The 266,499-nt window shown below is 41.1% G+C and overlaps 10 protein-coding genes, 1 long non-coding RNA gene and 1 pseudogene across 17 annotated transcripts; 9 read left to right on the plus strand and 3 right to left on the minus strand.

Annotated features, from left to right (window-relative positions):
* The first annotated feature begins 31,809 nt into the window (after window positions 1-31,809).
* On the plus strand, window positions 31,810-76,042 carry LOC129177014 (leucine-rich repeat and immunoglobulin-like domain-containing nogo receptor-interacting protein 3). The gene is made up of 4 exons (XM_054767691.1): window positions 31,810-32,275; window positions 65,501-66,104; window positions 67,410-68,153; window positions 69,218-76,042. The coding sequence occupies exons 2-4, from the start codon at window positions 65,550-65,552 to the stop codon at window positions 69,785-69,787; spliced, it is 1,869 nt and encodes a 622-aa protein (XP_054623666.1). The 5' UTR covers window positions 31,810-32,275; window positions 65,501-65,549; the 3' UTR covers window positions 69,788-76,042.
* A 717-nt stretch (window positions 76,043-76,759) lies between these two features.
* Window positions 76,760-84,265, plus strand: LOC129177213 (uncharacterized). Its single transcript, XR_008569592.1, has 5 exons — window positions 76,760-77,216; window positions 79,312-79,411; window positions 79,589-79,817; window positions 83,101-83,227; window positions 83,798-84,265. It is a non-coding gene; the product is annotated as an uncharacterized LOC129177213 (long non-coding RNA).
* Window positions 81,488-98,368, minus strand: LOC129177212 (one cut domain family member 2-like). Of its 3 annotated transcripts, XM_054768085.1 has the most exons (3): window positions 97,301-98,368; window positions 93,832-93,925; window positions 84,081-84,143 (listed from the first exon to the last, which is right to left on the minus strand). In XM_054768085.1, the coding sequence occupies exons 1-3, from the start codon at window positions 98,355-98,357 to the stop codon at window positions 84,137-84,139; spliced, it is 1,158 nt and encodes a 385-aa protein (XP_054624060.1). In that variant the 5' UTR covers window positions 98,358-98,368; the 3' UTR covers window positions 84,081-84,136. The 3 variants fall into 3 exon arrangements, with proteins under 3 accessions (XP_054624058.1, XP_054624060.1, XP_054624059.1); XM_054768083.1 differs by lacking the exon at window positions 93,832-93,925 and having other exon boundaries at window positions 81,488-84,143; XM_054768084.1 differs by lacking the exon at window positions 84,081-84,143 and having other exon boundaries at window positions 93,613-93,925.
* Window positions 98,369-100,453: 2,085 nt separating this feature from the next.
* Window positions 100,454-118,178, plus strand: LOC129177211 (solute carrier family 22 member 21-like). 2 transcript variants are annotated; one of them, XM_054768081.1, is made up of 10 exons: window positions 100,454-101,609; window positions 109,898-110,001; window positions 113,241-113,395; window positions 114,752-114,923; window positions 115,881-116,022; window positions 116,145-116,239; window positions 116,795-117,009; window positions 117,091-117,273; window positions 117,411-117,546; window positions 117,726-118,178. In XM_054768081.1, exons 1-10 carry the CDS (start codon window positions 101,394-101,396, stop codon window positions 117,784-117,786), a joined length of 1,479 nt encoding a protein of 492 aa, XP_054624056.1. In that variant the 5' UTR covers window positions 100,454-101,393; the 3' UTR covers window positions 117,787-118,178. The 2 variants fall into 2 exon arrangements, with proteins under 2 accessions (XP_054624056.1, XP_054624057.1); XM_054768082.1 differs by lacking the exon at window positions 100,454-101,609 and adding an exon at window positions 104,345-109,499.
* An 8,919-nt stretch (window positions 118,179-127,097) lies between these two features.
* LOC129177194 (transcription factor E2-alpha-like) lies at window positions 127,098-155,127 on the plus strand. Of its 2 annotated transcripts, XM_054768038.1 has the most exons (20): window positions 127,098-127,642; window positions 135,120-135,217; window positions 135,774-135,846; window positions 139,454-139,527; window positions 139,876-139,951; window positions 140,580-140,620; window positions 140,765-140,900; window positions 141,226-141,275; window positions 142,723-142,822; window positions 143,253-143,389; window positions 143,502-143,634; window positions 143,724-143,782; window positions 143,914-143,992; window positions 145,878-145,954; window positions 146,101-146,268; window positions 146,334-146,445; window positions 146,530-146,662; window positions 150,300-150,538; window positions 152,323-152,470; window positions 152,560-155,127. In XM_054768038.1, exons 2-19 carry the CDS (start codon window positions 135,164-135,166, stop codon window positions 152,427-152,429), a joined length of 1,848 nt encoding a protein of 615 aa, XP_054624013.1. In that variant the 5' UTR covers window positions 127,098-127,642; window positions 135,120-135,163; the 3' UTR covers window positions 152,430-152,470; window positions 152,560-155,127. The 2 variants fall into 2 exon arrangements, with proteins under 2 accessions (XP_054624013.1, XP_054624014.1); XM_054768039.1 differs by lacking the exons at window positions 150,300-150,538; window positions 152,323-152,470; window positions 152,560-155,127 and adding an exon at window positions 151,759-152,316.
* Window positions 155,128-155,411: 284 nt separating this feature from the next.
* LOC129176975 (cytochrome b-c1 complex subunit 10) lies at window positions 155,412-158,999 on the plus strand. Of its 3 annotated transcripts, XR_008569553.1 has the most exons (4): window positions 155,412-155,528; window positions 156,416-156,546; window positions 156,642-156,686; window positions 158,647-158,999. XR_008569553.1 is itself a non-coding variant. In XM_054767603.1 (3 exons), exons 1-2 carry the CDS (start codon window positions 155,479-155,481, stop codon window positions 156,534-156,536), a joined length of 171 nt encoding a protein of 56 aa, XP_054623578.1. In that variant the 5' UTR covers window positions 155,412-155,478; the 3' UTR covers window positions 156,537-156,546; window positions 158,647-158,999. The 3 variants fall into 3 exon arrangements, 2 of the variants coding, with proteins under 2 accessions (XP_054623578.1, XP_054623579.1); XM_054767603.1 differs by lacking the exon at window positions 156,642-156,686; XM_054767604.1 differs by lacking the exons at window positions 156,642-156,686; window positions 158,647-158,999 and adding an exon at window positions 158,115-158,201.
* Window positions 159,000-160,210: 1,211 nt separating this feature from the next.
* On the plus strand, window positions 160,211-169,634 carry LOC129176758 (methyl-CpG-binding domain protein 3-like; annotated as a pseudogene).
* Window positions 169,635-172,358: 2,724 nt separating this feature from the next.
* LOC129177774 (RNA-binding protein MEX3B) lies at window positions 172,359-179,215 on the plus strand. Its single transcript, XM_054769232.1, has 4 exons — window positions 172,359-172,827; window positions 173,305-173,863; window positions 175,105-175,352; window positions 175,436-179,215. Exons 2-4 carry the CDS (start codon window positions 173,368-173,370, stop codon window positions 176,645-176,647), a joined length of 1,956 nt encoding a protein of 651 aa, XP_054625207.1. The 5' UTR covers window positions 172,359-172,827; window positions 173,305-173,367; the 3' UTR covers window positions 176,648-179,215.
* Window positions 179,216-183,943: 4,728 nt separating this feature from the next.
* Window positions 183,944-218,167, minus strand: LOC129176944 (protein unc-13 homolog A-like). The gene is made up of 42 exons (XM_054767512.1): window positions 217,867-218,167; window positions 213,118-213,147; window positions 212,842-212,941; window positions 211,727-211,844; window positions 211,508-211,631; window positions 209,487-209,557; window positions 209,334-209,388; window positions 208,913-208,942; window positions 205,810-206,023; window positions 203,818-204,885; window positions 203,616-203,718; window positions 202,652-202,695; window positions 202,075-202,153; window positions 201,634-201,639; window positions 201,463-201,537; window positions 201,166-201,385; window positions 200,716-200,943; window positions 200,483-200,624; window positions 199,957-200,126; window positions 199,704-199,819; window positions 198,018-198,181; window positions 197,775-197,928; window positions 197,420-197,488; window positions 197,180-197,269; window positions 196,104-196,238; window positions 195,832-195,959; window positions 194,669-194,754; window positions 194,428-194,554; window positions 194,243-194,339; window positions 192,794-192,937; window positions 192,629-192,706; window positions 191,512-191,589; window positions 191,335-191,423; window positions 190,248-190,391; window positions 190,032-190,155; window positions 189,464-189,520; window positions 189,313-189,393; window positions 189,083-189,230; window positions 188,700-188,756; window positions 187,848-187,934; window positions 187,610-187,766; window positions 183,944-185,981 (listed from the first exon to the last, which is right to left on the minus strand). The coding sequence occupies exons 1-42, from the start codon at window positions 217,886-217,888 to the stop codon at window positions 185,693-185,695; spliced, it is 5,598 nt and encodes a 1,865-aa protein (XP_054623487.1). The 5' UTR covers window positions 217,889-218,167; the 3' UTR covers window positions 183,944-185,692.
* A 3,771-nt stretch (window positions 218,168-221,938) lies between these two features.
* Window positions 221,939-227,728, plus strand: LOC129177119 (BTB/POZ domain-containing protein 2-like). Its single transcript, XM_054767900.1, has 9 exons — window positions 221,939-222,511; window positions 222,588-222,707; window positions 223,034-223,190; window positions 224,463-224,568; window positions 224,648-224,845; window positions 224,938-225,130; window positions 225,204-225,291; window positions 225,357-225,503; window positions 226,865-227,728. Exons 1-9 carry the CDS (start codon window positions 221,988-221,990, stop codon window positions 227,024-227,026), a joined length of 1,695 nt encoding a protein of 564 aa, XP_054623875.1. The 5' UTR covers window positions 221,939-221,987; the 3' UTR covers window positions 227,027-227,728.
* Window positions 227,729-228,451: 723 nt separating this feature from the next.
* Window positions 228,452-243,362, minus strand: LOC129177118 (elongation factor 2). Its single transcript, XM_054767899.1, has 14 exons — window positions 243,222-243,362; window positions 237,302-237,516; window positions 236,611-236,792; window positions 236,316-236,527; window positions 236,058-236,236; window positions 234,436-234,541; window positions 234,096-234,348; window positions 233,831-234,026; window positions 233,636-233,759; window positions 233,312-233,554; window positions 231,114-231,467; window positions 230,849-231,031; window positions 230,351-230,483; window positions 228,452-229,078 (listed from the first exon to the last, which is right to left on the minus strand). The coding sequence occupies exons 1-14, from the start codon at window positions 243,222-243,224 to the stop codon at window positions 228,885-228,887; spliced, it is 2,577 nt and encodes an 858-aa protein (XP_054623874.1). The 5' UTR covers window positions 243,225-243,362; the 3' UTR covers window positions 228,452-228,884.
* Window positions 243,363-253,795: 10,433 nt separating this feature from the next.
* LOC129177404 (cyclic AMP-responsive element-binding protein 3-like protein 3-A) lies at window positions 253,796-262,985 on the plus strand. The gene is made up of 9 exons (XM_054768509.1): window positions 253,796-253,882; window positions 254,157-254,418; window positions 255,927-256,057; window positions 257,097-257,201; window positions 257,325-257,431; window positions 260,806-260,874; window positions 262,273-262,357; window positions 262,637-262,730; window positions 262,822-262,985. Exons 1-9 carry the CDS (start codon window positions 253,796-253,798, stop codon window positions 262,983-262,985), a joined length of 1,104 nt encoding a protein of 367 aa, XP_054624484.1.
* The last annotated feature ends 3,514 nt before the right edge of the window (window positions 262,986-266,499 follow it).

Raw genomic sequence — 266,499 nt, forward strand, 5'->3', positions numbered from 1 at the left:
CCCACCATCCACCAGTTCAAGTTCCAGCCAAGTTTTTCCAGAGAGATGATTACATCGCTGTTTGACGTGTACGGTAACAGGCAGTGCGCTAGCATGAACTCACTTGAGACAAATGTACACATTAGCACTCAATAAGTCATCAAAACTTACCTTTATGCATTCCCACATAGTATCAGCTTTTGAGAAGTACAATACAAATATGAGGCGCAAGAAAAATGGTAAAAATACAGTAGTAGTCTATCTGTGCGGCATGAGATAACGTTAGCACACACACAATGGACATGCGTCAAGTGAGACGGATGTAACAGAGAATCAAAATAAAACAAAATAAAACATTAAAAAAATCAAATAATGGAAATTATTTTTTCTTTCTGTGCGGCCCGGTACCAAATGACCGGGGGTTGGGGACCACTGATCTACACAAATACCATGTACCATTACACCACCGCGGTTTGGTGGTGTAAAACCACCTTGTTTAGGTTTGTTTACCTAAACAAGTAATCAAAATTACAAACATCTCTCTCTATGATGCAGCAGTTGTACACCACATGAAACTGTCCATCCATCCATTTTCTATACCGCTTCTCCTCATTAGGGTCGCGGTGGTATGCTGGAGCCTATCTCAGCTGACTTCGGGCGACACCCTGGACTGGTCGCCAGCCAATCGCAGGGCACATATAGACAAACAACCATTCACACTCACATTCATACCTATGGGCAATTTAGAGTCTCCAATTAACCTAACATGCATGTTTTTGGAATGTGGGAGGAAACCGGAGTACCCGGAGAAAACCCACACACGCACGGGGAGAACATGCAAACTCCACACAGAAATGCCCCAGGGGAGAATCGAACCCAGGTCTTCCCGATCTGTAGGCTGTTACTGGAGGTGGTCTAACCACTAGACCACTAGACCACCGTGCGGCCCCACTTGAAACTACAACCATGATAATGATGTGCATGTGTACCTAATGTCGTGTCCCCTGAGACGAAGAAGTCTATGAGAAAAAGGACCTCCTCTCAAAGTGAAAAACTGGTTGAGAAAGTCATTTTTCATTTAATGAAACATTCACAACTGCCCACTAGTGGGAAGAGAGAATGGATGCATTCTTGATGAGCATGATGGGAGTTTATCGCTGCTCCCGCTATGTGCTTATGGCATGTGAAATGAGGCGGTCACATAAGAAGCAGGAGACAGTATGGAGGGTGAAAATGACAGTAAATATACAATTATTGCAGTGAGCACTGCTTCTGGTCTATACTGGAGGCTAAAATTACCCTAGAATCGACACACACACACAGACACTCACAGACACACACATAAAGTGACAAATGCTGTGTTTATCTCACCACTGCAGGCTTTCAGACAAACCCCTCTGATTTCTCATGCAGGTTCACATATGTGATTGGTATGCCCTCTGTGTGTGCTTGCCAGCTCTTGACGATGATTTCTTATTGCCTGTTTGCTAAGTGCATATTATTTGCAGATTGTATATGACTCGCCATATTTGCGTGCCGCAAAAACTGTTCTACACGTAAATCACTGGGCCAGGAAATAGTCATTTTCAAGCATACAGGAAGCGCAAATGCATTCAGCTGAATTTTAATTCCCTTTTCAGTTGAGTATATTTTCTTGAATGCGTGAAAGGTTGCAATTCACTGCAGCTTTCCTTGATTTATTCCGCTGAGGCTATTCGCATGATTGTGTCCCTGTAATGCCTTCACAGATCATCTGGAAATGCAATGTGTTATTATTTTTAGCAACCTCTTACTCGTGTCTTTATATAAGGTAGCCAAACCATTCCAACCATCACTAATGGGTGGGGGTGGGGGCTGTGACAAGTTGAGTGTAGCAGAATTTATTTTGTACCATATAACACAATACCTACTTCAAATGTGTATTTCCTAATCCCTTATGTGGACCTGCATTAGGTGATAACAGCCTGATCAATGTATGTCTCCTAATAGTCTGACAGTTTTCATTTCAGTCATGCGGAAGGAGAGCTTGTCAAGGTGCCAAACTCAAATAACATTTCCATTTATTTCCCTATTGCAGTCAGGGTGCAGCAATTAATGCACAATGGGCCTCGTTTATCAATGTTTTTATGCTTCAAATGCCATGAGGCTTGACCAAGCGCTGGTTAATTTCTCAATATATCACACCCGGTAATTGCTGTTCCACTGTGATTGTAAACAGACCTTGGCCAAAACTGCTTTCTGCAAGATTTATTGTACAACAAAGTGTGTTTTTATCATGCAATCTCCTTGGCAGACACGACACTATCATTCAGCTGAGGGCTGCTGGGCTGCTTCCATCTTGGTCTCAGGTGTCCCGAGGAACCCAGTGTGCATCATCACACATCTATTAACTACCCTTCCTCCCTTCTTACCTCAGCCGCATTCCCTGCAGAGGGACGGCGCTATCATCACTCTTCCCTCTCCATCAGTACCAGTGATTGGCTTATTATCAGATGTCCCGCGCAGACAAAAAATGGGCCATGCATCACTGAGCACATCTTTGCTTCCACATGCACACACTTGTGAGCCCCCACCGTGTGCTGACACAGTGTTGACACAGGCGTACATACATCAAGGCACCACTGAGGATAACACCTTTTTACTGGAGTGCAACAGTTGTAACAGTCTGGTGGTAGTGGTGGTGCACAAGAGCATTAGTCCAACTCACAATTCACACAACATAACAGTACTACTCGTAATTGTACATGTTGAAAAGAGACACATTTTCCAATAGGAAATAATGGAAATAAAATCCATTCAAAAGTCAACCTGTTGCCGTCCTAAAACCATTATTAGCCAGGCAATGTTTTCAGTAACATTTTAACATTCATCAGTCGTACAAGTGTATAAATAAGACAACTGCTGTAAATATAGACGTTAATCTTAATTTGAGACAGCCATAATAAAAGTCACAGATGCACCTCGCCTACGTACCTTTTAGAGCAAGGTCCGTTTTATTTAGAGAGCGTATTTTTCCCCAATTATTGCTGACCAATGCGCTGTACAATGCAAAAACAACAGAAGTCAGGTGGAGTTGTTTTCATCAGTGACGACGATAACGAAATTACGACGGTGTATAAGGCCACATTGGAAAAATAATAATCTGAGATATCGAGAATAAAGTGGTACATTTATGACAAATGAAGTTGTAAATTTGCGAGAAAAAAGTAGTACGTTTACGAGAAAAACAGTCGTAAATATTCTCATAAGTTTACGACTTTATTCTCGTAAATTTACGAGACGCAATCCAATCAACAGTACAATCAACAATAACACTGGCATGTTAAGAGATGTTTACAAGCGGACACGAACATGCTGAGATGGGTGATTCTGGGCCTTCCAGGATCACTCTCTTTGCTTCTCCTTTCATAATCTACCTCTGCTATTGTCTAACTTTAGCCTCTAACTATGATTTGAGTTCCATCTTTACACACTTGGCTTTTTGATGCTTTATGGTCGCTTACATGCCATAGCTGTACATTTATAATGCATGGATGTAGCAGGCTATTTCAAGTGGATGGAAGATATAATGCTGCATGACATTACGCGTTGTGACAGCTGTTGCTACCTGCCTGTGTTCATGGAAATGGTATGTTCGCATTGGTCTAATACTAAAGCCCAGTTTAGAACCATTACTAAAAGGGAAACGACAACGGCAACTGTATATGTGTGTGCATGTGTGTGTGTCAGACTTGATTTTACTGACTAAGAGCATGCTGAAGAAATTCTGCCATTAAGCTCCATGTTAAGTTCAAAGGGGTCAAGAGTTGACCATCCTAGCACAATGTGTGCATTTGTGCGTATAAGCCACAGAGTGCATGTGCGTAGGTGTGCTTTATTTGTCTTGAGCACACACTAGATGTGATGTTCAGGCGTTAACCATACCGACGGCTTTGACATTCTCCCACCGTCCGTCTCCCTTCCCCTCTCTTTGCACGAGCCTTTCATTTCCCAGCCGCTCTGCCATGACGTCTGCAAAATGCAAACAATTTCATGCTGTATTTCTGCCAAAGCCTTCACTTTCACCCACTCGCTTGTCAATCCTCCTCCACTTAGGATTTATACCTCCTTTATACCCCCCTCCTTCTGACTGGACTGCTTTTGCTGAAGGCAGAAGTGATCTTGAGAATATTTTCAGTTGATTTTCTTTGTTTCTACTGTAAGTGTGTGTTTTAAACAGTGTCAGTCTTATGCCAGTGTTTATTCATGTGTCTTCACTGGAATGTACGTACTGTATGTATTGAAAATGTGTCCTTATCTTTCATTCATTCATTTTCTATGCCGCTTGTCCTCAAAAGGGTCGTGGGGGGGTCCCAGCTGACTTTGGGCAAGAGGCGGGCTACACCCTGGACCAGCCAATCCCAGGGCACATAAAGACAAACACCCATTCACACTCGCATTCGTACCTACGGACAATTTTGAGTCGCCAATTAACCTAACATTTTTGGAGGGAAGCCGAATTACTCGAAGAAAAAACCTACGCACAGGGAGACCATGCAAACTCCAACAAGAGGCCAACGTGTTAACCACGAGACCACCGTGTGGCTCCATAATGTATCCTATATAATAATGTATCCTAATCTATTACAGGCAAATGTGCTGATGCATCAGAGAACGATAAGGCCCATCTTTCAGTGGTGGTGGTGTCTGTTGAGGTTCACTGAGTGCAACAGTAGAGGCGTTCAAATCCTGGCTTAGTATGGAAAGTGTGGGAGGAAGAAAACTACTTACTTTCACAACACTTGTCTAATATGGTTTGTTTTTTAGAGGCAGTTTGCTGTGATTGAGCTGTTTCCAAAATTCATGCTCTTTTCATTAACCGGAATGTTGTCGTCTTTCGTTTTTTCCCACCAGGGATCACCACAGAGAGTCAATCGCATGTTTGACTTCACTTCATTTTTACATGGAATGCCCTTCGTGACACAACGACCCCATTTGTCCGAGCTCGGGACCGAAACTGGGCAGCTACAGTGGCTGGGTGTGGGGAGTGGGAGTGCTGGCGGGGACACTAACCTGTGTCATCTACAGCAGTGGTCCCCAACCTTTTTTGACTCACGGACCGGCTTGTGTTCCCACAAATCTCCCGCGGACCGGGGGGGGGGGTCCTATAATTCAAGGATGGAATCCAACATGGAGGTCAAGAAAGTTGCTGACAAGGTCAAAGTTTGCATTAACTGTTGATTTCATGTGGTTATTGTAAGTTACAACCAAACCAAACTTGTGTTTTGGTTTTGAGATTACATCCTCAGGCAAATATCACTATTACAGAAAGCAGTCATCATCATGGTTTTACAATTATTTTAAATTGAAATGATAGTACTAATTGTAGGAAGTTTTACCGCAGTCAATTATTAATACCCGTAATCGTGACGTCCTTAGATGACTCTTGGACATGATTTCTTATGGAAAAATTTGATTCAATTAAGGTCGGATCTTCTGGAACAAAAGAATGATGGTGCCCAAACCAGGGGTGCCCAAGCTACGGCCTGCCATCCATTTTTACCTGGCCCATATCAAGTCTAAAAATATAACTGACTATGGCCCATGCACAACATGACAGTGCGTGACACCAAAAAAAGTTTGAAAAAACAATAACAAAATGAGAGTACACAAGAACACATTTTTGTCATACTGATGTCGTAGATAAACAATGGGGCTGTCAGTCAATTAAGATATTTAGTCGTGATTAATCAAATTTTGTCCTTAGTTAACTCATAAATACCCTCAGATAGTAATAAGCTTTTATCTATAATAAGTAGGGGTGTCCAATATTGTCTTTTTTGCCGATATCCGATATGCCGATATTGTGCAATTCTCAATTTCCGATTCCAATATCAACCAATACCAATATGTATAACATCACATATCTGCTGTCGTGGAATTAACACATATCTGTTTTGAAGCTAATGGATACAGCATCAGTAATTAGCTTCCTGACGTGGCTGTAAACAACATTGTAAAACATCTGAGAAATACTTGAGATTGGGAATGGCAAAGCGTGGCTGGAGGAACTCCACAAGTTTGGTGAATCCGGCGTCTTGCTTATATTATCATTTTTTAAGTAATATATTCTATCCTATGGATATGGTTAGGGTCAGGGTCCATTTCGAGACTTGTTTTATTCAAGCACATTTTACGTGCCATGAGAGCGAGGTCCCGCATTGGTGTGATTCCCTGTTTACCCACTGAGCCAAGCGGCTAGCAAGGAAGTTGAGATTCAAGCCTTCGGTACCATCTATTATCATGGGAAACGTGAATTCACTACCGAACAAGATCGACGAGCTGGCTGCGCTGACAAAGAACGTCAAGACCTTCAAGGAGTGCAGCTTATTGTGCTTCACTGAAAAATGCCGTGGAGCTAGCGGACTTTAGCTCCATCAGAGCAGACAGGGACACAATAGCCTGTGGAAAGCGCAAAGGAGGTGGGCTTGCACTGTATATGAACAAATGTGGTGTCATCCTGGGCATGTGAACATTAACACTATACACATTTTTTAAATCAGTCGTCATTATAGAGAAAAAAAACAAATACCGATATCTACCTATATTACATTTTTATGCCAATACAGTAATATCGAGATTGTTGGCCCGATATTATCGGGCATCCCTAATAATAAGTATACCTTTGAAGGATCATTTTAAAGTTTTTCATACACCTATCTGTTAGGAATGTGAACGATAAACCGATGCGACTGGATATCCGGTTTGAGCAGGGAATGATTTTGATTCCCCAGAAGAAGCCTCCTGTATCATTAATAATCAGCCATAAGTCTTTTGATTAATCAATTGTGGAGACATGCACCGGGTATCGCGAGAGAATCAATCGGTTGACAGTGTCTTATAAACAATGCAAGAGGATTGTCGCTCATCTCCATAGCTTGCCATGGCTGAAGACGAAAATGCTAACGTGCCGAAGTTTGGAACGTCTTTGGATGAATTTCAAGAAGGGTGCACACTTGACCAGACAGACCAACAGAGGCGAGTATGGTAACTTTTATGCTTTCTAACTTGATGACTTTGAAATGTTATGTTGCTCCTGGAGTGTTGACAGCACTATGCTCAGTCTGACATGCTGTATGTTTACCATTGTTGTGACATTTTCAGTATGGGCTTGTTTACTTTTCCACGCTAAAACAGCATTTTCATTTCACACATGTGACAAATGCTTTTATTTCCTTATCTGTGCTTGGAAGTCATGTGTCATTATTTAAGGGGCATTGCACTATTTATTTATTGTGTATTACTGATTGGACTGACGGTTAAGATGCGTTTTTTCACTGTTATATTTGCTATAGATAGATAAATTGATGTTTATTGTCACTGCCCACAGCATACAACGAAACTTAGTTTGGATCATTCCACTTCCATTTCTAGCAACATTAAGACATGTTTTATTAGAAATGGAACAGGTATAAATGCATACTGTATATATAAAATCTAGAATGTCAAATATTGATCCCATTTAACAAAAAGACGTTCGTTCAGTCTCTTGTGGTTTTTGTCTATCTGACATGTTATTCTGTTGATTTAATTTTTGCCAGCGCCTTACAGCATGTTTGGGGATATGTGCTCTTTTATGCATTAGAAAATACTGTAAGAAGGCCACTTTCATATAATTGGCATCTTTATTTTATAATGCAAGATAAATATTTACATCAACAGACATGAACCGAATCGGATCGTTTTTACACTGCGTTGAATTGTATCGAATCGTTCTGTTTTTAAAAAATAGCATTTTTGAATCGTATCGTTACCTTTGTATCGAGATTCGAATGGAATCGTCTATCACAAAGAGATTTACATCCCTACTGTCAACATGGGATGTGTTTTCTTTATGCAATTTTTGTTTATTAAACATTCTGTTTTTGTAAACGGCTCAACACAAAATGGACCTCAATGTATAAAAAACAAACACAATGTACAACAAGTAGAGATTGGTAAAGTAAACTGTCCATCACTGAAATATCAAGCAATAATCTCACAAAACATAATTGTGATTAACATTACAACATAAAAGTTTGCAAAAACACCCACCAACGAGGTGACATAAAAACAGGGTGTTAGAAAATAAATACAGACAACTTACAAAAAACAAAGTGCTTGAGAATAGTCCGTCGTTTAGCGAACTAGGACTGCGCCCATATACTGTAGTGATGCCAGGCTTCCAAACACTCTTTACAGAGACATACACACACACACACACACACACACAAACACTCTTTTACACACACTTTATCACACTTTTCTTGGTCTGGTGACTTTAGCAGGGGGGAAGTATGACCTCTGGAGACCTCATCGAACTAACTAACTAACAAGTAGGCATTAATGTCAGTTATTATTTCATATATTCAGCTGAGCCATACATACATTTGATCTCATATTAACACGTCCAGTGAGCTGCTGTGATAGAAAAGCCTTTTCTTTCCAACTGCCAAAAATGCCTTTTATTGGATTCTGCGTCGATGAACTAACAAAAGCTGAGAAAATTCTATGACTCAATCGTGGGTGCATGAGGTTATTGGGTTTTTAATCACGGCGTCACACTTTCAGCTTTTGGTTGTCAAAAAAAAAAAACCCTACTGTAGATGATTCGATACTCACAGCCTCAAACCGAATCTCTCTTTTTCTCCTGAAGTTACAATCCACACACACACGCACACACACACACACACACACGTACACATACAGTGGTCTAAATTAACTCTGTTGAGAAAAAATGAAATCCCCCAATAACTTCAGAAAGGTGAGAGCAGCCTCAGGTGGGCTTAGATGCCTTGTGTCATGTGCAAAAAAACAAACAAACCCAACACCATCTAATATGAGAAGCAAACAATATTAGCCAGTGCTGTGTCCTCTGGCTCGCTGTATGTCACAACCCATTTCCAATGATCACTGATGAAAGGCTAAGCACACACACATACACACCAAAATATAGTGTACCCCACACTGCATCCCCTGTTGTCTCTGCAGTGACAACACCTGGTCCTTCTGCCCCTTCATTCCACATGTTAAAAAAGGCAATTCTTACTGCTTCCCATTCATTCCCTTCCATCCCTCAGCCAGCTCATAAATGACTCATCTTCAGGCTACAATCCCATCAATCGGAGGCAGGGACAAGAAAAGGATGATAAACATGCACATAAAATATCAGGCCTTAATGCTGTCTGTTCACAAAGAGAGAACGAGTACCTTGCGTTCCATCCAAGTGAGCTTGGTTCCAAGAAATATGAGAATGTCTTGAGATGGGGCAACTGTGCAACAGTCGCTCTGTTGTCTTCACACCATGATGATGTTCATAAATACAAATCAGTGCCAGACATACAAATGATGCGATGCAAATTTGAGCACACACTTTTCAGTACGGCGAGAACGGAACGAATTCACATACTGATAGAACGTGAAAAAAAAGAAACAATTGGCCACATGCGCTCATCCCTCAGTACACATTTGGCAGCTCATTACTGGCTGTTGCCTTTGTATTTATTCGTTATGTGCATGACGGTTTTACACAAAAATAGCACATCTTTATGGTTATTGCTCATCTTGTTTACATTAATTAATTATATATATATATATATATATATATATATATATATATATATATATATATATATATATATATATATATATATATATATAGGTACCCAACTTACGAACACCCAACTAGCGAACACTTGAACACGAGCCGACTGGTCTATATTTTATTTTATTTTGCCTTGTAGTCAGTCGCTCAATCAGTTTTTATACTGCTACTGTACATGCTTGACCAGTAGAGGGCACTGTGACACTGCTAATGCAGCCTTAGAGCTAATAAGACCAACAGAGGAAGAGTTAGACGCTGGGGAAATACAGTGTAAAGCTAAATGGAAAGCTAAACTGTACAACCCGGACAAAGCGTGTGATTAAAGTTTATGAAGAGTTAATAGGCCTGCTTAATTCTACACCACCCACAGAACACTACCTCTTTTAGAAGAGTCTAACGACGACGACGACTTGTCCTTTTTTTCAATATCTCCTCCTCCAACTCCTCCACAACGACATGCTCGGCCACTACTCTTCAAAGGTAAATAACATTTATCATTACGTATTATTATATCACTTTTATTATTGTTTTTTTCATTAATTATCCTTATTTAATATTACTACTGCATCCAAACTCATATTTACATACATACGCATATACTGTATATATATACACGTACATGTAGTACCTATATCATTGGTAATATTACCTTTTCCCCTACTTAAGAACAAATCAACATAAGAACGGTCGTCTGGAACCAATTGTGTATGTTAGTTGGGGACTTAGTGCATATATATATATATATATATATATATATATATATATATATATATATATATATATATATATATATATATATACACATAAATATATGTATATATGTATATACTATGTATATATATATATATATATATATATATATATACGTACATAGAGAGAGAGATATTGGCATAATAATGTAATATCAGTAGATATCGGTATCAGGTTTTTCCCTTTAATGAAAACTGACTTAAAAACCTGCTGTATATATATGGCCGTCGTCGAGGCATCCAGTGCGGCCAGCACGTGGAAATACTTCATGTCCTGTGTTATTCCTTGCAGTCGGAACTGGGCTTTGATTAATATATATATATACACTGCTCAAAAAAATTTAAGGAACATTTGGAAAACACATCAGATCTAAACTGGAGGGAAAATGATCTTGAATATCTTTCCTGATAATAATTGGTTGATGTATTAGTAACAAAATGATGCCACATCATTTGATAGAAATGAAAATGATCACCCTATAGAGGGGGGAAATCAAAGACACCCCAAAAATGAAAGTGAAAAAATGATGCAGCACACTGGTCCATTTTGCTAAAATGTCATTGTAGCAACTCAAAATGATTCTCAGTAGTTTGTGTGGCCCCCACGTGCTTGTACGCATGCCTGACAACGTCGGGGCATGCTCCTAATGAGACTACGGATGGTGTCCTGGGGGATCTAATCTAATGAGCCGGCCCAACACAACATAAAGACAGTGAGATGATCAAGCCAACCCTATGCAGGTCAGTCGTCCCTTCATCCGCACTGCTAGCCCTACTCTAAAGAAACAATCCGCAAACTAAACGCTAATCAACATACAAAGCTGAAAACAGGACAGCCGGTGCCACCAAGTCAAACCAAAAAGCAAAAGGCAAACAAAAACAGACGTCGCAGCTCAGGCATTCCGGCCTGCCGCCATCAGGAAACACCTGAGCAGATCCCAACCACGATGTTTCGGGGATGTGGGTGAACATGCAAAATTTGAACCTCGAACTGTGAGGCAGACCGCACTGTCGCCCTGCTGCCCTCTTGCACAAGTTCTGCAACAAAATGCTTGGCTACATAACAACAAGGTCCATGCTGACCATGCAATGGAACCTTACATTGTCTTAGAAACCTTCAAAAAACTCAGAACATCCCCACCAAATAATTGATTCATGTCGTAATTCGTTTTCCAAAAACAGCAGATTTTGTATCAGCAGGGGATGTTGACAAGTTGGCAATCCATTCACCATGGGAACATTTGTGGAATCTGTGCAATATCTTGGAGACAAAATATCTACAGTAGATTACAGCAAGATGCGAGATTAATCATCTTTGCGTCTTCCTGACAGTTTAATACACAACTGAGTGCACGCTGCGGGATGCCTTAGGCGAACTTCTACATTTTTAGATAGTAAACCTTTTATTATGGCATACAGTTCTTCCCTCAATTCAAAATCCAATTAACTCATTTCATTTTGAGTGTGTGTGTGTGTGTGCCTGCCATCTTCTTGCTCCTGGACTTCAGATTATTACAGTCTATTTTAAAATCAAGAAGGAGTCATAATCCTATTTTATCCACTCTAAATCTACAGTCTCACATTAAAGCCTATTGTATATACACTCACTGAACAATTCATTAGGTACAAACCATTAAAAAATATGACTTGACGTACAACAATGACAGTGATGTGTTTTGATCGACACTGTCTGATAGAGAATGTGTTTATTGTTGTGCAAGAAGGTAGTATGCAGGGACATGGAAGGGATGAAATAGGAGAAAGACGCTCTACACAGCAACAAACTACAACCACGGCAATCAGAATGTGCGAATTTCCACTGTCACATACACACAACACGCAAAGACAATATTTATGTGTGATTTCTGCTACAATTGCAAGTAAAAGGATCACTCTGAGAGAAAAATGAAATCAAACAGTCAAAAATGGGACAGTGATATAAAAATGAGAGAATATCTTTCATTCTTTCAAACTGGGTAAAGCCTCCATCTGGGTATCAACCCACAAAGCACATTCTATTCATGCCTGCCTCTTACAGCTGGTGCTCCAAAAAGCCTCAGACTCTGGGCAAACAATCATTTATCAAACTTGATGTCCATGGGAGCCTGCTGGTCTCCAGCTCAAAGAATAAAGACAGGTGGGTGTTTTGGTATTTGGGCTGTCAAAGGTCCCGATTAGCTGTGTGTGATTGTGAAACAGATGTAAATGAGCTTTTAAGCTGTAGCTAGTGAGGTGACATTCTCCTGAGCTACCTCATTTATCCCCCTCATCCTCTCTTAAGCTGGGTACCAGACAGACACTGGAGGTATGTGCCTCAGTTTTTAGGATGCAGGGGACTTCTTATTTGGGATGGTGATCCAGGGGGTCTGATCTGATCTGTCTGTCATGCTTCTGTGTTTGGCCTGAAATACATGCACCTCTGCCCATCACTGTCACTGATCCCTGCAGGAATGTGTCTGGTCTGTGATTGCATGACGGCATATCATACACGGTATGGAGCAAAGTCATGGAACACACTTTCACCTCAGTATGAAACAATGACCCTTCTTTTTAAAAAACATTTTCACTTATATCTCCCTTTGTTTGTTGTAATAAACAAAGGACTGGCAAGCTTGTACAATGACAACATGATGTTCTGAACAGTCTGACTGATGCATGCAAGTCAAAATTGCCCAAAAATGAGCCATTAAATTCTGAAACTAGCTGATTTCAGCAAAAAATATCACTTGCTACTCGGGCTCTGAATCTCCGGGTACCTCACGATACGATATATGGCTCAATATCGCCGTACAACAAAAAAATGCACTTCATAGTTTACGTTTTGCATCATAATTGAGTACAAACAGCAATAGTGCAAAAACAAAGACACTGTTTGCAATATACAGTAACTGTAAGCAGGATTTTATTTTACTGCGTGTCTGAGACACTATTTTGACTATATTTAGGCGCTATTTTAACCTTATTCAGAAAGCACAACATCTCATGTGCCTCAAGTAGATCAAATCTATTAAGTAGAAGCATAACGAAAAATAATATTTTGTGTCTTAGAGTAGATTAGTGTCTTTAGAGTAGTAGTGACCTAATCACCGGAAAGAGACAGAGAGTTACCCGGGTAAGGTTGAGTAGCACGAATGAATGCTGACCTAAACACACGTCTCTTGATTGAACAACACAATTTAGCATTTGAATACAAAAATCAACGTTTCTCATGACGTATTTTCACGAGACACTTCTTACATACTGCAAAGTCCTCATCCAGGTTTATCCCGTCCACTCTACAAAAGCCAAAATTTGTCCGCACTTGTGATTTCGACTATGCTGGCGCATCTTTCAGTTTAAATTCACTTCTTCTTCTGTGATTTCTGCCCAATTTTCTGCCACTCTTGATGAGCACCTCCTGGATGACATGTAAAATTGTTACTCGACTCACTGGGGAGAAATGGTGAAAAGAGTTTTTAGCGGCTATATTTTAATAATAATAAACAACCCAATATGCGGTGAGTGTGCATTGATAAGCCATCATGAGGTTAAATGTCGATATTTTGTCACACTCGGACTTGCTACCCATCATTACAAGCACAAAGGACAGGAACAGGAGATTTTTGGCTTATTGGTGTCCATTCGTCCTATTATTAAATGTATGCCAATGTTAGTGTTGGCAGGCATGTTCTTGTAAGTTGACTTAAACATTTGCTTTTGGTTGTGAAATGATTTACATTTCTGCAGCTAAAGCTCGTGTCGTGTTTTTATGAAATAGTCCTTTACAATGCTTGTCATCAAGCAGTGATGACATTGTCTACCTGCTTGGCTGCTGGCTCCTTTTTCAATATTGTGAAGAATAGAAAAATGTAAATTTGCTGTATCGATAATGACAGCGTTTTGCTATAGCGTTGTCACACCTGATAATTTGTTCTGTCAAAGTGAAGGTCGGCCGCACGCTTCCTTGTGTTTTGATGGTCCTTATGTAACGTGATTTGGTGGCTGCTTGCTGTTGAAAATGAACACACGCTCGCAGCTTGTGTTGGAAAATGTTGAAAACCACCTCCACATCCTTGTCGTTCCTCTAAGAAAGCAGCCTGAGGACAAATAGCAGCTCCTCTCACGTCAGTGTTTGCTCTCACATGTTCATGACAGTCTCTCTCATCACTAGTCCTCCTGTTACCTTTATCGTGCCATTATATTCCCTTGATAGCCTGCATGGACCTTCTTCATGGACATTTACTGTCATATCTTTACATCTACTTTACACACCGCATAAAGAGGTTTGCTTATATTGCATACACTGTACATAATATCTCCATTGCTGCCGTTGTTTAAAATCTATATCTATCTCTTAAGCACATTATACTGCATCTTACTCCTCCTTCTGGATGAAAATATTTTCTAAAACTTTCACTATATTTTTCATCTCACTCTTTAGATTCGAACTTTGATTTGATTTACTGCTAGCTGCCCACTGTGCGTCTGAGTGAGGCAATGTGTATTTGGAGTACCTTTCAGCCACTGCATTACTGCAGAGTGTTTGGAGGGCAAATTGCTGATAATGTCCTTTTCTCCCTGATGGTGTACTGCTGGAAAAGCATGCATTGTGCCTCAGGATACACATCCAATTCTTGTGGGGTTGTTTTACTGCTTGCAGCTGACGGCTGGTCTGGCAGAACTCTTTCTGCAGAGGTGGAGTGACTTCTGTCTGTGAGGTGGAACAAAAGCTGTGTTTGTTATTTTGGAGAAAATGGGAAAAATAATCGGGAGGGGTGTGGGTCAACAGTATGAATGTTTTGATCTTATGCAGGTTCCATGCCATGCATCTAATTCAACAGTGAAAGACTGCTCAACGTTGAATTTATGACTGCTCATTTAATATATGGAATAACTCATTGACTATTTAATAGCTCATTAGGATACATGCACCGGGGAAGCCGCATGGATAAGCCTGTTTGTGTGTTCCATACTTAACTGGGGGGCGGCGGGGGAGAAGAGAGGTGCATAACTTGTGAATTGTTATAAGTTGTTGCAGATATGATCTCAGTTCATTTTATTAATATATTATATTTTATAAGATAACGTAACATAAGCGCCACACGGCGGCCGAGTGGTTAGCATGTTGGCCACAGAGTCAGGAGATCGGGAAGACCTGGGTTCGAATGTCCGTTGGGCATCTCTGTGTGGAGTTTGCATGTTCTCCCCGTGTATGCGTGGGTTTTCTCCGGGTACTCCGGTTTCCTCACACATTCCAAAAACATGCATGCTAGGTTAACTGCCGACTCTAAATTGTCCGAATTTTTGAATGTGAGTGTTCATGTTTGTTTGTCTATTTGTGCCCTGCGATTGACTGGCGACCAGTCCAGGGTGTACCTCGCCTCTCGCCCGAGGTCAGCTGGGATAGGCTCCAGCATGCCCGCAACCCTAGTGAGGATAAGCGACATAGAAAATGGATGGACATAAGATAAGATATGCCTTTATTAGTCCCACAAGGGGAAATTCCAGGTTTACAGCAGCAAAAGCAGAGTACAAAAGCACACAAGAGCATAGGAAGCGCAAAATCAAGGTAATAAAAATGAAGAAGGTATATACACTATTTACAGCTATGTACATGTTGATCAGCCACATTATAATCACGTGATTGTATGCAGAATGCTGGTGCAAGCAACTCATAAAGTGCTTTGGACAGATAAATATATAAATATTATCAAAGTTTCAATGTTAATAAATGGAATATTTTTGTAGTTAGAGCATAGAAAACCCATTATGACTTTTTTTTTTACATTATTAGAGCCCTGTAGACATGAAATAACACCACTATAGTCACCTTTGCACTCTTATTATTCATTGTTTAGGCCACATTGCAACTCTAATAATGCAGGGACTCGAGACGGCCGCTAGCTAGCGAGCTAACCAGTTAGCCTTGAATTAATTTCTTCTAAAGTTAAGAAGTCAAAAACTTACCACTTCCACACAGGATGGGAGGATAACTTTTTTTCACTCTATCGTGTCGAAAATGCCATGGCTGACTTCATGACTAAGGAAGTGATTCTCAATTATTTTCTATCATGCACAGAAATGTTTTGCCCCCCCCCCCCCCCCCCCCCCCGTGAATTTCAAATTATTTTCAGTAACTGATAATATCTATTTATTTATCTGTACTGTACAGACTGAACTCGAAACTGAAATCAGCCAAATGCAAAAAAATGGAGAGCAGTGAAGCACACAAGCATATTCAGGAGTCAAATTGCATGCGGAGTACAACTAATTCATACATGTTGGCAGGTCTGCACTAATACTGAAAGTCCTCACTGCCTCTCACGCTCCCCCTGACAGTTCATCCCCCCCACCATTTGAGAAGCACTGTGTTAAGGTAAGGCAAGGTAAGGCAAGTTTATTTATAGAGCACAAGTCATACACAAGGTAATTCAAAGTGCTTTACAGAAAAGAAGGGTAAAATCACTTCATAAAATCATTCCATAAAATCATTCTAAAATCATTCTAAAATCATTACATAAAGTTCCATAAATGATTCCATAAAAAAAAAGATTAAGAATGAAGAGTGTAGATAAAATACTTATAGTTGTCATATGCACAGTGAATAGGAGTGTTTTCAGCCTGGATTTGAACATTGCCAAAGTTGAGGATTGTCGCACATCTTCTGGAAGATTGTTCCAGATTTTGGCAGCATAAAAATGAAACGCAGTCAATGTTTAGTCCTGACTCTGGGGGCCCCCGGCGACCACTCCCTGAGCTTCTCAGAGCTCGAGATGGTTTATGTGGCTTTTGGCTTTATGTGTATTTTGGTGCAAGACCATGAAAAGACTTGTACACAAGCAGAGCTGTTTTAAAGTCTTTTCTCTGAGCGACAGGAAGCCAGTGCAGAGACCTGAGTGCTGGACTAATATGGTCATATTTCCTGCTTCTAGCCAGGACTCGAGCAGCAGCATTCTGGATGTACTGCATCTGTTTTACTGCTCGTTTAGAGAGCCTGGTGAGAAGGCCCACACAGTAGTTCAGCCTGCTGGAGACAAAGGCATGGATTAGTCTCTCTAAATCTGGTTTAGACACTGTTCCCTTGATTTTGGCAATGTTTTTAGGTGGTAAAAAGCTGATGATGTTATTGATTTAATGTGGCTATTAAAGTTCAGATCTGAGTGCATTATTACCCCTACATTTCTAACCTGATGATTAGGTTTTAGAGAACGCGTCTCAAAGTGACTGACAACTTTCTCTTTGTTTCTGTGGGCCAAAAACCATGATTTCAGTTTTGTCTGAGTTTAGCTGGAGAAAGTTGTTTTGCATCCACACACTGATCTGTTTGATGCAATGACAAAGTAAATCTGCAGGACCACGTTCACCGGCCGTCAGCGACACACAGATCTGAGTGTCGTCTGCATAGTTGTGGTAGGACTCATTGCAGCTGCGTATTAGCTGGCTGAAAGGAAGCATGTACAGATTGAACAATAAGCCTGATTGGAAAGTATCAAACACATTGTTAGAGAGGAGAAAGTCAGCAAGCTGTTGGTGTACAACCTTTTCTAAGACTTTTCCCAAGAATGGCAGGTTTGATATGGACCGATAGTTCAGTACTGTGGCATCAAGACTGCTCTTCTTCAGAAGAGGCTTAATGACAGTAGTTTTTAGGGCCTTTGGACATGTTCCGGTCTGAAGTGAGATGTTAACTCGATGTGTGAGTTGGTTGTGGTAGCAAACTGCTCAGCACAGACTTTAGAAATTTTGTGGGTAACTCACCGAGGCAGCACATTGATCGACCCAGACTGCAGATGATCTCCTTGACTGTTTTGTCAATGACAAGTGTGAAATTTGTCAGCTCGAGATGTCTAGCTGGCTGCAGAAAAGTTATTTGTGTTGTGGAAATGACTGCATTTTTTATACCTTGAACTTTTTCGTGAAAGAATATTGCAAACTCATCGCACTTAGATGTAGAAATGATTTGTAAGGGCAGTGAAACTGCAGGGTTTGTTAATTTGTTCACTGGAGCAAACAGTATGATTTCAGAAAAAATAACTCTTCCTTGTTCTACTCAAGATTGGTTGAAAACACACAACTTTTCTTTGTAAACCTCACAATGAATCTAGAGCTTTGACTTGCGCCATTTCCGTTCGGCTCTCCGGACTCCCTTTTCTGTGCCGTGACAGACTCTTCTTTTCTCCATGGCGCCTTTTGCTTACTTTTGACCATTCTAACCTGACAGGAGCAATGGTATCCAAAACATCTACAACACTTGATGTATAAGAGCTCAACAGATCATCCAACTAATCCTTTGCATAAACTGTGCCCCTGTGCTGTTATTAATGAGTCTTCCCTGAACAACTGTAGAACCAACTGCTGGTTTGGGTATAACATACAGGTCAAAGAAAACACAAATGTGATCGGACAAAACAGCATCCACAACATTCACATTTGAAATAGAAACACCCTTAACAACCAAAAGTGTGCCCTCTGGTGTGGGTGGGATCAGTCACATGCTGAGTTAGACCAAACATTTCAAGGACAGCAGTGAGTTCTTTAGCATGCCTGTCATGAGCTACATCCACATGCACGCTCAAGTCCCCTCTAATGACCAAACAGTCAAAATCAGTGCACACAACTGATAGTAATTCAGTTAGACAATAGTCTACCATCAAACAGCGATCATTTATTAATTAATTAATTTCCGAAAAACTGTGATATAGCGATGGAGCGATAATCGAACCGCAATGTTGCGAGGGACGACTGTAATGCAACAACGTCAAATGGTTGGACGGTGAACTTGATTTATCAAAAATGGGCTCAAACTCTGTACAGAGACACTGGTGTACCCCTTCAGTCCTTGCCATAAGTAATCATGACAATTTAAATAATCCGCTTCTAGAGTCAAACTATCACCATCAATAAAACCTTAAAAAAAAAATCAACTGCACAAGCAATGTTTTAAGTAGGAAAAAAAATCACCCTTTGATGACACAAGATAGACGGCTCATTTAAGCATATGGGGAATGAGTTGACTTGAAGTATTGTGCTTTTTAACGTTCGGAATTGCCATTTAAGTGTAAAAATAAGTTATCCACCCTATATGAACATGCTAGGGACATTACTGTGTGTGCCTGGGAGGTGAGTTTCATATTAACCAAGCGACATTGGGCCTCATTCACGAACATCTTCTTAAAACTCTTCTTAAGAACTGTACTTAAGAAGGCGTGGGTTGGAAACTGCGCCACAGGGATAATCGTTCGCACCGGTGTTCTTAGGTTGATGAATGCCAACTGCGATGCCCGTGCATGTGAGGCCTAATTTGCATAGGTCACCGCCTATTATTTCCTATATAAGGTAAAAAATGTGCCGTGCGCAACAGGCAGCTGGAGGCAGAGATGGCAACGTGCAAGGGCAAGACTAAGGAGCAGCTGGACAACAAACGAAAGAAAAACTTCAATTCTAATGAAATAGAGGTGCTTTTACAAGGAGTGAGCGAACACAAGACCACCTTATTTTCACGTGTATCCACCGGTCATCAGGCCATCCGAAAAGAGTCGGCATGGAGCACCATTGCAGGAAACATAAATGCCGTTTCCACGGAGAAACGCGCCACCGCAGAGGTTAAAAAGAAGTGTTTTGACTTAAAATAGACTCAAAAAAAAGATTGGACTGCACCGGAGGGATCTGGAGGAAACGGGAGGTGGGCCATCAATCAGAAACCAAACCATTTCGGAAACTCTAGAAGATATTTACACAATCATGATGGAAAAATAAAGTCAAAATACATAGTTTGTGTGTGACAATGTATTTTTTCTGTGGTTACATTTGATTAGACGCTGCCTAATTAATACAGCAGCCCCGTGCTCTGGCTCAAGACGTGGCTGGGGGCGCATGTCGTTATCTGGGGGTGCTACGTGCACAATAGGCACACCACGTTTCATTGCGATGTTATTCTGATGATCCTGCACACCTGCAAGAACAGAGAGGGAAGCCTGAAGCCTGAAGCGGGACATCAAATATTCTTCGCTTTCAGCAAATAAATCTAATGGTCCCTTTACATTCTCTCTCTGCGCAGCGCACGTCCAGCCAGCTACTTTTTTTTTTGATGAATTGGGATTTGAATATATATTTATCCATGGAGTATATTTTAGTTGTTTTGATGATAAATAATTGTTGGGATATTTTATTTGCACTACATTTTTGGGGATCAGGTTGCAAAATCCATCATGAGGGCGATTGCGCATTGAAAGTGCAAGCTTTGCTTGTGCGTAAGAGTCCTCCTGAGCGTTCGTAGAATTTGTTCTTAGATCTAAGAACTGTGAGTTAAGAACACGTTTCGTGAATGCCAAAAATCTTTGTAAGAAGGCTTTAAGAACACATTTGTGCGTAAGAACGTTTCGTGAATGAGGCCCATTGTTATTATCATTGTTATGCTCAAGAACTACATTAGTGATGTATTGACACCTCGCCACACCACACCGGCTAGCTACTAGCCGGCTAGCGACTAGCTTCACCACACACTTTCTCACAGCGCATCAGCGCTGCACTCACAATGCATCAGGCCACTACTGAAAGCTAATGCTACATATTGGAGCTGCTGCTATGTTTTTATTTGTGAGTTTGGAAAAGTTAACGCTAGGTGTAGCATTTATTTTCTATGTTGCTATGTGAAATCAATGCTCACAGGAAGGACGTTCGGGTAATGCTTAAAATGACCAAAGTATGGCAAAATACTGTAAGTATTACATGTTATCATGAATGTACCTGTTATTGCGTGGTCCACAGCATGTATATAAAACCAGAAAACCTTGTGAGAGGCTTTTGGAGGTGTTTTAATAGCGGGCTTTGTAGGCGGAATAGATGTGTCCCATTACGTGCATTAATGAGCTGCCTCTTTTTATCTGTGTTTATAACTTTAGAATGCACAAAAAAGAGAAAGACATGTGTATTTATGCCTCACATAAGGATTGTGGACAATGAATCTTGCAAAGTTGCAAGCAAAAAACTAATGTTTTGGTTTCTGGTTCAGAGAACAGGCGAGTTTGTTAGCAACAGAATACCCTTCGATGCCCCTTGTGACACATTTCCCATTCAAAAGAGATAGAGTTTGAAAGTGAAAGTTGCAAATACTGCTGGTTTGCGGTCAGTACGAAGTCATTTTTCACAGTCTGCAAAACATAGACCAGACTTTCACAAACACAGCTGAGACGTGCTCGGATAGCATGAGAGCCGCTCTGCTCGTACATGCAGTGTGGCCGCACTAATGTGTTAACACGGCTGCTTAAATAAACCCAACACTCAGCCACATGCTTAGCCAATGTAATCCACTGAAGTGAGGCAACATTGAGCAGGTTGTGGGTTGGAAACTGCGGACATTACATGACCACATCTTGTTTTGGAGGTTTTGCTTTAATGCTTTCCTCTTAATGTATACCAATTGTATATTGAAAGAGCAGCTACAAATATTTACTATTCATTCCAATAAAACCACATATGCCTAATTACAGCCAGGCTGTTGATTTACCTAAACCGCAAAGAGGACGGGGAATTAATTGGAGCAGGCAATCGGAGAGAGGCCGTTCTTTTTAAAAGAATGAAAAACTCTGTATACTGTATCACAACGTAATCTTTTAACTTTAATAATGAGTTTGAGTGCAGAAGAAAGTGGAAAGGAAAACTCTCTTTAACCACAAGGTCATTTATTAACAAGTACATTGCACACAGCAGCAACAGAACCAATTGTTGTAACAGCAGTAAAACTGCTTAGGCAACATTAATATCCCTGATGAGCTCAACCGTGTACAGGAAGTCTAACTAATAGGGGTGTCACGAGACACTCAGTTCAAGAGACGAGACGATACACGAGACTGGTACTACGAGAACAATATGAGATTTTAACTTTACTTTTAAGAAAAGTACAATGAAAAAATATAATATATGACAATATATTGCAGTCTACCACTTTAATTTCTACTATGTTACAGTCTTCTGCACTCTATATCTATGGTACGGGCCCCACATCCACCCACCGAGACAAAGAGACGGTATGACTCACAAAAAGGTTCACTCTGTTCATGCCAATGTTGAATGGAACAAACGCGCCATGCGCCATGACCATGGCAATGTATTGAGGCCGGCAAAATGATCTATTACATATAATTATATTAGTATATTATATTATATTACTTTTTTCTTTTTTCACATAAGAGACTCTGAATATATGTGTTAATTTTAGCAATTAAGGTAAAGGCAACTGTGTTCCAGGGTTTCCAGGAGGACAGCAGTCCATGAGCAAGAGGGTTTCCCTATGCTTCTCTTAAATTTGTTGGTGAACCAGCCTGGACACTGAATGTGACCAATGAATGCATGGGCGGAGCTAGCTTTTTTGAAAAGGAGGGTGTGGCTGAGGCCGTAGGCCAAGGCGCTGGAAATTGACCGGGGGATGTGGGGGCCCTAGCCCAGAAAAGATTTTAAAATTAAACCTCATTTCCTGCAATCTGGTGATATCTGAGGCCAATTTTATGTCCTTAATTTCAAGAGTTTGTTGTTATTTTTATCCTTGGAATATATCATTTAAGCCAAAACATTTTATTTATAAAATTACCGGTACTAGGAAAAACCCATTTAGCTCAATTTCCTGAAATATTTTCCAATTTGAAGCAGCTGTAAATTCCGAGAATTTGAGTATAAATTATGTCACTGGGGATCGCTTTTCTGGTTAATTTTCATTGAGAATAGACAACAGTTTTCCTTATAGTCATGATGCCAGAACCTTTATTTTGCACCTCCACCTGAAAAGCCATGTACAGCACACGTTCAATGTCCAATGTAAATTATCAGCCTGACAGTGGGTTCAGGAATAGCATGCGTCTCGCTTGCATTCTGGCATGTGCGTCCACCATGCGCCCATAATTCAGAACATATACCTTCGCTGGGACTGGGTGACTGGAATCCATGATGGTTTATCATTTTATTAGCTTTTATTGTGGCAAAACAAATCGAGGGTGCCTCAAAACAGGGGGGTGTGCACCCCCCAAACCCCCCTCTAAATCTGCATCTGGAATGATGGTATTATAGATGGACATATAAAGGGACTACATACAGCAAAAAAACCCACTTACTGTGGCTTTTGGTACTTTTCCGAATTAGTGACATACAACCTCCTTCTTTAAATAAAATGGCTGATAAAAAGCGTGTTTACCACTCATGTGTATGTGTGAAAGCAGGTGCAATAGATGTGTAATATTTCCCTTTTCCACAGCTTTGTTTTGGTTTCACCTGCAGTAAAAGTGTGTTGAATACAAATGATGTCTGTTGTAGCAGCTCAAATGAACACACCGATGGACTGTTGAGAGACTTCTAGGTTGCTTTTGAATAAATGGCTCAAAAATAAATACAAGTACGGTATTGACAGAGTGCAGCCTGAACATGCACCTGCATGGATGATCAATTTATCCCAAAACTGATATACTGTAACCACGTTTACCACTTATTCTTTTCCTCCCTTTGCTTCCGCTTTCCACCCAAATCACGTCCCACTTTTTCCCCTTTTCCCCACCCACTCAGCTCGTTTGTGTCTTTTATCTTGCACCCTCCTCGTTCACAGCACATTATCCCTTTTTGATATCCTCCACGAGTCTGTCGGCCGTTTCCCCATCTGTGCCTGCCTGTGCTCGCCTATTTCTTTTCTTATCCTTCATTTTCACTGTTGTTTTTCTACCCCCACAACCCCTCCAGTCCATTCCCCTCCTGCTCACCACCCTGCTCACGTCCAGGTCTGTTTCCACTGATAAGGCTCTCACTCCCTCTTTCACACACACACACACACACACACACAAACACCAGATAACAATGTTTAATTTCCATCATAGTTAGCATCACGGCTAAGTGTTATTTCAGTCTTCTCTCCTATCACAGCTAATGAATGTGCCACTCGGGATGCTCTCTCTGAGACACACAACGAGTAGAAAAGTCAGGGAAAGAGGCAGAGAGAGAGAGAGAGAGTAAAAAGGAGAGGACAAAAAGTTCTTCATTGAAACACATTCAGTGCAAGGCTGCATGGAAAACAAATGTATTACTTGACAGCTCTGGGTTAAGAGAGAGAACAGCAAATAAGCAGCACTGCCTGACTGCAGAGTCAGTCCATCCACGACTAAGCCACAAGAAAATTCCCACTCGGTATAGGATCTTCCTAAGAAACCGGCAAAATGCCAATGATTGAAATTACAGTAATAGACTCAACAAATTGATGTGCTATTCTACCCTCCATCTTTGATTTGATATAATCCGTTAAGATTGTTAATTAAAAAATATTTTAAATCTAATTTCCTAAGAACATTTTTATTACATCTTAATTCATTGTTGAATTTGGGTAGCAAAAGTAAACAACAATAAACTAGTCAAGGCTCAGTCAAAAGCACCTCTCCTGGATTTAAGGAGGGCCCTCAATTTTGCCTCAATTAAATTATAATTTTTTTATTTATCTTAAATGCAATAAGCAACTCTATTTGACTAACTGCTGAGTTAGCATGTTAACGTTAGCATGTGAGCACACTAACATCTATCCAATCCATCCGTTTTATGGTCTGGGTCGTGGCGGCAACAGTCTCAGTAGACCAGCCCAGACTTCCCTGTCCCAGGCCACCTCCTCCAGCTCCACCGGGAGGACACCAAGGCGTTCTCAGGCCAGCTGTGACAAATAATTCCACCAGTGTGTCCTCGGGGCCTTCTCCCGGCTGGGCATGCCCGGAACACCTCACCGTGGAGGCATCAGGGAGGTATCTGGACTAGATGCCCGAGCCACCTCAACTGGCTCCTCTCGATGTGAAGGAGCAGAGGCTCTACTCTGAGCTCCTCCTGGATGACTGAGCTCCTCACCCTATCTCTTAGGGTGAGTCCAGCCACCCTACGGAGGAAACTCATTTCAACTGCCTGTTTACTGCGATCTCGTTCTTTCGGTCATGACCCAAAGCTCATGACCATAGGTGAGGGTGGTAACATAGATTGACCGGTAAATTGCGAGCTTTGCCACGACGGTCCGGTACAGCAACCGCATTACTGCAGACGCTATGCCGATCCACCAATAAAATATTCAAATATTACGCACAGAGAAAAATATTAATGGCTTTAAGAAAGATCTGGAAGAACAACATTGTAAATGTGTGTATAGTGAAATTGATGTGGATGAAGTTTCCTAAGCATTTACAGTGGTGTGTTTGCCCCCTTCCTGATTTATTTTTTCCGAAAGGATTTTTCTAGAAAACATCTTGATGATCCAAGACCTTTGGGAAAATACTCTGTGGTCTGACAAGACAAAAGTTGACCGTTTTGGAAGGTCTGTGTCCCATTACATCTGGCGTAAAAGTAACGCCGCATTCCATACCAACAGTTAAATATGGCGGTGGTAGTGTGATGGTCTGGGGCTGTTTTGCTGCTTCGGGACATGGAAGACTTGCTGTGATAAATGGAACTATGAATTCTGCTGTCTACCAAAAAATCCTAAAGGAGAATGTCTGGGCATCTGTTTGTGACCTCAAAGTGAAACCAACTTGAGTTGAGCACATACTTTTTCACTCCACTGTATTTATTATTATTTATTATCAATGTTACATAAGTTATCAGTATATCACAACCCTTAACTCCTATTGTAACACATTGTGGTACTGCCTTATCATTTTCTTATGGTATTTCAAATCGGTTTCTTTTTCAAATTGGTAAATGGTACATGTTGCAATACAGGAAGTGCACAAACAAATGTATTAGCGACTGATATGAAACGGAAAGGGGGTAGGATTAAATAAGCTTTGCTTCTTCCTCCTCCTTTTTGGACATGTGGAACTGTGAATTGTAACGTGGTTTATCCCAATGTAACCTGTATGCATGTTCAAAATAGAATTAAACCATTACTATTACCAATCATGCACCAAATTTCATAACTCAGTGTCACATAATGCATTTTGTTATTAAAAAAATGAAATATAATTAAATAAACAGTACAACAACAAATATATACCTTGCGATTTAATTTGCCTGTAGTGTATCACAGGCATACTGTGTAGCATGGTATCCTATAGCGTCTCAGTATATGCAGTATATCAAATTTATACACAGGGTGACATCGTCAGTCTAGAGTTACTGGACAGGAAATAGTTGAGGTCATACGAGATGTATGTGGTATTTTTATGTATGTGATGGTGGCCGCCGCGCTCGTAAGTCCACTTGGCTATAGACTGTCTGCCTGTTAAGTGGTGAAATGTGCAGAAGTTGCCAAAGACAACAGTAACGAACAAGGCCCGTGATTAGTTCCGTGACACCACTGCTGAGAACAAGTGATGTGTGAGCGCTCAAATCAAATTTCCTGTTTCACTCCTGAACATTTGCTCTTGTTGTGGAATTAATTCGGATTACTGGTGGTGCTTAAGTATACAGTTGACAAGGAACTGTGAGGGCAATCTTATACAAAAGCCTTGAAAGTAATGTATTGCAAATGTTTTCTTGTATTTGACTTCATGGATAAATATAATAATTCCATTAAGTTAATGAATCATGGTTTTACATTCGCTCTCTCACTAATGTGCATCATTTCCACCAATTACATAGATCCACTTACATTCTGTCACGGACATTTGATATATTTGTGTGAGTACCAATACCACACACAGCCAAAAATCAAATGTCATCCTATTCTGTCCTAAATGTCAAAGTAAATGAATATCCTCCGAATGGTGGCGCTTAGAGAAAGTCACTCGGCTGCAACATGGGCATCTGGAGTATAAAAGTCTTTACATTGGGAACTATTTCATGACCTTGACAAAGCTGAGAAAAATAAAGAAAACCCTATTTTTCAAAACTGCTAAGCTAACTTCTGTTATGTTTGAATGCAAAATAACTGCATTTTTAGCTCCTAAGAGACTATAAAAGGCTTGGGTAAGCAGGCTCTACAAAATGTGCAGAAGAAAATCATATTTGCAAGGATTAAGGGAGGCCCCAACCGTATTATGTTCTCTCTCATTGTGCCACAAATTGAAAATCCCTGGTCTAAATGAACATCATGTGTTAAAAGTAAATATATGATCATTTTAGTGTGCTAATTTATTACAACAGTTTCAGTGTGCTGAAGTTCCTTAATGGGAGCCATTGATTGTACAAATGTGTTCCAAGGTCAACAAACACCCCTTAATTCTGGTCGTAATAAACTTTTTAAGCATTCACACTTAATTAGGCAATGGATTTGCGATCAATAATTCTTTTTCAGCTGTTGTGGCAGGTGGGGGAAAAAGCTGACAAATAATTCGGTCAAGGGAAATGGCTCGAATTTTTAAAGGGAGAAGGTAAATGACAATAAATCTATTTTTGCCTTATGTTGCATTGTTTATACGATAAAAGATATGGCTGTACTATACACAATCTCTAAAGTAGAATTATTCATAAGTAGTACAATTCGTTGCATTTTTTATGGTGATGAGCTGTGGTTAGTTTCTCAGGGTGGCTGAGCTCTCCCTTAGAAGTAGGGTGAGAAGCTTTGTCATTAGGATCTCAGAGTACACATTGAGAGGAGCCAGATGATGGGGCTTGTGCACCGACTTAGGGGAAGACCCAACACATTGGAGAGGCTATGTCTCTCAGCTGGCCTTGGAACGTCTTGAGATCCGCCCGGAGGAGCTAGATGAAGTAGCAGGAGACGGGGAAGTCTGGATTTCTCTGCTTAGGCTGCTGCCCCAGCGACTCGAACCTCAGGAAGGCGTGCTTGTATAAAAACTATCATGAGATATCTCAGCAAATACTGTACTGCGACCACAGAGTGATACCATATTGACCTGAATATAAGACGGAACTGAATAGAAGATAAGATATTTCCAGACCATAGTTTCTGGAAAAAACATTTTTAACACAAAATCATTAATGAATTAATTTTCTATACAGCTTGCGTTAGCGTCATGGATGAGTAAGATCCTATCCCAGCTGATTCAGACCACTTTCAAAGCTCTCCACAATCTGGCCCCTCCATACCACACAGACCTGCTCCATCAAGATTCAAGATTCAAGAGATTCAAGAGAGTTTTATTGTCACGTGCATGGTAAAACAGCAGTTATATTATGCAGTGAAAATCTTATTCTGTTCATTCTCCCAAGAAAAGAAAGAAAACACAAGAAAGACTAAGAACATAAGAAACATAAACACATAAACATATATACCAATAAATTAAGCAACAACAACAGAAGAGACATTAATACAAATAAATAAATAAATAAATAAAGTGCTATGAGTGTGTGCGTGTGTGCGTGTGTTGTGTGCGGCGTGTGTGAGTGCTTCGTTGAGAAGCATGATGGCCTGTGGGTAAAAGCTGTTTGCCAGCCTTGTGCTCCTGGACTTCAAACTCCTGTAGCGTCTGCCTGACGGTAGGAGTGTGAATAATGAGTGTTGTGGATGTGTGCTGTCCTTGATGAGGTTGTGTGTTCTTCGTAGGACTCTAGATTTATAAATGTCTTGCAGTGAGGGGAGGGCTGCCCCGACAATGTTCTGTGAGGTCTTGATCACCTGCTGGAGTGCCTTCCTATCACGTGTTGTACAGTTACCGTACCAAACAGTGATGGAGGCGGTAAGGACACTTTCGATAGTGCATCTGTAGAAGCAACTAAGGATTGTGGTGGACATGCCAAATTTCCTCAGTCTTCTCAGGAAGTACAGTCTCCTTTGGGACTTCTTCATAATTTGTTGGGTGTTGTGAGACCAGGTGAGGTCCTCGCTGATGTGTGTGCCAAGGAGCTTGAAGGTTTTCACCCATCAACACAATCCCTCACGTTCGCTCCGCTTCTCTGACTCCAACCTCCTGACCTTCCCCTGCAGGGCCAAGCTCCGAACCTGGGGAGATAGAGCTTTCTCCATCGGCGCCTCCACCCTCTGGAATTCGCTGCCCCAACCACTCCGTGCCTGCTCTGACCTTCCCACCTTCAAAAAACAACTCAAAACCCACCTGTTCAAATTTGTATTTAATGTTTAACTTTTTTTAACTTTTTTGTTTTGTTTTTAGTCCCGTTTGTTGTATTTTAATGTGCCCTCCGCTCTTTTTGTTTTTAGCTTTGCACTGTTTTTATCTTCCACTGTAAAGCGTCTTTGAGTGCCTTGGAAAGCACTATACAAATAAAATGCATTATTATTATTATTTATTATAGACTGATCACCAGTCGGTCACAGGACACATATAGACAAACAACCATTCACACTCACACCTCTGGACAATTTCGAGTCTCCAATTAGCCTAACATGCATGCTTTTAGAATGTGTACACGCCTGAATACACGGAAAAAACATGCACAGGGAGAACACGCAATGCATCCAACATGCAAACTCCACGCAGAGTTGCTCCAACAGAAATACAAACCCGAAGTTTCCTGACTGTGAAGCTGGCATCCTAATCACTAGGCCGCAAAAAAAAATATGTTTATAATCTTGGTAACATAACTGGTAGATTGCAATAAAAATGCTAACATATGTCTTAGCTGCTTGACAGTTGTGTGATGACTCGGCTTCATTCACCACCATTATCTTAAAATTAGCATCATAACTCCTCTTCTGTTGTTGCCAGACCGGTGTCTCTCCATTCCTTCAGGTTATTGGTGTGTGTGTGTGTGTGTGTGTGTGTGTGTGTGTGTGTGTGTGTGTGTGTATGTGTGAAAAGCTCCAAGTCCAAAGAGGAAGTTGTTTGGTGCCACCTGTTGGTTTGCGTGAATAAATTTCTAGACCCCAAAGAAATGGTGACCCCTCTTTTTCTGACTTTTTTTGAGAGAACAAATACTGTCAAATATTTGGGTCAATACAGCAATATAGGACTTATAAGGGGGACTTATTGCAACGTACTGTCGGAAAGTGGGACACTCTATCCTAGCGGTGATGCCTAATAGCCTACTGTATGGGAATGGCGTTAATTAAAGAAGTCTTCGGAGGTTCCACTGCATCTGTGTATGAAGTTTGATTACTTTGTAAATTGCATTGGATGGCAGGATATTATAACGCAAGCTGCCAAAGCTGTGCATTTCATTGTGGTGTTAAAGTCAATTCTTTCTCAACCTCCTTGTAATGCACTGTAGTTTTCATGTTTACTTATCAATTCTATTGTCATAAAGACACGAAAGGACACACAGAAAGCTGCCAATTTACATGTGCCATTGGTGGTTATGAAGTTTTGCGTTTCCTGGACAAGTTTTTGACCTCTTCCAGGCTCCATGACATTTACCACCCAATAACCTCGAGGCCACCGGCCAGACTTCTGTTTTCCCACCATCAGCTGCTCACTGACCACAGGGGCAGTCAGGCTGGCTGGGGAGGTGTATATTTGTGGCTCTCTGTGTGTGTATACATGTGTGTGTGTGAGTGTGTGTGTCTTTCTTTTGTTGTCATCAGTAACCTGTGATCTGATTTGGCCTGACAAGGCAACAATAATGTGAATTTTCTCTCTCTCTCGCTCGCTTACTTATTTTTTCGCTCTGTGTGCTTCTGGCAAAATGGGGAGGGGGACGGACATGACAAACCCATTGATTTTTATTGTAATCAACATCATATCAGGAAACATTAGCGTTTAATACTACAGTGGGGTGGCGAATGCACAAATGCCTTCAACAGATCCCAGCGCATTAATATGACTTACCACGATATACTCTGAAAAATTTGTCCTCATTTTTCGCATGACTGTCAGTACCCCAAATATCGTGGTTATTCGGCTAAACAACCTAAAACTTCAGAGTTTTGTAGAGCACATTGAGGTATGTGAGAAATGACCGAGTTAATATAAAAATATGTAAATGACAAATGTCGGAAAGTGAAATATTGTAAGTGTCAACAAGTAAAAGTTATGGTGTGAATGAATGATCAGTAGACATGCGGGAAGGGGTGGGATTAAATATAAGCTCTGCTTCTTCCTACTCCTTTTCAGAGATGTTATAATGTGGAAATGTAACCATGTGCTGTTCCTTCATGTAACTTGTTACTCATGTCTGAAACAAATAAACATACCATACCATACCAGGTCAGGAGTAGAAAACAAATACATAGTCAGTACAATACTGTAAGATTAAAAAATATGAGTGCCAAGTTATTTCTTTTTGCATTAGTAGTTTTGTCTCTCAAGGCATAAACTAAATTAATGTCCCCTTAATGTCCCACATGGTAGCTTTCCCAGGGTCAAGATGAGAAAGGGTCAAGGGTGCCATCCCACTCAGCCTTTGTACCCCTAAAAGCTCCCTAAAAGTGAAAAAATATCTTTGGCTACTGTTTTGTCTTCTCTCTAATCAGTCTCTTTGTTTTTTCCTTCAGGGTGGATATTTGGAGAGCTGCCCTCAACCAGACACGAGACAACTCGGTCAATTGTGAGTCCAAACAGCCGGAGTAGCAGATAGGCAGTGACTGAAAGGAGGAAGGTGGGGGGATGAAGAGAGAGAGAGGGAGAGTGCGAGAGATGAAAAGCATACTAAACAAGAGAAACGCTCATACTGAAGCGAGCAGAGGCACAGGGCTACTTCCCCGTCCTCCGTCTCCTCTCTGACAACCTCAGCTGAAGGAGGAGCTGGAGGGCACCTTGACCCGCATGCACACACACTCCCTCACGGAGAAGAAAATCTTGCATGTACCTCCACCCTTTCCATCACCATCCTTGTGAATGCCGGCGTTTTTGTCCCTGGAATTCATTTTACAGACAGAATAACCAAGCAATAGCGGAGGGAGGTGTGTGTATATGCAGTCCTGCCGGAGGGAGGGACTGAAGAAGGAGGTGTAGAGGAAAAGAGGAGGTTTGAGTGGCAGGTGCTGATGCCAGACTCCCGGAGTGAGACGGGGAGACACTGAAGTGGGGAGACCAGAGGAGCGCAGCACGTGTGGCGGCATTTTGGTAGCTGAGAGGACGGAAACACGTTCGTATACACTCACAGCTGGGCAGATGAGGAGGCTTCAAGCACCACCATTCAGCCCTGGGTATGATCACACACATTCAAACACAGATTTGCACACTGTTATATTATTGTGCTTGTTGCAGAAGTACTTCATATTAAGATGTGATGTTTTATAAAAATGCAACTGTGTGTGTGTGTGTGTGCACTGATCTTCAAGGTTGACAGCTACCTATTCTGACAAGGCTCCCTACTTTACCTTAGATACTTGCATCAAAAGACACAGGGTTGTGTGTGTGTATATTTCAACACTTGTATTTCTCAGTGGCTTACATAGGCTCTTATGTATGTAAATAAACCCACTGGTTGATGCCTTGTTAACGTAGGGCCACCATCCCAACATTACTCGAGACTACGTAACTTGTGCAACTGCAGCTGAAGGCGCGCACCCGGGGCTTGTTTGTGTACTATGAGACATGTATAGCTGTGCTTCTGACTGCCACGCCATAGGATGTGTGGTAACTTGACATGCACGGCCATGTGTTGGGTCACGTTGTGGCTAAGAACAGGACAGCAGGTTAGCGTGAGGGGTTTAACATTTTTCCTCATCAAATGCTTTCTCGTTTTGCACCATGTTTTCCATTCCAATTTCAGTATAGACTGTCGCCTCTTCCTGACCTCTTCTTTCACTCTCCAAGCCAAGCAATTACCTGCACCTTCACGTCTTGTGCACTGCCTTTATTCTTCCTCCATCTACCCGTTTTAACCATTAAAATAAAGAATGGGTGTTAATTGCATGGCCAATTTCCCATATTGAACCTGAGTAGCGACTCGTATAAGGCAGGCACTTCATGTTTCATTGCATACTAAATCCTAAGTGTGTATGCAAATATGAAATAGCTGTGGGGGCAGTTTGGCGCTGAATAAGCGGTGCCTGCAATCATGTAATCAGCTCATTATTTCCTGTTCCTCATTAACTTGTTTGGGGTTCTAGCGTTATTTTTGTAGGAAGTTTTTTCCTTCTCGGTGAAGTCAAACAACCAAAACAACAGACAGAGCTGACTGGAAGACTTCCTTCCCACTCCCCCAGTATATTTGCCATCTTCTCTTTGTAACGTCAAACAGTGAAACCTCGGTTTTCTTATGCCACAGTTTTTGTATGATTTGACTTTTGTTGAAAATTATCGAAGATTTTGCCTCGGTTTTTGTGTGCTTTCTCGGTTTTCACACAATATTGCACGGAACAAGTCAGTTGACCATGTACTGTATCATTGCACAAAATCCAGTTCCCAAACAAAGCACCATACGCATTGCTTACACTCTGGCCGAGCATTATTCATTGAGTGCGACTGCTAAATAACCCGTCATGGGGCCAAAGAAAGAATGCCAGCCGTTGGATAAAGGTGAAGAACACTATTGAATTTGATCTTCCCAGTCATCCCCTGCATGATGAGTTCAGGTGGCTTCCATCGGGGCGCAGATACGGTCTTCCTAAATGTAGGATCAATAGGATGAGGAATTCTTTGGTTCCTGCAGCCATGGTTCTGCTCAATAAATCTTTATAATGTTGGTGCTCTATTTATTGTTTTGGTTTTTAATCTTGTATTTATTGTTGGTTTGTTGTCCGTGTTATACTGCTGGTTGTAGAACAAATTGCCCCTCGGGGATAGTAAAGTTTACCTTGACCTTGTCCTTGATGTAAGGGAAGTCTGAATCAACAGTAAGTTGCATCCATTTCTACATAACGTTTATTTTTAGTTAATATTTTTAAGTGTCTGGAACAGATTAATTGTATTTACATTATTTCTAATGGAAAAAAATATCTCTACTCATCTTATCTTTGGCACATACTGTCACCCAATGGGTGTCCTAATTTTTTGTGGTGCCCCCTATGGGTTGGGCACTGACTCCTTTGGAGGTTTTTTTATGTTATTACAGATTGCTCATTAAGAGGATAACCAAAAAATGGAAAATTCACTTCGGTCAAAAAAATGTTTTCAGATACTTCTTAGCCCCATTTTTTTTAATTCTTTAAAAACTGAAAAGCATATGTGTTCTTACCCTTTATTTGTGCATGCAGCCTTTCCTTCTCCAGGAAAAGTTTTTACTCTTACGTTGTACTTTGTTGATACTTTGTTGTAAAAGTCTGATCACGTCCTGGTGAGTTTGGGTACATAATCCTCCATTTTAGGAGTTAAATTCATTAATTCATTCATCAGAACATAAAAATACCGTAATTTCCGGTGTATTAACCGTTACTTTTTTCTCAAACTTTATATGTGGTCATGTTCCAATCTTGTGACGTCTCGAGAACTACTACTAATCGTTTAAATATGTATTTCGGAAAACGCTACTACTAACATAGTCCATAACGTCAAAAAAAGGAAACAACGAAAAAACACAGAGAAGTCACCTTTCGTGGCGCTTGCGAACCCTGCGGCTGTAGTTGAGTGGAGCCAGGTATGCATGCAGTTTACAGTGACCAACAACAAGCACAATTGATATTAAAATCAAATGTAAAACATTGTTGGATTTGGATTATCCAATAAACACTATAAATGCCTGTTATGTTGAATGAAAACCAAAAGAAGAGGGGACGTATTGGAATTTGTTGACACATACCTGCATCACCGGGGGCTCCATGAACTATGATGACTCAAAGGCGGCCACAAAGGTGCCACTGCACTGTGGTTCTTATGAAGTCCAGAGCGATAACTTCAGCAGAAATAGTGTGTAATATCCACCAATTCTCCAAGTGACCCGATGTAAAACTTATGCAACGTACGTGGTGCCACAGGCGTGCAAGTCATAGCGGCTCACATATACTATACATCAATAAATAGAACCACAGATACAATAAACCACATAAAACAAAACATAAAATGCTGTTTTACTCTCTTGGTGATGAATAAAGTTGCTATCTATCCATCTAACACTGACTGCCAAAATATAGAGCGTCCAGATGTAGACTCGTTCTTTTTCTTCTTCTGCAAACAACGTTGAGGTGCATACAGCCACCTACTGTACTGTAATGTACGCGTTGTGTACGTGAGCAGTGACAACCCGGTAGTCACAATCTTTGATCATGCAAAATACACAAAGAAATGGATATGATGCCGCTTTTAAGTTAAGGCGATGGATTTGGATGTCAGAGAAGGAACTGTGCAACTTTCGCACAAGTCTGTCGGTGGATAGTTATAGCATGGAGCAGAAAAAACACTATCTTCAACGGGTTTCAGAAGGCTGCGACTACTGGAGGACACATTTATTTTATTGTCTGATTAGCAAGAAAAATGATGTCACACTTACATTCAAGCTACTAAACAGGCTGTAGAAAGTCATGGTGTACAATAAATGTTACTGCAGCATTATATTATTGGCGACATGAAAAAGCATAAACTGAGCCAACTCAGTGTTCAATTGGACAGTAGGCGAGGCTTGCAGAGAAGCCACGCTCACGGCGGCCTCACCTTAGGTTTCTTCCATGCGTTTGATTAGCAAATCTGCAAATTCAGTGATTTTCACTTAAGAAAATGCTTGGAATCATACAGGAAATATATTGATTTGGGATGTCGGATAATATCGGCCCACCGATGTTATTGGCCCGATACTGGTGTAAAGATTCAGGTTTTTTTTCCCGAATGAAAAACGATTTTAAAAACTGCTGTGAAAATGGACATTTTAATGTTCACATGCTGAGGATGACACCGCCGTTTTTTCACATGGAGTGCTCACCTCCTTTGCGCTTTCCACAGGCTCTTGTCCGCTCTGACTGTGCCCCAGTCCGTTAGCTCCACGTTAGCATCTGGGACGCAAGCTGTTAGACATGTTGGCACAATAAGCTGCACTCCCTGAAGCTCTTGATGTTTTTTGTCAGCACAGCCAGCTTGTAGATCGTGTTTGGTGGTGAATTAACATTTCCCATGAAAATAGAAGGTACCGAAGGCTTGAATCTGCACTTCCTTGCTAGCCGCTTGGCTTTCATCTTAGCATCGGCTCTGCTGCCTCGATACAACTTCTTTCCTCAATCCATAGGATATAATATATTGCTTAAAAGATGATAATAGCAGGAGAAAAAAACAGAACTGCTTAAAAAGTATCTATATATGTTGAGTTGGAGAATATCGGCAAAAAAGCCAATATCGGACATCCCTAATATTTATAGTACAGTTCAATGGATAAATATTAATATTTGTTTTATAAGCTCTCTGACCACAGTTTTAGAATCATTAGACAAGTTACTTATGATGGACAATTAGTTGCTGCGGCAGGTGTGAGAAATTTCAAGTCCATCCAACCACCATGTGGTGTATTTGTCAGAAAAATACTAGTACAGGCAAGGGGTGCATGTTTTGACAAATGTGCACCCTTTTGTGTGCAGCGGTTCCAGAGTTAGCTTCCAAAAACAAATACAAACAATACACTAAAAGAGTCACACATACACACCACCTGTATACGTAACCTCTCAGAAGCAGTTTGCAAACACATACACGGAGTCATTGTCCTTTCCTGCTGCTGAGCCTGTCAAATACTCGTGTGAGCAGACAAGGATAAGACTGGAGGTGTGCTTGTACTATCTCAAGGAAGACTGATAAGAGGGGGGACAAGGCAGAGAGGGAACGCAACGGCAGTGTTGGCAATTAAATAAAAGAAGATTATCAAGTCAATTAGGAGGAGACTGGCATGGCAGACGATATACCCACTGGACACTTCATTTGGTACAATTTGAAATCCAACCCTAGATCTGTATGAAAACTTGAAAGGCGTTGGGTATTAGGCTTTTTGTTATGAATGTACACAGTGACGCCAAGAAGCGGCTTAATTAACAAAAACCTTATGCTGTGTCTCCCTTAAAAAATATGCAGATTTATTACAAGTCATATGCATTGCGATATTCAATATTAAACAGCGTTGCGTTCACGAGCCAACATAACACAGTCTGTCACATCATGTGATGAGCTACACAAGATTAATATCTATAGAGCTGGCTCATACATATATTAATATTAAGTTGATAATGCACACACGAAAGATGCTGCTTGTTGTGACGAACACACAAATCATCAGGTGAAGCTGATTAATTGACGTATTATTACCTCTCACATAGTTTGCTTAGATGTTGTTGATAGTTCAGAAACATGTTACAAAACTTTTAGTGGCAGAATTAATCTTAATCATTCGCATCGTTCAGCTATGAATATTAGAATCTTTGTGTTTATGTCGTTGGATAAACAACAATAACAGTGCTTAGTTTTGATTGGCACTGTAGAGACTGTGACTGTAGTTGTAGTTTGCAGTGATGTAGAACTGTACCGCGTCCTTCTGAAAGCTGTTCCTAGTATTTTTGGCGGCTCATGTAGCTTGAGTGCACTGTTGGTTCACTATGTGAGCTAAACTGACAATGTTGCTGAGGTGGTGCTTAACTAGTGCACAACCTGACTCATGTACATTATTTTGTGGAATTAATTCAGAATGCCAACAATGAGACATTGTGATGATGACAAATCGTGCACATGCACCTACAGTATTACTTAAAGTGACCCCTAAGTTGATTTTAATGGATGGCTATTAGCAGAGATGGGGGTGATATCTAGTATAACTGCACAAATTCTTCTTTATCACATGCACACCCTCACAATACAGTTGCTAGTCCAGAGCATTTGCTGTTCTTTTCCCACAACCTATAGTTGTTTTCTGGTTTTGAGTGTGCACGTTAGCCACTATGCTTCCACCCGCCACTCAGTAGATTGCAATACAAGGTTTGTGTCTGGCACTTTCTGAACTGTTGGTGCTGTTGGACATCTTCCCATTTCCAAGTAGGCCAGCTTAATAGGTTTTTCATCTTCTACACCGCATGGGTTTCCTCAGCCGCTTTTATTTTCCTTGTTTTGCAAAAATATAATAAAACACACTGAAGACTATTTCTTTCATTGGCGCGTGTTTGTCTATTTGTTTTTGTAGTGTACAGTTATAGCTTTTGACAATTAACACAGAATTTTTTTTCATCTGAAGAATTGATCACCTTCAAGGGATATTTTCATTCAGTTTTGATGGAAGTCCACACATTGATGTAAAATAGATGATGTTCATATTGACCTTAAGATTTGATCACACTAGGCCATTTGTAACCTGCCTGGGCCTGCTCCACAACTAAAGCATGACATGTTTAGCTAGTGCTGTGATTGGCTGGTGACTAGTCCAGGGTGTACCCCGCCTCTAGGCGGCATAGAAAGTGGATGGATGGATGTCTGGCTAGTGTGAGTGCACTGATATGCACTCACCCAAGGATGGCACACTCCACCTCCTCTGGCACATACCCGAGTCACAGAATGACTGTAATGCGATCGCTCCTCGCAAGTTGTGAATGATAATGGACAAAATTCATAATACAAACAAGACACAAAGACTCAAAATAATGCAAAAGTCAAACCCAAAGCACACAACTCTCTCACAACTATATTTGTGTGAGTAATTTATTTAATACAATTGCTCCTCTCATTAGTAATTAATGACAGCTGCCACCTTGACACAAAAAAATAATCGGAGCTACTCAAAATAAGACAATAATCCACCAAGTCAAGGAAAATGCAGTAATTCAGGACAATAGAAGTGAGCAAAGAGGCCGGAGCACGAATGCTCAGTTTTAGCGCATGCAGGCCAGTGGGGACCAGGAGAGGAAGAAGGAATCATGCTCAAGTCCAGCACTGTATGAATGGCCTCATGTGACTCCTGCACAGCAGTCCAGATCAAACTATGATCCAAATACATTTCTATTTGAGGATTTTTCTGTGGACAGATCAGGAAAGTGGAGCTTCTGAGTGCAGAAAGATGCAGCGTTAGAAAGGCATGATGGACCGTGCAGTGAGTCTATTTGATTGGCAAGGTGACAGAGGATAAGAGGACGTGATGAGGGAGCTTTTGATCCCGAAATGTGTGTGCGAGTCTGTGTGGACAAAGTTTGACCTTGAGTGATGCGCCAAGGAGCTTTTGATTGGCTTGTGTGGAAAATTGCTGCTGTTAGATTGCAGCATGGTGATGGAGGTGCACACATGGACAAGGGCAAAGAAACACACAAGGGCCACACACACACACACACACATACACACACTCGTACCTCCCATCCAGGCTATACATGCATACACAATGAACCCCATTAGAATTTTCTGCACATGGCCTTGTACTTGCATCAGCGGTCCCTATAACTAAATTGTATTTAATGATCTTCTTTCCAGTATCATTTAGCACAACATTTCAACCAAGTTAGTGTGTTAAATTAACTCTAAGTGCGTGCACGTTCCTCTGGAAAGGCTTTTTGGTTCTGGCCTCTGATGAAACCTTTACCCTTATATTGCGACCTCTTCGTCTTTTCCTGTTTATTTGCAGCTTTTAAAAAAAAAAAATCCCTTTCTTTCAATAGCCTATTCTTCACCCATTGAGTTGTGTGCCCTCTGCCCTTTTCACTTGGCTTACTTTTAATTTACTTTCCGGCCGGCATTTTTTCAGATGTGACCCCAGGCCTTCAGAATCTTTTACGCCAGTCAGACTGCTTCTTTTTCTCTCCCTTGTGGCTGCTTGGGCCTTAACAGAAAGTTTTAAGGTCACTTGGTATCTCGTGTCTAGGACTTTATAATGAACAAGCATTTAGCATTGCTTTATAACTCAGGCTGACATCTTAGAACGCTCAAATTAAATTCAGAAATGATTGATGCTTTATTTTAAATGTACAATCCTGACTGCTCAGAGAGTCAGTCGGCAAGGGTTTGTCTAGTCTATTAAATATCTCAGCACCACCGTCCCGAGAATGAATAGTGGAATAGAAAAAGCTACCATCATGCTGCATAAACATTAAGACCCCAGTTTATGTTTGCTAATGTTGGCCTGATTATTAATATTTCATATTTTATTCCTGGTGCTCGTGTTAGCATATCGAGTGTATTCCCTTGTCTGAAATTTTTTTTCTCCATGTTTCCTCGGGAACCTCGTAGGTTCTCAATTTATGGTGACGCCATCTCCGAATTAGTTAAACAGTGAAACAGTGGGACTTTCATAGCTGATTTTACGCTGAAAGCCTGGACATAACCTAGTCCCGACCAGGTTATGAGTGTTGGGGTTCGTACATGATAGCGATCTAATTTATCTTATCTATGGACTTTTTCCAGAGAGAATTCCAGAGGTAAAAGGCAGTGTGCTAGCATGAATTAACTTGAGACAAATGTGCACATTAGCACTCAATAAGTCATCAAAACTTACCTTTATGCATTCCCACATAGTATCAGCATATGAGACCAAATATGAGGTGATAGAAAAATGATAAAAATACAGTAGTAGTCTATCTGTGCGGCATGAGATAAAGTTAGCACACGCACAATGGACATGCGTCAAGTGAGACGGATGTAACAGAGAGAATCCGGCCACTTTTCAAAATAAAACATCATGGAAATTATTTTTTCTTTCTGTGCGGCCCGGTACCAAATGACCCGCGGCCCGGGGGTTGGGGATCACTGATATAAAATACTGAATTGTATAGTAACTGTAACAACCTAAATTCTACTATTAATCTGTTTTTTCCGTATTGTACCCCATTCTTAAAAATGCGATTTGAAAAAAAATCAAGTTTGAATCGGCACATGCTGCTTTGCTGGATTGCTTTGTAAATAGTTGTCATTATGTGTGCAATGTTACATAAGTTGTTGTTTGTCATTCCATGTCGCATTTGCCCTGTGTGCATTCACTTATGTGTTATCTCTTCTCTTATCCTTATTTGACACCACTGTTGTGGTGTCAAATAAAGCTGTGTATTCTGACAGTTGTGTGCCTAAAAAACAACCTTGAACAATGTTGTCATATCATTGTTAATCAAGCGCTGGATTGAATACAGATGGTAGCGATCAGAAATTAACTTTATTTGTTTTATAGCAAAAATAAAATGAAGCATAAAAACGTATACACTTTGCTTCATTTTTTTACATAACAGAATTAAAGAAACACATTTGTTATATAAGATTTATTTACCAATCTCACACAGATTTTATGTAATAAAAGCAAAGAGTTTTACGTGCTGTACAGTGGTATGAGTTTAATTAGAATATTATTGTCCCAAATGTTACAAGGATGGAAGTAAATGAAGAAGTAAGAAGTAAATGTTTATAGTTTTTTTCAGTGTTGTTCAGAAACATAATGCCGAAAATACACTATCTGTCATGAACGGCTAAGGCGGAGTTAGGTTCCCAACGCAGAGAGCGACGCTTGGTGGTGAACAAAGGTTTTAATGTACAGAAAAATAATGGTTTTCACAAAGCAAAAAACGAGAATAGAGTCCAATGAAAAAACACAGGCCGAGCTCAGCTAAGGATAACAAAAAACACTACTACAAAAGGTAGCAGGGAAAACGTTAAGGACAACAAAAGGCACCACTACAACAGGTAGCAGGGAAACGACTAGGAGTCTCTCAAAACAGAAACTGCAGATACACAGGACTACCGCTGCTGGATTAGCCGAGCAGGGAAAAGTACTCACGATAGCACAAGAGAACCAGTCGGGAATAGCTAGCACGGTAGGCTCGAGGAGCAACATAGCAAGAGGTACGATCTGGCACCTAACGAGTCCAAGTGCCATGCTTAAGTACCCGCCACCTGTGATAGTGTGCAGGTGTGCGCAGGTAGCTCCGCCTCAGCCGGCTCGGTGATAACTGCAAGACACAGCAGACAGGCGGCAGCAAAAAGACAGACACTATCTTTCTTAACTGTATAAGATTGTAGATTCCTTTGTCACTGTATGATATATTCATCATAATTCCAGGCTTTTAAAGAAATAGACGTCTTACAAACACCCGTATTTAAAGAAAACTGCACTTTTTTTGGAATATTGCCCATTATCCACAATCCTTATGTGAGACATGAGCACATATGTCTCTTTTCTGTGTAACGATATAAAAACAGATAAAAAGAGACAGCTCGTTACTGCACGTATGGGGCAAACTTATTCCGCCTATAAAGTTGTCTGAAAAAGCTTCTTAAGTAAAGCGTTTCAAAACAATATGCGTTCAAAAGATTAAGACATTTGCATCACAAAAATACCTTCTCAAAACACTCAAACCTCACAAAACAGTCGGCGTTATATCTGTCTCCCGCCGTATCCCTGCGTACTGTCGCCTGTGCGTTCATGCGACTGTGACGAAGACACGCGCATCTACTTCTAACTTCTAAATCGAACTTTGCAAAAAAAACCACTGTTATCCCTTTTTTTAGTGTTGGTTTCAAATGGAAAAACAAGTCAATGATATACAGATTTGACGGTTTATATACTGTAGTCTCCATGCTAAAATAAATATGTTATCTATCACTAATGTTGCAAACAAACGTTCTTGCTCGCTTTAGATTAATACAGCATTGCACATGACATATACTGTGTTGTTGCAGCAGCGTTAAATGCAAAAATGGCTTTAGGGTAAGGCTGTGACATCAATTACGAGTTTATTATTTTACAAACAAGTATATTTCGAAATTCACAATGCTTTGAATGCATAGTTTTGCAGCCATCATGGACACACTGTACCAGCCAGTATATTGACCTTCAAGCTGACCTTTAAATGGGGTGGTTATATTGCAAGCACTGGTGTCTACTGCCTGGGATTTTCATTCCAATCATTCCAGGTGATTTCACACACACCGATCCATTCAGAAATAGTAAAACACTTCTTTTAAAACATAAAACGGAATCATTAATTAGATGCATGCTGTTTGGGGGCCTCCATGAGCCCGTTGCACATGCAGACCCCTGCCTCAGCCTGCTGCGGGGAGAACAGGGAATTGGAGCATTCTTTGATGTGATGTGAGACTGCACTGTCTGTGTGCGTTTGATGAATAAACGGAGCAAGATGAGATGCAACTATAGCGTTGTAATTGCATTGATTGCCAGGAGTTACAACACAACTCTGTCATTTGTAGATTAACTACGCTTCTCTGTTGTGTTGTGGGAGTGTTGATGTTTTCATCATCATATAATTGCGCGGTTGGACTGTTAGGCTTAGTGCATATCGCCCCATAAGAGTCATTCGTTTTAAAAGATGAAAAACAGAACTTTAAGAAAAAACAGGCCAGATATTTACTAATTATCGTGCATTACTTCTTGTCTCTCAGGGGAAACTAAGAACAGTTAGCATCACCATGGCAACTCCTAAGGGGAATATGTGAATATGTTGTTTCAAGCAACGGGTTTCGATGTGTTAATTTCCAATCAAAATCAACCAATAATACTTTATGCTAAAATATCACACAAATCTAAACATATTGTCCTGTTTTCAGAATATGTATAAGGGTGCCCTCACGCGCTAAGCCCGCACTCACACAGCACTGCTCTCATTTGTCATCACTTCATAATACAAGGCTGTTACTGCAACTTTCCACACTTTGTGGCGTATGTGGAGTCGTTCTGTTTACAGTGATACCTCCGTTTCCATTATTAATTCATTCCAAAGGGGTCGTCTAACAGGTGTTTGTTCTGGTAGTCTCATGTTATCGCCAAGTGCAGACCCTCTTATGGGGTAATCCTTTCTGCATTTCACATTTTCAAGAGCATTTTAGAGTTCCAACAATATTTTCACTTGGATCTAGCATAAATGTTGCCTGCCACACTTTTCTGCGTTTTATGTTTGTTTCTTGAACTTTTTTTGCTTTCATGATGAACTATCTTAGCAATAACGCTTGCCGAAATAAATATTTGGACGATTTCAAAGAGAACAGCGCATGTTTGCGGCATTTTTGCTCAGATTTTGCACGAATACGCTTATTTGCCCCCCATCCGTTTGAGCCTGTGACGACAACAACCGGATGTGACGTCACATGTTAATAACTGGATCAAGGAACGATCGTCTTGATGATACATGTCCATGGAGGTTACTTGTACTGGAGCTAGGGAAGTGTATTGTGCTGGATTGTCTATTGTGTACGGAGTGCTCACTCTCGTCAAACAAACCAGATTTTACATGGTCAGCATAGTGTTTAATGTTAGTGAGCCATTATTAGTGCATGTGATGAACTGTATAAACTTAACTATAACCTAACTATAAACAAATCGTCTTTCATGACTTAAATCAACATTTTTTTTACCTCCTTTCATATCTGATGCTACAATAGGACTTTACCCAACATGCATGTGCATTGACTTAAACATCACCCTTGCCGTGTTCTTGTTATTTAATCCATCCTCTAATATTACCTCATATTTGAATCGTGCAACCAATTAAAGATTACAGAATATCATCTTTCTCTACCTCCTTGCGTACATTCTTTTGTATGCGCATGTATGTGTTTGTGTGTCGATTTAATCTACCTAATGCCATCTGTACGCCCGAACCTTGGGCGGGGGGGGCATTATTCATTAACTCTAACCACATGACTTCTGGCCAAGAGCGATAACATAGTCTGTCTACCACACAGGGTCAATCAGTCACACTTACATGCTTTGCTATTCTCCTCTGTGGCACTTTGAAGTGTGACTCCCAGTAGATGAACAGCTTTGGGATCCATAAGGACTCTTTTAATGAACACGCTTTTGTTATTGATTTCTCCTCTGATCCCTCGCTTTGTTCACCCGTAAGACAAAAAAAAAAAAAAGAAATCCTGTTTTCCAGCAACGCTGAGAGTAGACCTCATCAGAAGGCTGTGATGGAGTGTTCAGACCCTGCAGATTGGATTTTAATGATCCAGGTATCATTTTCTCTTTTATCGCTGCCCACTGCTCCCTCCTGAAATCAGCAGTGAACATGACTGAAAAATGTGTTTGTATTTAACATCATCAGAATAAAAATAGATTGTTTTTGCAACATTTTCCTATTACACAGCTTTTATAATGCTACTATTTTTGGTTCAATGTAGATGGCCAGATTTTCTGTAATGTCCTGTAGCACTGGCCCCCTATTCTACGCACACACGCTTTGCTCTGAGGGAGCGCAGATTCAGACATTATTTCTGCCTCGCTGCTGCACAAACAGGCTTGCAGAAGCCCGGGGACTGTTCACCATCGGATTGCCCACACACACACACACACACAATTACACAGGCACACATGTGTCACCCTCCCTGCAGATCTGGAACCATGTGGAGGTCCCTTAGGAAGGCAAGCACATATGTGTCGCTTTGTCCTTTCTATGTGTCAAATGTAATAAAGAAGCCAATTGTTGAGTCACAGGCTAAATGTGCTGACTACCTGCTTGAGATTGTGCGGTGCTGAAAGGTTAGCCGCCTCTTTCAAATGCAATCCTTCAGTTCTTGGCTCCCGCTCTCAGTTATAAAAGTGTCTTGAATCATGTACTCCACTGCGTTTTGACCTCTTGTTTGTCTCCGGTTTTAAATCAGATGGGGACTTCTTGTCCTGGATAACAAATCAGTGGGAGACATTTTTGTTTTGCCTGCAAGGTAAAACAGGGGGCATAGGCTGCATCAAATCATGAATGGAAAGAAAGTGAGTGAGCCTGGAGTCGTTCATTAGCTTGTATTCTTTGGGACTGTGCTTTGCCCCCACTGACTCAGTTTGACCCAGTTTGTTAAAGTCACCGTCATTTATTTAGAGAGGACTGTAGCAATTTGCCAGTTGTAGCTCCTCGATTATCGATTGGATATCATGTCTTTTGCAAACTATTCACAGCCTCGAGCCATACTCAACTTTGGTTTATGTGACAACCAATCAGCTCCACTCTACGCTAATCCGGCTGTGCTGTCTTGATGTGAGTGGATTTTCACAGAGAAGCTACTTTAATGTATCTATCTTGGCAACCTACCTCGCTCCTGCTCCTGCTTCATCTCAAGTCTTCTCTGTGACTTCCTGTTGAGCACTCCCAACCTGACCCGAGCCCTTGGCACCCTCCCTCCGCTATCATTCTTCCTTCCATTTCAACATTGATTCATGAATTTATTATGTGAATCAAAATAGAGCAATGACTCTCTGTCCCCTTGCCTGCATGTCATTGGTCCAGAATGAATAATTCAGACCCTGTGGTAGAAAATTAGGCTCTGGGAGGAAATGGAATTATTTTGGAGACACTCTAGTCTGGCTATTTTTTAACTTGCGGCCTTTTCCACATAGCGCTCGCCCTTTCTTTTAGATCGTTTCTCCTACCAGTTCACTCGCTATCAGAAGAAGACAGAACCGATTCTTCATCGTCTTTGTCCTTGGGAAGGGCTGCATACTGAGAAGACGGGAGAAGATCGAAGGCAGCTTCCATCCGTTGCTTGCTCTTCTCTATCTCTATATTTGGGATATGTATGTTTTTTATCTGTGTGTGTGTGTGTGTGTGTGTGAGCGCATATCTCCTAAGTGTGTTTTCTTTAAAGGCTTGTGATTCTCCCAGTACAAGTCCCCAAGGTTGTCATGGTGATTATGGATGCTGTTTTGCAGATTTCCACTGAATAGCTTTGAGCAGAGAACATGCAGAAGACAGATTTTTCAACAGCTTTTTCCACCTAACGTAGCCATCGATGGAGCACTTCCTGTAATTTAGTTTTTGATGGCTTTTACAGCGGATCCACTGAGGATGAACACCGGGAGGCTGTTTCCTGTTAATACTCCCCATAACAAATAATAGAAACATAATTAATTTCACCGTGAAACATTAAAATACTTTCAGGGTAATGATTCTAAGTAACAGTGTAGAATTGCCATCTAAATGCAATAAAAGTTATATAAAGGTGATTGTTGATGCCTTCAGGGACTGGGTTCTTGTTTGACTGTTACACCATATGTTGGTATACATTTGAGGTCACATTTAAAGTTGTTGTCAGCAATACCATTCAAGTCACCCGCTGTACTCGGAATGCCTTCAATAGAGCAATTATGATCAAATATAGACACTGACCCATTTAGGGTGTGTCAAGCCACTGAGCGGTCATCCTATCACTTTCTGCTTTTTTCGACTGTTGTGTGGTTTTTGCTGACCTCTACTATTCTCCTCTGTTACGGACACCTCAGTTCCTGGTCCTGGGCGGAGCCACGAGACACACCTGCAGTCACTTTAGTTAATCACCGCAGTTCTTCGGCTCAGCTACTGTTGTTTGCAGTTACCAGTTTGTCCCTCAGATTGAGTCATGTTTCACCTTCCCGACTTCTCGTGCCTGCATGCAACACTCTCATTTTGGGGCTCTAGCGAGTTTTTGGCTAAGCTAGCCTTTTTGCTGAGCTCTCCTTGTGTTTTTTTCTATTCGTCTCGTGGCTTCGCCTCAGCACCATTGCAGCCCTCTGAGTTTTCTTTTCCCCTCGACTTTTGACCTGATTTGCCAGCAGGTCCTTTGTGTGGGTCTATTAACATTATGAACAAGCCATGATACAAGCCATGATACATCCATGATGCATATACGATCTTCTCATGCACAACAACACAAACACACAAGCAATGTCTGCACATAAGGCCAAACCATGCACATACACACACACACACACACACGCATAGACACAGATGCACACTTGGATGATTATTCTCAGCCTCCTGAGGCATCATTGAAACTTTTCAGCCGTGACCTCGCTAAGAGGGAGAGAGAAAGTATTAGCGGGAATGCAAACGCAAGACGGTGAGAGTCCTTGAATTTCAACCGAATGTTCCCCTGGGAGAACTTCCATCATTTCAGTGTGTCTTCAGTGGCAGAGCCCCATGGATTCCTCTCTGAGCTCAAGGACCCTGCTGTTCAAATATGCTCCCAGGGAAGCTTGTCTCCTCTCACCCCCTGTCTACTTTTTAGGGGAAAATTCATTTAAAAAAATCAGTGGCAAAGTATTACTCTGATCCAAGTTTTAGCGCTTTACAGTGACATTGCTGCAGTCAGCTCCAATTCAGAGCTGAGGCTCAACCAGAGGATAAGTGTTACTGTCTGTTATCTTTCCTGGCTGCAGCTACATCGTCCTCTATGACAATACGTGTTTAGAGGAGGGCTATAGCGGATATTGTAGCTTTTTTTTTAGCTTGAAGTTCAGTGCCTCAAGTCATATGTGCAGCTGTTTAAACTCCCTTATAGCGAATAGGTGATAATCAGCATACAGTGGTGTGAAAAGGGTTTTTTTTTGTCACACTTAAATGCTTCAGATCATAAAACAAATTTAAATACTAGCCAATGACAACACGACGGAAACTTTTTATTATTAAGGGAGAAAAAAATCCAAACCTACGTGGCCCTGTGTGAAAAAATGATTGCCCCCTAAACCTAATAACTGGTTAGGCCACCCTTAGCAGCAAGAACTGCAGTCAAGCGTTTGCGATAACTTGCAATCAGTCTCTTACAGCGCTGTGGAGGAATTTTATCCCACATATCTTTGCAGAATTGTTGTAATTCAGCCACATTGGAGGGTTTTTGAGCATGAACTGCCTTTTTAAGGTCATGCCGCAGCATCTCAGTAGGATTCAGGTCAGGTCTTTCCATTTTGTTTTTCTTCAGCCATTCAGAGGTGGACTTTCTGGTGTGTTTTGGATCATTGTCCTGCTGCAGAACCTAAGCTGGTTTCAGCTTGAGGTCACGAACAGATGGCCGGACATTCTCCTTCAAGATTTTTTGGCAGACAGCATAATTAATGGTTCCATTTATCACAGCAAGTCTTCCAGCTCCTGAAGCAGAAAAGCAGCCCCAGACCATCACACTACCACCACCATATTTTACTGTTGGTATGATGTTCATTTTCTGAAATGCAACGTTACTTTTAAGCCAGATGTAATGGGACACGCACCAAATGACCACCAAAATGTTCAGCTTTTGTCTCATCAAACCACAGAGTATTTTCCCAAAGGTCTTGGGGATCATCAAGATGTTTTCTGGCAAAACTGAGACAAGCCTTAATGTTCTTCTTGTTCAGCAGTGGTTTTCGTTTTAGAACTCTGCCAAGCAGGCCGTTTTTTCCCAGTGTCTTTCTTATGGTGGAGTCATGAACACTGATCTTAACTGAGGCAAGTGAGGCCTGAAGTTCTATGGATGTTGTTGTGGGTTTTTTTTGGATGAGCCGTCGCTCCGCTCTTGGGGTAATTTTGGTTGGCCGGCCACTCCTGGGAAGGTTCACCACTGTTGCATGTTTTCGTCATTTGTGGATAATGGCTCTCACTGTGATCCCAAGGGTTTAGGGGGCAATCACTTTTTCACACAGGGCCATGTAGGTTTGGATTTTTTTTTCACCCTTAATAATAAAAAGTTTCATTTAAAAACTACATTTTGTGTTCAGTTGTGTTGTCATTGTGTAATACTTAAATTGGTTTGAAGATCTGAAACATTTAAGTGTGACAAACATGCAAAAAATAAGAAATCAGGAAGTTTTCACACCACTGTATATACATCAGACACTCCATTATCACTCAAATGCGCGGGTCACTCATCCTTGTGACACTAAGCGCAACTTGAAGCCTAACTAGTCATCACATAACCTAACCTTAAATAATTGTAAGGATAATGTATACTGTATGTGGACATTTTAAACCATGTATAATTGCAGTGCATATTGTGGAATACTATGCATTTCACAGGCGACATACTGTATAACACTGAATATTGCTCTCATCAATTCATAATACAACACTGCATGACTTGATTTTGTGGCTTATTTCGAGTCATTTTGTCTATTTCTATGGCAGGGTGAACAATTGCCTTAATTATATGACATGTCTATGTTCCGCGTGTGCTCGTACATGAGCAAACACACCATGGGCTTTGACTATGTCAATTATTTCTATTTTTAATTAATTTAAATTTTAATTTTAATTAATTTAACTGGTGAGAGGAACGATCCCAGTAATTGTAACACATCCATGTTGTCCGTCCCTGCATGTGCTTGTACATGAGCGAACACATAATGGTCATTGACTTTGTGAATTATTCAAGTTAAAGTTGTTTTGTTTATTTCTGCTATGCAAGGTGGCAGTTATCATTAATAACCGATAAGAGGAATGAGTGCATTGATTTAACATGTCCAGCCTGGGTTCCTGTGCATGTGCGTGTGCAGGAGCCAACCTGCTGTGGGCTTTTGTAATGCAAGGTAGCAGCTATCATTTGTGACTGGAAAGAGGAACAATCATGATAATTATATGACAGTTTTGTCTTGCAGCCATCTGTGTCTTTACTTCTGTATGCAAGGTGGCAGTTATCATTAATAACTGGTGGGAGGAATTCTCTCATTGATTATACAACATTTGTCCGTGTACTTGGTTGTGAGCAAACACCGCATGGGCTTTGACTTTGTGGATTATTTCTGGTGGTCTCGGTTTTATTTGCTGTTATGCGAGGTAGTTGTTCCCATTACAATTTGGCGAGAGGAATGATCGCATTAATTTTAAAACATGCCCGGCCATGAGAACGCCCTCCAAGGGTGATTTATTGGCTCCCTGAGAGCAACAAGGCACCACGTTGACGACCACTGACATAATTCATACGTCAAAAAGATAATATTGCTCTGTATTGATCGATTGTCTTATACTGTGTATGTGTGCTTAAAGTTGTGGCTGGTGAGTATGCAGACAGTAGAAAGCTGCAATCCAAAGCCTGATGAAAGTGGAACTGGGCTCTCTAATATCATTGTGGATGGCTTGGAGTTGTGGACATGGATTAGCTAATCGGGTCTGTCACCGTACTGCTCCACTTTATAGCTATGATAACATCACCAGGCTGCTGTCAGTCATAAATGCTACCCTCCCAATACCAGGCAAACCGTTCATCACCCCGAGCTCTCGCCACGCTGTCTCCCGCTATAGCTCATCCTTCATTTAATCTCTCCATCCTGCCCATTTTCTCGTTTTTTTTCCCCCATTATACATCCTCGCTCCTGCAGCATCTCTTATTTGCTCAACTGCTTTTCTGACCTTTTCAGAAACTTCCTCCCCGGAGATCCCTCACCCGCCTCCTCCTCCTACTCCTTCTGAGTGTTCTGTTTCTCTTCACAATCTTGCTCTGCTGTGTTTACATTCACACTCATATACTCTGTTGTCTAAGGATGTGTGTTTGTGTGTTCTCCTGTGGGATCTTTGGTGAGAAGAGGATGCAGGAAGGCTGGTCTTCTCCTCATGTGCTATGAAGGACCATGTTATTACGTTGTGGTGATGGTGTTGCAAAAGCAGTCTCTCCCAGCGCTGATAACACCAAGCTGAAGCCTTTGTTTCCTCACTACAAAAGGATCCATCCCCCTTCCTTCACATCCCCTCCTATCTTTTATTCCACATCTCTCCTTGTCACCCTCCATTTCTCTTCACGTCATCATCCAGCCATTTTTTTTTTTTTGCCTTTACCTCTGGTTCTCTGTCTTTCCTTTCTCGTCATCCTGCCCCTTCATACCCACATCTGAAGCGGTTAGCGACAGCTCCCATTGGTTGTGCCACTAGAATCAGAGAAACAGGCAGCCAATAAGCATCCGGGCTAACAGGGTCACCATTATCCATGAAGGAGTGCAATTACTCTGCCTTTGACATCCCTGCCATGTATGCATAGCTCATGCTTGCGCCCCACTACCTGCACCTACAGTACGTGCCACATTTCCTGGGTACACACATAATCTCTTTGCACATATGCTTTATTCATGACAGCCTGGCTCTTTTTTCATGCATGCATTTGTGCATGTGTATGGTTTTCATACATTATAAGGGAAATATTTTTGATTGCATACTTTTTTATGGATTTGTGTCAAAGCTATAGGAACATACCCACCAAAAATTGCTGCAATGTGAATCTGGAACCACGCTGCTTTTCAAAGACCTGCAGCAAAGGAAAGCTGTCACACTGCTTCCCTCCCCTTCCCGTCTCCATACACATCATCTCTTTCCATACTGTTTACTCAGGATCACGTCTACATTTCCACTGAAGGCACTGCGCAAGTCACATGCACTTTCCTTCTTTCTCCAGGGGAGAGTTTGGACATTTTGGGTTCTGGTCATTTCATCTTCCGGTGCCTTGTGCAATAAATGGAAGATCATCTCAGTTGGAGTCTTGAGTTTTGCTGCAAGCTTCAGACAGTGTTATCGAGCAACAGCAGGATTCCTGGGTCTCTCCTGTGGCAGCCGAATGAGGGTCAGGCTTAATTTGCATCATTAGCTGTGGAATCGCTCTGACCTTCGTCCATCATTAGTGACTCGTTCCCTCCTGCTCCATCCATCACGCACTCTAGTTTCCATCAGCTGAGAGACAAATATCACCATCGCACATATTGTTATCATATTACGCACGTACGCACACACTTTCATTCACAGTGGCATGCCTGGGGATACTGCCTGTTTTGCTTTCACACGCCTAATGAGCAACGATATTCAAGTAATTTCTTTTGTTCTGAGTCTAAGGGAGTGTAAAAACACACACAGTCACACACATACAAGGTCAGAATGGGGCTGTTGCCTTTCAGGTGAAACGTCTGCAGGGAAACATTTTCTTTGCAACGGCCTGCTCGGCTATCATCGCAATCTGTGGTTGAACGTGCTTTCACTTCCCAATCAGCAGCCTCTGGGATGCCCGCTCCATTTTGTTATCAGGACCCTCATTAGCCTTCAGACAGGAAGTGACCCCTCTTTATAACCTGTCTTAACCCTTGGAAAAATAACTAGGATGACAAAGGTGTTGTATCTTTTTGTTGCTGCAAGACACCTCATCTGTTATCCTGCCCCCCCAAGTGACATTAAAATGAGATTAAACACTGTGTTTATTATATATTAGAATGACGTACTCAAGGTACAAGTTTTTTCATCAGAAGCCATATCTCACTCAATTTGGATGTGTTCACCGTGAGGTGTACGTACTTTAGCAACTATTTAGACAACAATTATTATTTTGATTGTGGCTTATTTTCAGTGGACGGCATATACTGTACATTGCTTTCCGAGCTGTACAGTGACTACTCTAGACTAGGATCAAGTTTCATTTTTGATAGTATTTCACCTTAAGGTATGATCAAATGTTTGCTGAAATGCGAGGGCTGCACTCACTTTTGCAAGATACTTTTGGTGCAATGCAATTACAGTAATGCAACCGAAGTCAAGGAATTTTTGGTAATACTGTGTTGTATAACAAGGTGATAGCACACACAAACTGGTCAAAATGCTGGTCAAAATGTCGATGTAACAATTTACTGTACTGAAAAATCTACTACAAACTGTCGATGCGAATGGTGCTGTTAAATTGTAAGACTTTACCGCTGAAAACGTGAATGTGAGTGTCTGCAGTATTTTTGCGATGATTGGGTTTTCTGGCTACTGAGCACCCCCTTCAGATTTTAAGTAGAATTGTTGGTTATTTTATATAAAAATGAATATGGGTGACCAAACATTTCGGATGCATGAGCTACAGTCGTCCCTCACTACATCGTGGTTCAAAGATGGAGCCCTCATTCCATCACGGTTTTTCCAAACTGAATTCATTAATAAATGATCGCTATTTCGTGGATGAGTAAGGTCTATTATTAGTTTGTAAAAATCTGCATAATTAAACAAATTCTACATATTCATGGCCTGAATCAAGCATTTTCAAGCACAAAAATGGCAAAATGAACGAAAATACAAATATAAGGCAATGAAAAGATATGAAGTGTAATACAGTATCTGTGGCTGGTTGTGTGCGCCTTTAAGAGGCGATGCCCGGGAGGTGACGTGTGTGACGTCAGCTGGCTAGATTTGACAGTTAGCTGAGTGCTAGCAGCTGAGTAGCAGTGTAGAGGGTGGCCGACAGCAGTTCCTGTGTGAATGCTCACTTCATGTGTTCACTGATTGTCAATAAAGCCATTGAAGTGCATCGTGGCGGCGGTAGAGTAGTATTCTACACTGGTCTCTAGATGTCAGTAACGTTACATTGATGAGACAATAGTCACCAGGAAGTACGGGTCTATCTTATCTTATTTATGTCTAAGTTGGCTTATTTTCTGTTTCTATGTCTCCTGTATCGGGTAATACAAATGTAAAGGTGTTATTTCATGTCTGATAATGTTAAAAAAAAATAAAATAAAAATAGTCAATTTATTAATATCGAATCCTACTTCACTTATCGTGGTCGGGTCCTGAACCAATTAACCGCGATAAACGAGGGATGACTCTAGAGAATTAACAAGCCATTTTTTATCCACACCAGTAATAATAAGGCTGATGATATCTCAAGAGTGAGACTCATTTTGCATGTCATATTGTACGTCACACAAAATGATTGATGCTTGCTTTGCTTTTTTTAAAACCCCTGTCAGACAGGTGATTTTTGATTAAATATTAGACTTTAAATCAAGTCAATCTGTTATTAACGCTTACACTCCCGCTTTGGCAAATAGTGCAATAATCTCTGCACTTGCCTCCTCATTGTTGACGATTGCCGCACTGAATCCTTGTCGTCACTACACCTGCCCTGTAAATGGACGTTAATTTCTTTGCAAATGCGGGCACAACTTGAACAGCTTTGTGTGGCTTCACTCGCGCACGTAGCAGATTTAAAAGTCGTGGACATGCCTACCAGCTGGCACGTTGCCAAACGTCTGATCTTTGTAATAGGCCTTTCATCATTTCTTAAAACATTACTGTGTCACACAGGCTGGAACTCATGCCATGTAAACACATCACAACTCATTCCTCCCAGAGTTCTTTGCCCTTCACTTGCATTGACAAAGCTGTTAAATGAGGTTGTAATCTACTTTATTGCAGTCATTGTCGAATCTTCATCTGATTGTTTTTCTGTGATTATGACTTGTGGCTCATCTGGGCTTGGCAGTCCATTTAAAGAGCTCAAGTTAGGTGTCTGTGACATAGGTAAATATACTGTATGTGTGACATTAAAACAGATCTAAATTTAGTGATAATGTGTGGGTGACTTTTGTCGGGATGTAAACTAATCTGTTCCCCTTTTAGCCTGTGGTATGCTACTAATGTCCGCTGACTAAGTCAAATAGGCCGCTGCTTTGGAGATTTATGATAACTCCGCGACCCGTGAACCTTCTGGTCACATGACTTCATTAGGACCTGGATGGGAAAGTGTGATGTCACATGTCAGAAATAGTGTTTGTGGATTATGACTGAGATTTTCAGTCTGAGAGGGCTGATGGAAAAACCAAAAGACGTAATGCCTAAGCAGAAAACATATGGCTCCGTAGGATTCCTAAGCCAGTAATAAACCACTGTTGGTCACTCTTTGATTGAGCAAAGAAATGACAAAATAAACACACATGCTGATGTTAGCCTACACTATTGCTGTGCCCTCGCTGTGGACACTGCAGTGTTATACGCAACAGTCTCCTCTTTGCTGCAGCTGTCTGTTTTCATGCTGCCGGGCTAACAGCTACATTTAGAGAAATAAATACAGGAAATGTATTTGAAATGTAAACCAACCACCTCAAACCAAAGCAAATATAGCCAAGCTCATACTGTGCAGAGGAAAAGTAGCATTAGGTAGACTACATACTAAGAAAACTATTCAATACTATAGTAGTAGGCCTGGGCGATAAGCTGAAAATTTGCCACGATAACCGACGTCCCTTTGCCCATGTCGGTAAATTCAGTGTTTTAATAAAAAATCAATAAAAAGTCATTTTTGTCTGTTTTGACTGTGTGTGCTGGTATGCTATGTTCATTCCCCTTTAAGACGAGGTACAACGTGTGTAAGTCACGTGACTCCAGCCTGAACAAGAAGGGAAACAGACGATGAGGGAACGGGTGATGGTTCAAATGAAGAAGCGGCTGTACAGTGCCAGCATTTCACTTGCCTATGCGCCCAGAAATAGATTGTGCGAGTAGAAAAAATAAAAAGGGAGCACACGTGCGGCTACGTTTTTTTAACCCTGAAATACCTAAAAACCCAGATTTTGCCCCTGAAATAAGTCCATACAAAATGAATCAAAGTAGAGGAACATTTTGGCGCATCTGTATATAAACCCGCACAACTTGTCTTTGTTGACGTGCGATGACATCTCAGCCGTACAAGCTGCACTCGCTGACGTAGATCATTAGCTTGTTATCAGTTGGATACTGGAGCACTGCTGGAAAGGGAAAGATGACTGCTCTCTGTGACGTACTATACTGTTTTCCCTATCATGCACTAAAAACACTTTTTTTTTACCTGTATGCATCGCAACGCCACTCCGAATTATACTAAAAACTAATAACAGAAATACTTTACTTTAAATATATGCATTTTAAAGCCTTTAAAAAAAAAAAAATCATGTACATCATGGCCAATTATGCAAAATGGACAATACACAAAAAAACAAGAAAATAAAAACATCGTCTCTATAAGAAACCGTGATAAGTTTACTTTTGGTAGCAGTTTTTAAGGATTCCATGTTTTATTTGATGTCACCAATAGATGGTCACATGGCTACAAGAACATGTGAAATTCTCTTTTCATTGTGTAAATGATCATTTTGATGATGGATGTTCATCCAGTTTCTAAAGCCACATTAGGCAAATAACATGGCAATGGAATGTCTGGAATTGATTAGAATTGTTAGAAAAATGAGGAAGTCACTATATTCATATATGGTATTATTATTATTGGACTATATTACCTGACATGGTTGTGGTAGGTTGGGTTGATATCAACGCCGTTCTTCTTGTGCAGTGTGATAAGTGGCCTTTAGTAATGTAATTGCATGAGACGTGATGCCAGTCATGTTATGTGGCTGTATGTGTAGCTTAGTACACGTGTGTACAGGATGTAGTATGCCAGGGTATGTACCATACATTCATATTTGTGGACCGCAGTCACAGGGAGATTTATTTTGGGTTCCACAAAGACGATGTTGAGCAAAAGAACACGAAATGCAAAGTGAGTATGAAAACTGTCGTAACCACCCAAAGCACAGTATGTAAATGGGGCGCGTTTGGCGCTTTTTGGAGGTTTTTTTCAGAAGGCTTTATCGGTGGAATAGGTGCGTCCCGTTACGTGCATTGTATTTCATTGAAAGTAATGTGTGCCAGTCCGTCAATAAATCAACGAAAAGCAGTTAATTTGCATTTCCTGCAATTATTTTCAGATGGCAAAGATATATAGTGGTCGGGGATTTATCGTGCATTTATCATTATCAAAGTAAAACTGCGCAATTTATCGTGATATTGATTTGAGGTCGTATCGCCCAGCTCTATATAGTAGTCTAGTGCGCAAATGACTGATGTATCAAAAGTATCGATATTTTGATTTGAGAATCGATTTTAGAGCATGAAGAGCTGATATCGGAAGGATCAGCACATCACTTATAGTGATACCACTGACTTCTTTTCTGATACTGAGTCCAGGCTGATGTCAGCGATACTGATCCGATACTTTGTGCAAATACACGTGTCAAGTAAATGGAAAAAAATGTGTGTATTTTGAATCATAGCATAGCTCATAAAATCAAGAATATCAGACGTCAGAGTATTTGAATCATTTATTTTAAACAACCTCATAATTTAGACAAGATCCCAATAATTTTGTCTCTTGCATGTTGTACTGGCGTGCTTTTATGTTGACGGCGGACTTACCAGATACGGGTACTTTTACGCCGAGTTTGCCTGAGTGATGCTGAAGGACCCGGAAGATGGTTGCTTTTTTTCTGTTCACATTGTTTTTATTGTAATAATTTTTTTTAATTAGACAAAAGTAAACATATACAACAAATATGACATAGATTTCGAGTACATTTCCCGGATGTAATAAAGCCACAACAGGCCGCTGCAAAACAGAAAAGAAAAAAGGAAATTAAAGTGTCCATAATTAACAAAATAAATGCTAAAGAAGAAAAGAAATGGAAAATGAAATGATAAGTAGGGGTTCCTACAAGATTCAGATCATTAAATGGATGAGATAGTCATTGGTGTCCTGTAATCAGGTTTGTTGTCCTCTTCTGGATTGTCAATGAAGTAACAGATGGGAAGTTCACATTGGCTGCTCTACATTTGAAGAGAACAAACATTTTAAATAATTCTTGGTAGTTGCATATTGTAGCATCGGAGGGGAGATGCTGCTCGAGTACTGAGCATGTCTTGCAGGCACTAAATAATAGTTCAAGTTTACGTATATATCGTTAGCGCTGAGTCGTCTGTTTATTGCCCACATGTAATGGTGGTCGTTATGTTGCGCGTTAACCTACCTGTTGCATGTTGTGTTGTTTATTTGGTTCGTACCTATGTAAGACTGCTCTGTTAAATGTTGATGATACGCTGCGTTGTCAAGCTAATTGTTGGCAATTGTTTGCAAATTAAAGAGCACCTGCCTTAAGCATGCTGATTAGTCTCCGACCGTTTCCTGCGTGACTCAAGAGCGCCACGATATATTGTAGCACAGTCGCTGTTAAACGTCCTAATGTTCGTGTCTGCTTTTCTTATTTGTTAGAGTTGAAAGCGTCTTCTTTTACTGTCTGCCTCGTTGTTGACCCCTGCAAAACGGAGGAAGCACTGCATGAACGTTCTAACTTCTCTAATTAGACTGAGTGGTTTACAATTTACATAATTTGGGTTGATGGTCGATTGTGGCCTGCGGCCCACCTACTGAGGGCCCCCTTGTGTAGACCCGACATGTAGCTTTTAGGATGCACACGAGAAGTCACTGAAATGATTGATTCTTTCAAAACAACAACAAAAAAATCAACATCACAAGTCCTTTTTTTTATAATCAGCAGTTGTTTCAGTAACTTGACAAAAGAAAAGAAAAGAACGTGCTTCTTGGTTTTGACAAGTAGGTGTTTCCATTCCACAGGGAGCCGGCACATACACAAACGCCTCCGCAAACACACGCAAAGCCGATAAACAAGCCGGCAAAACCAGTGCTGAGTGGGAGCACAATCAAGCAACACAAAGACATCCAAGATGTGTTTTTCCAATGCAACACTTGGAAAAAACAGTAGAGGAGCGAAGCGATCAACTGTAAACAGATAATTGAAAGTAATGAGAAAGTCATGTTTTTGCATCTTAATCTTATATTTAAAATGACAGTCAGACTCCTGCCTGCGTCCCCAAGCCAGACAGCTTATACTGAGTGCTTTCAAGCATATTATTTATTTTTTGGCAGTTTGAGAGGGTGTTCTCCTCCCTTAATAAACAAACGTCAGATTTATTTTGTCTTGTGGGGGTTTAATCTTTGCCTTTTTTAGATCTCTTTGTTGTGCTCTTCTTCCTCTGTGACTGCCAGCCATGCTTCTTGATGCATCCAGTTTTTCACTGCTACAGTTTCAGACAAGTGAGGCTAGTGTTGCAGATACATTACAGGATGTGTGCATATCACCTCAGATAAGCGATGATTTGGGGGCTCACCAGGTTGAAAAGGGCGGCGGTGCTGTAAGATTTCGCGTGAATCGCAAGCTGTCTTGTTTCATGAGACGTCAACCTCTGCGTGTGCACACAGCCATCAAGCGGAGGGGCTGATGCATCCCCAGAGGAGCAGCATGTTTCGAGGCTCGCACATTGTGCAAGAAGCACAACTGAAATATCGTAAGGAGATGTTACTACTACTGAATTGTACCTGTATATGTGTTTGTTGTATTTGTATTCATGCACATGCAGGCCCTGTTATAACTAGCAGCTGTTGGTGTTACAGAAGAGCCACATGTGGGCTGTAGAACATCAGGTAACACTTTTTATTGATTGTCTTACTGGCAGGCAACTTTAACAACCTCATTGCTGATGGAACGGCACACGCTGATGCTGAGGTTTGATGGGAATATTTAGCATTTCATCATAAAGCAGACAGTTGCACAAACAGATTTGTTTTGATCAGATGCACACACACCAGCATGATAATAATGCACACAACACATGCATGTCTCACAAAATAATAAATGACATTTCTTTATTGTGTGTGTACTTTATGTGATTCTCGTGCGTGTGTGTGCATGCATGTGTGAAACAATCCTCTTCATAAATTAATCAATCTGCGGTTAGACTGGACAGCTTTGTTCCCATTTTCATGTTACATTTTTAATCTCACCCAGGCATTTTGGACAATTGCATCCATATTTGTGGTCGGAGGAACTTGCTTCTTCCCTTCTTCCAGCATGCACAAAAGAGTTTTTGCAGTTAGAGCATAGAAAACCTGTTTATGACTTTCTAAATACATTTTTTTTGCCATTATTAGAGCCCTCTAGACATGAAATAACACCCCTATAGTCACCTTCACACTCCTATTATTATTTGTTTACACTACATTGCCACAGGATCACTGCAGGGGCACAAGAGACGGCCACGGTTTTAAGCATACCATGCTACCGAGCTAACTAGTTAGCCTCCAATTTAATTATTCTAAACTTAAGAAAGGACAAAGTAAGAAGCCAAAAACCTACCACTTCCACACGGATTGGGAGGAGAACTTTTTTTTCACTCTATCATGTCGGACATGCCATGGCTGACTACATGCAGTGTGATGGTAATGTAATGTCATGGAAGGCACTCCAGCGGGTGATCAAGACCTCACAGAACATTGTTGGGGCAGCCCTCCCCTCACTGCAAGACATTTATAAATCTAGAGTCCTACGCAGAACACACAACCTCATCAAGGACAGCACACATCCACAACACTCATTATTCACACTCCTACCGTCAGGCAGACGCTACAGGAGTTTGAAGTCCAGGACCACAAGGCTGGCAAACAGCTTTTACCCACAGGCCATCATGCTTCTCAACGAAGCACTCACACACGCCGCACGCAACACATGCACACACTCATAGCACTTTATTTATTTATTTATTTATTTATTTATTTATTTATTTATTTATTTATTTGTATTAATGTCTCTTCTGTTGTTGTTGCTTAATTTATTGGTATATATGTTTATGTTTCTTATGTTCTTATTCTTTCTTGTGTTTTCTTTCTTTTCTTGGGAGAATGAACAGAATAAGATTTTCATTGCTTAGTATAACTGCTGTTTTACCATGCACATGACAATAAAACTCTTAAATCTTGAATCTCTTGAATCTTGAATAGTTAAAATATATATTTTACCTGCACTTGGTCTTACCTCTGCATCCTGGGGTCGCTGCCACAACACCGCAAGCACGAGACGTGACAAGCTGTTGCCTATATCGGTATCGGAAATCAAATGATGGACAATATTGGTATATCGGGTATCAGGAAGAAAGTCAACATCGAGCATCTGTAGTCAATTTGTATAATAATATTGGCACTTACATAAGCTTTACGTTTCATTGTATTTGTAGCTCTAATCATCTAAAGGTCATACTTGGCTCCGTGTCAGTCTCAATCAGTTCACACTCGCTAGCCGTGTGAGTCACAGTTCCTAGAGGAGGACGGAACTACCTGATTGCTTGACTGTAAGCACCACCATCACCATCATGAGCATCATTCCTTGTGTTGCACACTGCAAACAGCGGCAGTGTTCTCCCCAAAAACACAATACAATGCAGTGAACAAAATCTTTGAATTAAAATGCAATGAAGTTGTCTCATTTGCAATTGGGCTAACATTTTCAGGCAAAATATGCCTTTTAAAGTGGGACAAAACTTCAGAGTTCAAACCGCAGTCAGTGAGCATCAAAGGATTAACTCGGGGTGTGTGGTAGTCGAGGCTTTTCGTGACACTTACTCCAAAAAGGTTGTCCAAAGCAGTATGAATTCAGGACTATGCACGTTGTCGCTTTTCATTCAAGTGCAAGTGCAAGTGTTTTATAGGTTTTTACATTTGACAGTGGTTAACTTCTTTTTACACTTCTGTGAGTGTGAGTGTGAGTCATGATGTTTTAACATAAGCTGATCCATATTATGCTTCCATCATACATCTGTTGCGTTTTATTCTCATGTCTATGATGTTATCATTGCTAAACTTTTTACACTTGAGTGTTGCTACTTGAATATAACGACAGTGTTAAAGGTGCTGTCTGCCTGCAGGCCCTGCCCCACGTAACATACCCGCATGCGCATTAATTACGTTTGTTGTCAGCTAATGATAGTGATTTTAGCTATCATTGAATGTATAACCTAACATTACTACACAATGACTCCAAATTGGCGGTCGCTTCTCTGAGACTGCATTTGTGTATGTGCAAGCATGACGGACGTGTAAGTGTATACAAGACAGCGGTGAGTGAAAGCCATGAAAGCCATTCATTTTATTCAAGTCAAACTAATTTTTTACAAAGTTTAACTTCAAATTATGACAAATTTAGATATTTATTTGGTCAATTTGTTTTTTTCTGCAAGCCGATGGTGGTGTTCTTATATTTTTTGGTTGAAAAAAGTAGCTTGGACCCGAAAAGGTACAGCACTGGACAGCAATGCAACTCACAAAATTAACTGTTCACTTATTAAGTGTTTACCATGGGGCAGTTATACCCTGGAATGGTTTATTTATATTTACAAAGCAGAGGTTACAGGTTGAAGCTCAAGGTATTTCTCAAGGATGACAATTATATCTCATAATAGACAATATGCAACAAGCAACAGACAATACTGGCACATTTCTAAATCGGATGTAAAGGCTCTCAACCTTGAGGGACATGGACAAGGCTGAAGTATAAAGGCAGGGTAAAGTTGAGGATATTTACGCTCTGCTGGCCAAATATAAAGCCTAGTATGCTCACATACAGCAGACAGACCGCAGTCTTATTTTCCCCCCGCTAGCGTTATTGCTTGGCACAGAAAACCACAGTGCATGAGTAACTTTTTTCTGGCTGTAGCTATTATTTGTCTCTATAGGCTGATGGGGACTGAACTAATATGTTGTCCTCCAACATCTGTTCATGCACTAAGTATACATAAGTCTTTGCAGATTCATTGTATTCCCATTGTGCCTGTCTTTTGCGCTCCCTGGAAAGCTGTGCTGTTCTCAATACCTCTCTCAATGTCTGGGATTTGTTGTTGCATGGACATCTGGCTGGCTGGTGTTAATTAACAGGAGGTAAAGTGGATTTAGATACTACCTGTGCCGGTTGTTTGGACAAGCTTTAAGGAACTCAGCTCTATCCTGAGTGAAGGAAAAGGTGTGTTCCAAGATGTTCATTCACTGGATGATTCTCGCCCTCCCCTGGGTCAGTGTGTGTATGTGTTTGTGTGTGTGTGTGTGTGTGTGTGTGTGTGTGTGCGCGCGTGCGGTTTTGTGTGTGTTGCAAGGATCCCCGTCTGTCCTTGATTGGTGCAGTAAGGACCTTGTCTTAAACAATGTCAGCTCACTGATTCATGCTGCGACTCTACCACTGATCCGTAGGATGATGCTTAGAGGCGTCAGCAGACCCCTCTCATCCATCACCTAGCTTAAAAGCCTGGCACATGTGCACAAACAAACAGTATACTCTATACACATCTGATAAAAATCCCTATAAAGCTTCTAGTGGAAAAAACAAAGGCAATAAATAGTGATGTCAGATTTCGGATGGTTCATCTTCAGAATATCAGTGCATGCATGTTTGTTTGTGAGCTGTCTCTGTTGCTCTCCCGGGCTCCGCTCCAAACAGAAGCAGAGATTTGCTGCTTTGCCGCTATGGTCTTGGTGAGTTGTTGCTGGCTGACAGTGTGAGGCTGAGATGATGCTGAGAACTGGGTCAGTTTGAGCAGCAGTCTGCAAAGCCACCCCTTGTTTAGTCTCCCAGAGAAAAAAAAAAAAAAAAATGGAAAACTGTGCCAGATTTGGGCCCGATCTTCAAGATATGTGTTTAGGGTTCCCCCCCCCCCAGCCTGTGTAAAGTAGTGGAACATTTACTTCCTTAGGCTTAGAACATTAACATACATAGTCAGTGGGATTCATTGTATGTGTCAGAGCTGTGCATTGAATTTATATCATGTAAGCAATTATCCAGAAGAATAACTATCACTTTAAAACATACTTTACGCATGCAAACTGTGTTTTAGGTTATTTTAAGCTTCAGTTTTAGGTTGCATTATTATTGTACAAATACTTCTGGACCTAATTGTACAGTATCTTACAAAAGTGCGTCAACAACCATTTCAATACAGTACAAATGAAACGTTAATGTAGCTTAGAGTACAGTAGATCCCCCCACAAATACTGTGCAGCTGTAACCCAGCTCAGCAGAGTGTTATTTCATGTGTAGAAGGCTCTAATAATGTTTTTAAAAAGGCCATAAACAGGTTTTCTATGCTCTCACGACGAATATATTTGATTATTTTATTTGATTAAGGAATCCTACTTCGCGGAAATTCACTTATCACCAATTAATTAACTGTGTTAAACGAGGGATTACAATATTTTTATTTTAATTCATTTAGCCATTTTTATGCTTGAAAATGCTTCATTTAGACAACAAATACATAGAATTTCCTTCAGTATGCATATTTTTGAATAATAATAAGATATCCAACCACAAAACAGCATAATATACTAATTAATAAATATTTTTTAAAACGTGTTAGAGTGAAGTTGCAAAATTTGAACCACATAGTGGCTGTACTCACTTAAGAGATACTGAAAATGCCTTGATTTCTCATACCATTGATTTTCAATTGCTTTCTTCAGCTTAAATTTTGGGCAAAAAATTGCATCGAGTAAAACAGTTGCCATGGAATGCCAACATTAATGCAAGGGGATGCATGAATGTGGAATGTAACTCGAGGGTCTTAAACGTCTCCCACTGGACCAGCATTTGTGACTGGGTAGCGATGCATTGGTCTTTATCTGAAAGCAAACCTTAAGAAATTCTGCACATTGAACAACGTCTTGTCAAAGTCCAAGCTGTAATGACCAGCGGTGACTGTCTCTGTGTAAAAAAGAGTGTGTGGGAGGGATGACAGGTTGCCCAAAGGAATGTTCAAGCACAAGTGATTCATCTCATCTCTCTGCAAGGAGGACGAAAATGATTTCCAATTCATGGCCAGCAAAAGGCCTCATCCTACGCACACATGCATCATCACACACCTGACCAAAAGACCTAATATGACTCGAGTCGGTGAGTCAACCTACTTCTCCTCGCACAGAGTGTGTGTCTTAGCGGCGGTGCTGCGTCTTTGTTTATGCATGGTGATGATATATTCATTGTGTTTGTCAAAATGGAACAGACAGTCTCGGTGCTGCAAGGAGAAGCAGAGGAGATGCAACATGCATAAATTCAGCCTGCTTGCGTAGCTCTCGGCGTCCCAGTTCTCCATCTGAAACCATAGATGAATTAGTGAAATGACAAATTATCTTAAATATCTTAAATGGAGCCGCGTACCCAATGAGAGCTTGTCAGTTGTATTTTAAAGCCGTGTCATGATATGCTACAAATCTCCACGGCTTTCAGTACGATATTACTTAAACCAGAGGAAGCATGGATAATTTACTGTGGAGTGGATGTAATTTTTATGAGTCTTCAAGATAGCAGGAGATAGGCTTCATCTTTCTTTTTCACAACCCCTCTCTCTCAAGTGTATCTTTACTCACTCTTCAAATGTTTGACTTCCTCTTTCTGTCTTCTCGCTGTTTTCTCACAGGTGCAAGTGACCCTGCCTGCAATAGGCGAGGAGTCCAAGAACCAGGGCCATGATTGGCTCTCCTGGCCCTGGTGGGCGTGCCTTAATGCCATGGCCGAAGATGTGGCGGGGGGTCCTGGCTGCTTCTCTGGTCACCGTCTTAACTTTGACGCTGCCAGGAAGTAGTCAGGCCTGCCCGCCACGTTGCGAGTGCTCGGCTCAGCTGAGGTCGGTGTCATGTCAGCGGCGGCGGCTCACCAACATCCCCGAAGGCATCCCCACCGAGACACAACTCCTGGATCTCAGCAAGAACCGACTCCGATGGGTTCAAGCAGGCGATCTGGCACCGTACCCCCGGCTGGAGGAAGTCGATTTCAGTGAAAACCTTATCGCTACATTAGAGCCCAATTCCTTCGCCAGTCTGCCCAGTCTTAAAGTGTTGAAGTTACGGGGCAACCAGCTAAAGTTAGTGCCTATGGGGGCCTTTGCCAAGCTGGGCAATCTGACCAGCCTGGACCTGAGTGAGAACAAGATTGTCATTCTATTGGACTTCACCTTCCAGGACCTTAAGAGTCTAAAACATCTGGAAGTGGGAGACAATGACCTGGTTTATATTTCCCACAAGGTAGTACTCTCATTAGAGCTGTGATTTGCATGACTCGTAATTGAATGTGAGTGCTGCCAGAAGTTGTTGCCAAGCCAAACATAGCAAAGAAAGGTTGAATGGAGGGCAGTGAAAGTTGTTACTATGTCACAGCAATATATGGCCCTATGATTTTCACACAATCACAGAATTACGGACGGAATCGCGGAATTGGCCAATAAAAACGGAATCTCCTGTTAAACACGGAATAATGTGAATGAAATGTTGTCATCACGAGGAGAATGAACGTTTGTGTGGGGAAATATTTCCCCGGTGGACCGCGCAATCGTGGCAAAATCTCACCGCAAACACTAGCCCGTCCCCTCCCGAACGAAACGTGTCAAAACTGAAACCGGAAACACCAGCAAAAGTTGGCAAAAAAACTTCAAAACTCCTGTCTTAGCAGGGTTAGCTTAGTTTAGCAGAGCAGTTTAATAGTTTAGTAGAGCATGAGAGTGCAGCTGTGTGTGTGTGACTCAGGCTGTATGAGTGTGTTTTCACCTTGTAGTGTTTTACCGCTTGTTAATGCAAATGAGCGTTTTACGATGCCCGCTGACGTTTTGAAAGTTCTGAGTGAAGTAAGGACAAGAGGCCTGTTTATTCTTCCTCCCAGCTCATCTTAACCATCACCAGACACTGTCAGCACACACAACACATTTACGGTCTTCAAAATAAAAGTGTTGTTCACCACATACTGTCTAATTGTGTAAACAAAATAAGGGCGTCATAAAAAAATATCTTAAGAGTAATCACAATTGGAATTACACGGATGGCTACATCTTCCTTAACCACAAGCACAGGCGTTGCAGTTTGCTAAGGATTTTGTAGCAATGTGTGCAGAGGCTGACGTCCCATTAGAAAACATCCGTTTCTGAAATACTGGGCAAAATTGGCCAATGATGTATTGCATCAATAAATGTAAGGATTTTTGCATTTAATTAATGGACATTCTATTTACTATTACAAAGGTACATACTCGATGCTGGTAAAATAAGTGTAAAAGGTAAAAAATGGAATCTGGAAAAAACTAATAAAGAGAATCTGTGAAAAAATAAAACTGATTTCTTAGGGCCCCAGCAATACCGTACAAACCTGCCCTCTCTAAAAACATCAGAGTAATCTGTAGTATGTGCTTTGTTATGATTGCTGCATCACTGATTAGCTTTCCATTGTGTTGCCTTTCATCATCTTGCAAGTCCAGTATTTCACAACCAATACATTTTCATGATGAAAAAGTTATAGTCAAGCATTGTCTTTTCATTCAGTCCTCTTTTACCAAATCCACAGGCATTCTCAGGTCTGCTGGGACTGGAAGATCTCACCATAGCTCGTTGTAACCTGACGTCCATCTCAGGCCAAACGTTGTCCTATTTACGCAGCCTGGTCACCCTCCGCCTCCGTCACCTCAGCATCACGGCTCTTGAGGACCAGAATTTCCGAAAGCTCTCAAACCTTCGAGGTCTGGACATCAGTCACTGGCCCTACCTGGAGTACATCTCCCCTCTTAGTTTCCAGGGTCTTGACCTCCACTGGCTGTCCATTACCAACACCAACATCACCTCTGTCCCCTCTGCTTCCTTCAAAAACATGGTGCATCTAACCCACCTCAACCTCTCCTACAACCCCATCACAACACTGGAGCCCTGGGCCTTCAGAGACCTGCTGAGGTTGAAGGAGCTTATCATGGTCAGCACAGGCTTGATGACGGTGGAGCCCCACGCCCTCGGAGGCCTCAGGCAGCTTCGGGTCCTCAACTTCTCATCGAATGACTTACAGACGTTGGAAGAGGGTTCCTTCCACTCTGTCAACAGTCTGGAGACCCTCAGAGTGGATGGGAACCCTCTCATGTGTGACTGCCGTCTGTTGTGGATCCTGCAAAGGCGCAAGACCCTCAACTTTGACGGCAGGGTGCCTGTGTGTGCAGGGCCTGTGGAGGTGCAAGGCATCAGCCTGAGTACCTTCACTGATTCTGCACTCTTTGATCATTTTACATGCCAGAAACCGAAAATACGCAACCGCAAACTTCAGCAGGTAACGAACACAATGCATACAGTACATACAGCACAGTGGTGTTTAATTGTACTGTAGTTGATGTCCGTTTAGTCAAGCTATTGCTGTAGCTCAGCTACTTTCTTTATCCCAGTATACATGCCAGAGAAGAATACACTTTATTTGCCAAAGTACAGTCTGTACGCCTATTCTACCATCTGTGCCTCTTAGTGCTGGTTGGTGTTATAGTCCTGTAGAACTGGAAAGACCCTAGGCTTCGATTACAAATAATATGCATGCTACTTCTTTAGTAAGTGGCTACAAAGGCATTTGTCATGCTTTTCTGGGTTTTATTTGAAGTCACTGCTTCCAGGGAGTTACGGTAGAGCCCATGCAGATTGTCTTAGTGTGTTTTTTATTATTATACAGCGGGACCTTCATTTTAGTTATTAATTTGCTCTGAAAGGTCGGACAAAAACCAAAACGTACAAAACTGGGGCAATTTTTCCCATAGGAAATAATGTAAATCCAATTAATCCGTTCCACACACTCAAAAATATTAACAAAAAAATACATTTTATAGAGAGTAATTATAGTTTTGCGTGCAGAAAACAATCCAAAATAATTCTAAATGACCAATGGATGGTACTTATTGTTGATGCAGACTTCCCGTACATCCTGGTGAGACAGAATTCAATTGTGTTTCTCACCTTCAAATTGCGGCCTTGACTGCATTGATTGGTTGACTGCGAATGTTCCACTTTCTTCCTGTGTTATCGTGAATTAATTCAATGGGGAGGAAACAAAAACTGCCATTTAAACTCTTGTTTGCAGGTCGTGTCAGCACACTGCGCTGTACCATGTCCATATTTTTAACTGGTGAATTACGCACAAATATGGTATGATGTAACACTATTTAAGTAGCTGACACAGCTATCGTCATCTTACCTACACACCACAAGCTTCATCTCAGTTTACGTGATCTGAAATGAGCGGTGTCCCTTGTACTGTAATGCTATGTAAACACACGGAGAGAGAACATTGATGCTTTGTCAAATGGCCAGCATTTATTAGTCAGTGCCGTCCTTTCTTGCGTCCTTTCACAGGTGACAGCTCGTGAGGGCCAACCTGTGAGTTTCCTATGTCGTGCTGAAGGAGAACCAGCTCCCGCCATCGTCTGGATTTCTCCACAACGCCGACGGATCACAGCCAAGAGTTCGGGCCGCATCACCGTTCTCCCGAGCGGCACTCTGGAGATCCGCTACGCCCAGCTTACGGACAGCGGAACATACATCTGCATTGCCAGCAACGCCGGAGGCAATGACACCTACTTCGCCACACTCACAGTACGCGGCCAACCATTGGACGCCGCCTCAGCCTTTTTTCTCAATCGCTCTCTGTACAGCAGCGAGTTCTTCAATGACACAAACCTGAACAGCACTCGGGTTTTCCTCAAGTTTACCTTGGACCTGACAACCATCCTGGTCTCCACAGCAATGGGTTGTATCACCTTCCTCGGGGTGGTCCTCTTCTGTTTCCTGCTGCTGTTCGTGTGGAGCCGAGGACGCGGCCAACGCAAGAACAACTTCACAGTGGAGTACTCTTTCCGGAAATCTGAGCCCACCACCGGGAGTTCTTCGGGAGGGACCAGGAAGTTCAACATGAAGATGATATGAAACAACGCAGCCAGGGGTCCCTCGGGGGAGGCATGAGCACGTCCCAAAAACGTGTTTGACACACGCAAACGCACACAGCTGTTGACTCGCACAAAAACAACGTTTTGGCTCAGTTGAAATCTAATTAGCCCCGGCTCAGCCTATATTAATTATAGTTAAGAGTTGAGTCATAAGTCTAGTTACATTTCCCATTTCTGCTCCTTTGCAGTTGGGAGATCTAAGAGCCTGTTTCTAGACTTTTTCGCTATCAAGTGAAGCAGGCCTTGTTAATGAGCATGCATTGCAGGTTGAGGTATAAGTGATACTTCCATACCACCGAATGTTCATGAGTCAGATTGTCTACCCTTTCTTCCAGAGAGGTCAAATCCTTCATGAATGTTACCATTTGTAATGTTTTCCACATTAAATTCAGGCTTAAACTTATCAAAGAAGCTTTGAATTGACAAATAAAGGATTTTATTGGGCTATATTGCGACAACATTAGCTGTGTGAGTTTGGGACGAGCACACTGGCCGAGAATTGCCATGACATCCTGTGTCCATGGCCCGTCGGACACGGGACGCCGTGGTAACCATTGTAACCAACACAGCAGAGAGCACTGGGACTAGAGGGTTTCCGGGTCAAACAGGATCGAAGGAAGAGGTCATCTTCTTCCTCTCTTCGGCATTAAAAGCTACACAGTGAGCTGTAATCGACAGGAAAGTGGTGACCTTTTGGCCCCCGGCCCTCGTCCCTGCTCTCTTCTGCGTGGGTGGACATCTGACCTTCCAAGCGCTGCCAGGGGGGAGCAGCCTGGAGAGTTGGCACCTAGTCAGAGGCAGACAGAGGACACACAGCGGTCCACACACGGACACAAACACACACGCACGACAAAGCAATGAGTTTTTAGCCAACACACCTCGCAGCACATGGACGTGAGATGTTCTCTCAGGAAAAGCCGAATTACTACAGTGGGTAACAGCTATAACATTCCAGCAATAATGTGTGCAGAGCCATGAAAATGCAACTCATTCCCTGGGGATGTACATTTATGCGGGATGAAACTAAGCCATAGTAATTGCGCTTGTTTTTATACAGTAGTTTCAATTCGATGCCACAAACGCAGTATAATTAAAAGTATAATTAACAGTCTCTTGGCTTGCATGCACTTGTCCATCCATTAAGAGCAACCATAAGCACATAAAATGCACTCAGTCGCACCACAGTGAGACCTGACTGCTCTTTCTCTGTCTCTGACGTGGCCCAGTGTGCAAATGTCTCTGCCCCCCTAGCCCAGTGCATCCCCCCCTCCTCACCCTCTACCTTCCCCATACACCCCCACTGGGTCCTCCTTTTGGGAGGGGTCCCTGGCTGGAGACTGCGGATTCAAAATGTAAATGAAGTCGTGTTAACCCTACCCACGCCATCTGCATCGTGTAGTGGAGAGTCGTACCGTGGTTTTTGTTTTTTTGCAAACCGCTTTTCTCAGAGCTGGTTTGTTGTTTGTCCTCCTGATTTCAATTCCTCTGTTGTCGTCGTATGTGACTTTCACTGCTGACCCCTTTTAACGCTCCCGTTCATCCGTGTTGGGCTGTTCTGTTCTCAACATATTAGCTAAAATAGGTCTTTATGGAAAAAGTAAGGTGTAGCAGTTCAACCGTGCATGCGTCATTTTATTTAAATTTCAGGTGGGTATGCACTTAATGCACTGCATAGAGCGGTGCCAAAGCGATGCCAAAATTCTTTTGAGTCAGCATTTTCTGTATTGAACAGCTGTTTGTGCATGTGTTAAAAATATGATGAATAAGAGAAGCACATCACTCAGTACGTTTGCATGCACTAAATAAGTCAGATTACTGAAGTAGTTAGGGTTTCCAGATTTCACACCAAAGCCTGACTTCCTTGTTTATATGCGTTTTCTCCACTGCGATTATCAATTATTGTGCCTCCCATAATGCTACATCGCGCTTATGCTCTTTTTAGCGCGGGTAAATGTTTGGCTTTTCCGGTTGACCTGTTACGTCACACATAAACAAAACGTGTTGCCAAATCTGCTTATTAGAAGCGACTTCGGCCTTGTTTTTTCTAACGTCGCTTCCAAATTCGTACGTTCCCTGTTGCTTTAGGCTTGTTGGCTGAGAGCTAGTTGCTTGTTTCTCTCGCGAGACCTTGCAACTTCTGCTTCTCGGCTGCCAGCCGCTGCAAATATGCACGAGAAAGACTTATACAGATACTTTTCCGATCAACTATGTCTGCGTTGAAGTGATTATTCAAAACAATTACCTGCCAGACACAACTGTTGCCCTCTATTCAACGTATGACGAGCATCTTGACCTGGATAGCTAGCAGTTTGCGCAAAAAGAATACAGGTCGCCGCAGCGTGATGGATACTTTTTACATCACAAAACATGACCGTTCTTCCATTCGTGTTTACGCATACATTGAACAGCTACAGGCAACAACCACTGACTATTGACACATCTTAGCTTGAACTGCTACTAGTAATACAATTAACTGTGGTTTGCGTCCCGCCCTGGAGAATGGCGGGAGCGCAGAACGCCGCCTCCACTCCAGTAGACATGGAAGAGACCAGTTTCCAATCGCATAATCCGGGTATGTTAATCTGACTTTTAAAAAGTCAAACACAATCTAATTCAAGTGTTTACATGCGTGTGTAAAAGCTAGTTTTACGCCAATTCCTGCAATTTGTTTTTTGAGGTGCGCCTGCGCTCTTTCACACACCCTCTCCGACATGAGCTGGAGCATCTCAATCATGTCGCATAATTAGAATTGTAAATTATATTATTCATGTATGTAAAATGATTAATTAAATCATGTATAATTTATACATTTTTTTCTGTTTTTGATTGAGCTGATAACCTGCTTTAATATGTAACGTTAAAATAAAAGTTTTAAATATATTTTTTAATAATAAATAAATAAGATGTATACACTTAATTATACATATTAGAATACACTTCATACAGCTTTATAATCATCATACAAATGCTCAATGACTTATGGCAGTGCTCCCCAAACCCCGGGCCGTGGGTCATTTGGTAATGGGCCGCACAGAAAGAAAAAATAATTTCCATTATTTCTTTTTTTATGTTTTATTTTGAAAAGTGGCCGGATTCTCTCTGTTACATCCGTCTCACTTGACGCATGTCCATTGTGCGTGTGCTAACTTTCTCTCATGCCGCACAGATAGACTACTACTGTATTTTACCATTTTTCTTTCACCTCATATTTGGTGTCAAATGCTGATACTATGTGGGAATGCATAAAGGTAAGTTTTGATGACTTATTGAGTGCTAATGTGTACATTTGTCTCAAGTTAATTCATGCTAGCGCACTGCCTTTTACCACACACGTCAAACAGCGATGTAATAATCTCTCTGGAATGTGGTGGGTGAAAGCAGTTCAACATTTTGTAGGCCTACCGCAATGTTGAGAACAGAATTCCCCCATCACGGTTGCTTCCTCCCCCTCAGCCAAAGCCACTCGTATTCCCATCCATCCTTACCTCGCTGTGGAAACTAGGTTTAGAGGACATCTGGAATGTCCATGGTGATTTGCAATGGTGTTATTGTGTGCAATGTAAGAGTTGTTAAGGGTGAGATTCATTGTTATCATCCTTCTCCTCCTCTTTTCCATTCTCCTCCCTTTGGAAATGTTGGCCCCTTTCGTGTTCCGAGTTCACAGTGTTAGGCTGGAGTATGGTCGTGTGGTAGTAGACACGTGTACTGTGTGGTTGTTGAGTCATTTGTTGTCGTGTTATGAATCGTGGCTCTTCTAGACGCCACGAAGCAGTTGTTAGATTAGTGAAGTTTAAAAAATGGAAGGGGTGACCCAGGTTCCCTTTAAAAAATACAAAAACCCTCTCATACCTTACCCACTCCTGAAGCATCACTGGGACTTTCCTGCTCTGGACTGGGATATTTCTCCGGACGTGAAAGCCACTGACTGTTCTGTGTGTGTGTTTTGTTACACCTGAAGAACAAAACCATCATCCTACATGACTTTGACACGTCCTGGTCAAGGTTGGAAAGCGATTGTATCCTCTCCAAAAGAATCAGCTTGTCTGCAGCTTTATTGCTAATGTTTTTGCAAGGAAGCAAAGCCTTTTAATCGACATGGCTTGACACTTTTCTCAGCATTTCTTCCATAAAGCCCTCAAGTCACTTTAAAGCCGAAGCCATCGCCTCACTCTCAGCTCGATTCATCTCCTCTGCTGTGATTCTTGAGAAAGCAGGCTTAGCAATACAACCCCCACCCCACTTATTTCACTCCTCCGGTTCGCCCTTGCCTGCGGTTGGTTTATCATCGTCGAGGAGCTCCATTTACAGCAGCAGCAGTTTCACTATTAGGATATGTTCCAGTGGGGGATGCTTCAAAATAAGACAAACCCCAGACGCCAAAATAAAAAAAAAAGAAACAATGGCACAGCTATCAGTGAGGCCTGAATTATTTAGCTCACTCTGTTGTATTTTCCCCCATTAATTTTTTGTCATTTTTAAAAGGGGCTGTCACTATTTTGGTGCAGAAAATGTACGATTTTTACTGTCACCTTTGAGATTCAGGGTTTAAAGCCCGAGCCTTCTGTCATTGTGACTATATCGCCTCCAAATGAATCCATCTCCTGCTCCAGCTCCCACAGCTGCTATTTTGATTGGATTAGTCTTGAGTTGAATTAGCATAGCTGAGGGGAGCATTAATAGGATGACAGGGAAGCGAGCTTGGCTGATGTGGTGATTACTTAGCCTATTAGTCACATTTCCAAAACAGACCTCTCTGAGGCGGGTGCCATGGAAATACTGATTTCTCTGCCATCGTAATGTGAACCAATAAAAAAAGGCCACAGTGCAAATATAGACACAAATACAAATTGCTGTTAACTTATAGTTCATTTTGAAGAGTCATGTAGCGAAGCTATGATGGCTGCTTTGGTTGTACCGGACCTACAACTGCTCCAGTTTAACCTTGACCAGTTCCCTTTTTAGTGCGGCAGTACTTCCCTCTAGTGGCGATAAGGTGCAACAACAAGCTATTCTGCCGCAACTAGGCAACAGCTTTTGGTTTCTGGGTTTAAAAAAAATGCTGAACAGACCAACTAAAGCCTCCAATTGATCATTGATTGATTGATCCGATTGATCATTAATCGCCACCGTCACAGATGATAAAAAAATGCTTTCTTGTGATCATAGCAGGTGAAATCTATGCATGGTTTTTATATACACTCATTGCCAAACGCTTACCTGCGTCTATATGGGGACCATATGGGGAACAGTGTTGCTGAAACTAGCCGCCACGTGAAACCAGTCAAAAAAGTGTGGTCATTAAAACGGTACTGTTCACGTGGGATGACAGTAATCTTAACACACACAGAATGTCCTCAGACGTGTTTAAAACAAAAAGTGTAGATAATTGTGATGGTATTCCAAGCGGCCTGGTGGGACTGATCAATGCTGTGTGGGGATCGGATTATAAATGGCGTACCTTCATTGAGTGGGGGTGTAAAGAGAGCTGGTTGTCACTCATTCCTATGTTTACACTGTACCTTTTAATATGAATCGAGAACATGATGGTGCCAGAGTTTTCTCATTGATTTAACTTTTCTCTGACATCTCCAATCCTCAGAGGAAGCTGTTATCGACAGAACTCTGCATTTATCCAAGAGCCGCAATACAAAATACAGACCACATCTAATTTGGTCTTGTTTTTGCTCTCTTTGGTTCTGTCCTAAGTGGCCTGTGAAACCTCTTGGAATGGTTGCTGAGCGCTCCAACTAAATGCAGAGCTGATGTGAAAGCAGACTGATTGGATGGCTCAGAACAGGCGACCATTAAAGCATTTCACTAGCACATGAAAAAGAGACTATTATAAAGCATATGTGGACTCTGTGGACTCACTGAGCATCCGGCTGGCTATATGGACACGTGAGCATAAGAGAGTGTGTATATACTGCATCTATTAGCCATATTGTGTCATCAAAATCTGTAGACTTTATTGCCATGTCTGACAGAGGAAAATGACTGTTGACTGTAAATATTGTAGGTATAGAAATAGATTTACTTGTAAGTAGTACTTCTTTTCTCTGGGGATGTTTTGCTCAGACCCATAGCTACTCGGCCTCCATGGGAAGGGAAAGACAATAATGTATAATTGCCAATAAAAAAAAACACAAGAGTTTCTTTTTTCATTGTATGTTTTATATACTGTCTGTCTTGTAAAGTTAGTCATTTTTGTCATAAAAGCATGATGTGACTGTCGAAAGTGTTTTGTGACTCTTGTCGTGACCTCAGAACACACAGCAAGCAAAAGGTCATCAAAACAATAGGAATTATATAATAAAATAGCATATAAATATAATAAAAATTAAGTTTTTAATTTATGCCCATTTGCTTTTTAAAATGGTGGGTTTCTTCAAAAATAAAATTGAAGTAAATCGCGTTTGATGACTTATCTTTATCTTGATTGACTGACAAATACAAAATTGCCATCTATTTTACTAACGTTTCAAAATAAAGTGAATTCCCTGTCGATTGATCATTTCAGCATATGTGTGCATCTGACTTACTTCCAAATAAATAATAGAAACATAAAATGGGTGGCCCTTTGCCGCAAAACTCTTCATTTTCTCATACTTTGATACATACACTTTGGAATAAGATGTTTGCAGTGTTTTTCCTGAGAATATCAACAGCCATGAGCCAATGTAAACTATGGGTTTAGTCTTTTTATTACAGTTTTATATGTCAGAGACTTAAAAAGCTAAAGTCATCATTAATATTAATACTATCACATATAAAACTCCAATTTAAATGAAATCAACCTGACAATAAAAATTACATAATCATAAATACGCCCCACAAAAGAACACATACAGTACATCTATATTGTACTTCTTAGTTTTAGCACTAGATGGTGCTGCGTAGACAGTGTAGCTTCTCCACAACACAGGCGCCATACGTCAAAGAAGAGTACTAGTGACGTCACACCATGTACAGCCATAAACTACCGACCGATTTCGCAATGAGTTTTGGTCTTTTTAATTCGCAAAATAAGATGATTAAAGAATATAACGGCGGTAAACACTATAATGAAACCAAACAGTCGGTCTTGTAAGTCGTTGCCAGCAAGAGCAGAAAATTAAGCAATTGCCTGCTAGCAAATACCTTTACCTTGCTAATAAAACACGAAAATGTCACGTCAATTTTTTTTACCAGACAGTTCGCCTAGTTTCCTCTCGTGTGGAGCCTTTACCTGACAATCTTAAAAAGTGCCTAGTATTGGTGCAAAAAATGATTTTTATAGCCGCTCAAGCGTGTTATTTGTATGATACTGTAAGGGTATGAGAGGAAAGTACGTGGTCCCAACTGTTACGTAGTTTTGGCGGGACGTTGACGTAACGTTTTACCTGAGAGGACTCCAAAGGGCATAACAACGGGTAAGCCATTTTCTTAATTTTTTAACTATTTATGTTAGTGTTTTCTATTCAATTTGTTACCGTCCTAAACCCTCTGGGGTCCCTTTAATTTGGGATCCGTAGAGGAAAAAAAATGTCTACTCCCAAAACTGCTATAAAAACATAGCAGATTCATATTTTTTAAAACTTTTTTGCTTAGATATTCCAATCAATTTGAGTTCTAATAAAAAAAATACCAAACCTTGTAAATATTTGCATTTTAGCCCTTAATACAATGATGTCACGGTGTTTGCTTAGAAAAATACAAACAAATTGGGTTATTTTTCATAAATGTCAGGGGGCTGGGGCTCTCTGTTAAAAATCAGGCTTAACTATACATAAGTGTATATTTAAGATTAATAACAACATTGATTTTGATGCGTTGGGGGGGGGGGGTCAGGTTCCAAATTTTCGGGTCCATAGAGGACAAAAAGTCACATTGCTTCCATATAAGCACCATTTTGTCAACGCATTGTAATTAGACAATATAAACATGCATTTTCTAATTTCAAGGTTTCATTTTGTTGAAAAATAGGCGAATTTGGTGATAGTGTTTCCTAACCGGAAAAAAAACATTGACCTCCATTATGAGCACAATTTTTCAGCCCACTGTAATTGGACAATAGAAACATACAGCCTCTCATTTCAGGGTTTCATTTTGTTTAAAATTAGTCCAATTTGTCATATTTACTGTTTAGTATGAGTTTGGCCAATTTTCACATTGTAGGTGATAAGTGTTTCCTCCAAGATTTTGTGACCGTGGTGGGTTCCGGTGGGGGGCGCGGCATAATGACTTAATGGCCAGTGACGACCATGATAGTAATGTTGCGAAAAGTCATTGTCACCATGAAAAGTAATGCAAATGTGTTTACAAGTACAAACAAGCAGCACTGCTGTCCCTACTTGATGTGGTGATTTTTTGCAGTTGGGAGGGAGGAGCTTGCAGCTCCACTTTGTTCTCAATGATGGTAGAAAGTGATTCGTGCATGCTTTGCAGTCAGCAGTCTACACTAGCCTAGAGTTGTCGGTAAATTTTTACGACAGTACCTCTGCGACGTCACGTGCTGTGGTATTAGTTTTTATGAGAACAGTCTTGGTGAATAAAGACGATAGAAACGTCCACATGCTAGCGAAGTCTTTTAATAAGAGTCACTGATAAAACAACCTCCCAAATATCACATATAAGAATTATGGTTGTTGACCATTGATGTTCATACAGTTAAAAAATAACAACTATGACAGCACATGACGTCGCAAAAGTAGTGTCGTAAAAATTTGCGAAAGGAAGTGGCGTAGGTCTCGCTCATACAGAACTAATTACGTTTCCGGTACGGATAGCGTAGTGACAGCATTCACTCACTGCTGCTTCGTATATGCTTCCACAAAACGAAAGCAGCCCTGGCCACATGAGTGCAGAATGCCAAAGGATTTGAATGAGAGCTATGTTCTAAGAGGGCTAATAGGTTTTGCTTCTGTTTACTTACTTTGCACTATTGACTTTATTTGCTCAAATAATTTTAGGTACCAAATGGGAATAAGGAAATAATGTTATTATTAATTATTTTGTTGATGTTGTTACATTGACTTGCATGAAATATTGTTATTCACAGGTACCTGTGTTTATACGTGTGTCTATACATATATTTTTTGGTTGCCTTTAATCGTTCGTATCTCTAAATAAAAATCCCCGCTGTGATGTAGCCCTTTATTAATTTGGTAACGGATAGATACCAAAATTTGTAGTGTCACCCACATCTACCATTTTTCCCTCCTGCGTGCAGTGTTATATTTCTGCCAAAAGATGGCGGCAGAGTACGTGATTTGGAATCCATCACGCGCAATGAAACGCTGGTCGGCTAATAGGGTGAATCTTTATTTCCTTTTTCAGTCTAAACACACATTTTCCTTTACTATTCTTTCATTGTAGTATCACTGTTTCCAGTTATTACTTCTCCACTGTTTGAAAGCAGAGAAATGTGACTTTTACAGACGTGCTGAATTGTTCAGGAGAGATGAAAATCAGAAAGAGTGTCTCTCTGTGTGTTCATGTGTGTTTTATCTTTGTATGTATGTGCAGGCATTTGATCAAGGTCTTCGATTAGATGTCCGCTTAACATGTCAGAGCCCAACTCCTTTTGTAACACTAGAGAGGATCCAGGGAGCCTCCCACTGAAAAGGTCAGTCTGCATAGGTCAAAGGTGAACACACACACATGAACGTATCTCTCAGAGAGCCATCCACCCTCTTCCCTTTGCATCTCTCCTGTCCTGTCTCCTTCATCACTCTCTCTCCCTCCATCTTTTTTTTTGTCTCTTTGCTCTATTTGAAATTGATTGTCTCCTACCATCACAAAGACACTTGGTTCTGATTGATTGATTGGCTGCGGGAGAGGGAGAGAACATCGACACTGGGGCTTCCACAGCTCTGAGGTGTGTCTGAAGGGAAAACAAATGACGCCATTTTGATGCACTGGAAGAAAGCGGTTTTCAGCAGCCTTGGCCGTCTGTTTGTTGACACTTCTGGCCAGCTCCTAAAGCAGACAAACACCCTGGCCCACGGAATCGAAGAGGAGATTAAATACAGGTGAGCTGAAATACAGGAAACAAACAAAGACACTCAAGCAACACAAACCCGCTTTCGTACTTACGTGGTTAAAAAAAAATCAGACAAACACGTGGAGACTATTCACACATAGAGAGGGGTTACATAGACAGGACTGACGCTATGTGCATACATATACACATCATTTATACATAACCATCACATAAAAAGGAATGTACTTGGGAGCCCAGTCTTTTTTTTTCTCTGTCTCTCCCCCTCTCCGCTACATCGAGGTACATTTTAAACCTGCTGCCGTTTTAAATACACGTATATAGTATCCATGCATAAAAAATTGCTCAACCCACCCCTACTCACGGAAGTGTTTTTGTTTGGTTCTTTCTTGTTTTTTTTTAATATGGGAATCACTTCAACACACAGATGACAGTCTTCAACACAAAATGACCTGAACATAGTCTTCTTTTCATCGTATTGATCACCTAATTTTCTTCATTTTATAACTTATCATACTTTATGTCCAATTTGTTCATTTTTTTTGTCAAATAGGACGGCGTGCAAACTTATATGGATAATAAATTAAGCATAAAATGCCTTACATTAAACAGCAGGTCCTATTAGAAACACTATAAATGGTCTCAAAGGAAAAAAAAAGATCATTTCACACTGTATGCAGCATCACTGTCATCTCTAAACATTGATGTGACTGGTTTGCTACATAACCTTTTGAGATTTGAGGTATATCAAGATGAATTGCCTTACACGTGCTTGCTAAGGTGTGTTGCTGCCCTGGACAGAGGGACCAGTGAAGAGGGTTTGGATGGGCGGGGCCAAAGAAAAGGCTCATCACTGTTCTTTGGATCGGTTATTAATGGGCTACATTTGACACACACACACACACTCCTATATTCAGATTACAAATTACACAAAAATATCTCTGATAGGAGTGCGTGCGCATGTGTGTGTTGAGAGTGAGATCATGTCGTTAGACCAAATATGCGATATTCAGATAAGTATGAAGAAGTGCTTTCACTAAAGTTGCGCCCCCTTTAGTTGCTCCCCTTTCACCCAGTGTGTGCCCCCCTTCACTTTGTGTGTTTGTGTGTGTGTGTGTGTGTAGAGCAGTCCAACTCCTGGTTGAAGGAAAAAGGCACTCAACTCTTCCTGCATGACAAACACACGTTTGTCATGCAGCATGACTGCTCTCTGGAAATGCGTGTGTGTGTGTGTGTGTGTGTGTGTGTGTGTGTGTGTGTGTGTGTGTCCCAAGTCCAGTGTGCACACAGCAGGCTTAAAGTATCTTTGGTATTATTGGCTGCGTCACAGTCCTCTCCATTCTGTGAAATACCGTATCTTCACTGAATCTTTTTGTTAACTTTACAAACTTAAAAAATGTCCTAAAATGACACGTCTAACAGGGATTCTGTTCTAGTGCACTACATAGCGACCCAAGCCCAATTGGAGATGGGAGTATGTCGCTTAAGAACTTCCATTGGCCGCCATGGGAATGAGCCTCCCCTGCTGCGACCTTTTTTCTTCCCATTTCCTCTCCAGTATGATTATCTCCCGCTAGAAGATGCTACACAACTAGTGGCTTTGCCCACATACACGGATAAGAAACACACACAGAAAAGAGGCGTTACTCGTGGTAACCCCCACCCCCCACCCAAAAAACAAATACATCAGCAGAGGAATGCAATGACAGTCCAGTTCATGGGTGTCAAAAGTCCAGAGATCAAGGAAGAGTCCCCCAAAGTCCATCTACATTGTATTCACAAAAATGCACAGTCACTTGTGGTATCCATTCCTTGTCTGTGCATAGGATCAGTCAATGACATGTTGATTCTTTTTCATCTTGAACTTTTTCTCTTTTTTTTCTATTTTGTCAACAAGGTGCTTCTTTACATTAAGATTCAAGCACAACATAGCACAATAGTCATGAAAAGAGGAAACCATGTGTCTATGGTACTAGATTTACCCGCATCAATATTAGGGAGGGAAAGGATAAAGAAAGACAACCACAGGGACTGTCACAAGTAGATAGAATAGATAAGACACAGAGAAAGAGCATTGAAATTAAAGGTTATTTACATTTATATAATGTGTCGATCACATGAAAACATTTTTTCATTTTGTCTGAGGTATGGAACAGGCGACATGCCCGTTAGTGCTTGCGGTGTGAAGGTTGTGATGATCCAGGCCAGACACATGGCAACGAGCGAGCTGCATCTGTTCACTGATTATCATAAAGAGGCAAACATCATTGGCACTCAGGATCCTATATTGTGACATTTGACCTCTGTGTTTGGCCACTAGAACAGAGCAGAGCTCGCTCCTCACGCAGGTGATGACACATGGAGTCCCTTTTTGATTGTTCTTTTTACGTAACCTGAAAATAACCTCTTAGGTGGCAACAACCATGTAGCAATAGAGCCTATAAGCGCCCTATAAGAGATGGACATTCAAATGTGTATCAAAGGGGCTGGAGTAATTACCATATTTCCTCAAGTAGTGGCCTCTGCTCTAACAGATGCTAAACTCAAATAGACTCCTCTTTCCTGCCTCACCCCCAAGAAACAAAAAACAGGTGGCACACCTAGGAAGCTGTAATTATCACTATGACATCCGATACCACCTTGTGTTGTGGTAGACATCATGACCACAATACATACAGTGTCTGCACAGCAGACATGGCATCTGTAAAGCTGGCGTTTACGGCAGATTTTAAAGAGTGCCACTGTAAAGCCCTCACATTTCAACATTGACCTGGAGTTCTTAGTCCAGAGAACTGATCAATAAAAAGGCCAAGATAGACCCTCTAGTGACTGATGGAAGTCGTGACACAAAATGGAATACGTTTTTATTGTATTTGTTCAAATATCCACATTGTGCGACAAAAAGCATGTATCTCCAAATGTTTTCTATTAAAATTAATTTTATGTAAAATTTTAAATACAATCTCTTTAAAATTTAACTGAAGCTAATCCATTAAATGTAATTTTTTTGGATTTTTAACAAATGGAGATACATGCTTTTTGTTGAACATCCATTAATATATATTATTTTTGATTAATTGGCATTATTTAGTTGTGTGTAAAAAAAAAAAGATTAAACATTCAGTATATTATTATTTTATTGTTAAACGCAAATGTATCTCCTCCCCCCTTGATAAATGCCTCATAAACATATCAGCAGCCACTATTTGAGTAGATACGGTAGTTTGTTTCTGTGTGTTTGGTATTAGAGGAGCAACACTCATGCATAATGCTAAGTTAGCGCTTTGGTTTGTGTTTACTGTGTTTCTGTGCAGCGCTCGCACAACATAGGACCTCTGACCTCACCCGACGCAAACATGCGAGAAGATGTGGTTTAAATAGACAGCAGGTGGCAGTGTTATTGCCGGCCAACTCACTGCATGGAGGGATTACATTCAGCTAGTATGTGAAGTGTTGCACACATGCACACACGATACACACACATGCAATGGTGAAGGTATTGAGGAGGCATGTGGTTAGCAGGTCAAGGGACCACTTGACTCACACTGTTCATTGTGTGAGTAAAATGAAGTGTTGTGGTGGATTGTGGCCCAGCAGGCACATCTGCTGTCTGATTGTGGAAAACATCTTGTGGCAATTTGGGTTTTTTACACCCTGAAAACAAGCAAACCAGCACCAAACCTAAATGAAAATAACTCCGTCCTCCTCAAGGCCTTGGCTTTGATTATTATCCTCATCCAACAGAGACCCACAATGTGGTTTAGTGTGAGCCACACTGACAGCAATTTGCTTCAAGCTACGGTATCTTTGGTATGAACAGTTGACCCCTGATACTGTATTAACATTCAGATTGAAAGAAATAATCTGATTCATCTGCATATGCCACAAGCACTTTGAGCAGATGAATAAGATCTGAAGCAAACAACTACACACCGTGTAGCTCACTTCTTTTGTGATATACAACCCCCTCCATCCTCCATGGGTGTTTTCAACCTGTCATCTCTCTCTCAGGCCTTGGAGAAAGTGGCGACCGAGGAGGTACCAGGGTGGAGGGGCGAGGAGTTGGCATTGCCATGTCTGTGAGAAGTGTGCTCGTGGCCATGTACCCCGTGACCGTGCTCCTCCACATCCCAGCGGTCCGGACAGCGACGACGTGAGTTCATGAAGAAGTTGGAGACAGTGGAGAGCTCCAGACCCAGCTGATGGGAGATGGTGAGCTGCATCTCCTTGGAGGGCCTGCGGTTCTCTCTGAAGATGGCTACCAAGGTACGACGCTGCAGGTCTGTGAAGACCAGTCGCTGCTTCTTTGGCACCTGGTTGCGCTCCCGTCCTCGGTCCTCCTCCTTACGTTTACATGCTGGAGACAGGAGAGACAGGGAAAGAGGGAAAGCATTTTAGCCCCTCTCAAATTCACAATTTTTTTTTGTAAATGCACAACATATCCAAAGACACAACACAGGAAATGTTAAAGGAAAATCATGTGACAACAAAAACAGAAAAATGGGGCATTTGTTAGTATGGATGATAGTACTTATGTTGCATTTCAATATAATGCTAAATTCTTATGCAAGTTATAATAACCATTTGTTTTACAGTCACCTTGCGTTTGTCTCACTTATTCATATTCCCTTGTGCAACCGCACCATTTTAAACACTGGAACTACCTGATTTCCTCAAATACCCTCCTGCTTAGGTTCCCAAATTGGGGTACACGTACTCCCAGTGGTGCACAAATTATCATGGAGGTACGTGAATGCAAATTAACAACAGGTTGACTACACTGGTGTCTGAAAGCCTGACACTGATAGTTACACAGTGAGCTTGAATGCCTCCTCATGTGAGCAGCTCCTGCATGGCGGGGGGTGTACAGTGCAAAAGAAAGGAGACAGGGAGTTGTTCATTGTTCAGTGTGCATTATCTGAACAAATAAGTATGTTTGTTTTATGTATGACCCCTTCAGTACCGGCCATTTTACACGATTATGACTGTTTTTTTCAACGCACACCGAATATTGTGTTCTATGGATATATCAAGATGGAACCTATCAAAGGAAAGATTAGACTCGTCTTTCATCAGAAAAAAAACGTTTGTTTCTACCTTTTTCTTTTCTTTAGTAATCAGCAGTAGAACATAGGTAAGTTTCAGGAAAGTATCAGTTGCCGACTAGAAAAGGGAGAAAACAAGCTTTTTATGAAAGATTTCAAACATTTCACTTTTACACAAATATTTTTTGATTTTGTGACAGCTGCAATATCCAAACAACTATACCACAACATAAACAACCCAAAAGTTTTTGATGTAATTATTTTGATGTAAAAAATTACATCAAAATAATTTATTTACAAATAAATATTTACTAATTTACAGTTTCCCGTGTAATGCTGGTTCAAATGCGTGATGAGTTTGGTTGTATGACTTCCCTGGTTTTGTGCCACCACAGGAAACTTGTGCCTGACAAGTGTTGCATTCAGCTGCAACGTCTTTAGCCAAAAATACGCACGGCCGACATCACTCCTACTCCATGCTTAACACGTTAGCACATGACTCCATTAAGCTGCTGCTGGATATACATTCTGTGGCGGGGTATGGAATTGACTGCTTGTATCGGAGTGCCAATATTGGAGATTTTAGAAGCAGGCTGATATACAGTAATCCGATACTCGTTTTGCTGATATCGGTTCGATATCCAATATTAATATCGGATCAGGACACCCCTACTATATAAATACAATGTGGCAGTGTAACTGCAATTACCATAGCACACACTGCACACATGGCATCTGTAAAGCTGAATTTTAAAGTAACTTGCATTTTTTGGGGAATTTTGCCCATCATCCACAATCCTTATGTGAAACATGAACACACGTCTTTCCCTTTTCGGTGCATTCTAAGGAGAGAAAAACAGCTAGCGTGACAGAGCTACCACTGCACGTAATGGAAGACACCTATTTCAACTATAAAGCCCTCTAAAAATCTCCAGCAATGTTATCATTTTATATCCATGAAAGGACCATGCAGTAACAGGTACATTTATGATAAAATGTAATACTTACTGTATTTTTCTGTATTATAGTCATTTTAAGCATTACCGCAACTTTTTTCCTCGACGCATTGATTTCATAAACCCCATAGCAACGAGCGCTACTTCCATCAACAACAGCAGCAAAGAAAGCGCATGTCTGTTTACTGCTACTAATCATGGCAGACTTCGTGAGAGCTGCCAACGATGACTCCTTTTGGACAAATGAGGATCCAGAACCTTATCTTTTTGAGTCTGAATGTACGGAGGCAGAGCTAGTGGTTTTACAGTAGCAGCTGAGTGGGCAAGAAAAAAAGAGTGAAACATGCTGGCAGAAAAGTGGTTTTGATTCAATTTGCGAGGTGTCTTTTGATAAAATATTTTTTTATGTATTGTGCTTGAGTTGTTGGGGTTGGAAAATGATGGTCAGTCACACCCTGAAGTGGACATTGATTGGCTGTCATTGTGTTTGGGCTTGTTTAGCAGGCTTTCATTGTAGTTGGAAGGCAAGGTGAGGAGTAGAGGAGAGATATGAATGGAGGAGTATGTGAGAGTTGTCGGTCCAAATGAATAGGAAATTTATAGGAGTGGCACAAGATTAAAATGTGACAAGAGTTCCCGTTCAGAAAAAAACTGTCTTGCGATAACAAATAAATAAATTAATCACACAATAAATGAAAATGGGCTTGATCATTTTGCCCGCCTCTATAGATTGCCAGGTGCATGCGTGTCTATTTTCCTCTTTTCTCGCCTCCAAACAGGCAGGAAGAAGGTTCACGCTGTGCTTGTTCTCAGCTCCTGGACGCTTTTGCGCCATGAAACAAAGGCTTTAACGAAGTGAGTCATACAGTCTATTTGTCTCTGTGAGGGAAGGTGGGCCCGCGAGCATACACACAGCAGAAGATTGTTGTCTCGTGAGAAACAATGCAAGGTAACATTGAGGTGAGCTCATCAACACGGATGAGCCAGTATGCCAAGTTGTCCGAAAGTGGTGGCAACAGGCAATGCAGCGAACTTCCTTACCGAAAACATAACCACCAACCCATTTTTCCCATTGAGAAATGATTACCGAAATTTACAGTGTATAAGACGCATCCACTAAATTTAGAGAGAAAAACAGATTTGTACATACTGTATATAAGCCACACCGGACTATAAGCCACACATGTCCACGTCATAAAATGACATATTGTCATGCGTACGAGTCTGTGAAGATCAGGCAGCTCTGTATTTGACAGGAGACAATCATGAGCTATGAAAAAAGTCACGATGAGCTTGTCAACCCATTGGAATTTGCAGGAGGTCATTACTCAGTATAGCAGTCTGACTAACGGTGTCACCTTACAAAGAACGCTAGACTCATCACACAGCAACTTAACACTCAAAAGGAATAATCTAGGATATACAGTATACAGTACAAGTACGAATCCAACCTAATGAGGTGAAGTGGCATAGAAAATGGATGGATGGATATTAATGTTTTCCCATAATGCATTTCATCCGAGCAAAGCATTTCATTGGAGGAAAAGTGGCATACAAAATGGATGGATGGCTGCCGAGGCACTGTAATGCTGCCTCTACCCACCAGAGGAGCCCAGAGGGAGGCTGACATCATTGCAGTGCCCTGGCAGACACCAATGAAATGCTTTGCTTGGACGAAATGCATTATGGGAAAATGCTAAAATAGTTGTTTTTATTATTTTGAACTTGTATTGGCTTGTATTGCTAAGTTGCTGTGTGATGAGTTTAGTGTTCTTTGTAAGATGACACCGTGAGTCAGACTGTTATATTGAGTAATGACCTCCTGCTATTTCCAATGGTATGACTAGCTCGTTGAGAGTTCACTGATAGCTTGTGATTGGCTCCTGCCAAAGAAAGAGCCACCATTTCCTCACTAACTCACGATTGGCACAGTATTTAAACGAATAGTAGTAGCTCTGACGTAAAGGAGATGTCACGAGATTGGAATTTATCCATAAATTAGCCGCACCACTGTATAAGCCGCAGGGTTCAGAGTTGAAGAAAAAAGTAGTGGCTTATACACTGGAAGTTACGGTACATGTGGATGCAGAGCCTTCGTCCTGACAGTCAACACTTACTGAGATGTTTGGTCGACAAAGTAAATATGGAACAGCGCAAAATGGTGTGCACTGAGAGAAGTGTACTTTGATACATCGCAAATGAAATGTTGGTCTTTAATACAGTTGAAAAACCAGCCTTTCAGAGAGTGTGAATTTCCTCTGAGAAAATATAGTACATGTCACAATTCCACAACTTTACAACAGTGTATATGATATATGATATTATGAGATATACGTGTATGTATGTTTGTATATGTATGTACTCTATATATATATATATGTGTGTGTGTGTGTGTGTGTATGTATATATATATATATATATATCATACACTGTGTATATATCATACACTGTATGTATATATATGTGTGTGTGTGTGTGTGTGTGTGTGTGTGTGTGAGAATATATATTGGGGCTGTCAAAAATAGCGCGTTAACGGCGGTAACTAATTGATTTAATTAATTACGTTACATACACATCGGGCCGGTCAACCAAAATTATCCCAAGAGCACACACTGTAAAATCCATTAGTTAACCTTAATTTTAAAAAGCATGCAAACCGATTGCCTTGAAAAAAAAACAAGTAAATGAAGCTTAATAGTTATAGTTGACCACAATACATGTTTACGTATTACTTGGTACACTCAAGTGAGATGAACTTTTTTTTTTTCTTTTTTTTTGAGATGAACTTTTTAAATACGTTTGTTGTACTTATTTATCTGAGTTGAGAGTGCTATTGGATTTTACAGTGCAACGATGACTCATCCAAGAGGTCACAAAGGACCCCACACAAACATCCTAAGAACTGCAGGCCTCACTTGCCTCAGTTAAGGTCAGTGTTCATGAATCCACCATAAGAAAGACACTGGGCAAAAATGGCCTGCATAGCAGAGTTCCAAGACGAAAAGCAGTGCTGAACAAAAAGAACATTAAGGCTTGTCTCAATTTTGCCAGATAACATCTTGATGATCCCCAAGACCTTTGAGAAAATACTCTCTAGTCTGGCGAGACAAAAGTTGAACTTTTTGGAAGGTGTGTGTCCCATTACATCTGGCGTAAAAGTAAGACCGCATTTCAGAAAAAGAACATCATACCAACAGTAAAATATGTTGGTGGTAGATTGATGGTCTGGGACTTTTTTGCTGCTTCAGGACCTGGTTAGACTTGCAGTGATAAATGGAACCATGAATTCTGCTGTCCTGCTATTGGCTGGCGACTAGTCCAGGGTGTACCCCGCCTCTCGGCCAAAGTCAGTTGGGATAGGCTCCAGCATACCCCCGCGACCCTAATGGATGGATGGATGGATGGAATTCTGCTGTCTACCAAACAATCCTGAAGGAGAATGTCCAATCATCTGTTTGTGACCTCAAGCTGAAACCAACTTGGGTTCTGCAGCAGGACAATGATCCAAAACACACCAGCAAGTCCACCTCTGAATGTAGGTTTGGATTTTTTTTCTTTCTTAATTAGGGATGTCTGATAAATCGGCCCGATATTGACATAAAAATGTAATATCGGTCAATATGGGTATCAGGATTTCTCACTATGATGAAAGCCGATAATGAACATAATAAACACAATGATGTATTGCCTATTGGCTTTGGTATTATTCCGTTTGCAAATGGTGACCTCATCAAACCGCCTCTCAAGCGTGTAAAAAACCGTGGGTGGCTAGTGGCAAGCTATCTCGCTCTTTACATTCCATCCATCAATTTTAGTAGGAACGTTAAAATTCCCGGGAATTAAGCGACAGTAAAATCTGACGCTGTGTGCGCTCGATTAGGAGAATCCGTGGGGACGTCCGTGAAGATGCTGCTTTTTCATATGATATCAGGTGTATTTTCAGTCGCATACATGTTTGTTAGGTAGATTACTTCTTCCTCTTCCATTTCGTATCAGATTTATACCAAGTGTTGGACCAAATGGACTCATACAATGGCTTCGAATGTTAAGTCCTACTTTAAGCCTTTCAAACTCATGGATCGGAGCTTCGGGACAAGATAAAAGGTATGTAGGATATAAATTCACTTGAATATCTATCTGCAGATAAAATTTCATTAAAATCTGATGTTGCGAAATATGTTAATTTTCTGCTGGAATTACTGTGTACATGCAATTTGTAGTGTGGTGTGGAAACAGAGTGCTAGGCCTACATGAAAATTATGACACTTGATTTTCTTCCCTGGACTTTTTGATGATCAAAAAAATGTAATGTCCTCGGCTATGCCTGCCAGTAGCTAGCAGCTCCTAACCCAAATTTTAGCGAGCAGTTCAAAGCCAAAAATCAGCCGAGAGACTACTCGCATCTAAAAAACACTTGTTAGTTGGGACACTCACGGTCCCACTGTATAAATGACTATAAAAAAAAATCTGCAGTGCACAAGTGACTTCTTTCTTCTATGTGGCAATGAAGAGGCGACATACTTGGTGCCAATTCAACTCACAGCGATAGTAGATGCAAATAACTTTGGTCTTGTGGCGAGAGCCATCTGCCAGGGCTTTAAAGCTAAACTTACCATTCAAAATACCCTTTTCCTTGCACACTTCTGCTCAATATTCTGGCTCCACATCAAAAGCCACACCGCTGCGTTTTCTCAAACTACGGTGTGGGCCGAGGGTCAAACAGGACGTACGCACGTTAATCGCGCGTCAAAAAAATAGTGCCGTTAGAGGAAACTTCTTTTAACATGTTATTAACGAGTTAACTTTGACAGCCCTAATAATAATCATTATGATATTATAACATTAGGGGTTCATGTATAGGAATTTGGGGACAATGAACTTTTCAAAATGCACCTTCATTGTTTTGTGAATCAGTAAATTTAAAAGTCTGTACTTTTCTTAAAAATCATGTTAAAATCTTGTCTTGTTTTGTTCTCATGGACCCAACACTTGTATTGCTAGGAAACGTGTTCTGTTTTTGACGTGTTAACTTCAGCGTTTATGGACCTGTTCTATAGTTATTTGGAGATTGACAAATGAACACAGCACTTTTCCCCCTGGTAATCAAAACTAAGGGTTGCAGGCAGCACATGAGGCTAGTCTCAAGAAAGCAAAATGTAAATGGCTAGGACTGCATCTGTTCAAGCCTGTTAAAAACAATAAATTAATTTATAAAGCCACTTTTTTGTTATATCAGTATTTTGATCTGCCACAAGAATATAATGAATTGAAGTACCTCAAGGTGAGTGCTTTTATCACCAATTTTTAGGTGGGATTAAAAAAGAGATTTTTAGATCAATTAATTACAGATCATAATTAATCTCTCATTTTTTAAATCTATTAACAGCACTAGATATACAGGTAATATTAAATATGACACTAATGTGCTGCGTCACCTATGGTACTGCTGAGGTGTAGATGTTTTGTTCAGATGGCTTTATTGAACTAAATTGGATTGGGTTTTGAATCTTTAATGCACAAAATGTTGAATTGCAGGGAAAAAACGGAGGTGCAATATTGGGCTTCTGTCGTGTTCTGGCATTGTCTTCTGTCTCTGACGTCAATTTCAAAATTATGTCGTGGTGGTAAAATGGGGGTGGGGAGCTCGCGTGGATAAATCCCCTTGATTGAGGCTATTTGTGTGGCTTGTTGGAATTGGAGCAGCGTGCAAAGGACTGAAATGCTGACAAAGACGCGGGCCGCCGTGCTTGGATGCACCGTCAGTGAGGCTGGGTTCTGGCCGTGAAGGCTTGGAGGGAGTCTGTTCTGTTCTGCTGCCCTAAAAAGCTGCAATGATCGATTTTCCGCGGTTTTCTCCCGAACACGTGGTCCAGTAATCAGGGCTCCCTTCCCCACCCTATCGATCGCCATCGACCCGCGAGACCGAGGGGTGTGTGTGTGTGTGCGTGTGTGTGCGTGTGGCGGGAGTGCGCGTAGTATAGAACTCGGAAGCGCGCTTTGTGACAGATGAAGAAGAAATTGTTTATCAGTTGGAGAACAAAGAGGATGTCTCAGAAAAGCATGTGGACAACGCAGTGTCTTTTCACATGTAACACAGAAAGTGATATTTTGTCATCAAGAAGCAAGGAAGACGAGGAAAGGAAAGAAGGCTGCAGAGTCGAGGTGGTGCACATGCACATGATTGATGACTTTACAGCAGGTTTAGACAACAACAGTAAACAGATTTGACTGTGCGGAGAGATCAATATAAACGTGCACATGTGTATGCATGACTGAGTGAGCGTGCATGTGTTTGGAGGTCCATTTTTCATGTTACTGCAAGCAAAGCATAACTGCTCTTTGCATCTTATGTGCTTCTTTTCCACACATCCCCCCGTTTTACTCTCAATTGTTTTAATTTGCCCTCAGATTGATAGCCCCCCATACTGATTGATCCAAACCATTTCATGGAACGTTTATTCAATTGGTTCAGGTCCAGCCATGCCAGAATCTGCTCGCGGCTCCCTAAGTGCTATCTCAAACCAAACTCAATACTCCCTAATGTAATGACTGAAGGCTAGTGCTAATATAGTGATAATTTAATATGTAATGCCTGTTTTCCAACAAGTTTGGGCTTCCGGCCATTTCGCAATGCCAACACCACTCTGCTTCTCCATTCAAACCCAAGCATAGCTTACAATGGAGCCTCCGGAGGGGTTAGCACAAGGCCTGAGCTTGGTCAATACATATTTCAGATAATCAATAGGTCCATTTCAAATGGTGCCCCTGAACGGTCCGCTCTGCAGCAATGAATAGGACCGCAGGGAAGTGAAGGAGGGAGCTTCTCATTAAACTACCCCTCTCTTGAGACAAGAAGCAAATCGCTGGAGCTATCTTTAGGTGCCTCATTATCAAATGGGCCTTTCTGAAGGGACAAGCGCCTATACACTCAACAGTCTCGAGTGGCTTCCGCTTGTTTTTGTATGTCAACAACAGCCATTTATCTCAGACTGTGTGGTTTATCCAAAGATTAAGCCATGGCCCCCTTCTGTGCTGCATCATTTAAGACTTTCTACTGCTATACTTATGCGGCATTGATGAGGAGTGCAACATGTGAATGTAAAATCAAGGGTATCCTAACTTTTTCCATCATTTCACAAATTGAAAAATCCAAGGGTGCAGAGGGCCACTTTGATATTTAAAAAAAAATAAAAAGATGTAAAGAGGCTTAAAAAATGATTTTGTTAAGACAAAGCGTTGTGTCATTATTAGTGATTAGTATCAACATGTCAGCTTTTTCTCTTTACATTGTGCCTCTTTGCTCTATTTTTCCCATTTTTGCAGTTCTTAAATATTTATTTCTACAAGGTGGCCCACTAATTGCCCCCGGGCCTCACTTTGGACACCCCTGGTAAAACTTACTACTCTCTCTTGCTCTCTCTTTCTCTCTTTCTCTTTCTCCCTTATCTGCACACTTAAGTGTGCACTCACTGGACAGGTTATTAGGTACACCTGCACAATCCAATACAAGAGCGTTATCTAAAATATACTGTATCTCTTTACAAATATAATAATGCTCGGTCAGAGAGATATTCATTTAGCATCATGTTTATTGTTGTGGTCGTGATTTGCAATTTGCAATAGAAATTTTGGCTCTAAAAGTATGATATTAGCTGTCAGTGTGATGCACTAAACAAAAACACTGCAAACTGCTACAATATCAAAATTGTTGTTAGTGTCATTAAAGTTCTCATTATGTGCAGATGTAGCCTACCTCTAATGAAGGGTCCGGTGAGTGTAATGTGTTCCTTAATTCTTTACGAGGAAGAGAGAGAAAATAGTCACATTTGAGTCAAGGTGAATGTAGAATTTCAAGTCATTAAGCTCACTGCAAAAGACACATCTGTATTTGTGGTAACAGTATGGAACATCGTAAAATAAAAAGTCAATTAGGATCACATTTTCTAATTGCAGAAAATGTATATATTATGAGTGTATGTTTTTGATGGTGTGTTTGCGTGTGTATGTGTAGATGGTACATGAGGGGGGCAGACGGTGAACTAACCGCACCGTGCTGCTGCTAGTCGACGCCTGGACGGAGGGATGAGATCGGGCTTTGTGTGCGGTGAGACGGGCCCTCTCCCGCCCTGGACGGACTACTGCAGGCGAGAAACAGTTTTGTGTCAATCACTCTTTGTCACACCTCTCAAGATGTACGCTTATTGATAGTATTGATCATATTATAGGGCCTTTCATTGCCGGGCAGTATAGTAGGGCCCTCCCATCATCATCAGCCCGTCCGCACACAAGCACAGCGGCCCTGCAAAATGCCCCAAATTGATCAGGATTGGATTATTTGAAACATTCCCTTTTAGTTGTCAATTGAAAGTGCGTGTTGTCTTGTCGGGACAAGTGATGGGGAGCTTTTGATTGCGTTCCGGCAATGGCTTGTAGTCTATAAAAACCGTCGTCTTATTGGCTTTTGTTTTTTATGCTTTCTCCGTTTTTACTTAGCGTTTCTCTCAATACAAATTAAGATTTAAAGAGCCAATTTCCTCCCCCGGGAGACCTCTTTGTTAGCTAATATTTAAAAAACAAATCAAGAGAAACGAAAAAAAATCAAAGCGTATGAAAAACTTGACATAAACATACTTAAACTACATTTGGTGATTTATATTTAACATTTTCGGACAAAAAAATACCAAAATACTTTTTGAAAATAATTACACGAGCAATTATATCAACCATTAACGTTTGGGAAATATGTAAACATTACATTTTAAAAGATAAAAGCTAATTGTTAGAGACAGCAAAAACCACAATGTTGTTACTAAATGAAAATATCTTCGCAAAGGTACTTCAGTTTAACGTAACCTTTTGCCACCTGTTTAAATGAATGACAACATAAACACGGTCTCGTTGTGTTATCAACTAAAATATCTAACTTAACCTACACGTTTAAGCATAGACTCATTGTACTGTATATTACTGACACATGAAAAAGTCAAAGCCTTTCATTTGACATTTTACAAGCAGAGTGTACTGTACTGTAAGTGTTGAGCTTGCTCCAGATTAAGACCATGAAATGAGAAATAAATCACAATGGCAGCCCTAAAGCATGCAGGAGTTATAAACAAACTGTGCAGTCATTTGCTGCATATATTTCTACTCCCTAGCCACATTAATTTGTGCACACAAATCAAATTTATGTCATAATTAAGAGATTGATCTCGGTGTGGCCTCGGTGGCCATAAGTGCATGCAGGAAAAAATATTTACTCTGTATGTCATGAAAGATAATTGCAAATATTTGTTCAGCGGTTTGTTTTGCTATATAACTCTGCTAAGGTCTGCCTTGCACTCTCATATGATAATTACGTGTTAAGAGAGAAAGGAGATGAAATAAGCATACAGGGCAAATGAATGATGTGCTGGTCCGGAGCCAGACGTAAAATAAGGAGAGGAAATAAGGAAAGGATGGAAGGAGAGCACCAAAGAGAGCATAAGAGAGGAAATCAATACCGATTCAGAGTGAGTCAGATAAGCCTGAACAATGTATAGTGCAGACACACTCTATAACCTAGTCACACACAAGCGCACACGTGAAAACACACACACTGCATGCCTCCATAAAGACTTATTACAAAGGCCATAAAGCAAGCTTTAAAAATCAAATGACATCACAACCTTGGATGGCTATCAGGATGTGCTGACACTGTCAGAAAGCACTCATCACAACAACTCACTCATAACTGGAGGCTCTTTGTCTACTATGATGCTCGTTTGTGATCAAATATCAACCATGTTGTCCTGATCACACGGGAAAAGTCTTTTGTCACAAATTGCAACAGAGTTGCCTTTTCCAGCAAGTAAATCTACACCATGTTTGTCTCTGACATTGATGTAATTTCACAGGATGTTAGGGTGTTCTTCCAAACCACTTGCACACCCTTTTTCCTGAGATGGAGTGTGGTCCTCTCAGCTGTTAACCACAGATTTGGCTTTGCTTACCTAGAAGATGCTGTTACAAGCAGCTTACACCGTCACTTTCTGCAATGCCTTTCTTCCCCCGGCCCTCCGTCTCCCTCATACTTATCAATTATTAAGGTCGCTATTGATCTTTTCACTAGCCTGCCTCTATCAGGCTGTTCACACAAAGCGCAGACCTGGCTGCCTTCACTCAATCAATGGCATCTCACAGCCTCGCATGTGCTGTTCTTACATTCCACCTGCCAGTTTTGCTTTTCACATTTCACAATGTAAACCAGGCGCTATATACGACTTTTGTTTATCCTAAATCATCCTTTCTGAATGATATGAATCTTTGATAAGGTAGGCAAGTTTGATTGGCATTACGAGATGCCTCTAATATGAGTGCAGGGAGGATGGGAATCGGCTTTGGTCGGCGCTGCATCCTCTGATCCATTATTTGTTTTGTTTTGCTCAGATTTCCCGAAGCTAAACCGCCTGCCTGCCTGTTTCCTGGTTAGCCAGCAAAGTGAGTTTTTTTTATGATGTTACTGTCATGCTGCAGAGTGTGGAGAGAAATATATAGAAAGAAAGAGGGGTGTTGGGAAACAGCACTATTGATCTCCAATGTGCAAAGCTACGCAAACACAAAAAGGAGAGAGTTACACTATTAATGACACTCACAACACCGACTGCTAGCTAATCCCTCTTTATCTATCTATTCATCTATCTTCTCTGTCTTTCAATCTTAGCTGTCTATCTATAATGGGTAAAGCTCAATTTTCACTTATACAATACTGAGCTATTCATTCATTTAACATTTAATGTGTTTATTATTGTGGTTGTCATTGAAGAATGCTAACATTTAGACTCATATCTAAATGTCAATCAAAATATTAGAAGCAGTACAAGATGAGTACTTTTAAATATGTACTTTTCATGAACTTTTGACCCCCTCATCTCCAGTGTTAAAAGCTCACACATGGCGACATGCACTTTGCACACCCTATACATGTCTTGTGTTCTAATTTTAGAGCTTTTACTACAGGCTGCTCAATGAAAAGTCTCACGGTGCATGCGGTTATTGCGTCTTTCAGCTCCAATACGAGTATTGATCCGTGTGCCACATTTAAAAGGGAGAGTGGGAACTCGTGTATTGATCAGGCAGCCTGGGGTCACCCCAGCTTTCTCTTGCGCAAAGGTGGCCCTGCACAAGGTGGCCACCATGTTTACAGTCTGGAAATGAGAAAAAGGAAAAAGATGTCTTTAGCTTTTTTAATTATTATTATTATTATTATTATTTATTAATTAATTAATTAATGGTGTTTTGGTGAAAAACAGTCTGGTGAGGAAGTTTGTTCGAGCTACATAAACGCAAATGAATTAACTGGGTCTCCTTAATAAAAAATAAATAAATACATTTTGATAAGGTTGCAGGCTTGGCTTTGTTTTAGCAGAATGAACTGTTCGTGGTGCTGAAATGTGAGTCCTGTCCAAGTTTAGTGTCTTTTTTTAAAGTCTGGATCAATTGTGTGATGTAATAGTGAGAAAGGGACCGTTCCTTACCGGCCAACCTCAGGGCAGACATCCTCTGGAACTCTGGCTCCTGCAGCCACTTCCACATCCTCCTAAAGGTCTCCCGACCGGATTTAAGCTTACTCCAGGGTTTGGGGTTTCGGAGCAGGTCTGAGAGAGTCCCTTGCGACCGGCTCAAGATCCTCTGGGCGAATATGGCCTGTGGGATGGAATATCTCTTCAATTCGGCCGTTATCCTCTGCGCCACCTCCTTTGTGTTGATTTCCTCCGCCTGTATCCCCGAGCCTGCAACCCCCTGGCCGCTGCCGTGGCCGTGCCTCTCACGGTCCCCAAGCATCACCGCGCCGCCGGGCTGAGAGTGAAGGTGGCTGTGTGGGTGGTGGTGCATGCCGTTCAGGTTGGTTATCATGCTGTGGCCGTGGCCGCCTAAACTCCTCGCCAGGTGCTCTTGTTCACTTCGAGACAGCATGGAGGCGTGAGACTCAAACCCTGACACAGGGGAAAGCATCTTGGCTTCGGCTGATAGGTGTGCGCTCGGACCGTACGACGAGAGCGGCTGCTGGGGGTTGTGCAAAGAGCCCAGGCCGCTCGGCAGCGGGGAGAGCGAGCCGTGTGCCATGCCGGACATCTCTTTGGGGTAGTGATTGTAAAGATTGCCCATGGGGGCGAGCCCACGGTGATCGTCCCGCATCAGCGTGAAGCTGCCACTGACGTTCCCGGAGGAGAGTCGTTGGTGGGCGGCGGCGTGGTGGTGCGAATGCGGATGGTGGAACTTATCCGACACGGTGGATATCGGAGGTAGATGCTGCAACGGGGCCAGTGTGGTGTATGTGTTGCTAAGGCTCATTCCGGTCTCGCACATGCTGATGGACGGGTGCAGGTGCGCTGACGGATCAGTTCGGTAGTCCCCGCTGGAGCCCTCCAGGATAGAGGTCATACCGGAGACCATGGCTGACCGCGCGGCAGGAGTGTGGGACACCAGATTCCGTGGAGTGGAGCTGGGGGAAGGCGACGGCCGCGAGCTCATGAGGTCACCCACCTGGGAGTGCGAGGAGATGCTGTGAAGATTCTCCATGGTGAGCTCCATTGCGAGAAGGATATATGTTCCCCTTTACCCTCCCTCCCCACCCTCGCCCGCGTCTCTCACTCTCCCGCTCAGAGACGCGCACTCTTCCCTAAACCTCCAAGCCCTCCTGGAGTAATAAAATTACCAAAGCATTTCAGCGCCAATCCATCTATTCGAAACGTTCGATCGAACGGCCCAGTCCGGCGTGTAGAACTTCTGTTGTTCCCACGCATGCAGGTGCAGTAGAAGCAGTCGTCCTCCCAGCGTCGTGCAGCTTTAAGCGTGCAATGTGTCTGTGCACGGTTATATCTCATCTCTGGTCTAACAGCGCTCCTGCTAAAGGCGAGGAGACGCGTGTCAGAGAGGCGTGGACGCGCATCCGCGTGTTCGGAAAGGGTGTACGCGCACAGATTTAGCCCCCCCCCCCCCAACTGTGATAGATGGAAATACATTTTGCCACGGTGGATCACTCTTAACAGATGTTGTGATCATTTAGTGCATAAAGGCTGCACACATTGTTACATTAACGAGTGCTTTCTTGCATGTGTTTCACTCCAACATTTACAGATGCGCACCATATAGTTCAGCTCACTATCGGTTTCCGTGCGCAGCAGTTGTTTTGTAGATAAACGTTTTTGTTTTCCCACGGACTGTATGGTTTTGCATTTATACGATTAGTGATAAAGCTGGTCGAAATATTGATTGACAGAGATTAATGACGAGGCGAGGGGCAGGCTGGGGGGGTTGCTGTGGGGCGGTGGGTGACAGAGGTCACAAAGTTAGGATCGTAAAGCTGCATATCACTCCCCACAAGTCCAAGGAGAATATCGTTTTATTTAGATTTTGGCGATACATGCAAACATGAAATACACAGTAGGGTTTGCCATTTGTTCTTATTTGAAACATCCTTGCCACAAATGCAGTAATTGTAAATACTACATGAAATACTACATTCAAACAAAAGCCAAGATATTACACACTTACTCAACAAGAGTTAATATTTAGCTGTCATTGATTTTTATACAGAAATTTGGATTTAAATGTGAAGTATTCCGGTTATAAAACGTGTCTAAAATGTTTGCTTTTATTACTTTTTTTAATCACAAATATCTACAACACCACCACCAAAGTAGAACAAAAAGGCACATCATTCAAACCAGTTCAACTTTATTGTACTTCTGTCAGTGTTGTACTTTATTATTCAACATTCCTTTAAACTTTAAATACAAATGTAGTGCATAAATTCAACTTTGCGTTATATCTAACGATACACCCTGAACAATTGTATGTTGTGTTTTTTCTAAAGGATTCATTGATCAAGACAGTGCAGTAACTAACAGAAATAAACACTAAATGAGCTCACAATGAGATCAGTACCGCTGATTGATGTTTGGACCACTCGTTTCCTTCAACCAGGCCGATATACTGTCCAAGCCGTGTGTGTGTGTGTGTGCGTGTGCGTGTGTGTGCGCGCGCGCGCGCCTGCGTGTTGAGCGGACACAAACGAAAATTATTGAAAATATTTCAATACGTATTTAAGTCTCTTTAGATTATGATGGACTATTCACAATATAAATTTGAAGTAAATATAACGTTTTGAAAAGTAAATAATGTTTAGAACGGTGTTTAATTGTGATGATGATCCATCACAATTAAATCATTATAGTTTTTATAAATCTGTGTTCATTCTATATAAATTGCAATATTTGATTTTATAAATATTCACTGGAACTACATCATATACATGCATCATATTAAATGATTTGCAATTACAAAGAAGCCAGCAAGCACGAAATGAATCATGTTCAGACGGCTGAAGGCCTCAGACAGGGTAAGCGTTAGTTTCTTATTCTATTCGTGCTTGAAATTGAATTAGACCCTTACAAAGGAAAGCACAAACGTGCCCTGTGTTATTCTCAGATATGATAAAGCTCCGTGGTTAAGCTGTTTGTTCCTTAGTTCCGAAATTGATCGCAAAGTTCGATGCATCGATCATCGATAACTTCAGGCTCACTTGGCGTGCTTCCCTAAATACTGAAACATTCGCGCGAGGTCGGAGGTTTTTAGTGCTTATTATTTTGAGCTGTGCCTGGCGAATGACTGACGTCAGAAATACCCAGATAAAATAAATTTCGCACGTCTTGTTTTATTATATATCGAGTAGAAATAACTTATAGCGTCTCATCTTTTCTTGGCCTGCATGCCGTTTGGCTTCGTCGATGTGTCTGATTGGAAGCACCCGAAACCCACAATGGCAAAGCAAACACAACACAGATCATTTATTCTGCATTTTATACATAATGATTTTACTTTAACCTATTTTGTTCATTTAAGTACATTTTCCTTAAATGCATACTCAAATTGTTCATATTTTAGGTAAAACTTGCGAAGGACAAACTTACTGAATTTAGATCCTCATGTATAATGTGTTAAATGGTGCAGAGAACAGCATAAAAATAGAGCTTATTAGAAAGACAGTGATGCTTTAACTTGCTAAGTTTACATCGTCAATGTACAATCTCAGTCTCATATTCTGAAAAATAAAATCAGTTTAAATCGATAAATCAGGGTTAAAAATAGAATGGATTAGAAATAAAAATAAAGTACTATAATTACATAGTTTAAATTCATTTAAATGTTCACTAATGTGTATGGAAATGCAAAACTAAATATAAACACAAACATTAATTTGTGTTGTACAGAATCCAAAACCCCTGTTATTTATGGAAATGTTACAAATATTATGACATACATTTTGTCTATTTGATGTGCAACATGCAGGGTGGGATGTATCATAAATCAGACCCACATTGAAAGTGGGTGCTGCATGCAAAGTGTATATTTGTGCACAATAAAAAAAATTAAGTGGCACAATCTGAGTGATGTGCTAAAATCCAAAACATCAATAAAGGATTGAACGACTTTTTGTTTTTGTATTGAACACCTAACCCACAGAAGTGGAGATTACACAGTTTGTTTTTGTGTACGCTCTTCAAAATAGAACCCAAAATGCATGTAAGTTGACCAATATTTACATTAAATGAAAGTCAATATGTCATGTTCAAGAATATGCATATAAGTCAAATACATAACTTGGCAAGGTGTGTCATCATAGGCAAATTATTACTACTAAATTTTGGCTGTTTTCTTTTAGCCCCACAGATGCAGTTTTTGAATAGTTACACTGATTGCACCAACACTCTCCTGTCAGGTCAGATGGCACATTCCCCAAAGATGATGACTTCCACCTTCATTCAGATTCAAACTTCAAAGGTCAATTGTCTCAGATGACATCATATTTATTTTTCATTTTGTATTTCTGTATTTGGACATGTAATGACATTTTCATGAATCACATTCTATTTATGAACTGAACATGCACGGGAATATAACTTCTCCCTTATCCGCTCAGGCACGGTTGCTAAGTAACAGATGAAAAGATGTACTAAGACAGAATCGTCAATCAATTTCCCTGCACTCTGGTGTGTGTGTGCGTGTGTGTGTGTGTGTGTGTAAGTACGGCAGAGCAGAGTTAACTAAACTGGACATGGTCGTATAAGTTGCCGCTTAAACAAAATTTTCTAAAACTATTTTGATCTTCTTTACGGCACTCCAAATAAACACTGTTTTAATGGCTATTTCCACACTTTAGCCATTCAATCAAAGGCACATAACATAATCTAAAACATTTCATATCCAAAGGTCAGAGACTGCTCTGATTCGACTCAAGGGATTATGTGCTCATTTAATTTCAGCACTCGGAGCAGGTAAAGCCTTGGTGGGGAAACTCTTATCTTGCACATACAGAGAGGCAACGCAACAGATGAGGCATAGGCTGCTAGAAAGCCAGAAGGGACGCATTGGACATCATTGCAGCACATCTGAATCACCTTTACAACGTGCAACACGTAGACCAATTTGTACTTTTAAAGAGGGGGGAAATAGCAGATACTTTTTAGGGCAAATATCCCTCAGAATAGTTCATACATGCATGTATGCCTTTTGTTTTATGTGCATCGTTTGGGGTTTTCAGCAGGCTTTGACGCATTTTTGTCTCACTGCCTTTTTTTCATCATGTGGTGCAAAAACAGATATTTTCCAACATTTTATTCCTGTTGCAAAACATCACCAATGCTTAATGCTGCGCTTAATAGCATATATAACCACATGTACAATAGATGGATGGCTGTGAAAATGTGAGAAATATACCCGTTTTAAACACACCATCGATTTTAGCCTAGAACAAAGACAGACGGAGAAAGATGAAGACAGAGAGCAAGAAGAGGAGAAGTGAGAGAAATGAGAAATAGATGAAGAGCCCTTGCCAGGTTTAAATATGCTTGTTTTATCAGACACTGGGCCGCATTAGGCTCTGTTTGCCAACTATTGATGTGTCTTAAAGGAGACAAAAAGGTATGCATTTAACATCGGGTTAGTTTAAAAGTTCTGTATGTCCAAATGCGACTTCTATGTGTGAGCAACAGGGAAAGCGAATGAGAGAGAGAGAGAGAGAGAGAGAGTTGGGCTGGTGTTAAGGTGATTAGTCTGGTGGGTTGGCGATAGAGAGAGTTGATCAATAAGCCATCGATCTCCCATTGCAAGTGTCAGGGGGGTAGTGGGAACGAGAGGGTGGGGGTGCGAGCAAGGATAGGGAGGGAGTCAGGCCCTGGCTTGACTTTTAAAAATCCTTTACTCTGTGGATGACAAATAACCCATTAGATTGCAGGAGAGCTGGAAAATCTGGAGAGCCTACTGGACCACTTACACAAACGCACACACCTACAGTATGTATACAGTTAATGTTCCAAATGTTTCAGTCATAACTAAGTGGGCGCAAGCCATTTTTTTCCCCTCCACAACAATGGCCTCAAAAAAATCTTTGGAGAAACTATTGAGTTCAATGCAGTGAAGTTACTTAGCAGACCATTACTTCCAAGAATTCCTGTAGGCTGAAATATTCACTGAAGCGAGCCTCACTCGATAGCCAACCTCGAGGACTTTTCAGATGTTTAGCAATAAGTCTTTTAGAAAAAGGTGAAGTACAAGCAAAGAGTACATACACTTCTAATCAAACGTCTTGGGCCACAATTGATCTTTTTGTTTTAGCAACGATCATATATGGGCTTACACGTGGACAAAATTGTTGGTGCCTTCGTTAAAGAAAGAAAAACCCACAATGGTCCCTGAAATAAGAACTTATTGAAATCAGCATTCGCTGCCATTTGGAAAGATGAAACACAACGCGAGTCATAAACTTAACGTTTACAGACAAAAAAGGAAGCATACAAAGAGAAGAATAGCCACGGTCAAACATGGCAGATGCTTTGTTGTATTTTAAGTCTGCTTTGTTGCATCTGGCACATATTGTTGTGAACCTGTGCAGGGTACAGTAAAATTTCAACACTATCAAGCAATTCTGGAGTGAAATGAGCTGCCCAGTGTCAGAAAGCTTGGCAATGAAATATCAAGATAAGAGTACCAGGCCAGTCCATTTTTTCCTTAAGTTATTTCAGTGACCACTGTGGGTTTTGTTTCTTTAAGCGAAGGGGAACCAACATTTAGCTTGTAGACCTCTGCCAAAGACAACCTGTTAAGAAATATTGTGTGCTTGTTCAGTGTGGTTCATGTTGGATGCCGGACAGGAAGTGACGTTATTATTCTACAGGGGTGGACAGTTCTATTGTTACCAAATTCTGCACCTTTATCCAGATGCTTACCACAGTGAACATGTTCTTCCTTGGCCTTGCATGAACCACGCCATACCTCTATTCCCTATGCCTGTGTCTCTTTAAAAAAAATACCGTACTGGCCTTCGCTCTAATGGACGCCATGCATCCAGCATTGGTGCATTATCCATCCATCCATCCATCCATCCATCCATCCATCCATCCATCTTCTATGCCGCTTATCCTCATTAGGGTTGCGGCGGTATGCTGGAGCCTATCCGAGCTGACTTATGAGCGAGAGGCGGGGTACACCCTGGACTGGTCGCCAGTCAATCGCAGGACTGGTGCATTATCCACTTGAATAAATAAGTCAAAAACACAGTACCTCAAAAGCTGTAATGCGGCATTCCAGAACAAATGTTGCTAAGCATTAGACATCGATATTAACGAATTTAGGGAACTGAATAAAATTGCACCACTACCAGAACAAAGTGCACCTCGTTGAAGGAGGTGGCTTTGTTCCGCATAACTGAGTATGAAAAAGAACAGGAAAAGAAAGCAGACCCTGTACCCTTCAGTGTATGTAATATTCACTTCCTGTATGTTATATTTATTATAATACATAGCTTATCCATCCATCCATTTTCTATGCCGCTTCTCCTCTTTAGGGTCGCAGGGGTATGCTGGAGCCTGTCCCAGCTGACTTCGGGCGACAGGCATTGTACACCCTGGACTGGTCGCCAGCCAATCGCAGGGCACATATAGACAAACAACCATTCACACTCACATTCATACCTATGGACAATTTAGAGTCACCAATTAACCTAACATGCATGTTTTTGGATGTGGGAGGAAGCCGGAGTACCCGGAGAAAACCCACGCACACACGGGGAGAACATGCAAACTCCACACAGAATGCCCAAGGGAGAATCGAATCCAGGTCTTCCCGATCTCCAGGCTACTGTATTGGCCAACATGCTAACCACGAGACCACCGTGCAGCCCATACATAGATTAATATCTTTTAAAATAGCATTAACATTGAACATAATTAGAATTTCATATCATTAGTTGTTATTTATTACAGTAAACTAATTAAAAAAGTCAACACATGCAAGGAGGGATTCATATTATTATTCAAATATATTGTATTTTAAAGTTTATTTATTTGTAAAAATAAAGGCCTCCACTCTAACAAACGCATAACCTCTAATTGGTATCTAGTGGTGGACTAAGGCTTTTGTATACAAACTTACATTTACATACATATCATTTTACTATGCAAATATCTGTGGCGGTCCCATGATGCTGTGTACCTTGTGTGTCAGTGAGGATGTCGTTTGTTCCTCCCTTGTGTAATTGTGTGCACGCGGGGTGAGCTCAGAGGGGAGCAATGAGAGGTGAAAGGTCATATGACCCCGGAAAATATCACAAGAGCCCAAAGGACGGATGTCAGGATAATAGAGGAGGGAATGGTTATTGAACAACTCATCATTTTTATTGCTGCCGGAAGTCTTTGGCCACATCAGGTGGGGTTCACACCAGGGCTGTCTTTGAGTAAGGATTTTCAAATCGAATCTGATTTGTAAGATTTTGGTCATAGTCGATTAATCGTCAAACATTGTTTTTTTTGTTTTTAGAGCACAACAACATACAACAACAGTACCTTGATTTACTTAGTGACACGGAAAGCAAGATGAACAAAACCAAAACACGGTGACTTTTGGCAAGTGAGCATATCACACATCAGAAAAGCATGGCAGCATGGCTTGAAAAACAACAACTTGCCAAAACTCTGTTAGCAGCCTAATTTATTGACTTAAAATCCACAGTTGGGATACAGCCTTACCCATTTTAAATGAGACACCATGTTGGTTGTTGTCGCATGAAGAAGCTACTGACACAAGTTGCATTTTACTTTCTTGGGGGTCATCTTTCAGCTTTTCAAAATACTGCCACACTTTTGTTGATTTCTTTAGTAGCCGTTGTGAGACAATAAGTCCGTCAATGTTGACAGTCATCCTAGTGCTCACCTTAGCGCCTTTGAATTGTGCAACTGCAGCAGGTGATTTTACTAATACATAGTAAGTATAAGTCTTGTGTTTAATGTTAAACACTCATGGCATTTTCAATTCTTAGGCAAATTGGTCTGATTTTGTATCAAAATAGGCTCTGTATAACAAAAACCAAAACATTCTATGTAAAAATGTACGCGCAGCAGCAGCCGTGGGCACCCCTATGTAGTCGGAATGGTACAATCTTGATCACATGACATTTTCATACAATTCGACTGCGAGATTGATAGCCAAATCGACCCCTCCGAATCGAATAGTCAAATATCCTAAGACACCCTTCACACAAATTTGCAGTGGAATCAAGCCGGGTGGTGTCATGTGATCATCCAATTGTGGATGTTTTCCTATCATAATTCATGGATAGACTGTAGATTAGATACCAGTAAATTCATTTTGAATACACAGACAAATGGTGTGCTGTGAATATATGAGATATCATCAAATATGAGATATTTCATAACATTCTAAATGAATGGGAAAATCCTCCTCCATCCTGCAGCCTACCTCCATTACCTCATTTTCCTCTCATTTCTCCTCCTGCCTCTCACCTTCTCATGTCCTTGTCTCCCATGTGCCATGATCCACCCCCTCACCGCCTGCCATGCCTCCCTTTACCTGCTTTGCTCAGGGAGCCCTGCCCCCACTTATTGTCTTCTCCGCCATGCAGTCCCTCAAATTAATGTAGAGATATTGACAAGTGACTGGCCTAGGAGGCATTGATCATCAGTATAGGGAGAGAGGAGAAGAGATGCTGGGGTGACGCAAGCGCTGCTTCTGGGTGCAACGCGTTACACACCGTTAGCCCGCAGTTTAAATGACTGTAATCATCCAGAGAAAGTCGACACTCCTTCATCAGTTGATTTACCTCCTTTGGATTGTCCTCCATGATTCAGAGAGCAGCAGAGATGAGGGCAAAACAGTGAGGAAAATGACAGAAACACACGTTTAGCATAAATTAGGCAGACAAGTATAACACGGGGCAGCCTCTGTGCCGCACTCCATCCAATGTAAAGGGGTTAAGGTGCTGCTAACAATGTGCAAAGGGCCAGTTGGTCAATACGCCAATTACATAGATGAGGGTATAGAAACGGCAAATGATAGCCAATCAGTGAAGTGCTTTTACTGTCTTCTAGCAAGCGCTGACCCCCTGACCCCATTTCATGACCCTCAGGCCAAAGGTCAGCGAGGCAAGGGTCAGAGGGCATTGCCATGTGCTGGCCAGAGAGGGGTTGTCATGGTTACAGCACTGGCCGAAAAAACGTCAAGGTGTTCAGCTCCGCAGACGAGAGGTCACTGATGTTGCACTTGTGATGCTAGACTCATGTCAACCACCGTTCATTCAAAACTACTTATGATGATAATAGATTATTTAAGGTCGTGGAATATTTTCACTTTTATTTGAATAATTACCATTCATTGATTAAGCTAAATGGGATCTCCTGTAGAGTGTCCTAACCTGCAATGCAGTCCGATTTTTTTTATATCAAATTTAAGTAATTCCAGTCTGTTAATAAATTGGCTTCAATTTTTTTAGACACATTTTTAGTTTAAAGTTAATAGCTCAGGTAAAAAAAAAGTTGGATCCCAAAAGACATTAAGGAAATAATTTACTTAAAAACCAGTATCTTATATTGAAATGAAATATAAAACATCAAATTTTGAGATTGTTTTTTTGTATCAGTTGATTTTGTATGTGCTTCACTATTAAAGCAGTGCCGCTGATGTATATAACACATTTTTCACAATTTTTAATTAAAATACTTTCTAAACTTTTTGCCATACACTATATTCATCCAGATATTTTATTATTTTTTTGTAAATTGTTTTTAACAAATGTAAAATGCATGAGTCCCTGAAAATCTCTGTAAAATTAGCATTATTCCACATTATTCAATTGCACAACAAAACTTTTGAAATATTCTTTTTCTCAGTTTACTTCTGGGAATGTTTCCACCTTTTTGTTTGTTGAATGATATTACTTATTGTAATTGTCTTTATGTGGATTTGCACCACCTTGTGGGTGTTATGCCCATTGGATAAAGAGGTTTATTTCTGTTTCATTGTCTTTGCGGTTGAAATATAGAGCTATTAATGGACTATTGAGATGTTCCAAGGGAGGAAAAATGAAAGGAAAATATTCATGTCTTATTTTATTCCTCCATCTCCATCATGCCTGTGTGTGTTTATCTTTGCTGGTTTGCATTTAAAATGAATTTTCACCGTGGGTCACATCAAAATTATGGTTGGCCTCAGAGTGACGCCTGTAACTATGAAACCATAAAAACGCCTCATGACATTATTACACATTTGATTATTATCATTTTCATTTTCTTTTACTAACAAACTTGAAATCAGAAGTGAAGGTGCCAAGCAGAAATTTGAGTACAGTATGCAACTTTGTATAGTTCATTTTAAATGGGGCTTGGCAACAGAAAAAATAAAAACCTCCAATAGCATGGCATACAAATTTTCTGTCACAATTGACAGAACAAATACATTTAACAACAAAGATTAAGTGTCTTTTTGACATGCATTATTTCTAGGCTTTTGCAGGCCGCATAAAACGATATAGCAGGCCGAATCTGGCCCCCGGGCCTTGAGTTTGACACCTGTCATGTAAAGGCATACACCTCCCTCCCGTTACTTCCTGTAGCAGAAGCCCTGAAGCAAAAACATCAATCCATACTGTACCATAACCATTCCATACCATCTACCAGCAGAGAGCACTGAAGCTCACACCATATATTTTTTTACGTCTTTGTGAGATCTTTGACCTCTCCTTATCATGGAAGACTTTGATATTATATCGTGTTGAGCGTTTCAATCATTTACATTTGTGGTGTTATGTTCCCTTTTAGTAGCGCATGGTAGAAATGTAATGTCAGTGTGCGAAGCACATCTGCAGTAGTAAAAATGAGTCTGTAAACTGTCACATGTTGCCGGAGAGTACAGCCTGTCAGTGTATGTCCTGTATGCAGACCTTTTTACATAATTTTCCTTTAATTGAAAATAATTATTTTATTTCATTAATTGATGAGTTTTGCATCTAAAATGTCAAATGAAAAATGTAGCGATTTCGACGAAGTCACTTCTTTTCTGGGTGACTATGGACGCTTTCAAATTCTAATCATTGTTTTGCTGAGTTTAAGTGCAATCCCATGCGGTTACATGGGATTCCTGGCTGTATTTATCACGGACACCCCGGCACACCACTGCAAGGTCTGGGTCAACTCCACGCCTTATGACTCACACGGAGTGACTTCTTTCCCAGAGCAGAGCAGCGGGGCCGGAACACCTGACAGCTGCTCTCGGTACCAAGTGCAGGATGCAAACTGGACTGATACTGTCAAACTGAGCAATGGCACAGATCTATGTTTGGATGGATGGGTCTTCAGCACTGAGAGATACACCATTGTGTCTGAGGTAACACAGAGCAAAAGTATGAAGACGCTGCAACTTTTAAGTGTATCTGATGGTCACAAACAACAAAACAATAGTCAAAATTTGTGTCTTCTGCCAGCCATGTCAAACTGTGAAGCTGCAGATAATCATAATAATGTCAACGCAAGAAAATGGCAATTCTTTTTTTTAGACCCAATCACCAAAAATGGAATGTCATGGCATCACTGGAAGAGCATAGTACTTAGTAGCTATTCTATACAAATATCATTGCAGCCTCTAGGAGGCATACTCACACAGCATCTGCTATGCTATGCTATTATTATCCTCAATTAATTATTTTTTCAAATGATTATTTCATACAGGATTCCTGTTATGAGGTGTCTTTTACCAAGTCATGCTTTTTACCCTGTGATTTACAGTGGGAACTGGTGTGTGAGAATGCATGGAAGGTTCCTTTTTCCACTTCTGTGTTCTTTGTCGGAGTCCTGTTTGGAGCCCTCTTCAGTGGTCAGCTGTCAGACAGGCAGGTTTTGTTGTCTTGTCTGGTAAAATCTTGTCTAAAACATCATTTAAAATGACGCAAACTGTTCTTTATCTCATGCTCATTAAACATCCATTGTCAAAAACTGCAAGGATGCTGTTAAAGGGACTGTTTGCAACTGGCTCAAAATGATTATTTTTTTCATCCAAAACATACCGGCTGGCTGCCGGCTTGCACTGGTAACAACTCCACCCCTGTTACCCCCCCGGGTGCAAGTCTCGAGCTTATGCTGTAAAAGTGTGTTTATTTGTGCCTATGTTGCCAAGGTGTTTGGCCAGTCCCACACTGTACTCCCCCATAGGAGCTTAGCTTGGAATTGTCTTTTTTTCCCCTCCCCTTTCCTCTTGTTGTTCCCTTTCCTCTCTTCCCTTTTTTTCGCCCAGTCATCCTGTCCTGTCTACCCCCCTGTCTTATTGTATGGTATGTTGTATGTGTATGGACGGATGAGTGCGCAATTTTGCTTGTTCGCTTGTAAATGACGAGTAAAGGCCATTCTGAAAAAATATAAGAACACCACCACTCGCAAGCATATAGTGGCTTAAAAGAACAGATTTAACCAAAAAAGTATATATTTTACACAATTACAAATTGTCAATGACAGGTGTTTGTGGCTGTCAGTCACGGCTTCCTCATATATCATAACATGTAAGCAGAGACGATTCCTGAGCCTGTTGGGGCCCTAGGCAAAAATTCACAGGGGAGCCCTTTGCATAGTGCCACTGCTGTAGAAGTTCAAAGTTTGGCAGCCCTTGGGGACCCCCAACCAGACTGGGGCCCTAAGGAGTTGCTTGCCTTGGCTAGGGCAAGCAGCGTCCCTGCATGTACGTACTGCACAAAAACAGCCTCACAAAAGCGACTATTACTTTGCAGTCATTCTGTTGTTACAACAGGTAGCTAAACTTTGCTGAATCACTATCATTAGCTGACAACAAACATACTAACGTGCTGAAATGTGTGTTACGTGGGGCGTGGCTTACGTGCTCAAAGCAGGAAGAGGGTGGGATATAATGCTTGACGTACGTTTGAAAGTTAGTCTCCAGGAAGCCCAATAACGGTTGCAAACAGTCCCTTTTAAATGAGAAATTGGAAAAAGTTAGGACTAACATTATTCAAATTTTGGGGCATTTTCTTTGTTTAAGTAAAACTTCATTGATTGACTATAAATATTGAAATGACTGGAAGAAGTGGCAATGCAAATATTGACAAATATTTGCATTTTTTTTATTATTGTCAAGAAAATTCATATGCATATCTTCTTGGGTAATTTTGTGAAAACACAATCTTTTACACCTAAAGAAATTGGGTAACTTTCAGGATAATCTAGAGCAGGGGTGTCAAACTCATGCCATGGAGGGCCAAGACACTGCAGGTTTTCTTTCCAGCCAGTCACTAAAGCAGGTGATTTTAATGATCAACACCTTCAGTTTGAGGGAAGGAGCTCATCAATTAAATCACCTGCTGAAGAAACTGGTTGGAGAGAAAACCTGCAGCGTCTCGGCCCTCCAGGGCACGAGTTTGACACATGTGATCTAGAGCAGCGGTGTCCAAAGTGTGGCCCAACGGTCATTTGTTGCCCGCGGCTCATTTTTCATCCATCCATCCATTTTCCTCTGCTAATCCGGGTCCGGGTTGCAGGTACAGCAGTCTCAGTAGGGAAGCCCAGACTTCCCGGTCCCCGGCCACCTCTTCCAGTTCCACTGGGAGGACACCAAGGCGTTCCCAGGCCAGCTGTGAGACATAATCCCTCCAGCGTGTCCTAGGTCTGCCCTGGGGCCTTCTCCTGGAACACCTCACCAGGGAGGCATCCGGGAGGCCTCTGGACTAGATGCCCGAACCACCTCAACTGGCTCCTCTCGATGTGAAGGAGCAGCGGCTCTATTCTGAGCCCCTCCCGGAGCCAAGCTGATGGAACGGTCCGCGTTCGTGTCCTTAGACTCTGTTTCCTCTATGGAAGTTATGTCAGTGGGATTGAGAAGGGCCTCAAAGTATTCCTTCCACCGCTTGACTAAATCCTCAGTCGAGGTCAGCAGGCTTCCGTCCCCACTGTAAACAGTATGAACCGGCCACTGCTTCCCCTTTCTGAGGCGTCGGACAGTTTGCCAGAACTTCTTCGAGGCTGACCGAAAGTCGTTCTCCATGGCCTCACTGAACGCCTCCCACAACCAAGTTTTTGCCTCAACCACCACTGAAGCCGCATGCCGCTTGGCCTACTGGTACCTGTCAGCTGCTTCAGGAGTCCCACAACCCACGCTCAATAGGACTGCTTCTTCAGCTTGACGGCAGCCCTGGCCTCTGGTTCATTCATTCGTTCTGGACCATTGGGTTCGGGGCTTGCCTCCACAACTGGCACCGACCACCTTGTGGCCGCAGCTCCAATCAGCTGCCTCAGCAATGGAAGCACGGAATAAGGCCCATTCAGACTCGATATCCTCGTCTTCCCCCGGAATGCAGGTGAAGCTCTGCCGGAGGTGAGAGTTTAAGACTCGATGAACGGGAGACTCTGCCAGACGTTCCCAGCACAGGCTCACTACACGCTTAGGTCTCCCAGGTTTGTCCGGCATCCTCCCCCCGCCATCTAATCCATCAAATTGTATTTTTAATTAAAAATAAACAATTTTATTTTTAATAAAAAAATAAAATTAAATAATTTAATACATTTTTAATTATTTTTAATTAAAAATAAAATTACACAACAAAAAAAAGGTGAAAATGGGAACAATACAGCAGAAGAGCACAATGTAAGGGGAAAAAGATGAACTGAGTGATACTAATAACTATTATTTAAAGACAAAGCTTTGTCTTTAAATAAGTGTTATTTTCCTAAGCCTTTTTACAAAATCAAAAAATACATAAAAATACCAAAGTCGTCCCTCCGCATCCTTTGATTTTTCAGTATGCGGCCCTTGGTGGAAAAAGTTTCTAGATGATTCTACTATTTATATATTTTCACCATTGGATACACAGGCTAACTATGTGTTGGACTGTGAGATTCATAGCTAACCAGGGCAAATATTTAAAAAATTGATATCATATTCTGAACACCTCCATTTAGAGTGAAACTGGATAGAGAGTGTTGTATTACTGTTGTCTTGTATTACAGACTTTGCCATCCAGCATTGGCCATAAACAGAACAACAAGCATTATTCAGAAATATCACATATCATGTTTTCTTGTTCACACATGCTGTTGTGTTCATGTTTGTCCCCACTGTGATACACAGGTTTGGCAGAAAGCTTGTGCTTTATGCCACCATTGCGTTACACTCCGTCACCGCCTTGATCCAGGCCACCTCTGTCAACTGGCTCATGTTCTGTGTTCTTAACTGCGTGAGAGGAATGGGCCACGCGTCCAGTTACCTTGCATCACTTGTTCTGGGTGAGACGACACATCATCCCCCACCCTCTCAGTCTACACAACATATCTTCTCAAGGGACAATGCTATAGAATATACTGTAAAGTAGTCATTGTACAGCTTGTATAGCAGTATACATTTACTATCCACTGAGCATTACTCAACAACACAACACAGCACTGCATAACAATTATTGTCTGAATAGCTGGCAACAGGAGGACTCCAGTAACAACATGTGCAGTTCTGCTGTATTCCATGCCCAAGAGGATTAACACAGTGCTCTATCTGGCATGACTCCCAGTCAACATTGTCCTGATATTTTTTGTCTTATATCCAAAGTGACTCGCAGAAGTAATTCCACTTCGTCATCAGTCCAGACATGCCGGACAAGCGGCAGACAATGGACCTTATGCTCATTCGTTGTTTCTTCTATAGTTTTGGGGTGTCACATGGATCTGTCTGTGTCTGTTTACAACGCCACGTGTAGATGTGCCTTATGCATTACATCATTTTTACCCAGTGATTCGTTCCCTTGTGGAAGTGACTATTAACTGATCCGACTGTGTGGAAGTGATTTTTTTTTTCAACGCGCCAAAAAAAAATCCAGGAATGTTCCCGTGTGGACAGGACTTAAATTGGCTCATGAGCCCCCCATGTAGTGGTGCGGTATCAAGCAGGTTGGCAGGTCTGTTTAGTGTCTTTATTCCAGGATTCTAGGTTCTCAATAGTAGTTTAAATAGGCGGGGGGAGCGTGAAAACATTCCTGTCCCCTAGGGGTTTATGACAGAAAATAACTGAGAACCACTGCTCTAAGTTACATCCCAATTTTATTTCTATAGTATTGTCTCTTGAGACTGTATAATAAAAAAGTTGAAGAAATGTAAGGTGGCCCACTGATAGTCTAGTGGCCTGACTTCAGTTGTAGGCAGCGTGGATTCAGTCCCCATTCAGTGACAGTGTGGATCTGAGTGTGAATGGTTGTCTGTGTCTATATGTGCCTCGTGCTTGACTATCACCCAGTCAAGGGTGTAGTCCACATTTCGCCCAAAGTCAGCTGGGATAGGCTTCAGCTCCCCGTGACCCTGAACAGGCTAACTGGTAGAAAATGGATGTATGGCATGTAAGAGCGATCCTACTTTTGTGAGATACTGTATGTATTTGTACTTTTTCCTTTCAGGCTAATTTTTTTTTTTAGTCTTCACATGTTGTATATTTCATGTAGGAAAGTACTACATTGTGTTAAAAGAGCCATTTAATTGATCATGATAGGCTGAAAGGGGCAATTAATTAAACATCGCCATCAGGGGTTTGCTTCTAGTGTTGAGTTGAGAAAACGTCAAAGCATAAAGATTGTCTGTAATGATTTCTTTCTTGGTCAGGATCTGAGATGCTCCGTCCGTCAGTCAGGGTGAGCTACACTCTCCTGGGCCACAGTCTCGGTTTTGGCCTTGGTTATGCGTTGTTGCCACTCTTTGCCTACTTCTTACGAGGCTGGAGGTGGCTGCTGGTTGCTAGTGCCATCCCAGGTCTCCTCTGGCTTCTTACTTGGAGGTAAGCATGATGGTTATTGAAAGGGAAAATAACTGCTTAACAAAGGTGTGGACTAGAGTCACTCAACTTGGACTCAAGTCACAAATTTGAACACTTTGGACTTGGCTTGACAATATCAACGACTTGCAACTCGACTTTGACATCAATGACTCGGGACTTCACTCTGACTTAAGTCTGATGACTTGAAAATAGTTGAGCTTTTCAATGAGTGTGTTGAGTAAAATGTGTCCCCATCCAAAGCAATGAACTAACAGGACCGTTATTACGTTATTTCCAGCAAGACACCACATTTTCCCAAAGAATCTGCCTTATTGAATGCATCTATTAACATCCTGTCTGGTTTAAGGGTGTGGCTTACATTTCTGTGAGCACGAGACTGCTGGGGAGTGGCGGTGATTAACACCGGGATGTGTCGACCTGCTACCGAGGAGAATTTAATTTGCATTTGTAAATTACTAGGTCATGATATTTTATTTGGTAAACACTTAACAGTGCTTATGACTTCTAAGGACTCAAAAATGTCAAGCCTATGACTTCGGACTTGACTCGACCAGTCTTGTCTTTACTTGAGAATTTACTTGAACTTACACGTCTTTACTTGAGACTTGGAATTAATGACTTGAGACTTGCAAAACACTGACTTTCTCCCACCCCTGTTGCTTTAGTTAGTGGTCACAATCTTAAGGATTTTTTCTGTTTTTATTTAAAGTTCAGACAGTTGAATTACATCATTATACACAAATCGACCAGTTCATTAGGTGCTCAGTCTAATGAGAGCCAGTAGAGGGGATAAACTAAAAAAAAATCCACCTTTACAATGATATTCATGTTCAGTTTTAAATGACACTGTCAGGGTTGTAACGGTGTGACCCAAACCCCTCAGATTGAGTGACCAATATGTCCCAGTGAGACTTTTAGGTTTCATTCTCACAAAATGATGTGTTCAATGACCTTCAGGGTGATTCCCGAGTCTCCTCGCTGGCTTTTGCTAAGAGGCCAGGTGGAGGAGGCTGAGATGGTTCTACGGCGAGCTGCCAAACTCAACAAAATCCATGCACCCGAGGTTTTATTCTTGACTGGTGAGGGTTCTGAACTATTGGTGGGTATATTTTTTATTCTCATGCATTGTGTTTCTGCGAAGAAATAGGCACCACATAAATCATGTCAAGAACAAGATATTGCACTACTGTATATGCAAAGTAACTGTCATGTTTGATCCAGCAAAAAACAGGGGAAAAAGAGCAGACATATTCATACATGGACTTGATAAACACCGCTAACCTGAGGAACATTACAGTCATTGGTGTTTTCATATGGTAATGTAAAACGTCTATGCTTTTTGCGTTTATTTGATTTTAAGCCAATTTTCTAACATGACTTTGTTGTATGTTGGATAGAAAAAACATTATTTTTGCAACCCTCAACTTTCACGACACTTACACAATCTAATGAGATCCTGTTCAAGAGCTGTATCAAAACAATTCTGCCCAACAAGGATAATTAGGATTAGTTTTAATTTACACTGTCACAGAGGTATTAATTGAACTCTGTATTGTTGTGGCTGAAGTTAGTAGTGCATCATATAGAAGTGTTTCTAATATTTTTGTTTCTACATCAACAGCCACAATAATAAAATGCAATAACAAAATATTGTTAAGTTAACCCCTCTCTGACAATGTCAGTCAAAATTGAGCATTATTGCCCGCAGAATGACAGAATTTTTGAAACAGTTTTTGCATTGGACCTACATTGTGCAGGCCATTGTAATGTTGTCCTTGCATATTACCACAAAGAGTAGACTTATTTTTAATTTGATGACCAGTTTGCATCCTCTTACATGCTCACCCAGTCTTGCGTTTGTGTTTCTGCAGGATGGCAGTTGCCATGGTGTTTTTTGGTCTCTCTCTCAATACCAGCAACCTGAATGGAAATATTTACCTCAATTGCTTAATATCAGCAGCCATTGACATTGTGGCCTATGTTTCCTCATGGTTCTTGATTAACAGAGCTCCGCGGCCCACTCTCCTCTTCTTCACGCTGATGTTCTCTGGAGCAATGTTGCTTGTCATAAAGCTGATTCCTGACGGTTTGCATTTCTATATAGTACTGATAAATTTGTAACCCTTTCAGGGACTAACGCCATTTTGTTCTTTTTTTTTTTTTGTAGACATGCATGTCACATTCCAAGTGTTGGTCCTTGTAGGGAAGACGGGGGTGTCTATTGCCTACTGCTTTATCTATATGTTTTTTGCTGAGTTAATGCCCACTGTAGTCAGGAACACAGGCCTGGGGATTTTGTCTTCATTTGCACGGTTCGGCGCCATCATTTGTCCATATGTCATCTACATAGGCAAGTGCGCTTTTGTTAACTTGTACATTTCCACACAAAGTTTGTGGGTTATTTAGATTTTGCATGATCACTGTGCTTTGCATGTTATTTGTGATTTTTGTTAGAAGTCCAAAAATATGGTTTTGTTTTATTTGCAGGAATTTACAGCAAGATTCTTCCCTATATTATTTTTGGTTCATTCAGCGTCATGGCTGCTCTTTTAAGCTTGTTGCTTCCAGACACTAGAAACAGCAAACTTCCTGACCTTATCAGCGAGGCCAAACCTATTCGAAGGTGTGTCACTGTCTCTCTCTGATGATAATAATGTGAATAATGATTAACGGAGATACCTGTTGGCCCTTGCCTTCAAGAAGGTATTACACTTTAACTAAGGCAATGAAACCTTATAGGCCTTAGTCTTGGCAAAATCAAACAACTGAATCTAACAACTCTCTTTTCGTTTTATGTTAAAGCTGTTGCGCTCCAAAGAAAACACTGCCTGCAACCATAAAAGCAACATACAGCCAAGCATGATACAACAGCTCCCTCTGCTGAAAAATAGCATGTGTTTCAAACAAAGTCATGTCTTGTCAAAAAATGTTTGCGTTCAAATGTTGTGACCTCTCTCCATTGTCTTTAATAAATCAAAATATGGTTACCAAATCCATTGTTTAAATCAATCACTGTTTTTACGATATTTATATTATTTATATTGATAGTTATTCATGATTTGTTATATGCTGGCTCCTATTATAATATAGAATTGAAAAGACTCCCCAAATCTGTCGTTCTCCCGTACCACGATTGATTACTGTACTTTACGTTACGCTGTGATGTTGTAATAACGGTATAAATACTCTAGAGGGCAGCATTTAGCTGTTGCATCCGAAGAAGAAGCCTGACTTGCCAGCTGGAAGGTCAGTGTTGTAAACATACAGACACCTATTTGGTATTTTCCATTACATTGTTTTTCCCAATATATATATATATATATATATATATATTCTATTGTAATTGTTTTTAAAATGCAATATAGTAATTAAGTAATTAGAATTTATCTGATGATCTACAGCAATCCAGAAGTTGGCTCACCAGGTAATATGAGTAGTCGCTCGCTGAGCAAAATGCTAAAAAAAAAACAAAAAAAACCTTCATATTATTAGCCATTAATTTCAAACAATCATCCTTACAGACATGAATCACAACACTTGAGAAGTTTAGCAGCACCGTAATTGAATTTAAGTGAACACATTCATTGTTTATTTTGGAGCCTGAAAAAATGCGATTTTATATACAGGCATATATGAGGACTCTTCTGAGGATCCCTTTCTGGATACAAGAAGATTTTCAGGGATGATCCATCTTTATTCATTATAAAGGAGAGGCATGGACTTCATCCAGACCACCAGGACAGATGCCTGCTTGTGCATGGTGGGAAAGTCACACACAATTGCAGATGAAATTTTGTCATGCATAAATTCAGGCATCTTTGATCTTGGAGAGCAAGATCGGTGTTGGTGAGTCAAACCTGCCACATTAATGTATACTGCATTATTTTATTTATTTATTTGCAGTCAGATTGTATGTTGGAATGCCCTGTACTTGTGTGTTATGCATGATTTTTGTATGAAGATCAGGCACAATAGCATAAGATAAAAGGTGATATGAATCCATTTTACTTAGATTTCCCACGTTAGGCTATACAGTAACAATTTTAGATTACTCTCATACATCCCACAATAAAGTGTTCTAGCTTTGATGCTGGAATTTAGACAGTTTAAAGGGGATTTTAGTAAGTCTGACTGGATACACACCGTTTTGTGTGTCTGCGAATAAGCTGTGTTTGTCTATGTCTGTCCAAGTATATTAAGTTATACGTACATCCATCCATCCATCTTCTATGCCGCTTATCCCCACTAGGTATGCTGGAGCCTATACCAGCTGACTACGGGCGAGAGGCGGGCTACACACGCCCGGGGAGAACATGCAAACTCCACACAGAGATGCCCAACAGAGATTCGAACCAAGGTCTTCCCGATCTCCTGACTGTGTGGCCAACATGCTAACCACTTGGCCACTGTGCAGTTCATTAAGTTATACGTTGCCACAAAAAATATTTTAAGCAAAAACAAATATTACAAAGAATGGAAAATTATTTTTAGCTGTGCACAAATCTTTCAAGTACTGCCTTCCAGCCCCCCTTCCCTCCACCTCAACACACAATCCCACAACTGTTGTTTACAAATGTTCTTTTTTCCAACTGCAGAACGGTGCTCCAGAATATTTCACAAGGTCCCCTTTAAATTGCATTCGATTTACATCCATAATTACACAATTAAAACTCTCAGTCAAGAAAACAAATAAAGCGCAGTTACTCTGTAGCCACCAAGTATTATTTATCTTATTTGATCACATCCATTCTATAATGTGGTGGACATAAAGTAATGCTATAGCTCCATACCTTTTATCTTTGATCCTCTTCTTCTATCCTCTTCTTTCTAAATTGTGCACCTGATGGCTTAGACTTTCTCTTTTCCACGTTTTGTTGACACAAATTAACAACACTACCATCTTCGCCCACCGTCACCCAACTAGCAGTCAAGGCTAAACCAGCTCATATTGATTAACAATTCCCTCCTTTTTATTTCACGTTTTCGTAGTGAAAGAACATTTTGGAGACGCTTGGTCTCCGATTTAATTAATACATGTATAATATAATATTAAGAATTAAACATGTTTTATTTTTGAGCAATTCATGTTGTAATTTACCTTGTATTTAACCTGAGGGCGCAGGCTAAGCACAATCCGCCCCCTCACTACTTCGTTTGATCCACACCACGTGGTGGACGTTTGATCACGTTTGAGCCGCATGGGGGTGCGATATCCCGCCTGTAGAGGGTGCCCATCTGCTACGCATATCCTAACTTGATGACGAAATGAGTGCTAAGCATAAATAAATAGATTTTTTTTTCTTTCCCCCTCTCGGCGCCCCCTAGAGAATGCCGTCCTGGGATATTGCCCATGTGAACCATACCTAGAAACACCACTGGCCATTGATCACATCCAACAAAGCAATATTAAGCAGTGGGACGGGAGGACACAAATTTTAGCAACACTAGCATAGGTATGTGAGTTACAGTGCTAACATTACAGCCACACTGTAACAGCTACATCACACTAGGTTAGCCTATTGCCTGAAGAAAAACAAAATGATAAAACTTACAGCTCCCATGTCTGTCGCTTACTGACAGATAATTGTCAGAAGTCCAGGCTTTGTTTTAAGATGCGTAGCGGGGCTGTTTTTATTTAATTTTTTTCAAAATTTCTCTTTCGTGAAGTGGTGAATGTATGGGGGAGGGCTCATCTGGCCAGGAGCGGGTCAGATCACAGATCAACTAATATTTAATGAGCAATCTACAGTGGTGTGAAAAAGTGTTTGCGCCCCTCCTGATTTCTTACTTTTTTTCATGTTTGTCACACTTAAATGTTTCAGATCATCAACCAAATGTAAATATTAGTCATTGACAACACAACTGAACACAAAATGACGTTTTTTAAATGATTTTTTTTATTAATAAGGGAGGAAAAATACCCAAACCTACATGGCCTTGTGTGAGGAAGAGATTGCCTCCTAAACCTAACTGGTTGGGCCACCCTTAGCAGCAACAACTGCAATCAAGCGTTTGCCATAACTTGCAGTGAGTCTCTTACAGCACTGTGGGGAAATTCTGGCCCACTTATTTTTGCAGAATTGTAATTCAGCCACATTGGAGGGTTTTCGAGCATAAGCTGCCTTTAAAGTCATGCCACAGCATCTCAAAAGGATTCAGGTCAGGACCACTCCAAAGTCTTCATGTTGATTTTCTTCAACCATTCAGAGGTGGATTTGCTGGTGTGTTTTGGATCACTGTCTTGCTGCAGAACCCAAGTTTGTTTCAGCTTGAGGTCACGAACAGATGGCCGGAGATTCTTCTTCAGGATTTTTTGGTAGACGGCAGAATTCATGGTTTCATTTATCACAGCAAGTCTTCCAGGTCCTGAAGCAGCAAAACAGCCCCAGACCATCGCACTACCACCACCATATTTTACTGTTGGTATGATGTTCTTTTTCTGAAATGCGGCGTTACTTTTACGCCAGATGTAATGGGACACACTCCTTCCAAAAAGTTCAATGTTTGCTCCTCAGACCACAGAGTATTTTCCCAACAGTCTTGGGGATCATCAAGATGTTTCCTAGCAAACTTGAGACGAGCCTTAATGTTCTTTTTGTTCAGCAGAGGTTTTCATCTTGCAACTCTGCTATGCAGCCTGTTTTTGCCCAGTGTCTTTCTTATGGTGGAGTCACGAAAATTGACCTTAACTGAGGAAAGTGAGCCTGCAGTTCTTTGGTTGTTATGGTTGGGTCTTTTGTGACCTCTTGGATGAGTCGTCGCTGCGCTGGGGTAATTTTGGTTGGCCGACCACTCCTGAGAAGGTTCACCACTGTTCCATGTTTTCGCCATTTGTGGACAATGACTCTCACTGTGGTTCACTGAAGTCCCAAACCTTGAGAAATGGCTATATAACCTTTTCCAGACTAATAGATCTCAATTAATCACAGTTATGTTATGTTTTAACAGTGGGGGAGCAATCACTTTTTCCACACAGGGCCAAGTGGGTTTGGAATTTTTACTCCCTTAATAATAAAAAGTTTGATTTAAAAACTGCATTTTGGGTTAGTTGTGTTGTCATTGACTAATCTTTAAATTTGTTAGATCTGAAAGTGAGACAAACATGCAAAAAAAATACGAAATCAGGAGGGCCGGAAACACTTTGTCACACCACTGTATGTCAGTGTCGAAAACACACAGTGTACATGCAAACCTACTTGACATTTAAAATGGAGGTGTTTCCTGTAAATGCAATGGAGACATGATTAGTAAGAATTCTCAACAGAAGGATGTTCATGAAGAACTATGCAATTCATAATCAACGAAACAATAATAATCAAAAAGAAGGCCCTGAGCTGCGACAAAGACACATAATGTTGCTGTATGTATGTATGTGGTGGCTATCGGATCAATGTTGATGGGCAGGGAGAGGATGGTGGAGGGGCTACTGCAGTAGAAAAACTGCTAAGACTGCAGTCATTATTATGCAAATATGCAAATGGGAGGGTAATTAAGATTGGGCGTACGCCAGTGGCTCTTTGATTGCTAATGAATTCCAAACTAGAAGGAGCAGGGGGATGATGAGCTTAAGAACAATATATAACACAAAGACAGGAGGATGTTGTGCCTTTTTTTCCACTGAACAAACAAAACAACAGAATGAGTCTACTTGTGCCTAATACAATATAGACAGCATATTCAAGTAAATTAAAGACAACTGGGGTTTGTGCCAAGACAATTAAGCGTGTACAGATTGACAAGAAAAAGCTGGAGGCGCCACAGGAAGGTGGAGATGCTCATTAGGAGCGATGTAGCTGACCCCCGTGGAGAGGGATGCTCAGGTATCATGGCAGGAGGTGTGTACATTCAGAATGCCTTCTTTTCATGTTCTTCACACAATCAGAGTGCCTAAAGTTCACACATGAGCTCACACACACATTTGCACAGCTTGCCAGTGAAATGTGAGGACATCTACATGAAGTACAAAAATATGAAGCACGGTGGTGTCATTTCGAAAGCAGGGTTGTAATTACCAGCTGGTCTTGGCACTACAAGTCTTAAAATATTGAGTTGTGCATGTGAAGCAGCGTGTGAGAAGACGGGGCGGTAGTTTTTATTTTTTTGTTGTTCACAAGAAACAGGAAGCCAGAAGACATAACAGGATGCCCTAGGTTTTCATACTGTACCTGATGCGTGGGTGGCTGCATGGGGGTAACCCATTTACAAAGTTATGGTGCTTGTGTAAGATGAGGCCATGAAAGTGTGGGTGGGGTGTGGTGTTAGGAAAATGGAGTTCCACTCTAAATATAGATTTTTGTGTGTGTCTCCCACCGCACTACAACATATAATTTGTCCTAGTTTCTGAGAGGCAGCAAACCAAGTGTCGTTTGATGTTTCATGTAGAACAGAGATATGATCACCTCCATGGTAAACACACGCGCCGTGTTTCCCCAGGTGTCCTGCAGGAGCTGCACGGTGAATGACATGAGACAAGTTTTGTCATATTGAGGTTGATCCGCTCACACTGACTGCCGGTTGAAAAAATGTCTCGAGTGAGTATATTACCCTCATTGTCTTTATGCATGCAAATACACCTACTTTACGAAAGGGAGCATACTTGTTTGACTGTGGTTAACTATGAAATTCTTTTGTACATGAATTGAGTTCTTAAGAATAACCAGATGACCTCTTTTTAGTACCACAGTTAATGTTATACAGGTGTACATGTGTGCAACGCATGCTGAGCATGTGTGTGTGTGTGTACGCGTGCACGAATGTCTTGAGTTTTTCTCGTAAAGGCCAGCGCAGATGTTGAGGTTATTTCGCCGCAAACCAGTTGAGGTTTTCTCTAGTCTCAAGTCTCAAAACAAATGGTGACATTAACTGCAGCTTTGTTTACCTATCCCCCAAAGGTTCAGCTCATGAAAAGCAGACAGCAAGACATTTTCTGTGGTTCAGATGCTCTCACATGGCAGCCTTTTGTTTTAAAGGTCCCATATTCTACGATTATTTTAACTACTCCCACAATGGAGATACACAAGTGTATAAAAAAGTGTTGATGCTGAAATTTCTACAATTGTCCAAAGTAATAGATGCCAAATATCAGTTTCAACAACGTAACATTAAAGAGTGGGAACGAAGTACACAAATGTTAGCAAGTGTTAACGTTACAGTCACATTTCAACAGCAACATCATGTTAAGTTGAAAGATAGTTACAAGAAAGATAGTTAAAAGAACTCCATGCTAAGTTATGTAGCAACGCCTGCAACCCCCCACCCCACCCCCCTAAAAGCTGTCCTCCATGAAGAGGTGGGCATGTGCAGTACACGGGATGGGCTCATCTAGATAGTGGCAGGTTAGAGGCAATATCGTGTGCATGAGGAAGGAGCTATTTCCTTCATTACATCATAAACTTCAAAAGCAACCATATAAGCCCCTCACAAACTGGAACAAAACAAGTCAGGTGGTCATAAACAGGCTCTAGAGACACATTTTGCTGTTCTAACATCATTGAAAAGTCTGTTTTACATAATAGGGAACCATGTTTGTTACTTAGTGTGTATTTTAAAATAATGTGTCATGGTCCAACACCTGTGCAGTTCACCAGTTCGGAATTAAACCATCATTTTCTGGAAAATATGCCTCCAAAGGACTGTAAAGCTGCTACAGTATTAGAGCTCCACCTATATGGGATTTTTGGGGCCGATGACGGTACCGATATTGGGGGCTGAAAAGGCGATATTCGATGTATCGGCCGATATCCAATGTATTGGCCGATAACTGATATATCGGCCAATATATGAAATAAGAGCATTGATATACGCAGGATATATACTGGACATAAACATAAATTCTTCCAATGCCCAAAATACGATTCAACACAACGAAGCAAATGGCAACTAAATGCCCTGCAAAAACACAAACACTAAAATGAGACAACTTTTCTTATTTCACGCAAACATTCTGCCAATGGGGGAAGCAAAAGTTGCTTGGCTAGAATTCTTATAACTACAATATTTTTCTTGCGACTTTTAAGAATATAATGATTCCAAAAATGAGCAAATAGTTCTTAATCACAGAGCTAGACTTAAGTAAAATGTTCTTATTACAAGGTAAGAAGCAAGCCAAATGCTCTTATAAGATTTCTAAATTGAGATGAAATTTGCTTTTATGAGGCTAGATTTAAGCAAAAAGTTTTTACATATTCTACATGTAGGAGTATTCTTAGTTTTTCCTATAGACAAACGAACATTCATACCTATGGACAACTTTTAGAGTCTCCACTTGTTGAATGTGGAAGGAAGCCAGAGTACACAGAGAATACCCACGGAGAGTTCTGCTGTTCCAGCACCCCGGGTAAGAACTAGCTGCTAGCTAATTAGATGCCGCCGACCACCTTGTTTACAAGCTAACGGTATTACACTGAGAACAGTCTATCAAGAATCAGCTAGTAACGTTGTGTGCAGCAAATCACCAAATGTCATATTACCAGTGAAGCCGCTATATACACTAAGTCCCCAACTAACGAACACAATTGGTTCCAGACGACCGTTCTTAAGTCGGGGAAAAGGTAATATTACCAATTATATAGGTACTAGATGTACGTGTATACATATACAGTATATGCGTATGTATGTAAATATGAGTTTGGATGCAGTAATATTAAACAAGGATAATTAATGAAAAAAACAATAATAAAAATGATATAATAACACGTAATGATAAATGCTCTTCAAAGGTAACAATCTTTGAAGAGCAGTGGTCGAGCATACATCATTGGTGGTAGTGGTGGAGCAGGAGGAGGAATTATTGAAGAAAGGACAAATCTTCGTCGTCGTTAGACTCCTCTTTGTAATGATAGTGGATGCCATTGGTACGGAAGTCTTCACATGTTCCATAATTCGAAATTGTTCCTATGGTTGAGCGATTCACTCCATAAGCACGCGCTACATTAGCCATTTTCTCGCCACCGTCCAACTTCCTGATGATGGCCACCTTCGTTTCCATAGAAATTGCTTGACGTTTCCTGCCACTACTACTAGCACTTGCACTCGATTTATCAGCCATGATAACGGATAAGAAACATCTCTGTAAAGTATCGAATGTGGTACAAACGGCGTGCTCCGAGATGTTATCAGCGACAAATGCAGACGAACTGAGAAAGATCGAGCAAGAGGGATGCTGCTACCCACCATTCGTAGCGGCGGAATGGCGCGCAATACAAAAATAGCGCCTTTGTAATTCGAACAAATTTAAATGACAATATATGTCAATTTTCGAAATAGACCAGTCGGCTTGTTTTCATATCTACGAGTGTTCGCACGTCGGATGTTCGTTAGTAGGGGACTTAGTGTACTGTAACATTATACACTGAGCGATTGTGAGGTCTGACTTTTTCATAGAAAACGGGTTTGTGATGCAAACGTATCACTCTTTTCAACGCATATTGTTTTGAGAAGCACTAGTGACCCCACCAACTATCCGGAAATACTTTCCAACACCAAAAACTGATCAGAACTGGTCTCACGGGAGGAAGTGGGGAGAAACTATCCAAACTATCCCTTTAATTATACAGAAGTTAACTTATTTTTACACTTTTATGACAGTTATGTTACTTAATACATTGCTTTGAGAGTTTCATGATGGCAACAGCTTGAGCCTGGAACAGATCAGTTTGGTTTCTATTTCTTTCTGTGGTAAAAGTGATTCCAAACCTGAATCGAGTGTCCCTGAAAAAAATATTTTCATCGTTGTGGTGGTTAATGTAGGTTTAAGTTACTATATCATTCCTTTCCTTGTAAAATAAATATACATGGACTCACTACAACCACATCACTATTTCATTCCAGATTCCCACAACACTTGACTAAAAATAAAATATTCTTTATGGCAATATGACATTTCTGCTAGTCTCAGCATAGTGTAATGACAGTTGCATAATTACAGTTGCTTCCAAAGCAAGGTGAAAACACTGTCTTATACTAATAGTTGGGGTGTATATTACAGTATTTGGAGCTCAGTTACTGCTTGAGCGCTAAATGATAGTGCAGTCAACCTGCAGGCAAAACAACGCTGCCCCGAGGTTGATGTTAAAACATACTTGGATGGCTCACTTGTCAATCAAATTTGGTCGTATCCAATTGGCCCTCTTCTCTGATATTATCATTCCATTTTATACGCTAGTACACTCTGTGAGCTCTTCGCCTCATCCGCCCCTCGACATAGATCTTTGCGAATTGTCAGTCTCAACCTGCCCGTTCGATGCCTCCAGGCAAGATTAGACATATCCGGAATTTGTGACTATTTTCTCACGAGAATGCCTCAATCGGAAGACGTTTTGTATCGTCTATTGGTTTTGGGTGAAATTGGACACCGCTGATGTTTCTGGATGCGTGCATGTCCTCCTGTGGGCCGTGACGCGGAGGGATACATTTCTGGAAGCGACAATGTGGAGGCTGTTAAAATGTCTACTTGGAAAATGAAGTCGCTTCAATTTCAGCAATATTAAGAGAAGCGGTGCAATGCTTTTAGTTATGGTGCGTGTCCTAGACGTCTTTTTAGTTTCGTGAAGAAGACAGCACCGAGGCGGCGGAGTGTTTCAGTCTTGGCTTTCCTCGTCTTGCTCAAGCCCACAGTCCGGAGGAGCACCGAGGGGGGAAAGGAGCCTGTCCATAACTTTGTTTTTCTCTCACTTCTCTCGTTTATTTCTCTTTGTTGGATGCTACAAAGCTGAGCCAAGGTAAGTATTTCTTCTAAGACATACAACACGTCGTTGGCTATTAAACAGCACTTACCTGTCATTGTGTTGTGGAGAGGAATAGTCAAGTTTTAAGTGCATTTTCAAGTTGTATTTTCCGCCGGGAAAATGTCAGTTTTTGCTTCTTTCGTGCTACATAAGCTTGTAGTATTTGTGTTGCCACTGTGTTAATAGTTGAAAAAAGTCGTCTTTGTTTCACTTCAGTGGGCTCTTGAATGTTTCAGCGTATTAGCATAGTGCCAAAGTGAGTTAGCCCCCCTCCACATAATGATGTCTGTGCTAGTATGTCGCTTTACACCAGTAAAATAGCCCCCGTAAACGCTCAAATTTTGCACCTTGCTCTATTGTAGATTATATTAACGTGCGTTAGTGTAGTTCTACACATGTATATGTTTAAAATATCAATGTTGTTTCTGTATTCGCTGTATTTTCGAACACGCCGTTGAAACTTTGCTAGCCGGCTCTTTGTGTACAGTCTCCTCGCTTGTGACTGAGTGGCAGTGGGGCTACAGGCAACAGGTTTGGGCTTCTTTTCAAACATGTCGTCGGATGTTCCATGTAAACACGCTGGTGTTGCTGGTGTGTCAGTGCAAGGCTTACAGTTGTGTTTCTTTCACACTTCTTTCTGGCTAATCAGTGGGGGTGCTCAAACATAAGAAACTTCCATTTGTTAGGAGAGACTAACCACCCCCCCATTTTCACCACGGCCCATTATAACAGAAATGTATGGAATGTTTGATGATAACGTTTCGACTTGGAGTAATTACACAATACTCATTCTTTTAGTACAGTTTCTATAGTTTATGTTTAGGAAAACAGTGGTGATTGTAAACCATATGCCTTAATACGGTGTAATATGCAGTATACAACACTGGTTTGATATTGATACTAGAATTGAAATAGAACACGTGCCCTGTATGCAATCAATAATATCTACACACAGTCACACACACTCACTCACAAGCCATACATTATTTCTGTAAATTTCTTTTGTAAATATGGCCATAACTTAACATTTTGAATCATGTGCATTAGTTACTTCAGTGACATATGCCCCAGCACTAATTTTACATAACTCCATTCATTTATTACAATTTGATGACTATGACAATTTGACAAAAATGCAGTAACGTTCTGAGAATAAAGTCATGTTTATTGGAGAGAAAAAAAGTTGTATTTTTGAGAGAAAATACTATAATATTAAGGGTAATATAAGTCCTAACGTTAAGAACTGAATGCCCACATTTGCACACAAATGTATATGGAACGGATTATGAACAGCAGTCCATTTCTCTCTACAGACCTACCATACCATTGGGAAACATCGCTTAAAATGGTTAAAGGGATTGTTCGGATTTGTTTGATACATGGCTCATGATAATGACAATACCTCAATACGACGATAGGGTGAAACAAAAACAGACGAAAAAATAAATTTCAAACAAGCAAACCTTTCAGCTTGTATTACCAGAACATTAACAAAGTGTTGGTATCCACAACTCGTATTTTGCACAAAAACATCAACAAACCAAAAAAAGTGTTCATCTGCATCTTGTATTTCATGATGCATTTATTTGTAGTACAGGTTTTTCTCAACTTTCAGCACTGTTAGAGCTACTTTTGACAAAAACAAAGGAGAGGTGAGCTATTTGTGTTTTATTCATATGACTGGCAACATTTCAGTTGTACTTTATTTGCAAAACAGATCTCCACTCAAACGCTGAGGTCATTTGTCTTTATGGTATTTTTTGGTAATTTGTCATTCAATAGAGGCATAATGACTAAGAGTGGAAGCAAATGTTAGAGCGAGCTATTGATAGCTCCCGGTCTATTGGTTGGAGACCCCTGGCTTAGCCTGTTGCAAGTCAATAACTTAGGTGTGTCATACTAATGCTAATGTTGTTGTGGTTCCTTATTACGTGTGTATACAGTATAACAAGGCACACCAAGTGATATACGACGTGAGGATGCCGTTTAACTTATCAAAGATGTCTTGAACTGCAAATACTGCGAGAGTGTATTGATAATCCGTCTTAAGGTAAAACATTGCAATATTTTGATGTATCGATATTTCGTCACACTCTTAGGTTTCAATAAGTACATTGTTTGTTTTCAGGAACAATCACATTACAGTCAGCCCTCGTTTATTGTGGTCAATTGGTTCCAGACCTGACTGCAATAAATGAATTTCCGCAAAGTAGACTTCAATATTAATAAATGGAACATTTTCGTAGTTGGAGCATGGAAAACCTTTTTGTGACTTTCTAAATGCAGTATTATCAGAATTAGCAGGAATAGTACTAAGAAAGCAGATTGCCCGAATTATTTTATGGTTGGAAACGCCAATAATGATGATATAAGTGAGGTAGTTGAAAAGTTTAATAACTACTTTGTAAATATTGGACCAAAACCGGAAGAAGAGATTCCAAAATTCTGGTTAGTGGAGGAATGTAATGCAACTATGGAGAGGAATCATAATTCCATGTTTCTTACTGATGTAACAAAAAAGGACATCATTGATATGGTCAATAAATGTAAAAAATCAACTGATTGTAATGGAATCGAAATGGAAACTATAAAGGTCATCAACGAGATTGTACATCAGTAACTTATTATTCCAGGCTGGTAAATTCGCAAACAAAATGAAAACAGCTAAAATAGTTCCAATTTTCAAAAATGGAGACAAATATACATTTGCAAACTACCAGCTACTACTACTACCAGGTTTCTTTATTACCACAATTTTTCAAAATTATTGAAAAGCTATTCAACAACAGGTTGGACACATTTATTAATAAGAATGAATTACTCGCGGACAGCCAATACAGAGCTAACATTTCAACCTTCATGGCACTGATGGAAATTACAGAGGAAATTACCAAAGCTACAGACTGCAGAAAGTGTGCAACTGCAGTATTTATGGATTTCACCAAAGCTTTCGATACAATTAATCACAACATCCTAATTACAAAATTAGAAAGGTATGGAATCAGAGGGTTAATTTTGAATTGTGTCATAAGCTACCTAGCAAACAGGAAGCAATATGTGAAAATAGGAAAATACACATCTGTAAGTTTAAATATTACGTGCGGAGTACCCCAGGGGTCAATACTGGGGCCAAAACTGTTCAACTTTATTATATTAATGACATCTGCAAAATGATGAAAGACCTAAAGCTAGTATTATTTGTAGACGATACTACTGCTTTTTGTTCTGGGGAACGCACACGAGCTAATTAAAAAAGTCACAGAGGAATTGACTATACTAAAGAGATGGTTTGATATAAATAGATTATCCTTGAACCTGAGCAAAACTAAAATAATACAATTTGGTAATAACAGAAAGGATAAGCATGTGCAAATACAAATTGACGGTGTGGACATTGAAAGGGTGAATGAAAATAAATTTCTGGGGATCATAATAGATCAAAATGTGAGCTGGAAATCCCACATAAAAATATACAAAACAAGGTGGTGAGAAATACCCCAATATTGAATAAAGCAAAATTTGCCCTTGACCAAAAAACACTCCAGACTCTTTATTGCTCTCCGGTATTACCATATCTAACTCATTGTGTGGAGATATGGGGCAATAACTTTATAAGTAAACCTTACTCGCTAAATGTACTGCATAAAAGATCAGTTAGGGTCATCTATAATGCCGAGTATAGAGAACATACAAATCCTCTATTTCTAAAATCACAAATATTAAAATTCGCTGATTTTGGAAATTTTCAAACAGCTAAAATTATGCATCAAGCAAACAATAACCTGCTACCCAAAAATGTCATACAATACTGTTCAACAAGAGAGGAGAAATGTGATCTCTGGGAAAAACTAAACTGAAAACACTTACAGTTTACGCAAGAACAAAGCTAAAAACCTACAGCATTTCAGTATGTGGAATCAAATTATGGAACGGATTGAGTAAGGAACTCAACAATGCACCAAGATGAGCGATTTCAAGAAACATAGGAGCAGTTGATGTTTGCAAAATACAAGGAAAAAGCGTCTTGAATCACTGTGTACAAAAAACTATGTCTAACCACTAAAACACTCGTTTTTTATTACGATTGTTATATGAATTATTTATGGTGAAAAAACCTTGATAATTATATTACCACATTGTTACGTTACCTTATAATTTTCCTATGTTTTAACTGGTAAAGACCACATTTGGAATATAGGAAGTTAATAAATGTATTGCAATTGGTGTGAAAGAGTTAGGGGAGTAGGATTAAATAAGCTTTGCTTCTTCCCACTCCTTTTGGACATGTGGAACTGCAAACTATGGGATGTATTCCATTGTAACTTGTATGCATGTTCAAATAAAATTAAACCATTACCTACCTTTACCATGATTAGAACCCTGTAGACATGAAATAACACCCCTGTAATCACCTTTACACTCTTATTATTCTTTGTTTACACCACATTGCTCAACAGTAATGCGCAGGCTACGGGATCACTGCAGGGACACAAGAGACAGCCATGGCTCTAACCATTAATGAGCTAACTAGTTACTGTATTCTAAACTGAAGAAAGGATTTAAAACGTAGTGGGTGGAAGGACAAAGAAGCCAAAACCTTACCACTTCCACACGGAATGGGAGGAGAACTTCTTTTCACTCATCATGTCGGACATGCCATGCCAGGCTGACTCCATCCTTTGTGACCTGAATCTAATGTCATGTCTCAATAATGGAACGTTGCTGATACCTACTGGCCAGAATACTACATGTACAAGGGGTACCTTTGTCTTTCAATATTTTTTGGCTAATAATACACCATAATCAACCACGAAACAGGGATAATTTATTTATTAATAATTTTTTTTAAACTATAGAGCGAGGGAGCGATAATCGAACCACGATATTGCAAGGGACGACTGTAAACTGTTCAAACTGACAATGGTGTATATATGTGGAAGCATTCACTCTTTTGAATTGTCGAACTTATTAAGTGTAACTTTCTTTTCTTTTTAGGGTGGCTCAAATGTGCCTTTGTAGTCTACATTGTTTTATGCTGAAATTGATGCCCCGCAGTTGTAGTTGTTATGATGCTGTCATGTTAAATAATTGTGTTTAAACAAACTACTGGCAAATGTTTTCTTGGCCAGTACTGTAATTACTTGAATTTATTTCCTGATTTGTTAAAACACAACGCGCTTTGCTGTGTTGTATGCTGTTAATTATACATTTTTAACAATCATCTGTCAACTGTGGATAAGGCAGTGCACCCTGTATGCCTGTGAATACTCTCATTCATCCAGGTCATTGTATTTCTGTGGGGCACACGCCAGTCAAACTAGATAGAACAGTCTCATGACTAGAGCTGTCCTATCTAGTCTGACTGGTGTGTGTCCCACCGAGCCTTTAAGCATGAACTGATGAAGGTTGCTCGGACTATACGGACTTCAAAAACAACCTAAACAGTCCAGTTGCGATCAATTGAATACCCCGAGAAGCCCTGTAGATTTTGTTTTGGAGTCATTTTTTCATTTTGTTGATTGATACATTGAAGTGCAAATGCTCATTACACCCTTGCCACACTTCATACCTGCCAGTGTGAAAGTATCAGCTCTTATCACCGACACAAATATTGATTAAAATATCACATTTTACATTACAAGTTCAGAATTGAGTTTGATGAGAACACGATGACATGGTTATTTCCCCAACTGATATTGACTGCAGCGTATTTTAAAAATGCAAAAAAACTCTATTTGTTGATTTTATGACACACAGAATGCATTTACTTTGCCAAAGAACGGTCGTACAGGAAGTTATGTCTTTGCCCAGGTTGTTGTGACATACGCTACAATGTATGTGGTGCAGCTACATTCTGGTTAGATATTTCCCTACTGGATCAATAATCTGATGGTGAGAGGCAAGAATGTGCGCCTTGAATAATAATTATCTCTGATGAGATATTGAACTGTGCCATGATTGGAAGGAAGAGCTGTGCCTCCATAAAGATCAATGAAAAGAAAAATGAGACATGTAGACCGCTTGGATATATTAGAATTATTTTTGACACACTCGCAGACATTGTCTTTATTGTAATACATCCTCTTATTACAACATAATTTTGTTGTTGATTGAGACGTCTTTACTATGGAAATATCCCTTAAACCCACATGGATGAAGACAGTTGCAACAAGAGCAGCCCTCTATAAATGTACTGCATATGTGTTTGTGCCCTGACCAAAAGTGTGACACAGCTAGCAAAATTTCAAGTTACTTTGTAACCAATTTGCATATGAAAAAATAAAGTATGACTTTAATATATATCGCTATATCATCTATATCAGTCACTGTAATTGCTTTAAACTTACATTAAATTGTCACAAACGTGCTCCAAAATGGCGACGTACTGTATCTTGCTTGTAACACTGAGCAAGTGGATGGGCCCTGCTTCAAACTGTGTGAGACACCACACTGTGTTCTTCAAAGTTGTTGTTGTTGGCTAGCACTGCAGTAACACAATTCGCCTTTCACGGAAGTATGATGTAAAAAAACAGTTCCCTTAAGTGCATTGATTAGAAAAAATAGATCAGTAGAAATCCTGAAGGTAACACGTATCCTCGACATTACAAGACATTACACCATACACTGTACATTTCTGATTTTGAATCAGTGTAACTTTCTTTATTGTCTGAATTTTGCTGAGAAACCAGAGAAATAACACGCAAATACACTGAAGTTCACATTGTGTTAAGGCAGAGGTGAGAGCTGATTTGCATACAGTCTTTTGCGTTTCAATTTTAGTTACATTGTGTGCGGACTACGCTAGTTGCATTTGCGACGCGTCCACGTTTTCGTCAAAGTACATGTTTTGGATGAAGAAAAATATGTTTGGTACACAAATGACGTATGATACTTGGGAAATCACAGCAGCGGAAACATAAGTTGTACTGTTTTGTATTATGTATTCGTCTTTTTGACGCACTCTTGCATGTCACAAAATGGCAATGTGCAAACAGGATGAAATTGACATCAGATTGTGTTTTATATCCGCCTGACACAAAGAAAATATTTGACACTGTTTTTTATTGAATGTGTTTGCAGTACTGTATATTTTTATTTGGTTATAGCTGGAAATCACTAGTCTTTGCATCATTCCCCTTGAAGTGATGGCACTCTCTCTGGTACCCTTTTCAGAAGACTGACCGATATGTGTTTTTATGTAAATGTACTGTATACAGGTACATGTTCTTATGTTTCTTTTTTCATCCCAGATGGAGCAGAAGAGCACTAGAATGGCTAATCTGCAATTTAGCCAATGCCATCTTATATTAAAGACTTAGTTAGACATTATGTATCATTAAAGTCCAACTTGAAGTCTGTTGGGTACACATAAAGAATGTCCAACATTGGCGAGAATATTTATGACAGACAGGTACCCCAAATGTTGTGGAAACATTTGAGTGACTTTTACTCATGTTTTTCTGGACTGTAGTGGCTTGCTGAGACTGAAAGGGCCAAAGTGAACAGCAGCAGAGAATGACTGCAGTGGGCACAGACAAAGAGCTCAGCGACTTGCTGGATTTTAGCGCGGTAAGAATTGTTAATACAGTACATGTATGAAGCCCTGAATAAAATTCTAGTTGGATAGTGACCAATTGTCAGCACCGTCAGGGATTTCTCTATTGGACAAGATTTGAAGTAAAGTAAATTGAGTAATCAATCTACTTGGAATGGCCAGAATAATTGTGTGAAATCAATTTATTAAAGATAATTGTATCTTGAAGCAATTGATGCAAAATGAGGTGCACTTCTCGGCTGCAACCAGAAGAGGTACTTGTGATTCGGTCTCAACTAGTTTGCGGTCTAAAGAAGAAAAATATAACTTCAACTATTGGAAGTGGTGCTACAGCCAATCTATTGCACAAATGTTGTGTGCATTATTCTGCTTGATAGAAATTAATAAAAATCAATGAAGTAATAGAGAATTAATAGATCAAGTCATCCTCATCCCAAATATGTTTTATATGTTTTAGTTAACTAGTGTGAATAGGAGTTGGACATTGGAGTGCATTTTATTTTAATTAAAACAGGTGATGATTCATGTTTATTTAGAGCGGTTTACACATTTGAATTCCTCTCATTTCAGATGTTTGAGCTTCCAGTTTCAAGTGGCAAGAATCGGCCAACTACACTTGCCAGCAGTCAGTTTGGAGGTTCAGGTAAGTCCAAAACAAACTTTGTGTTTTTTGGTTTCTGTCGTCCCTTGAGCTTTAGTGACAATAATTCCTTTACTCTGGGTTTATTTTTCTGACTGGAATGTCCTTTAACATCTACAAGAAATTGTTTGCTTGATTCACATTTTGAAACACAAATGCCCACAGTGAATCACTGTCGAGTGAAAGGAACCCTTTCCTTGCTGGGAGGGTGGTTCTTATTGGCTTGCAACATAGTAAAATATCTGTGCTCCCACCACTCTCCCTGTTTTCCATGGCATGTGAATGGCTTTCTAAATTGCATATTATTTAATAGAACTCCAATGAGAATGACACATAATTTTACATTATGTAGATCAAATGTCATTTCCTCTGTCTTTCTTCATCCAAACCTTGCAGGTGTCCCTTGCGTCACCTTGTCAGCTGTTGCCATTCAATCACCAAAGACAGAGGCAGTGGGGGTGGATGGGAACAGCCCAATTAATCGTGTTTGCTGACTCTGGGAAAAACATATTACCACATTTTGCTGTTTTACAGCTTACTTTTAAGGGCCATTGATGTTAAACTGTCATTTTGGTGATTTGTTCACACAGCAAGGGCATTTTGGAGCCTAAAAATGCAAACATTAAAAATTGTGTTTCCAAATGAGTCACTTAAAAAAAAACAAACAACAACAACAGTTTTCATTGAAATGCTGAAAGTGGTTGTCTGTCTAGTGTTGTTTAGTGTAGGTCATGTGCAAGCATTTAACATCCAAGATAACAGCAGTGCACCACAGCGCTTTGGTTGTGTTTGTGTTACTTCATAATGAATTTGTTAATACTTCTCCAGCGATGTGTACATTTACTGCACTACTTTTTTAATCAGCTGAGATGCTTTACTTAGAAAAGGTTAAAAGAAATAATTTTCAAACAGTGTGAAAAAACCCAGCATGACAAACAGTTGATGCACAATAGCATAGTGTTTCTTGGACAGTATATTTACAGCATGTTTGCTTTTTTATGACCATGTGAACAGTGATTGTACATAACTTCCAAAACACAAAGTGAAATGTACCCTTAATCACGCCAGTGTCCTTTACTTTTTCTTACATACGTCTGCCATATGTGGAGGTTTAGGGTGTGTGGAGGTTTAGCTTGTGTGGTTGCGTCTTCAGTTTGAATCCCGACTTTAAACTATTTCTTGTAACCACTGAGTTAAAGTAATGTACAGTACACTTTCATTTTTTGGAAACTGAGAACAGTGGAAATATTTTTAAACTGTTTATGAGACTGAAATGCAGAAGTGTGAAGTATTGAATGACCCCCTCACCCCACCCCACAGACACCCACACCCCACCCCCAAAAATTCAAACGTGTGGACCTGAGAATGATTCTGATTTAGTTTAGGCGCTATTACTTCACAGCACATACAGCAATTATAATGTCAAATTTTTCACAGTGGAAACGAAATATGAGATGCAGTACGGTACTGTATGTTTTGGGGGTTGCGGCATGCTAGGCTGTTTTTAGATGTCCCTGGTGATTCACAGGTTAAAACAACCAAGTATGTGTTACTGAACATTATTTCATTAAAAGCCGTCACTCTCTTGAGGTTTGATATGACTTCATGCTTTTGTGTCTGTGTGACTCACCGTGCAGCAGGAAGGAAGAAGGTGTGTAGACACACTCAATTATAAGTGCCGGTGGCAATGTTCTTGTTAAGACTAAAACATGTCTGCAAGTCTGGTCAATGTATGTGGCAGAGTTGTACTCGTCCAGCCAATGACTCAGGCTGGCTGGCTGTTTCCAGTATCTCTTCTTTGGTAATTATGGACTAGCCATGCCTGAAGGGGTGTTGCATGCTGGGCGGAGCTGTGCATTGAGATACAAAAATTGTCTGATGTTACTCATCATTTTGTCCAATTTTCTTTGCAGTCCTCTTGATTGTGTGCAGCTCTCTCATAGTTTTTGCACTCTGCATCCTAATGAAACCTTATCTCTAGGCATATATAGTATGTCAAACTATGGGCATTTTATACAGTATGTGACACTGGATGAGTGATTTAAGAACATTTTATACATATACACAAAATTAATATATAGTAGGTTAACGATAAATGCAAACAAACAGGTTTCTATTCATTTGCTGTTTCCACGAGCTAAATCAGCAACTACTCCAAATGATCCGTCCATCCATTTTCTATAGTGGTTATCCCTTTCATGGTCAGAGGGGAGCTTGACACTTAGGGACCCAATGCTCTCTATTGACGAGGTTGCAAATGTGCTAACATTTGTTTACCTTAATGTGCCTTATACATGGGGTCTGCATTATAATGCTCAATCCTCAGTTTTCTGTAGTATTTTTGCTAACCTCAGTCTCCTCATGAATAGAATTTAGAGGTTCTACTGAGCTACTTTTATGATAAGATTAAATCTTCAGTATCCCATTAATATAGGGGAAAAAATCATTTGGATGATTTGTGGCAAGTATGAAATGATCTTTGTCCTCTGGCGCACGCACCCCTTTTCCAGCCAACCTGGATATCACCTGAGTAGTTTGTGTGTGATCCTGTTGGCAACAGATTAAAAAAAACAAAGTGACATGGACAACCTTTACATTACATTTAGTTTGTATACTGCATGCATTAATACTTGAAAACTTGTATATAGACTTCAGAATTATGCTTTTATGTAGATTTCTTTTATGGCACTATTTCCTATGTCTAAGCGCCATCTTGTTTTTTCAGCCACAGTGAATTAGTGCCTTTCTCTTGTTGACTTACAACAGATCCGCACGTTCTTACTTTAATGTTGATGACTGACGCATTGACTGACAGTCAGCCATAGAGAAGGGAAAAGACATCTTCTCCTTCATTTATTCTGCTGGTGTTGTGTGTATAGATCACTGTTGTCACGGCAATCTAGCAGCCCTCAGCACTGTGGACCCATCATTCTGTTATACTGCTGATCCTGTCATGAGTCTAGCCCGCCTCCACACCCCCCATCATCTTCCCGCTCCGCTTTTTAATTAGACAACAAAACAAAAAATATGAATATTCATAGGCATAAGCTTCATTAATATGCACAATTATGCAAATCAGCCTGCAATTAAGCTTCAGCTTTCCCCCTAGAGATTCTGTGTTGCAGTTTCAGGAGAGATTGAAGGAAATAGGACAGGCAGGGACCAACCCTTAAAATCAGTTGTTGCAACCATTCATCTTCCTGAGTGTCAGTGTGTTCTGGTCAGGGATAACATGTGTCACTTATATATGATTTAGACCTTATTTGTATGCTCGAATGAAGGCTGGAGAATAGATGGACTATAAATGACTTATGCTCTGAAAACGTAAAAGCGTGGGGTAGGAGAGTGAAGAATGTAGGCAATCATTCTGGGACTCTCATATTGGGTGTTAATTATTCAAACTTCCTACAGTTCTCATCCACGCTATGTGACAACACACCATGCTGTCTGTGGTTTTGTGTGGGCTCTGACATGTGAGCTTCAGTAATCTGTTTTAAAGCAGCTCACTGTCCTCTAAATATGGACTTACTTCTGCAAAGAGAGAGTGATTTCATTGTTGTTGTGTTTGTCATATAATGGTTGATTTCTCACCAATATCTCTGTATTCCAGGGGTTGATGAGAGGAATGGGTCCACTTCCTGGGGGCCTGGAGAGCAGAACAGCCCGTCTTTCAGTCAGGGCAGGGTACGACCAAACCTTTATTAGTATTTATCTTGTATTGTAATTTACAGTACAGATGAGGTTATCTTTGGTGATTGATATTTGTAGTAGATTGTAGTAGATTTATTACACACCAAACTCCTATGAGTCATGTAACCATAAGGTTACCAGTTGGGAAGTTGTTTTAACTACTTATTATATTCAGCAATATAGCCATAATGACTAATCAGTGATAGTAGTACTACTTTGTGCTTTCATCCATTTGGGTATTGGAATGTATGAGAAAAACCCATATATCTCCAGTGAGATACATTGTAGCTATCTGCAACCATTCATTCGTATTCCTAAAGTTTGTGCTGTCTTCCCTTCCAGTGTTTTGGCGAAGAGGGCATTTACAGTGCGCAAGATGGCATTCCACCTGGCACCGTGTTTGGCACAGGGGTTGCTGGTAAGTGAGCTTGAATTAAATGTAAGGGCTGAAAAATGTATACTGCAGCTGTCTTCACACACAATCGATATATCTAGGAATGTTTTTTCCCCACATAAAATGGGGATTCTGCCATTGCAGCACACATTTTTTATAAATGAATGCCATGTTTATTTGACATTCACACGCATGCAGCACTTCAGGGCAAAACATATTCATGCTCAGGTGGTGATGGATGCAGGCAGCAGGATAATCAGAGAGGATGTGGACGAGCAGTGTGCTCTATTCTGTGTGTTCAATGTGAAGGTGGGCGTGTATGAGGGGTCGGATGGGGTGTTGGAGCTATAAAGGGCGCCCATGCACAAACAAGGCGCTCCCTTGGGATTACATTGGCCTATAGCTCTCCCCTGTTTAACTGTCAGGGGAGGGAGAGGAGATGGGCACAATTGCCCCTGAACCATTTATAATGGGTCCATTTGTTGTTGTTTTGCTGTCCACAGCCATAAATACGGCACGTCATACACAATCACTCAGCAGATGCGAGGCGTTCAGATGGAGACAGGGGAATGGCCAGATTGGGATTTAATATTGACGTTAATGCCTAATTTTCACAATCATGGCCTAATTTCATTGTCTGTTCTATCAACAGGGAAGGCTGAGAGAGGACCATACTCATCATTTGCAACACAGGTACATCAGTTAGACAGACAAAAGCTTGAAGCTCTAGGAGCAAACTTGCCTTCTTCAACCTCTATTTTAGAAGTTCATATGCAATTTTTAACTATCTAGAATTGTTGTGTTAATTTTTTCCCCCCCAATTTACGCGGTCTGCAGCCGGGCTTTCTGCCCAGTGAGATAGCCATGCCCAGTCCTGATGCCCTTTCACCCTCTGGTTTGAAGCCCGCATCCCAATTTTATTCCTCCTATGAGGGCAACAATTCTCGCAGACGACCCGCACAAGATCCCATTGGTAAGATTTTAAAGAATTGTTTCAAATATAGTGCTCCACATTTAAATAACATGAGAATTTCCTTCAAATAGGATTAAAGTGCATGTGTATCATCACTTCTCTTCATGTTTTTCAAGTATCACTATTGAATAAACCCATCAGATATGCCTTTTAAATTAGGTAGTAATTACTAGTAACGTGATAGAATGATTTGCATACATAAGGGGCCTACATTAATAAAGTCATCTATATTTAATTATATAGGGACTGTTTCCTATAGTTCATATGTGCAAGCTTGTGTTGTTTGATCCTATATGTGCCTCTTTGTTTCTCTTCTTCCCATCAGACTCACAGCCAAAAAAGATCCGGAAGGTGCCCCCTGGCCTGCCTTCCTCTGTAAGTGTTACCATCCAGAACTGCATCTCAGAGAGTTTGTGGGAGCCCGCATTGTCAGATCATGTCCCTTTTCATGTTCGATTTGGCATCTCTGGCCTCTCTGTGGCTTGCAGAACTGCCCAATTGCAGCAATGCCGTATATTCAGCTTACACAGCTGTGTATCTGCACCAGTCATTTAAAGAAGGAAGGGGGGGGGGCACTCATTGAGCCAGTCGCTCATTTGTAGTGTATTTATAGTGTGTCGTACTTGTGGGCTCTTCTATTTTGTGGCCACATTTCCTACCCTCTGCCAGGCGTATTCGTGTAGCTCACTGAGGGAAACTCGTACTGGGGTTTGATGCTTCTTACTTACCTCATTCTTTCCCCTCCCAGTCTCGGTCTCTGATCACCAGATTTCCTCCCCTTCTCTGTTTCTTCCTCACCACCCCCCCATCGCCTCGAACTCCACAGCCCCTCCCACTCACCACCATGAACAACAGCTCTCCCCTTTCTCTCTCCCTCCCCCACCCCTCCATCCCAGCTGCCAGTAGAGTTGGCCGCCATCCAGGATTCGACAGATGGTTCAGTAATTAGGAGTGCATCTCTCCTTCCCTCTTCTCTACACTTCTTTTTCCTATCCTTTTTCTTTCTGTTTAATCAAATTACAGAAGAAAACTGCAAGTCCGGTTGGATTTGAGTTTTTTTCCCCCAGATACAGTGTGATTTTCATCTACAATAATTTTAATCAAGAAAGCTATTGGTGACTTGAAAGCCTGGTTCAATCAGTATAACTTGTTCAACTCCATTTCTGTGGTCTCCAAATTGTGTGTTGAGTGTCCAAAAATACTCAGACTGTTTCTGTTGGACACAGTATTATCGAGTATGTCATGATAACAAATTTTGCTGGTCAATAATTGCGCTACAAATTATCGTCGATAATCGATACTATTGTCAACATTTTTTGATTAATTATTGTCGAGTGGTGCAATTCACATTTGAACCACTAGATGGTACTCAAGTATAGTGTACTTGTGTGAGCCACGTTGGCTTGACACAGGAGTTGCCTGTATGTATGTTTTAAACTGTATGCCATATATGCCATACAACTGTATTGAATGGTTGCATTTCTTCTGCGATGTAGTGAGCGATACTGTCTGTGAGCGTGCACTATTTTGCACTGTTTTGTTTATATTTACATTGCTAACCAAGTGCCCCAGTAAGCGTTGACTGTCGGGACAAAGGCTCCCTGGCCGAGGCACCTCCATCTGTATTTTTTTTTTTCCCCCAGTTGAGAAAACTGTCCATGTCAGTCGTAATTATGTAGTGAGGTCATGAATGTATGTTTGAAGAAATTCATGAATTTCCTCACCTCCTATCGGTAGAAGATTTTCATAATTATCAGTGGGGACACTGGTTGATATTTTCCTCGTATTGACATTTTTTTGGTTTGTTTGTTTTCTCATGTAGGTTTGTACCTCTGCATCAAGCGATGAATTTAACAGGGACAATGTGGGCTACTCTGCTTCCAAAGCAGGAAGCATTTACCCACCACCCTTCTACATGCAAGGTGAGTTTAATCAAGACTTGTTGCGACAACATCCACTTGTTTGTGTGTTTGTTTGTGTGTGTGTGTGTTAAAGTGAGTATGACCAAGATACTGTAAGTAAAAAAATTAATTAAGCTCTGCTTCTCCCTACTCCTTTCCAGACATGTTGAATTGTGGAACTGTAAATACAAGACGTACTCAAATGTAGCCTTGAATGCATGTTTGAAATAAACAAAACTAAAGGTGTGCTCAGCTAAATAGTTAGTGTGTCGACAGCATAGCTTTCCATAACAACCTTAATGTGGTGACTCAAGGCGCTTTGCCATGTGCATGCCGTATCACAGTTGGATGAAGTCATCACACTAATCTGACATGTCTCATTTGTGTCTTTTATTGTCTTTTCATCTCCTGTGACTGGTCCCCCCCCCCGTCATTGGATGCCCCCTGACAGAAGGCCTCCACCCACCCTCCGATTCATGGGGTTCTGCTGGGTCGATGGTCCAGCCTGCATATACTTCCATGCTGGGTAACCCCCCCCATCTCAGCCAGCATGGTCCCTTCACTGCCATCAACCCCCAAGACAGACTGGTAAGCCTTCACCATCTATTTGGATATGTTGTTTTATGTTTTTGACTCTTTTGTGCTTTGGAGGCACTTGTCTGTGTATCCATTGAAATCATCTGGTCTCTTTGCGACCCAGAAACGTCAGCCGCTGCCCCTCTCACCCCAAAACTACCCCCTACATGGCAGTGAAGTGAACGGGGCCCACCCGGCCGGCTTCCACTCTGGCTCCAACAGCTATGGAGTTCCCAGCCACACGCCTCCTATTGCTGGTACAGACAATATTATGAGTAAACCCATAACCCAGATCTTGATCAGTAGTGACACAACACCTTTTAATCAAAACACTTTTCCTGTCCAGCCAATCGGGGAGCAGTACCTGGAAGTTCTGGTGACGAGATTGGGAAAGCGCTGGCATCTGTAAGTTGTGCAAATATGTACAAAGTAATGCAGTTTGTTACCTTTCACTTTATAATTCCTTCATAACCATAATAGTATGAAGTAACATCATTACATTTCATCAGACTCAAAGCTGAATTGTTTATGTGCAGATCTATCCTTCAGATCCAAACAGCAATGGCTACTCTTCGTCCCCATCCACCCCCTCCGGTTCTCCGCAAGCCGCATCAGGTCAGTCAGATGCTTCACTCTGGCATTTTGTCTGCATTCGTCATCAGAATTGCAGCCTTATCATGATGGTTTTACAACATGTAACTTGGTGTATTTTTCAAGTAATAGCACAGGAGCGTTCTCTACAAATTAAATGTGACATAGAACTCAGCCTTTTAAATGATCTTTTAGCCATGCTCAGCTTCCAAATATAACTTCCGAGAGGAAGGAAAAGTACAGTAAAAATAAGAAGAGGGAGGGGTCACTTCCCTATTTGTCTTTACAATTGGAAAAGGAGTGACATCATCACACACATCAAATGACATGGCATGGTAATGGCATGAGATGAGAAAGAGATTTTTTTAAAAAACAAACAAACAGCAATTTTAATACAGTCAAACTTGTCTTAGCGGCCACCTTTATAGAACGGCCACCTGCCTATAACGGCCGCTGGAGAGAGAAAAAATCCCCCGCAGCAAATTTACATGTTATAGGCCCTGTGTATAGCAGTCACCTGTCCAACGCGGCCAGCGGCCACCCATTTTGTCTCCCTTGGTCAATATCTGACCGCATATAGCGGCCAAATTACCGACTCAAATAGAAGCTTCATGCACGAAAAAGTTTCGTTTTTCAATCAATGAAGCCGTCATGTGTAGACTTTAATTACTGAGTCCTAGCTCAGTCACAATCATTCACAAGATCCACACAAACTGTCAGTTGTTCCACATAAAAAAAGCCGTCTTCTTTTGAGCTTGCTATTTCCTGGTCAAACATGTAACTTTAAGAGCATTTGCACCAAAACATTACCGCAAAGTAGGCTGGGAACAGGACATGCTCCCAGCGACGCTACAATACAATACAATACTGCCTGCACGCTAAAACCATGCTAGCATATGTTTAAAAAATTGTATTTTAAAAAGCAGCGGGAGCAAAACTGAGTTCGGTTGTACTTAATTGAAGTATTTTAGAATGTACTCACGTTATTTTTTATCAATCCTCATCCACAAATCCATCAAGGTCCTCATCTTCTGTATTCGACACAGAAAAAGCTGTCTTCTTTGCCATTCGCTTAACTTGTCAGTGTTATTCAGCTCCGTACCGTAGTAAGGGCGACCTGACTCCAGCAAAGAAGGAAACTTCTCCTGTTGCTTCTGCCAACTTTATTTATTGAACGCGGCCACCAGAGAGCAGCTCAGAACACACACACTTCCAATCTCGTCTCTCCTTCCTGCTTGCCCACAAGGCAAAGGTTAAACAAGCCCCACTACATAGCTGTCCAGGCAATGCCTGTAACAAGTTACACCATTTATTTCCTGGTGTGAGACAATGTGCACTGGTCAATACTGTAATGCCCCTTGTTGTGAGGAAGGAGAGACTCACGTCGCCGATGCACTTTAATGGCTTTATTAACAGCGGAGAACATTGCAGGACTTTACATCCACGCCAACATAAACACACTTCCCAACTCTCTCGAAACTCACAGCTAGCACTGAGCCTAGCTCTCCTGCTCGGGACGCCCACCGTCACTTCCCGTCACTTCCTGATGAACTAAAGCTGTAATGACACTCTGCCGTATAAAAAGTAAAATATTAAAAACAAGCGTAAGACATTACTAGCACAGCTTTGTTCTGTGGGTTGTGGATAATAACAAGCCTAGTAGTGCTGTACAACTTTTATCCGCAGTCCCACGGTGCCCTCTACTGGTCAACATAAAAAAATTCCCCCCCCCTTTTTTTCCTCTACTGCTCAACATTCAAACTGGACACCAACCTGTCTATAGAGGCCACCTGTCTATAGCGGCCACTTTTGCAGTCTCCCTTTAGTGGCCGCTATAGACACGTTTGACTGTAGTTGTACTTAATTCAAATAGTTTTTTTAAATAAACGTAATTTGTGTTGCTCTTTAGGGTCTGCTTCCCAGTGGACAAGGTCATCTGGACAAGCTACACCTTCACCTAACTTTCATGGGGGACTTCAGGCAATGGTGAGGCTTTCAACGTTGTTTTGTTCTGTGTCTGCTACAGTTTTTTCAGGTATATAGGCCGATTATTTTAGGGATACTGTATGGTGATAATGTCATCACACTTGTGGCATCCCCACGTCTCATTATTTGCCTTCCCCCATCTTAAGCCTAATAAACTGGAGGACCGCCTTGATGAAGCCATTAATGTTCTTCAACGCCATGCCGGTGGGCAAGGAGGACTAGCTGAGATGCAGAGTCTGCTGGCATCTGGTTTGGGCTTACCTCCAGCTTTTAGTAGTGCAGCGCTTGGCCTTGCCAGTCGCCTGCCTGGACTGGTGAGATTCATGAATAGTGTTTCACCATTGTTGTGAAACACTGTTAATATTGCTGTGTCTTATAGCTCTCAAGTCACCATGAAGACTCTGCTGGCCTGCCCTCTAGTGGAGGGCTTTTGCATGGTCACCACGGCTCCACATCTGCCCTGCCAGGCTCCCAGACTGATGGTTTCACCAGTGAGTCTTTGTCTCTTTTCTCCTTTGCTGTCAGAAAGACTGAGTGACTTATACCTTGGGTCCTACATGTTTTTTAAATTGCAGGTGTGGCTAGCAGCCTAAATCGTCCCACTGGTGCTGAAATCAAACGGGAGAACAAGCAGGATGATGAAAACTGCTCTGTTACTGACAAGTCGGAGGATGAGAACAAAGAGTTGAAGACTCATCTTCGAGCAAGGTGTGTTTTTTGTAGTATGACTTTTAGTCTCATTTATTGATCAACAGATTTCATAGCAAGTAATCTTCAATAATTTTCAAGAAACATTTAAAGGGTCCCTGACATGATTTATAAACTTTGCTTAAATATATTATATGTTGTCTGTAATTGTGTTTTACATTGTGAGATTTGTTAAAAGCAAAGGGTAAATTATCAAAAATTACATTTGTAGTTCATGGCACCACCCGTGACGAAGTAGTTGTTGCAGCTCAGTCTCATTTCCAGATGTGACGTCATCAGGGTAACACCGGTTAGCTGCACAAACATAGCGGTGTACGAGACAGAGGATGTTTACAGTGCTTATAGTGAAGATTTGAGCGATGTTTCAGTAGTTTGAAGAGGAAGAAACATTTGGAGATGAAATAGAGAACTTGAACATGGACTTAAGCCTTAAGACATGTCATGCCTTCAAAACACAGAATGGTAAGTTGCTCTGGGGTTGCTTATCCTTCATATCCTACAATTATTGTTTTAAATCGGCTTCTTAATGTGTGTAAAGGTTTTTTTTTATAGCCTGTCATTTTAATGTACAAAAGTACATGTATAATGCTTTGCAGCCTTGACCAGAATTTCTTCTTAGGCAAATTTGACACAACTTTGGTCGTTCTTTGTTTTGATGTTTTTTCCTGTGTATTGGCGGAATAGCATTCTTTTTGAAAATGCGTTTATACCATACTTTCAAGCCAAATGCTTCTTATAAAGGTGTTCCTTCAAAGCAGTCGTCAGTGAAATGATCACTGCAAAGGACAGAACTCGAGGTGGGCGTCCATCTGTCTCTTGTTCTTTGCACTTGCTTCATCCGTTGTTGAAAGAAAAGAAAAGAAACTTGGTGTCATCCAGCAGCAGCACAACATATTAGCATGAATACTATTTTGATGAAAAAAATACTGAACCAAGTTGATGATCTACCTTCGAGAAGCGTTTGTTTAATCTGCTTTAGCTGAGTGGTATTACCCTCATTACGTCATATCCGGAAACAAGGCTAAGCTGTGAGAACTAGTTGGTCATGGCTGGCGCCATGAACTACAAATTTCATTTTTGCTAATTTAATTTTGCTTTCAACGAATCAAACAATGTAGAACATAAATATATAATACACTAAGTCCCCAACCAACGAACACAATTGGTTCCAGATGACCGTTTGTAAGTCGATTTGTTCTTAAGTCGAAAAAAATGTAATATTACCAATTATACAGGTACTACATGCACGTGTATACATATATACATATATGCGTATGTATATAAATATGAGTTTGGATGCAGTAGTAATATTAAACGAGGATAATTAATGAAAAAAACAATAATAAAAATGATATAATAATACATAATGTAATAAATGTTATTTACCTTTGAAGAGGAGTGGTCAAGCATACGTCGTTGGTGGTAGTGGTGGAGGAGGAGGAGATATTGAAAAAAAGGACAAATCGTCGTTGTCGTGAGACTCTTCTAAAAGAGGTAGTGTTCTGTGGGTGGTGTAGAATTAAGCAGGCTTATTAACTCTTCATAAACTTTAATCACACACTCTGTCCGGGTTGTATCATACAACTACAACTTAGCCTTCCTTTTCCTCTTCTCCCGCTACCTGTTGGTCCCATTAGCAGTGTCACAGTGCCCTCTACTGGTCAAGCATGTAGCAGTATAAATATGGAGTTCCAAAAGGCAAAATACATGAAAATATAGACCAGTCAGCTTGCGTTCCTATCTCCGAATGTTCGCATGTCGGATGTTCGTAAGTTGGGGACTTAGTGTATATTTAAGCAAAGTTGATTAATCCTGTCAGGGACCCTTTTAAAATCTTAAGCCTTTTATTCATGATTTCTTTCTCATTCATGTTCAATGACTTGTGGACAACAACTTTGTTTAGAAGACAGAATGCACAACACTCACAGTAAAAAAGCTGACAATTTCTAATATAAAGAACAGGTTTTGTAAGTACAGTACAACCTTGGTTAGCGTATGACCCCATATTTTTCAGTCGAAAATGTATGCCAAAATTTTGCCTTGGTTCACATACTGTACATTTTCAGGCATACAATATGTCTTGTTATTAAAACACTGCGTGCGTCCATCAGTGTTCTTTTTTTTTTTAATCACAAATTGTTAGCAGCCTATTAGCTTGCTAATAAAATGGAAGCAGGAATCGGAGGTCAGCTCCATCGCCCTTCATCAGAGGTTGACTTTGTAGTTCTTTGCTAACACAGTTACGCTGCAGGTCTTTGCTTCTTTTTTTTTTAATCCTGGCTGCAAAATAGTCCGCAATAGAGCCAAAAAAAAGTTGCAAGTCCAACACTTGGATGAAGAAGGTGAGAAACACTGTTGAATTCAAGAAATAATTAATAGCAAAACACAAAGGTGGTGTCCATGTGGATCTCTCTGCCACATCGCCGTCTTTTTCAACAATCACATATTCAATCAAGGCAAAAGTGATGTTAAATATTAATTTTTGTCTTTTGTTTATCATTTATATGTACAGTGGCGCCTTAGTTAGCCGAAACTTACTCTTAACCAGATAAATTCTTCCCGTAAGAAATCATGTAAATCCAATTCACCCATTCCAGAAAGCCCAAAATATTAACACTAAACACGTGTTTACAAATGAGTAAGTAATTTAATTCATAAATTAATTTAGAATGTATTAATTAAAATTATTTCAAACATTTTTAAAATTAATTTATAAATTATATTTATATTTAATATAATATTATATTTATATAGTTATATTTATATAAACTTTGTCTAAGTCTTCAATGAAGTTTAAAGTAAGTTTTTCTTGATTTATATGCATTTACAATTGTTTTATGCATGTAAAACTAATTGTAAAACTATAAAAACATGCTTTGTGTTAACATTTTTTAAACTTGTGGCGTAGCTGTGGTAGTTAGCAAAGAGCTACAGAGACCACCTCTGATGACATTACAGTATAGACGGGTGATGGAGCTGACTTCTGTTAACTGTTTCAATGTATTAGCAAGCTAAAACGGCGTTTTGTGGCAAAAAATATATTAAGAATGCAGTTGGACTCGTGCAGTGTATAAATAGCATGACAAGACACTTGCCATCTTGTAAGCTAACTGGGAAATGTACCCAAACTGAGGCAAAATTTTGGCGTAAATTTTCGACATTAACCGAAAAACACACTAACCGGGATGTAAGCTAACCAAAGTTTCACTGAATTTATATGCATTTTGAATTATCTTCTGCATGTAAAACTATAATCACAGTATATTTTTGTTATTATATTACTATATATGTTACATGTTCTGTGTTAACATTTTTGGCTGTCTAGAAAGGATTCATTGAATTTACATTCTATCTTATGGGAAAATTTTATTTGGTTAGAGTACGCTTCGGTTGGAGATGGACTTTTGGGAATGGATTAATGACGCTAACCATGGTTCCACTGTAATTTGTAATGTTCTCAGCAGTTAGTAATAGCGGTCCATATATGACCCACCTTTAATAACAATGTATTGTTAGAAAGATACATTTAACCTACATACTGTAACTCACTCAGGTGTGTACATTTTAGAAAAGTACATCTTGATGTGAACTGTGCCCATAATGTTGTTTTTTCCCCTCCTCATCTGCTATTGGCTAGTCTGAATGAGGATGACGATGAAGAAGATCTACCAGTGGAGATTAAAGCTGGGCGGGAGAAAGTGCGGAGGATGGCTAACAATGCCCGTGAGCGGCTCCGTGTGCGGGACATCAACGAGGCCTTTAAGGAGCTGGGCCGCATGTGTCAGCTCCATCTGAACTATGAGAAACCGCAGACCAAATTGAACGTACTCCAACAGGCAGTTAACGTTATACTCAACCTGGAGCAGCAAGTCAGAGGTCAGTGGGTGTCCAGGGAGGAAGGAGTAGGAGAGGGCAAGGTCCTCTTGACAAGCTAAACTTTCACATGGCTTCATGCTCCTGCATGACATACTCGGTTACAATCAATAATTTTGCTAATTTTATTTGCTGCACAAATTACATCAGTGAATTAAAGCATTGTCGTCTACCCTTTGAGTGACCTCCAAAGTGAGGACAGATGAGTAAGGAGATGAAGTTGTGTGACTGTTTTTAAAGCACCCCCATTCTCTGGTTCTGATTCTCCTGTGGTAGCACATACTGGATGTCTGTCTGTTGTGATGCAGTATGTGTTGCCTTGTCTTACATTGCCCTTCGTTTATTATCGCATCAAGATGCTTCAATGTCTCACTGCCACTATCACCTTCCCAGTGAATTAACACATCTTTTTGTGCAGAGATTTGTTTTTGTTCTGCTGTTGCTTCATTACGCTTGGTCATTTTGGCTTTAGAAAGACAACTCACCCGCTGACTGCTGATGCACTTTTAAGTGTAACAAGCAGTTGGACACAAGTTGTCATGTATATTAACCTGCCGTCACCTTGCAGTGTTGCATGCCCTTACAATATAACCATGCTCATAATCACTTTCTCATCCATGCACCAGTCTACCATCGTGCTCTTTTTTTACAGATGGCAACAGCAACCTGTTCTTCTTCCCTGCTTTCTAATAAATACATCAGCTTGTGATGTATTTAACAGGAAGCCCCCACTCACTGATCTTTCATGTGCTGTAGATGGCAGAGAGCATTGCTTCCTCTCTCCTTTTACTCCTTGTGCCCTCCTCATATCTTCTGTCCTTCTGCTGGATAGTCATCAGTTACCCTCAACTTCCATCCTGGACCTCAGTGACCCTTCAACTCAAAATGAGATGTATTTATTGACTGTAGTGTCGCTTATATGGTTCTTTATGGCCTCTTGAAACTTACATAAGGTGTAAGAAAAGACACATCCGCTTGCTGCTCTCTGGCCTGGCGCACTCCACTGGGATGTTTCTTCATCTCATTTGCAAGGAGGAGATTTGAGCTGGACGCCTACTTGACATTTAGATCAAATATTTGCTAAATTTCCAGTAGAGGTAAAATATTCTCCAGCAATTTCAACCTGTGTGCATCTTTAATGATGACAATTGAGCTAGGTTCAGCGAAGGTTGTGATTTGGGTTTGTTAACCAGCCCCACAAACCGATCTCCTCCCGGCTGCAGCGTTGTCACAGTGACCGATGAGAACCTCACTGCCGAGGAGAAGGAGCAGAGGGAGCGCGAGCGACGCCTAGCTAACAATGCTAGGGAGCGGGTGCGTGTGCGAGACATAAATGAAGCCTTCAGAGAGCTGGGCAGGATGTGTCAGGTTCACCTGCAGAGCGACAAGGCCCAGACCAAGCTTGTCATCTTGCAGCAGGCTGTCCAGGTCATACTGGGCCTGGAGAAGCAGGTGCGAGGTAGGTCAGCCAATCCAGTCTGATATGACAGTCACTGACAGCCAAGCATCTTCTTACTAGAGCTAGGGAAATATCTCCCCTTAAAGGTCATGTTGAGCCTGTGTAACACCCACTGTCTCTCCTCTTGTCTCTATTAACTGGACCAGTAAAGGAAGAGAATATATGAGGAAGGATCTCTGCTTTTCTGTCCCCAATTCTCATCATTCTTTTTTGTTTTTTTGTCTGGCTTTTCACCATTCCTTTCCTCTGCTCCCCTTCTTGATTATTGGCAGAACAATTTGCTTTTATTCAAGTTGCCCTTACATATGTCTGTGTGCCTTTTGCAAAGAGCGAAATCTGAATCCAAAGGCTGCCTGCCTCAAGAGAAGAGAGGAGGAGAAAGGGTCGGGTGTGGACCCCCAGATGCAGCTCGGCGGGGGTCACACAGGTCTCTGAAGTGATGGACTCAACCCAAAAAAGCCATATGTATTTCCAAGGTTAGTTCTCACGGTGACCCAACATGCTGATTATTTGCACTGTGCTTGTACAGATTAACCTAATGTTTTTAATCTCCTTTCTCTTGCAGCCCAATTTACAGCCGTTTGAACACGTGGCCTTAATCTATCATTGTCATGCACCTCAGTGTGTTCTTTAGATGGCACACGCCTCATCAGAGACTACAAAAGGGGCCACAATGACAAACAAAAGAGTAACAAGCACACTTGTATAGAAAGAGACAGAAATGTGTATTCATCTTTACATGTTTGACTCAAGGGCATAAAGGTGGAGACATACTTATGATCATGTTTTTGTAAGACATTCTTAAAAAAAAAAAAAAGAAATAATACTTTATGTGTTGGGAGCAAACTTGTTTGGATCAAAATACCTTAATTACAACTTTAAGCAAAGCCAGGATTTGTATTATCTGGTGAATATGTGGCATTCCCACCTGCAACGGAGGTCCTACATTATAAATGAGCAAAGGACACCAAGGCTCAGTGGCTGAATGCATAGTGTTTGGTAATATCAGCCATCATTGCCAAATGACCTCCAGCCATCTTGGAAGCCTCTTACAGAAGGGGATGAGACTTCTGTCTTGTCTTGTGATCTTTTTTTTCCCCAAATATATTTCTAACTCTGGCTGATGAGGTAATACTGGCTTGTGTGGTGTTTTTCTTTTTGTAAACTGTGGATCTACGGGTCACTGCCATGCAAGTGGAATAGAAAGACTGCCAGAGGGAGCGCCACCACTGAGAAAAGACTCAATAACTCAGTCTCCATATGTGGGGCTTCCGTAGAAATTCAGCTTCTAGATGTGGTTACTCTGCATACACAACGTCACTAATGTGTTCATATCTGCCATTAACATCGTCCTGGACAGGCCAGTCACAAGGAGACTTTTTTTTTCTTGTTTTACAAATAACACGCAACATGTTTTCCTTTGGCAACTTTCTTTCTTAGATATCCGTCAGACCAGAATCGGATATACAGTAATACCAATGCGCACAAAATACATCCAGTCTTTTGTGACTGGACCAATCACAAATATTTTCAGGACTGAGAACTTCCAATGACAAGGTCATTTCTCAAAAGGTGTAGTTGAAAGACATGAAATGGATCATGTGTTTTAATCCTACCTTCAGGACAATTAACTCAGTTGGCGCTGATTGACTTGGATGCTCTATGGCAGTGCTTCTCAAATAGTGAGGCGGGCCCCCGAGGGTGGGGGGCAGAGAGGACCTCCAATATTAGTGAAGACCTGCCAACATGTATGAATTTGTCATACTCGTCATGCAGTTTGACTCTTGAATACGCTTGTATGGTTCACTGCTCTCCCATTTTGTTGCATTTTGTTGGTTTCAGTTTTGAGTTCAGTCTGTACAGCACAGATTAATAAATAGATATTAGTTTCTCAGTAGTATTTCAAATCGGGGGGGGGGGGGGCATGAAAACATTTCTGTCCTTCAGTGGGGGCATGACAGAAAATAGACAACCACTGGTACAGTATACAGTATGGTGACCATTTCTTGTTGTTTTCTCTTCCATTTTGAACAATCGCAAAGCCTCTTTGTAACAATTTTCCATTTGTAGAATGAGTTAACCAGTTTTTTATGTTTTTCTTTTCCCACTTTGTAAGATAGTAGTTAAGAGTTGGGTTTATACATTTGGAATGCTCTTTCTTTTTTGTTTACATTGTTCAAATTGAAGACAAACTTATTTTTTTTTAAGACTGGGAACAAAGTGAGGTGTTTTTTGTTGTGCCAGGTGCTTGCAAATGTTAGAAATGACAAATTCTGGCGGTAATGTCACATGTTGTGATAACTTTCTTCCCTTTTTGTTCACCTAAATACTCGTTTCTGTGCAAACTTGACATTTGTATTTGGATTCCTTAGTTTGCGACAGGTATTATTTCTTTTAATGTTTGTTTGTCTCGATAATGTCCAGCTCTATATTCCTTCATTCATTCATTTGAGGTGGTGGCACAATTCATCTTAATTTTAATACAAATTATCAATGTGTAAGGGTGGCCTTGGTCATTTTCCTGACTTTGGGAGTTTTGATAATGGTTACTCACCAGTGCCTGAATAATCGGTTCCACATTGCATATAATAAAACACATCTAAACAGAAGTAGCTCACAGAGAATATACGAACATCTGAATGAAGAATTCATTGATGCTCACCAACACCCTGGTCTACAACTGGTCAAATACTGACTGGTTTAAATACATTCATATGTATGTACATCTGTATGATATATCATATGAAATCTTGTAAGCTGAAATGTAACCTTAATCAGGTTATTTCTTCGTATCATTTGCAAAGTATGCCCTATGGAATAGCCCCTGACTTTATTTCCATCTGAAAGTGAATTTCTCTTGTGATAGTACAGGTTACTACAAAGGACTTGTTTTTGTTTATGTAAATGATTTTTTTTACAGTTGAAAGTGTAAAAATACAATTGTCTTTATTAGAAGAGTTTTGTCATCTACAGCAAATGACTTGCTACAGCTCTTTCTGTCTTCAGAAATATTTGAGGGCAATATCTATGTAGGCTATGTCCTCAAAGTGCCTCCAGTTTCCTATTTTTATATATAAAGTAGATATTGAGAACTGTTGTGTATATAACAGTAATGTAGCAATAAATGTGCCATTTTTAATATCAAAGCTTGTTGTTCATTGTCTTCTATTTTTTGGGGGGGGGGGACACCTTTACGAAGCTTAAAAAATACATGAATTTCATATTTTAGCCATTAGACTTCACTGATAATTATATATAGCTGTAAGAGTTTAAGAAATAGCTTAATAGCTTTTAGCATTAGCAGTCGTAGGCCTACAAGTATAGTGCCATCAGATTGCCATAGTGCAGTGAATCCACTAGGGGTCAGAAGCGACCTTCTGGTGAGCGTCGGTTGACTCGGTTTGCGCATGCGCAAAAGGATCCTTCATACCTCCAAACGGAAGTCGCTGCAAGCTGCTCGTTGTACGTACCGAGTCACCCAACGATGTTGAGTAAAGTGATCGGCCAGAAATATGTGGCAGTTGCTAAGTCGTGGTAAGGTATATCTTTTAATTTTTGTTTTAATAAAAACAAAAACGATTTGCCTTGCATTCAGCGGACGCAATCGCCTAGTGTCCTCAGCTAGCGTTTGCAGTTAGCCTACCTGAGGTCATAGCTTTTTTACGTGCAAGGGTCACTTGCCTTAAAAATATCAACATTGAAAATAACTGTTCTGAGTTTTTTTTCAATTTTTTTTAGAACACCCCTTTGTTCCAGTTATTTATTTATTCCAGTTCAAGTCTAAAGAATAACTTGAAATGGTACAAACTAAGTGGCGAACTGACTTGAACTGGGGTTAAACGTAACGTTACCCAAAAATGTAAATTTCAGAATTATACAGAAATGCCTTTTTCAGTGATCACAAAATGGGTCAACAATTTAAAGCTGCCGTGCAGAATTGTAGGTTGATCAAGCCTTGAAACTTGATGCTACAAATTCCTACACGTTTTCCAACTTTTCTGGAGTACTTCCTACCTCCACTGTCTGCATAAAAACAGTGTTTGGAACACACTGCGGTACTACACCCTTGTGAGCATCAGTTGAACAGTATTGTACTGCAGAAAGTACTGTATTGCTCCAAAAATGGCAAGAAAAAGGCAATTATTGGAAGAGAGACAGACCATGTTAACATAAACATAAATATGTAAGTTTTTCAAACAAAAGAATTGGGGTGTTCTAAAACTTTTGACCGGTATTGTATTTTTTTTATGAACATGTAATGTTAAGGTTATGAATTTTAAGTGTCGTGCATGTGTTTTGTTTTGCATACAGTCTACACATTAAGTTAGTAAATGCTATGATCACTTAATTCATTGCTTAAATATTGTATATTGCAGTACAAATCATATTTGTCACTGTTAAATGTATTATTTTCTTCTCAGGGTCCCAACACTGGCTGTATGGGGAACAGTTGGCGGTGTAGCCATGATTCACTTTACAGACTGGCGATTGTTTTTGGACTATGTGCCCTATATCAGTGGAAAGTTCAAGAAGGATGAATAGTGTTGATCAGGTTAGTATTTAAAATAGTTTGGTCATGCATATTGGATTAAAAGTAGATTATGTGTCATTTGATTTGCAACCTGTTGCATTGTGTTACTGTTACAGGAGGTCCTCTGTTTACAAACAGGTTCCGTTCCTATGATTTTTAGTGTAAGTCTGAACTTATACCTACTGTAAAGTCACACTTAAATCACTCATGCTGTACACAGAACACATGAAGGACATATAAAATATAGTAATGAAAATATTAAATAGAACATTAAATGAATTAAACAGCAGTTAAAAAAAAATAAGCAATTCCTTACTTATATCTCTGTGGGTTGGCTTGCACACTGGAAGGGAGGCAGAGACAGCCTTATTGGGAGGAGGAAGTAGAAGAAGGCGGGAGATTATGGTCTTCCAACATTGCAATGTTTCCATTTCAATAATGACACCACTATGCTGCTTATTTATCACTCGGGGTGTCCCGATTTGATACGATGCGATATCAACACAAATAATACTCTACTTTTATTATTTATTTTGTAGTGTGGAACGTTGGAAAAGCATGAATCATACATACTTTTAATACTTATTTTCTAGCGTGGAATATAAGACACGAAGGCTTGATCAAGTGATATTACTCAGAGAACAATAGTCCACAACAGTAGGGATGAGGAAAAACTCACCCTTTATCACTTCTTTACTCACTTCTTTATACATGTGGAGTATAGTTTTATCCACAATGTAGTGGCAGCTATGCATAATCTAGTGATGTTCAAGGTGCTCAATAATGCTTTAAAACCCATTCGTTTTTTGTTTTTTAATTTTTATGTCTTCTTACTGTTATTTGTTATGTATTATTCTGATTATTATAGAAAATATGACGTGGAATGCAGGAAGTGAACAACAGGTACCGCACTAGATGTGGAATGGATGGGGGGTAGGATTAAATAAGCTTTGTTTCTTCCTACTCCTTTTGGACATGTGGAACTGTGAAAGGAGGATTCATGAGATATATTCCATTGTAACCTTCATGTTCAAATAAACTAAACTAAACCAAACCAAACCAAACCAAACCCGACATTACTCAACACAGACAGGGGCTCGCTCTTTTCTCCTAGGGCTAATAGCTTTTTGCTGTCCCCTGTGATGCTGTTTCATTTGCGCAATGAGGTTCGTCGTATTAAACTTCCCCAGTTCTGTGCCATCACGGGAAACTTGTGCATGACATGTTTTGCACTCAGCTGCAACGTCTTTTTACTGCCACGCGGCTGACATCACTCCTACGCTTTGCTACTTTGTTAGCACACTAGCAAACACTGTTGTTGTGATTACATTGGCTTTTTTTTTTTTTCTTTTGCTGATATTGGCCTGATACCAATATCGGATTGGGACATCCCTAGTTATCACTTTTGAGTTCATAGGAGCAGATCCTCTCCCATTTTCAAGGATACAATCTTTATCCTTGATTATGGTCGCAACAGTGGAACGGCTATAACACAGCGTGAGGCCAATGTTGGTCGGCATTTCTCCCCGTCTTAGCATTTTGTGATGTCTAATTTCACTTCACTTTGGTTTTCCTTTTCTTTGATGCAGTGCCATCAGAAGAGTCTTCTTTATGCCTGGGAACCATTAGGATGAGCAAAAAGTGAACTAAAAAGAACGAAATGTATGTTATCCTTCCTCGGTAGCTACGAATGACTACGTGTTCTTCCACCCCACGTTGTATTTGTTTTTATGGCATTGCAGCATTTTTTTATTTGCAGCATTTTTCCATGCATTTGTTTCATGGTGATTATGTGTTTTTGAGTTTGCAACATTTCTGTGTTTGCTGCATTTGTACGTTGCTGCACGTTCGACACTGTCGGCCACCGTACAAACCTGACAAAACCTTAGGTCGAAACTAAGATTGTAAATAATTTATGGGAATGCATTGTGAGCCGAGGACCTTCTGTATTGTCCCGTATTTAAAAGCATTTCTAAAGTCAGTGAGTGAAGTTGTCCCTTGCATGGAAACACTGCAATGATTTTGAACTGCTGATTTAAAATGGTGTAGAATCTTTGTTTATACACATTAACATTTAGCAATCTTGATGTACACACTTTGACCATTTTGCTTTCATGGCAGTTGCTGTTGGAGATTCTGAACAAGGACTGCTGCAGCTGCTGTTTTGCACTGCACTCCAAACCAACTGTAATTTTCATCCTGCTGAGGAAACAGCGCTGAGATGTTCACCACCAACATCAGTACACTTGGGCTTCATTATTGATAGTTCATCAAACTATGAAATCATGAGTGGAAAGAATATAAAAATAGAGACAATGCATGGACTTTTTATTTTCTTTCTTCGAACAGTTTGAGGTTCTTATTTTAATAATTAATTCCACATGTGCTGTCATCCAGTCTTGTCTGATTGACAAATGTTTCACTCTGCATTTCAAGCTTCAACTGTTTTGGAAGAGTAAATGTGAGCTATCTTGCGTTGTGTGCCATTATTTCTGTTATTCTTATACATCGAAATAAAAGTGATGTGATAGTAATAATAAAATACAAGTATTGGTATAGATCCCCCTTCATGTTCAAGCTGTTTACTGTATAGCACTTTATACTCAATTCATCCATCCATCTTCTTCCGCTTATCCAAGGTCGGGTCGCTGGGGCAACAGCCTAAGCGGGGAAGCCCAGACTTCCCTCTCCCCAGGTACTTTGTCCAGCGAATCCTGAGGCGTTCCCAGGCCAGTTGAGAGACATAGTCTCTCCAAAGTGTCCTGGGTCTTCCCCGAGGCCTCCTACCGGTTGGACATGTCCTGAGCACCTCCCCTGGGAGGCGTCCGGGGGTCCTGCTGACCAGATGCCTAAGACACCTCATCTGGCTCTCAATGCGGAGGAGCAGCAGTTCGACTCCGAGCTTCTCCCGGATGACAGTGCTTCTCCCCTTATCTCTAAGCGAGAGCCCAGCCACCCTACGGAGAAAGCTCATTTCGGCCACTGCTACCCGCAATCTTGTCCTTTCAGTCACTACCCAAAGCTCATGACGATAGGGGAGGATACGAACGTAGATCACCTGGTAAATTGAGAGCTTTGCCTTGCGGCTCAGCTCCATCTTCACCACAACGGATCGATGCAGAGTCCGCATCACTGCAGACGCCGCACCAATCCGCCTGTTGTTCTTGCATGCCATCCTTCCCTCACTCGTGAACAAGATCCCGAGGCACTTAAACTCCTCCTCTTTGGGCAGGATCTCATCCCCGAACCGAAGATGGCTCTCCAACCTGTTCCGAGTGAGAACGATGGACTCGGACTTGGAGGTGCTGATTCTCATCCCAGCCGCTTCACACACAGCTGCGAACCGATCCAGTGAGAGTAGAAGTTGCTCGATGAAGTCAGCAGGACCACATCATCTGCAAAAAGCAGAGACCCAATCCTGCAGCCACCAAACCGGAACCCCTCAACGCCCTAGTTGCGCCTATTCTGTCCATAAAAGTAATGAACAATCAATTCATTGTAATACTTATTTATCCTTTTATATATAAGGTGTGGAATTTATGTTATTTTGGAATTTATGGGGTGTTCTTAGCCATATTTTGTTTCTTTATCCTGATGTAGAATAATTATCTGTCATCACTTTCGCACTAGTTGAAGTGACTGCAGCGGATGGATTACAATAGTGGGAGGTGAAGTGGTGGGCGGAGTGATATTCAATTGTAAAGGTCGGGTCTAAGGGATGGTGATCGATAACAAATCTGATGGTGGAAATTTGTGACAGCGAAAAGAGGCTGCTAGTTGATGTTTCTTACTTTTTAAGGGCCGGGTAGCACGCCACGCTTAACAAGGACATTCGGACCATGGAAAGGAAGAGGTAGGAGTCAGGAATTTTAGAGTCGTGGGGGGGGGGTTTTAGCATGAAAGTTTTTTTCAGCAAGAAATGCTCGCTCGAGTACATGCGCGTTGTAGCTTAAAATGCAGTGAATGTGTATGTTTGCATTTAGCATCTGGTATAACCAAACGCTGCATACAAGTAGTTTTTAGTTCATTGCACGAATATGTCAAATAACATTACTAAGTGTAACGTCTTAGTTGTGCTCCGCGGTGTGCCATGGCTGCTAGCTTGATTAGCTAGCTAAGTTTCATTGTTTACACACGCTTGACTTGGGCAACGTCGGCTCCCTGGAGAACTCACAAAGTCTCATCATAACACGTTTTTATATAGAATTTACTTCGCCAGTTGTAGCTTGACGCGTATATTTGCTGGGAAAACCCTCACTCGCGAGCTTTGCATAGTTTTCGTATCTCATTGAGTTGTGTCCGTCTGTATCTCAATTTGTGTGTGCGTCATCCACTTGATTTGCACGTGCCGAGAAAAAAAAACACTATTTCCACGTACACCTATATTTTACTTATATACGAAGCTTTTTTAATATATTAGTGTTTTTGTCGTTCTTACATCTTGAGTTCACTCCCGTCAAGATGCTCACATGCACATTAGCACACATTGCGATGCTTTCACTTGAACATTGTGTGGGCGGCTACATGTTTGATTGACATCTCAGTTGTCCTGTCATTACAGTATAACTTTAAGGCGGGACAACCAACACTACGGATGCGTCTATCTAGCTACTGTAAATACACTCTCTTGTACTGGTACAGCTGCAGAGTCCAATAGAATACAACATAAAAGATTTATCAAATACACTGCCTTTACAAAACTCCAAAATCAGTTGTATTGATTTATTTTTTTTTTTAGATAAGGGACCATACCCATTGGGTTATTTTGCATGTAAATATGCTGGATGGTAGACAAAGGATAATTTACATTTGTTGTCTCAATATAGTAAAAGATGGGTACAGTAAAGAAAAAAAAAAGTCATCCCTTTAAAAAATAAATATATAAGGCTTAGGAATGACAACAAAATACAAGGCACAGATGTATCTCTGCGATTTAGGATATTAGTAGTTTTATCAGGATCCAAATATGTAGTTTTTTTAACATCCAAGTTGAACGACGCTACATAAGCATCAGATAATACCACCTGATGACTTTTAAGCAGTGCATGTTAGAAGGGATTTTCCATGTTTAAAATCCATTATCCCATTTTTACATTTCTGCTAAATGCAGTGAATTAGATCTAGATAAAACATGATTATACATTACGCTACACTGAAGTGGAAAATCTAATTAAAATCAGCTCGGTTTTAACAGTGACATGTATTTTTTTTCCTCTTTTGTTGTCCATAATAAACAATAGGAATTAATTGTTGGAAAAGTGCCAAAATCACAAATGAGCCACATTTATCTTGCATAATACTGAGAAGTGTTTCTAATATATTGTACCTCCTCATGTAGGTAACTAAGGTAACCAATGTACAGTTGTGCCCATTGCAAACTCTAACCACATTAACAAGCATCAGTATTGTAAAACTATTCCCTCTTTGGCAGTGTCACTAGAAACTGAGCATCATCAACTCACACAATGTCTGTACATTATGAACATTATGTGTCATTCTTATATATGTTTGTTTCCTCTCCAGTGTACATGTCAGGCGTGTCCTCAATAAACCGCAGACGGTGCGTGGTCCAGCCAACAACTTTCACACAGAAGAGGCCAGCCAGTCTCGAGCTGCACATTTACTTCTTACTAAAGTTCAGCGGAATGGGCACAAGCACGCCCATAACAATGTCAGCCATCAAATCAGGGTGAGACTAAACTGCCTATATTGCCCTCTGTGTGCTGTTTTCCTCTTTTTAACAATGCCGTTATGATCATTTTAGTTTTTCCCACAGGACTGCAAGGTATATGTGGGGTTTTGGATTTTACAGTGGTGAGGGGGTGGGGATAGATGACACCATCAACTAATGTGCATAATTACCCATGATGCGAAGCTCCGGACAGAAAGGAGATTTTCAAAAATTCTGACTAAAAACTGAGCTTTTTGGTTTGTGCCATAAGTAATGTGTAGGGCCCTATATATTTACATTATTTATATATATATATCCCCCCCAAATTCCGCTTTCTGTTTTCATTTTTTAGAATTCTTTTTTTCTTTTTTTGCGCTTATACACTTGTTTTACCAGCATGTGTGTACTTATGTGACAGTAAATAAAATGGCCTTTAATTAAATGTAAAAATCCTTACATTTATTGATGCAATACATTAGTATTTCAGAAACGGATGTAGCTTGGCTAAGCTTTATAATAGGATGTCAGCCTCAGCACACATTGCTGCAAAATCCTCAACAACCTGTCATGCCCATACTTGTGGCTAAGGAAGACGTAGTCACAGATGCAATTTCAATTGCTTTTAAGATTTCTTTTTATGACACCCTTATTTTGTTTACACCATTACGCAGGATGTGGCGAACATCGCTCTTATTTTGAAAGCCAGTTGTGAGTATTGAGAATGTCTGTTGAATTTTCACAACATCAACGGCCATCGTAATCATTCGCTTGCGTTAATAAGTGGTAACAAACACAACATGGTCTAAACACACACACACACACACACACACACACAGTCGCACTAGAATGCTATGCTATGCTAAGCTAAGCTAACCCAGCTGGCTTCCTACATGCTCCAGAAAGGAGTTTTTCCGCCAACTTTCTCCAGTCTGTCAGGTTGACATGTTTAGTTCGGGAGGGGGCGTTAGTGTTTGTGATGAGATTCCACCACCATTGAGTGGTCTGCCATGGAACTATTTCCCTATACAAATGTTCCTTCACCTCACGATGACAGCATTTCATTCACATTATGTCAAGCATAAATCATCTTAATTTAGACAAAAACATATTGAACTTACTTTTTAAAGAGAATATATATCACTGGTGAAACTTCCAGAGGATGACACGCCCTCTTTAAGGAGACTTTAGATGTGCGAGTACATTGGTGGAACTTAAGTAAGTAAGTAAGTAACTTAAGTAAGCGAGAGAGCATTCTGGGACCTTGGTGTCTTCCACTGCTGAGAAAGGCAGAAATGAATTCAATTATTTGTCGGGTTATTAGCTTAGACTTATGACTGTCACACGCATACATGCGTGTGTTAGCCACATGGCTGCGTTAGCTGCCGTTTGACTGATGATCACACCGTGAGCCTCAAACTCGCCACACTCTGTCAAATGTTTGTTCTTCAAATGCCGGATTAAAGCTTTTTGACAGGCTACACAGATAGTTTTTGTGGCATGTGTTGGTCGTTAAGTTCCACACGGTAGACATGATTGTTGTTGTTTTGAAGAAAAGTTGGAGGACGAAGCTGCCAAAGACGTTAAGGTAAGACACTACGCTGCACAAAATGATTGCTGCGGTTTGCAATAGTGCTTGCTACAGGTGATCGGCGTTGAAAAGTATTTATCGGCATATGCCCATCACATGATTTTTCATGGAAATTGGTTGATATTGATTGGTGACCGATCGATTGGAGCACCCCTTCTTTATGTCATTCCAGTAATAAGTTTGGGTAATTGCCATCCTTTTCTTTCAGATCGTCATTTCAATTCAGAGTAACTGAAGTAAATTGTTGAGAATTGTACAGCAGTTAAAGCCTTTGTGTAGTGATGACCATCTTAACAATTAATAAGGTTAACATATCAATTGATATTTTTAAATACCAAAATGGTTATATTTCAGTGTTTGTGACACTGTTGTTTTCTTTCAAAAGGCCAAGCCAGACTTGAACACAACGCTGCCAGTTAGACAGACCGCATCCATCTTCAAGCAGCCAGTGACCAAAGTAACAAATCACCCCAACAACAAAGTGAAGACAGACCCACAGAGGGCCGTGGACCAACCAAAACAGGTCAGTAACAGGACGGCTTGCATTTCAGTCATTGATGCTGTAGTGCGACAAGTGAGACTACAATGTTTCCCATAATTAATTTATTTGTGGTGGCATACCATGAAGAAAGTTGGACCACCACAGATATATTTGGTGCTACCTTTTTTTTGTCTGTTTTAGTTTGTTGTTTCAATTTCATACAGGAGATGGCATTGTACCTTTGCTTCATAACACACCTCAGACGCACCTGGGGCCTCATTTATAAAACAGTGCATGAATCCCATCCTAAAACATTACGTACGTCAGAGTGCGACGTAGGCAAGAAAATATTCAAAGCTATTAAACCATGCGGTACACACGCGGTCTTGTCATTATAAACCTCACCTGCAGTGAATTGTGTGCACAAGAGCTCTACCCTGATGTCATCCCACAACTCCTCTCACAATCGTCTATAAATGGCCAATTCTAAAGAGTAGGGATGTCCCGATCCGATCTTCAAGATTGGGATCAGCTGCCGATCTGCTGTATTTGTGAAGATCAGATAATATCGGCTTCCGCCACGAGATTGGGCCGTATCACGTTTGTAAGTGAGCCTCCAACATGGTAGGTGCTGTAATGCGCCTCAAAGCTGGTTGCTACTCTACTTGTGCCATCCGCAAGAAGAAAACACAACACCACTAAGCAGACATGTCCATGGTGTACCATGGTGAAGTTAGTTTGACATTGGACGTTGGATATTCGGCTTTGTAGCTACAGCGGTAGTTCCCTCTCACTGTGCCCGGACTGCTGCGTCATGGTGGAGGGATCTCGCACGGGAAGTGCCGCTGTAACCGCTGGCCGATAATAGGGACCACGCAAACACTACCAAACCTGTCAAAACGGCGGCAAAAACCCTTGGAAATTCCTCTTAGGGAGCGTGAATGGAAGCTAGCGAGGTTCTGTTAGTTCGGCTGTGTGTGCGTGTGCGCAACGCAGGCTGGATGAGTACACAGTGTTTTCACCATGTTGGGTTTTTACTGCTTTAATGCAAGCACCATTTTATAATGCCCACTGACGACGTGCAGGTTCTGAGTGAAAAAAAATGAGAGCCGCGTTTATTCTTGCACCCAGCGCGTATCAACCGTCAACACACACAACACATTCCGCCCTTCAAAATAAGATTATACTTTGTCACATTTGTCTACTTGTGTAAACAAAATAAGGGTGTCATTAAATTATCTTACATTAATAACGCGATTGGAATTACAGTACATCTGTGACTACATCTTCCTAAATCACAAGCACGGCTATTACAGTTTGTTGAAGATTTCATAGCAATATGTGCTGAGGCTGACATCCAATTAGAAATGTTAGCTAAGCTACATCCATTTCTCAATTACTGGACAATGATGTATTGCACCAATAAATGTAAGGATTTTTGCATGTTATTCACTAATCAAAATAGCACACACTCTATGATGGTAAAATAAGTGGAAAAGGTAAATAAATAAATTCTTAAAAAATTAAAACAGACTTTGGGGAAAAAAATAAAACTTTTTCCATAGGGCCCTAAGAGAATTTGTTTAAAAAAGGTCAAATATTCTAAATCACACCACAAATTTATCTATAACCATGTTAAATGATTAGTCCTCCCCTAAAAGTATTTTGCACGTCCATTTTTCCCAATTTTATCTTTTATTGGGTGGACTTTTATTGGATTAGGGACCTGACGAATAGAAGTTTGTTACAAAAGCCAAATAATATTGTTGTGTAATAAAAAAGTAAATTCAGCAATGCTTTGGTTGCATTATTTTTAATGCTTTGATGCTTTGAAGAGCTATTTTCATAACCATATTCAATTTCACAAATTCATGTTTGCAACAAATGCTTATACTTATTTAAAGAGGTCATAAATAAGGTGATGTTTTAAGAATCATGTGTTTGACTTTCAAAGAGTGACAGAAGAAGGAAGAAGGCAAAATTTATTTTTGGAGGGCTAAGTAGCAACAATTGGACTGGCAAAATTTGACCAATGTAGTTAATAATGTCAGCTCCATCATGAGAACTGTTGCTGAGATGAAGAAAAAAACATGTTCATGTCTTAGGCCTCTGTTTCCCCAGTCTTCAAGGAAGCTAATGCCAAGGTCAGTGACACAAGTGACCATGAGCACTTACATGACGCATACAAGGTGATTTAAATATGATGATTGTGCCAATCAATTAGTTTTTTGTTTAGTTCTTTATCTTATATCTGTACCATATAAGATATTTTAATATCAGTGATAATAATATGCGATACATTTCAATAAACGGCTTCCAGAGTGGGAAAATATCTGAAAACGCCGGCTCGTCATTTCCATATAGACGAGCAATCCGTTTTTTTTTTCTGTTTGGTTGGTTTTTTTTATAAATTATGTCAGCGACCCGTCGCTCTCACGTGACCAGAAGTGAGCTTTGACCACAAGCCGACATAATATCTGAATATTTCTAGTGTCATGACTCACCACAGTCGACTTTCTCCAGGTAGTTTCTTGTCTTATACTCCCAAAATGACGCACATGTAATTCCACTTTGTCATAAGTCTAGACGAGCGTTGGAAAGCAGAAGACGGACTTATGTGCATGCGTCCTTTCTTCTTCTATAGTGTGGTGTGTCGATTGGTGTGTTGAATGTCTGTTCACAGCGGCACACGTAGGTGTGCCTTGTGTATTACATCGTTTTCACTCAGTGATGTGTTCCTGTGTGGTTGCAACTATTTAATATTTACGGGACAGTGTGGATACGAATTTTTTTCATCCCGCCCAAAAAAAATCTCAGGTGCGTTCTCATGTGGACAGGGCCTGAATTCTCCATTACATCTTCATATTCTCCGGTAGACCAGGTGTATATGAGATGTGTTAAGAAGCAGTTACAATGCCATCTATTGTATGGGAACAAAAAATTAGCTGCAAATGTAGCCCCAGATTTATTTGTGCTGAGCTGCCACAAATAAATTAATATATGTATATATTTCAACGCAATGACTGGAAATAAGCCACAAAGTCGGGAAAGTTGCACTTACGCAATGTTGGATGAAGTGTTGTATGATACACGTAAACATGCTGATGAGTGCCGCACAGTGTGAGTGCGGGCAATTCTACTGCTTTAATACACTTTTATATACCTGTATGTAGCAAGTTGAATACAATTGCTTTAAACGGTTGTTTGCCTGGAACCCATTATGTAAATATGTAGATCACAGATTCAGTGCCTTTCTAGTTGAATAATGATTTCATTTAAAAATGATTTTGTTGATATAAATTGTGATATATTTGTAGGTATAACAATTTTCTGGTTTTATTGGTCCAATTATTTAGTTATTCTGGGAGAGGAAGCTGAGCGGGTTAAGTGCTTTTGACATTGCTGACGAGCTGGTGAAAACCATGGATCTTCCCAAAGGCCTACAAGGTTAAGACAAGTAAAGAAACACGCAAATGTGTTTCCAGGATGAGCTTGAACTCATCTTGTCACCTCGTCTTTCTCAGGTGTCGGGCCTGCCAGTTCTGACAAAACGCTGCTGTCTGCCATCGCCAGCGCACTGCACACCAGCCCCGCCCCTGTCACGGGGCAGCTAACGGCAGCCGTGGAGAAAAATCCCGGAGTGTGGCTCAACACAGCCCAGCCACTCTGCAAGGCCTTTGTGGTGACAGATGAAGATATCAGGTGAACCACACACAGCCAGTTAAGAGACCTTTTTTGTTAAATACTGTCATTCTTTCTTTTTTTTGTACTCTTTCTTATCCGTTTATACTGTATGTGCACTTATGTCAATGTTATGGCAATCTATTCGTGATATTTTATGAACGACCACAGTTGGGTTGCATGGAGGAAATAAGTTGCTAACTTGCATTAAATTGAGGTTCAAATCCAATTTCTGACCAATAATAGGGAAATTAGGACTGATTGAAAGTTCTTAGTCCACTTCACAAACAAAATTGACCCTTGAGCAAGTACTGAATTGGTTCTATGGGCTGTAGTGCATGCAACTAGGTGACAGTGTAAAGAGAATCATGTGTTTATAGCAGATAAAGGCAACATACAACATACGTATGAAAAAGGACAGTTGACCAACGTTCAGCTGTGGTCTGTTTTTTGGTTTTTTTTTAATTGGCTTGCAGCACATTATAGAAATACAGTTAAACTGAAAAAAAACAGCAAAAATGGGGAACAAATAGAGCTCTCTCTCTCTCTCTCTCTCTCTCTCTCTCTCTCTCTCTCTCTCTCTCTCTCTCTCTCTCTCTCTCTCTCTCTCTCTCTCTCTCTCTCTCTCTCTCTCTCTCTCTCTCTCTCTCTCTCTCTCTATATATATATATATATATATATATACACACACAACTTTTTTTTGTCTTTACAAAAGTGGAAGAAATTTGAACACCCCTGCTTTTGATGTGTATGCGGTAGACTAACCTTGCACTATAGTGCAACTTGGTTGTTCTAGCAATTTCTAATGACTGTATCAACCAATATTGAGTATATTAAAAGTTAGTTCATTTATCATTTGGCGTTTCTTTCTGTGTCTTTCAGGAAACAGGAGGACCTGGTGCAGAGTGTGAGGAGGCGGCTGGAGGAAGCCCTCATGGCGGATATGTTGGCTCATGTCGAAGATGCCGCTACGGATACGCCAGCTAGCTTGCAAGAGGAGAAGGAGGAAGGGGAGGAGGAGGAGGGGCTGAGTGGGTGGAAAAGGAGGAGTCTTAGCCAAGGTACACAACATCGCTGTGATGATTCCAACAGTGCTGACTGATTCTTCTTTCATCATTTACCACAACTTCAACTCAAGTCATCAATAATCCTGGGGATTTTTTTTTATGACTCACTTCTTCAACAGAAATAAAACTTTAGCGTGGAGGTATTTTCTTAGTTTTAAAACTAAACAATTATTTCTCTACAACAGAAAACGGTGCTTTACGTTTGTTTTAGCTTTTACCTCCATCAGTGTTTAGCAAATGTGTATGGTGCTGTTAATACAGATGCTAAACATGCTAAAAAAAAAAAAAAACCTGGCGTCACGTGTGAATGGTAAATTATGTTTGTATATGTGTGTGGCTTTCTGTAAAGAACACTTATGTTTTCATTCTATTATATCCTATTATTATCCTATTATATCCTCACTGTCACTGTAAGTGCCGTTTTATGCTAAGAAGCATAGAAAAGGTTGCAGAATGTATGCATGGATGCTGTACTTTCTCTTTGAGAGAAACTATCTGGTTGGATTGCAAGTATTCCTTTTTATTTTCTATAACTTCTGTTTTAGGTCATGTTTTACATTGACAAAACAATCAACAATGATACTTAACTACTGTAAAGGTTCTAATATTGTTTAATAAATTCTGCGTTTTGATGTGAGTGTCTTATTCTATTATCTAGTTGCATCTCAAGGTTGTGCATTTTAGCCGCACAATGGTAATGGGAATGGTTTTACTTTCCAAAATGCTTACCAAAGTCACATTAAAGAATTTCACATGTAAAAAAGTTGCACATTTCAATGGGCACAAAAAGGAGTAGGAACAATCGATCTTATTTAATCCTACCCCTTCACTTTCTGTTTAATGTACCAGGTTACCATTTAAAGAAAACAAAGAATTTGTAGTAGTAAAGTTAAGAGATAGCGTAAGTTTTATTATAGTATTCAGTAATGCCAAGAATAAAAAGAGACGTGAAACTCACAATGTATAATGAATACAGAAAGTATTAATATAGTCTTAAAAAAAAAAACGATAAACATTGTAAATTAATACTGAATATTTGATCTATAACTTATTAAATAATACACGGTTCAATTGAAGATTATTAAATTACATGCTATACACTCATGATCAAAATGTTAAGACCAGTTGCAAAAATTGCAAGAATTTACATTTTGAACTGTTGGAGCTAAAGGAGCTTCTAAGTAGAGCTTCAAAATGCAAAAAAAAGAAATGGGAGAGAGACCAATAAACATTTGAGTAAGCAGTTTATTGCCAACAACAATTAAAATGAAATAGGCTGTTCAGCAGATGATCAAAAGTTTAAGACCATAGCTAAAAAAAAAAAAAAATCAAAATCCCCTCTAAAATAGAAATATATTTTTCAAAGATGTACTCAGTAATGAGTAGCTGTACCATTCTTTGTTCATCATCTCAAAAATTGGTGTGGGCATGCTTTGAGGCCAGTGGGAAAGTTGCTCCGCGTGGTGAGGATGGCTTCTCGGAGGACATCCGCTGTCTGGAACCGATGTCCATTTTTGTAAACTTCCCTTTGCATTCATTCCCAAATGTTTTCAATTGGATTTAGATCAGGGAAACATGCAGGATGGTCCAAAAGAGTGACGTTATTCCCCTGGAAGTAGTCCTTTGTCAGGCGGGCATTGCGAACTGCAGACTTGTCCTGTTGAAAAAGCCAGTCATTACCACACAGACGAGGTCCTTCAGTCATGAGGGATGCACCTTGCAACATCTCCACATAGCCAGCTGCCGTGTGACGCCCTTGCACAACCTGAAGCTCCAATGTTCCATTGAAGGAAAAATCACCCCAGATCACGATGGCGCCTCCTCTTCTGTGCCGTGTGGAAAACATCTCAGGTGGGATCTTCTTGTCATACCAGTAACGTTAGAAGCCATCTGGACCATCAAGGTTATAGTTTTTCTCATCAGAGACTTTCTACCACCTTTCAATGTCCCATGTTGGTTGGTCTCATGCAAATTCCAAATAGGCAATTTTGTGGCGTTGAAGGAAACAAGATCTTTTTTGCTCTTAAAGGAAAACTGCCCTTTTTTGGAATTTTGCCCATTATCCACAATCTTTATGTGAGACATCATCACATGTCTGTAAAAAGCCACTACTGAGAGGTAACGCCACATATTGGAGCTGCCACCACTGTTGCTGTGTTGTTGATTTTGAGTTTGGAAAAGTTCACTCCAGGTGTAGCGTTTGTTTCTATGTTGCTATGTAAAATCAATGCACCCAGGAAGGAAGTTCCGGTAATGCTTAAAATGACCAAAATACTGTACATATTACATATCATGAATGTGCCTGTTACTACGTGGTCACAGCATGTATGTGAAACGATGAAACGTTGTTGGTTTTTGGAAGTGTTTTAATAGCGAGTTTTGTAGGAGGAATAGGTGTGTCCCATTATGTGCATTAATTAGCTGCCTCTTTTTATGTTTTTATATTTTTACGCACAGAAAAGAGAAAGATGTGTGTTCATGTCTCACATGAGAATTGAGGATGGCAAAAAAATATATTTAAATGCAGTTTTCTTTTAAAACCCTTCTCTTAAACATGCCATCTGATGGTTATTGGACTGCACTCAGCACCAGTAACAACCTTCATTTGGCCCGAGGATCGTCCCGTGTCTTGACGGACAGCCAATTGAATCCTCCGGCTCAGGGTTGATGAAATTTAAAATATGTTTTCCAGCGGCCAACCTCTGCAGCAATGGTGCACTGCAAAAGGCCTTGCTTATGCAACTCAACAAAGAGAGAAAGCTGTTTTGCCTTTGCCAACAAGAGATCATGACAGTGTGAATACCTGACAGAAAATGACTTTGAATCCACATTTTTGCCAAGATTTGGGCTTTTAAAGGCAGTGGTCTTAAACTTTTGTTCAGCTGATGAACAGCCTATCACTTTAATGCTTGCTATGAATTCTATTTAAATCCAAAAGGGTAAAATGTAAATTCTTGCAATTTTTCAGGTGGTCCTGGAGTGTATCTGGTACTGCAGTTGCATTCAGGGACCTTTATGTTTTGCATGTTCCACTCATGCCCATTGACAGTAATAATAAAAACAAAAACAATTGGTTGGCCTATAATGAAATGATGCGAGGAACATAAAGACGATAATACATAAAATCACGGTAGTGTTGATTTATGGTATTATTGTGCATAATGTTCCCAGTGTATTTTCGTCCAAAAAAACAAACAATAGAATCCAGTACTGCCTTTCAATGAAACGATAAGGCTGACTTGGTTTAATGGCAGAACGGAATAAGACAACACACTCAGGATGGAGGACACACGTAAATAAAATAGTGCTTGAGCGTGTTGACTGACACAATGGCAATGGCAGCAACCGTGGCTTTGCGTGGACGCGCTCCCTGTCGCCGCATGTGGCCTTTGAACCCATTGTTGTGTCGCGGGTGACGTCACCACCGTGTGCGGGAGACGGAGCAGCGTGCGCCTGGCGAGACAAAGGCGGTGGAGCGAGTGGGGTCAGGCAGCAGCAAGGAGCCAAGCAGTATCCCACTTTGTTGGAGAGTTCATAACAGCTAACCGCCACTCTCGGATTCGAGCCAGCCTTTCCAGGCGACACGCACCACGAAGACCCACTCAGGAATATGAGACAAGACGGCGTCCTCTTTAACGTTTTTTGAAACGTTTCTCTTTTACGCCCCCCTAGTTTTAGCCTGCTAAGCGGCTAACGCTCTAGCTCTGAAAAGGCTGCGCTCCTCCTCCTCCTCCTCTTCTTCTTCCCTCTTACTTCTCATCTTTCCCGCAACAACTTGGCGACAAGCGAAGGGAGTCGACAAAGTCGGGATAAAGTAAGTGGACGTAAATGTTGGATTACAAAGAAACTCTCTGTGTTTTTAAATGAGTTTCCCCCCAGTAAGAGCGGAGCTAAAGCGGCTAGCTTAGCTGCGGTGCTCCCAAACAAAGGGGTCGACAACGTGACTGAGTGCCGACTATATGGAGCTAGCCTGCTAACTTGCTAGCTCAAGCTAACAACAGCACTTGGCTCACTTTTTGTCGTGTTTTTGTTCCGATATAAAAGTGACCGGACGTTGCCGACACGTATAGTCTTGACGTTTGCGTGGGGCGACACGGTTCTTTTGGCGTTTCAAGGCAGCACTCTTTTATCCCGACGAAGCTAAGCCAAGTCTTGATGGGTTTGGAGTTGTCAGACAGCAACAGCAAGACAAAGCAAAGGCGCCCAAAGCAACCAATCATCATCTCTTGTGTTATTATTTGTGCTTTTTATTGAGTTATATTTGTTTTTTTTGTTTTTTTTACTATTTCAGAAGTGTGTGAGCTCACTCAACAAGCAGGCATCCGTGATCTGATGTGAGATCCACGGAGAGACTATGCCTAGCCCTTTATTCCATCCCGAGATTATGGACCACGACGTGGTGATCAGCAGCCAGCACAACGGGGTTGGCCTGCCCCGAGAAACAGACCAAGAATCCCGAGATGAGGATCACCAAGAGGTTCTCCGCTTTGCCCTGGACCAGCTGTCACTCATGGCCCTGGAGAAGGTGGACTGCGTGGGCGGAGGAGGTGGTGGTCTGGTCGACACCATGGATGGGACTCAGGCTCCCAGCTCCGAGAGCTGCAACGGCGGTGGTGGTTATGTGGATCTACAGATGCTCGACCACCCCAGCGGGTCTCGGGACTCCCCGACGTCTTGCTCCCCGTCCCCGGAGTACTACGGCTCGGGCGGCTACCACATGTCCGGCTCGCACTCCGTGCTCCACGGGGAGCAAGGCTCCGTCCTCTGCAGCAGGAAGAGAAGCGTCAACATGACCGAGTGTGTGCCTGTGCCGAGCTCAGAACATGTGGCTGAGATCGTGGGGAGACAAGGTGGGTTGTTTTTGTTTGGGGGGCTGCATGGTCCTTCTTTGTTTGGGTGCAACTTTTCCACACTGGGTTTGGTCCGCAATTTTTCAGAAAGCCCATCGGTATTCTTTTTGTTTAAATGTCATATTTGCTACGTTGATGTGTGCTTTTAACGCCATTGAACACATTTCGGACAATAGCTTGACAGGCAGAGGTTGAGGAGCAGCACGAAGGGAGGGGGAGGGGTGGAACGGCAGATTGTCGGCAGTCTGGACATGTCTTGTAGCCTGCACCAAACAAAGGAAATGGCGCTAAATAAGCTTTTATGCACCATAAACAGAGAAAGAGGGCTTGAATGAAAACCGAGTGTCAGCCATTAGTTGCATGTATGCTTACAACAGCGTGTTATTGTGTGTGAATGTGCTGTGGGGCTGAAGTGGAGCATCCAGGCTGACAAACACTGGGACTGGGCGGTGTTACGCCCTGCACCCAAAGCTACGTCCGCCGATGCCGACGCTCGCTTGGCCTCATCTCCTTTTTCCGACTTTATTCTCGTTTTCTTTGTTCCCATCACACGTTTTATAAAGTGGCTTGTGCTTTTTTTGCGTAGGGCTAGTATGTCGCGGCCGCGGCGGCGTTTTCCAGCATTGTTCTCTTTGTTTGAAAAAGACATGCTTTCTGCTTCCCAGAATGACATCACACTCCGCGCCTCCCATTGGTCGCCTGAATGACGCGTCATCATTTAAAGGCACAGTACACCAACAGACAACAGCTACTCTACATTTTGTTATTCTGTTTAATTTTCATATTTAAATATATAATATGGAGGTTCCACGTTGTGAAATTATATTGTATTATTATATATATTGTGTTTTAGTGAATGAGATGCAATACAGGAACTGTATGGTAATCTATGTCTCTTACCAAAACATGATAAACTGGTCAGTATGGTGAAGTACTGTACACTTATACAACCACAGTGTTGATCAAAATCGAGCATTGTTGTCTTTGGAAATTCAGAATTCCTGATCTAGCTATCGGTCTGGATTAGATTGCATAGAAAATTGTACCTAGTTTTGTGAGTTTGCTGATTGAGGTGCACATTCTCATGTTTTTCTGTGCCAAAATCAGTCGACATTAGCCCGTTGGCCTTCATTTTTGCCTTTCCATTGTTTTCATCTTGTGCCGCCCCAAGAGGTGAAGCATGCACCTGTTGCTTTTAATTCTCTAAATCGAATGTGTATGTATCCATCTTTCCTACATAGGTTGTAAGATCAAGGCGTTGCGTGCCAAGACAAACACCTACATCAAGACCCCAGTCAGGGGTGAAGATCCAGTGTTCATTGTGACTGGGCGCAGGGAGGATGTGGAGATGGCCAAACGTGAGATCGTCTCAGCGGCCGAGCATTTCTCTATGATCCGAGCGTCCCGATGCAAAGCTGGAGGACCGGGAGGAGGAGGAGGAGGCTCACTTCCTGGACCGCCGCACCTCCCAGGACAAACAACCATTCAGGTATTGGAAGCAGCACGTCTGGTCATGCTGTGTTCCTCTTTGATACTCAGTCTGACTTGGAGACTTGGTTTCTCTTGGTCCAGGTGAGGGTGCCGTACAGAGTGGTGGGCTTAGTTGTGGGACCAAAAGGAGCCACCATCAAGCGCATACAGCAGCAGACGCACACTTACATTGTGACACCAAGTCGAGAGAAGGACCCTGTGTTCGAGGTGACCGGCATGCCTGAGAACGTGGACCGTGCCAGGGAGGAGATTGAGACCCACATCACACTGCGAACAGGAACCTTTGTGGACCTCCAGGGAGACAACGACTTCCACACCAATGGCACAGACGTCAGCCTCGAAGGCCTGGGCTCCCTCAGCGCAGGCCTGGGGGCATCCCTGTGGTCCCGGGCCTCCAACCACCATTCTGCACCGCCACCCCCTCCGCCCTCTTCACCACCCACCCTCCCCATGTCCATGAACCACTCCTCTGGTCGCAAGATGTCCTCCTCTGTGGCCTATCAAACGCACAATGGCGGCACAATTAGCTCAGACAACTTCAGTGGTGGACGCAAAGCCAACGAGGGAGGAAGCCCCACCAGTCCGTTCAGCACAGGCTCCAGTAGCGCCGGAGGAGGGTTCACTTTCGGGGGCGACTCCACCCCAGGGCTCCCCACTTCAGAAGAACTTGGCTTTGAATTCAGCGCTTCCAACATCTGGGCGCCTTTCGTCAATGGTGGCGGTGGTGGCAACAAGGCGGGCGGCTCCTCACAGCAGCATCAGCAGCCTCTACGTCGTAACAGCAGCGGCCTCAGCGGCGGCGCCATGACTCCACGATTGTCCCCAACGCTGCCTCAGGACACAGGCCCCCTGGATCACCCATTAGCCCGCCGCGCCCAAAGCGACCCCTTGAGCACGCTCTCCTGGCTCCAGTCCGGCAGCGCTGCAGGTGGCTCCTTCTCTGGAGGCTCAAGCTCCAGCTCTGGTGGCTCCTCCACCGGCTACTCCTCCTGCTCGGCCTCCTCGCTGCCTGGCGGCTCGCCCACTGACTCAGAGGGTGGCGGCAGCAGCGTAGGCCTCAGCTCTGGGATGCTGAGTCGGCTGAAAGGCAGCTCCGGCCCCGGGGTGGCGGGGCTAGTCGGTGTCAACAGGGACTGCTTTGTGTGTTTCGAGAGCGAGGTGACCGCCGCCTTAGTGCCCTGCGGCCATAACCTCTTCTGCATGGAGTGTGCCGGCCAGATCTGCCAGTCTGCTGAGCCTGAGTGCCCTGTGTGCCACACCCCCACCACACAGTGCATCCGCATCTTCTCTTAATGGCTGCAGGAGTGTTGGGAGGGTAAAGCGTTGCTGATGAAGATGGGTCACACTAATAACCTTGAAACACACAATGGACCATAATAATAATAATAATAATAATGACGATAATGCATTACTAAAGACTGATGCCGATGAATAATAATAATAATAATAATAATGCTAAGGATTTCTTCAGAGAGTGGTCTTCAAACTTGTGTCTTATCTCTCTTCAGGCCTTCATTTTGGACCCTCTCATGTCTTCATTCAGGCTTCTTCTCTCTCAGCCTTTTTTTTGGGACACTTTTTGTACTTAGCAGATATTTTTCGACAAAGCTGTCAAACGAGGCCTGCACTTTTCTACTTGTCTCTTTATGTGCTGTGCAAACTCCCAATAACCCACCCCCCACCCATGGCGCTGTTCTTTACGACACAAATCTGATTGTTTGGTTGCGACCACTCGGACTGATAAGACCACCCCCTTTTTAGACGTTCAGTGAGCACAGTTCAGTCTGCTGCATGGAGCCCAGTTGCATAGATTCATCTTCATTCACTGAGGAGAAACACCTCTGAGGTGTGGACACTCAGGCTGATGACAATCCCTTTCCATCTCTGTGCGCATGTGTGTGCGCGCTTGCCATGCTCTTGTGCACACCATTGTGTGTCGTTACTGCCTGCTCTCCTTCACCTCCCCCACGGCGCTCTTAAAGGAAGGCGGTGGTCTATCCACACGCCCCTCCCTCCTCCCCAGTGCGCCCACATCCTGTCTGTTACACTCCCATGGGCTCCTGACTGTGGAGGCATGTGGCCAGTTGCAAGGTTCAAATGGCGGTTCTGTGATGTCACAGGCGAATGTTTGCTCCAACATGGTGATCTTGTTTAAGAACTTCCATTCAATAATTTAGCGGGGCGGGGTTCCATTGAACCCCCCCTCCCAACGCCCGAATGTGAGAAAAGCAACAACCCTTTTTTAAAATTTGTTTTTATTTTGGTCTTCCACCCTGTCACAGCAAAGCTGTGCGGCACGCTGTGCATCCATATAGCGGCGTGCTCCTCGCCATATGTAGTGCACTATACGGACGCTTGGTTCGTCCTCTTGTTTTCTCTTTTAGACCCAGTGTGAGTTTGCAGTAACTGCCTCCTTTTTATAGTGTTAGTGTCTTTGTATGTGGGTGACGTGGTGCCGCGGGAGCATGCTGGGAATGTGCTCATAGAATGAGACAAGCCATGACAAACTCAATTAGAATGACATCCAATTCTTTAAGGGCTTTCTCTCAGTGCACAGATGTTTTGGTTTTTTAATGTCCAAGCTCACACAGTAGGAAGAGTTCTCCTTTATGGCAGCTAGTGGCAAGGTCATCCAGGGCTTCCACACACACACACACACACACACACACACACACACTTTGTGCTCCAATGTTTTGCCTGTTGTTCGTCTTGGAATGAGTTGTCACCTGATGTTGCTCAGGGTGTGACCTGCGACTCAATGAAGGCAGAAACCATAACAAAGCCACACGGACGAAGGCGCTGTCTGACTGGTGGTGGTGGCGGCTCGGTGTGCGCGGAGGAGGTGTGTGTCTGTGTGCGCTTAGACCACCTTAATGCCCCTCTTAAATGGAAATTTAAGAAAAGGTTGTGTTGTTGTCCAGATGATCCGGCATGGAGTCTGGTGTTATTTGTGGCCAATGAGAATGTTCGGCTTCATGTACAGTAGTTTCATTCAAAAAAAAAAAAAAGGTACAGGCTTTTTCAGATTGACTGCTGATTTTTTTTAGCCAATGTATTTTTTAGCCAATTTTTTTTAGCCAAATGTATCCCCATCCCCCATTTCCTTCCTAAAGGTTTGAAAACAGGGTTTCCCGAGGCATGCTAGCCAGTGACCTCTGACCGTCTTCTTTTTTGTGATTAGAGGGGGGGATGCAAAGAGCCTCGCCAATTGGGGGGGGGGCAGACTCCACTCAAGCCTCCGCTCCCGTTTTGTTTTTGCTTTAATTCTCTTTGTACGCTGAACCAAAATGTAAACGTCAGCAAAGCAGGTGTGAGGCCTGACCTGTGTGTAAATATCCTCAACAAACAATCATTGGCATCTTGTTTTCACAAGCAAAAGGACTTCATTGAAAATAAGTGTAGTTTGTCATTATTTGTAAGTTAACCATCTGCATGTCTTCAAGCCACCTGGCGTTAGCTAATTTTTAAGATTTAAAGAGAAAAAAAAACAAAAAACTTTTTACACATTTTTATTTTTTACAATTTATTTGGTTACCTAAATATCCCAGACAATAATGTGACCCTTTTTATTACTTCAAATTTATTTTTTATTTTCCATTTTTTATTTTTCATTATTTCCTGTGTACTACATATAGGCAATTTATAACAAAATGAGAAAAATTATTGAAGAAAATTTTAAAATTGAAATATATTTTATTTGAAAGTTTTATGGACCTTTTAACCAGACGCCAGGAAAAATTATATAATCATATAATTTGAGCTGGTTTGACGGTTATGAGAAATGTATCAAGAGTTTTATTTTTTATGCTTCTTTAATAAAGTCTTTGTTTTTGGTTTCATTTTTTACTGTAAAATGATAAACATGTTTCTTGTTTTTATTTCTTCACAGTGCAGGTTGTGTGTTTGCCTGTTGGCCTCACGGTGGCGGAATTGACAAGTCTTCAGCAGGGATAAAAATGATTTTTACATTTTCGTTGAGGATACTCTGCTTAACGCTCCAATCGATGTACGTGCGTTTTCTCTGACTCCGCACTATCGAAACATTTGTAAAATATTATATATTGAATAAAAAATAGTGATTACGTTTTACCTTAGTTCTAGTTGTTTAATTTCTGCGATAGTTTCGAATGAACGAGTGGCAGTAAAAACAAGTAGCCACGATGAGCCAAGTGATTTTCCTTATTTCATGGATGCAACTGACGATGGCGTCCAGCAGAGGGCGCCGTTTCCATTGATTAGTGGCTGGCCAAGGAAGACAGGCAAACCGGTACAGAGCCGTGACACAGACTGCATGACGTCATCGTGCCGCTCGAACGTGTCCTCCATTGAAAAGAGGTCTGCATTTAAACCAACCTTCTTGGCCCATCATATCCCAAGATTCCTTGCGCACTTCCGTCCGGACCTTAAAAATGCAAACATTACGGCGCTAAGCGGGAAAACCGTAAGTATTACGTTCATAAATCTTGGTTTGTAAGTCATGTTGTGCAAGCAGACAGTTTGATATGCGAAGCCTTTAGATGTAAAGTCTTTAGTCTTTAGTTTCACTTTGATCTTACTACCCTGGTTATGTAAATACATAACACTTCATATTACGTAGATAAATGGAACAAGATGAAGTCATTTTGTGTTTGTGTACATCACGTACATGTTTTATTGGGAAATTCTGGGTGTAAACTTTTATGAATGTTTGTACTCGTGTTAATGTGACCTTGTCTTTACGTTTGTCTTGCTTCTGTCTTTAGAACAGTCTTGGAGGAAGTGCTCGGGCTCGCAAGCACATACAGTAAACGACGATCAATAAAAAAAATAGAGTACGTACAAGTTCAGATGCTAATCTGGCAAACAAAATGATGTTTTCAGTGTTTAACACGTCAACGAATAAATATTGTGCTGAAACGACCGCTCTTGTGATTTTCATCTTCCATATTAATTGCAAAGACTGATGAATAGGGAGGATATGCTGCCTTACAAATGATTCTGTATTCGACTTCATTTTTACAAATACAGTGGAAAGTACAATCATTTATAAAGGGTTTAGCAAATGGCAGCAAGTGCTTCATTTCAGACACGAAAGAAAATACAGTTACTATTATTAAACATGTATTTGAAATAGGATGTGAGTATGTATGACTGCAAGGTGTTGCTGTATGTGTTCCATCAACAAAGATGCCTAGTGTCACTGGGGCATCATGTGGACTGATGCATGTTTCCACTGTCCTCATCATCATCCATCAAGTGGGTGTGCAAGGATGATCTACACTGCCATGTCAATAACCCTTTTCAAAGAAAATACTCTTTCTCAGTGACGTAAACAAAAAAGGTGTCCACCATAAACTTTATAAAGAGCACAAGTAGAATAGGATAGTTTTAAACTAATAAAGTAGCCAAAGAGTAACAAATAAGTAGCTATTAACATGACTATTGTTAGGTTTAGCTCTGAGCTGGAGATAAATCTGCCGACGGAGAACCTGTCTTCTTTCTCCTGTAAAACCTACATTTTAATAAACTGTTATTAATAATGAACTATTATGCCACGTTTTGTTTGGTCTCCTTCACTGCAGTTAGGTTTTCGCTCTCCTTTTGCGATTGAAGGCAGATATTGTTCTGTCATGACGTCAGGGTAACACGACAACACGTGACACAACCAGGAAGTGTGAGGAGTGCAAGACAGTTTGAATTCACAAGGCTGGTTCGCGGCGTGAGGAGGAGCCTCCGAACGTCTGGCCGGCGTCGACCGGGTAGGCTGCTGGCCTTGTGGGCTGCAGACCTTTAAATTAGACAGAGACAGAGACGTATCCACACATCTTTACCAACGACATTAGCCTTTAACAGGAAAAAAGACGAGGAAAAAAACTAATAGGCTCCCAACTGGAGCCTATTAATTTCAAGCTAGCAAATCCGTGAATTTCAAAGAGCCGGCTCTTAGAGCCGATTCGTTTGTGACCAACACTGGAGTCTCGGCCTTACCAGTGTATTTATCAATGTTGGCCACATGATGGCAGTATTGACAAGCTCAACAGGGTTACTAATAACGCCATTATTTTTCCCAATTAAAAGGTAATCTACTTCATTACTGTTTCAGACGCTTACAACGCCATTAGCGTTGTTATGCACTGCTATCGATCTCAACAATCTGGATGTCGCTTCAGTTGCTATTGCTCGCTACCATCACACAGGAAGCTAAAGAGCTCGTCAACAAGAGTCGTGGTTGCTCGTGCTCAGGAAAACACTGCCTTCTAGCGGTGGGACTGGTTGATTTGATTTATTCGAACAGTTGAAGATTTCATTTGCCGTCAGTATACATCCACATATCACGATTCATAGGAGTAGGAAGAAGCAGATCTTATTCAAGCCTCTTTGTTTCCCATCAATTGCTAATACGTTTTTTCATTTCCTATTCAATATTCATGTTCCATTTGCCAGCTCTGAATAACGCTAGAAAATGATTAAGAAATATAACAATGTATTACAATGAAGTTTAGGTTTGTAGATCTGTATGGACGATTTGCTCCAAATTGCATAAAGTCCAGTTGTCGTATGGCTCAGCATGGTATTTCTCCGTGGTTCAGGATTCTTCTTTCTTATATTTTGTAAACATCAACTGCTTGTACTGTTTCTTAAAATGACTCATTTTTAGTGCATTGTTTGAGTTCTTCCATAATTTGATGCCACATACTGATATGATGAAGGTTTTTATCGTTGAGCATAGATGTTTTCAGTAGAATTTTTCCCAAAGGTCATATTTCTCTTCTCCTGATGAGAAAAAGTGTATTGTGTTTTTGGGTAACAGGTTATTTTTGTCTTTATGCACAATTTTAGCTGTTTTAATAGTTGTGATTTTAGGAATGAAGGGTTCGGATGTTCTCTATAAGCGGCGTTATGGATTATCCTAACTGATCTTTTTTGTTATACAATTAGTGAGTGAAGTCTGCTTTTATAGTTGTTACCCGCACAAGTCAGATATGGTAAGACTAAAGAACAATAGAGAGTATGGAGTGATTTTTGGTCCAGTAACAATTTTGCTTTATTCAACATTGAGGTATTTCTTGCCACTTTATATTGTATATTTTTAATGTGGGAATTTCCAACTCATTTTGTCATCTACTGTATTATAACACCTAAAAATGTATTTTCATTCACTGTCAGTGTCCACGCCGTCTATTCGCATTTGCACGTAAGTATCCTTTCTGCTATTACCAAATATCATTATTACATATATTTTAGTTTTGCTTAGGTTCAGGGATAATCTGTTTTTATCAAACCATTTTTTTTGTATAGTCATTTCATCTGTGATTTTTCGTATGAGCTCTTGTGTTACCTCTCCAGAACAGAACGCTGTAGTGTCATCTGCAAATGAATACTAGCTTTAGGTCTTTACAGATATGGTTTATGTATAAGTTGAACAGTTTTGGCCCCAGTACTGATCCCTGGGGTACGCCACATATTTAAGCTTTATAGATGTATATTCTCCTAGCTTCACATATTGCTTCCTGTTTGCTAAGTAGCTTTCTACCCAGTTCAAGACTAACCCTCTGATTCCATACCTTCCTTGTTTGTTAATTACGATATTGTGATTAATTGTATCAAATGCTTTTGTTAAAACCATAAATACTGCAGCTGCACACTCTCTGCGGTCTACAGCGTTGGTCATTTCCTCAGTTCTTTCAGTTAGTGCCACTGAAGTTGAAATGTTCGCTCTGTATCCCTATTGGCTGTCCGTGATTAATTCATTCTTATTTCTACTTTTTTCTAGCCTGTTGTTGAATAGCCTTTCGATGATTAAAAAAAAAAATTGTGGCAATAAAGAAACTGGTCAGTAATTAGTGAACTGACGTTTATCCCCAGTTTTGAAAATTGGTACTAGTTGAGCTATTTTCATTTTATTTGCAAATATACCAGTCTGAAATGATAAGTTAGTGATGTACATCAGTGGTTCCGCAATCTCGTTAATGACCTTTTTTATTGTTCCCATGTTGATTCCATTACAGTCAGTTGATGCTTGTGCTTTACTTTTATTGACAATATTGATTATTTCACTTTCTGTCACACCAGCGAGGAACGTGGAGTTAGGATTCCTGTCTACACTTTCATGCCCTCCTTCTGTTGACAAGTAATTTGGGATCCTTTCTTCCAAGTTTGGTCCAATATTTACAAAGTATTTAGTGAACATTTCCACCACCTCGTTCATATGATGATTTTTGGCATTTCCACACATAAAACATTGAGGGTAGTCCACATTCTTTTTATTCTTCGCTAGCATGGACTGGACAAAATTGAATAATAGAAATATTTGAGAAGTAGACGGGAATATACTGTATATTCCTGTATTTATTCTTCATCATCGTTACACTTACATTTCAAATTTAAAGACTGAAATTCGCATCTGGAGATTGTTTTGGTTGGACTATATCACGGACGGATGATCAATCCATCACAGATTAAAGGAACTCCTTTTGTAATCTTTGCACTTGATGCCGAGTTTCCGGTTTGGTGTTGAGACTGTCAGTACAATATAGAACCTCATCACTTTCATGCCACCTAAAGGTTGCTTTGTAGTTTATCACAGCAAACACCAAAGCAGTCCAAATGTGACACAAATGTCCTTTTAATAGGAAGCAGATCAGACAGGCTGCATTCCAGGTCCACTTCCTCTTCTTTTAAAGAACAATCCATTATGATAGGAAACAAATTAGAAACATCCTCAGTAGAAAATAATCCTCTCATGCGAATTCTGTGTTCACACTACATTCATATTGGTTACAGGTGACATATTCACACTATCTGGAGAAAAACAGAAAACGGGTGATTTATCATTAAATAACAATACAGAAAATCATAATAAAAGTGAACACGGGAAAAGAAACATCGAAAAGAGACGCGCGCTGGCACAAGAAATCTCCCATCATGCAGTTGTGATTTCTATTGACAGGTGGGCAGCACTGGATGCATTCCATGGAGATGTCTGCGTGCATGCATGCATGTGTGCCATCTGACATGGCCCTTTGTGCTTGAGCATAGATTGCTGTGTTTTTCATGTGTTTACGCTATGAAGCAGGTGGTGAGCCCTCTGCTGGATGATCAGCGACGTGTGCTGGCACATTATAGATGACAACACATGACGACTATGTCACTGCGCGGCGAGTGTGCTCCTCTTCGACTGGACACTTGGACAAATATGCTTCTCTTGCAGAGAAATAACATTCAGCATTATAGTATTTGGTAGAACTGAACAGTAACGAGTACATGTACAGTACATGTGACAGTCGATGACATCATTATTTGGACCACAGGACGAGCTGGATGATGTTGGTTTTTGCAGTGAACATAAACGATTACGTCATAAATGCTTGGCGATGACTCGGATGGCTTCTCTTCTTTGAAATAAAAATCTAGTAAGAGCTATGCTTCGTGCAAATTTGGTCCTTCTCAAGGCAAATAGTCACTTAAGGACATGAAAACACATTCCTTCTTAGGTCGACTAACTTTAAACAAGAACAGGTGCACACTGAACACAAAATAGCAATTATTCGGGTTTGATATCGTTTGATTGACAGCGCGTACGTATTGCTCGCAATCTCTGAACTCTCGCCTCCATCGAGGATGTACAGTGGGCATGTTTGTATGGCAGAGCAGGAGAGGGAAGATGGGGTGGGGGTCTTGTAGCCCTTTTTAAAGTAAATGTGCATCGGAGTGTTGCGTATGTGCTCCACACTGTGTGTATTGCTCCTAAAGGAAACACAACGCCACAGGCTGAAGAATGCATGTTAGCAGATCCTAAATAGTGGATGCATCATGCTCACGCTGGGCAGAGATAGGAGGCGCCCATTTGTAGTGGGAAGAGGTGGGTAGTTGCTATGGTTACAGAAAGTCAATCACAGTGTTGGTAGGAAGGGGGCAGAGGTTAACATGCAGGACGTTAATTAGAGCACAGGACGGACGAGCAGCGATGTGGACCCTGATCTAAGCAAGGTGTCATCTCCTACATGTATGAAGCTGATCTCAGGCCTGTGTACGTGAGACGCAGGCGTGGAAGAACAACACACGCACACGCACGCACACGCACACACACGGACAGACAAAACGACGGGAGATGCTCTCCTGATCACACAGGGAGGCCAAAGTGCAAAGTGGTCATCCTCCAACTATTCACAGGGGTCTTGTGGTGTGGAAGCGTGGGCTGTAGAAAAAGGTGCGGCTAGGATGAGTGGCTAACCTGAAGCAAAGGGGTTTTTTGTCCAAATGAATTGATAGAAAGATATCCCCTCTTTGCATTGCATGTCAAAACACGTACGCGGGTGTGTGTACAACAGAGCAGCTGTGTGCTTGTGTTACCGCCCCTCAGCTGCGGCCCTCCTCGGCCGAGCGCTGGTCCGACTTGAGCTTGACAAACTCTTTGGCCACGTCGTCGTTGTTGCGCTGCGAGAGGATGCGCAGCACCGTCAGGCCCGTCTCGTCCATGTGCACGCGGCGCCCCAGCGGCAGCCAGCATGCGACGCTGCCCTTGTTGGCGATGTCCTTCACCTGCAGCACGGCCATGCCCACCGTGCGGTCCTCCCTGGCGAAGCAGTAGTCCTTCACGCACACCTGCAGCTCGTAACTCTCCGGACCCACCTCGGTGCCCAGTGAGCTGAAACGAGACGCGAGGCGCAGGTCAGTTTCGAAAAATGTCAAAGATTTCACTGGCATGTATTGTAGCTTCCTGCCTGCAGCTTTGCTTGTGAAATGTCTTGTATTGTTCTAGTTACGCTTAGTTACTGGCAAAATGTAATATACAGACCCCTGTATAAAGCGGCATTCTAACCCTAGATTTATACACACAAACCAAGCTAGTCAGAGCTTTTCTTCCTGTCACTCACACACACCAGTGACGTGGAGTGATAGAGACCCACTGGAAAAAGTGTCTCAAAGTTTGGGCGAGTCAGCAAACAACATGATGCTAATTTACTGACGCATTATGGTGCTAATTTTAAGACAAAGGTCATTTTTATTGCAATGTACCAGTTGTTATTTCAGTGATACTGAAAACATTCATTTGGTTTTGTCTATTTCAACATTTTTATGTGTCTTATATTCAAGGTCAGAGTCATCAAGGAAGAAATAGACAAACTCATTCATTACTTTTATTCCATTTAAATTTAATTTTAACATTTTTGTTTAGAAATAAGATTCAAATGTATTACTTATTTGAATCTTATTAAAATCTAATTTATGACTGTATTTTTTGTATTTTAGCTTGATTTTAACATTTTTGGTCAAAAATAAGATTCTAATGTGAAAAAGTAATACACTTAAAATATTATTTTGAAAAATAAAAGATCAATTAAAAAAACTCAAATGTAATCTTTATTTTAAAAAAATATTTTAAAATGTATTTCTTATTACTTATTTTATATTTATTTGAACATTTTTATTTAAATAAAAGATTCAAATGTAATAAAAGTACCGTAATACATTTTTATCTTTATTTTTAAAATAAAGATAAAATAATGTATCACTTTTAATACATTTAAGTCTTATTTTTAAATAAAAATGGTCAAATAAGATTTTTAGTTAAATAAAATGTTGAAATGTAATAAATTTAATAAGTGAATAAGTTTGGCTAAAATTTAATAAGTAATAAAATCTTTAATAACATTTTTTTTAAGTCAAAATGCTAAGCTAAAGATAAAATAAGATGAACATTAAACAATAAAAGTAGTCAAGATTTTAACAAGATAAAAAACAAGTAATACATTTTAACCTTATTTTTTAAATAAAAATGTTGAAGATAAATACGATTAAAATGTAATTAAAGTAATCAATTAGTTTAACTTTATTTTAACATTTTTATTTCTTCCTTTTCCTTTGCGCTGCACAAACAGCTTCCTTTCTTTTCACACAGGAAATGAACCACGTTGAAATGACAACTGTAAGCAAAAGAAACATTGTAGGTTCCAACATGTAAAAGACGTGGTGTGAATGAATTATCAGTAATAGACATGAAGGAGGGGTAGGATCAAATAAGCTCCGCTTCTGCCTACTTCTTTTCGGACATGCTGATTTTTGCAAATGTAACCACGTGATGTCCCTTTATGTAATTTGTCTTTAACTTTCCAAACATACCTGAAAGAAATAAACAATACCATACCTTCTTAAATTGGGGTCAACAAGATATTCAGTATTTGACACCACTGCTGTCTAAGGTTTAAGCCGTGGTGAACATCTGTCTGTCTTGAATGTTGGTCGATTGCTCATCTGATATCAGCAGATACTCACTACTGGTAGCTCTCATTGAATTTAGGAGACCAGCTGTTATTCTTGGATTTGGTTGCAAACTTCCTTTTCTTGTCACTAAGGTGAGGGCCGATGATGTAGACCTCCACAAACGGCCGGAAACCTTGCGCCCTCCATTTCAGGTCGTTAGCAGCCACCACTAAAGAAACGACATTACTTTCAGCAGTGCCGCGACAGAGGAAGAAACAGGAACGGATGTTTGGAGAATGCTGCCGTTTACCTTTAATACTGATCTTGTGCTCGCCGTTAGGTTGAGGTAGAATGTCAACGTGCATGACCACCTCACCAACTGCATCGACCCCTGATGCTGCAAAAAAATTTCAATTTCACTGCACTGTTTTGGATGTTTCTAAAAGGTATATTCCTATTACTGCTGCTGATGAAGCTATTGTTACACAACATTCTCCTCTCATCTTTCTTTCTCATGTGGGGTTCAGTTGGTTTTCTTGTGTGAGGAGTGTGGTACCTACTGCACCTGATTCATATGGAAAGTGCTTTCAGATAACTTGTTGTGAAGCGGCACTTCACAATAAATAAAATAATAACATGTACATGCCTTAACTTGACAAAGTAGAAACTACAGACACATCTTCACACAGGTTTTCTGAATACAGCAGTAGTAATACTGGCATAGCAGCTAAGGATGGCGTTCGACTACATTTCCTTGATTTCCTCTGCATGCGCTTTAAAATGTTGGCTGCGCTACTCAGCTGTCGGAGTGAAATTCATGTGTGTTACTCGTCATACTGTTTACAATGAACTCATCAGTGGTATTAATGCTGGCTGAGCAGTTTGCTCCTTACCACTACAGTATTACAACATCGGTTCTGTTGCTGCTGCGTTGTGCAATATACTTGTTAATTAACGCCCATGTGGTGAAAGACAGCTAGGTTTTCCTTTCCACTCCTTCACTGTGCTATAGTTTGGATGTAGCTCAACTTCAGGCTCAGTCGTCAGTAGCGCACCCCGTTTTGGTTCTTTTGCTTCACCCATCCATTTTCCAATATGTGATTTATCAATTTCACACAATCGATTAACTGCTCGTCCAAAAGCATGCAAGGTTCACACATACGTTTCTCTGGTGGTGTGTCTTCATTTGGCGTGCAGCGGATCCCTTTGCCTCCATGGACTAAGAGGACATGGTTGAAGGTCAGAATGGGAGTATGACAAACATGGTGACAGTTACAGAGACACAACATCTCTAAAATAAAAGGTGCCATATACAAAATATATGTTCTTGCCTGAAATAAAAATGAATTTTATTGTCATTTTCAACATCCGTGGAATGACTTCACCAAGTGTATTGTGAAAGTAGCAGTGCTAAAGCAATAAAAGAAACATTTCCTTCCGAGACTGCAGGAAAGCACGTCTCCATAATCCTAATGAATGACATTAACTAACAGCGGTGCCCTTTGAATGTATAGTTGTGTCAAATGGATTGTGTGAGTGTTGTACCCTGAGCGTTCTGTGAGAGGACGAACTTCCTGATGAGTTTGTCCGTGGCCTGTGTGTACAGAGACAAGGCGTATCGCAGTGATGCAAGGTCTGGACTCTTCTCCAAGAAGGTTTTTTTCAGGCCCACGCCACCAGCATGGAAGTATTGCTACAAAATAACACCACACTATTGAGAGGCCACATTTGCACACTTAACGCATTGGAGTTGTTAGTTGTCCAACGCACAGTACCTTAATGGTGTCTAGTGCAAGCTCTATGACCGCACACTGTTTGGGAGTCAGCGCTTTGGCTTCCTCTCGGCCCATGTGCTCCTGCAAGAGGACAACCATGACCACACTGTTTGTGGCACTCACTTCTGTGTTATGGATGTAACCTTATTACCTTGAGCTTTGACAGTTGGCCTAATTCCTTAGCAGCATTAAAGATCATCTGAGTGCCCTGAGAAGGAGAGACAGGCACACAAAAGGTGAAGTCACACTTGAAAATACAGCGCATGTTGCGAGTGTCAACTTGTTCCTCATGATGGGGAACACAGCAAACACTGGTTTTAGTGACATACTGAGAACAAATGTGCAGCTTTCCAGTGCCAGGGAGAAAGGTGGGGTCTATTGCCTTGCTCAAGGGCAATACAGAGGGGATTCTGTGTTAAGGAGGTCCATAACTTTGGAAAGAAAGTGTTGGGAATGATTTGAGAATAAGTGGTGTGTTTTAGTAGCATGGTCAGCATTTTCAACTGTATAGTGTGCAGTGCTAATGCTCAGAGTGTACTGTATGTGAGGTTAGTGATGTTTCTCCATGCTTATAGATGGATGGTTTACTTACAATAACCTAAGGGAAGAATGATGGTGAGACAGTCAATAAACAAGGGTTTCAATTCAATGTGTAAAGTCACTTTCTGGAGAAAGTTGGAAATGAAGTAGAGAAAAAGAGAGCTAATTGTATCACACACCGTCTGGTCCGTAAGCGTTGGAAGCACAATGGTTTTCTCCATGGTGTTCATCACCAGTTTCCACAGCTCCTTCAGCACTCTCTTCAAAACGGTCTTCTCACAGATTTTTGCAAACAGCGACAGGCTGAAGCACAAAAGAAGTGCCTGTTAGCATTGTCATGCCATGAAAATACACTCTGACAGCACCTTCTATTTTTAACACCCAGTCCCACTCACTTGCTGTCCAGAAAATCCATGATGGGTTGCAGAACATTGTCTGCCTCCTGAACTACGGTGCCATTGGCCGGCACAGTCTGACCTTTGACCTGCGCAAGGATATCCCCCATCTGTCTGACATTGTCCTCGATTTGGGGCTGAAAACTGCAGCAGCACAAGCAAAAAGCTCCTTGTTATTCAACTTTTGGGGCCTGGCTAGTAACAACTCTTTGATTCCGGCAGTGCTTCTCAAATAGTGGGGCGGGTCCCCGTAGGTTAAGGGTGGGCAAACTTTTTGACTCGCGAGTTAACAAAATTGTATATTCGATACATGCACACTATTTTACGCTTATAACAGTCCACCTGGAATTATTTGTCTTATTTTATCTGTAAAAAGTGCCATACAATCTGCTATATGTGCTTGTGTCCCTTTTTTCAGGAGCACTTTAAACATCAGACCACATCAAATAACGAAATTGAATTTTACAAGGTAAGACACCCGGAATGTACATGAATAAAGGATGCATGATATACAATATGAACGATAAAACAAACTATGAACAATAAAACATTGACTATTAGACAGTATGTCAACGTCCCTCATTTTTTACTTCCCAGACAGTGCAGTTGGTAGGTTAAGTTGTGTGTCACATATTTGACTTGTGTTTGTTTGACACCATGGGTGTGGTAGGTGTCTGGATCGCTGCATGTGAAAAGCTACTTAAACCATCAAAAGGTTGTCTCTCTTTGACTACTTGCAAGTCATGTTGCTAGTTTGCATGTTAAAAGTTTTAATGAAATACTTTGGAAGCAACTGGCGGGCCGGATTCAAACGCTTGGCGGGCTGGATGTGGCCCTCGGACCGTAGTTTGCCCACCCCTGCCCTAGGGGGTGTGGTGAGGCTTTGGGGGTTGGCAGGTCTGTTAGTGTTTTTATTCATGCTTGAATTATGCAGGTGCCAGCAATGATACAGTGGTTTGTACTGATAAGTAAATATCTCTATTCTCAATAGTATCAGTGTGGGCGTGGAAAAAATTCTACCCCATTGGGGGCTTGACAGAAGATAATTAAAAACCATTGGCTGAGCGCAATCAGCCACATCACCAACCTGACTGCAAAGATACGGCTGAGGTCATCCATGACGCTGTTGAGTTTGTTCTGGAGCTCCTTCAGGAAGTCACTCGCCTCCACATTGAGCTAGTGAAATATTAATAGATACAAAGCCCATATCATGATAGTATTATCATATTAAAATCACAACAAATGGTCCACGGATAATACTCACATCTTTGCCTCCCATTGCCTCAAACATTTTCTCCAGCTGAACTCGGAGCTGCTGGATGTTATTGATGATGATGCATGGCTGTGGGTAAAAAGAGGGGGGGGAAATCATTTCACAGCCTCTTCTTTTCATGTGTCTGCTCCCAGTATTTGATTGTAATCAGTCCACACTAGTCCTCTTTGCTTCTTTGGCAAAAACAAACGGTGAGGCAAAGCTGGAGTTTTCACTCATTAAATCCTCCTCTGAGGCTCTGGTCGCTCTGGGAGTGCTGCCCGCTTTCCCACAGCTTCCACAACATTCAGCTAATTACACAGCTTTAATTCAATTTGAAACACCGCAACCGGCCATGTCAGTTACACTTACGAGAAGGATAATTTGTGCTGAAATGAAGTAACCAAGCTTACGCACACAAACTTAACAGCCACAACATTAGGTACACTTGCAAATTCAAATGTAACGCAATGCAAGAGCTGTTGTTAAATGTTTTAATAATTTGCCCCTCTTATGTAGTTATATGGGTAGCAAAATGTAGCTATGGTGACCAAAATAGTAGAAATATGATGCAGTGCCATCATAGCCAGTAATTCAGTTAAAAAAAACCTTGGTTTTCCAACACCACAGTTTTCATATGATTCAGTTTGACAAAAAATTTTGCCAAAATTTGCCACGGTTTTTATACAATATTGCAAGGAACAAACTAGTGTGTTTGCCCTTCGCATTGGTGATTCAATGTCTGTGCATTTCTTATTGAGTGCATCTGCTAAAGGTGAGGCACACTATTGAATTCAAGAAAGAACTCATCGCAAAGTGTGATGGCGTCCCCTCTACGCTCATCCTTCTCCGCTTCAATAAAGGTAAAAAGTGTGTGAAATGTTCATTTGTCCATTTCATTTCTCATTTATAGTTATTTTACATTTTTTTCTGCATGCAAAACTATAATTATTCTCTATTAAATTAATTAGTTGGAAATATTTGTGAATATTTTCTGGAACAAATTAATTGGATTTCCATTATTTCCTATGGGAAATGTTGTCTCTGTACCGAGGTACCACTGTATAGTGTTTCAATGAATATCTCCCTTACAGTGTCTGAGCATCATTACAAAGGCAATGGTACTTACCACTTTCTCCTTTTTCACATGATTTGGGAATTCCTTGGCTATGATGTCAGCGTAAGACAACAAGACATTGCCAATGGTCTAAGAAACAGAGAAAAAAATATCATGAGCACACGGATGTGGAGATAAATCATCATCGACTGCTCTGCTGAGAGCGATGAAGGTCACCTTTGCAAACCTCTTCATGTAGTTACCAACAATCTGAGGGTCGGGACACTCCAGTTTGCGGATGATTTCGAAGCTCTGATTGAGCTGAGAGAACACGTCCACCACAGAGCAGGAGAACAAGGCGTGCTCTGAAGTGACCTGGAACTGCAGAACAAGAAGAAAGAACAACAGCACTTAATAAGAGAAGGTCCAATCCCCAATTAAACAGACCCCTTAGCTGGCTTGTCTCTCTCTTTCATCCTCCATTCTCCTCATTGCCGCATGTGGCCTCTATCTCAGAAATGATCAGAGGGTCCTGATGGAGGGCAGGGACCTCATTTAACAGTCCAGCTGTTGCCTCAGAAGTACAGTGTTATAGTATGTGACAGGGTTTGCTGTTTCGCTGACACAGTACATCAGTAACTGCCTTTGGTGACAGTAATTGGACCCAAAGGGCTCCTGACACATGAGATGGGACAATCCTCACCTGCTTCACATCGACCTTTTTGTGGCGTGATATGTAGAGCCAAATGGGGCGAGTCAGCATGTGATCAATGTGTCTAAGTTATATCAAATGTTTGTGTGTGCACATTGATGTGTGTCTCTCTGCAGCGATGTTTTCGTTTTCCATTTGCCTCTGGTAACTGACTCATTATTGATTGCTTTGGGGTCTTCAGCCTGAGCCTCTCAGCCTACAATGTGCTGAGTCAGGGGGGCTGTGAACTACCTGAATTTCCATGAGACATGCATGAATACATTAGTGGGGGGCAGATCTGAATAGCTTTCACATTTTATTGCTGACTCATGAAGTTTAGCAGGGCTTAGTCTTATATGAGCGCAAACTTTTCAACAGTTTGGTTTGGGCAATTTGTAATACAACAGCGTTCAAAGTTCTTCAAATAGTAACTACTGATGAATGTGATTGATTATTGACACTTTTAATAGTCAACAGTGGCGTATGCGCTATCCCTTACAGTCATGGTGTATGTAGGACATATATATTTTCCAAGTTTTTTGAGACATTTTTTGGAGTTTGACATCCGTGACTTGCTGTGTGCTGCCTTGACTCTTGAATTTTCATTAAAGACCACCCCTGTCAAAACGTCTGAAGCTAAACAACCAGTATGGTGAATATCAGGTTATTTTCTGCTGATTTGTAAGTTTAACAAGCATTGAAGAAACTTGTTTTTGCTGGTCACATCATCATTTCAGGGTTCATTGATAAGATAAATGCAAATCAGGAAGTCCCTTGCCAAGGGCTTTAATCAACAGAGTGGCTACTTACTGGAAAGTTAACCTACTTCCACCACATCTGGAGACGACTGGGTAAAAATCGCTTGCGCTTTGGCAAGATCTTTAATTTAGAGCATGCTATCATATTCGATCTAATCTCTAATATCAATTGTTTTGTGTTTAGTGATGTTCGGCCATGTGTGGAGATAAGGAGCGACTGAAGGATGAAGTGCTTACCCCATCTTTTTTGTCCCTCTCCAGAGCTCCATGTAGGAAATCCCTAGATACTTCCTCGTTTTCGTCGAGCCACATGATGACAAATGGCTCGAACCATCTGCAGTGTAAAGAATAATGGAAGGGAAGCTTGAGTTTTTGTGTTTCACTGCTAAAAGTACGAGGTTTCTATATATAAAAGCACTTACGCTGGATATTCAGGTACATGTTTCTGGAAAGTGGGCAGTTCCTTGCAGTACTCATTATAAAGCCACTTCACCTTGAAGTGCAAGTTCATATAATCTGCACTTTTACAAAGGCGATGCTTCTCATGCTCTAAATACCAGAGAAATTTTTTTTCCATTTTAGAACACTTTTTTTAAAACAAGTTTCTCAAGAAAAAAAATGTCCCCTCCTAGCCCAATGAAATGTCACTGAAGCGGTGCTGACCTTCCATGGCGTATTTCATGTCTTGAGCAAACATATTCCACATGACCTCAGCACTGATCTTTCCCACATTTAGTTCCTGTGGAAACCTACAAAAGGAAACATGCTCAGATTAATTCCATCAATTCATACAGTTCAGAAACAATACTGTGCTAAATCTGACAACAGAAGTCCGTGCATGTTTCTGTATTATACAGTACAGTATAGTGGGGGTCACCAACGTAGTGCCCATGGGCACCAGGTACCCCCTCAAGACCACATGCGGTGCCCACGAGCCTGGTTTTCTTTCAGGTTTTTAGTTAATGTGAGATGCACTACAAATGCACTACAAAGGATTTTGAAACACAAAATGCAGATGGACACTTTTTTTTCCTTGTTTTAATATAAAATGAGCGGTGTGGATACCAAAAACAAAACCAAGCATCTTAAATTTGTTTGGGTTGAAATAAGCTATAAAAATAAATGTTACAAAAATGACTTGCTCTTGGCCATTTTAATTTTGTAAAAGTAGCTCTTACAAGAAAAAAGTTTTGAGACCCCCGCAGTCTACAGTGGCACCTCGGTTTCTGTTATTAATCCATTCCAAAAGTTCAGATAAAAACTTAAATATACGAAAACCGAATCAATCTTTCACATAAGACATAATGTAAATCCAATTAATCTGTTTCAGACACACAAAAATATCAACACAAAACACATTTTACAAAGAAAAATGAGCAATCATTATTATACACTTTGGCCAGGCTCACTTTCTGTAATATGTCTCTCTTAAACCGTTCCCTCTGCAACCTGTGTTAAAGGTTCCTATCTTGACATTACAATTCTATTGTAACCTTTGTACTTTGCTACAGTTTCTTTCTTGAATCCAATAGTGTTTCTAACATTTACTATCAAAGTTCTGGCACTTGCAACCTTTTTTGCCGCCACATTTAATAAAAAACAAAAGCACAGATTCCTCTAATACTCAGAAATCTGCAGTGTGCCTGAACGCCTCATCAACCATCAGCGCACTGTTTATGCTGTCCCAACTCCAAAAACAAAAAAAAAAAACCATGATTCAGTCTCCAGAGTCGAAAACTGGGGGTGTACGGAAATTGAGGTTCCACTGTAGTTGTATCAAGATGATGCCTTAGATTTACACTCAGTGTTCGTAAAAAGAAACTTACTGATTAAGGCAAGGAGTGTATGAGTTTTTATCCTCCTCTATAATGGACACAATGAGTGTGATGAGTTTGGACCAGAAGTCCAGGTTCTTGACGCTGGGACCCTGCTCATCTGGAGGGACCGCCTTTGACTACGAACAAAGAGGTCACACATTCACATTAGCAAACACACGAACATTAACATTCTTCCCAAATATTAGCTGCTAAACATGCTTGAAGGTACTGCCTAAAAACCATTTGAGCATGAAAACGCATGTTAGACGTTTCCGACTTACAGGATCTGTCTGATATTCTCGATTGTAGAGGTCGTGACAGTTGTTGAAAATGTACTCATAGGTGGAATTGAGACAGGCTTTCACGCAGTCCTTCACAACCTGGCTCGCCCTGGGGGGACTTTGCAGTTCTTGAACCTATACACGATACACACAAAATAACAGCGTATCCATAACTCAAGCCTTTAGGAGAGCCCTGACTGTTCAGTTTGCCTTATATGATAGAAACAGTATGTCTGTGATATTCAAATGTTGGTTTTAGTTTTTCATTCATTTGAAGTGCTATTACATGAGTCTATGACTATGTAAAAATAGTTGCACTGCCACCTTACTCTCCATCCATCCATCGTCTATGCCGCTTATCCTCATTAGGGTCGCAGGGGTATGCTGGAGCCTATCCCAGCTGACTTCGGGCAAGAAGCGGGGTACACCCTGGACTGGTCGCCAGCCAATTGCAGGGCACATATAGACAAAAAATCATTCACGCTCACATTCATACCTATGGACAATTTAGAGTTGCCAATTAACCTAACATGTATGTTTTTGGAATGTGGAAGGAAAATGGAGAAAACCCGGAGAAAACCCACACACATGCAAAGTCCACACAGAGATGCCCAGCGGAGATTCGAACACAGGTCTTCCTGATCTCCTGACTGTGTTGCCAGCATGCTAACCACTCGGTCGCACGGTGACCCCACCTTACTCTCATTATATTAAATGCTATGGACGGGACAGGGGTCATCTAACTTTGGATGTGTGTTTATTTGGTCTTTTCTCACCTTGCATCCTCAATACATGCAATTACATAGCAAAAACACAGCAATAACAAATCTGCAAGGCAAACTTGTCTGAACAGTTAGTGTTCCCTTTAAAATTAAAAAACCAACAGACACACACAGTTTGTTTCTGTCATTAATAGTTTCCATTTGGATAGGCTAATGCTAGGTTCCTTCTCAGCAAGGCCCTCAGGCTTCTTTACAGAAAGTGCTACAAAAGTGCATGCAATGTTTTGCTGAGTTTTAATACTAAAATCGAAAAGAGCCCAATGAAAAAAACAAAACATTTGTTTTAATTCTTACCTTCATCCTGAAGAATGTGATGCTAGTCAGCAGGTCCACAGTAGACTTGAGGTCTTGGAGTCTTTCAGGACTGCTTGCAGGAAAATTATTCTGAAAGTAAATTCACAAACATTGACTGTGCTGAAAATGGAAAAATGTGTTCCTTCATTGCCTTGATCAACCTCTATGAAGGGAGATATATAGGTATGTAAGACTATTAAGAATGACATTTCCCAACATTAAGTTTACAGAATTCAGTACCCGGTACATGGAGAGGTCAATCCTCAGGGAGTTGTGTAGCTGATCCAGCAACTTGACAAACCTCTCCTTCTAAAAACAAAAATAAAAAAGACGAAAGCACTAAGAAACACAGCACAGCTGATAGACAGTTAACACAATTTAACTTGTCTAAGCTCGATCACATGGAGCTCAGGTGAGTGAATGTTTGCAGAAATGGGCGGGCCCACATTTTATTGCCTTTGCACTCACCCAGAAGAAGATTTTATGCGCATTACATGATCTCCCCAACTACTGGGTATTACAGTAGGAACTTACATGATACGAGTATATCTGTTTAAATGAAGACAACAATTAACACGTTGTGTCAGGGACTCACGCCAAAGTTTGAAGCAGCAAATCTGTCGGAGGCAGAAACATTGTTGGATGACTGGGTAGTGTGAGCATAGTAAGCGTTGATGTTGGCAAGCAAGGTGCTCATCACAGCGGGGACACCAGGGCACATGTATTTGGATGACAAGCAGGCAAAGTGTCTGTTGATTTGAAGAGGTAAAAACGAACATTAAGCATCAAATGTATCTCACTATTGTTGAGCTAAACTTGATCTACTAGCAGCACTGACGTCATAGCCTGGTAGATGGACTCGACTCCGTAGCGCATGGCAAACTCATCGACAATCTCCTGAGCCGTCTCCTCGAAGTACACCTTCCAGGCATCGTCTCCTTTGGCATCAGGGATCTTTACCACACCACCATTTTGCTCCTCAGTGGTGTACTGGAACAGGTGCTAAACAGATGAAAAATAGAGAGACATGCACATATCAGGATTCATCTGTAATCTTTACAGGCCAGCTTTTTGGGGGGTAAATATAAAACCTTTCTTTTAAATTACTACAGTATGTTACTGCTTACAGACATCTTGAGCTTAATAAGGAGAAAAAAAGTGTGCTTTTCAGAACATCCACTTACAAATTTTGTTTTCAGTATGGCAGGTAATGTTATTAATGTATTTGATACCTGCACTTATATTGTTCTAAAAGTACTAGGGCTGTCAATCGATTAAAATATTTAATCATGATTAATCACATTTTGTCCATAGTTAACTCATAATTAAGCGCTGACAGAAATACGTTTTTATCTATAATAAGTAGGGACGTAAATCTCTTTTGATAAATTTGATACGTAACTACAATAACTACATCAAATTTTATGTGAAGGGATATCCATTTTGGAAATATAGGCCATTATTTTATTAAAAAAATAATAAAATAAAATCCCCCAGTTTTTCGTTTGAGGGTACTTGAATGCACCATGTAACTTTGTCCCCATGCTGTACAGATAGAATCACTATACTGTATTTTTACCCTTTTTCTTTCACTTCATATTTGGTCCCAAATGCTGATACTATGTGGGAATGCATAAAGGTAAGATTTGCTGACCTTATTGAGTGCTAATGTGCATATTTGTTCAGTACACAACCTCCCTGAAAAACAATAACACTGAAAGTCCAGGCTTGTACTTGTGGATTTGGGTCTGTATTCATTTAGTGCTTTTAATTTGATGTTGTCCCTGTCGTAGTTTCATCCAATACATAATAAATAAGATAAATTAGATTGCTATAAAATAGGTATGTTTTACTGATGATCCTTTCCCGGTGACTCGCTAGTTAGCTAGCACTACTAGCTCTTCAGCTATGGTGACATTGACATAAGCCCCTAACAGCTGTCCTCGGCTATGCCTGCAGTTAACTAGCATCTCGTACCCAGATTTTAGCTCGAAGTTCAAAGCAAAAATATCAGTCGAGAGACAGGTCGCATCTAAAAAACAATTGTTAGTTGGTACACTCGTATGCCAAGATACCACTGCATGAATGATAATAAAAAATACCGGCAGTGCTTCAGTACCTTCTCGCAGCTCCCTTCTCTCTGGCAGGTTGACGTAGTCCGTGACAATTCATATCACAGCTACAGTAGATACCGTTTGTGGCTCCATGGCCACAGCTACTTCCTCAAACTACTGTGTGAGAAGACGGCCACGCAGGATGTGCGTACGTTAATGGCGTGTGAAAAAAAAAGTGCCGTTAAAGGAAACTTCCGTTAACGTGTCATTAACACGTTAACTTTGACAGCCCTAAAAAATACATTTCTGATCAGTTTATAGATGCAACCTTTTTCAAGGGAAGCGACTTATAAAATTTAAACAAGTATAGTATGGATCTCTGGATTAAATAGACGCATGCCTGGTAAATATTTATTATTTATTCTGAAGCTAAAATGCAAATCTAAGATTTCCACCACAATGAGCCTGACCTCATGGAGACAAGTGTACTGGACATGATAAGGAGCCACAGTCTCTTCTCCTTTAATCTCCACGCTGATGTGCATGCGGATGGCTCCAGACACAGCAGACTTATCTGTCCTCTTGTCTGTCAGATGCAAATAAGATACACAGCACATGCTTTGTTAGTTGGCTCTTGCATTTAAAACTGCCAAGGAGTTCTGTTATCGCCGCTACTTACAGTATATCTCCTTTCACTGCCTTTTCATCTATTTTGGAACTCACCCAGGTTGTACCAAACGTCCATCTCCCCGCTCAGCGTACGGACTTCAATGATGGTTTGACCAAGAAAGTCATCACTCTCACGTTTGAACCTTTGTTTCACACGAGACTTTATATCGTCGTCCTCATCCCACACTCGCACCTTGATGCGGTCAGATGAGTTGTGGCATTCGCTGCATGTGCGAGAGACATAGTTAGCAAAACACTAAACAAATGTTGACACAACATGTGTTAATGTAAACACAAATGTGTTAACATTAACAAATGCATTAACAAATGCATTACAAATTTTAAAATATGGATTTTGACCAAGATTGCCTGGAAAAATGGGCTTTAAATCTTCGAATCTTCATTGTCAAGATGTCAGCAGATCTTGTGAGACCTCAACTAATTGAGTACTGATTAACTGGATTAACTTTGCAAGTGTTGCTTATTCTTTGCACACTTTTTCACACCAGTGTACACACTGACTACCAGAGAAATACTAAATAAACATGACCGCCTTTAAAACTGTCATAATTTTACTCACAAGTGAAAGTTTTCTTCCCAAACTGGGTTGAGGTTGCCATATATTGTTTTTGTTCTTTTCTTGGTCTTTCCCACTTGGACTGTGACATATGGATCACTAGAACCAGTTTTGTCTTTAGCCTGAAGTCCCTGGGCACACACCACTATGGAAAATAGTGATACAGACACCACATGTTTACACTATGTAATGAGATATGTTAAATTGGAAAACAATGTTATTGCAATTAATCTCACCAGTGATGCTTATCTTTGCAGACCATTTCGAGGTCCCATCAAGCACACTCTGCTTGATCTGTTTCATGTGTGTTGCATGTGTTGATTTGTCAAGTCCAAACACTTCCTGGATTTGCTCAAAGATTTCAGGTTTGTTCCTCTCCCTGATCTTCATACGGTCCTTTAGGACCATGATGATGTTTTGGGTTCGGTCCTCTGCTCCATGCTTGGAACTTTTCTCCGCAGCCCCTTATGAGACAGATGGGTGAAGCGAGAGTGGGAGGAGAGAATCATTTAAAATGCATTAGGAAGGCAATGAGCCCCAGAGCTTATTGCCACAATATGTTTAATTGGGCAGAAGAATATAGAGTATGAGCTAAAATAGGTAACATAGTGTATATATGTGTATATGTGGTTATGTGAACATGGATTTTGCATATGGGCAACCAGATATGAAAGCATCTGTCTCACTCTGTAGACAGTCGGCATTTAGAAGATCCTGGCACTTTTCGTGACATTTGACGCCACACTCTGAACAGCGCATGCCTTGTCGAGCGATACCCCACAGCAAGCCTTCACATTCATAACAGTAGGTGGGGGTGGTGGCTGTCCACACTTCAAAATTGTGCGGAGTTGTGGAGGAGATGGGGTAGATAAGAGCCTGCAGGGTTTTCTTATAAACATGACTCTTCTGCAAAAAACATGGAGATGAATTTTAAGGACACAAGTGCTGAACAGATGTAAGAGAAATGAGAGAAAGAAACCCACCAATTCTTCATTTCCAAGGGTGGTTGAGGCCATGGCAGAGGTAATTCCAGCTTTCCGAGAGTTTTGTACTAGAGACTGATGGAAAAAAGAGGGGAGGTTATCACAGATGGAGATCTAGAGGGTGGTATTCAAATGTATATTTCATAGATGCAAGTGATAGAGGGGATTTACCATTGCCTGGTGTAATGAATCAGTGATCAGATCAAGAGCGAAGGCAGAGAAAGCAAAAATAGTTTAGTCAGTCCTTACAGTGAGTGCATGTGTAAATGCTGTCATAGCTGCAGCATACATAGCGTCTTTTCCCAAAAAAGGCAACATTCTAATTATGATTTTCAATTTCTATTATTATATTGTCACCACAGATACACCCAACAAATAAAGCCCCGTGACACATCTCAAGAATAGATTTTCTAGAGAAGGGCTCATTGACAGAATACATGGGGGAAAAAAAGGGCATCCCAAGTTTATTTGTCCTGGAAGGACCTCTGATTCAGAGCTCAATATGTCTACAAATTAACCTAAGTATAGGTGTAGACATCTTATTCAGCAAATGACATTCATCTGTGTGTGTGTGTGTGTGTGTGTGTGCGTTAGTGAAAATGAATATCTCACCAAATCCCTGACAAGAGGAATGGCTTTTCTCTTACGAAGGTCTGGCATGCTGTCAATACTGTAAAGTGCACCTCCCATCCTGAATACAAAAGGGGAGACTCATCATCATATTTTCCACAAGTGCAATCAGAAAGTAGAGATATCACCCCAAGGTCCTTGTAAAAAATAAAGAAATAAATAAAACAGAACCCAAATTTTAATGGATTCTTGCTCCATTCTTTCATTATGTTTAATGCAGCCAGGTGTTCTTTTGTTTTTGCTTTTAGTAAAGCTGCTGACTAATGTCAGGTCTGCCTCATTTACTAATGACTTGTCAGCTAAGTCCCATCAGCTCACTCCTACTTATTAGTAAAAAAAAAATGCCACAAAACTGATGGAGACTGTGGAGCAATAAAAAAAAGACATTTAATGTACTTCACGTACACAAAAGTAGCCTATATTTTAAAGCTACACTGCCCGATTTATTTGGTGGTGTGTAATTATTGAAGTTGATCACAATCTCAACAATGGAATCACACCAACACACTGATTGTTTTCTTTTTCATGCATTATTTTGTAACTGCCATGGGATACTCACCCTCCTTTACTGAACCAGAGCGAGCTGGAGGTTTCTCCTCGCGCCTGAAGGAGAGAGATTTATGGGAAAACTGCACATTCAATGTTTGGCCATTAATTTGCAAAGAAGCTGAAAAACACTATGCTATTTTTCTGTTATTCTGTCTATATACTGTAGTTACGTTTACCCGAACAAGACATTAAGCCTTGGTTACTAATAATGGCTAATATCAATGTGAAACAGCTCTCATAAAACATAAATGATGCGGAATTTAATAATACTAGTTATTTGGTTGAACAACACAGAATTGACTTAAGTCTCTCAAGCTACCATCAGCTTGCACCTACCTGTCAACATGCTCCAATGATGGCCCAGAAAAGTGCATGCGAGCGCCACTACGGTAATGACATGAAACTGGAACAAAAACAAAGTGGGCAGGCACAAAAACAAAAAAAAAGGAAAGACAAGGAAAAGGGGGCCAAGTGCAGAAAAAAAACGTGTGACATACAACAACATAAACATTGAAGCAAGTGATTAATTCTCTGCACAACTGAATAAAAAAAAACAATGAACAGCAACAAAATATATGAATAATGCAAGCGTGAACCGATAAAGCAAACTTAATGTGCACGGTTAAATAAAGTAGCTGCGTCAGGCAGTCAAACAGCATTGTGGTGTTGCATCAATGACTAAAACTTTACTGTCTGTCAAGTCACCAATTGTCATTTAAAAAAAATGAGTACAATAGTTGATTTACCGAAGATGAAGCATATTCCACAATAGAACCTCATAACTTTAGGTACCGTGGTTTTTAAACATAAATAAGTAATGCAATTCACATACATATTTCAAAGACTTGGTAGACAGCTATGGAGTCTCTGGAACATATCTATTTTTAATTGAACTTGTGGCTCTGTACATGGAGTCCCATGGCTTCAGCACTGGCACTGAGCCAAGCAACCCCCCTGGATAGTTGTGCACTTACCTCCCGAAGCTGATCTAAGACTTTGTTGTAGAGTCTTAGCCAGTTGTCTTTGGCTCGAACTGCAGGATCCACTGGCTCTTTGGGCTCCTCCATAATTGGAGGACTGAAAGAGAGCACATCTTTGGATGTGACACATTTCTAGAACTTGTGTCCACTGGTGATTAATACATAGTGCGGATCTCATTTGGGTTGGCTCTCCTACCTCTCAGGTGTCATCTCTTTTTCCTCTGGGGTTAGTGGTTTGCTTGTTTCAATGTAATCCTTCTCATCCATGCTAAGATTCTCCTCTGGGGGGTCAGGAGACACCCTAGTCTCCTCCTGTATAGTTTCCTCCTCCAACCAGGGCATCTCTTTGATTTGGAATTCCTGGTCCACAGGGACAGGTGACTGTGCAGCGGCAGGACCATTAGGCAGAGACGTTGGCTGAACAGAATTTGTCGTCTGTTGAGAAGGACCCATGGCAGCGGAGGGAGGTTGAGTGGCGGCTATGGTGGCAGGATGGGATGGTGGTAGAGTGTTAGCTGCTGCAGACGGATGTTGTTCAGAAGCAGCTGAAGCTGGGGGATGAGACTGGACAGGCTGGGCAGTGGGAACAGATGACAGGAACGTGGAGGCCAAACCTGTGACTGCAGCAGTTAGAGGTTTGGCCATTGAGAAAAAGGAAGTGGCAGATGGTGCTTGCTGTGCCTGTGTTTGGGGCTGTTTGGGTGTTTGAGAAGTTTGCTGACCAGAAGGAGGTTGTGCTATTGGGCCAACACCTAGAGTACTCTGGCTGGACGTTTGATGTGAGGGTTGTGCAGGGGGCTGCTGTTGGTGTAATGACGGTTGCTTCTCCAGTGGAGGTCTGGAGTTTGGTACCTCAAGAGCTGGCAGGGCAGTTGATGTTGGGGTGGGCGTAAATGGAGGTTCCATATCCTCACTGAGGTTTCCATCCAAATTGTATAAATCTTCATCATCATACATCAAGTCTTCATCCTCATAAAGGCCCTCCTCTTCTACCTCATACAATCCTCCGTCTTCTTCTTCATACAGAGCTGCTTCCTCACCTCCATCTTTGCTGTAACCTCCTTCATCACTGTACGCCCCTTGGGTCTCATCAGGGTCCCAGTCTGGGGATCCTTTGCTGTAGCTGACCGAGGAGTGGCAGGAGTGGTAGGAGTCATTCTCGTCATAAGGGTCCCTCTCTCCATACTCTCCGCCATAGTCTTCCTCACTCAGCTGACTGCTGCATCGACTCAACTCTGCAGATGATGCATAGCTTCCAGTGGGGCTGGAAAAAAAGAAATAGAGAGGAGAGAATTCACTCGGCAGGAAATAGACCGGAACAGAATTTGGCAAAGGAAAAAGAACATGTATCATGAAACACAACAAAATAGGAGAAATGCATTTGCACTAGAATGAATGGAGCTATTAAAAGGTGAATAAGGGAGGCTGGATGGGGCGAGAAAGAGAGAGAGCGATGAAAGGAAAGAATGAGTGAACACTGAGGCAAAGTAGCAGAGAGGAGGAATGAAGAATGTGCCAGGGTGTACGGAGGTAGCTCTGTCCAATACACTCACACAAGCTGCTAATCTTTTGTGCAGTATTGACCATTAGATTGCATTTTGAATTATTCATAAAGAAAGAGGTGGAGGGCTGCACAGTTTCACTCTCAGTCCGTGCAAGATATGTCAATAAGCGGTGAGAAATGTAACAGTGGAGTAAACAACAATGAAAGACAAATCACATTTAGTCTGCTCGGCCCATTGAGGGCTCACATAGGCACATGTTGGATGGCAGAAATTAATTGACTATTTTCAGTAAAATACTAACAAGAACTCTAGCTGTAATTTCCAAATTGAATTTCTCCTTTATTTGTTGTGTCAATCACTATTATTTCTAGCACAGTAGAAATTTATTGAACAATGGCAATAGTCAATAAACACTGTATATAATGATAATGAATCAACATAGGCTGGTTAATGTGAAAATGTCCCTCATGTGTGTGAATTTGAACTGACGATCTTATCTATAAACTTCTTAATGTGTAAATTTGGTAGAACACTACGCTCAGGTAAATCTGAATAAATGCAATATGTTCTCTGAATAGTGGCTGATAAAGTAGATAAAAGATAACTAAACTACACATACCTCTTGTAAATTACACTCATTAATGACATCATTGACAGGTTACCAGACAAAGACAAGCACATACCTAACAGTCCTCTGATGGTTGTAGTCAAGGTCATGGCTGTTGGTCGAGCGTGGGTAAGAAAGGTTTCTGGAGTTCCTGTGCTGGTGGCTGATGGGATACTGGTGGACAGAAGCATTGGGCTGGGATGTACTGTAGTATGGAGGGGGGATGCTGTTACTGGTTTCGCTGCGATAGTCACTGTCTCTGTCATCCACTGCACTGTCTGGGTCGTCATCTATACCAACACACAGTTGAATGATGTAACTGGACTTGTGGCACTTTAACACATATACCGGTACAGTTCAGTGACATTAGGTGAAAATTCCAACTTTCATTTTTCATTTGCCTGAGCATAATCTCTTCCTGCTTGCAGTGGATCATTTCCATAAGATCATTAGGGAAGTGATGAGAATCTCTAATAGTGCTGATTTGGTTACAATTGGGACTAGTATCTATTAATCATCCATCCTTATTAATCACTGTCTCTCAAACTTTGAAGAAGGCAGCAGATGCAGTCCTTTCTCCATCGTCTACAGCTGTCGAGGCATGTTAACATGTTATTTAAAGACCTGCTGTTTTTTTCTGGCTCACTTGAACCATGTCCACTCATGTCCCTCTTTTGCACCTTTTGTTATCAGATGCCCATCTATCACTGCTCCTTCCCATTTCCCCTAAATGTTCACAGGAAGTGGTGAGGCAGCACTGTGGTAATGTACGGGTCATTCCTACAATTTGGTGTCATTTCCATCCCCATGACATTACATGCTATATTTTGTTTAAAAAAACATTCAAATTTAAATGAGAACAATCACATTTCAAATATAAGTCCACTTCTACCATAAAGCATAACAATATTTACAAAAGGGATGAATTCATTAAGAATAATTGATCTTACTTTTTGCAAACAGGCCAAACTGACATATGTTCGCTCAACTACAGTTACAAATATAAGTAATAAAAATGAAACTATTTCTACATTTTTGTTATTGTTATGTAACGCTATTTGTCAACTTTCTGAACAAATGTAATTTGTTTATATAAGTAAGTTTTTAATGCTTTGAAATGTCAAAATAACTTCTGTCCCTGTGTTGACTGTGCCCCGTTACTCTGCTGAATATACCTTTAAATACACACAATGAACATTTCTTGAGATCTTCGAGAATTAACTAAATATATTTGGAGAGGAATGTTGCACAAGAAACAGAGTAAGTATCACTCTTTACTCTTTTTCAACCTTTGAGAATGTCTCTCTGATGTGCTAAAGCATAACTCATCTGCCTGTTATGCTATTTTATTGGTAAATTTGACAATTTTTTGCACATCTTAAAATGTGGTTATTAAATATGTATAAATATAAACTTTCATCTGAGGTCAGCAGGCACTAATATGTTACTCATCCCATGAGCATAATGGCTAACTTTATCCTAAAATTTCCATCCTGTTACTGTCCACCATGTTACCATTCACATACAGTAAAGTGAAAAAATATTAGGCAATGCTACAATGCTATCTTGGATGTTGAAAATGATAATGGAGTGAAAATGTATGCATAAGAACGTATTCAACAAGTTTTACTGGCCAAGTCCAAAGAAAGACATTGGCTGGTCCAGGGATGACAAGATTGTGTGCCGTACAGTCAGACAAAAAGGTGTGAAAGTTCATAGGGCAGCAAATGCGTTAACTATTAAAAAATATAATAAACTGTCCATTATGTGTATGTTGGGTGTTCATTATTTTTATAGTAAAATTAGATGATACATTTGTTCCAGGGTGAGATTGTGATAAAGTAAATGAATTGCCGTTTATTTTATGTTATTTTAATGCATTTAAATGTATTGTTATGTAATATGTCCACACTGTTACTACTGTGTCCACCCTGTCACCCTTGTATTTTTTACATTAATTACAGAAAATGCAAAAATATTTTGATTGTCTTTGTGTTTCTTAACATGGTGAATGAATTGAACAACTGAAAATCAGTTAAAAATAGGACACATGTCCATTGAACTTTCTTCTTATTGCAAATGAAAAGATCTACATTTTGCTTTAAAATAAAACTTGTTTTTTCAAAATAATGGGCATTTATTTAGATTTAAAAAAAATACTTTTACAGATCGAATAAGGGACAAATGTAAAAAGCACAATGACTATGCATTAAAAGATGAAAATGTCCCACAACTGGGTGGACATTTGGACTATGTTGCATGCCAGGAATTAGGTCATAATGATTAGAATTCAATATCCTGAGCTCGACCAATATATATTTCTTGTTGTTTAATAGTAAGATAATAGGAAAAAATATTGCAAAGTAAAAGCTGAAATGAAATTGTAGGAATGACACATACAATAACATCTGCAAGAGCAAACAGAAATAAAAGGTAGACAGAGGCATATATAAGCATTGTTTTGTATGTTTGCAATTCTACCCCACCTCTCGCCCAAAGTCAGCTGGGATAGGCTCCAGCATACCCACAACCCTAGTGAGGATAAACGGCATAGAAGATGGATGGATGTTTGCAATTCTCTTCAAATATAGGCTGTTGGTTTTATATGAAAATGTGGTTAATTTCCAGGTAATCTGGCCTTTTACTAGCTGACATTTAGCCTTGAGGTGTTCATTTTCAAATGGGACAAGAGCAGGCACTGTTTTTGGGGGGCTTTTTTTCATTTTCATTAATTTATAAAAAAACAAACAAACAACAGAACGATGAAAGAACCAGGTTGACTAGACTGTATGTCTGTGCAGATTCTCTTTAATCCATGTCATGGTAATCCGCAAAAGGTAGACATCAGCAACCTGTGGTGACCATCCCCCAAGGACACACCCACCAGGTACATATAAAGAGGGAAACTCCACACCTAAAGTTTAGAACTGAAGAAGCCTTTTGGATTGAAGGTGAAACATCTTTAACCAACAAGAAGAGTCCAGTTGCAACCTTTTGCGGAAAACCAGGTTGGGTTTTTATTTATTTACAGTACCCCCAACGTAATACATTTATAGACATGGTCAAATTCGAGCTCAGATTCTGTGATTTCCCTATTGTGTAAACTTGAATTTAGGCACATTCTACCCAATAGTAGAATAAAAAAGTGTGTGTGCTCCCAATACTGCATGCACACTCACTCTGTTGGTCTCCCCATAAACTCCAATTACCTGCAATGAAAGAGAATTGTGTAAGAATCACAATGATATTCAAACATAAGCAGGCATTTTGGCTTTCTCTGAATGAGCATGAGAATAGAAAAGCAAATAGTGAGTGCCGACACTCTAGGACTTTCTACCACCCGCAGACAGTTGGCTCAGCAGACTCAGCAGACTGAGACGACGGTCAAAGCACAGCAGCCTCCTGAAGGAGTTTGCCTCTGGACACCTGATCCAGCTATTGATCCGTTATAGTGTGGCAGTGCTGACTGTTTGCACTTCTACCACACAATAACCCATGTCTGGTTATGCACATTATGTTCACTAAAGCAATCTGTCCACAGCCACATCCATAATCTCTTGTTCAGCACTAACAAATGACAAACAATGAATGGTCACTTACAGCACTGAGTGCCTGGAACCTGAAGTGGACGTTCCTGCTCCTCTTGGTATGAGTACTGCAGACAAATTACATGTAACACAAATCATGTTGGCTCTTTCTTAAAATGCATGGAACCGTGACAATGTTGGGATGGTAAACATGGTAAAAGCTTACATCTTGGTCCCTCATTGCATTAAGTTGCTCCAGTTTTTTGGCCCAGTACCTCGCCTCATCCTCTGGGATGTCTGAAAAGCAAAGGCACACTCAGGTGAGACATTTTTGACGACAATTCAGTCGTCAAAAATTCAGTAGAAATCACAATTCAGTAGAACCTCAGATGTAAAAAGCCTACAATTTGGAGTACAACCAAAATTTCTCTTGAATTGACTTTACTTCATTTAATATGGGAAAATTGTTTGGCATTATAACAACCTTCAAGTCAACAAGCGTCACAGACTGTGACAAATCAGTTGTGTTTGATGTTTTGAGGTTCCACTGTATGTTATAGTTCCAGCTCATGTGATCAAGGTAAAAATAGGCTTTTTCCTTGAGCAGAATGAAAGGACATTGAAAGCAGGTCTTTCTAAGTTGAAGCCCTAAAGCCAACCTACTATAAATAGGGCAGCTCTGCAAATGAAGGAGTCGGGTGTTCAATATTGCCTGGAGTAAGGGGAAACAGTAGGAAAATAACACCTAATCAATGTTAAAAGGAACACAGTGAGATCGATGACATGGAAAGGGCACAAACCCTCACTGACACACATCCAGCATGCAACACAGTATGAAAAGTAGGTCAGTCAAAGCTGATACACCTTGGTGATCACATAGAGCAGCCGTCACCAAATGGTGGACCTCGGTCCGGATCCGGACCCCGTGATGGCCCTTTATGAACCCATGACCAATTAAAGTGAATGGGAAATATGAAATATGAAACTCGCGGAGTGATCGCAGCGGCAGTTTGCGGGCGCAATTACTTCAGTTATTACGGTTAACGAGACAGCAGACGCGGTGACGTCACTCAAAATGAGCCACTGAAATAATTAGTTTACTTGCCGAGCGAATGAGAACCATCCGCCCATCCTTTTTCTATGCCGCTTAACCTTCAAATGAGAACCATGGCTTGCTTAAATGTAAGGACATTTGATCGAGAAAACCGCACATTTAAAAGTGAAAGGACGGACCAATGTATGTTCATTCTTCCAGAATCCAGTGCCAAACCGCTGTGTTTCACATGCTCTGAAACTGTAGAGCCCAGTATGAAAAATCTATGAGAGTCATAGCACATTAATTTACAGCATGGCAACGTGCAAATGAGTCTTGTACGGATATTGGCAAAACAAAACATCTTTCGCTGACAGGAGAGTTGTGGAGTGTTTCTGCTGCAGAGCTCTTACTCAAAGGCAAACAAAGTACTGTTGCAGCTTTTCAGCAAAGAGACAATTATTAAATAGTTTTTGTTTAATATATTTTTTTTCAAAGCAACCGGTGCAGTTTTATTTAACTTGAAAATAAGCCTCTTGTGTTCATTCATTGTTTGTACAGACTTATTACAGTATTATTTATGTGAAATTTGGTCCTGTTTTCTTTTAAATGCAATTTAGGTGCCAAAATAAGTGTGTTGTAGGACAGTGATTCTCAATTATTTTCTGCCATGCCCCCACTGGGTGACAGAAATATTTTCGCACCTACCGATTTGAAATATGCTTGAGGAACTGATATCTGTTTATTTATCTGTACTGTACAGACTGAACTCGAAACTGAAACCAAAAAATACAAACAAACCAAAATACAACAAAATACAAAAATACAACAAAAATGGAGAGCAGTGAAGCATCCAAGCATATTCAAACTGCATGCTGAGAACGACAAATTCATACATGTTGGCAGGTCTACACTAATGTTGAAAGTCCCCCCTGACAGACCCCCCCCATTTCATTTCATTACATTTGATATTCATATGTGCTAGTCTATTTGACGCAATTTAAGGCAAAATAAGGTTCGGACCTTCGCTTGTGAAAAGAATAGCATAAACGGACCTTACTCAATTAAAATCAAAGACCCCTGATAGAGTATCATTGCTGGCAAAGATTGATATGGCTGACTCTAGTTACAACTTTATATTATCAACATCTCCAATCCATTGGAGGGTCCTAATAGTCAACAAGTGTGTCTAAATGCAGAACCAATGTGCTTACCAAGAGGCAGCTCAAACCGTGTGTCGAGCAACACCAGGTGAAGCGTGGGATCTTTGGTGCCGCAGATCTCATTATCAGTCATGATGACTTGAGAGTCCAGTGTGAGCCATTGGCCTGGTCCTTCCTACAGTCAAGACAGGAAAGAATTGGCTAGGTAGAGAGTCAACAAAACATGGGTCATCAACAATATTTTTCTGGTGAGGTGAGTTTGTGGCCAACCTCATTTGACTGTCTGATGCTGTGGAGGGGAATCCACACAGTGCCAACCATAGTATCCCAGATTAAGCCTTTGTTCCACACTTCTACTGTTAGACCCAGGTCTAAGCGGTTGATTTCACTACAATGAAAGAGGGGGGAACAATTGGTAAAGCATGCAACGTAAATTAACACTCAAACAGTCACAGAGTTAGAGTGTCACAATGAGAGCAAACCTAAGCAAACTGTGATATAAGGCACTTTATACGGTCCAGGAGAGAAGTGGAAGAGGGTGATGAATGAAAACAGGACAGAGTATGGTGTAGTCAGTGGGAGAGACGATGCTATCACATGCTTGGAGGGCGGTAGTAGGAACTTTAATTAAGAAATAGGGCTGGTGCCTGTTGAGGGGAGAGTCATTTTAAGTCATTTTGAAGGACAGCGAAGCCTCTCTCTGCTATCCAAACATTACATAAGAGACAACACACACTGCAGTACATGACTAAGAGCTTCAGTGATGCAACCCCAGAACAAGGCTCCACGCCTCCGAGCATCATACTAATGCACAGGATTCTGCAGTCCGCCTGCTTTCTGCAGCCTACGTGTTAAATTCTCAGCATCTATCACCCATATGCTGCTGCCATTTCGATACCACACTAAATCCTGTGTTGTATAATGCTTTAGTGATTTCAATTATTCCAATAGTTATTGAGGCACAAGCTAAACAAACTCATTTAAAATGGCGGCAAGAATGCATGAAGAAGAAGGAGTAAAAAGAGCATGTGAAGATCAAAACTTTTTATTTAGAAGAAGCACCCAAGCAGAAGGAAAAGAGTTGTCAGGCTGAGAGTCAAGGTTGAGAGGGGAGGAAGTGGCATAGAACAATGATGCAGTTGCTACAAGCAAATGTTGCAGATGTGGAAACCAAAAACCGTATGCAACAACTCAGGGATGAATGACACTTGTGGTGGATGAGTTAAAAAGGAAGACAAGAAGAAAGATGGAGGTATGTGTTGGGACAAAAAGAAACTCCACTGATGTACTCAAGCAGCTGAAGTGGAGAGTGATATGAGCAAAAGAAAGAAAAACCATCAGTTGTAGTAAAGTGAGAGTCACAGAGAGGACAGTGAAGGACTCACAACATGAAGTCTTGCTCCCAGCTGGGCAGGTTGCCCCTGACAGCAATGGTTGTGCTCTTTACATTTTGTACCTTAAGAGTCACATAAGTGTTGAACTTTTCTGTGAAAAAGAGAAGAGAGGGTAAAAGATTCTTTAATCTGACACATTATAATGCAAAAAAAAAAAGACAAACTATAGATGTTTTCTGTAAGACTTAAACTGACTTCCTATTCCATCACTGCCATATTGTTGAGCAGCCAATCTCTCCATGCATGTGATGTATAGTAATGACTTACCTTGGGGTCCATCTAGCTTGGCTTTCTTCACTGTGGAACCATACAGAGGGACAAAATCACAAACAGGAACAGCATCTGTTTTCATTTGCCAAAAAACATGCAATTTATCTTTTGGCGTTTACGTAGAGAATCTAAAATACAAATGACACATGCATAGACTGTGTACAACAAAAGTATTGAGAGAATTGTCATTTATCGGTTGAGCTGGAGCTTATCCCAGCTGACTTTCTGCAAGAGGACTTGTTGCCAGTCAATCAGAGGGCACATACTGCGTTGACAAACATACAAGCATGTTTTTGGAATGTGAAGGGAAGCTGGAGTACCCAGAGAAAATCCATGCCATCTCCTGACTGTGAGGAAGACGTGCCAACTACTCCTCTCATAATATGACATTTTGGACAATTCTTTGGTGGAAGAGTGGGGGCAGTCCCAAAACAAGTTGCAACTATGCAGATCTAGCACAAGTGTGGTGACTTCTTGTCACACATGTTGGCAGTGAGTGGTAAACATAGGCAGCCATCCCCTTACACCGTATCAAGTACAGGAACAGGAAAATTTAAAAATGTTGTGCAAAATGTGCTGAGCCTGTGGGATAAATCAAATGTTTTGATTCAAGTTTTTGTTCCCTCTTTATCATAACACGTCAGTGGGCTTTTTAGTCTATAGTGAATGCCCTCACTGCTGCAGCACAGTTTTACCAGCTTTGACGAAGCACAAGCATACATTTTTAATGCCCCACTAACTGCTGCTTTCCTCCACACACTCGCAATACAAGATCTCAACGACACTCTGCAAGAGTGCACACATCATGCACACAAACATACAAATGGCATCAAAGTCCCCATGTTACGTAAACCGAGCCTTTACTTTTATCAACCGCGGTATACTGCTGTAATACCAATATTACCTTCTCTCATAGAGGCCGGACACACCGCTACATCGCCATAGGAAGCAGTACAAAATTAAACATATAAATTCAAAATTGCTCCTAGTCAGCAAAACCCTTTTGTGTTAAGAGCAAGCTACATCAGCGAGCACGTACACACACACACACACACACACACACAACTGCAGTGCGCTCGCATGTACCTACAGCACTGGTGATAAAGAAAATACCAGTCTTTTAAACACATTACCATGTCGATGTTTATGTGTGTGGGTATAAGTTTTTACATGAACATACTGTATTTACACGTGATGCAAATATACATTCAAATCGGCTAAATCTTTTTTGACTAAGATTAGATTTAAGACACACACTAAAAGGTATATTTTAAAGTCGTTATATGTTTTTTGCGGTACTACTATCCCAACATGTTTTTAAGATAACTGTATTTAGTACTACAGTCAAAAGAGAACTAAAACTATGTCCCAAGAATCAATATGAGCCGGAATTAGATTTTAACTGTGAAAAGCTGAAGCTTAATTATGGTTCATGATCATAAATCTCTATGACAGGCTGAGTTACCACAGGAAATGTCCCTGAGCCTCCATGAATAATACTGTATTTTGTCACACATACCCAAGCAGAGAGCAACGGCCAACACACACTGCACTACATGACTTGAACCCATAAACATGTGCCTGTGAGGGTCTATAACATATGGATCAATTTCCTGGAAGCAGGTTATGGGTGAGTAGGCTAGATCCAGAAACTATCTATATTTCACTATTTATTAAAAGATGCACAGTGCAAAGAGCCCCACACATTTGTATGCATGAAACCCTGCTTTTACTTGCAGGGCTTTCATTCAAGAAATATCTGACACAGCAAACCGGGCTCAACATCAAGCGAGCTTCATGCACTGTTGAAGAATGTAAAACAGGGAGATTTGAGATCAGATATAGCCAACAATAAAACAAAGGCTGACATGAGTCATCGAGAAACAAACTAAAATATAACCAGATCAAACCCAAGAAAAAATAGACTTTGCTGAAAAATTGTGTTGATGAGTGTCTGATTTACTGGCAGATGCTCTGAAGGAAATCAGCCTCTACAAGTTGATCAAGCACAGATGCCCTTTCATTATGTTTAGAACTTGGAAAGTATACATTTTCTTTGACTCCAACCCAGCTCCTGTGAATACATTAATATGTTTACACATTTAGAAACAGGAATTCTGCTATAATCACAAACAACAGATTGAAGATTGATGACAGGTGTAACGCATTAAATCAAAGCATCAATGAGTGGTGCTTCACAAGCTTTGAAGGGGACGAGAGACAAAGCAGGAGCTAAGAATTACATTTAAAACTGAACGTTGTCTGGAAAACAAGCCGTGTTTTCAAACACAATCTTTCTGCTTTGTCGACAGATACTGTTAAGAAACGCAACCTCTTCAAGAAGCCCAAGTACTGTGCAGGCCAAAAATAGCTCCAGTCAGGTAAGCATGAATGATGTAACAGGAAGAGAAGCAAGGCACAACGCCAAGTCTCGTAGTCTACATCTTTCACAGCCGCCGCAGCCCGCATTTATGAATGGATAACTCCAACGGTTTAATGACACCTGGGTCTGGCTCGGTGCAGGGACAGTCAATGGGCGGACCATGGCGGGATGAGATGAGGTAGGGTGGCATCCATAATGACGCATATGAGGTGACTTTGAAACCTCTTTACCGCTCCTTGCCTCCCTAAGTTTCCACCATTACATCTATGACAAAGACCAAGAGCTCTGACACACCACAGCCATCATTCACATTTAGAGCCAGGAGACCTGTAGGTTGACAATGAATTTGCTGCATTTGTGGCTAGACATGTCATCCATGTGATCCATTTCAACTGCATGTCAAATCAAGTTACAGCAGGACACTTTTTAGCATGTCCAGGACCGCACTCTTGATGTATTTATTGTAGGTACATGAAGGTTAGGGATGTAACAGTACATAGTAAAACCGTGTCCCGTTCCGTCCGCCCTGCACGGGACAATCCATCTTATTGTTGGGTTTTCAATACATTACACATACACTGTCCATGCTGGCGAAAAGCCCTCTCCACAACGTAATTTCCCATTTCCTACACTGTACATATTTCAAGTGGATGAAAAGGCGAGGCATTTGGCGACAGCGTATAGGATAGAGATGTTGGAGAGTGGAGAGCGACAACAGCCGCGCGGCCCCGCCTATCATTCATCCCTTTTCTATGCCCCTTGTCCTCACTAGGGTTGTGGGGGTATGCTGGAGCCTATCCCAGCTGGCTGGTGTACACCCTGGACTGGTTGCAAGCCAATCCCAGGGCACATACACTGTATGCAAACAATCACTCACACCGATGGACAATTTAGAAAAAATATGCATTAACCTAAAATGCATATTTTTGGAATGTGGGAGGAAGGCGGAGTACCCGAAGAAAACACACACACACACACACACGGAGAACATGCAAACTTCATACAGAGATGCCCAAATGGAGATTCGAACCCAGTTCTCTCCTGACTGTGTGGCCAACATGCTAACTACTAGGCCACCTTATCATTCCTTTTAAAGAAAAACATAATATCACCTGCATTTTAATAAGTGTCAACATCAGCAACAATCAACCAACTTTTGTCCAATAACTGATTATTCTCTAATGGCTATATTGGCCGATTACATCAGGCTCTTGTATATGCTGCATATACACAAACAACAGCACATCATATGGGCATGCATATGCAACAAGAAAGAGATGTGCAAGTGAGTGAGCATGCCCAGAACAGTTAAAGGTCCAATGCCTTGTTAAAGGGCACCTTTCCAATGCCTTGAAAACAAACTGGGATCTATCCAGCAACCAGTCAACAATGTTCATTACCCTTTTTAGGTGCACCTGAGCTTGTCTATGCATATGTGGTACAAAATTTAGAGCTTTAGGCTTCTGATCAGCACAATTTTCTATATTCTGATCTGCTGCAGCTATTTGAAGATGAGTGCTTCTTTTCAGTGCCAACCAACTTTTGCAAACATGTCACTGACTCATGTGTCAAAGAAGACAGAGAAGGGGGTCGCCTGACTAATTTGTTAATCATGGCTGTGTGAGAGGCAACATCAGCATCAGGTGTTTTCTGTTTTTATTGTTATTTTTTTGAGGAGGGAGGGGAAGGAGGTGGGCTGGAAAGTTGGGTGGGAGGAGATGACGCATCGCTTCAAGGGAGGGGGCATTGAGAAGTGACGCGCACCTCCAGCAGGCTACGAGTATTCCCTCACGACTACAGCGGAGTGGCGGCAGGAGGCGGAAACTGCAGCGGCAACACGGTAGCGGCAGGGGCTTTTCCACATCTTGTTGGTCGGCTCAGCCCACGCATGAATGAACAGAGTGGAAGACACACACAACACACACACACACACGGGAAACAACCGCAACACTAACGTTATTAGCTCGAGCAGGATACGGAGGTCTAAGTGGACGTTCGTTTATAACTCCGCAGCTTGTGGTACTTTGACGACACCGACTGTCACGACGGAGTTAGTCTATTTCTCTCGCTCTCTCTCTCATACACATACACACACACACACACACACACACACACATACACACACACACACACATCTACCGTGGATGAACTACAACAATGAGACGTAAGTGAATGTGTTACAGGTGTGATTATCGTTTGTAAATAGATGCGGCACGCTTTGCCAACACTGCACGAGCTCACGGACAAACAAGACTTTTCTTTCAAGCTGATACCCAGTAGAAACGTCAGACGGATTGGTGCAGTGCTAAAAAAAAAAACACGACCGAGTGTGACACCAAGCAAGCTGACATTCTGCGTCTTACCTCCCACACATAGCAGGGACATCTCTGTCAGTGGCGTGAGGGTTCCCGGCTGTCCTCCGGTGAGCCGCTGCCTGGCTACTTCGTGATTTGTTGGCTCGCTCTGTATGACTACTAGCCAGATTTGTAGGAAAAAAAGGACAAGTCTTATTTCAAAAAAGCGCTTGGGTCGCTCCTTAAGGATGTTGTCTTCTTAGCTGGAAACGGCCTCACGGGGATAATACCCTCTCTGCACTTTTCTAGTTGCCCTCAGCTCGCCGCTCCTGTCTCCCGCACAGCCATCTTGTTTGAGCAGCAGCACGGTGCTCGAGGACAGCTCCCCTCACCGCTGTGACGTCACTAGGAAGAGGAGCAGGAAGAGAGGAGGTTAACAGAGGACGGCATGGCAAACGTGCTATGACTGTAATGCAAACCGGGAGTAATACAAACCATTCAAACTATACTATGGATACAGTAAATATAGCGGAAAGTCTCATCTCATCAGTCTACAACAGCGGTGTCCAAAATTTTTCCTCCCAGGCATGCTCTATTTTGATAAAAACATTTCTAAACAGACTAAAACCAATCCAGTTAAATATAAAGTTATAAAAGTATATTAAAAGAAAAAACAGCTTTTGGTGACAATTAATTATCAATATCAACGTTTCAACTTTTTTTTATTTTTACTGCTGTTTATCTTTATGTTTATATTTCCTTTACTTCGGGCAGAAAGAGGTTAATTGTGTTTTTAGAAGGGCAAATAGAATATTATTTGCATGCTTGCTGCTGTAAAAAACAGCATAGACCAGCTAGCAGCATGACCAGCATAGACTAGCACAGGAGTCACCAACATGGTGCCCGTAGGCACCAGGTAGCCCCCCACGACCACATGAGGTGCCCGCAAGCCTGCTTTTCATTCAGGTTTTCAGTTAATAATGAAAGAACAGTAGAAAGAAATGCATTCTGAAATACAAAATGTGAGCTGTGGACACCAGCATTTTGTTAATGTTCTGGTAAAACAAGCATATTCGCTTTGTTTGGGTTTAAAATAAGCTCTGAAAATAAATTAGTAGCTCTTGGCCATTTTCATTTTGTAAAAGTAGCTCTAACAAGGAAAAACGTTGGTGACCCCTGGACTAGCATATGTTGTGTTTTCCTGCTGGTCTGTGCTGGTGGTCCTGGTGACCAGCATAGACCAGCACTGACCAGCATAGACCAGCATAATTTCCATGCTGGTCTATGCTGTTTTTTTCAGCAGGGAAGGAGAGCCAATACAAATTATGTACACTCCCCTCGAACACACCCAGTAATACCAAATTACTAAATCCCAACCAGGAAGTTGAAGTTAATGAACAACAACACTAAAAAAATAACTGTTGCTGAAAAAAGACGGACATGAAGGGAAAATTGCTTGTTAAAAAATACATCCTCAAAGTTGCGTCGCGGATCGCGAGGTAGGGGGCGTTGTTGTTGCACCGTAGACTCCCTCCAACACACCCACTCACGCCAACCACTGCCATTCATTTGTAACTGAAAAAAACAAATTGTAAGTGTCAAAAACAGAAAGTTATGCTTAATGAACACTGACACTAAAAATAAAATAACTCTTACCGATAAAAAATGGACTACACCAGGGGTCTCAAAGTCTAACTTTAACTGGGGGCCCCTTTAGGTTGAGCCTGGGTGAGGACGCAGACGCAGCAAGTATTCACGCTGATCCGTTTCAACCAGATAACTAACTTGTCAACAAACATCATAAGCTGACGCAAGCATGAGCAATGATCACCTGTAAGTGGTAATAAATATTAAAACATAAGTATAAAAATATAATGCCATTCTTGAGTTGCTCAGGAGATGGTCAGAGGCACTGCAGTGTGGATATAGGACTTAACTCAACATTAATTTTCGATGCCGCTGTCCTCACTAGGGTTGCGGGGGTGCTGGAGCCTATCCCAGCTGACTTTGGGCGAGAGGTGGGGAACGCCAGCCAGTTGCAGGGAAAAATTAGACAAACAACCACACTCACATTCATACCTGTGTGCAACAAGAGTCTCCAATTAATCTAACATGCATATTTTTGGAATGTGGAAAAAGAACCCACACACGGGAAGAAGATGCTAACGCCACACGGAGTGCCCACACAGAGATACGAACTCAGAGCTTCCAGATCTCCTGAGTTAATGTACTTGAAAAGTTACAGTAATATACTTGATATTCAATTTTCTTTAAGTCTTTCATAAATTTTAAAAACTTTTTGGAATTTTACAATTAAAATTACAGTGAGACTGTAAAAGATAACCTTTAGCTCATTTGTTATGTTCTCTTGTATCAAATAGTAAATTGCAAACTAAATGCAGACTTGCACAGAGAGCTCACTAGCAGTAACAATTACACTGCGAGTATTGAACAATAAGAAGCAAGACATTTGCACACCTTCAGAGTTGGAGTTATGTAAAGCTCTTGCTGGGTCAATTAAGGTTCCCAGAGATGTGGTGATAAAAAGCTGCTGGGGGGCCCAAGGTGAGTTTTTTTCATCAGGCCCAGAATTCCTGGCGATGCCCCTGAGTATTACACACATCCTGTGTTATGACTGTAAGGTGGGAAAGAATAAAACTTAACATTGCATCTCCGGTTACTTGACAGATAACTTAAACGTTGACGTAGGGAGTTGTTTTTAGTCTGCGATACTACAAGTACTAGAAAGCGACGAGGTGAAGAAGTGTGTTGTTTAGTAGATTTACGTGGGTTCAAATTCATGTGGAATGGTGGGAAATTACTCGGCAGACTAATATGCAAAGCAAGCAGTAAGTACACAAACTATATCAGTTTAGTGTAACGTTAGCAAATCAGAGGCCAAGTCTATATTTTGGAAAGAAAGCATGACGTTATGGCAAGAGAAGTGAAGTAATGATCGTAAGGGGACAGAACTGTTATTACCTTATCAACGCTCACGTTGGTTCAGGCTGCCAGGGTGGCAGGTGCAGGTAAGAAGAAACAATAATCACTCGATTAGGATACACTGGTTTAAACGAGACACTGTTTTTAATAGGTAAACATGGGACTAGAAAATGTGATAGCGGTAATGTTCCTGAGACAGTGGCGCAGGGGTTTCAAACTCAATCGCACAGGGGGGCAAAACTCAGAGCCTTCTTTAGGTTGTGGGCCGAAATGGACATTATGGTTGTGAATTTCGTGCTATACGTTGTTTCCACATTACAAATGAAAATGGCAGAGGAGGAGTTTATATTGGAGGAATTGTTTAATTATGCAGCGCAATGTAAGCACTTTGTTTGATAAGGCCTATGAGGGGGGCCAACTCCCTATTTTCCAGACTGTTCCGTCCGGCTGGATGAAATTGCAGCGCAGGCTGGATTTATCCCCCGGGCCTGAGTTTGACACATGTGCAGTAGAGCATGTTCTTATAAATTGCACTAGGTACAATAGAGAAAGAAATTATTTAAAGAGGAAAATCGTGGACAAGGGCCGCACGGTGGCCTAGTGGTTAGCATGTTGGCCACGCAGTCAGGAGATTGGGAAGATCTGGTTTCGAATCTCCGTTGGGCATCTCTGTGTGGAGTTTGCATGTTCTCCCCGCGTGTGCGTGGGTTTTCTCCGGGTACTCCGGTTTCCTCTCACATTCCAAAAACATGCATGTTAGGTTAATTGGTGACGCTAAATTGTGATTGTGAATGATTGTTTATCTATATGTGCCCTGCGATTGGCTGGTGACCAGGCCAGGGTGTACCCATAACTCAGCTTGGATAGGCTCCAGCATACCTCCGCGGCCCCAATGAGGATAAGCAGCATAAGATGATGGATGGATGGAAATCGTGGACAAGGGAGAGACATTCAGTAAATCACAAGAACATATAGTCATAAAGTATCTTAAGAGTTTTTGAAAGCCACCAAACTTAGTAATAGATTATAATTTATTGTCATTTTGTTTTTATGTATTATTAATTTCTTTTCTATTATTTTTTCTTTGTTTCCTCCTCAAAATGCCAAATGTTACCTGAATTGATATAGCCTGTAAGCCATAGCGATCATTCACATCCGGAGGGTGGCAGTATTGCACTAACATAGTTTGCATCCGCCGTTATACGACAAAGAAGAAGTGTGTTGTTTACGCCTAAGCTACATGTAAGATGGCAGCTGGAGAAAATACTGGTAGGCCTCCTTGCCTAAACTTCACCGGCCCGGGTCCACTGGGAAACAGCCAACCCAGCAACAGCGTTTTCTCAATGCCGGCATCCAATGGCGGAGCGGTTGGTTCGGCTGGAGGGCCGCAAGGAGCTACTCGGCGCCCCAACCCTCAACTGGGGCCTGGCGGCGTAGACGGCAACGGCGTTTCGACCAACGGAGCTCCACCAACTGCGCAGGGCTCTATGCAGCCGCCCGCAGCGGCAGGTTCTGCAGCGACAGGAGGCATGGCCACACCGGCGTCCAATATGGCAACTATTGCGGCGTCAAACGCTACCCCAGCGGCGGCACCCACCGCTACACCGGCAGCTGCGTCCGTGTTGGTGTACCGAGAGCCGGTGTACAACTGGCAGGCAACGAAGAGCACGGTGAAGGAGAGGTTTGCCTTTTTGTTCAACAACGAAGTGCTCAGCGACGTGCACTTCTTGGTGGGCAAAGGAATGGGAGTTCAGAGGATACCTGCACACAGGTACGATGGGGATTTACGGCTCCAACAGATATAAATGATAGTTTGTCCTGAAGCTGATTAATGTTCGCATTGTTAGGTTCGTTCTGGCGGTGGGAAGTGCAGTGTTTGATGCCATGTTCAACGGCGGAATGGCGACGACGTCAACGGAAATAGAGCTTCCTGACGTGGAACCAGCTGCTTTTCTGGCTTTGCTAAAGTAAGAAACGGTGTGCACGATGTCTTAGTGTCACAAGTGAGTGCTTCTGCTTCCAGCTGCCCAGTCAACCAGTCATTGTCACAATTAGAGGTAATAGTAGCAGTGACATTACGTTGGCATTACATTGTGTTGGTACTTTTACTGTCATAGGCATTCTACTTTGATTCCATACCCAACTGCCTTCAACCTTTGTTGTCATTTGGCAATTGATTATAGATAATGCAGATAGTTTTAGGTGAAGAATAGACATACATTATCTTACACGTGTAAATTAAAGTTTAGCTTCAATCAAATTAAATGCTGAATGTATTTTTGAACCACTGCAGGTTTCTGTACTCTGACGAAGTTCAGATCGGGCCAGAGACCGTCATGACTACGCTGTATACTGCCAAAAAGTATGCCGTCCCAGCCCTGGAGGCGCACTGCGTGGAGTTCCTCAAGAAGAACCTGAGAGCAGACAATGCGTTCATGCTCCTCACACAGGTTAGACAAGCTCGCTGCACACATGCTTCTTACTGGCGTAGTCCATTGGTGTATAACATCTTTCAAGCTGCTGTATGTGACCAGCTCTCGCTGAGACTAATTTAAAAGCGGTATCAGAAATAGTGCTGTGTGGCGATCTCGTGTCGGCAAAGAAGACGTTCAGAGGCACTTCAGCTGCTTGATAGGAAGTTCCTGCAATGGTCAGGACGGACCTTGCAATGAACTTGGCACACAGTAGGAATGCAGGGTTTCCCAAGGATTTTTTGAAGCTGTGGCGGTGGGCTGCATGGGAGGCCGACTTCTGTTCTGCACTTTTTTTATGCCGACGCGGCGGCACAGGAGCGAATCAGGAGGGAACTTCATGTCAGCTGACTGATGTCATATTACATCTACAAAGTGACGGTTATGGACGGTTATGTTGGAAACCCTGGAACGAAAGGGGAGTAACTAGAAAAACAATACTAACCATGGCCATGGTGTAGACAAAAACATTGAAGTGATAGGCACAGCAAACAACACCAACAGACAAGCAGACAAGCACAGGGTAACTATAAATAGTACATGGAATGACAACAACTTACATAACATTAAACGTGTAATAATTACAAAGCAGTCCAGTAAAGCATGCTGGGATCAGGAAGTGCTCCCATCAGTGCTACACAGTCCCCACCCAGCAGGTTAGCGGTCCACAACAACCTCAGTGTTCATGACAAAGTCCCGCTAGCGGCGTGGGTGTTGTTGCCGTTGTCAAAGTTATTCCAGTGGTTTCCTGGCCGACTCGGGTGCTGTCCAACTGTCAGGAGGCCGGCCCTCCAGCCTGTGATGCCAAGGACAAGGCATTGATAGCCACCGGTTCCATGGGTGGCTCTCTTCGATGGCGGGGGTTGGTCGTCCCCGCCTTAAGGCGCCCCCCGGTGGCAACAATCGCTCACGCCGCGGATCGTCTCCACGCGTCACTACCGGTGGACGGGGGTTGCTTTTTGCTTCCTTACGGTGCACCCCGTGCCATGCGGCACTCCTGCTGTCTGCAAGCAACTGGTGAAGTCCTCCATCTCTAGATCTGTATTACGTCATACTGGGAGGATATAAATGAGTTTCTTAATAGTTTGGCTGCCCCTCTTTAGCTACAAGAGTGCATATCTACACCACAATAATGGTCATATTCCACGCACTATCAATCAAAACTGAACATTATTATTGTTGTATTTGATACTAGATTGTGCAGGTCTACCTAATGTGTGTCATGTCTTACTGTTTGTCTTTTTGTTTCAGGCACGTTTGTTTGATGAACCTCAACTTGCCAGCCTCTGCCTTGAAAACATCGATAAGAACACAGGAGACGCTCTCGCAGCCGAAGGCTTCACAGACATCGACCTTGGTATTGTTGCCTCGCATGACATTGATGCTGTGATAATGCATTACGGTGGACTGATATTTACCTCCGTTTACCGTTTTAGATACGCTGGTGGCCGTGTTGGAGAGGGACACCCTAGGCGTGCGGGAGGTGCGTTTGTTTGGAGCTGCTGTGCGTTGGGCTGAGGCGGAGGCCCACAGGCAGCAGCTGCAGCCTACTCCAGAGAACAAGCGCAAAGTGCTGGGCAAGGCCCTAACGCTCATCCGCTTCCCTCTCATGACCATTGAAGAGTTTGCTGCAGGTAAAAACAAGTGTGGCGGAGCCTCACAACTGCACTGCACTTTCCCAAAGCACAAAGACTCATTGAATATGTACGGGGTTTATCTTCATCAGTTCCAGCCCAGTCCAGTATTTTGACTGATAGAGAGGTGGTGAGCCTCTTCCTCCACTTCACAGTGAACCCTAAACCGCGGGTAGACTTCATTGATCGGCCTCGCTGCTGCCTTCGCGGTAAGGAGTGCAGCATCACACGGTTTGGACAAGTGGAGAGTCGCTGGGGCTACAGTGGCACAAGCGACCGCATACGGTGAAATATTTGACATTTGCACCATGTCGAGTATATTGTACATCTCATGTTAAGCTAACCATAAATGTTTTAGGTTCTCAGTAAACAGGAGGATATTTGTGGTTGGGTTCGGCTTGTACGGCTCTATACACGGACCAACAGACTACCAAGTCAACATACAGGTACAGTCCAGATCTGTTAATTCACGGTGTTTCTGTATTCTGTAATGTTCCCTCTCTTTACGCAGATTATTCACACTGACAGTAACACTGTACTGGGCCAGAACGAAACAGGCTTCAGCTGCGACGGATCCGCCAACACCTTCCGAGTCATGTTTAAAGAACCAGTGGAGATACTACCCAATGTTAACTACACTGCCTGTGCGACACTCAAGGTTTGTACATGTTATTTTCAAGGCTGCCTGACATGGGTATGCTTTGGAGGGTTTAGGTTTAATGTAGGCAACTTTGTAGTTATTTAGTGCGTAGTTTTGGCAGTGACTCAACTGTTGTATTTCACCAACTTTTAACCAATGTTCAAGTGCTTTCTTGTATACCCTGGAGAAACGGTAAGCATTTAAAGACTTTTAATTGACTTGAAATCTGTTTTGTGCAAAAAGTCAATATTTACAATGTCGACCTTTTTATATGGACCCAGACTTAACGTGAGATTAAATTGTGCTTTTTATCCTGCAGAACCTTTGGGGGAAAATGGTCTTATTTTAACTGTGCAGCTATTCGGATTATTAGCGTAGTACATGTATGCACACAGGAAATAAACAGACAACACGACATGGCTCAGCCAATCAAGTCTTAGTTAATACTGTACAGCTTTGCAAATAGAGTGCATGCTTGTATATTTATTTGAAAGGAAGGCAAGCAGTGAGGAGAGAAGTACAAGGAAGCAAGTTCAGGTTAAACAGATAATGTGCTTTAAAAAATAGTGTTTATTAAGTAGGGGTGTCCCGATCTGATATTGATGTCGATATCCGCAAAAAAACAACTCTGATTATAATTGGCCTCATCTCAAATCTCCAATATTGGCACTCCAATACAAGTACGTCCACCTGATCGCAACAACAGCGTGTGCTAACGTGTTAAGCAAGGAGTAGGAGTGATGTTGCACATGTGTATTTTTGGTTAAAATCAGAAAAAAGAAATCTGAGTGCAAAACTTGTCATGCACAAGTTTCCTGTGGTGGCACAGACAGGGGGAAGTTTAATATGATCATCGCGCATCTGAAGCATCACAGGGGAAACTCCTACGAGATAACAAGAAGTCATTAGCTATAACATAAAAGATGACCAGCCCCTGTCAGTGGTGGGTAAAGTCGGGTTGAAATGCTTAATCAAGAACCTCGAACGTAGTTACGTTATGCCGAGCCGCCACTGCATTGTGGGTAAAACAATACCCCAGATGTTTAAAGAAATAAATGGGTTTGTTTTTCCCTCATACCTACTGTTGCTGATTATTGTTCTGTTTGAGTAATAACACTTGATCAAGCCTTTTCTAATATTACACTACACATGAAGTAGTAAAAAGTATGTATAATTTCAAGGCTGCAATATCTGTATCGGATCGAAGTGAAAAAAGTTGTATTGGGACCCTGCTACAATCGTTAAGTCTTATTAATTGTTAATACTAATTCAGACTCAGAATATAGCCGTCTAATTAACAGAATCCACCCCAACACTATATTGTATAGAGTATGGCCGTGCCGTAATTATTCAGTTGTACCCCCTCCTGTGTCTTGCAGGGCCCAGACTCTCACTATGGCACAAAGGGAATGCGCAAGGTGACACATGAGTCATCAACAACGGGCACCAAGACCTGTTTCACGTTCTGCTACGCGGCGGGTAACAACAATGGCACTTCAGTAGAGGACGGACAGATCCCTGAGGTCATCTTCTACACATAGTCACATCGTCTTAGACTTTTGCAGCAATGTTCCATCAAATGTGACAGCCTGGAACCAGCTCCTGGAGGCGGGTGAGGGAAGTTCTACATCTTGGGGCTCATTGGTCATAATACTGTCCCTCCATACGATGCACTACTGCTAGCCACATTGGAAGACAAATAGCTATGAGGCAATGTAGGTAACGTGATTTGTGGTACAAAAAGTGTGACCTGCTTAAATTATTCACAGCATTAATATCTCTGCTGTGTATTTCCAACAAAAACCTTGACACTGAATGTTACACAAGATAATCAGACCAGCATTTCACATCTACACATCAGTAGTTACCTGTGACTTCCATCCACCTGCAGATTTAAAAAGGCGTTACGGATTCTTGGCATATTTGAACAACCTTCTTATTAACCTTCAGAGTCCCATACCAACTGTTATATCTTGTGTCTTTACTTGGTATGTAAGTATCCACAGTGGAGTAAAAAAAGAGGAGAAGGGTCTGCTTAAATTATTCACAGCATTAAGATCTGCTGTGTGTTGCCAACAAAAAGCTTGACACTGAATGCTACCAAGATAATCAGACCAGCATTTCACAACTACACATCAGCAGTCACCTGTGACTTCCATCCACCTCCAGATTTAAAAGGCGTTATGGATTCCTGGCATATTTAAACAACCTTAACTTTTAGATTCCCATATGTTACTACAGTACCAACTGTTATATCTTGTGTCTTTACTTGGTAGTTGCCTACAGTATATCCAAAAGACGTTGCACTTTCTGGGCCTTGCATATTTTGGTTATGTGACGGATGCACATTCAACTCATAGGATATCTTTGTTTTCTTTCAGCTTTGTTGTAAATATGTGGACCCTCTTAGTGATGACATTTTATTGTTGTACAAATTCAGATTCCTAGAAGAACTCTTCGTGTGATGTCAGTAGAAGATTTGCGATTCATTTTCATCCCATATTCAGCAGACGACAGTACAAAAATAAAATACTATTTTCTAATTGTTGTACATTTTCTAACACTACAAATCCATTCTGAAACTGATCCCATCCCAAAAGTAGCTAACAAGCACTTTTGTCGTTGCAGCTGAGATTGAAAATGCATGTCTAACGTGCAAACAAAAGAGATACTCCACGGCATCGAGGTAACTTCTGTAAAGTTGAGATTGACTCACACATTTCTGGATCAACACTGAATTTATCTTTGTACTGTAGTTTGTTGAATGCAAGTTGAAAAGTTTTGAAATGATTGCATTGTTTTGTTTTTGGAATCAAGCTTTGTATATTAAATGGCATTTATTAACATTACATATAGCTTGAGAAAGAGTGAGGGTTAAAAAATTTGTCATAAGCGAGGGACATTCAATGAGGACCCCAGTGCTTTTCTGGGTGATGTAAGAAATTAAGAAAATAAAAGCCACTTCGTCTGCAGTTGAATGTTTTATTCATTATGAAGTTCAACCAGGAGATTTTAGCTTGAACATTCTTGCTTGCAATATTATTGCAGCGATATCACAGTGCACCATACAGAGCCATTGTGTCAGATAAAACTGGGAAAAGGGGTGATGTAAAAGACTAAAAGAAACAATAAATTGATATTTCAACGGCTTTACTCCAATATTCCCAGAACGCGTGGCCTAGGCACTTGGTGTACTGTCGCTGTGAAATGAAAGTAAGCATCACTGCCCCCGCTAGCCAACAACACAAGCTTAAGCTTTTATTTATTTTCCCGTCTTTGAATCAAACCATTTGTGCAAACGTTTTAGCCTGTGCAAAGATTATTAAAGTGCCCACGGGATTTAGTGCTAAAAAGTTGAACATACGTAAAATCCAGGGTCAGGTTGTTGGGTTTTTTTCCTTACAATTTGTCCAAGTAGTTGTCCAAAGCGGGGATACCCTCCTTGAGACCTTTGCGTTTTCTAATTTCTGCAACAACCAGGAAGGGTTTGCTGGTGGGGTCTTTGGGGTCCCCCTGGAGGATTTGCCAGTGGTCAAACACACACTGAGGAAAGGCCTGGCCTCCAGTGTTGCTGCGCAGGTCAGCAGTGAACCCTGTAGAAAATAACGTTTTAGCTACTAACAATACAAAAAAAAGTGTGGACAATTTCCTGACTGGGCATTTTTAACATGCCATTTTAGATACTAAATAGCTGTTCTTAATTCAAGACAGTTGTAATTTATATCAATTTAATAAAATATGCAATATCCATATAATAGAATTACATCTTGCTTTGTAACAGATCCACAACTGATGGCGATAAAACTGCCATAGGTCATAGGAAACAATGTCAATCCAATTAATATTAACAAAAAATACATTTGATAGAGAATAATTCTAGTTTTACATGCAGAAAACTGCAAAAGTAATTATAAATGAGTGGAACTTATTGTAGATGCGGACCTCCCGTACATTGAATTGAACGGTGTTTTTCCACCTTCATCAAATTGCTGGCACTTGCAACTTTCTTTGGACCCATCGCAGTTCATTTATCAGTGGCACTCAACAAAAAATGCACGGACAGTGAGTTAGCAACACGTAGGCGGCTTTGTTTGAGCACCTGATTTCGCAGAACGATACAGTCCAGGGTAAATGGACTACTTCATGTGCAATACTGTACAGAAGTGCAAACACGGAGGCAACATTTTTGCGAAAAGTTTCAACGGAAACCAAATTATACGGAAGATGGGGCGTACTAAAAACGACGTTGAGCTATCTGTACAAACAACTGTATGAGTTGCTGGTACAGGCATCATTCAAGCATGAATGAAGGCACTTAACAGACCTGCCAACCTTTAAGACATTTTGGCCAGCCACTTTGATATACATGTACATGTATATATTTTTAATCTTATAACTAAGACAACGCTATTATCGACATTTCAGTTGGTCCCAAATCAGATAAGGCATTCGCGGAGGTCGGCTGTTCACCCTCTGAGGGAATCGTATGCACACAGGAAATAAGGTTCTACAAGTTGACCAATCACGGCCTTCACGGTCCACAAGGTTAGAATTTTTTCAGAGTCGCATGTCATGCTACGCAGGGTTTGCAGGGAGGAGCTAGTGCTAGTGCTGGGAGTGGTGCCTCGACAAGAACATTATCCAGATTTCACAGCCTGCACTCTAAACTGAAACTAGGAAAATGCAACAAAATGCGCAGCATACAAGCGTATTCAAGGGTCAAAATGCGTGCCGAGAACAAATAACGCGTACGTGTTGGCAGGCCTGCACTAATACTGAAAGTCCCCCCTGCATTTGTCCTCAATCCACCCCCGCCCCGCTATTTGAGAAGCACTGCCATTTTAATGACTTTGCAGAACACCTACCAAAGGATTCGTTGACAGGCAGGTAGGCTTTCACCACAAACATGGGGGTCCCCATCACTTGAGATTCCTCAAACACATGACCTCGTTTCCTGTTCAGCACACCGTAAATCCCACCTACCACGGCTTCGGGACACTAGGTGTAAAAATGGGACAGACAATTTAGACAAGACAGACAGCTCCACATTGGGACCCCACATACCCCACGAAAGCAAGCAAATGTTTTTCTTTCCATACAACATGAATATTATGTCTAATACAGAGCAATGGAGTAATTGTGTTTGTGTGTATCTTTCTCAAGATGCCACTTTTTTTTACTTATGAGCTCCACAAATCCTACCTAGCAACAAGCCAAGCACATGTAAGACGTGTGATCTGGAAAAGAATAGTAGTTTTCCTGGTATCTAACCTACATTTAAAAAAATAAATAAATAAAACGGGCTCGAATGCCTCCCCAAAATGTAACCAAATAAGCTGCAAGTGTGCGTGAAGCATGCATACCTGTATCTCCACCAGGTACACCGGCTCCATGAGGCGAGGCTGAGCAGTGAGCTGGCATGCGTACAGAACCCTGCGGGCTGTGGGAATGATCTGTCCACCCCCACGATGGATGGCGTCGGCATGCAGTGTCACATCGTGGATGTCAAAACGGACCGCGCGCATGTTCTCCTCACACAGCGCACCCTGCACGAGGAGCACGACGACGCAATCCGCCATTTAAAAATCACAGTCGATAATCAAGAAATGAATTGTATGTGTGCTTTACCTCTTTAGTAGCCCACTGGAAACCAGCCACCACGCTGTCCTTAATCTCATTGAGGTACTGGACCCCCTTTGTCACATCTATGAGCAGGTTGGGCCCGCTGCCATCTGGACCGAAGCACCAGATCTTCCTGGCCTCGGCCACATCCCATTCATACTTCTCAGCCAGGTAACGCGCGCGAGCCTTGAGCTCTTGCCGAGCCGAGACATCACCCTTTTCGATATCCTCAGCGAGGCCTTCTGGGAAAGGACGGGACTTCATGAAGAGGCGGTTATGCTTGTTGGGGGACTTGGAGAGACACATCTGGTCTGATTCCTCTGTCACTGTCTCTCTGTAAGACACAACTGGGTCTGATTTCTGCAAAGAGAAAGAAAGTATGCTACGTTTTTGTCAACCTTCAACTTTTTTGATTTACTTGTTTGGCTTTGCAACCCTGACAGAGCTGTATCAATTTAAAAATATGTTTATTATTGTGGTTCTGTTTTTATATACAGTGGAAACTCCGTTTTCGTAGGATTTGTTTTTGAGGAAAATTATTGCTGAAAATAAGTCTCGGTTTTTGCCAAACATCATCAGTCGGGTAAAACTAACCTGCCTCACGACGGTCTAAACCCAGCTCACATTCCCCATTAGTGGGTGAACAATGGCTTCACAATCATAGGAAGAGCCAAAAAGTGCGCTTAACAAACTAGTATGTGAAATCGAGAGCCCAAACAAAGCATTCGCACGTTGGTGACTCAGTCTCTGTGAAGAATGGATAGTGGTTCTTTTAAAGTTGGGACACTATAGACAGACTTCGGCTAGGGATTCCTTTAATCATCTTTATTATGTGTGTGGGCGATTTATTTGTTCACAGAAAGCACACAGAACGATGAAAAACGCATAATTGTCTCCTTCTTTCCTCTATTTAGCACAGTGCGATGTACACCAATGGCATTCAAGAGCAGTGCATATTTCTGAGTGTTAGATGAATCTGCTTTTTTAAATTAGATACGGCTGCAAAAATTGTTGCAAGTTCCAGAACATTGACAAGGACGGTGAGAAACACTACTTCATTTAAGAAAGGTGTCATAGTAAAGTACAAAGGTCGCATCCGTTCCAACAGGATTGTAATGTCGCCAAGCCCTTGCTCGTGTGGGGTTTGATTTGGTTCTCTGTTTTTTGCATTTATCAGTGTGACCTTCATGTGTAAAGTGCCCTGAGATAACTGTTGTTGTGATATGCCGCTATATAAATAAACTGAGTTGAACTGAATTGAACTAATCTAACGGTAGGAACCGTTAACACAAGTTACAGGGGGAACAGTTTAAGGGAGACACATTACACATGGTGAGCTGGGCCCGTGTGTGTAATGATGATTGCACCTGCTGCTGAAGTTCAGTTCACGTGAGCAAGTATGCATCTCTAACCATGCACTCTTTAAAGTTAAGTTTGTAATGGACTAGGGGTTAGCATGTTGGCCACACAATCAAAGTCTGGAGATCGGGAAGACGGTTCTCCAGATTCTTGATTCTCCCTTCTCCCGATTCTGTGTGGAGTTTGCATGTTCTCCCCGTGCGTGCATGGGTTTTCTCTGGGTACTCCGGTTCCCACATTCCAAAAACATGCATGTTAGGTTAATTGGCGACTGTAAATGGTCCATAGGTATGAATGTGAGTGTGAATGGTTGTTTGTCTATATGTGCCCTGCCATTGGCTGGTGACCAGTCCAGGGTGTACCCCCGCCTGTCGCCCAAAGTCAGCTGGGATAGGCTCCTCGCGACCCGAATGAGGAGAAGCGGCATAGAAAATGGATGGATGGACTAAGTGTGTCTGTGTCCCTCCCAAACTCTCCTCCCTCCACTCATCACCGTGTTCACCAACAAGTCTTCAATAAAGGTAAAAGTGGTGTTAAATGTGTTACATTTCTATGTATTTGTGCATGCAAAACTAATTTTTATTATTAAAAATGTAACTATTTTTCATTATTATCTGTGAAATTTGTTTTAAGGTAATGCAGTGTCTGGAACAGATTAAATGGATTTACATTATTTCTATCTAAAAGAAAATTAGATTCTGTTTCGTAATGCAATGCAGTGCAATTGACTGCGTATTACCTGATCAGGTACATTTTGGGCAGTGTCAGGTTTAAACTGAGCATTATTATCTTCGAAAAGCATATTTTTTCATAGAAGGCACGTATTGGATCTCATTATATTGTACCTTCAGTGGAATGCAGGCATGGTCCTCCTCCAAGTCCTTGAGGCAGATCTCCAGGTGCAGCTCCCCTGCTCCAGCGATGATGTGCTCTCCCGATTCCTCAATGATGCACTGCACCATGGGGTCAGATTTGGCCAAGCGCTTCAGGCCCTCCACCAGCTTGGGGAGGTCAGCTGGGTTCTTGGCCTCTACGGCAACTCTAACGACAGGGCTGACGCTGAACTTCATCACCCTCATGTTGTGGGCCTGCAGAGGCAATTAACCAAATCACTGCTGGGTTTTAAGGTTTAAAAAAAATTACGATTTACTAATAGAATCAAGTGGTACTTGGTCATAAGTGGTGATGGTCCCTGTCTTCACCAGGAACTGGTCAACTCCAACAAGACCTACAATGTTACCACAGGGGACATCTTCAATAGGCTCCACATAGCGGCCCATCATCAGGATGGTCCTGGATGAGAACATAAAGCACATGTTGAGAAAAAGCATCACTTTCATTTCATTTTTGATAAATGTGCTCACCTTTGAATGGGTTTAATATAAAGATCTTCTTTCTTTCCAGGAGTGAAGTTTGGCCCCATGATGCGTACCTTCTGGCCGGTGGACACGCAGCCGGAAAACACACGGCCAAATGCATAAAAACGACCCTTGTCACTCGTCGGGACCATCTTCGAGATATACATCATGAGAGGACCTTTGGGGTCGCAGTTCTTAATGCCTGGGAAGATATAGTAAGCTGTCACTTTCTGTACATGCACTGTGAGGTGACTAGAAATGTACGACTCACCCATGGCGGCTTCATCATCTCCTGGCCCCTCGTAGAGCAGCTCACAGCGGTATTTCTGAGCAGTGACGGGTGAGGGCAGATGGATGGTGATCATCTGGAGCAGTGCCTCTCCAGCAGGCAGCCAGCGACGCATCACCGCCTTCAGCAGGGGCTTCCCCTCCTTCTCTTTGTCCTCCGAGTCCAACTTGATATCCAGCTTGTCAATGAGTTTGGCTGTCTCGTCCTTTTTGAAATTCATGATGGCGTCAAACACCTGATGGAGGAAACGCAGTTTGGATGTGAATCCTTTGCTGCTTTATTTGAATGAAGCTTTGAAGTGGCTCAAATATTTGCTTTTCACCTTGAAGATGGGGTCCAAAATAAACTGGCAAAAAGAGCGAGGATATTTCTGGCCATCAGGTCCGTTAGAAGTCTTAGTAAACTTGCCAGTTTTTGGATCAACATATCTGCAAGCAGCAAATGAATTCATGGTATAAATAGTAGGGAAGCTTGGGCGTGGCGCAAAATTCGTAGGGGCCAAAAATTTCAAAACATTTCAAATGTAGAAGTAGCACAGCAAACCCTACGAATAGCGAATAACTGTGAATAATGGCTATTTTTGCCACTCTATGGCCTATAATATGCCTCGCACACTTATTAAATGCATTTATTTGACATTGTAAAATGTATATGTATGCACCGGTAATGAATGATAATGAAAAATGATCAATTGGAGAACAGACTAGCAGTTCAAGATGATGCAGGTGTTCATCCAATGCCGCGTCTACATAAGCTTTGAGGCCACAGTGTAACAAAGTTGTCTGCTGCAGCCCAACAGGGTGCCACCATCTTACACCCACATCTTGTCATTACATACACATATGCTGTCCGTGTTATCTTTTATTATAACGTAATTTATGAATTATTACTTACTGAGGGTGAGTGAGATGGGTTTTCTGCAGAAAAAACGGCCTATATTCAGAGAGAAAAAGCATATCCATCCATTCATTTTCTTTAATTATCCTAATTAGGTCGCGGGGGTATGCTGGAGCCTATCCCAGCTGACTTTGGGCGAGAGGTGGGGCACACCCTGGACTGGTCGCCAGCCAATCACAGTGCACATATAGACAAACAACCATTCACACTCACAATCATACCTATGGACAATTTAGAGTCGCAAATTAACCTTTTTGTAATGTGGGAGAAAACCGGAATACCCGGAGAAAACCCACGCACGGGGAGAACATGCAAACTCCACACAGATGCCCAAGCAGAGATCCGAACCCCAGGTCTTCCCGATCTCCTGACTGTGTGGCCAACATCATGCTAACCACTCATCCACTGCGCGGCCCATTAGAAATATGTGTATATATAGAAAAAAGACTGAAAAAGATGATTATATGGGTCATCTTATATTCTTATACTTTGGGACTACAGGTTTATGCATGCAAACCAACAGGTGGTGCCAAGAAACTTCTCCACAACCGGTTCTTCCTGACATTCGAAAGAGGCCCAATTGAAAAAGGTGTCTCACAGGTGGGCAAAGTTAGCAAACAACAGAGGAGGAGTAATGATGTTATTTTTATTACTTTTTAGCCATGTACTATATTTATCTCGGGAGTGCTAGCTGTCTGCCAAGATGTTTTTTTTTCAATTCAGCTTTTCCCTGTCAGGGGTTGCCACAGTCAGTCAATCGCATGAATGGTTTTGGCTTAGTTTTTACACCGATGCTGCAACCTGACGCAACCCTCGGCGGGAATCAAACCCAGTGCTCTGCTATGAAAGGCAGAAGCGTGTATCATTATACCACTATGGATACCTGTCTGTCAGGTTAAGGTGGCACAAATATTTCACCCGCCGTCGGCGCTGGCAACCTATGTTACGCCACTGCATATTATTCAAATGTCATGTCATGTTTTATTAAAGGAAAAATACATGACTGATATTTCTTTCTTTCTTTTTTTTCATGTGAGCATGTTTTACCTGTCTCCCCACAGTTTCTTCATCATGTCTTCTACTTTCTTACACCTTTCTGCTGGACTCATCTGAGCCTCGCCTTTAGCAGCAAACTTGGCCACATACATCTCCGCAAACTGCTTCAATGTGAAAGCCCAGCCGTGTAAGCCAGACCCAAAGCCAACTGTACCTATAACAGGGTCGATCTGAGGATAAAAATACAGATCTTAATATAGATGAGCAATTTCTATAACATAAAGTATGACTGAGGTGTTAATGCTCTACCAAGATGTTGCCCATAGGACCTCCCTCGTCCTCGCCATAAGTGGAAATAATGACGTTGACGTTCTCCACGATACGCTGGAAGGTGCGGAAGAGTTCATCTGGCTGCAGCTGTAGTTCAAGCAAGGCCCGGTCCATCTTGTTCATCATCAGAACCGGCTTGATGCGCTCAGCGATGGCCTGCCGTAGGACAGTCTCGGTCTGCACACATACCCCTGCAAGAGGAAACGACAGGTCAGCCTAACTGGAGAACATCAATGTGCGAAGGAGAAAGCAGCGTTTTAGGAAGACTAACTACCAGAGACGCAGTCCACCACCACCAAGGCTCCGTCGGTCACCCTGAGGGCTGCCGTGACCTCAGAGGAGAAATCAACATGACCGGGAGAATCGATGAGGTTGATGAGGAAGCCGTTTCCGTCTTTGCATTGTTTGATGAAGGCCAAGTCTTTCTCGCCGAGTTCATAGTACATGGAGATAGCCCTTTAACAACAGCAATATTGGACTTGTAACCATTTAAGGCAGAAACAAGTGGACAATTTACGTCAGTCAGCAGAGCAGCCAGTGGCTAAAAATGCATGTTCAAAATACAATAGGTAGGTTAGCAGAAGATTTACTGATGAGGGGTATTGAGGGCAGAGGGAAGTGGACATACTTATTGCAGACTTATTGTGAGCAGATGGGTGGGAATTTAGCATCCTGATAGCCTGGTGGGTGAAGCTGTCAGATTTGTAATAGCTGATTTTTTGATGCAGCTCTTATATTGGGTCACATTAGATGCAAGTATCCCCAATGCAGTGTCACTCTGGCCTGATGCCTTAATTTTCCTCATTTAATAGAGTTTATATGTATTGAGTCTCCAGAATTAATCTGCTGCATCCGTGGACTCTTAAAGGAAGAACATTAATCTGTGACTATAATCAACGTTACCAGGAAGTACAACTCCGATTTCTTGTATTGTATTTACGTTACTATGACCTGGAAGAACATACGTTGATTTGATGGTGATGCAACGCTCCTGCTCATCTTTGCGCGTGTCTGTGAAACGAGTCTCTCCAGCACGGGAGGAGGCAATGATGCCCGCCTTGGACACCAGCGAGTCCGTCAGCGTGGATTTGCCGTGATCCACGTGAGCAATCACAGACATGTTCCTGATGTTGGACTTCTTGTCCATGATGGTTCGGATCTGATCCACAGTGAAGTTAACCTGGTTGGGTGGAGACACAGCCTTATATTTACTACAAGTAGAGGTGCACCTGAACCCATGATCCCTTAATCCATGTCCACTAGGTCTGCAACCGTTCCAAGTGGAGTTATAAAAAGAAAGTCATTTTGAAACTGAATCTATCAGGCTGGCGAGAAGTACTGAGCCAAACATTCTCCATTCACATACTAGCTTCAGGCAACTGCTTCCTCAACAATAATAAGGTATTACTTAAACCAGAATGGGCTATACCAGGGGTTTTCAAAGTGTGAAGTGGACCTCCCCTTGGAGGTGCAGCAGCTTGAGTAAAAGAAAGAAAAAATAACTTCAGTTATCCTGCAACAAAAATATAAACGCAACACTTTTGTTTTTGCTCCCATTTTTTCGTGAGCTGAACTCACTGATCAAAACTTTTTCTATCTACACAAAAGGTCTTGTTCTCTCAAATGTTGCTCACAAATCTGTCTAAATGTGTGTCAAAGAACCATCGTCAGTCATGATTCATAATCTATCCACCTCACAGGTGTGGCATATCAAAATGCTGATGAGACGGCATGATTAGCATCGAAATGTGCAGTTTAAGGATAAGCGGCATAGAAAATGGATGGATGGAATGTGCAGCTTAGTGTGCAGTTTAACTGTATTGTGGAGGTCCGGGAGGGTCCAAAAACCAGTCAGTATCTGCTGTGACCACAATTTGCCTCAAATACCGTGTACGTTGATCCAGAGCATCCCAAACATGCTCACTATCTTCGAAATGCAATCAATAAAATGCACGTTTGTTGTTCATACCATACGCGCCAGCCCATACCAGAACCCCACTGCCACCATGGGTCACCCCATCCACAACACAGGTTCATTTTACTGTAATGATGACATTTTAAATGTACAGAGATACTGTGACGAGAGCCCAAGGCCCATTGCTGTGTCATTCATCCACAAGCATCATCTCATGCTGCAACATGACAATGCACGGCCCCATGCTGCAAGGACCTGTACACAATTCATGGAAGCTGAAAACATCCCAGTACTTGCCCAGCGTACTTCAACCAAAATGTTACCCACTGAACATATTTGGGATGCTCTGGATCGGTATTTGAGGGAAATGGTGGTCACACCAGATTAGGGTTGGGTGATAATTTTTATATAGCGTTAGAAATTCTTCCAATGAAAAGACAATGACTTATATAGTGCTCTATGAAATCCGTTTTATTTTTCCCAAATTCCATTTTTTTTCTCCAAATTCCGTTTTTCCATTTTAAATTTTTAGTATTCGGTTTTTTACATTTTACAAAATCTTCAACCAACTGCAATTCCCATGCTTGTGATTAAGGTAGGTGCAATTCCAGCTACATCCATCCATCCATCCATACCGCTTCTCCTCACTAGGGTCGCGGGGGCATGCTGGAGCCTATCCCAGCTGACTTCGGGCGACAGGCGAGGTCTCCACATATAGACAAACAACCATTCACCCTCACATTCATACCTATGGACTATTTAGAGTCACCAATTAACCTAACATGCATGTTTTTGGACGCAAACTGCACACAGAAATGCCCAAGGGAGAATCAAACCCACGTCTTCCTGATCTCCAGACTGTTACTGTGTTGGCCAACATGCTAACCACTAGACCACCGTGCGGCCATTCCAACTGCATATGTAAGATATTTTTTATGACACGCTTATTTTATTATTTTATTTACATGGCGCAAATGGCACTCTTATTTTGAAGGCCGGAAGTGTGTTCTTGTGATCCGTGTGTGTTGAGAAAGTCTTTTTATGGTTAAGACAAGCTGGGTGCAAAAATAAACGTGCTTCTCATCTTTTTTCACTCCAAACCTGCGCGTCGTCATTGGGCATTGTAAAACGCTCCTCACATAAAGCGATAAAACACAACGCGGTAAGAGGAGGTTCCGCCAACTTTTGCCGGTGTTTATCGCCATTTCAACATGTTTAGGTCGGGAGGGGGCTGTTTAGTGTTTGTAATGACATTCTGCCACGATTGCGCCATCCACCGGGGAAATACTCCCCCACACAAATGGTCCTTCTCCTCACGATGACAACATTCATTCACATTATGTGTCAATGTGTCAACTTCCGTGAGATTCCACATTAAACTGTAAATTTAATTTTTATTGGCCAGTTCCTCAATTCTGTCCGTGATTCCGTTAACGTGGAAATCATAGGGCCCTACTTATACCGGGATAAATCATCATTTATGATCATTTAAATCATCATTTCCAATGGAAAAAAGCAGAGTTGATGACATGTTTTTCCTGTGACAGCGCCACGGAATGGTCCAGTAGTGGCGAAGTAAGCAGAGCAAACAACAAAAGAGAAAAAAATTAGCATGGCTGAAGGCGGAGGAGAAGCGGAGACTATAGATGAAGAAATTGTTGCAAAACGGGAGGGTACGTCTGTAATGTGGACGTGGTTTGCTTTCGACATCTGTCGTACAGACATGTGGAGTAGCTGAGCGACTCAACAATATATTAGCCTCACATGACCAGCGACTGGACTTTGAAGTCGTCCTGTCTCCAAACAAGTTTTTTTCCGGAGGAACACACAGGTGAAAACATCGCAAGCGAGTTGAAGGAGTTTCTCCAGGAATGAGACTTAGATGAGAAGAAACAAGTGGGGTGTGACGCTTCACGTGGCTGTACTGAACCGTTTCGGTTCTGCATGTTCGGCTCGGTCCACTTGCGTACCATTTCAATTATATTTTATGCTATTTTTCGCATTCAATTTCTTACTAGAGTGATTTACGCGCTTCTCACGGGACTAAAGTCCTGGGAGAGTTTCCACATGGACGCCCCAAAGTGACGGACACTAATGACTGTGGGGGAGGAAGCTAGTAGCTCGCGGGCGTGACAAATGGCATCATGGCAAATGCAAGCGAGAAGCCTGAGCTGGAAGACCCTCCAATCTCACTACGGTCTCCTGTTTGGGAACACTTTGACTTCCCTGCTAAAATTACGGATGGACAAAGGCAAGTAGATAAATCCAAAGTTGTGTGTCAACATTGTTCCACGAATTACATTTTTTGGCAGTACAATGCTACAGCTATTCACGTAAGAAGCGATTACGATTAAGCGATTTTGGATATTATCAAGAAAACTACGGAAGATGCTAGATATCAGCTCTTAAATTAAACTCTAATTAAACTGTATTTGTTATCATCATTATATTTGTCCAAACAAACGTACCTTTAGTTGTAGCAGGCATTACAATGGATCAATAAACTGAAGAAACAAGGGTGGTCTAATCATTTTTTCCATGACTCTATACGAGTAAAGTTGTTGAACCTCGCTACGAAATACCATCACGTCTTCACTTTAGCCAGAAAGCCAGAAAGTTATACCAGCACCTTATGAAAAAGCTAAAAGTGATGTCGTCAACGAGCTACCACATGTGTCCGCTATTTCACTTACGACAGATGGTTGGACTTCACACGCAACAGAGAGCTATTTAACTGTAACTGTCCAGTACATTTCGTCACAATGTTTAAACAATTGTTTAAAAACAACAGTTTATTTTATTATTATTTTTCTATTTAAAAAAAAACTCAGGCAGTCTAATTTATTTGAAATATCACCCAAACGGGTCGCTTTTATTTATTCCAAAAAAGTTCTGTTTGCATTTTTTTTTTAAATAAAAGCATTTTAAAACATTTTTTTCTGGCTTTTTTGTACCAAATATTAACCAAACTGAGCACTTCAAGACAGAAATTACATTTTAGTGTACCGTTACACCCCTAGTAACTACTGACAGTGAATCTAATGTTGTGAAAGCAGCTGCCCTGAAGAACTGGACTAGACTGGCTTGCTTTGGACACTCTCTACACCAGTGGTCTCAAACTCAGTTTCACTCGGGGCCACTGGAGGTAGAGTCTGGGTGAGGCTGGGCCGCATCAAGTATTGGGAGTAGGGCTCGGAATCTCAGGGAACCTCACGATACGATACAATTCACAATACACGGCTCACAATAACGCTAAAGGGCCACCCCTCCCCCGGTCCATGTGATAACACCACTGTTAGTTCAGTGTTGGTGTTTACTTGCCCCTGTAAGTATGGAAGTAACACTGAGCTTGCCCGGATGTTGCGGGCTGCAGTTACACTACTCTTTGATGTCCTCTCGCGGGCCGCAAGATACGATTTGGTAGGCCGCAAATGGCCCGCGGGGCGCGAGTTTGAGACCCCTGCTCTACACAGTGCCATTGGTAAGCTTAATTTTAATGTAATTATTTTTAATTATATGGGTTTAGGTTTGGAGTTTTTTATCCAAGACTCCGCTGAATTTAATTGTTAATTTTTTTGTCATATCGTGATACATCCCAAAAATATTGTGATACATGCTAACTTCCAGACCGCCCAAGCCTATACTGACTGTTACCCCCACCCCACCCCCGCGCCCCATACCCCTATTGTGTACATAGAAAAAGTTTTACATCTTTGAGTTCAGCTCATGAAAAATGGGAGCAAAATACAATAGTGTTGCGTTTACACTTTTGTTGAGTGTATATGGTCCACATTTTAAATGTTTTTTTACATGTCCCCACCCTCAATGGCTAAGCACCAGACCTGGGGCAACAGAGCCTTTAGTTTCACTGTCCCCTCCCTCGGCAACTCCCTCACCGCACCCGCCCGTAATTGCACTGACCTGTTCACCTTTAATACTCATGCTAAAACCCATCTCTTCAAACTTGCTTATCATGTTTAATCCCATTTTTTGCTTAGTTATTGTCATTTTAACTGTATATGTCCTGTTTTATTGCTTTATTGTACATTGAATTGATTGCATTGCTTGCCCTACTGTAAAGTGCCTTTGAGATTTGAATATGTATTATTATTTATTGTTATTATTATGTCTATTGCTGTCGCTGTGATTGTTGTTACCATGCTGTTGTGTCTAAATCCATCCATTTTACCTTCAACATAGATGAAGTTAGTTTATCAGGTTTAAAAATGTTTTTTTTTATTTTCTCAAGCTGCTGCACATCCCCTGAAGCCATCACACTCTGGCCAACCACCACATATAACATTGTAATGATGCAGCTGTCGTCTATTCAACCAAATAATAAACATATACGTGACAGGAATGCTTCTTTGCATTGGCACAGATAGCGTGGGTGTAACTAAAGTTGTGGCCAACTTATGAGGAGAAAACATACAATCATTACATGTGTAATTTGTTCAACACATTGTCTTCATTTAGCCCGGCTGCTGTGTATTTACTGGCACTTTCCTCCTCACAATTAAAACATAATATAAAATGCGCAGTAGCTGCTACTTCCTGAATTTATGCAAGCGTCTATTTTGATTACATGACGCATTTTGTTAAGGGACGCGATGTTAGGGTTCGGTTTAGTAACATGTTTATTAAACACGCCATGATGCTGAGATATACAGTACATACAGGATATAAAAATGCTTTGCTATGGACGTTAGTGCTGAAGGTAGGCCCAGTGAGCAGCCTTCAGCGCTCTTTTTTTAATCAGCTGTCAATGTTGTATCACACACACATATCTAAGCACATAACACCACAAAGCATTGGCATCCATGTCACAAACGCACATTCACACACCCTGACAGGCTCTTTAGCGGCTTGTTGCGTCTTACCCATGAAAACGTTACGGTTATTTCGGTACAGCGATTGACAAGATTCATCGATACGCGCTAAGACAACAACACAACTCGACACAGACTCACCATTTTGCCTACAGGTGGTGTGTGTTCCTAATATTATTGCTGCAAAACGCCGCCGGTGATGACAGGCAGCCAGCCGCGGTGGTGCGTGCAGAGACGCTGCAGCTTTTTCAGCCAGGCTGCGGTACAGTGGTAACTGCGAGGCGCTGCAGTGCCACGGTGGAGCAGCAGGGGGTGCTGCTCTGCAGATTTGTGTGTTAATGGGCGTGTCGTGTACGTTGTGGGACTCACTCCCCCTTTCTTTTAGGATTTCATGACAATAAGAGCTACTTTGACAAAGTGAAAGGAGAGGAGACCTACTTGTATTAATATGACTGGCAACATTTAATTATACTTTTATTTTACTTCCACTCAAATAGTTCATTTCTGCTATATTTGTGGGCAGTTTACCCTCTCATCCCAAAAGCGTAGTATAACGCTAACACATAAAAAGATATATCAACTTTATTTCGGTTGTAAAGTAGGGGATTGGGACAAGAGTTGGGCTCCACGTTATTGTTGTAACACATGCTATACTAATCTCCATCAGTGGCTGGTTTGGAGATAGCCAAAAGACCATGGCGGCAATTATATCTGTATGGTTCCTCCTATTGCCAAAGGAATATCAAGAAAGAAGAAATGTCAGCTTTGCTTCCTGTACCTCTGTTCCAGAAACAGTGGATGACAGCTTCCTTCCTTCAGAGATGATACCTTTGATTCCCTTCTGCGTGGAAAGGATATGTAGGCTTAGCAATCATTTCAAGCAATGGCAGCAAAGTTTCTAGGGAACAGTTATGCTGAGAACTATGAGAAACTGGTAGCAGTTTCCTGAAATTTGACAAGCTACTAGGTTGTAATATGTCACTGAAGATACATTTTCTACCTTCCTATTAGGATTTCTTCCCACTGAACTGCACTGGGAATGGGGAACGGTTTCATCAGGACGTTGCAGTTGCAGCTACGGAGAAACGCTATCATGGTAAATTGAAACCCTCGATCTTTGCTGTTGGGGCCTGACAAGAGACCAGTGGTGTGCAGTCAGGGCCAGTAAACACTATCAGACGCAGTGACTTACATTTAAAACTTAACTTCTAGCATTTCTTCCATGAAATTGTATTCATTAATTCCCAACAGTCTATTATCCTCACAGTGGCGTGTCTCTTGGCTGTGCTGCTTCCAGTACGTGCGGCTGTACGTAGTACATCCCACCCTCTTCCTGCTCAGCCATGACTGCTAATTGTCGATAGCTTCTCTGAGACTGTATGTGTATGTGCGCACACACTACGAGCATGTGCCTGTGCACGAGCCACGAGTGAGGGACAGCCAAGAATGCCACTCCCCCTTTTTGGGACAACTGACAAAACTCATTTTAACTTGTAACTGTGAAGAATGTATCTATTTTTTTCACATTCTGGTAGCTCACAAGCTACCTGGTGAAGACCCCTGGATTACAATATGTTTTACATGTTGAGGTAAGCAGCGTTAGACCACTGCCACTGTGGCCAAGTACCGTACTCCCTTACTGTCTTTTTTTAATTCCAATTTGGCTTTTAAAAGCACAGTTATAAATTGCACAGACAGCTCCCTTTGTGAGTCACCAATCAGGTAGAGGAGCTTGAAGAAATCGGTCTGAGGTGGCGGGTCAGAGTGATTCAGTACCTATGAATACAACCCAAAAGAACCAGTATGAGCTCCTCAGTTTTGAAATACAATCTCAGAGAAGTATTCATTTATCAACATGTATTATTGTGGTCATAGTTTGCTGAAGTAGCAGACCTCCACTAGCTGAGAGCAGAGCAGGACAAGCAATGGTGGGGGGGCTGAAAAGAGTTACAGAAGAAGACCCTGGAAAAGTTACATTTGTCAAACAGAATAAACATTTCCTAACGTCCACCCTAGAGCGGCTGCACCGTTGCAATCTCTGAGCACACATTCTCCAAGTTAAAACTCATTAAAAAACACTTGAGGAGCAGAGTGGGACAGAAGTGGACTTGCCATGTTGTCCGTAGAGAATGAGAGCGCAAAGAACATGGACATACAGAGCATCGTGGATGAGTTTGCGGTGCGCAAGGCTCGTCGTATGCCCTTCAAATAGTGGTGAGTCGGCCTATAGTACTTCATAGTGAAATTGTGAACATGTGGGCGGCTGTGCCAGTTTTACTGAACTTTCTAGCAACTGATACAGGCTCCAAGTTGAAATAGTTAAAGGGAACTATTATACGAATTTTCGGACCTTTGTATTGACTTGTGGAGTCCTATAGAGCAGCTACACATGATAACCCGCACAGAAAGCTTTCTAGATCTCCCAGACGCTGCAGTGTTTCCTTGGGTTTCCTGCCTCCCGCCCAAACGGTCTGTATAATTTACTTCACCTCCGGCCCTCCTCCAGGTACACCTCCCGCCAAGCCCACTCCGCTGTGATCGGTCACACTCCCTCCGCTCGCTGTATGCGCACTCTATAATGCTACACAGACAACCACTTTTGTCCGATTACTCACGCAAAATAAACACAGTTAAGACACTGATAAGTTGTTACTTACAGGTTGCTCTTCTGACTCTTCAACACGGCCAAGTAACGTTGGAAAGGCGGCAGACTTCAGCGATAGTTTGGCGAATAGTCCAGCTGCGTATTGGCCCATGTTCACAAAAGTAGTCCCATGTGAAGCGCTGTTGACAGATGAGCATATTTTTCTCTTGCTGGCCGGCAATCAGCAACTCCAACCACTTCTGCCTGATGCTTTGCTTGCCTCTTTAGGCACACCTAAACAAACATTTCCTGGGAGCCAAACGTGCTACCACGGTGAACAGAGCAGAGCGAAGCAGAGCGGGTTGAAGACAGGGTATGCCCATATAAGGAAGTCCGGGTTGTATTGACGTCAGTGGAACTCTGTGCTACAAAAAACTCAGAGTCATCAGAGCCATCCAAAACTACTTTCAGGTCTCACTTCCAAATGTGCAAACCTCATTATGTGACGCGTTGACATCATTTAACACGACAATACATTGTACAACATTGTAACAATTATAGGTCAGAAAAGAGGAGAAGCATAATAGGTCTCCTTTAAAGTGGGTGTCAAAATGTTGCTGTTGCTATCAGTAGTGCTGAATTGCTTGGAATTTTTGTTATTTGATCTTTAGTGAGGGCCGCACGGTGACCTAGTGGTTAGCATGTTGGCCACACAGTCAGGAGATGAGGAAGATCCGGGTTTGAATCTCCGTTTGGGCATCTCTGTGTGGAGTTTGCATGTTCTCCCCTCCTTCTCTCCTAAATTGCCCATTGAGTGTGAATGGTTGTTTGTCTATATGTGCCCTGTGATTGGCTGGCGAACATGAGATCCTGTGCAGGCAATTTAATTAAGTTACTCATACAAATGCAAAAATATGGTGTCCACTGGTAAAGAGCTGTACTACCTATATTATATTTGCAGCTTTTCAGACTTATGTATATATTTAGTCAGGAGATCGGGAAGATCAAATCTCCGCTTGGGAAACCCGTGTGTGGGTCTTCTCCGGGTACTCCGGTTTCCTCCCACATTCCAAAAACATGCATGTTAGGTTAATACCTACTCCATAGGTATTAATGTGAGTGTGAATGATTGTTTGTCTACATGATTGGCTGGCTGGCGACCAGTCCAGGGTGTACCCCACCTCTCGCCCAAAGTCAGCTGGGATAGGCTCCAGCATACCCCCGTGACATAAGGATAATTGGCATAGAAAATGACAAAATGGATGGATGATTATTAGTTAATAATTATTATTAGATTAGTGTTAGTGATTGTTAGTGCCTAATGTTTTTTTTTCCTTTGGTGCAGAAGCTTTGATTTGCTCCTCTGCTGCAGGGGTCGGAAACCTTTTTGGCTGGGAGAGCCATGAAAGACACATTTTTAAAAAGGTATTTCCGTGAGAGCCATTGTTTTAAACACTGAATATAACTAAATGCGTGCATTTTTAGGCAATATAGTAAGTCTCTACATTTATTCTTTTTAATAATGTTGTTATACTGACTCTATACTGAAGCTTCATGCAGGAGTTGAGGCTTCAATCCGTTAAACGTGATTGTAGGTTGGTCTTGATGTTTTTTTAGATGTAAGAAGGACTGCTCACGTGCATACGTAGAGCCAAATATGGTCAATACGGTAATACCCACACGCTGCAGTGTGTGGTTCATGATAAATTAAGATAAATTCATTCGCCACATCAAGCATGAATATTCTGGCAAATTCGCCATCTGTGAATGGCTTTCTGTTCCTCACTATCGCTAAAGAAACATATTTGTTCCTAAAGATAAAAAATTCACTTTGGACTGATGGGTTTCAATTTTTCATTTTTATAGTTGCCCACCAGGTGGCGCTTCCTATTTAGAGCATTTTAAAATGCTACTGAAATATTAAGTGTGTGTTGCTACCGATGCGGATAATGGGGTGTATGTAAAAAAAATAAGTGGAGCAAGTTCATCGAGCCCAAGAGTGTACATTCTTTGCGTCAATAGCCCTGAGCGCCCTCTCGTGGCTGTAACGGTAATGTTCACTCCTTGGTTCATGACAGCATCATAACAGTATCGTATCATAACAGTAACTTACCACCAGTATCATCACATGTAGGATCAGCTAACTATGAAAAAAGTGTGACTTAGAGTCTGGAAAATACGGTAAACGTACTGACCTTTAAATGGTTAAAATCCAAATCCAAATCCAAATCTAGTTAATATTTGATATGTATATTTTAGGCAGTCCTTTTAAAAGGTTGACTCATTGAGTGAAAAAATATGAATATATAATATTTTTACAGCAGCTTTTTAGAAGCAGATATTTTTTGTCATGAGCTCCTTGAGTGTATATATTACTGTACAACAAGACAACACAGAAAATACATGAAGAAATCCGGGAAGGCATACAGAAATAAACCTTAAATAATCCCGATTAACAGAGTCATCATCAATTGTCATTGAAGCCGTTGTATCTTTACATTCATCTTCAGCCTTATTATGAAGAAGCAAATTACATGACACTTGAAACTATGAAACATGAAATATTTCGCCAGGGAGCTCCCTTATGTCATTTATCATCCATCCATCCATTTATATGCCACTTGTCCTCATTAGCGTCATGTGTAAGATGGAGCCTATCCCAGCTGACTTCGGGCGAGAGGCGGGCTACACCCTGGACTGCATGGTCTCATTTATTGTCTGAACGGAAATTTTGATTAACTGCTGTGCTGCTTGGATAGGGAAATTTGATGAATTTATATTTATTTACTGAAAATAATATTTTACTCCAGCGTGCTAAATTACTTTCAATTCTCTCATCTAAGTGTCCCACTTTGCGTTTCCAGAAGAAGCAATATAGTTTTTGCACATTGCTTATCCCTAATAAGCAGGTGAGAGCAAGCCAACATGCATTTCATTGGTATTGGTGATAACCTTTTATGCTTACAGCCTATACACTCACCTGCTCACCTGTTTAGATGGGTCAGGACCAAACAAACCTATCCTCTTGTCTCGTATTTATCCATGAATAAAGACATTTTTCTTACTTCAGACCGCTTTATCAAGCTGGGCTTGAGCTGCTGTAATTTAAGGAAAATCCAATTGGTACAGTACAAAATAAGAAAATGTGACATTCCGTAAGTAGTAAGGGAACAGTTATCTGTTATTCTTAGTGCTGAAAGATGTGCTTGACATGTTAGGTCATATCTAAATGTACTTTGAGACACTCCACTCTGGAGATAAGGCTGCAATAAAGATAATAAAGCCCTGCTGCCATGCTATTAGGCTTATTATTGTACTGATAATATGAGGATGTAGATAAAAGTGGATTTTAATGCACCTTAGTAGGCAAGTGCCCAATAGACTGAAGGATATAATCAGATAGATATTCATACAGTGGCCACTATGACTTAATGTGTTTTCCTTGATTAAATAGAAATGGATGCTCTTTAAAATAAAAAATAAAAAAAACCTTTTTCTGTAAGTCTTTATGGACATGAGTTGTTACCTATATAAATACATAAATATACATGACCTATATATTGTGTTTCGACTGACATGAGCTGTGAAATTCATGCCTTAGAAGCTGGAGAAGCGCGTAAATCAAAGCCTTGGGGTCCTGTCATTTATTCATACAATCTTATGTGTGCATGTGTATATATATGTGTATGTGTGTGTATGTATGTATGTATGCTATCCAGCCAGCCATCATACAGTATTTTACTCACTGTGGTGCTAGTTAATTATTAATATGTATCTTTGTCTTCTGGAAGTAACAATATCAAACATACTCCAAATTTATATGTTTTTACCTGCTTCGTGTGTGGCATTCAAATAAATTTGTAGGCAGTAATGAAAGAGTAGTGCAGATGAATAGCTTCTTTTTGTCACGCACAGATAGTACACCTTTGAAAGTGTGCATGTTTCTGTCGTCTTACTAAACATCTTATGTAATTCTTGCCCTAATGGGGTGTATCTTTAATAATAAAACCTGAGACAGATGTCCTTTACTATGGCAGTAAAGATAAGGAAAGATGGGGCATGGTGAGTTCTCTCTGACTGAGAGTCATTTTATAACACAGAAAACAAAACTGACGTTGCCACGCTTTGAGACTAGCTACACTACTGGAATAAATTGTTAAATATATTTTTGCCGCTAGGAGACAAAAAATAAATAATACAATGTTTGGAAAAAGCTCACTCTATCCAATTTTCCAAACAATTTTGCTTGTGTGTGTGTGTGTATGTTGTTGTTGTTTTTTAAAATAAATTTAACGGAATCAATATGTTTGGGTAGTACTTTTGAACTTTTTGGTTTATTTGGAACAGAATGTGTTCTCTGGAGACCTCAGCAACAGTCAAGAACATTACCGAGCACAGACCAACGACAGCCTTGATACACATTGTTAGCCATGTTTGTGCTTCTTTAGTCAAATCAAGCTTCATATTAATTTAAGCACACTATCTGACGCAACATGTGATTAGCGAGGCAGATTAGCTAATAGAGGCAAAGGAAAACATGCATGACTATAACAAGTGGTCACTTCATTAGGTACACTTGGGCCAGAGCTATTCAAATTCAGTTGTTCTGGGGGACACACTGCTTTATCATGTTTGTTCAACGTTCCCTTTGAAGGCACCGCGTTCAGTACTACGATCAAACTTTTCCAGCTGACTTCATGTCACCAGCCAAATTAGAAGCAAGCGGATGGGAAAAAAAACAAACACCGGCAGTGACCGACGCAACATGAGCCGTTTACAGCTCTGTCTTGTCAAATGCACCGTGTACGTAACAAAACAAGTTTACCAAGTAGCTTTAGATACGAGCTGAGCTGAGGAAAACCTAAAAAAAAAACAGTTCTGAGTGGAGGCAGTGACCAACGTGACACAAGCAGTTTTCAATCTGTCTTGTCAAATGTACCGTACACGTAACGAAACAAGGCACGGCTCCTCTCTCTGGCTGGAGTGAGTCTGTTTAGTCGCTGTGTGTGACTGGCCAATCACAGAGCGTGACGAGTGAGTACATAAGTAGTTACCCAGTGAAGATTTTCTTTCATCAGGATTACAGATCACGAGCTGTACTCGTTGCATGCTCGTACTTGGCGAATGTATTATCCATAACGGATACTCGTCGAAAACGAGTATCTGGCTCATCCCTACTTGTTAGCAGATGATAAACATAATTTTTTAAATCGTTTTTGGGGGGGTATATAAACATGGCCATGTACCTAGCAACTAAAACTGACAAATAACTATAACAGATTTCAAAAGATGGAAAAAAGTGGCCTATATTACATACTACAAGGATGTGTAGGGCCCCAATGATTGGTTTGGCCTTATGCTACCAAATGACTAAGTACGCCCCTGCCTACCTAGTCCCACCTTGTTGATGAGCATGAACCGATGAAGCCTGCTAGGATGAGAGGTGAAACGTCTTCTAAGACAGCCTGAACAGTCCAGTTGTGATCGATTCAAGTTCCAGTTGGTGGTTTAAAAGAACCGATTGTACAACAAATGTCTTTATTTTTCACAATTCTAAATTAAACTGCAATAAAATTGTCAAGCACCTAATTTTCGGGACAAACAACGTGACTGGCGTTCATGGCTGTCACTCTCGGCTGCATTGAGTGGCTATATATTCAATGATAGTTGCGTGTATGTTACATGCAGCGTGGTCTAAGTGCTTGGAGAAGGAAGAGGATGGGATATAAGGCTTGAAGCACATTAGAAAGTTACCGCTCTCAAGGCAGCCGCATAACGGCTGCAAAGAGTCCCTTTAAGACATGACAATAAACTCCGGTATACACACGTGAAGATGATATGGGTTGTTCTGTGGAAATCAATTTTTGGTTCATCCCAAATATCAAAACAGCAATCAAAACAAAACCATCTTGGTGGAAGTAATGGACTTGATTGTTAACTAACATGGACAGGTCGGAAAGTATATGTATATGTAAAAAAATACACACTCTATTCAAATAATAAGTCAACAAAAGAATGTGAAACCACAAGTTAGAATTTCTGCAGTGACGCCAAAGGTCACAGTGGGCAATCTATCATTCCAATTTGTTTTGATTGGCTCACTGGGCTGTCCCCTAAACACTGGATTGGATGCTGATCAGCTGGGATGGGGAATGCACTTGAGTGATATGGCACTTCAACTTTGTCCTCTGAATCAGTCTCATACGAACGCATTGATCTGGCGGAGTGTTTTCATATCATCTGTACTCTTTCACTGTCATTTCATCAGTTTTTTGATGGATTAATGACGCTGGCCACAGACAAGGTGTGACGCGCTCGCCTTCACCTTGAGAGAACTCACAGCATACAGCATTGATTGAGGACAAATCAACTAACAACTAAGTTTCAGAGAACAGTAAGTACAAGCAGATTTAGTGATTCATCTCAAAATAATTACATTTTTTGTCATTTGACAACAAAGTGTGAATTGATATGAACTTGAGATTGTGGCGAAGTGTGTATGCCAGCATTTATACAGACACAAATTACTCCGAAAGTTATCATTTATGTAAAAGAATGCGTCACATTCATGTTTTTAGACAGGACAACCACAATCAAATAGACTAACTGAGCCAGAATTGATAGGTTTCTAGCATTTTATGGTTAGTTCGGCTGTATGGGCATAGAAAATACCATTAGGAATGAATAGTAATGTTTCCTCTCTGTTCGGTAGTACGATGAAATAGGATATAGGAGAAAACCAACGATGTCAGATAATATTGGCCGACCAATATTATTAGGCGATAATGGCGTGAAAACTAGCTACTGGATCATTTCGGTATTGTTTTTTCTGCCAGTAATCATATCGGCACGCAAATGATGATGTGCACCACAGAGAAACAAGCTCAGTATGTCCGGAATTATTTCCAGGTTTCGGATTCGGATTTTAAGTAGGCAATTCGCAATGACAGGTACCACTGCACACCTTTTCCAGCAAATGTAAAGCAGCTGGAAACTAACAGACAATCAAAATAAGAGCCAAAATAGGAAACAACATGAAAAATAAAAAATAAAAATATAGTCCAACCTGTCACGTGGAATATGACTGCATGGGTTAAAGGCTTTATTCAGTACTTCTAATGTAGTATCACACTTCAGGAAGGATCACCCGAAGTCACACGCAGCGTTTTAGCACTTTTTCAATAAGTTGTACTTCATATTTCAGTATTTATCTCGTTTTGCACCAATGCATCCAGTGGCATCACAGTAATAGAAGCGTAATGTGCTCATCCATTACTCAACATTAGCTTGAGGGAAGAGCTAATGCTTATATTGGTATCGGTTGATATTGGTATGGGTGATGAACTGCTGGACAATATTGATTATCCAGAGGTGATTCTGGAGTCTGTTGGGGCCTTAGGCAAAATTCACAGAGGGCCCTTTTGCATAGCACCACTGCTGTAGAAGTTCAAAGTTTGTCAGCACTCAGGGGCCCCCAACTGGGTTGGGGCTTCAAGCAGTTGCCTGCCTTGCCTGGCGATGCCTGTGGATATCAGTAAGAAAGTCAATATCGAGGGCTAATTATACTAATTATACCTTTTCAGGGCAAATGTGGAGGGTCTGTGTTCAAAGCCTGGGGACATATGAGTACAGTTTTAACATTTTGTACAATTTCCTGCTAATTTCATGCGAGGACCGCTCACTTGTTACTGTAAATAACAAAAAAAACCCCAACAAATATTGCAGTATGTTACAATACATTTGTTATAATTTGGTGCATTTTTCCGTTTTTAAAGCATTACGACTAAATCAGGAATAACAATACATACAATTGTTTTTTCTTATACCCTCTTTTAGAGTCCTCTGTCCCCACAAAAGCAACATACAAGAAAGTCGTGGTCTGATCATTCAGTAAAAAACAAATATACTTCTTAAAAGTGGTCAAAACGGGAGTGTGGGTGAAGCAAACTGACAGAAGGGATACGATTTGTAAAGACAAAAATGCGTATATATTGATGTGAAGAGGCTTCAATTCAATAAACTGTCTTTGTCCAGTATGCAAAGCACAAACTGAAGGTATGAGTGGTTTTGTTGAAAAAGTCATTGCCAAAACAGTAGCATTCATCATTTTCCTTATTCCAGGTGAAGTGGGATGGATCTCATAGACCTGCTGTTCAGGACCAAAGATGAAACCACCAGTTGCCATGGCAACCCACCGTGGCCCATCACAATGTATGATGTGAGTAGTGGTGGTCGTTCTGAAAACAAGCACTCTTACGGGACATCATCCCAGCCTGAGATTCCTGGAATCTCATTAAGACAACGAGGGTTGTGTGTCCCTGAGCTGAAAGGTTTCACATCAATATGAGAGTTCAATTACGGTGTAATTGTGTTTTTTATGTGTCTGCATTACGAGGAAATTAGCAGGCTGCTTTTCTGTGCTTGTGACTCGGAATGTAATGATTGTCTCAACACTGCCAATTAAACGTTACATTAAAAAAACTCCTCCTCAGACCCTGAGCCCAGGGGAAAAAGATGCAGAGGACTTTTTGGACTCCCTGCTGGCTGGGAGCGAGTCCTCCTCAGCACCGACCTCCCCGCTGTGGTCACCCTGCACCCCTGGCAGCGACATGTGTGAGGACCACCTGACTGACAGCCCACAAATGTCCTCTTGCACAACTTTCCCAGCCTTGGACACACACACACAGTCACTTCCTCACCTCCCATCCCTGAAGCATGAAACTGGGACAGCATCTGATGTTTCAATTGATCTGGGTAGCACTACATTTTTACATTTACAAGAGATGATGCAATGTAAAATGATAGGAAAGTAAGATTGTCATTACACAAACTCACAACTACAATTAGAAATAGAGGCAATTAATCATGTGTATTGTTTGCTGTAGAATAATGAACATCAAGTGTCTATTCAAGGGGTAGACCATATGTAAATTAGCATTAATAAAAATAACATTGAATTAATATGAATTAATAATTTGACTACTAAACCCTTCCGTCATTGCTGATTCTTGGCAAGTTTAACCCTTGAAATATGGAAAAATGTAAACACTATTTTAATTTAGCAGAATATAATCATTATACAGTATTACATTAAATTGATGACCGCAGTGGCTTGGGACCGCCACTGCAGAGGTCGTCAGCAGCAGTAGCAGCAGCAGCAGCGTGTGCCACTACGCTACCAGTGCATTTAATTGAATATATTCAGTATAGAAATATAATATAAAATAATTTTTAATTTAAATGAGTATTTTTAGTTTAAAAAAATATGTATTTTTATGTAAAATATAATATTTTTCTTGCATTTTACTAGTTTGCAATATCATCACTACAATTACCCCTTGCCACTTTGCATTTAAAATTTTGGGGTTTCTCTATCACAATCACTAAAAAAGTCAAAAGTATATTGATTAATACAGTAAATCATGCTTTGTCATGCCATTATTATTAAAAACATATGCATATTGAAGCAAATTTTATGGACTTTTTACCTAAATTAAGCATTTTCAAGCATAAAAAAGGATAAATGAACTAAAACAAAAATATGTATTGCAGGTTTAAATGATATCACAGCAGGCACAATAAACTCTAGTAAAAATTTATAATAGAAACACTGTTGCGGCTGTAATCCACGACAAGCTAAAACTCAACTCTGAACAACCGACCTCACTTCCTGTCCTCCCGCTATTCCGCTGAGTCCGCTTAAATGGCTTCCATCCATCCATTTTCTCTACCGCTTTTCCTGACTAGGTTATGATGAAGCCTATCCCAGCTGTCTTCGGGCGAGAAGCAGGGTACACCCTGGACTGGCTTAAATGGCTTATTTACTCTGATTATGTTTACTATATTGGATAATACAAGTGTAACCATGACTATGGGGTGTTAGTTCAAGCCTAGAGGGCTCTAATAATGTTAAAAGTTGTATTTAGAAGGTCATAAACAGGTTTTCTATCGAGAGAATCCTAGAAAAAAAATCCTACTTTGCGGAAATTCACTTACCACGGTCTAGTCTGGAACCAATTAACTGCGATAAACGCTGGAGTACTGTATTTATGGTCACTAATTAGCTAGGGCAAATAAAAGTTCTATTGCTTCACGATGAGTATTGTCATCACCATCTTTTGTTACCAAATATGGTTTCTTGCAAATTTAAGTATAAAAGAGCTCAAAAAGTACCAAAGCACCAGGGCCCAAAAGGCTTGCTTTGTAAGACTAAAAGCAGAACATTTATCCTGAATGGTTACTTATAGCGTCCATGTTTACAGGCTGGGAGTCTGGCGACCTGCAGGAGCAGCTGGGGATGGCATACTATCTCACGCCCAGTCAAAGTTCTGCAATGTCGTCTAGTCAGACCGTCACAGTGAAGGATTTACTCTTATCCAACCTGGGACAGAAAGTAAGCAAAGAAACATTTCAGTAAATTCATTTGATGCTCTAAACTTGATCTAACATCCATGGGGACATTCTGGTTGGGGATTATGAGCACATTCTGGTGGCACTCAACACATAAAACTGGGCACCAGTTTTTTGTTTTTTTTCCTTAATTTTTTGTTTTCAAGTCTACAACCCTTACAGACTGAGCTATTGCCTCTCAAATAAAAACTTACTAGTAGGGACATTAAATTGAAATAATGTGTAGGACGCGTTCAGAATTATAGCGGTTTTTGGTTTACTACTTTATAAAACTGGAGAGTTTTAAAAAAATGCGGCCTGTACTTTCCATGCACTTTACCAGGGCGAAAGAAAATATAAATACAGTAAATTCCTTCTATTCGCTGTCGTTACATTCCAAGACCATCCACAAATAGCAAATAAATGCGAGTAATCGAACCGCCCATAAAAATTTGCCACTCCAAAAAAGCCTGGGCTATGTTGCTGCATCGAGGTGCCACCGTACGCTACGCCAGCTTGCTCTTCGCCCTCCAAACCCTCCTGCTAGCTTGGCTAGTTTGACATTAACGTTCTCCTCCGATTTTGGATCAACATTTGCAATACTGACTGTTGTAATTATTAAATTTGATTCAGCTCCAATAACACTCCCCATCACTCTTCACTTGCCATTGTAATTCAAATAAAAAATAACTTGTTTTTACCAAAAAAAATAAATAAAATCGCAAAGTTGAAGGGATGCGAAGGCTGAATTGCAAATCTGCAGGGATTCATTGTATAGTAATAAAACAAAATGGTCATTATAAACAATTTGTAAAAATCAAAGACAAAGAAATATTGTTACTGACTCCAAATTTTTAAAAAAATGTAATACTGTCCATTATTTATATACAGTAGGTGCCTATAATGGTGTTGAGCACACCTGTATATTGTAGCATGAAATGAGGAAATCTGGTTGAGTTCAGTTTAGTCTCTGAGTAAGTTATCAACTTATTATGTTTAAAATATACAGTACAGTATGTCATCCATCCATTTCAATGGCACAGATAATTCCCCAGCATCCACTGCAAGAACTGGTGCTTAGTGAGGATGAGAAGAAACTTCTGGCAAAGGAAGGCATTAACTTGCCCAGCAAATTGCCTCTCTCCAAGGTGAACTAGACACACACATACACTCACTCACACACTTTTATATGCATCTAAATCCCAAGTTACACGGCCTCGGCCAGCTGCTACAACTCATTCACATCTTTCTCCCCATGTGTTTCATCTAAGCTTGAAGAGCGCGTTTTGAAGAAGATCCGGCGGAAAATACGCAACAAGCGCTCAGCTCAAGAGAGCCGCAAAAAGAAGAGGGAATATGTGGATAGTCTGGAGGAAAGGTAGGAGCTGCTTGACAGCTTGACATGACATCATTGTTACGTACCTTGGCATAGAAAAGTGGACCTTGACCCTTAAGAATCATTAAAATGTGCTGCAGTCATTCAGTCCACTAATGTGGTAGAGTGAACGTGAATGGAAAACAGAAGAGCAGATGACCAGACTCACAAAAGAAGCATTTCTCTGAATAAACAATGTATAGAGATATTTTTAAATGATTTATCAACTCGTTGTCATAGTTAAGGCAGTAGATGGAAGTGCAAAATGGCCTTATTTGTATAATCCCCCGATCCTTTAAATTTATACGTTTTTCTTTCACAAAATTGAGTAACGTGAAAATAATGTTTAACTATAAAAACAGCATAAAAATCAGTATCAAGTATAAAGACACGTTAACCGCTGAGAGAAAAAGCTAAATAAGACTCAAATAAAGTGAAACTAGGCAAAACTTTCACCACCTTCACGTCATAGTTTTCCCATCACCGGTACTCTTTCGTTGGAGCATCACAAAAAATGCCAAAGAAGAAGCAAAACATGCGTGACGTCACACACGATGGCGGTTTCAAACTCCATGTTTTGTTTGACTTTTGTTGTGCTTGACTTGAACATTCCTACTGCGGTATATGCTTGTGATTGTGGGACAGAATGAGATTACATAATGGCTCCATTCATGACAGTACAGTCAAATATCTACATTTTCTGGAAAAAATGCTATATACACATTCTATTCTATACACTAAGAGCCCAGTTTGAGACAATGCATAGTAGAGCGTGTCACTCCGTATCCCAGCTAAAGCGTTGAAGATGTGTAAATGTTACAAGCAGTGGCGGTTCTGGCTTGAATGATGACCTGGGCGGACCGAAGCAAATGGAATGGAAAATTATTTTTTTTGCAGTGCACAAATCCTTGAAGTTCAACCCCTCCAAGCTCCCTTTCCCTCCACCTCAACACACACTCCTGCAACTGTTGTTAACAAATGTTGTTTTCCAACTACAGAAAGGTGGTCCAAAATATTTCACAAGCTCCCCTTAAATTGCGTTTGACTTAAATCCAAATTTACATATCAATCAAGAAAACAAATGAACAGCAGTTTGTCTATAGCCACCAAACAACGTTAGCTTATTTGATCATATACATTCGGCAATGTGGTGTAAATAAAGTGATGCCATAGCTCCAGACCTTTCTCTTTGACCCGTTTGTCCTCTTCGTCTTTCCCCTTCTTTCGAAATTGTGCACCTGATGGCTTTGACTTTGTCTTTTCCATGTTTTGTTGGCAAATTAACGGCACTTTCATCATCTCCCACGTCATCCAACCAGCAGGCAAGGCTAAACCAACTCATATAGACTCACAAGTCCCTCCTTCCCTCCTAGACTACTAAATAATTTGCGGTTGCTTGCAAATATAAAAAAATATGGGTTTTTTTGTTTACCCGAATTTCAAATGAACCCCCATATGGAGAAAATGTTTATATAATATTACATATTACATTACATATTATTCCTGTGGTTTTTGTTGAAATATATTTCTATATCAGAAAAAAGGTTATTTCTATTTCATAACACAAACAAATAAAATCAGAAAAAAAATCAGCAAAATGTTAAATGATTTTAAAACTTGTCCAAAGTCACTCTCTTTTATGATTCATATTTTGTACAGACGAGAGCATAGTGAATTGTATGAAAGTAAGAAAAAAAAGTAAAGGATCATGACCATGGATTTTAGTGGAAAAAAGGGATGGGATATGCAGTTAAAATTAAAATCTCTTTCTAGAGGAGTAAAACTATGCATTGCTATAGGGGGGTGCTGAGCCAGGGTGCAGAGTAGAATTTTGTCCCAAAGGCAATGAGAATTGGAAGGGGGAAAAGTACATTTAATATTGCTAAAAGATAGAGAATAACTTATCAAATCGTTTTTAAGAGACGAAGGTTGCATTACTTGAAGAAATGGGAGAATCTCCCCGCTTTTTAATTTAAAATAGATGCCTGCGAGCCTCTTCATCTGCTTTGTACACTATGTACGCTGTGCGAATGTAGTCTGCTACGTACGAGATGTGAGTGGTAAGATGGCCTCTCTGGGGCTTCAGCGGCTTGCACGGGCGCGTGCGACGTATGGTGTATCCAGACTTATGAGTACAGATCAGTGGTTGCTACTAGTTGGGGGCGCGAGTATCCCGCCTGTAGAGGGCGCCCATCTGCCGCACATATGCACTGACTTGATGAGGACATGATGAGGGCTGAGCATTAGTAAATAGGATTTGTTCTTTCCCCCCTCGCGGCGCCGCCGAGAGAATGCCGCCCTGGGCAACTGCCCATGTGGCCCATAGCTAGAACCGCCACTGGTTACAAGTCACGTTGCAGCCACAGAAGGTGTCCAATTTAGTATACCACCTCCACTGCCACCTCCTTACCTCTGTACTTACCAATCTTTGTTACTTTCTAATCCTCTTTACTGCTATCTGCCTCCCACACGTTGCCACTTCTGCCCCATCACACCTCCGCAAACATCATCACAATCATATGTGTTGCATTGCGTCCTATGCCTGTGGTTACAGGATTCCCTCGTTCGACTCGCCTCCTATGGTGTTTCTGCCTGGCGGTACAATTCAGTTTACTGTTAAAATAATGTTGCATGGTTTTGGTACATTCTGCAGGGGTATGGTACCTAAAGTGCAGAAATAGACACACTAACAATGTGAAAAGAATGGGAGAAGCGCAAAATGCACCTTCACCTTTTTTCTTGTAATGGACAGACCCATGCACAAAAGAAGGAACACAGAATGCTGCATGTTGTGCCTTGTTGCTGCTATGATCTCACGCTTTGCATGGATAATGCTGCTATAGAAGGGTGGAGCATGTGGTTAGCATACTGTACCATGTTGTCCCCCACGCTTGGCTCAGGTATCTTTGAAAGTATTTGTAGCAACACACTGTGATTGTGTGGAAAAGCTAAATAATTACATTAGACATCTCGGGTTTCTTGCTCTTCCAAATCACAGCAACTTTAAAGTGTAGAGACTTCCATCAAATGGGCACATGAGAGTTTAGAACCTTGCCGAGCAGAGTCAGCATTTATTGGTAATTAAGCCAGCCACCAGCAAAGCATATCAACAGGGTGCTGTTATCAGTTGTGATTCTGCTCCGTCGGAGGGTCATAATGGAGGATGACTCACGATGATGAAGAGAAACAATGGAGGCAGCAGCAGAAAGAAAGAAAGGAGTGAGGGCTGGAGTCAGTGGATGACAGAAAAGGGGTGCGAGATAACACTCAGACAGATATTGGCAAGGGAGAAAAAGAGGAGAGACAATGGGCTGTACAATCATCAGATTTTTGATACCCTTTTCCCTCATTGTATCTGCGCTTCCCTTCTTCTCTAGAATGTCTGCGTGTAACGCTCATAACCTCCAGCTGCAGAGAAAGATCCACCAACTGGAGGAGACAAACAAGTAAGTAAAACATGCAGCATCATAGCAACATTTCCAGGGTGATGACAAGAGGGCACAGCACCCTAACATGTAATTGATGAAGAGCTCCTGAAATAATGGTGATGTTAAGCAAGTGGTCACTTAGACTTGACAGATATTTGCTCTTGCCCTTTGACCCCAATCAACATACAGAGTACATCACAAGCATCCACATTTCATTGCATTTTAGACATCAGAGATGATATTGTCTATAAGGAATACAATGTAGTGGCAACAGTTTAGCATGAGTTGTATAGTTGGATGTCTGTGGCTGTTTCGTGAACGCCAATTCTTCCATAAAATAAATGAAAATATCCTCTCAAAGACAAAATAAATTAAATACCTATGAAGTTACACAGTTGAGCCTTTTCCACAATTAAATGAAAATTCCTTGCAACCAGCAGTAATGCGGATGCCAAGCCATGCAGGCAGACTTATCAAGAGCACAAAAAAAAAATACATCAACAAAAGGCGACAGAGTGGAAAAGCTCTGTGGAAAAAAAAAACACACGTGGCCGTCTTGGGCAGTAGGAACAGGTAAGAACCTTTTAAGTGACGGCACCGGTGAGGAGACAAGGTACATTGACAACGAACCAATGGCCTTTTACCTGCCACACGTGTTAATTGTTGCCAGCTGCGCGTTAACCAGGAGTAAAGTGGATGCCGCTTCCTCCCAGAAGGAAGCACAGCCCGCCAAAATAAGAGCGCACGACAGGAGGCGCTCGCTCCTGTCCTGCGGAACATGACACTGCGGACAGAACTAGGCAAAGCATGTAAAGAAAGATGCAAGAGAAGTCGAACATTAATGGGTTTGCCAAGTGCGTTCCTTGTCGGCTCATTATGGATTTTGTCAACGCTATGTGAGTGGTAAGACTTGGGAAGCAATGTGATGGAGTGATACTTGAGTCGATGCTGGTCGATTATTTGATTACTCTTATTATGAAGAGGAGGGGGCCAAGTAGAGACCCTTGTGGAGAGAAACTCGAAATAAATGGATGTCAGTGGCTTCTTTTTGTAAATATTAAGAAACTGATATCAAAGGAAGGACAGTTTGAAGGCAGAAGAGATGGTTGAAGGTGAGAGAAGGGATGCTAAGTGATAATGAAAATCTTCCGGTTGAGTAGATGGTTGAAGGATGTTAAGGTTGCCAGAATCATTTGATGCTGACTATTTCAGCGATGACTGTGAGGTTTTTGTCAGAGAGATGGGTTGGGATGAGTTTTAAGCAACATCACGTTACAGACATTTTGAAATCGAAGGTTGAAGCAGGTTCAACAAGTTAAGCCTGGCGTATTTGCGGAGTGTGTAACTACAAGACTCAAGCTCTAACTCTCCATATGATATGTCCCTGTCATTGTCTTGTGTTTCTTTGCTTGTCAGTGCTCTGTTGGAGCATCTGAGCCAGCTGCAAGCACTCCTTCCTAACAGCTCCAACAAAACAACACAAAAAGGAACCTGTCTCTTGGTGAGTTAGACAGCACTCTACATTAATTTGTCTTCCCTGAACTATTGATAACATCTAAATAACAAATGCACCAACAGACAAGAGCATCAAAGCACATGATTAAAAAAATCTTTGCCGGTGTTCCACTGTTGTTTATTTTTTTTTCAATCTCAATCAAGTTAAATTTTTAAACAGCACCTGGGTGCTCAGTATGCTGGGTTCAGTATGCTGGGTCTAATAATTGCCTTTCCTCTTCTGCATTTGCCTGTAATTTATGTTAAATGTTTATATTCTGTGCAGGTTTTGCTTCTCTCTTTCTCTCTCATCATTTCCTCAAATATGAAACCGAATCCGTACAACCAACTCAGCCAAGGAGAGTACACAGAGACCTCAGGCGAGTACAAATACACAAACGTTGGCTGTGGATCGTCTCCACAAATGCTAAAAATAACATTACGTTCCTCCTTTCAATGTTTTTGTATCAGTGGTATCACGTTCCTTGCAGTCGGTCAACGAAGTGAAAGAGGTCGCTGCTACTCGTCCCCTCTTCTCGATCTCATGGAGCATGGAGTCCCTAAGTAGTCTAATGGAGAAGCTTTTGAAACATCATCCCTCCTTGGATGATCACAGAATGGGCAACAACCACTGATATCTGCAAATCCCCAAGTGGAAAGACACAACAAGGGCTTACAAGCGTGACATCCAAATGAGCAGTCTGATTGCTTTTGCTTTTGAGCTGCATTTTGTCACTGCGGACACTGAAGTGAGGTTCTGAGAACACACAAACAACAGAAAGAAAGTCCTGTTTGAAAGGTTTGCCTCTAACTTGATAGAGGTCACGCACTCACATGTCACCTGCCTCATGGTGGTGAGTCTGCATGAGCCGTCACAGGGGCTTTTTGTAAAGTTAACCACGATGGTCCTCATTAAATTCTTTATGATTTCAAGTGGTCCTCTGTTCACAGCGTTCCATGGTTACATACGCACCCCCATAAATTAATAAAAAATGTAATTTTGGTCCGTAAACACGAGACTTGTTCCAGAACTAGTTAAAGTGCAGTGCACCGTGAAACAATACACATTGTGCTCAAAATCGGCCGCACCTGTGTCAATCGCTTGACTGTTGCAACCATCATTAAGGATAAAGATCGTTATGTAACATCTACCCGAATGTTGTAAGGAGGAGGAGGTGGTCGATCAACAGTCTCTTTATTGCAAAAACAAAAAAGGGCTACTCTCGGCCGAACCACGCCAAAACAACATCAGCAAAGTCAACTGTCCTGTCTGCATGCAGCTCAGCTTGACAACAATTCTGCAAAGATGAATGGACCAAAATTCCTCCACAGAGTGACTCATTGCAAGTGATTGCAAACCCTTTTTTTGTCCTGTCCAGCCATTAAGGCAGATAGTATTGTTGATCTAAATGCCCTCACGTGCTCAACAGATTTGCTCTGTCAGGGAAAAGTGTGAGATACACTTCCCCTGCTATACAGAATTTATTTGACTTTGATGTTTTGTTGTTATGCAAATTTGGAGCGGCCTAACCGGAGCAGGAGGCGATAGAGAAGAAGAGAAAAGAAAACAGAGGGGGGGTGTGTGAGGATAAGAGGTGGACAAAAAAGAGAGAGACAAGGACAACAGCAACAACAACAATTGTGACAAAAATAGCAAAAAAACAGAAACAAAAAGGACCCTACTCCACCTGTGTATGTGATAAGATGGGATTGCGTCTATCATGCAATTAAAAATATAAATAAAAGACCACAGCTCTGAAGGCTGGTCTCTGTGTCCCTGAGGGGTGTATGTGTGTGCATGTATATGATAGGGGTGTATGTGGATGGCAGCTAACGATGCAATTAAAATTGGGGGACATCTGACATTCAGGTGGGCCCCTCACCTGCCCATAGTGTGAATAAAATTGAGGGGCGACAGAGTCAGAGGCATGTCAGGGGCAAAGGAGCCGCCGTAAGGCAACTCCACTCCCCCGCCACGCCCGACCGTGGACCACCCCCCAAAGTCCTATATGTATGTGAACTGGTGCAGCAGTAGAGGAAAAACAAGGGGCACATCATAGACCCCCCACCCACGTGCACCCCGGGTATTCCACCACGCAGGCTCCAAGAAGAACAGGGCCCTCTGGGCCGACATGGTCCCCAGAGCAACAGACGACGCCTAAGTAAATTAAAAAAATAAACCCACCCTCCTACCCAGGGGAGACAGCTCTGCAGAGACAGCTGGGCACAAGCACCCGTGCCCCCACCGAGGGGAGAGGCCAACCCCTCTTGCCGATGCTTAATACAGTGATGAGAAGTTGTGTTTGGTTTGTTTCTACATTGATTGTGGAGAGATGGCCCAACAAGCATAGTAAAGGGGAAGTAGGAATGAAGATCCCAAGTGCCAAAGATAGGTCCTCACACACTCCGTGCCAGAAATGATTAATGGGAGCACAGGCCAATATGGAGTGAAAGTAGTCATCTACTCTATGTAGTGTGCACAGATGTTAGAGTCAGTTTAGCCCATTCTAAACATTCTATGTCCTGTGTAATCTACTCTATGAAGGATTTATAATGAACCAACTGTAGGTTGGGATTTTTGATTAACAGGGAAGCATTGAGACATGTTTGCTTCCAGAATTCAGGGTCGCAGCTTGTAGATAAATCTGATTTCCATTTGGAGAACGCCGACTGTGTTGTCATTTTTTGAAAATAGAATATGTAATTTAGATCATGTTTTAGGGGCAGATATTTTTTAAAATCGGTCAATGGTGGAATTGCTTTCTCATGATATATTACCGAAACTAGTTCTAATTATAGATTTAATTTGTATGTATTCAAGAAATTTGTTATGGTTTATTCCATACTGTGTAACAAGGTCATTATATGAGATAAAGTTGTTTCCTTTTATATTTTTCATACAATTTATTCGTTTTTCGTGCCATGTCGGAAAGTATAATGGTTTCTTTATAAGGAAGATGTCAGGATTAAGATGGGAGTGTACTGGCAAGGTGTGAGCAAGGATCTAGTCATTTTTAGAAATTTCCACCAAGCTATCAGAGTGGTGCTTATATTTATACTTTTAAAACAATTATTTTTCCGGAGGATTTGGCTAATGAAGGGCAAGTTAAAAATTGGAATTTCTTGGCTAAGTGATTGTTCTATGTCTAGCCAAAAATAATCCACTGGGTTAGGTTTGATCCATTTGAAGATACACTAGGTCCCCAACTAACGAACACGATTGGTTCCAGACGACCGTTCGCAAGTCAATTTGTTCGTAAGTCCAACAAAAGGTAATATTACCAATGATATAGGTACTACATGTACGTGTATACATATACAGTATATGCGTATGTATGTAAATATGAGTTTGGATGCAGTAGTAATATTAAACGAGGATAATTAATTAAAAAAACAATAATAAAAATGACATAATAATACATAATGATAAATGTTATTTACCTTTGAAGAGGAGTGGTTGAGCATACGTAGTTGGTAGTGGTGAAGGAGGAGATATTGAGAAAAAAAAGGAGAAATGGTCGTCGTCGTTAGACTCTTCTAAAAGAGGTAGTGTTCTGTGGTGGTGTAGAATTAAGCAGGCCTATTAACTCTTCATAAACTTTTAATCACACGCTCTGTCCGGGTGGCATCGTACAGCTACAATTTAGCTTTCCAATTCTCCCTTACACTCTCTCCCCAGCGCCTTCCTCTACCTGTTGGTCCCATTAGTAGTGTCACAGTGCCTTTACTGGTCAAGCATGTAGCAGTATAAATATGGAGTTACTACAAGGCAAAATACATGAAAATATACACCAGTCAGCTTGCGTTCGTATCTCCGAATGTTCGCAAGTCGGATGTTCGTAAGTTGGGGACCTATTGTATACTGTAGCCTGTGTGCAAGGAAGAGTTCTAAGCCCCCATATTCTTTAGATTTTTGTAACGTTCTGATACTTATTCGTGCCAGTTTGTATTTCCAAAGAAATGTATTTATATATGAATCTAATGACTTGAACCATATTATAGATGGTTTGGTGGGTTATTGCAAACACTTAATTGCAGTTGTTGCTGCTAAGGGTGGCCCAACCAGTTATTAGGTTTAAGGGGCAATCACTTTTTCACACAGGACCATGTAGGTTTGGATTTTTCTACCTTGATAATAAAAAATATATA

Source organism: Dunckerocampus dactyliophorus, chromosome 2 (assembly GCF_027744805.1).
Source record: "Dunckerocampus dactyliophorus isolate RoL2022-P2 chromosome 2, RoL_Ddac_1.1, whole genome shotgun sequence".
Classification (NCBI taxonomy): Eukaryota; Metazoa; Chordata; class Actinopteri; order Syngnathiformes; family Syngnathidae; genus Dunckerocampus; species Dunckerocampus dactyliophorus.

Excerpts from the sequence above, each read along its gene's own strand:
- LOC129177014 (XM_054767691.1), top strand. The coding sequence starts at position 65,550 with ATGATTGGCTCTCCTGGCCCTGGTGGGCGTGCCTTAATGCCATGGCCG. Across the intron at positions 66,105-67,409 it reads TGGTTTATATTTCCCACAAG|GCATTCTCAGGTCTGCTGGG; the intron begins GTAGTACTCTCA and ends CCAAATCCACAG. Across the intron at positions 68,154-69,217 it reads GCAACCGCAAACTTCAGCAG|GTGACAGCTCGTGAGGGCCA; the intron begins GTAACGAACACA and ends GTCCTTTCACAG.
- LOC129177212 (XM_054768083.1), bottom strand. The coding sequence starts at position 98,357 with ATGGAGCTCACCATGGAGAATCTTCACAGCATCTCCTCGCACTCCCAG. Across the intron at positions 84,144-97,300 it reads GTCTGCCCTGAGGTTGGCCG|CATGTAAACGTAAGGAGGAG; the intron begins GTAAGGAACGGT and ends TCCTGTCTCCAG.
- LOC129177211 (XM_054768082.1), top strand. The coding sequence starts at position 109,110 with ATGAGTTTTGCATCTAAAATGTCAAATGAAAAATGTAGCGATTTCGAC. Across the intron at positions 110,002-113,240 it reads AGTGGTCAGCTGTCAGACAG|GTTTGGCAGAAAGCTTGTGC; the intron begins GCAGGTTTTGTT and ends TGTGATACACAG. Across the intron at positions 116,240-116,794 it reads GTCATTGGTGTTTTCATATG|GATGGCAGTTGCCATGGTGT; the intron begins GTAATGTAAAAC and ends GTGTTTCTGCAG.
- LOC129177194 (XM_054768038.1), top strand. The coding sequence starts at position 135,164 with ATGACTGCAGTGGGCACAGACAAAGAGCTCAGCGACTTGCTGGATTTT. Across the intron at positions 140,901-141,225 it reads ACCCGCACAAGATCCCATTG|ACTCACAGCCAAAAAAGATC; the intron begins GTAAGATTTTAA and ends TCTTCCCATCAG. Across the intron at positions 143,635-143,723 it reads CCACACGCCTCCTATTGCTG|CCAATCGGGGAGCAGTACCT; the intron begins GTACAGACAATA and ends TTTCCTGTCCAG.
- LOC129176975 (XM_054767603.1), top strand. The coding sequence starts at position 155,479 with ATGTTGAGTAAAGTGATCGGCCAGAAATATGTGGCAGTTGCTAAGTCG. Across the intron at positions 155,529-156,415 it reads GTGGCAGTTGCTAAGTCGTG|GGTCCCAACACTGGCTGTAT; the intron begins GTAAGGTATATC and ends TTTTCTTCTCAG.
- LOC129177774 (XM_054769232.1), top strand. The coding sequence starts at position 173,368 with ATGCCTAGCCCTTTATTCCATCCCGAGATTATGGACCACGACGTGGTG. Across the intron at positions 173,864-175,104 it reads TGAGATCGTGGGGAGACAAG|GTTGTAAGATCAAGGCGTTG; the intron begins GTGGGTTGTTTT and ends TTTCCTACATAG. Across the intron at positions 175,353-175,435 it reads CAGGACAAACAACCATTCAG|GTGAGGGTGCCGTACAGAGT; the intron begins GTATTGGAAGCA and ends CTCTTGGTCCAG.
- LOC129176944 (XM_054767512.1), bottom strand. The coding sequence starts at position 217,888 with ATGTCCCTGCTATGTGTGGGAG. Across the intron at positions 194,555-194,668 it reads CATGAAATACGCCATGGAAG|AGCATGAGAAGCATCGCCTT; the intron begins GTCAGCACCGCT and ends TCTGGTATTTAG. Across the intron at positions 189,231-189,312 it reads TTGCACTAGACACCATTAAG|CAATACTTCCATGCTGGTGG; the intron begins GTACTGTGCGTT and ends GTTATTTTGTAG.
- LOC129177119 (XM_054767900.1), top strand. The coding sequence starts at position 221,988 with ATGGCAGCTGGAGAAAATACTGGTAGGCCTCCTTGCCTAAACTTCACC. Across the intron at positions 222,512-222,587 it reads CAGAGGATACCTGCACACAG|GTTCGTTCTGGCGGTGGGAA; the intron begins GTACGATGGGGA and ends TCGCATTGTTAG. Across the intron at positions 224,569-224,647 it reads CTTCACAGACATCGACCTTG|ATACGCTGGTGGCCGTGTTG; the intron begins GTATTGTTGCCT and ends TTACCGTTTTAG.
- LOC129177118 (XM_054767899.1), bottom strand. Across the intron at positions 230,484-230,848 it reads TGTACCTGGTGGAGATACAG|TGTCCCGAAGCCGTGGTAGG; the intron begins GTATGCATGCTT and ends TTTTACACCTAG. Across the intron at positions 229,079-230,350 it reads GCCTGTCAACGAATCCTTTG|GGTTCACTGCTGACCTGCGC; the intron begins GTAGGTGTTCTG and ends TATTTTCTACAG.
- LOC129177404 (XM_054768509.1), top strand. The coding sequence starts at position 253,796 with ATGGATCTCATAGACCTGCTGTTCAGGACCAAAGATGAAACCACCAGT. Across the intron at positions 256,058-257,096 it reads TATCCAACCTGGGACAGAAA|ATAATTCCCCAGCATCCACT; the intron begins GTAAGCAAAGAA and ends TCAATGGCACAG. Across the intron at positions 262,358-262,636 it reads AAAAAGGAACCTGTCTCTTG|GTTTTGCTTCTCTCTTTCTC; the intron begins GTGAGTTAGACA and ends TATTCTGTGCAG.